Source organism: Seriola aureovittata, chromosome 2 (genome assembly GCF_021018895.1).
Source record: "Seriola aureovittata isolate HTS-2021-v1 ecotype China chromosome 2, ASM2101889v1, whole genome shotgun sequence".
In the NCBI taxonomy this organism is placed as follows: domain Eukaryota; kingdom Metazoa; phylum Chordata; class Actinopteri; order Carangiformes; family Carangidae; genus Seriola; species Seriola aureovittata.
The window spans coordinates 3,812,075-4,088,757 of NC_079365.1; the positions used below are offsets into that span (position 1 = coordinate 3,812,075).

The 276,683-nt window shown below is 40.9% G+C and overlaps 1 protein-coding gene across 4 annotated transcripts; it reads right to left on the minus strand.

The window, feature by feature from the left end:
- Positions 1 to 42,700: 42,700 nt before the first annotated feature.
- epha8 (eph receptor A8) lies at positions 42,701 to 169,548 on the minus strand. Of its 4 annotated transcripts, none has more exons than XM_056399530.1 (20): positions 169,187 to 169,548; positions 139,056 to 139,120; positions 116,272 to 116,325; positions 115,002 to 115,145; positions 113,481 to 113,630; positions 109,014 to 109,329; positions 75,198 to 75,353; positions 74,552 to 74,980; positions 69,852 to 69,976; positions 66,307 to 66,469; positions 62,863 to 62,959; positions 57,499 to 57,566; positions 57,056 to 57,181; positions 56,302 to 56,487; positions 53,851 to 53,912; positions 52,760 to 52,969; positions 48,937 to 49,086; positions 48,660 to 48,850; positions 47,552 to 47,710; positions 42,701 to 45,870 (listed from the first exon to the last, which is right to left on the minus strand). In XM_056399530.1, exons 1-20 carry the CDS (start codon positions 169,272 to 169,274, stop codon positions 45,756 to 45,758), a joined length of 3,054 nt encoding a protein of 1,017 aa, XP_056255505.1. In that variant the 5' UTR covers positions 169,275 to 169,548; the 3' UTR covers positions 42,701 to 45,755. The 4 variants fall into 4 exon arrangements, with proteins under 4 accessions (XP_056255505.1, XP_056255498.1, XP_056255489.1 ...); XM_056399523.1 differs by having other exon boundaries at positions 52,742 to 52,969; XM_056399514.1 differs by having other exon boundaries at positions 62,827 to 62,959.
- Positions 169,549 to 276,683: the final 107,135 nt, after the last annotated feature.

A 276,683-nucleotide genomic window follows, 5' to 3' on the forward strand; every position in this document is an offset into this window, starting at 1 on the left:
TTATCTTCAAAATATTTACCAATAACTGAAAATGAATGACACACTCCATACGCTGTCTGAAACTCTGCACAGAATTAAAGGGTTTGAGTATTATGTTACATGGTTAACTGTAAATATGTAGATTGATTATCACCAAGGTGATAACTTATAACTTATATTGATTTGAGATGATAAATCACAGCGCAAGTTGCTTACTGCAAGTAAGTTGTTTACTTGCCTCTTAATGCTTAGAAAGAAAAGACTGTTAATTATTGCTAATTTTTTATAACAACAGTTTAGCAACATTTAGATTTACATTTAATATTTAACAGCTGGATTTAATATTTAGATCATTAACATTGAATTAGTTTTTTTTTTTTTTTTTCAAGAAAAGCAAATATGACTTTCAGAAATATTGCTGTAAAACTGGTTTAAAAAAAGTAACCAGAATTCACACTACTAAATTTGACGAGATGTTGCTTTACAGTCGGTATAATATCTCAACTGTCTGTAGCTAGCCATAGCCAGTTGCCTGTCAAAGATCCCAGGTTCATCCACAATGAGCATGTGCAAACGTCCAAGAAATGCTGCTTTCACCGTTGCCTGAGAACCAAAAACACCTGCCAGGCTGGAGAGGTCACCTGTAAACCTCAGTCTACTTCTAAAGGCTGATACAACAAGGTCTTGTAGTCTTTTAAATAAGGCAGCAGGTTGCCGTCATCACTTTCTCCCCGTTGGAAAAGTCCAACCTTTAACTTGGTCTGCTTTCCCTCTTATTTGCTCTTTCATACAGAGGTGAGTGAGGAGTAGTGCTGGCTGAGGCTCTCTGACCTCCACATCACCCCGGATTTAAGGCAGAATGAGGCTTTCTGATCTCTGCAGCTCTACCTGAACCTGCTTCTCCCACTCGGCCTCCGTGTCTCTCTGCCGCTCTCTCTCCCTCTCTGTTCTGTGCAGTGTGTGTACAGGCCGGCTGTTTGTGTACCTGTAAACTGACAGACTCTGCTTTGATCAGGTCGGAGCCCTGGGGGCAACACACCGCTGGTCCTCCTCTCTCTACACACACACACACACACACACACACACGCACACACGCTCAACATTCACACACTCATTCATGCGCACATCACAGAGGTAGAGCGAGATGATGCGAGATAGATACGGAGCGAAGAAAGAAGGAGACGGCAAAGACTTTGATGTGCTCAACATTTTCTGTGTTCATGTTTCAAACAGCAGCCATCAGAATGTAAGAGAAGAGGCTCAGAGAAGACTGGATGATGGCTGATTGACCCTTCAAACCTGGCCAATTTTAACAGAGGGGGGGAAAAAAAAAAATCACATGGGCGGACTCGTCTTTTCATTTCCTCTCCACTTCGAGAACTGGCCCCCGCTCGCCCCTCCGACTGACAGACATCCTCTGCCAGGCTCTTAGAGTGAGCACCCTGCTATGGTGATTAGCAGTTTTCTGTTACACCGCCAGTTTGCGCCTGTGCATGTGTGTGTGTTTGTGTGTGTGAGATGTGACCGAGAAAGAGTGCTGGTACTTGGAGAGATTTTAAAGTGCCGAAATTGGCTGCTCAGATGCCCCGGCTCTGACCCCTCTCCAGCGAGCCAACAAGCAGATGGCATTCAAGTGGTTAGACTGCGGGTGGATGGAGCGGAGGTTGAAGGCGTGGTTGGTACAATGAAGTGGCGGGTTACCTCACTTCTCCTTTCCAATCGTTTTAGGACAGGCGTAGAGGGGCACGTTAAGTGATTTTCATTTGGGCGATTAAACTGTCTATTCAGTGAGCCAGCTGAATTTCATCCCCCTGCTGTGCCACAGACACGATTATGGAGGTTAGGGATGTCATTTTTCTCTCCGTGGATCATCTCCTACAATGGTCTTGAATATTCACTTGGATATCATCCCCGTATCACACTCTATCCGTTGCATCAGCCCTGAGATGCAGATGTGTCATTTATTCCCCACCCCAGTGCCTCGGCTGATGTAAAAATGATTCCGTGTCCAGGTAAATGTTTCATGTTCAGGACACGTTCAGGTAACGTCAGGGAAATTAAGTCTCCCTGGACGTTTTCCCCCGGGTTGGTGAAACACTTGAAAGGTCCAATCAGGAATAATGATCCCCGGTGCCGTATTGAGCATACATGACGGTGATTTGGCGCTATATCTATCAGCTGTGGAGCAATGCCTCCTCCCAGGATGCAGGTTATTAACTGACAACACAGAGTGATGAGAAATGAAATGTAGCCCTAGCTTCCACACTGGATCTAGGTCAGGCTAGTTCTAGACGGGGTAGAACGTTCTGGAACAAGATGGGCTGGGGTGCTGGAGCGGGGGGGGGGGGGGATTTTTTACATTTCTCCTGCTCAGTAAACCACTCGCAGTCTGAAGCCAGATGGGACAGAGCCAGTGTATTCTGCAGAGAAAAAGCAGGTGTCTACTGTATGACTGTCTGCGCTGAAATACCACACTCCCACCTCTCTCGCTCACAATTACACCCTATTTTGGTGAGCTGCTTTGTTTGCTCACAATTAGAAATGAAGGGAGCAGGAAGTGTATTGTAACAGCCAAGCTTTCCCAGATGTAATACTGTGGCTGATAGCATGACATTGTCTCTGCTGACCTTCTGGACACTGGTCAAATCAGCTACTGTTCTACTGAAAGCTGTACTCTGACAGCTCTGCTTGCTACCTGCTAACAACAATGCTAACATGCTTGAAATGACAATGCTAACATGCTGATATTTAACGTCTTAGTTTAGTTATTTAGCATGCTGAAATCTGCTAATCGGCACAAAGGACAAAGTACAGTTGAGCTTGATGGGAATGTCAGTAGTTTGCAGGTATTTGGTCATAAAGCAAAGTATTGGACAAAATGAAGACTTGACTTTATGGTGCTGGAGGAAAAATTTGAATTGTTGGGATTCAAACTCTTGGGACAGTGGATGTATACATTTTAATCAAATACTTACTCAGCCATTTCTATAAAACCACAAATGTCAGTCAGAAGGCCATCAAAGACGGTAGGATTCATCCTCTGTCAACCATTAATGTGTGCACAAAATATCTCCCAATCAATCTTGTCGAGACATTGCATCGGATAAGTGAGAAAACTGACCTGCAGCTGGAAACCGTTCATCCTCTGGGGCCCATGAATATCTGAACCAACTTTCATAGAAATTCATCCGACAGTGTTTTTCACTACAAACCCAAAAGTTAAACCTTCCGATGGCTTCACAGGAAAAGCATCTGCATCTGAACATTCATGTTTGTAATATATGTAATATATGTAATATATATGTAAAGTAGTATAATAATATAATAATAACTCGGTCTGAGATATTAAACTTTTCTGGTATATTTCTATCTATCAGTAAAACTCATCAAAACACTGTAGTACACTCATCATGTTTAGAAACATTATGTATTACAAGCATCTTAAAATGATAAATAATTCAAAAATTTTTTGTATGATACTCATAATGTACAAGAAAAAAGATGGTAAACATCTGAAAATGACTGACATGACTTCTGGTCTGTACTTTATGAGCTCACTGTGATGAGAAGATGCTGGTGACGGACCTGCAGCTGAATCACTGTGACTGCTTCCCAACTTTCTGCATCATTTATCAGCGAGCTCAATATCATAATATCAGCTAAATAACCATGTTACATACAAATATTAAACCAGTGCGACAGACTGCTACCAAGCTGTGTTCACACTATGATTTTCTTTCTCTTCTCTTTTCATACTTTTTTATTATGACAAGTTCACCTGGAGTCGTCTTCATCAGTATCAGCGCATTTACTACATTTTTGTTTTGCTGCAGGAGTGGACTAAACCAACACCACCTTTCAGGGTTATAGATAAAAACAATTCTGTAACAGCTCTCCCCCATGTTGGGGCCCTGGCAACTCAGTTTCACTGTTCCCCCCACTACTATACCCCTGTCCATATATATATTTTCTGATGTCGGTGGTATAAGGACAGACAACAGAGGGTGCGGCCCAGTTACAGTAGGTTGTTGTGACACCTGGGTTGCATCCATCTGCCACATCCTGGCTCGGTTCATCACATGGATGAAGAGTGAGGGAGAAAGAGTAAGAGAGAGACTATATGCATCGTATCAAGAGAAACATCAACTATAAATATGTCAAGTTTTTTCTGTTTTTTGAAAATGGACTGAGTTTATTTCACAGTAACCAGAAGAGGCTGGTGCACAGAGGCAGAGGAGGATGCTCCTTCTCTCTTTTTTTGAGAGGCATTAAAATATACACTTCAGTTTTTTAATCATTCCAGATTTTCGTGGTTTTTGTGGTTTCCTTTTTAAACAGATGTTCTGAAAACTAAATGTTCAGGTTGCTGCATCACCCCTCGCTGCACTGACTGGCTTCTAGTGACACATCACACGCACACAAGGTTCATTCCCATCCAGTGGCCACACTGATTGTTTTTAGAAATCTTGTAAGCCACTGTTTTACTGCTTCATTTTTCGTTGAACATAAGAAAGTAGAGGTAAGTAGCCAATTAGTGTAAAATAATCATACCATGGGCTTGTTTTCCTCCTGACCGTTCAAATTTTTGTGTGACCCGTCCCCACAGATTATTATGTATGCATTCAGAATTATTTTGCTATACACACATTTGCTTCACACAATGACTTTTTTTTCCCCTGAGTGCTTTTTATTTCTTCATTTGGATTGATGGAGTTTGAGAAAGTAAAAAAGTTTGAATATGGCCTTAAATGCATGGGAGGCCATATATATATATATATATATATATATATATATATATTCAATAACATTTTCACCATTGAAGCATATTCAGTGTATGGGGCAATTGCAATTGGCTATTCACCAATTAAATAAAGACTGTAAATGATCAAACTTATGACCGAGTTTTTTCTCTCCTCTGCTTTTATTTTTATCTTGTGAAGAATTTTTCTCACAGTGTGAAACATTAACACTGTTTTTGTGTCTTTTGTCTTTGTCTTGACTGTGAGACACTTTTGTTAAAAGAATAACACAGTATGAATAAAGTCATCACTGTGTTATTATTAAAATCTACTGTCACAGTTCCCTAAAGATCACACAATGACATGTGCAAATTGATGCACTGCGTTCAGCGTGTGATCCTGTGGCAGCAGAGATGCAGTTTCCTGCATAATTAGGACAATACTGATGGATACGTTATACCTCTCAATCTCTGTAATCTGCTGTGATCTTGAGTTGCATATGCTCCATCACAGTTTTCAGAGATTGCAGAGCTGGGCGAATCCTGCGGCTGACTCTGTGTTGGCTGACAGCATCCCTTCAGGGGGTCCTGACTTCATTACAGACAGGGAGTCCATCTGCAAACAGCAGAAGTCTCCTCATATAGCACTCACACATGGCGTGTGTGCGCTAGGATGAGACCGGAGACCGAAGCGGACGCCCGTTAGAAAAGATATGTGGCTGCTCAAAGATTATCTCTATCTACAAGATGCATGTAAATGTTCCAATTTTCTCTTTCTCTGATTCAGAGTTCACAGCTGAAATGGAGTTCGCTGGCCTTTTGAGCTTTTGGAAAAATATGAAACAGCTGCGAGTCTGCGACTGCCCACTGCTCTCTTGTTGTGGACCCAAATACAGACTGCAATTAACCTAAGTGAAAAAAAAATCTCCTTTCTCTAAATCATGTAAATGAGTGAGACCGTGCAGTGGAGGCTTGGAGATTTTCCTCACCACACCTGGCTGTGAGTAGCCAGTCGAGGGACGTCACGTCCCTTTCGTGGGTCAGAGGTCAAGTTATTGAAGTGGAAATCAATGGCGGTATCCCCAGTGGCCTTAAGAGGACTAGAAAGGAAAGGAACATTTCAAACAAATAAATAGCAGCATTTTCAAGGTGCCCTCCCTACTTCACAGCTGTGGATTGATCTCGCCGGTTTAACCCAGAGGAGGAGGCAGAGAATGGGAGAAGCAAGGAGAGCCTCACTCTGACTTGCTCTCTTTTATGTAATTGCTACTTTTTCACCTTGCTGCTGACATGCTCCCTCTCTGCGTTGGTGCCAGCGAGGCTGGGACTGCAAGTCTGTCCAGACTCACAGGCGGCTAGTCAAGGGTAATCTGCTACACATGCAGCCTGAGCTAGTGTACACTTTCATTCAGTCACATCTCACAAGTCTTTGAAAAAATTATTTTTTAAGTTCAATTAGTGGCGACAACTTTCAGATGAAAACTGAAAGGGAGTTGGGAGTTATATTTTATCCACACAGGAGGCCTCAGAGGAAATATGTTTCAGTCTTGACCGGGAAAAATATGAAAAAGTAGCAATTGTAATTAGTTTGTGAGTTAAATTGCATTAAGAACATTGATGTAGTGGCGGTAAAAATGGATAAACTCAGTTCAAATAATTATTATCAGGAGGTAAAATTCAGCTGTTGCAAAAACACATCCCGAATGCCCCAACTTATGTTTCTTTTTATTCTTTAAATACTTTCATACTTTTTATTTTTTCATAATGAAGCTTTATGTCATCCCAAAAAGAAGGCTCAAGCCAGACCAAACTGAGTTTAGATGGATTTTCCTTGGCTACATCCCTGCTTAAGAAGTGATGTGTTTGGCAGAGATGTCACCTCCCACCCTCCCACCCCTTGTTTGAATCTGGGTGTCACTTCCCTTGGATTGTTCTTGTGAGCTGATCTGTGATGTGAGGTGTTATCTCCCTGGGATACATGCATAGATCAGCTTAATACCAGGCCGTCGACCTGGGAGACCTCTCTTTGGAGCGACATCTCCTCTGCTCGGCCTCAGATAGATAAATATCAGGGAGAACAAAGAACCCGCCTCTCATATCCGCTCTGACTCTGATGGACGCCCCGGTCTCTCCAAATTGGTTTTTTGTGGTAATCCGTGCCCTTGGCTGGACTGAGCCCAGGCAGAGGGGGGTTATGTGTGGATTGGTATGATTATGGCTATTGGTAGCCTAAACACTGGCTCCAGCCAAGGTGAATGACAAGCCCTCTATTCGTACCCTATTCGCATGAATGATAACCAGCCCCAGTGCCCACCATATTGGCAGAGCCATGACATAAAGGAGGAGGATGCAGAGGCCTACCATTAAGTTAAGACAGCTGTTTGTTTGGCTGTGGAAGAGTATGCACCCTTTTTGTATCCAGGATGTTTTATTTTGTGGATTTGTGGTTATTTTTTTCTTTTAATTTGTGGGCTACATATTCAAGTTTCACAAGCAGCTAAATCACATTCAATGTTAAAATCCCCAATGAAAGAAACTACTTTGAGGTAAATAGTTAATCTAATATGTGTTCAATAATTAAATAACAAATTTGCTCTCTTACCAAGATTTTGATGAGAAAACAGATCAATTTCTTTTCTGTGTGTTAAGGCCAGACCAGGACACGGTTAGCTTAGCTCAGCACTAAGACAGGAAATAGGGGAGACAGCTAACCTGACTCGGTCCTGGCCTTTTGATGCTAAATAGTTCTACATTTTGGTTACTAATAAGAAGAACTACGAAGACGCAATGTGTACATTAGATAGCTCTAGTCAGTAGCTTCCCTTTTTAACGGAGCCAGATTACCTGTTTTCTTCTACTTTTAATCTTTATGCTCATTAGCATGCTAGTTAGGCTAAACTTTCAGACTACAACTCCCTACTGAACCCACAGACATAAGATTAATGTTGCTCTTATAAATCTGTGAAAGAAAGAAAATTAGCACATCCCCAACATATTGAATTCTTTCTTTACAGCAATCAAAAACCATTACTTTTACCCAGTCAAAAAATAATATATGATTACAAAACAAAGAGTGTTTCTGATAATTTGCATTTCTCTTTGATTACACAGTGTGCTGCCACAGCTTGAATTTTCCTGCTTTCGTGACAGGTGGCTGACCTAAATTTATTATACTTTAGTCAGATGTGGTTTACAGGAGAAATTCACAACTTTTATTAGATTTAAGTCCATGGATTCAGAATAACCCTGGGGTTGATCCTGTCACTGATCTGTATTTAATTACAGCAAAGGAGACAGGGTCAGGCCAGAATATTGGAACAATATTGGACTGTTATTGAAACTCAGATACCATCCAGTCACATCAGAGGTGTCGTCTGATGTCATCAGATGGAAGTTCCTGCCTGACCACTGCTAGTCATAATCTTTTTTAGTTTTTGTAATTATGTTTCCACCAGGTGTCGGACCAGAGACAATAACTCAGTGTGGTGGGAGGAAGATTTTTATTCTGTCATTCATTTGCTAAATCATGCTCCTCAAAGCCTTTTTGACACAGACACCAAATACTTGTTAATAATTCTTTTGTTTCTGGCTAAAAAGTGTGTTTTGCTGTGGTGGCATGCTCGCACAGTTCACATGTGGATATCATAGATATCAGCTCCTGCTGCAGGAACTAACTCACGATCTCAGTCATAAACCGAACAAACCTCCGGAGACTCTGGGGTGTTTCCTACAGAAGCTCTAACCCATCTGATCAGAAGTCTATGTCTGAGTGCTTCATTTGTAGATGCTATTTTTGAATTATTCATTTATCTATTTATTTATGTTTTCTTCTTCTTTCTTTATTATAATGCAGCAGTTGTTGTTGGTTTGGCGTGGGATTTGTGTTGTTTTGCAGACTTTAACAATCTAAAAAAAAAAAACAGAAAAAGCTTTTTTTTTTGGTTCCCTGAAGAAGTTTTCCTCTTGTGCACAGGACAGGACGAGGACCCGTCTTCCTCCCCAGAGGATGAACTCCATCTTATTTTCAACACAACCGTAGCTACCCCTACACACAGCTCCTCACATCATGCTGGTGCGTTCAGATACACACAGGCAGGCTGTAGCTCGTAGCCATGTCTGCACACTTTGCTCCGATTGGGCACTATGTTGGTGCATGACACCTCATTTGGTTAATGTGTTTGGATTTTTTTTTTTTAGCAGCTTGCAAAAGTTACACCATGTTTGAACAAAGAAATAACTGACTGCAATGATCAGCTTTGCCTTCGTTTTGTCAGAAGTTGTTTCATGTATTTGAGTGGAAGAGAATACGACTCTGCGCTTCCGCTTCCAGAGCAGAACAGAGCAAAATAAGCCTGACTACTTGTCATTTCCCATGTGTAACAGAGGGTTTATCAGACTTTTTGCTGAAAACAGCTGCCTGCTGCTGATGAGAGTGGTGAACCAAGCAGAAACCAAAACAATAAACTAAAGAACCTAAAACATTTCCTGGAGCTGAGGGGATCTGCAGAATTAGAAATAATTCTCTGTGGCTGTGCCACTACGAGAAGTGACACCTTTAATCAAATAAAGATACTGAATGGAGCAGCTTGGATATGGGAGATTGACTTGACAAACACTAATTTTGGGCTAAACACTTGTAATTTTAACCCAACCTAATGCTCTTTTCTCTGGTGCCACCAGCATGACAAACCATCACAAAACCATCAATGTTCATTGGACATATGGCTGGGTGATATGACTACAAATCAATATCCTCACGGCTGAGTGGCATGATCCAAAGATTCGACATCACGCCTATTTTTCATGTGTGACTTGTCTCCCAGCAAAAATAAACCTGTTGATGTCATATTCACATCATACCAGCAACATAACACAAAACTGACACCTTCAGCTATAGTTGTCTATGTCTGGACGGAACTTGAATATGTCACGGCATGAAAAAATATAAGTACATTTTCTTTTAACCACTTTAGCAGCTGCATGTGGAGACGGTGGCATTTTAGTGACATTTTTTTGTCAAAGAAAAATCTGAAATTAATTTATAATGAAAAGAAATTTGACATTCAATTAACCTGCAAACTCTCTGTAGAGAGATAGAGCTGGCAGTAGCAGCGACGCAGCCGACATGCAGTCGGTGTGAACACACACAGTCATGCGAGCTGCCAAACACACGCTACGCTGGCAGTGACGTCAGGGCGTGAGACCCAATTAGGAGGTTGAGGCATATGTCATGTTTCCAACAGTCTCAGTTTATGCCTGTCCCCACCACGAACAGAAACAAAAGTCTCCATTTTATGGGCTTGAAAACTCCGCAGTAGTGTGGACGGCAGGAGTAAATGTGATATGTTTTAAATCTAAAAGCTGTAAGTGTGGATAGAGTCTGAGGTTCAGCGTTTGCACTCGTGTCATCCCTATCGCCAGCTTCAATTTGAGTTGGATGGGGGCGGTGGCACCTGACTCAACTCGAGATAGGGGACAGTTCATGAACACACTCATTGGGGAAAGTTTTAACTGGAATGAGGAAGTATAAGTTGGTGAGAGGTTGTAATAATTGGTTTTGATAGTTTTTCCATTTATTGCTCAGCCCTAACGGAACATTTTCAAAGCCATCAGCCTTCAGTCACTTCTTCAACAATAACATTTACATTGTATAACTGCACAATAGCAAAAGTACAAAAAAGAAAAGGAAAAAAAAAACATCTTCTTCTGAAGTGATGGAAAATTACCCACAGTCATGAACCTGTGTGTGTCAAATTTGAGTTTCAGAAACTATCACTACAGTTGAGTCAGGCTGAGCTGCAACTCTGCAGAGGTCTGTCGTTCATTCTCTCACCCTCCAGCCTTATCATCTGGTCACGGTCAAGCCCCCCCGCAGAACCTACACAATCCCACCTCAGCCCCCTCTTTACGCCCCTGCCCTGCCCGCAATAAGGTATGGGTCTCCTGGTGCAGTAATGTTATGCTACAACATGGCAGTTAGGTGGATGAACTCCCTGTCAACCCTGTGTGTGCGTCTGTCTCGCTGCGCTGCTTTCAGGGGTGTCTGCCTGCCTTCGCCTCATCTCCGTCCCTCGCTCTGAGGAGACTTTGAATTAGTCTAATTACCATCGCCTGTGTCACGGAAACATGAGGAGGAAGGTATCATCCCCAGGAGGCCTTCTGAGATTTAATGCTGTATGTGTGTGTATGTTTGTGTGTGTGTGTGTTTATGATAATGTGTGTGTACCAGTGTATCTTTTATGAATTGCCACAGCTGTGGTAGACAGCTGCTAGAGGGGCTGCATTCAGCAAAGGCGCCTCCCCTTTCGTTGCTGCTGAAAACATGCCCCCGTCTTCCCGTACACAAACAATTATGGGCACAGTCTATCGCACACAGTCAGGGCTTCTCATAATTACAGAGTTCAGCGCTTACATTTAAGAATATATGCAAATTCATTCTGATCACCCTGAAGAACAGTATGAGAGGATGATGGCAACCAGCGTTTGAGAGCATTCAAGCGTGTGTGTGTGTGTGTGTGTGTGTGTGTGTGTGTGAGGGTGCGTGTGTATTTTCTTGTTGATATTGGCTGATGTTATGAAGACCATTTCATCTTTAGCCCTGGGACGTAGTTCTGACAGGAAATAGGGAGAGAGTGCAGTAGTGAAAAATCCTCCTTCCCTTGTAGCAGTTGTGTGACATTAGCTGTGGGCAATGTTGGCCGCCGTGTGTCAACACCAGAGGAGTTGTTGCTGTCCCCGCTGTGATGTGCGAGCTGCAGACTCAGCAGATTGTTCTGTCATCTTGTGGCCCGAGAAAAGTTCATAATGTTCACTGTTCACAATGCACCAGCTGCTCACACCGGGCCCCATGTGAAGGAGAGCAGAGATCAATTCTCTCCCCGCGGTGGAGTTTGGAGAGTTCGCCGTGCGCCGGGGTTGAAGTGTCTCGGCTGGGACCTACATTAAAGCTGCATTTCTGTCCCCAGAGTTTAGGCGATAGCACCAGCTATGGGTAAGGGGCTAATGAAACTGGCTTTTCATCTTCATGCATGATTAAACTCAAGAAAGCTTGAGTTTAAGTCATTTTTGAAACGTACAAATGCATAATCCCATGTACTTTTTAAAGCTACAATATGCAAATTGACTTTAATTTAGTGTTTAGACCAGTATTTTCCCTTTTACCTGTAATTCACTTTTGAAGGTTATTTTGGGACAAATACTTGGCTGCCAACTGAAGACAGACAGAGAACACTGAGGTGAAACAGAGCTGGTGATAACTGTCTCTACAACAGACACTTTTCATATTGGACATAGTCATTTGATCCATTGTTTAAAACTGTTAGCTCAGCTTTAATGATATGACTACACATCACTAAACATGGGCAGGGAGCCTGTATACTGTATGATGAAATGTTGATGAAGCAGTTGTATTTAATTGTCGATGGCTGGTGCCCACCTTTGCCCACGTAGAAGGTTAGACAGAACCTGAAGCTCCTCCCTAAATGAGACATTTTATCCCCACCCAGACCAAAACTTGTGGTGCATTCAGGTGTCATCTTGTGAAGTAAAAAAACTTTCACTAGCTAGTTGCCTTTAAATAGTCAACACTGTCATGACATTGTACCTAGATGAGGGTCACTACACCGGATTGAGCGTGGAGGTTCATTCTCAACCCTGGGGACACGTACCTGGAGCAAACACTCAGATTGCAAGGTCTGTCTTCTCTGCTATTCCTGGACCTTTCAAATGGGCACTGTCAGGCAATGCATGATTTGCCCGGGCATTGTAGTGTGTGTCATTTGGTGTGGCTGTGGCTCAGGAAGGAAGGGTCGTCCACTAATCAGAAGATCGGCGGTTCGATTCCTTGGCAAGATACTGAACCGAATTGCCACTGATATATTACATGTGTGTATAGTAGATAAGCACTGTATGTTGAAAAAAATGCTGTATGAATATGTGTGTGTGTGTGTGTGTGTGAACGGCTAAATGTTGCTTCCATTGTATAGTGCTTTGAGTGGTCCATAAGACTAGAAATGTGCAATATGAGTGCAGAGCATTTACCATTAGATATCTGGTTTATTCATCTGGATTTTGGAAGATACAGACTATCTCCACATCACTTGTCAGAATACTTCAAAACATTGTTTTTAAAAAAAAAAAAAAGCTTAATGTACAAATCTATCCATTATCCTGTGAACACATCATTTCTAAACGTGTTGTTTTTCTTACAGGATTACCATGTTGCTAAAGATTTTCCTTCTTCATCATTCTCTACCGGTGTCTGGGTTCATATTTCACTTAACAGGATGTTTTTTTTTTTTTTTTTTTAATACAGGCTGCTGTTGTAGAGACGGTTGCCCTGTTATTTAAACATGCCCTGATGGGTTGGAGGTGGATTCCTCCCTGCTGCCTTTTCTCCACCCACAACCCATTTTGATGCCCTAATGATTTCCTCAGTTGCAACAGTGAATGCTAGAGGGGAGATGTGCACCCTGCCATGATACCAATTTCCAGGTGCTGCCAAGCTGTGGTGAATTACATAGCTGTGAAGCATATCTGTATGTTTTGGAAATAGACTTTAACTAGATTTTTTTACTCTAAGGAAATCGATTGCGGGCCACTGGATTGTATGAACCAAATGTGTTTTCCAGGTCCAGATATTTAATCCCTTCTTTTTCTTCTGTGGAATTTGAATTTCATGTCTGTCTGGTTTAAACACAGAGAATAGTGGCGCTCATACCATAAGGTCCCATTTTGGGGGAAGTGGTCTCAGACTTTTGGACCCCACTGTATGTTTTCAATATTCTGTCAAATGGTCAAGTACTTTAAAAGTGATCTGTCACTCCGTTACGCTTCCCTAATTTATTGGACTTGTCATTCTATATGCCACCTTCATTGAAGTATAGGGTTGTTTCCATCTCACATGCTTCTTTAACGAGCTTCCATAAAATCTCAACCATCTGGTGTATTTGTGCACCTGAGAGAGGAATCCGCTGTGCCCCGAGGCTGCTGACGCTCAAAGGATGCTTGTAAACCTGTACCTTCGCTTAGGCCACGATTTTTTCATTTCTAACTGTGGTTTTGAGTCGTATGCAGAACAGACAAATAATTCAGAAGTTACCTTTGATACCTACTTCTCTCCTTCCACTGTGTTTTTTAACCAATGCTGTTAGCTGCACTTTAACAATCAATTTCTTTACGCAACTGTAAACCTTGATCACAATCAACATTTTAACATTCCTCATACTGTTTTGCCAAAGGTCAATTATCAGTGCCTCTCAAAATGAGCCGAGTGGTTGTTAGAGAAATGACACTCATCAGCTTATTCTGATTTGTCGTTTTGCAGGTTCGGGTAGATTTGGACAACTAATGTCTACCACTCACTAGAAGACTGAAAACAGTCTGACCCCCTCTTACATCTAAAGACACTGTGTCATGAGTTACGAAGAGTCCGAAATCACACACTACTCCCTATATAGTCCACTATATAGTGAGTTCACCATTTTTTTAGTACTGCCCGAATGTATAGTGAGAATTATGATACCCTATATAGTGGACTCATAGTATCCCACAATGCATCATGAAAAGTAGTGTACAACCGATGGTCACTAGCCAAGCAATATAGACCATCATGCATTGTGCTCGCACAGAGAAAATCAACCAAGCAGTGTCCGAAAGTGGTTTTTCATTTTACAGATGAGCTCCCTGTATAGTCCTCTACAATGATCTCCTTGGATAAGGAGTAGGGAGGAGTGAATGAGACACAAGCTCCGATTCCTTTGAGATTATTTCCCATCATGCTCCTGGTCGACATTTGCAGGAAGAAAAATTGTTTATTTTCCAGACTTTTTGCTCTTTTTTGCAATTCTACATAATAATAATACTTGATACTTTCACAGTATTAATATAGAACCTAGACTTATTTTATAATCAAAAGAGACATGGAAGTCTACCTTTATACTATATGGGGCCTTTAAATAAAGTGCAAATGCACTCAAGTTTGCACTCAGGTATCGTACTTGAATAAATGTACTTTGTTACTTTCCACCACTCAGTTTTAACGACTTTGAGCATTATTAGAAAGCTTAGTTTCAAGTCTTTTAACACTGACTTCCTCAGCTGTGACTCAAATAAGCTCCCAGCCATGGATCATGATTTAGTAAGAAACAACAGGCCTGGCGGCACAGAGCAGCTGCCGCACTGTTTGCGTCTCAGTTCTCTAGTAGTGAAGGCAACAACCAGAACAAACAAACTGGTAGTGCTGATCAATTATCAGTAACTCAAGTAAACTATTACAAATGGCACAAACGCACACTTCTATGGTTCAAGGGTAAAAACCATATATCAGTTAGAGGATTGTTGCAATTAAATTAGTCCCATCATTCAGGTTCTATAACCTCAGAAAACACCTTCCATAGCAGTTCCATTTTGTCCCAGACTCAGTGATCAGGAGTTCCTCTGCCGGTGCGGGCATTAGATAGTTCTCATGCCTCCTTCACGTACCCCTTTTCATGGTGGGGAAATTGATTTCTGTGCACACAGCTACCTGTTCGCGTCTAAGTGCACCCTGCTAACGTCGCAATCTGTCAGGGGACCAGGTTTAACGGCGGCAATTCAGAACAATTCAGAGTTGAAGCTCCAGGTCTTATGCAAAGCGCATATAAGCGAGCCTTGCACACGTACCACCTGAGGTGCCTATATAGCTGACATTTTTGTGTTCCATCACACCGTCTGCTGGTGAAAGGTGGGAGGGGAATTGGGAAAACTAAGACAGGAGATGAGATGAGATCTTGAAGCTGCGTGTCCACGTTGACTATGTGCTTTTTTCTCTCTGGTCTCATACTGTCTATTGTTTGAGTGGCAATATACTCAATTTGGTCCACTTTACTTATGTTTCACACAGACGTACACACAGACGCCACTCCCACGCGCTGATGCTGGCACTCACACATACAGATGAGGCCGAGTCTCCTTTCCTGCCTGCTCTCAAAGCCCTTGGCACTGCTTGTTTACCCTTCACTGTGACAGCTGTGTGTGTGTTTGTGTGTGTGTCGATCTGAGGAAGGAGATATTGCGTGTCAAGTGCTCTCCAGGGCTAAACTATCATTTCTGAGTGTTATCACACCATCCTACTTCCCAGGGGCTGGCTGTCTTTCTCTCTGTCTCTCTATAAGACACACACACACACACTCTCTCTCTCACACACACACACAGGAGGAGCTCCAGACAGTGTTAGCCCAGTGAGGCATGCAGTCAGAGAGGAGAGAGGAGACTGGAGTAAGTTGACCAGTTGGTGAGCACGCGCACACACACACACACACACACACACACACACACACACACACACACACACACACACACACACACACACACGCACACTTTTCAGACTGGAAAATCAGTCATGCAATGGTCCCATTCAGACACGCAGCACTGCAAGACCTTTCTGACCTGCAACTACCACGCAGACTACAAGTTCAACTGTCAGACCACTGATGTCTATGGACCAATAATGTATAGTATTCAACACATACATATAAATGGGATGGAGTAGCATTCCACTACACTTCATACTCCAAGGCATCTCAGAGAACTCAGTGAGAGTTACTCCAGAGATAATCAGCAAGTATCTGCCCACAAATCTCTCAAACTTTTGAAGGCATTTACTGATAGTTCTGTTTCTCTGAGTCCACTCTTTGTCTCCACATTACAGTGGCCAATTACTGTGCAATACCTACGATACTGCAGTGATTGTTGCTATTGCTAACATCCTTTGTTGACAGTCTGAAGGACAACAAACGTCAGTGGTGTATAAGGTGCATCCAAGAGGACGTCATCCAAAGAAAAACATCAGTCGCATCAGTCATTCCAGCAAATCCCCAAAAACAACTTCTGTAACTAACCTGTGATGTCACAACAAAGCAGTCACTGCACTCAGCCATGCCCTGAGCCCCGCCCACCTGGACCCACCATCCAACCTTGCAGGATTTGGTTTCTCTGAGTGTGAGTGTTTTTTTAACAGATCACTCAGAAATCAGTGAGCCAATCAGAAGAGAGGCGCAGAGCAGAGCCTCTCTCTCAAGTGATGTCTTCTATGTTAGCTGTCAGACCCATGGCATCTTGACGTGTGCCATGCCATCAGGGTGCACCACTGTCCTATTTCCCAGCAGCAATATGTACCTACTCTTCAAAAAAGCAGCAATGTAATCTCTTTGTGGATCCATACATTCCAGATACTGCACCCTAAATTCTATGCACACATACGTTTCACTTATTTTTTGCTGATTCTCTTCTTAGGTAGTTTTTTTGCGGCTGCTTGGATGGGACAATTACACCTTTGTCATTCTTTTTGGTGCATGGAGTTTAGTGACCTCACGTAATACTCAGCACGGCTCATCCCATTTTCAATCTGAGCAAAATCCTAATCAACCGGAATAACTGAAAGCACCTGCGCGTGCAGGGCCTTTAACTCATTTATCTGTATGATGCATTTAGTGTGTGTTAAATGAAGCATGCCAAATAATCTGAGGTTCTGTGATGGCTCCTGAGTGTGTGTTCCTCTTGAGAGCGTAGACGGATTCCTCCCCCATGAAGCTGCCATCTGCTTCTTTTTCACCTGTCAGTTAGAGTTTCAGTAGAGTCATAGGCCGGGATTCAGGCCACTAAGATCCCTCACCAGCTTCCCACCAGCACATCAGTTGTGCTGGAGTGCTGGAAAAGTGCAAACCTAACTTTGTTATGCTGTGGTCGGGGAGTGCCAACAAAAACTTACTTACTAGCTTACTATCAAAAAGGGAGTGACTGTAGCAGTATCTATAATGTGTGTTAAGGGTTTACAGTGTAGCACTACAGCATACACATGTACAGAGGGGTCCAGAGGTCTGAGTCTGAGACCACTTTCAGGAAAGTGGTTTCAGACTTTTGCAACAGCAAGGAAGAATCCGTGCGGAGACGGCAAGAGCTTTAGCTTGGGCAGTTTGTGTTTTTCAGATGCTGATGGAAATGATTGAAGTCAAAGACAACATGAAACAGTGCATAGCAACTGGCAGCCTTCGGGCCAAAACTGGCCCACCAGCAATAATATCAGGCCCACCAGGTTATTTTGATAATCAGATTTTTTAAAAGTCCCACATTAGTGCACAGAGCCTGCTGAAAAAATAGATCTCTGTCATGGCAGCAGCAGTTACCGACAGATTCCAGAAAAATAAAAGCATGAGGAACATAGTTTTCATAATTTGATACATAATTTTTTTTCTTTATTTCAAGCTATTGTGAGCTTTTATTCTGAAAGGTTCTGACAGGAAGTTCCAAAGGTTCTGTTGCTTGCTTGATAGACCTCTGAGACAGCGGACATACGATTTGATATATGAGAAAAATAACACCAGTTCAATGATTCAGTCCGTTAAACGTATAATACGTGACTGTGGCCACAGCGCCACATGTGCAAAGTAACAAAGTAAATTCCAGTTACATTTTTAAATTAGCCTTTGATTGTATTCTGGTTTGCCATTTAATGGATTAGGAAAAAATTGGCTGACCCTTTACATAGAGGAAGCTGAAGCTCAGCAACCGTTGTTGCTCCTCACGACAAAGTGGTCTAGAATATAAATGTGAATGTAAACACGATCTGACGCTGAGTAAATCTGTTCCCGCAGCAGTTCCCATCGAACAACTTGACACAGAAGTATAAATATATTCTCAGGATGGTACAAAAGCTACTTTAACAGTATTAAACCAAGAGATTCAAAACTCTCCTCTGAGACAAAGAGAAAATAATTATTAAAAATCTGCACCATACCCATCAAGGCCAACATCAATCCAGTTCAACCCTTCAGTGCCTGCGCTTCTGATTGAAGACATAAAGAAAGTGACGGCCCCCGTGGAGCCTCCCAGCCTTACCATCTGTTAATATGTCACATCACTGGATGACAGCATGGACAGTGCCTGTGTTTCTCAAACAGTTAACAGCAAGCATGAAGCCCATGCCAACAGACGAAGGGGAGAAAAAGCGTTACTGATTAACATTATGTTATCAGCACAACAGTCCGCCCATTGTTCCGTGGTAAGAAGGCCTAATCCTGCTCTTAGCAGTCTGGAGGAGATGGAGGCTTTTGTGTTTTTCTATTCTGCCGGGTTCTTGGCTTGATGAGTTTGCCCTTCGCATGTCTGGAACTTTCCCTTTCTCTGACAGTGACTCATCTTTGGCATGCAGGATCGGAGTGATGCAAACACACATGTCTGGACCCAGACATCCGTATGAAGTCACCGTCTGAGCAGATAAAGTTGTAGTGAATGTGGAATCCCTTCAGAAAGATAGTGTAGCTCACTGCCGAAAACAGCCAGGCATTCTGCTCAGCGCCGGACTGCCACTGAGAAGCACAGATGCCACTGTTTGTCCAAGGACTGTGCATGTATATGTGTGTGTGTGTGTGTTTGTTTACAGTTGCTCAGGAGTGTGGCAGATGCCTGTGTTTGAGGTGTCCTTGAAATGTGTCCCTGACCGCCAATTAGCGCTGCCTTATTTGCCCACTGCAATGCCGCCCCAATTAGCATCAAACCAATACCTGTTACGACCTGCCACGAACCACTACGAGCCTGAGCCACACCTCTGCTCCGCCACTTAAGGCATCAAGACCTCAGGTCATCGCTGTTAAATGGCTGCCACGGGGCATTTAATTATACTGCTGCTAAAACTAATGGAATGGCCGCCACTCTTACTTGTAGAAATAAAGTGGCGTGGGTAAATGTTTTTGGTTTATTTGATCACAAGGTGAGGGGGGGACGATGGATTGTTCTCCATCCACACATATTCGTTTTTACATCCATCCCACAGTGTGTTACACCGCAGTGATCAGAGTGTGAGGAAACATTCATAAATGATGCATCTCTGCCATTTGAAAAGTGACATGTCCAAACAAGGGCGAGCTTTTCATTGCTTTCACACACTCATTACCAGTAAGAAACTTGTCAATCTATTGTTAGACTTGCTAGTAAAAGTGCAGATTAACAGAACATACTGGACAATTTAAGAGTCAGAGATCTGGTTGTTTCTCTCTCTTGAGCCTCATTTCCACTGGTCAAAAAACTTGCTAAGACAAACAATGTCAGATCAACATATTTATTTCTATATATGGAAATCTAAATCACCTGAACACAATGTACTGCACTGTACTGTTGTACTGTAAGCCTGTGGTGGTTTCATGTTTTTGTGTTGTCTTGTATTTTACACTTTTGCTCATGTTGCTAACAATCTGAGATCATTGCCGGTTTGATTTGTGTCGTAGCTAATGACCCCCCCCGACTCCCCTCTGCCCACAGTGAGAAGCTGCTATCCCCTATTAAATTCACTCTCCTGAGAGGTAGTTATTTTGCTATTCTACTTCAAGCCTCCGACTCCCTGAAAAAATAACTCACTGAAAAGTCTGAAATGTCAGACTCTACAGTGTACATCTCTATATTACATTTGCAGTCTGCAAAACATGTCACGATATCATGAAATATGGTTCTGTGGTATACGGTATAGGAGCTGATGGTAAAGTTAGTGACAGGAGCAAACAACTCAAAGAGAGTTCGCTCCATCATCACCATCATTGCTGTCACTGCAGTCAGCTTCTAACAGAAATCTCCTCCACTGCAAAACAAATGGACCTCATGATTAAAACCTGTAAAAAAAAAATACTGACTAAAACAGTGGCACTTTTAAAAATTAGTGTTTTTCCGACGCTGTCTGGTGGACCGACACAGGACGTCTCTAATTGGCTGCAAGCTGAGCTGCCACTTAATGTTTGGTAAAACTGTTATTTGTTAAAATATGTTTTTAAAAACAACAAAGATGTAGAGAGTGTATCGTAAAAATGTGGCTTAAGACTGGTCCATGTCGGCCCATGTGGACTCGTTCTGGGAGACAACCACGGCGCTGGGGGATGTGGCGCCTCTGACAGGAAGGCAAATCAATTGCATTTCAAAACGAGACTGTCCTCCTGTGAAAAACGAGCGGACAGGTCGTTTGTGCAGCAGCTTTTTATGACCCATAGTTACGTTTTGTTGCTAGGCGACATCTAGTGGTCGTAGTTATAATGACAGTTAAAATTCAAGGTCAGACTGTAATGTTATTGATGATCCCAAAAGTTCCCAACTGTTTTGGTGACAAAAAAAAAAAGAAAACATTTGGGACTATGTAAATTAATAACTTCCGTTATTCCCTTATAACAACTATAGTTGTTTTCAGACATTTTAATGTGAAAAGTTACAGATTACACCTTTAAATAACTATGTATCCTGACAGCACACTATATCGATTCCCTGATAACATTGCAATAATTTAATAAGCTTTTAAATCTTTTAAATCTTAATGTCTTTGCATCTAATTGCTTTTGTTAGGAGCAGATTTCTTTTCGTCTGTTTGGTTTGTTTTCTTTCTGCTTATGTAACATCAGCACCATTGAAAATAAGGGTCACCCCTCAATGTATCCCCAAGAAAATTAAATAAAAGTTGATGATGATGATGATGATGATGATGATGATGAAATTTATCTATATTGATTTTGTATTACAATGTGGACAGTGTGTGTAAATATGAATCAGATTGTCAGACATTGATGGATACACACCTGTACTTTGCAGTCTTGATACAAAGTGATCAACTTAACACACAGTCAGTAGAGCATGAACGGATGTGATCGATGTGATTGACTATTCTGACACATCAGTTCACTGTTATCTTGCCATGCTGCTCTTTTAGACTATTATTTCATTTATTTCGTAATTATGAAAAAAAGTTTTTCATCTCCTGGTTCTAGTTTTCTTTTAATTTCAGTTAATATTTCACTCACCTCATTAATTGCTGACATCTGGGGTCACGGTGATAACAGGGTGGGAGAGGAAAGTGATCAGACAGTTAGACGGGTGATAAACTTGAGCCGGATGATCTAAACCAATTATTGAACATAAAATCTGAAATGCTGTAGAAGGTTACACTGGACCCAGAAGTCAAAAACTGGACATGTCTGATCCTCTGATGACTAGAGGTTATTGTCCTGTTTGACTGTGTTTTGATGATGGTGCTAAGTAACCGGATTTGAGTGGTAAAATTGGTGAATAAGACACTTCCATAAACAATCGGAGTAATACAAAAATCAGCTTGTAAAAACACAGGATTTTCCTATAATGTAATGTAATGTGATTATGTAATAAACCAAAAATTCAAGGTCAGACTGTCATATTGATGAACCCAAAACTAACTATTTTGGTTTTGGTTGTTTTCACCAGTGACAAAAAATGAGTGAAATGAAAATCTAAAGTTTTCTATTTCTCCCTAAATAACAAGGTGATTTTTAAAAACTCATAATAATAAAAACAATCGTTGTTTTGATTTAATTACTATAAAGTCTTTTCATTTATCATATTGCACTGCTGGTGGTGCTGCTGGCATGTGTGTGTGTACATGTGTATCGTTCCTCCATTCACCCCCCCCCCCCCCCCCCACACACACACACACACTAGCATTTGAATGCATGCATTTTTAATTGATGAGCAGATGAAAGGCAGGGGACGTGGAGAAGAAAGTTGTAGTAAAAGAAGGGGTGAGTGGCAAGATGTGATCCTCCATGATTCAGGATGGGTGTGTGTGTTTGTGTATATGTGTGTATGTGTGTGTGTGTGTGTGTGTGTGTGTGTGTGTGTGTGTGTGTGTGTGTGTATACTTTAATCGCTCATTAACCCTGTGTCACCCCTGAGGCTGGCTTCCATGTCATGATGTCGTGTTTCAGGGGCAGACACACACACACACACACACACAGACACACACACACACACACACACACACACACAGACAGACACATCTGGGCCAGTGCTTGCGTGCAGCACTCTTTAACCCGACATCAACCCAGATTAGACTGGCTTCCATGTCGTGTCTGAGGGCAGAAACATCAGACACACACACACACAGACTCACGCACAATCACACAAAGTCAAATATACTGAAGCACAAAGTGACTTTTAAGCTGCAGAAAATACAGACAGTTGACAAAAAAAAAAAAAAAAAGAATAAACGAGTGGAGAAACATGATGCAGGTGCTTCCATACAAGTCACGAGGCTTACTGAATAATTTGATGAATATATAAATGATGTGAATCACATGTTCTGGACTTCACTATCACCAGATGTCAACCCAGCTGAACATCAAAGAGGGATCTTGGTGCTCCCCACCACCATCATTAAAACACAACTCCCTTAGATGAGATCTGCTGTACGTATCAGAAATAGCAGAAACATCTTCACCGTGAGTGTGACCAGTGGGTAAAGTTACTCTGGCAAGAGCTGTTCCATGTACTTTTTATATCAACCTTTGGTCAAAGGCACTTCATGTAGAATTTTTCTGCAATTGAAGCTAATTTTTCTTTCTTTGCAGAAAAATGAGACAATGTCAATGAAAACTGCTGCTTTCATGTTTCATTTATATGTGGATATAAGATTTTGATTCCATCTTTGTTTTGCTTCTATTTCTATCACTTCTTTTCTTCTACTGAAGTTAGCATGCTAACCAGCTAGCCCTGCTCCAGCTAGACTGTCTCATCACTTTCCAATACCGAGTCACTGTAGCGTGCAGTCTGCCCTGAAGAAGTCATTATAACCTCTTGTATTGCAAATGCAACAATGGCTGAAGCTCTTAGCAACCATTACCACCCTGGCAAGAAAACATGCGGCAGAGAAAACGTACACAAGTCGCTTTAACATCATGTAATTAATTTAAACATCTAACTGATATTATAAAACTGGATGTGACGCCTGGAGCAAAGTTGGAGACAATTCATGACATCCAGATATGGAGAATATATAAAAACACAGGAATAATCCAAAGTAAACACAGGGGCACTTCTTAAAGAAGCACATGAACCTTATTGAGACAGTGTTTTAAAAGCTTCTAAGGAATTTAAGTATCATGTGTTGATGTATATGTGGTGTTGATAAGTGTTCAGTTATAAAAGCTGTGTAGCCTGGTGTGTCATCAGCCTAATTGATGCAATCAGCTGGCACATGTGGTATTTATATGTAAATACCACCGGAATATCACATGCATCTGCCTCTTCAAGACAGTGGCTCAAGACATGTAGTATGACCGGACCTACATTAAAGAATTATTTCACATGTACAGTCACTTGCATGCACCAAAGAATAGAGGTTGTACAAATACTACAGTGGTATAAATTCTACCTGCATGATGGTTAAAGTGTTGGTCAGTGTTGCGCTCCCTTGGGTGTCAGTGAGGATGGAGAGTACAGGGGACTGAGGTGTGGCAGTGGTGTGTGTGTCAGGGTTTGAATCAGTTTTTTGAAGGGTGCCAAAACAGTGTGTTAAGTTGCTCTTTAAAGCAGTAGTAATGGATCTGTTTGCCACTTGAGGGCAGCGTGATAAGCTATAAACACATTACAAAGTTTTTCATTCGTAGTTATATTCCTGGCGACCTGATAAATGTAAGTCCAGTATTCACTCCACTTGTAGGTCTATTTAGGTTTCCACTAATGCCAAATAAAAATATCTTAATGCTCCGCTGTGTTCACCCCAGGCCTGGCTCCAGACGTGGACATGTGGGGGGGTCAATGCCCACCGGATGCTCCGACTGCCCCACCAAATCGCCCCGCTTCATCCCAAAATTACAAAAACAACTCAAAAGGATTTTATTTTGTCCTTGCAGATTTGACCAATAACATGCCACATTCAAATAATCTAAGTTTATTCATACCTGATTGGTTGGTCTTACTTTTAGTTAATCCATGAGATTTGATCTCTAGATTAGACAGATTTATTTGGCGACTTGCAAATTGCGTTTTTGGGGATTATTTATCATTTGCAATCGCCTTCTTGATGTAGCGGTTAGCTAGTTAGCTTGCGCGTGTGTTAGTGTTTGCTCACATCAGTTTTACACCTGATAGTAGCGTCACATTTCTCTCTCAGAAACAAAAGCACCCCCAGTTCTACATTGCCAGTTACAATGCAGCATCCGATTTAAATAGAAAAATACATTAGTGGACTAGAAAATATACCGGATGAAGGCAGATAGCTTATTTTTAATATACCGGTCTATGTAAGAAATCAAAGCAGTCTACAACAAGTAGAGTTGTCTAGTTGGTTTTGTTAAAGCTGGTTGATGAGAGCAGTGAAAGAAAACCAAAACATTAAAGTTGCGGGCTGGAAAACCAGAACAATGACAAAGATGCTAAAATCTCTGTAGAAGTAGGAAAGTGAAGAGAAGTCTTCATCTTACACATCATACTTTGACCCGTTGTTCACATAAAAATATTCATAAGTGCAGTTTGAACTGTTCCTGTGAATACCTGCTTGACTTTAGGCAACTGTGCAGGATTTCGTACAAGAGTACAAGACAAAGTGGATGTTAAAGTCATAGAATACAAGCACAGGCCGCTGACATATGAGCAGTGTTGGTTAAACTGTAGTGTTCAGCTGTGTTGTTCGAGGGAGGCAGGAATCCTGCTGATGTTGGTCATTTTTATTTTGGGAGCGATTAGTCTCCACATTTGCATATTGGTAGCGCCTGATCTCCCTGGCACTTGTTCATTCATCCATATGCAATACATCTGGAGAGGAATAATTTTCCTTCTCTGGCTTCAGGCTGTTAGAAAAAAATACAACACCTCAAGAATAGTGTTGTGCTTGTGTTTAATGTATGAATTATATGCATGAAGCCTTTTTATTTTTTACAGTTGATTTGAATTCCAAATTAACTCCAGGATATGAAAGGAACGGGTCAACAAGGTCTGTAATTTCAAAAAAGAAAGACTTTAAAGTGTTTCCTATTGATCTCCTGGGGTTCAGCGGAGAAGAAAAGGTTAAAAAACACACATGATCAAACAGATCATGTGATCAGCAGATGACTTGATAGCCTGATACAGTTCATTGACTGAGACATGAGACAAAGTGGAGAAGTGGGGCTTAAGTTGAAAAACATGTAAGACTATGGGTTCCTGGTGCTGGATATCCAAATACTCATATTTTTCTTCTTCCTTTTTTTAAATCTTGCAACAATAGCATTAATCCAACTCCTATAGAAGTCCACCACTGATCCTGTTCATGTCATGATTTGGATTTTGGATGTGATTGTGGCCTAGTCCTTTAAGATAACAAACACAAATAATACACTAATAATATGCCAAGTATAACATGGAGGATTTTTTGTCATTGATGATTGGTGAATATCATTTATCCAAAAAAAGAAAAAACCCGCACTTCCTGTCACAAAATCAAATGTAAATTTGCAGCTCAGTATTTTATGCTGTTTTTGTGAATCCATTTTTTGAATCTGAAGTATTTATTGACGGATTAATCCTTCATTTATAAATTCTTTTTACTATTCCCATTTTTAATGCCTATTGAAATATGAAATGAAGGACATGCTTTATTACGTTTCTTGTGACACCCCTGGTCCTCTATAAGGAGAACTATATAAACGCTCTTTTATTTTGAATAGTAGAATTTTAAACTTCTATGAGAATTTTTACTTTAATGATTTATAACATTTACTATTATTGTTGTATTTTTCTTTCATTGTCACAAGATGTTACGTAACTATTAATCCCAATAAAGAAGTCATATTTAAATTCGCTGTTTCCCTGCCCTGCACCAATTATTTACTTATGTGTGGTAGGAAACACAAAAGATCATCATCCGAAACTGTCAATTTAAAAACAAGTTAACAATGTGAACAAACCCTGAACAGAAATAAAATTGAACTTTCACCTCTCTAAATTGATTATCCTTGATTACAAACGTGAGTCAATCAATGTGAGTGTGACAGAAAATGTCAGATAGATCAGGAACCGACCGAAGCCACTGCTGGATAAGTCCTTCAACATGCTTTAATACTGCAGTTCATACTATAACAACTATTTACAGGGAGGAGGCCATTTTTTGTTATTTCCTGTAATTAATCAGAATGCGCTACAAGGTTATGGATGTACTGTATCTTCTCCATGTCTGTGCTCGGTGTGTGTGTGTGTGTGTGTGTGTGTGTGAGACGCTGCTCCACTCGGCACTTGCTCCCTCTCCTCGCTCTTTCTTCAGATTGCAGCAGGGGGGCCGTCACATGCTGTGAACACAAACCACTGGCAGGATCTGTGGTTAAACTGGGACATTCCACACTCTGCTACAGCAGACAAACACTGGAAAACACGCACACACGCGCACATGGTTCAGAGACACACTGATACATTCAAACAGTCACACACCTGCAAACCTGCACACATGACATGTAAAACGCTGACACAGGCACTTTCTGCCACTCTGCACCATGTCTTCTTCTGTGGATCTTTATTTTTTTTATATAAAGTTCGGCTCACTACATGTCTCCATAAAGTATGAAACATGATTACTTTAGTATTTGCTCCTTTAATTCTCTCCATACTTAACGTGTATAAATCTTCTGTTGTCTGACTCATTTCACATTTAATCTCCCATCTTTTCAAAATGTGTCTCGCTCAGATTTTTTTTTTTTTTTAAAGTGTGTGAAATTAAGAAAGCATAAAGCCCACACATAAATTAATACACTTTCAAATTAAATTTCAAGACTAGGAGTTTTAATTAATTTTTGCCCTCACCAGTCTACACTCAGTACCCCCTAATGACAAAGCAAAAACAGACTTTTAGAAGCTTTTCTAAACTTATTAAAAACGAAAAACTGAAATATCACATTGACATTAGTATTCAGACACTTTGTTATGACACTTGAAATTTGCCTCCCATCTCTCTTCATCAGCTTTGAGATGATTCTACATCTTGACTGGAATCCACCACATAAAGGCGGACTGGACGGTCACTGAGCTCCGGAGATCCTGGTTGCTCCAAACGTCTTGCATTTAAGAATGATGGAAGCCACTGTTCTCTTCCGAACTTTCAGTACAGCAGAACTTTTTTGTACCTTTCTGCAGATCTGTGCCTCGACACAATCCCGTCTCTGAGCTCTGCGGACAGCTCCTTCCACCTCTTAGCTTAGTTTCCGCTCTGATATACATTATCAGCTGTGGGGCCTTATATAGACAGGTGTGTCTTTCCAAATCATGTCCAATCAGCTGAACTGACCACAGGTGGACTCTAACCAAGGTGTAGAAACACCACAAAGATGATCAAGAGAAACAGGAGGAACATTTCAAGTGTCATAACAAATTGTCTTTATACTTATGACAATGTGATATTTCAATTTTTCCTTTTTAATGAATAAGCAAACATTTCTAAAATTCTGTTTTCACTTTGTCATCATGGGATTTGAGTGTAGACAGATTTTAGCATAAGGCTGCAACAAAACAAAATGTGGAAAATGTAATACTTTACAAATGCACTGTAGCTTTATTTAATCACCATAGCGTTTACATATTTCACTTTGAAAACCACTGAATTTGAAAACCACTTGAATTAAAAACAAACAAACAACAACAGGCCTACTTTCTTATCCCTGGTATCCTGTATGAAGTATTCTTCTTATATTATCAATGTCACCAATCCAATTCCAATTTGACCTTTTTTTACTTTACTAATCAATAAATGTCCAATGGAATTTGAGCACGTGGATTTCCAGTCTCTCCAGTCTGAAGAGAGGAAATAAACCATAACAGTTGTTTTTTTTTATTTCTTCAAAATGCACAACTTGAAGTAAAATATTTCACTGCTCTAAATTCAGTTGGATTCATGAAAAACAAAGCCTCAAAAAAATCTCAGTATTCAGTGGTGACTGAATATCACAGTTACTGTAAAGGTAAGGTTTGAGTCACCAACACAAGACCCAGAAAAACCTTCGTGACCTAACGTGACCTAGAAGTGCTTAATATTAATTTTCAAAAGAATCAGTCTGAAAGTGACCCAAGGACATTTGGATCGGATCAAAACAGACCTCAGGCTATTTAGACCAGATCCAAAATTTGTTCCAAGCAAACAAAGATAAAACACTAACACTGCCACCAAGATGATGCAATTAATGAGCATCCACAGCGGAGAAGAGCAGCAGTACGTGTTGTTTTCCCCTGGGACAGTTCACTCTCTTCTCTGCCTCAAAAACACTTATTTCTCCTGGGGTTGATTTGCTGCATCACGTGACGAGCCGTCGGTAAAGAATCCGCTCGGATCCGCTCAGGTATTAGACGTACTGAGATCAGGAGCTGTGGCATTCAGTCGGCCCAGGTGAGTGAGTTGAGTGAACCTACAATATGTAGATGGTGATTTATTTTACTGAACTTTTCAAATGATTTCATTTGTGATAAGAACAGTTTCATCATCAGGTTTTTTTGTGATGTTGTGAAAATGAGCCTTAATAACAATTAAACAGGTGAGTCATATAAAAACACCATTCAGACACAAGACAGAGGCATGGAAATACATTAAAAATAATGACAGTAAAATAGCATTTAATTACAAATTTGAATAAATACAAAAAAAATTCAAATACATCAAATCATGTAGGAGACTTGAAACACCATTTTCAAACAAGTGCCGAGTGATAAAAGACATTAAAAACAAGCAAATGCACAAAATTAAAAAGATGATTTAAATGAGCTGAACACTGAGTGAACCTGTCTATCTATCTATCTATCTATCTATCTATCTATCTATCTATCTATCTATCTATCTATCTATCTATCTATCTATCTATCTAGTGCTTAATACACAAGTAGTAGGATTTTAAAATCTATACTTTGACACACAGGAAGCCAGTGCAGTGATTTAAGGACTGCTGTGATGTGCTCCACTTGAATATATATATATATATATATATATATATATATATATATATATACTGTATTTATATATAGCTTTAGAGACAAAAACTGTTTTTGTACCAGGCTGTAAACATGTTTATTTCTGCTGTAAAGTTGGACATATTAACATGGGAGTCTATGGGGATTGACTGACTGTTGGAGCCAGACTCTAGTGGTCATTAGAGGAACTTCAGTTCTTAGCCTTTTTAATTTCTCATCCCCAGAGGCTGATGCTTTTGTCAAACTCTTTTTCAAAAGTCTTGAGGATAGAGAAAGCATGTGATTACTCTGTGACTCCTGCACACAAAACTCCACATCAGCTTGTTTTCCCTTACTCCTGTGCTAAACATGAAACATGCCATTCATTTCAGTTGTGACCTAGAAGTCTCGTCTTTGCATTCATTAGCCTTGCATATTCTTGGTGAGATCTTGCATTTTGCATTTGCATTCATCCCTCTCTTTCTCTGAACTCTTCCTCTATCCTCTCCTCACCCTTCCTGTTTCCCCCCCCCCCCAACTGGAAAGAGTTAGTTTAGTCAGGGCGACATGCCTTTGGCACTGCTTGAAAATCAGGTTTCCCATTAAGCCCTGGAAAGTTGAATCTGGGGGCAGGATGTGTGCGTGTGCGTGTGTGTGTGTGTGTGTGTGTGTATGCATGTGTGTGTGTGTGTGGCTGTAGACTTTGTATTTTGGAGGTTCTTGGCAGAGAGAACCAGTTTAAAGACAGTAGCCTTTGAGCTGCTGTTCAACACATCGCTGCTTGTCAATCATGAACTATGTATACTAAGTACACGAGAATTCACTTCATAACATCAGACCAAACGTGGCATCTTTACTGGTTTTTTTGTGTCTTTGTTTGAGCACTTTTGGCAAAAATGCCTGCAACAAAATGAAAAAGTGTATCATCAGGAACAAAAAATGGATCTCATGAATAATAGGACACACATTCCACACATCCTACATTCATCATACATTATCTCCAGCTGTAATAATGCTGAATCAAAATCATTTAAAGGGTACATTCAGGCAAAGTAGCTTTTTATCTTCACACAGAAGGTGCTGGTGTTCTGATTTAACATTTCACCCTCTGGCAGTTCAAACCGATAAACGCTGTTATCAGTTCCTCCACGTCCAGCCTTTTAAATCTCTGCAGAGTTAAAATGACTGCAAGCGCTGGCAGTCGCACACGACACATTGTGAAACGGCAGACAAGAGCAAGCTGTCTTCTCAATCCATCTCCCGGCTTTTCATTGCAATATTACGGCCCGGTTTATTGCATCGATTTCTGTTGCAGCTTAATCTTTCTGAAAGGTTGTGGCAACTCTTCATGTTTTTGAAGGTGTTCACTGCTCCATGTGTGCTTTCCACAATCCCCAAAGCAATCCCTGCTAACCTTTCCCCCGAAATGCAAAAGAAAGGTTACATCAGTGCAGCTCTCTGGGCGTTAATATGCTCCTCATCTCACTTCAGTGCCACGATTTGCCGGGCATTTTTAGCTGTTTATTTAGTGAAATAACTTTGAAAGTCACCTCTTGTGTTTTTTATTTTCCTTTTTATTTTCCTTCCGGCTCCGGGCATCTGAACTTCTCATCACACTAAGCGTGCTGTCAAGTTGGATTAGTCCATGAAGTTTAACTTGTGGGTATTTTTTATTACAGGAAAGGCACTCTAGGCTTACGTCTGACAAATAAACCTTGCTGAGTTGCAAGTTCAAAGTTTATCCATTTATTTTCTGCCGGCCGTTTCGCCCCCCCCCCCCGATTATTTCTCCTGAGTCCAAAGTTTTTCTGCTTCAGCTTAGCGCTACACGTGAGGCATCATCTGTAGCGAAGCAACAGGGAGAGAGGGCCAAGGAAAAGAGTGGGGTGACTGAGAGGTCGGTTCCTGGCTCTGCCTTGACAGGGGGGCGTCACTGTGAGGAGGAACGAGAGGCTGAGCAGGAAATCGAAGAAAAACAACACGAGCGACGAGTTGTTGACAAAATTAAGCAGATTTTTGTGAACTTGTAGAGCTCAAGGGCCTGTCGGAATTTGTCTTTCAGTTTTCTGAGTCTTATGTTCGGCCGACGCTCGACAGTTTATTCATTTTGTATGTTGTGTAAAATCACACTTCATGTTTTATTTACCCTTTCTGCACGGTCAATATTTCCAGGTTGTGTGCTCATGCCGTTGCATCAATCGGACATAAACACTGAGTCCGAGATCATTTTCATCCTCTGACCGTTCAGATAAATGTGGATAAAAAATAAGAAATGTGAATTCTACTTTAAACTGACAGCGAAAAGAAAAAAAACTAAAGCTGAATTTATTCTGTGTTGGGATTACGCCGTACCCATCGTGTTTTCATACACAGGCACTGAAGCTACACCATCTTGGACCTGGCCTTATAACCTATAACAGACAGAGCGTTTTTTTATTGTAACCAGCGCAGCTTTTCTAGCTTTTATGATACTGGTCACATGATTACACTAAGACAATCAATGCCACACCGGGAAGAGACAACATTGGAGAAATAAGTCTGGAAAGTGGGATATAAAAGGGAAAGAAGGAGAAATGTAAAGAGACTGTTTATTATAAAAAAGATTGAGATTGTTACAGAGTGAAATGGAGTTACCAACATTCTTCACCAGCTCTCTGCATGTACTTATTACAGCCCTCACTTTCCTTGAAATGAGAAAAGAACATGTAATTATTATTAGAGGGGTTACGTTTAATCCCTCCAGTCTGCCCTGCACCACCCTCCCCGCACAAACCTTCCAGACCTTTGCTTGATGAAATTTTGCCCAACTGAACCTCTTTGAATTTAATACCCTTGCCATAGACTGACGTGCGCCTCCTCAACACTATAGCTACATGCCGGGGCTATGGAGACAACACATCGGGACCGTAAGACCTGTAATTGGCTGCTTGTGTTTTCTCCTACAATTTATTGCAGAAAGTATGAAGTATGTCAACAACAGCTAGAGTCTACTCGATGTGACCGGCTCTCTAACACGGCGAAACCCCCCCCGTTACTGCAATTACAATGTGAACGAAAGACTGAAAGCAAAGATACTGTGGGAGATATAATTAAAGAATGATACATTCTGGTCACAGATTTAGTTAGTGATGGTGATGTCAACAGGTGAAATGTGATGCTTCTCTGTGTATGAAACCTACGTCGTAGCAGGTGTCTACAGCGGGACCCCCATTAAGGCGGGACTCGCATCAGGTGTAGTGGCGGATCGCAAAAGTCAGTAGCATTCATCCTCTAAACACCATTAACGTCTGTACTGTTTCATGGCAATCCAATAATAAAAGCAGCTCACTTTCCGGTTCAATTCACAAGGATGGGATTTGAATCACAGGAGGACCAGCAAGTTCACAAAAAACACAAAACAAAACAAAAGAAAAAAAACAGTAGGTAATTGTGTCTGTAATTTCTACTGGTGTGGGTGTGAAGAATTACCCACATGTGCTCTGTACAAGATTAAGTGTAATGTTAAAATCACCTGATCTCACCCAGGGAAATAAATCCAGTTCCAGTCCAAATGGGCTTTTAAATACCTGCAGTGTCTGCTCATCATGCATCGTTTAGACCGGTGGTTCCCAAACTGCCCACAAATAGGTTTTTAAATGTTTTAAAAAGAAAACTTTTGAGACATGAAAATATTGAGAAACTTGTTTTGTGATATTTATCACTCTGATAGGTTTTTATGCTGCTACCGGCCGAAACGCATCATATTCTTGTTTGCTCTCTCAGTCTGATGCGTTAAAAGTCTATATCCATGACTAAAACTGAGGTATCAAAATGGATAGCTGGTTGGCAACAGGACGAATGAAAGGAAAGAGAGTCAAGAGACAGATGGTGAATCGACAAAGTGATCACTTCCCCCGTCAAAAAACAAAGAAAATCTGAGCTTCCCCTGCTTTCAGTTCAGTCCTGAATGTTCGATCATTACCATTCAAATAAACTGAGAAAATATGAGAAGAAATTATTTGGCCTCCGTATTGTTACGGGGTCGGATGGGACGGGGCCGCCATCATGTTTGAGATTTTCAAGTGGGCCATGAGTTGGAAAAGGTTGTTAACCTCTGTTTTAGACCATGAGACGGCAGGGCGCAGCAGCGGGTATCGAGTGGAAGTAAAGGTCAGCTGTAATCAGTGTACTGTACCAGTGCAGACGCAGTACTTGAAAAAGTACTCAAAAAATAAAATACCAGGGTCTTGCTTGTTATTTTGCCTGCACTGCCGGACCCCACCAGTGTGTTTGTTTTGTCACCAAGACTCTCGCTTTTCTTCAGCTCCTCGCCATCAACCTGTCCCTGTTCCCAGCTCCCATCTTCCCCTCTGCTGCCCTTCTGTTTTCCTCTCCTCTTGCTTTCATCTCTCCTGAACTTTTCCTATCCTTTGTCTTTCTCGGTGAGTTGGCTTCTATCTCCTCACCTCCAACCATGTTTGTTTCTTTCCCCCTCTCTGATTCAGCTCTGGCCCTTTGGCTGTGTCGCAGGAAGACGAGTTTATCATCATCATTATCACCATGTTAATTCCAGAGCCTTATCTTCCTAAATAAAGTGTGTGGTTTTGTCTCTTTGTGCTGACATCCCCAGGCTGCAATTGAACGTAGCTTATTTCTATCTTGCTCCACTTAGCATTGAAATGAACCGGTTTTTTGGGGGGACTAGCACTAGCGTAGCTTGCATCAGCTCTGTGCAAGCTAATAGGGGTATCAGCAGTTGCCTGCATCGGAGAACATCAAAGCGAGCAATTCCCTCTGAACACAAAATCTGAGTGCACACAGCGGGCAAGCATGCAAAAACACACACTCAGGCATGCACGTACACACTCACACAGACTCGGGTGCATACAGCGGGCATGAAGGAAGGGGTAGCTTCTTGTTTTCACACAGTATTTCCATATATGTTAATAGCATTCTTGTTATTGTGCAGAAACAGCCGGTGGTGTGATGAAGTGATGAGCTGTCCTGGCTGCAGGGAAGAGGACAGGCAGGGTTAGAAAACAGTAGAGTCTGTGAATTTGTTTGTTTTTTTCAGGCATTGATTTTGCTCCAAACTGTATATACACACACACACACACACTGAAAATACACATACACGCAATTGATTCCCCGCCATTGTCCGTGTTAGTGCTGATATGTATGATGTGTTTGATGTGGAGCACGTTGAGGTGAATCATTGATGTTTCTGCTAACACCACGATTACCCTGCGAACGGCTTCATTTGATTCTTGCTTCTGAAAAAACCTGCATGAGAACTGGGTCATGTAATTTCAGACGTTCAAACAATCATACTCCAAAGCTAGATGAATGGGGTTTATTTGGAACAAGCACAAGCCTTTTTTTTTGAGCAGCTAACTGATGCACTATCATGTGTGACTGGAGCATATTCGCCCGCTTCTTTATCTGCACACCGCCGTGACAAACAAAACACATCAGGGCTATCAAAGTACTGTAATCATATTTGGCGAAGGAGCTTTTTTCTCCCCATTTGTTGTATAATTTGATTTGCACAGTGAGTGGCCACAGAGTGCTGCTCATTATCATCTGAATAATTCATAATGAATTATGTTTGTAATTTCTGCTTAGTTATCGGACCTCTTTGATGTCATGGAACAAATGTATTGAACAGATAGAGGTTAATATCTTTTAAACACATGTTTTTCTGCTAGTAGTGTCTCATTATTTCAACAGGCGGAATTTTAATGAGGGTTGTCCGAAGACGGCCCACACTAGCGCCGTGTATAAATGAGGCTGTGGAGGCTTTACATGTAAGGTCATATTGATGTATATGCGAGTGTTTTGTAGGTTGGAGTAGTGATTTAAAACAAACATCACCTGTGCATAAAGAGAGATTCAGACTGGCAAATAAGAACAACACCTCCCAACAGGAAAATAGCCCGGGTCAGTTGTTGAACCTTCAGTCTTGTCCCGGTTCAGGAGCTGTGGCCCAACTCCTCTTTGTTGCGTGGATACAGGAAGGGTCATGGGAGTTCCTGATCCAGCCGACCTGTGTTTCGTGGACTTGGGTAATTCTTATAACCAGTATCCTGGGGTGTTCTCAGGGAGTCCTGCACAAATCTCCCCTCTCTTTTTTCCTTTTTCCTTGCCTTGTGCTTGCTCATGAGGGAATGTTGGGTGTCTGTAAACAATATTGTAGAGTTCAGTCTAGATCTGCTCTATATGAAAAGTACCTTTCTGTTCGACTTGATAGAACTGCGGTACAGTTACAGTCTCTATGAGCCATTCGGTGTGTGTGTCTGAATCCTCCGCATTACCTGAGGCTTGTTCACTAAAGCCCAGTGGCTGCTGGACTTTGGCAGAGTCCTGGTTTAGTTGAGGATTGGTGATCATTTCGCAGACCGCAGTTCTGTAGTCTTTCTCAGGCTGTGATCTCCCAGCCCTGGGAATAATACTCATAATAGACAGTTCTGCTGCTAATGTTATAGCCAGATCAACAGACAATAATTGATTTACTAGGACTACAACACAAAGTTATTATCTGTATCTGTCAGCCTTACTATAATATCTGTAGTGTATCGGCACCACACACCTCATACGTACCTAAAGAGGAAAAGAGGATCCTGTTGTATTGTTCACAAATGACTGAGAATTGACAGATTGATTGTAGTGAGTAAAATACATTATATAAATATGTTATTCTAATTATGGAAAGCCTGCTGATCTACAGTTGTTTAAAGCCTGATTAATGACTATGAGCTTTAATTAGTAAATGAGAGAATAACAGCGGATACAGTGGTTGAAGTGACTCTCGTTTGCAGGGTGGATGAGTCGAGCAGCTGCTCCGGGTGAAGCATCTGATCAAGATGTCACCCACATGTCTCCATGGTGATCGGGAGGAGAAACGAAACAAGCCGAAGGGATCAGACTATAAATTCCAGCTGACCTGAGAACACCTCAGGATCCCCCAGGAAGAGCCGGAGGCCCTCACTGGGGAGACGTCAGGGCGACACTGATTAGTCTGCTGCCACTGTGACCTGAAGAAGTGAAGAAAAATTGATGGATGGGTTGATGAGTGTGTAGAATGTGGCTGAGAAGATGGATAAACACAAACAAATCAGTAAATACCTGCGTCCTACAAGACTGCATACCAGCTCTCTGATCTCTCCATCCTACATATTCCATGTGTTCGGGGAGTGACCCCCACGAGGGACAGCTGACATAGATACTCTCATGTGGGGGCCATGCACTAGCAGCACATGGTTATGCATGGCCTCTTTGGTTAACTGTGATTTGAACCGTTTCGGAGCAGCTTAGCTGGAGAGATAGTCTTTCCACTTAGGGAACCTCTCTCATGTCAAGACTGTCTCTCCACCCTTCAAATTCCATATGCACAGGGGCTCTACATGCTGAGAGGAAACCAAGCAGCGGGAGCAGGCAATGACAGATGAGTTCAAATGAGGCGTCACTTCCACCAGAGTGCTCACCCATGTTCTCTTGACAAAACCCATGATCTCGGTGCTTTGGCCGGCCCTGCTGGATGCTAAATTCAGCCGTAAATGGGCGGCAGGCCACTTAGCCAGGTTGCAGGCTAGCTTTGAAAGAAAGAAGACATCACCTCACGCCAAAGTCTGTCTTGTAAGAGCCGTGTTCCTGGAGGCATGGCATGTCAAGACCCCGTCCTGCCACTGGGGGCCCAGCACACGCTCAGCAAATGGGGTTCTGACAGGAGAACCTGATAAAAGTGGTTAGGGTCAACCGAGAGGCCACAGTACAAATCCTTGATGAAGGGGCACCTCGCCTGGGGCCTTCTTGCATGTCTTCTTGGAGGAGTGACTACAGCTTTGGACGTCAGACGGCACTCCTGCCAAAACACACAAGCCGCACTGCAGCCACGGTGGAATAGCGGGGGAAAACCGCTGCTTCCCTTCAACTAGGTCGGATTTCATGTGGGACAATGACGAAGCAAGAGGACCAGTAAAACTGATGCCACAAGCTGCCACGCTTCCACCAGAGTTAAGACTGAGCCAAAACAGTAACGCTTCACGCTGTAAAACCAAAACAATAAGCTGAGAGACACTATTAATCTTCGTAGAGAGAAACAGAAGAATCGGATAATAATTCTGTTTGGGTTCATCACTATCAGAGACTCCTTTCACATCACATAGTCATTTCATCCATAGTTAATATAGCAATTTGAACTAGTGCAGCTTTAATTATTGCATCAACATAGCTGCTGTTTTATGAATATCATGGCGCTGGAACTGCCCTTCACAAGTTCACCCAAGATCTTTTGAAGAGAGCACAACTTCACATCTTCTCCTTGTTACTGCTTCAAACCCAAACAACTCAGCAGGCTTTTTTTTCGCACTTTTTTTTTTTTCAACTGATTTAGAAATTTGGGCTAGTAGCTCTGGGACTGCCAAGAGTTTATACTCCGTGTTATGAATTCTGTTTCTTCTGTTTTATTGATTATCAATTTTTTTTTTTTTAAGGATTACAGGTGCTTTAAGAGAAAATTGCTTTAAGAAAAGCCATTTCATTTTTTCTTTAGCAACAGGAGTCAAACTCGTCGGACATGTTTGATGAAAATCTTGATGTCAATTAAATGACTTAATGATTCACTTTTAAAGAGTGTCTACCTGAAGCTTGCAGGCTGACGAGATGTTTATTCGGTGAGAGAAATACTGTCAGGCAGCGGAGTCTGATTAAAATCTTTATGTCAATATAATGACTTAATGCGATTCATTCTGAACAAACACATGAATAATTGGAGCGGGGCAGTGTTAAAGCTGTTACCGTGTGGCAAACATTTACACAATGATTATTATTCATTCATCTGCATACATACGGTATTTGGTAAACACTTAGGCCGACACTTAGAGCTCTCGGCTGAACACAGAGCTGGTGTTTGTGGTGAGGAGAGGCTGCTGTGGCTGTGAACAACAAGATTCAACAGATTCTCTTCTCTCAGTTTATTGAAATAAAACCGTGACCTGACCGCAGCTGCTCCCTCGACACAGAAACACAATCCAAAGGACTCAGCACTATGTCGAGTCTCAAGTTTACGCGTCTGTATTTCATTTTAATTCATATTCCTTTTGCCAGTCCGTGTTTCTCATGAATTATATATGGCCTATTTACACGGCAGCACCATTCACTTATGAATAAATGCATTATCTAATAGTGTTTGTGCAAAAAGGTGCATAGAAAACATACTGTTTGTTTTACTGTCTGCTGTGACAATCACTTTTCCTGTTACTTAACTCCTAATAAAAGGCAGTTTAATAATAGTGTTCATAATAACAATATAATAATAATCATTATATTATTATTATTATTATATTATTATTATTATTATTATTATTGGTAAATGTTCAAAATACTTTTTTCATTTTTTTCATTTTCATGTTTTCATACTTAATATTTCTGTAAATCTATATATATAGTAACAATAATGCACCTTTCAGCACTGTATATTCATTGCTTATAATTATTAATATGAAAAGTGGCACACTCATTCATGCATTCATCTGTATTTTGCACACCCTCTCCTATACTATTTATAATGTTTTATTTTCTATGTATATTATACTATTTTACTGAGTGTGTGTGTGTGTTTAAAATAGTGTATAGTATACATAAAACACTTTATATACTATTATACTTTCTGTGGGACAAGAAATAATTCTTCTATGTGTTGGGCAAAAAGCAAATAGACAAAATTAGTCTAATAAATACACTGTCCTGAAACCTAAAACAAAGGTAATTTTCTGATTTAATTAAAAGTTCATATATTGGACATACTGTTTTTTTCTTAGACAATGACAATATTAACTTTCAACTCAAACATAGCAAAGTTGCATCTTCTCCTCTTATGGTTCTAATAGGCTACATGTGACAAGATCAGTGTTCAGCTATGTTACAATGCTGTTTTACACTGGACGTTTTTATTGGACTTCATTATTGGTAAACCACAGAGGACAATCCACAAATCCATGATCTATATTTCACTAGATATGTTTTTTTGTGTGTATATTGTATAAAAAGTGCATTCATGGCACAAGAGGTTGTTTCCTGTCTTGTCAATAATTATGATTAGCAGTGAGAGTTCAGTGAGAGGTCAGGCTCTGTGATGGGAGCACACAGTTTTTCCTCACAGCACGAACGTGTCTGAATGTAGTGAAAAGCTTTGGAAATCTTTTTCTCATTTACTTGCAGGAACCTGATTAACGACTTTCTTGTACATGGCCACAAAATGTGCTTTCTCCTGGAGTAATCTCCTGTTAAGATCTTAAAATCAACTTCCTCTAATGATCTGAATACGGAAACCAGATTCCTCCTTTACATGTCATTGAAGAACAGCTGACAGTAATGTAAACACACTGACTGGTAATTTAACCCCGGTGCATTTATGGCGGCAGGGAAGCCTCTTCCTCTCTGGAACATTTCCAGAAGTCACTTACTTCTTTCAGGAGGTTTTTCAACCCGTCATTAGAATGTTCACAAAATTCAATTCCTCCATATTACTGCTCCTTTTTCTTTTGTAAAGGCAGTGTGGCCTCACACTGAACCCAGAGCTATGGGCTTATTCAACACTTTGCTGTGGCATACAGAGCATCATTCTCCTCTTATAGCTTATTAATCGCATTTGGTGTAGAACAGTGGCTGGTCAACCCAGTAAAATCCAGCTGGTGATTTGCTCATCTTTCTGCCCATTCTGTCAAACAAAATATCTTTTGTTTGGTTAGGGAAAGGTCCCCACACAACAGTGTAAAAATAACAAAGAAAAAAAAAAGGTAAAAACTACCTATCCATGTGCCAGGAAGTGTGATCTGACAAGACAATCCCCAGCGACTTCTCACTCAGCTCCTCGTGGATTGTTTACTTGATGAAATATACTGGTGGAATTACAACACTGCGAGCTCTACACATGCATTGTTCCAAGGTTGTGCACAAAGACTTCATTATGACTGTGCAGAGATTTACACAGATTTGAAGTCTTGTTAATGAATTTGTATTGTTGCTACTTTATGATAGAAGCAAACTTGACAATAAATGCTTGAGTGTTTAAATCCATCTGCATTGTCTGGTGCTCCCTCGTGATGCGGACCTGCTGCGTGGCGATAAGAAACCGCCAAAACCAGTCGTGGCGGTGATTGGCTTTGTGCTCCGTTCGCAGCCGACCGCGGGACACATCCAGGGGACGCGAGGACACGGACACAGCCGGGGCTTGGAGACTTCCTGATTGCAGATACAAAGTGCTATCACCGCCGTTTTCAGAGAAGTCAGGCAGGGGACAGTGTAGATGGTCGTTAGTGATGGGCGGGACTCTGTGTCGTCATGGGGACAAGGCTGCGGCTGATAATTGGGCATGGGACTCGGTGGCAACAAAGCAACACGGCCTTGGTAATGAGATTAATGATGTTGTGTTAGGTCTTGTTTCACCAAGGAGAGGATTATCTCCTAACAGCCTTCCTAAGGTGAAGGAAAGGACAATTACTCAGACACAGATTCATCAGGCGCATTCCCTATTCAGGCTGAGCTCAAAATGATGTTTCAGAGCTGGGTCAGGCCTCATTCCTACACACACACACACACACACACACACAAAAAAAAGCAATTTACTCAAAAACTCAGCAATGAGCATTGAGGAATTCAAAGTCAATTGTTTTTCAACCTGAGAGTTGCAGCGTGAGCATAATGGCGCTGCAAAGTTCAGATAGACTCCTGATCAAACACTCAGCGTGAATATAAATATGCTTCTTGTATGTGACCAGCCAGAGCGAGTAATGATGGTTTGCCTTATCAGAGATGAGTCCCAGATGAATTTTTCTTGAGGTCTCTGAACATGGGAAATATATTTGTTACAAATGATCTTTGGACCATGTGAGGCAGTTGCTTAAATGATGCACCACTCATCAAGTAAATCTCTCTTCAAGGACTGCATGTTTATATGTTTAATATTTGGATAGATCCTTAGAAAACCCCATGCAGGGAGGTTGAGTGCATCAGGAGGTGACCTAGTTTTATTTTTAATTTTTATTTTTTTATACTGCCATGAACATATCGAGAGACAGAGAAAGTGTCGTGACCAGTCTGTGTAAAATCAGCATTCACACCCAGGTCACATGACTCTGCGGTAGTTGTGGGTATTTATTGGGCTCCGGTAAACCCGTAAAATTTTTCCCTTTTCCATCTTTCACAGTAGAAACACTGTCGACACACCTGTCACCTGCCCAGCACAGTGCTGCTAAACTAGAGACACTGTGGCTTCACATCGCTCAGGGATGAAAGAGTGAACCGCAGCCCTGAAATAAGTTTTAAAAAAACACAATCACCGACCGAAGTGTCTCACACCCGAACCTCTGACACTGACAGGAGCGCCAACCTGCGGATGAGACGCGACGGATCCGTTTTACCAGTTTGCATGGTGGGTAGCAGCTCACTCTATCTCCCCTGCATCTGTGTGTGTGTGTGTGTGTGTGTGTGCGCATGCTCTGTAGCTGCATCTGACATTGTGTGTTTCCTTTCCGGCAAACTTGACTGGCAGTATAAAATGAGTCCATACCTTATTAGTGGGTTTACCAGTGCTCAAAAAAACAGCTTACACCTGCTAATGGTGGTGTAAAAAGAGTATCAAAGACATAGTGCCGGTATCAGTACTCTAAAATTTGCATTTATTGCATTGCAACAATTTTTTAGGCTAATTAGCAACAGCTGAAATGAATAAAAAGCTAAATCACAACTTACCAACAATATTACCTCACAGTTATTTTGACTGATGCATCAGCAGAGAGATCCCCACTTAGTCATCCAGAAGTCATGTTTCTGGCCACCTCACAAATATAAGTTCAATATTTCCAATACTTTTCTCTTTGCTTTGGTCTCCACCAATGCCTGAGAAAAAATATGTTCCTTGTAAGCTGCTAAATGTAGCTTAGTTGCTAAATGTTGGAAAATCCGTTTGTCTTTTGTAGAGGTCGAGTTTGTGGACCAGAAGAGGCAGAATGACTCTGTACAGCTGTGTAGAAACTTTTCTGTGTTTATCACTACGAGAAACACATTTCATATTACATGCATTCATGTGATCCATTATTAATATAAAAAATGTCCATTAGTGCAGATTTAAACCATCATAAAACAAAGATAATTTTGTTTGCATTCAGCAGATACAGCTCCCATGTGGTTTAGAGCGTGCATGCGTTAACAACTGACAGCCAGTGGAAGTGAAGCGGGATGTCGGCTCTCTGTTGTTTTATAAATAGGCGGAAAATCACTGTTGCAGTCACACACAGACAAACGTTCCTTTATTGTGTATTTATGGACAGTTTGCACATTTATGATTTATCATTAGCAACAAGGATGATTCATCAACTGTAATAAAACCTCTCAGAGTTGTATTATTTGGAAAACAAATGAACATGAATAAATAATGAAAAGTGAATAAATCCGGTTGCTGTAGTTTTTTTTTCTTCCTTCCAGTGACTGAACTTTCTGTATACATTATAAATCAATTCATCTAGCAAAAACATATCCTAACTTTATAAAATATGGGTTTTCAGTTCAAGTCCAGTGTCTTCAAAATCATCCTAAAGAAAAAAAAATCTTTTGAAATCAGTAGTGAAATGTCACTATAATACATATTCAAGAAATATCATGAGGTTCTTCTCTAATAAAAACTGACATCAACCATCTAGAGGAAAACCTACCGAGGTGCACGAGAAAAGACATTCTCTTGATGGCACAGAGGGGGGTTTAAATTAGGGCTGATTATGTACTTTTGAGAGCATTTAGATATAAACATTCTACTTACATGTTCGTCTTCACCTTTTTCATCAACACTGAGGCAAACAGTGTAATCACATTTAATCAGAAGTTACACTTTATTTTACAGTCTGCGTAGCTTATGTGTACTTTATTCCCAGCATTCACAATAGAAATGTGTTCAGATATGTACTCTGGGGTGCAGAATTATTGCACCGATTAGTATTAGTGCTGACATTGATCCCATGAACTATAGTTCCGAATAATAAACAAACTTCTATATGGTTTTGTTCATAAATGCCAAGAGAATAAGAAGGCTTCCAGGTGCAACACACCCCTCCCAGCAAAATGTTATGCAAATGTTGAAACACCAACTTGGGGATACTGGACAGTCCACCTTAATATATGTCTAATTTTGGTAGAAATCTAAAAAGATGTATAGTATATTAATATTGGATTAATATTTAAGGTATTTTAAGGATTAACATTTAAGGGATTATTTTAGGAAATATAAAAATGTTATTCAAATTTTTCCAGGTTTGGCAGTTATTGGCTGCTTTATGGTAAATTGTGACACTGTCAATTTTTTTAACAACTTTTTTTTGTTTAGTGATGGTCACCACAGAGACTACATTTAGCTAGCACTGTGTGCTTGGTGGGACACTGGCAGCCATATTGGAGGCCTTAACAATCACTGTAAACAGGTGGTGTTAAATGTTAAAACAGAATTTAGCAGATATTTAAATTTTGTGCTGCTTTTCATTATTATTTTTTTTCACAAAATGCATGTCTGATTTTGTTTTTTTTTTTTTTTTAGCAAACATTAGCTAACAAATCAATATCTGCTAATTTGCTAGTTAGCACACTCCTGTTGTAGTGTAAACAGTGTAGCAGAAGCTAAAGTTAGCATCTAGTTGTCATTTTACATTGACGGCAGCTTCTTAGCAGACACAGCTAAAAAAAATGTAAAGAATTGGCTATTACTATAAGCTAAAAATCAATATCTATTTTGCTAATTAGCACTCTCCTGGCCATTATATATTTCCAATATCTTGCAAATGCATTTCAAAAATGCCTTGAAAATGTATTTTTGCATCTGAAAGTAAACAAGAATAAGCATGTAGCCTGACATGCTCTGAACACATTATAAAGGTATATAGTAAAGAATATATTCAAAAAAGGGTTATTTTTTTTCTTATCAGTGTTAAATATATTTGATCTAGAAAAAGAATAGAAGTCAATTTGGTTGACAAAATAATCTTAGTTTCTTTATCTGGGGCCTTCATCCCCATCTCACCAGTAAAAGATGCTAGTAAGTGTGCCTATAGTAAAGGTTAATTTATTAAACTACTTTTTCCCCGGTCAATAATGAATGTCCACACTCATAGCATAAATAGGTTTGCAGTAGTTGAAATGCATTTAAAATATATTTGCTCTACATTTGAACCTGATTTAAAATGCATTTTAAACAGCAGTGCATTTGGAATAAACAAGAAACATACTGAAAATGTATCAGCTGCATTATTTATGGCAATACTTGAAATGGCCAAAAGTATTTTGTGTGCATAACTAATCGCATACTGTGTGTATTTTGAATATATCTTCCTTTCAGTTTACTGTTCAAGGGAAGGAAATTTGGAAAGAAATGCCAAGAGCGAACTACTTACATCGCTAGGTTGGGTTTTATAATGTATAGTTATTAATTATTCATGTAATATTTTCAAACTGCTAATTCTTCAACAGACCAACATTGTGGCTCCAGCTGTGGCTGTGAGGAGATTTGTGACACAACTGCAAAGCCTCTACAACACAGAGAGATTGTAGAATAAAGTGCACTGTAACTGAATCATACACATCTTTCTAGTACGTAGTTGTGCGCTGCGCAGCTTCAGACTGGGCAGAGGGCTCTAGGGCTCTCTTGGGGTCATTCATCAAGGTTGGACCGCGGAGAAATGTGCCTGTTGTTGGTATTAATAGCCTGGGGTGAAATAGGTCTTCTCCACTGTGGAGACGATCTGGCAACTCGGGTGAACCCTATCTCACTTTTCTCCACTTTTTTTTCCGACACCACCCTCGTTCTGGGCCTCGTCCTCCTCAAGCTGTTACAGCAGGAGAGACAGCGAGTGTCATCAGAACATTTTGAAAACACCCTCATCCCCATCCCAACCCTATACATCAATCCATGTACTCTTTGCTATTGCCCGGTTCCGTAAATCATATTACTCTGATAAATTCATGATTGATAAATTATCTTCTCTTTGTAGACAATAAAATTAAAATAATTTGTGGTAATTAAGGCAGTCTTTCCATTTATAAACAAGACATTTAAACTCAGAAAATGTAATCGGATAGGAAAAAAATGAAAGGTTGGACTTGTCCTTAAGAAGTCATGTTTACTTGCTCCATAGTTAAAACCTTTCACGTTTTGTTCTTCAATCTGTCAAGGAAAAAAAGTCTTGTAAAGTTTCCAAACATCTTCTTCTCCCTTTTATCTGATCATCTTGTTTCCCGTGGAGTCCCTCTAGACCTTATAGAAGCCTTGGTTTCTACATTTCAGCAGAGAGAAACCTCAGCGTTGGAGTTATACGTGCACTGACGGCACACTCTTGTTGAGCACCTGCGCCCTCATCAGCTGGACGCTGGTCATGATCTTCTTCTGGTGGCCCATCAGTGTCACCCCGAGCCTCTGGATGTCCCTGTACAGCGGACACATATGAACACATTGTGGCCTAAATACAGGTTACGTCTCAAATCCCCCCCAAAAAAAACCCACAGATATTTGACATATTCTCATTCGATCTTTTTGCATGAAAATGTTTATGCTGTTATGTTTAATTTCCTGTATCTCAACTGCAGAGGTCTTCATGTGAAACAGCCTGCTATAATACACAGGCTATTTCCATAATTTTCCATTTTTAAGTATAATTTACCACAATGAACCTGTTATCTGAACTTTTCATTTGCTGCTGATATTGTTTTGTGTTAATGCAAACTCAACACTTCTTCCATGTTTAACTGTTGTCGTGATAAATGTAGGATAATGTACATTTTCACAGCATTAATTCCATTTCATTTCTACTTTGCCGTCCTTTCAGTCGGTGTTCAGGCACCATCAGTGGCAACTTTCCCTTGAGTCGCTCACAGCGATGAACCGACAATTATCGGAATCTGCTAACAAGTTCACAGAGTAGTGAACAACATGTAATAAAACTAGTAGTTTAACTACATTTTAGAGTAGCTTGAGTGATTCAAGTAGTTCAATTACTTTTCTACCTTTTTTCCCCAGGCAGTCTCCACCACACGCTTTGTGAAGCGCATGTGCAAAAGCTTAGGGCGCTGCTCAGTGCGCACCCAGCGGCAACATCATCATGGATAAACCTCCCGAGTCTCAGCCTGAGGAAGAATCACCGCGGCCATACTGAAGCGGTTATTGTTTACAAAACCAAAACTGACATCCAGCACTTTCCCATGGATAGTGAGGTATTTTAGTTTATTGGTTTATGTTATGACCTGTGAACAAGTAGGCCTTTTTGCAATAAACTGGCTTGTGACTTTTGTGTATTATATTTTGTTAGAATTTTGTATCACATGTACATTGTCAATTTGATCCTGTTTTTCTTTTTTTCTTTCTATTTTTTTTTTTTATTCTAAGAAGCTTTAGTGAACCAAACTAGGTTTCTCTCTAGCGTAGCTTTGCTATAGATCAGCTTGCAAAGCTATGTTTTCAAAGTAGCTTCTCCAACACTGCAACCAAGATGTGATTTGTCAGTGTTGTGTTCATGACCCCCAAAAATCAACTATTGTAAGTTGAAACAGTTTACAGTGTAGATATAGACAGGAAATGAGAGGAAAAAGGAGTGCATATCATCCTGCAATTGTATTTGAACTGAAATGAACTGGGGATGTTGAATTGAGACGGTTTGTATCCAGCACAGATGTTCAAATTAAAAGCCTTTTGAGTGGCTCCAGGGGCATTATCCCAGCCGTCACTGATGGGCCTCCATATATACATCGCTGCAGGAACCTCACTAACAGCAGCTTGACACCGATCAAATCAGCAAAGACGGAGCCATTGGAGCTATTTAGTGAATGTGAACAGTGTTTCTGTTAAAGAGAGATTTGTGGTTATGACATTGTGACTCACCATGTCAGCAGGTCAAACTGATTTTATCTGTATTTGCTGAGATTTACCAGAAGCTAGAACTTACTCCAATCTGTCAGTCAGTCAGTTTAAGCTCTGTGTGCAATGGTTTCTCATCCTGCGGGGCCTTTGCAGTACATCAGCTGGTAGAGCCCCAGCAGCTCACTACTGCCAAAGGTAAATGTTCCCCCATCACCTCTGAACTGTTATCACTCTCCATCACAGTCAGTACTTACCCTTGGTTCATGCCTATGACGTGTCCCAGAGTGTGGTACCCCCCTGCTGCAAAGTGCTCCTTGTAGCGGCCCATCTTTATAGTGTCCAGCCACTCGTCTACTGAGCTACAGCTACTGAAGTCGGGGATAGCTCTCTCCATCAGCGGAGGACTGTTTAAACTGCGGCCAAGAGTGAGAGAGAGACAGATGGCCGTAGATAGATAGAGAGAGAGGAAGATGAATGGGAAGACAAAAAGATTAGTTGGAGAGAGTCCGAAAACAAGAAAAGAGTCAAAAAGTGAGCGAGAGCGAGAGCGACTGGGGGAAAGGCGGCTTTGAAATGCACTAGTAACCGAGGCAGAAAATCAATAGCAGTTAAAATGATAGAGAAGAGGTGGCGGCTGTGGGTGCAGAATGGCTGCTTTGGGTAGATTAATAAAGAGAGAAATCCTTAACACTTCTCCTTCTCCTCTGCCTCTTCCTTCACCTACCGTTTCCCTCACCTCACACACACATACACACACACACACACACACACACACACAGACACACACACATGCACAACGCAGAAGCACAATGCCATGCACCACTGACTCCATACGATCTGGGATCTGAACTGAGCAATTTACACAAGTCCAGCTTCAGCCCAGATGTCCTCTCAAACCCGCTTCCACATTCAGCGCGGATCAATGTCAATATCACAGTCGGGCTTTTACTTAACGCACAGCGCGTCTATCAGAGATGAGCTTATTGGAAAACGAACACGACCGCTCGCTTCATCTGCCAGAGAACTTTGAGGGAAACTTTACACCGCAACTTTATCCCACCGCGCTCATGTTTGATAACAGCGGGATGAGATTGGATTTAGTCTGCCTCCCACCCTAGGACAGTTACTTAGTAGCCTAACAGTCTGTCACCATATATTGTCCAAGAGATCATCTTCTCAGCCCCGTGCAGGCGGTGTCTTGCTTTGATTTGCAGCTTAATCCGCTAATCACATGAACCAATATTTGATTAAATTTTGGCGAACAGTCTGGCCAAATTAAATCAAAAAGACTCCTCTGCATGTGACACAGTGCACCCACGTAGCTTCGCTGCAAATATGGATCTATTCAGCGGCCCCGCCCACCTGCAGAGCGTGTCCATAGACTTCAGGTTCTCTGGGTTGCGGATTAGCTTGTCGAGAACGGTGACTATCTGGCAAAAGCGCGGCCTCTCGTTGCGATCCTTCTGCCAGCAGTCCAGCATGAGTGTGTGTAGAGCAGCGGGGCAGCCCATAGGAGCAGGCAGCCTGTAGCCCTCTTCCACAGATTTGATCACCTGCACATGGACAGCAAAATAAGGATGAGGCCGCAGTGTCTAGCATGACAATACACTGAATGTTAGTTACTGGGCCGTGTGCTCACATCTCTGTTGGTGAGGTTCCAGTATGGTCGCTCTCCGTACGACATCACCTCCCACATGACCACGCCGTAGCTCCACACGTCACTGGAGGAGGAGAACTTCCTGTAGGCAATGGCCTCCGGGGCTGTCCAGCGGATTGGAATTTTCCCACCCTGTCGGGAACATAACGAAGTTCGACAAAGATGTCAAAGAGTTTCTGCGACTGAATTAGAGGACATCTTAATTTACAGAATGATTACCTGACAAATTTCTACACTTTTCCTGTTATTGTCTACTAATGCCAAACCAGGAATGAACTGATCTTACTAACAAGTATTTCCTATATCTGATGATGTAGCCTCTGTGCCATAGAGCTTCATTTATATACAAAAACAGGTAAAAATCCAGGTGGAAAGTCAAAAAGACAAGTTCTCTTCAGACTCAACATTTAAAAGCTAAGTCAACCCTTGGAGGTTGTCAAAAACACATTACATTTCAAAAGAGAACTGTCAACAAATATTCTCAGATGCTGTTTGAACAGCTAAATGCAGGTAAACAAGTGTGACTCTGGTATTATCAGCAAAATGTGGTTCAAATAACAAAAGTAAAAAACAATTATGCATTTTATGACTTAAGCATGAAAGTTTCAGCATATAATCTGCATACCCCAAGGTTTTATTTCAGATGTGGACACAATTTGCATCTGACCTCTGGTGACCTTGAGAGGTCATTGACCTCAGCATAAAGATGCTTATTTGCTGCTATGGCCATGTAACATAATTTTGCTTAGGCCACCATATTTGCCAGGGGACTGCGGGCCCCTTCATTTCCAGGTGTTAAGGTAGCTATAGCTCGTTAAAAACACTGACAACGTCTGCTGTGTGTTCTATGGAATCACATGACTAGCTAGCACATTAGCGAACATTCTAATCAGAAGCTAGCATGCTAGTTGGGTCTGGGACACACTCATTACTCCAGGGGGCTCTGCCCTGTCCCAGGGGTCACATCTGGAAGGCCTCCACATCTGAAAATAAACTTCATGGTTTAGCAATACAGGCTGTGTGCATTTCTCTGTGGACTGAGCGCTTTGATACTTTCAGTATTAATATAGAACCTAGACCTGCTTTATCATCAAACAACACATGGACACCTTTGTACTCTATGGGACCTTTAATTGTACAAGTATCAAGTAAATAAAGCATTAAAATAGAGGCAAAAGTGAAAAGTAAACAGTTTCCTTTTGAAATGTAGAAGAAATATAAGTAGTCAAGTAAAGTACGACCTAAAATGTGTACTTAAGTACAACACTTGAGTAAATGTACCACTGAGTAATTGTTCATGAAAGCAGAAAGTTAAATTGTGCATGAAAGACTAAAGAGAGCTGGTGTGGACGTGTAGTCAGGACAAGAATAGACTTGCAAATGTTAGCAAGTACGTGAAGCTCTTACATTATTTTGATATAAAGCTGACACTTAATTAGGCTGACAAATGGATACATCACTTCTTAAACAAACAAAGTGCTCCCTCCGGGCTATTTTAAACATCTGAAGGTTACTCTCAAAACGCAGCCCATTACAGACACCTGATGTCCTGCTAAATATTAAAACCAGCAGCATGACCCAGTGGAATTCACTAACCTTACTTCATTATCCTATCCTAATACTTGCAGGTTCTTCAAAGTGACTTTGCTGTCACTTTGATTCCATACAATAAGCAGCTTCACTCACGTTACCCAGATTTCCTGACTGTAATTTGAACTGTATTAATCTTTGGACATTAATTGGAGATGTGCTGTAATGACACTGTATTGTGTATAATATCACAATCTGAGGTCCTTATCCCCTTCAGAGTGTTTCTGAGTGATGCTGCATGTAATCACCTTGCTTTGTGTAATCTGATCGCTGCGCTTTAACAGACTGTAACAGACAAATGTGTCAAATGCTGATTTCCATCTGTGTGCTGCGAGCTGATAGCATCAGGCTGTGGAAGGAGCTACCTCGGCCCTTTTTTAGTTAAGACTTAATATATTTGTTCCCATGGGGCTGCAGGTTTAATATCGGGCTGCTCTCAGCTGAAGCACTTACAAAGATGATTTTGCTCCCACTCTTATGAGACTTTGATTGTATTTTTTTCATATTGCTGTTGAACAGTTGTATTTGTCTCTTTACGTTTGCCTTTTTGCTTCTCTCTTGGCCAAATCTCAGTGGAACTGTGTACTTAAATAAAGGTTTTATAAGAATACAAAATACATTTGAACTTGTCTGTTTATTAAATCTGAAGACATGTATTTGTTCAAACAAAATGATCTGATAACTATGATCACATTAAATGCACAGTATATAATATATTTATATATTCTCTATATATTACCTATCTATATATTGTATTACATTATAGTTTCTATTATCTAATCACCCAGGGATCCAGTAGAAACACTATGTTTGCTCATCTTGTTTCTCTGATATCTAATGATCCAGATGTCTGAAGATGACTGAAATCCTTCATCCAGTTAAAATATATAGTGAAAAACGACTAATATGTAAAAAGTGTATTGTAAAAATGTGGATTAAAACTGGATAAAAAGTCAATTTTGACCCTCTTGATTGATTTCTGTAGGTGTGAAAATTGCTGGAAACATTTGGGATAATGTAAGTATGTAACTCAACAAAAATATATACCATGGTTCTAGTAGTTTTGGGACATTTTAATGTGGAAAAGTTACAGATTATAACTTTAGGACAAGAGCTCAGATTTTACATTTGATCTTCTTGGTATCTCTCTCACATGCAGTTTATTGAGAAGATCTTTCAAGATTTGTGGGTTTTGAAGTTCAATATTAAAATACTTGCTGCTCAAGGCCGCTACTATGCCCCAGAGTTTAAACAATAAATATCAGTTTACTTATCTAAGTGATACTCAGTGAAAACAGTTGCTTTATGTCTCCTATGGTTATGGAGTCGCCTCCTTTCTGGAGGCAAAGGGGTCATAACTCCAGCAACACTTGCAGTACAGAACATCTTTATCTTTAGACCAACGCTTTTTTGCCTTGTGGCCTTAATCAAGGTCATAACAAAATATAGTACAAGCAACATTTAAATAGGTTAAGTATGAGACAGAAAAACATATAAAACAGCCAACCATATGCATCCACAGACCTATGAGCCACTGCAGCCTCTACAAAGATGGGTTAGGCATATGGTCATGTGGCTTTAGGCCAATTATTGTCCCAGGCTGATAGAGAGGTAAGGGGAATGTCCAGTAGAGGACATGGGTGACACCTTATGTAGTCCATTATCTGGTAAAATGCAGGTTAGGGGTAGAGGCCTTAAAACACTAAACTTTATGAAGTGTGATACATACAAAGGTAACAAGATGCGACATAAAAACCTGTCATAATAAAAGTCACCGTAAAAATATATAAATGCATCCAAACCTCTGCAAAGCCACATAATTGAGTAACAATTGAGGAAGTCTTCATTCTTGCCCCCTGGAAATAGTAGTCAGGATGTTTCAGCCTCTGCGGCGTCTGTTTTTAATCTGTCTCTTGTGAGTCCTCCAACTTCATGAAATGACATTATTAAATCACTGGAGTATTTAAAATCTGTATAATGCTTCCTCACTGCATGGAACTCATTATGATCATGTAACTGTAACTTTAACATAAGATGATGTATATATACCTACATACTTTTTAGGTTTGTGCATATTTTGAATTACTGTTTTTCTCCAGTCTCATTACATGTGACTGGCGCTCCTTGATACTGACCATGTCTTGTTAACATCTGTGCATGTGTGTGAATGTGTGTGTGTTGCTGCATTAATGCTTGCCTCAATGTGAAAACTCACACTGGTGGTGTATGCAGCATCGGGGTCGTCCTCCAGCACTCGGGACAGGCCGAAGTCAGACACCTTGCACACCAGGTTGCTGTTGACCAGGATGTTGCGGGCAGCCAGGTCTCTGTGGATGTAGCCCAGGTCAGACAGGTAGGTCATACCGGCCGCAATGCCGCGCAGCAGCCCCACTAGCTGGATGATGGTGAACTGGCCGTCGTGTCTCTACAGGAAGGCAGAGAAGAAGAAGAGACAAAGACTGATCAGGAGGGAGGAGGCAGGGAGAGAAAGTTTGAACAGCAGATAAAAAAAATAAAAAAAATAAAAAAATGTGATGGTATTGCAGCAGAAAAGATGAAGAGTGATAATAGAAAAGATTTTAATCAAGATAGAGAACAGAGTAAAGATAAGAGAATAAAACATGACAGAGATTTGCTTTTAAGTTATAATCTGCAGTATTTTCATATAAGCAAACACTGGGGATGTCTGACATTGTCGATGTAATACAATGTTAAATCAACCTACAGCGTATCTTATTAAAGAAAACTTTAACCCACACTCTCTCTAACCCACCGGTGGCTGAGCACTGTTTCCTGGCAACAATCTTCTAATACACAGGAAGTGATGTGTGTAGTATTTCTACTTTGTTAAAACCCTAACCCCGACTCCAAGCATCTACTGACAGTCTTCTAGTCACCTGCTGAGGGAAAAATGATTGAGTAAGCATGATGTCGCTCTCCTGTGAACAGTGTGTAAGTTGAAGAATGACATCTCCCTTAATGTGTGGAGAAAAGCCTTTTGGAAATCCACTGGATTATTCAAACAGATGCTATAAGCTTAAATCAAAGCTTTGGTTAAAGTTGCTGAGAAGCTTACATCTTACACATGATACACATGTTTCCCCTGGACATGGATGATGATCAGTGATGTCCTAGCCCAAGGAAAAAAGACACACACTAATGTCCATACAGTTAGATGGACAACTGAATTTAGAGAAATACAGTGAAAAGTAAATTAGCACCAACGATTGACACAAAATGAAAAGCAAAACAAGAAACTCTAAACTAGAACTTAAATGGTTTTTAACTGAAAGCATCGATACCAACCCTGAGGAAAGAGTCCAGAGAGCCGTTCTCCATGTACTCTGTGATGATCATCACCGGTTTACCTGGAGAGACAAAAACCGAACCGGATTATTCCTGTGCTGCACTGAATATCTAAACTATATGAGCGGATTGTTAATGATTACTATACAGAACCAAATATAAAATTAATTCTGCCGAGAACGCAAAGGTCTTTGTGTGATCAGTTAAGAGCTGGTACTTTACCACTGGCAACTGAGGCAGGCAGATACAAAGGCACTCCTGAAGAGCAACGTTTGTGTGTTTTATGAGATCTCGGGGTTGTTGAGGATGAATTCCATTTTGTATTCCATTGCCCTCTGCACTCTGTTCCAAGGGAATATTCGTTTAACGAGATTCAATCGAAGAATCCTGATCTGATGTTGTGTCCGATGCTGTTATGCTATTCATTCATTCATTCATTCATACATGCATGTTCAACACTTATTTACGCAATATAAGAATGATTGTTTAAAATAATTATAATTATCCATACAAATGAGTCACAGGTACTGTGGATAATCCATAGACCTGAAACAGTTTCCATGAAGACATGTGGCAGGAGCACAATGTTGGAAAATTGTTCTATTAAATAGAGATGTTGCTGTTGATCTTTAAAATTGGAAACGTTGGTCTGTCAGTCAGCCCACAAAGAGACCGAGATGCCAACTAATACTGGATGGATTGAGACATTCTTGTTCCCCAGAGGATGAATTGAGTTGACTCTTCCCCTTGTGCCGCCATGAGTGTGACATTTGTGGTCTCAACAAATATTGGATGGATTGCCATTCAATTTGGGACAAACCATTGATTATGTTGAGAAATCACTCACTCATTCACTACTCACCATCTAAGGAGTTTAAGTAAAGGAATATATGAGCTCACTGAACACTACTCAGGTCATTCTTTCTGAGTCACGAGTGCTGTGCATGATGGTATATATTATATTGTACACTACTTTTCAGGATGCATTGTGGGATACTATGAGTCCACTCTATAGGGTTTAATAATTGTCACAATACATTCGGACAGCACTACAAAATGGCAAACTAACTAGTAGCCTATACTGTATAGAGTGACATCAGCAAAACCAAAAACATTCCCATCACCCTCAGCTGTACGTCATGTTTACTCCTAATTAGCATGCTCAACTAAGATATGCTAGCATTTAGCTCAAAGCACCACTGTGCCCAAGTACCCCCAGACACTTTGGTGTTTTCAAGGCGAGGCACACCTGCAGCACACGTGTAAACAAGGTAAGATCAGAGAGAATATATACAATTAAAAATGTTGTCTAGTTTTTTCGCGTTGTATTTCTTTATTTTTAATCTTTATTCTAGATGTTTGTCGACAATCTGGTAAAGAAATAGTCGTCTGCTACATCTTTATATTGTGGCATAAATGTGATCCTGATGTGATCAATTATGTGACCCACACAAATAAATTTGGAATTTTAAAATAATAAGTCTGGTTTTGGAACCACCAAGATAAAATGTAACCTCAGTGGACAGCATGTCGGTGATTGCAGCAACATGTCTACCTGTACTGTAATCAAGAAATGTGGAGGTGTTACATTGACCAGACTTGTTAAAAAGAGGGCGCACCAGTTGTCCCGTCTTAAGTGGAGACACCGGGGGAGGAGAAAGGAACGGATGGTCCTGAGGGAGGTATTAGTTGTTAAAGAAGCTTTATTTAATTAGAGATTTTTCACGAGACTGTGTAAACTATTTCCAGTGTACCAGTCTCCAACACGCCTGTTGATTTGCAGTAGAAACTATAAAATGTATCATAAAAATAAAACCCTGAGGTTTCTGTGGTTATTTTGCAGTCTGGTGCTTGTTGCACAACACTGAAGCAGCAAATCTGCCAACATGACTCCTGGTAGAGGCTGCAGATGGAACAGACAGCTGCTGCCTTCAGACGGCTGAAGAAGAACTCACTCATTAATCTGTATTCAGTCTTTTCACCTGCATGATCACACGTCAGCTGGTTGAATAAATTGAAAATAAAAGTGGAAAGACGGACAAAACATGAATAGAGGGTGTTGTGTGATTTTAGAGAGGTTCATATAGGTGTGATAAAGTGACCGACAGCTGGTCGGCAGTGGAAGGCGTAAAGCGCCCTCATTATTGGCACAGGATTGCAGTGTGTTACTGGAGTCCCATCACCACACCCTCAAAAGCTGGGAGGGCGATAGGCTGCTATTCATTGTGAATGGGACCCGGCCCAGAGGTGGTGTCATGAAATTATTTGCAATATAAAAATCCCAGTAGAGATTCATTTTACCCTTTACTGTTTGTAGACCAAAAATGTGTTTTTAATATTAATCATTATATTCGTGCTCTGTTCCAGATGCCTTATTATATCTCTTATGTTCTAGTCAATTATCCTAAAATTGACAGTATATACTGATCTATATTTTCAGTGGCAGCGTACTCTGTGTTACCACGCCCTCCAGGCGGATGACGTTGGGGTGGTCAAACTGGGCCATGATGGACGCTTCAGCCAGGAAGTCCCTCTTCTGCTTCTCCGTGTATCCAGCCTTCAGCGTCTTCAGAGCCACTGGGATGTCTCTTTTCCCCGGAAGCCTCATACGCCCGTAACACACCTCCCCAAATTCCCCTAAACACAAGAGCAGACCAATTCAACGCTTTACATTCAACAATAGAAAATATTCCACTGTACTGAACATGCCCTGTGCTTAGCTGCAAACCTACGGATGTAAATGAAAATGTGTGTTAAGGTAATTCGCTGCGTTAGATAAGGGAAACAAATCCACTCATAGGCGGTCTGTCCACATATATGTGCACAACCTGAGGGGAGCTAATCATCCATCAGCGTCTTCCTCGTTAATGCTTATCCTTATCCTCCTTAGTGTACTTCCTGTTATTTGTCTTCCTCGGGTCTGTACTTCACACTCCTCTTTGTGTCTGCAGGAGTCACATGCAGCAGTGTATTGTGGAGCTGACACAGTGTTAGTATTCCCTGCCTGTCTAAGGAGCTTTGATTGACAGCCCCACGCAACGCTCTGATTCCGCTCTGTCATCCTCCTCTCTGCTGCACACCACAGCCTTTACACCAGCCAGTGATTTTAAGTTAGCTCAGCCAATGATTCTCAGTGTGTGTGTGTGTGTCTGTGTGTGTGTGTGTGTGTGTGTGTGTGTTAGTGCACACAAGTTCATGGTTTTACCTGAACCAATGATTTTCTCTATTTTGATCCTGGAAGCTTCAATTTCTCGGGCAAACTCGTGGACCGCCTGGCAGGGGTCCTCGTATGTGTGAGGGTCGATATAGAACCTTGCGTCGGGGAATGACACTAAGATAAACAACATTACCATTTGGTCACATATCAGAGAATGAGAGCAACATCACATCTGAGCCCCTGTCACTGGTGTGTGGAGGGAGAGATGATGAAAGGGAAGAAATGACTCGGAGAACGGAGCAGACAGAGGGAGGGAGAGAATAAACAGCATATAGGGAATAAGGCCTGTGTGCTTCTGTAATCACTCGGAGCGAGATGAAAATTGTTTGCTCTGAGGATGAACTTTATTACACGGGGATGAGAATACGAACTCTTCAAGGAAGGCGATCTAATCTATCATTGGTAATAATTGAGGAATGGGTCAAACATACCGTGACCGTTCTGGTAATGCATCTTCTCCTCGTCGGAATCCTGGAAGGCTTTGCTGTAGCCACAGTGTCTATACAAATCACACACACACGCAGCCAGTCATCCAAACACACACATGCACACACATAAACATACAGCGGGATGAATACAGGACAAAAGTGAAACATTTGTACTATCGAACTCTAACTATAGCTCATAATTAATTAATCAATAATTGTTGGGAATTAATTATTCACTTCAACTGGGCTTTTCATCACTTATTTGTAAGGAACAATCAGTCAGCATGTTAATACAGTTTTTCTTTACCCTCGTCAAAGAACTTAAAGGGGCAGCACACTCTAAAAAGACGTGTTCTCTCATTTACTCCTCGTGGTATCAAACCACTCAGGGAACACGACTGTGTTTGTCCATCCTTCAGATTTTTCCAGCCACTCTAATACAATAGAGGTGAATGTAAAATGAATTTTCATACCACTAAGAGTGAGAGAGAAAACGTCCTTTTTTCGCATTTTTGGTTGACTCAACCCATTAAATTCATTTTGCCATTACCTTGTTGTTATTGATTATTACCTTTTTATAGTAGTTAATAAAAAGGTATCTATGGATATGCTTCCATGGCTTCAAGTAAAAATGATTAACAGCAATATTCAGACGTCACAATAAACACATTTCAAGAAGACATTTAGGACATTTAACACCTCGTTCACAGACAGACATTCAGAAGTGGCGGCCTGTCTGGGTCTGCAGCTTTTTGGACACATTTGAAATTAGGCAAGTGGTTCACATACTCAACTCCTGTGTGCAACCAAATTGCTCCCTGTGCTAACAGGGTTTGTTACAGGCAGGAAAATTAGTTTGAAACAGTGTTGTGATGGTCCGTTCACGCATACAGGGCTCTGCGCTCAGTGCAGTCAAATGCACCTCACCCAGTGAGCTGGAGGTGGTATTTTCCTGCAGTGCACTTGGAGATAGGGTGGGGGTCAGAATGAATATATTATCATGGTGGCTGTGTTAGAGGATCTAACAATCATCGCCAGTCACATTCACCACTTTTATCCCCTTTAAACACAGGACTCTCCCTGTCACTGGGAATCCTGTGAAGAGTTTCTCTCAGAGGAAACTCTTCCTTGTCTTGGATGTATAGAGTTTCAAAAAAATATGAACAAAGCAGTTCAGACTGCCAAGCGCAGATGATGTGTCTTTTAAGTTGGATCCACTTTTGAATTCACTTTAGACACCTTGATGATCTTACGATCATCATATTTTCTGTGTGTAATAGTGCGCCGTTTGATCTGTCATACAGTTATCCATAATATAACCACCGTGGTGCCATTTGTACAGTGAGGGTAGAATCAAAACTGCTGTCAAGCTTTTTCCTGTTGCATTTCCTTATTCCTGGAATGATTTCGTTGTTTAATTCAGTCTAGCTTTGCTTGTTTAACATGGAAAATGATTGCTGACAACTTGGTAAATAAATAGTTTCCTGCCTCATCTTTATATTGCAACATAAACATGATGCTGATGTCAGGGCACCTTGGTGGTTCATCTGGTAGAGCACACACCACGTGGGCTTAGTCCCACCTGCAGCGGCTATGGGTTCGAATCTGACCTGTGGCCGTTGTGGCTGCATGTCATCCCCTGAGGTCCCTGTCTCTTTTTCACAAAAAAACTAAACATGATGCTGATGTGATCCACCAAGAAATTATGATTTTTAAAACGCTTTTTGTTTTAGAGGCAGCACCATAAAATATATCCAAGCAGCTTCTATCACCTCATGTTCACGACCTGCAGTGACGTGTCTACCTGTATGGTATTTACCACTACGGAGCTCCGGGTGTTACATTGGCCAGACTTGTTGTGGTTGCTCACTGTTCTGAATAGATACCGATAGTAGGAGGAAGGAAAAGGGGGTTCTGAATGATTTAAGTTTAAAGATCATAGTTTGGGTTAGTAAAAGTACTTCCTTGAGGTCAGAAGACCTTTGTCGTCATGGTTACAACAATATCCATTCACCCAAGTTTGTCGCTCCATATACTGCGTCGCCTGACTTCCTCCTTTAATAGGCTGTTTGCTACGGTCTTAAATTGAAGCTGCGTATCTCCTGCAGGTAACTGTGGATTGACAGTGTGCGCCATCACTTCTGCAGATGGAACAGATTCCTTTTGCTTTCAGAAGTCTGTAAAGAGAATCACCAGAGTAAAGGAAGGGCCTAGAGCATAGAGTACCTACTAACTGTCGTGAATTATAGATAATTCCCTCATGAATCTTTTTTCTGTCTGTCTGGCATTAATATTATAATGCAACTTTTTTTGTCTGCATGATCACGTCAGTAAAATTCCAAAGACGAGCAAAATACGAATAAAGGGGATGGTGTGGTTATAAGGGGGTTTATATGGGTGGGATTTTACCAGTATACTATAGAATAAAAGTTCAGCAGTTGATTGCCATGCACAGAGCGAGGCACACCCTCAGCCACACCTCTCCTCCCTCTGGGGTGCACGGCGAGTCACCAAGGTACCAAAGTGGTGCAGTCAAGAAAAATAATCTCAGTGCACCGCAGGAAAATACCATGTTTCTGGTGTGCCACTGTATTTCGCACCATGCACTGGCAAGAAAATAGAGCCCACAGACTCAAAACCTGGGAGTGATAGACTGCTATTTGTAGTGAATGGGACCTGGCATTGCAGCCCAATCTGACGCAATGTGAGCAACAACCAGGTGAGAGCCAATCACTTTCACTTTAATGCCAGCGGAAACAGAAGCACAGAGTTGTTTACTACTCCCCCCCAGCACAGACGCAGGAACACAGAGCCGATCAGTCTTCCCAGCTCTGATGACTGTGTTGTATTTAAAGTGTTTCAATAAGACTGTGTAAACATATAAAAAAATTAATTAAAAAAAGACTATTCTGTAACTCAGGAAACACACTGTGCAACAAGACATCAACAACTTCCTCATGTGTGCTTCCTACGAGGCCAGGAACTTCCTACCACTTAAAACATGAAGCTTTCAGAGTAGCTTGTAGCTAGTGACGTGACAAGCTTCTCTTCTTTGGAAGTGACACTACACCTTTGTCGAAGGTCGCAAGTTCTACAAGTTACTGAAAAAGTTGCTTTTGTGGAGCGGAGCAAAAACCAGTCTGTGCCTCAGTTTCCTGCGGGAATGAAAACAGGCACTATTGGCTGTGACTGAGCTGCTGACGGCAACACTGACGCCGCATCCTGTCACTTCATCAGTGTTTGAGTTCGTATCTGTGAACGTGGTGTTTGACATCTCTTAGGATTCCACTTTGTGTGGTAGTAACCACTGCTAGAAAATTTAACCTCCTTAGTAATATAGTATAGTATTAAATAAATAAATAAATATTAAATAGCTATTATGAAAATAGTAGATTATTAGTAAAATGGTAGATTTGTTAGTCCATTTCAAATTGAAATATTTAAAAGGCACATGGTATTTCTGTCTGTACAGGGCTGGTGAGACATCCACACTTCTGCTAAAAGCTAATTTACCAATTATTTGGCATATTGCCCCAGTAAGTGATGAGATGGAGACATTAAAACCATCCATAAGTCTCTAGCATGCTAGCATAGAATACACTATCTTAAGTGATAGCAGGGCACTAGCATTAGCCAAAGTGCAGTGTTTTATTATCCTACCTTTAAAAATTAAAATATCATTTAGTCAGTAGAGCCACTAATTCATCTGCTGTGCAGTGAGGGTTTTTTTTTACCCTCATTATAGAGGTGCTGCAGGAATGAGGCCTAAAACTGCAAATTAGTTGCATTTTAGCACTTCTGGTTCCCTCATCCTGAAGTCAATGGGTTTTTGGTAATATACCTGAAATGAAGTCTGTGGTTAACACAAGCTCAAGACATTTTCACATTTCATTCTGCAGCATCAAATATGTCAAATATGCTTTTATGTCTCTTAAAAAAGGCCGGTTGCTAACAAGCGAGATTACAGAGGTTTTCAGGGAGGTTAAACATCATCACGCCAAGCATGAAAACCAACCTACTCACCAGTCCACCTTTACAGCCTGGTTGTGTTTATACCAGAGACACTTCTGCAAACTATCACTAACTTTGAAAGAGAAAAAGGCTTTTGTAGAAGAGGTAAGAGATAAATAGAACTACAAGTTGAAAGTTAGTGTTGGCGACACTGAAGTCATGTGACCATCGTATCAGTGGTTTATAGCCTAACATTAGCTTTTTACTTGATTGTATTTAGGCTTCAAGCATCATAAATTGGTGTTCATTGGTGAAGTTTATCCCCCTGAACAAAACGTGTCTGTATCATGAACTGTTTGTCACAGATCTTATTAATTCAAAAGACAATCTAAAAATCCCATTGGCTTTTTGTGGAGGGAACCAGGGTGATACTAACATCTAGGTTGGCCAGGAAAAATATGTCATCCCTGTGGCACTCTATTCAGGTTTACTTCCTGTGTTCCCAGTAAATCTGTCCCTGCTGGTTTCTGTCACAAGGACTTTTTGGTATTTTCTCATCAGTTTAATAGCAGGTTGGCGAGAGGCCCAACTCCCTCAGTTTGAAGAACATTTTAATTCTAAACTGCACCAAGAGTGAGGATGTCTTTTTTTCAATCCTCCATCTTATAGTGGCATTAAACTGGACTTTACACTCACAATGACATGATTTTGCCTGGATAAAAATCTTTAAATCCTCCAACTTATTTTCTTTCTCCTCAAACAGAATGGAAATGAAAAACTTAATATGCATTGAAATACGAATTAATTAAGTGCAATGAAATTAATTATTTGGTGCAGTACTACAAAGATGTAAGTTGAAGACATCAAAAGGGAGGAGAGGGAGGAGGGGGGGGGGGTGATGGGATAAGTGGGAACGTTTGGCTTGCAAGCTACTGGACATGAATCAACATAATTAAATCCACTATGAGGTGGAAATTATGACTTGGAATATTAGCTAAGTGAGACAGTGAGAAGACAGGGAGGGTTGAGGAGATGAGAAGAGCTGAAGCATTAGTTTTCAGAACTCCTCTCTACTCATGCAGATTATTTGTGCACCTCTGACATTTGGAACATTTAAACATGACAAGTGGGACTAAAGGTAGTTTAGCTTCTCAAACATGGGCTTAAAGAGACCCCCCTCCCCCTTCCCTGGACGTTTTAAGGGGTGCAGTCTGAGAGAGCTTCACACAGAGATGACACAACCTCACTCTCCTTTTACTTTCAGCAAATACTACACAAGGAAAAAGCAGGGAGAAATACAGTGCACACACAGTGTTTATCACAAGCAACAATACACAAAGAGAGGCACGGTAGAGTAGTGTAAGAAAGTGTTCCACACACAGCAGCGATGGGTAGTGTGGTAAAGTGTAGCCTTGCCGTTTCCTGCAGATGATGATGGCCAGAAAGGTCACGAGGCCGGACACCAGGGCCATGCAGATCCATATGATGGTCATGGTGTTGTAGCGCAGGGGAGCTGCAAACACACAAACACACATGCACGCGCACACACACACACGCGCGCACACACACACACACACACGAAGACAGTGTTTGAGCTGAGAGTTTCCAGTTTACACTGACACACTGGCAAACACCGGCGGCAGGTAGAGTGGTCTTGGTTAAACAAGATAAACAAGAACTTGGAGCTTCATTAAAGAGCTCGACTTTTCTAATTAAATCCTGTTTGTATTTTGAAAGTGTGTCTGAGGCATTATGGGTAAGAAATATTCAGCACAATGTTGTCATCTGGTTTGAAAGATTGAATGTTGTCCGGACTTAGAAGTGATTAAACCTCCACCTTTAAGTAGATTGTTATAAATACTTACATTAACACATAATCTAGACAAAGAAAATGTTAACTGTCTTAGATGTAATCTCATAGGCCCACCAAAACAGCCTATAATATAATAAGAATGTAATATAATAACTTTTTCCACGTAATAACTTTAATAACTTACTACATCTATTATGTGATCTTATTGTATGTTTTTGTGTCTGTTTAATTAACGACATGCGACGGACAAAAATGACTAAGTGCATTTGAAGTGTTTTATGGGATTTTTGGTGAGAAAAGGGACAAACAATCCCTCCAACGTGGGTTTGTAAACCTTAAACTGCCACAGTGTCAGAGGCCGAGCAGAGATCACTGCAGAGATCGGGGCTCAGCTCCTGGAAGCGGGACCTCCAGCTGGGTCAGGCATTGACCACTAACACACACAACCGGTGCTGCTGGTGTGTGGGAAGCGAGCGAGGGAAGCGAATGAGTGATGATGTCGAAGTTTTTGGAGTTTTAACTACTTGGGGAACGGGGCTCTGGATGAGACGGCACAGCGATGTCCCAGAGGCTAAAAGGGCTTCATTGATTATTATGTAATGCACTGAACATTTTTATCATATTATGTGCAGGCTATTACATTATCAGTTTTAAGTATTTATTTTTATGACTTTATATGCATTTATTACAGTATTTATATCCTTGTTTCTTGCATGTATAATTTAAAAAAAAGTGTCAAGTTTCCAAATGAACTTTTCTTAGTCCCTGAAACTCAGGAACAGTTACAGGCTTTAAATTTTGCAGCTTTCACCCAACTATTACAAACTGCATTGAAACACTGTGATGACAGAGAGTGAGCTACTAAGGGCGGCTGTGTCAGGAAGTAGAGCTGGTTGTCCATGAATCAGGAGGTCGGTGGTTTGAGCCCCGTGAGATGCTGAACTCCAAATTGCCCCTGATGGCTGTTCCATCAGTGGTCCGCTTACCATGCATTAGGGATGCACGGTATCATTAAGATTCACTTTTACTGATACTGCTTATTGATCCAGTATTTTAATGGTTATTAGTACTTTTTGTTACTTTTTAAGAAAAAAAAAAAATTGCTTATTTTCTCATATATACTTAATTAACATTCTTGAGTAGCAAACCTCAACAGCATTGTTTTGAACCCCCCCCCCCCCCCCCCCCCCCCCTCGTGCTCTGTGTGACCTGAAACTTAAACTGAATTTCTGAACGGCCGTTGAGGTGATACTCTGTCCATTTCACATTGAATTTAAAAACACACCCATAACAATCAGCTGGTTAATGGTTACTTTTCATCATTAACCGTATAATCTAATTCTCTGTGTGTGGGCTCCAAGCTGCCAGCACACAAAACACCACTGGCATAATGATGGATGAACTATGTGCTCGGCAGTTGAAAACTGTACATTTCTCCACCTGTGTGTGAGTTTATTGATACTACGGTCTTTAAAAATGTAACCCCGGTAACACCGGGTTTTGATACCCATCCCCATCGTGCAGCCCATATATGAGCTTGTCTTTTATTATGTGTGAAGAAATTATTAGCAACATTTTCTAACCATGTTTATGTGCCAGCTTTGCGCATTCAGAGTGTGTCTAATATAGAGACTCAAACTTCACCTTAAGTTGCCAGTAGCCAGTGATACAAGAACTATTTTCAGTATAAGAACAGTATTTATTCATTTGTTATTCTTGTAGAGTTAAGTCTCCATATGTTGAATTATTTGCTTGCAGGTAGACTCATTTTCAGTTTTCTATTTTCCACAAAATTAGTACCAAATTCCACATGTGCATTCATCTTCCTGTGGCAGAAATCTTTGCAGACAGACTGACACAGGTGAAAAATGATGTTGGCAGCACAGACACATCCGTCACTACTGCCTGGTTAGCAGAATAACTCATCCTCCCAGAGGAGACCGAGCAGGTAGCGCATATGCTCTGAGCAGAGCGAGTCCCCGGTTCGACTCCCAGCAGACCAGGCTCTTTGCTGCATGTCATTCCCCTGTTCTCTGTCCCACCTCCTCTCACTCTGCACTGTCCTATCAAATAAAGGCTTACATATCCCCGAAAATGCAAATACCATAAACACAACACAATGTTCTTATTGGACTGAATATTAATATGAAAACTTAATGGCTGAATGATTTCAGGTGATTCTCAGTTCACACCTAAATCAGGCTTTTGTTGTTCAGAGTCACTCAGAGCTGGACACACAGTGCCGTGTGCAGAAGGACATGAGACTTGACTGTGCTTGAAAAAGGCTACTGTCTGTTTTCCATAAACTTTAGGACGTATTGATTACTCAGCATGCGGTCCTCTTGTTCTCAGAGTTAGAAAATGAATCAGCATCAAGAGGAGGAGAGTCGGGGTCGAGTGAGCAGCAGAATGAAGGGAGACTATTAGTCAGTGGAACAGCAATGGGACTCCAACCAGGCGGGAGGTTGAGCTTTGCAGACCCTGAGTCTGCTCTGCACGTTATCTGCCAAAATCCCTATTAGAAAAGAAAGATATTCTCATAAAAGCTTCTTTTTTTTTTTTTTTGTAACGCCTAACTTTCTGTATTGTACTTGCCTCTGGTGGAAAGACTCATGAAGACTTCTTCCCCACCGCAGCACTGTGTACAGTTGTTTGAAGCTGGGATAGGCTGCAGTTCTGCTGACAGGGGTGACCCTCTAACAAAGCACAGATCAATGCAACAGAGGGATGGACTGAGGCAGTTATCGTGCTCGTTGACACCCCAGCCCCTTTAGCCCTGGACCATGCTGTGCAGTCTGGCCTGGCTTTTAGAAACTTTCTGTTCCGAGTCTTTTAACAGAACAAACTGTTTCCTTACTGGACTTTTTCCACTGTATTGAACAGCATACAGCTGCTGAGAGGTTCCTGTGGCTCTGGGCAGAGGCAATTCAGTGATACAGTATGTCCTGTTTGTTTCTTTGTCTATTACAGATCATCATATAACACACGCACGCGCGCACACACACACACACACACACACACACACACACACACACACACACACACACCTGCTTTCCCAGTCTGAATCTCCACATTCTGGCTGAAGCGTCCACAGCCTGCTGATGTTCTGGCTCGGACCTGGAAGATGTACTTGGTGCCCGGCTTCAGCCCTGACACTCTGGCGCTGGTATTTTTAGACTTCAGAGTGGAGTAACTCTGCTGTTCATTATCCTGTAAAAAAAAACAGCCACATGTAAAGATTAGCGTTGAGGAAATTGAAATGCTGGTCAGCTCATGAGCTCGCTGCATCTTCCCCCATTAAAACATAAGCACTGCTGCTCCATAGTAACACGTTAAAGACAGCAGTTTATAACATGGGATGAAGGCTGTAGATTTATACATTTTACAACTAGAAACATGTGTAAGCTTTGGTATTATAATGTTTCATTAGGTATCTAATTTCCTGGGATTAGTCAAAAAGAGTCTTTCCAGTCTGCTTATCTTATCGTGCTGGATTTGAAAGAAAACAAAGAGATATAAGTCGAATAGATCACAACAGACATGTTACCGTTACTAGCACCAACACATATTCTAAGAGGACTTTAGTGTGTCCAAAACACCTGTCTAGCCTCTGATATGAATGCAATTAATCAGTTAATAATCATAATCATAGATGATACACCTAAGAACAAAACTGATACAATAAGCAGCACATATGAAAACAAAACTATACACCCCATACAACCTTTAAATATATTACAATACTATATACAGGGCTAAACAGTATATACACAGGGGTATACAGTATAGGATACAGTGGTATAAAGTATACATACAGGGTTATACAGTATATGGCTGATAAAGATCATATCCATATGACCCACTCCTGGTCATTTTAATCTCAGATTGTACATTAGCTAAATCCAAACTTCTTTGGGGTTAAATTGGAGCACATATAAAACTGTAATTTTTGGCTGCATGTCATTAATTGCTTTTAATGTAGCTTTAAAGTTATTATTATAGTTTTAGAGATAATGTCAGTGACCATCATAATTGCTATGATAATCTCTCAAATATGCTACAACCAGCTAAAACCAAACCAAAAGAAACCCTAACCCTGAACTCAACTAAACTGAGCTGAGCTGAACTGAACTGAACTAAACTAAACTAAACTAAACTAAACTAAACTAAACTAAACTAAACTAAAAGGGAGCTGTTATTCTTTGAAAAGACTAAAGGTAATATTGTATTGACTCCATTGTTTTCTAAAAACTATTCATAGCTCATCAATGAGCCACTGTTGACATGGGTGATGTGATATTTCATGACGTCATTCACCATGAAAACAGACAGTGCAGTTTCTGTTGACTCAATCCCAGAAAATATGAAGTAACACCAGTGTTTTTAAAGAAGGCAGATGACTCTAAATGAAAGCTCTTTACCAACACTTTTAAAAATCTTTTCTTAACTCATATATGTTACGTAGATTTGTCGAAGCCAGTGCTGTGCATTGTTATCATAAATTAACACAACCTTATCTGCCAGTCTGGTGTAATTGGCAGCCAATCGGCTCACACATCTTTTGATCTGCTTTTATCAGCTAGAGAAATGACAGCAGCTCTGAAAAGTGTTTGTCTTATTTTCATGTTTCCTTTCAAATTATCGCTTCATTTACGATGCATCATCTGTTCAAATGCAAATTGTCAAGCTTGTTACACCTACTCACTAATCAAACTTTAAGTTGTTTTCTTTTTTCTTTTTTTTCTTAATGTTCATATTCATTAAAAAAGATGAAGCATTTATTGTTTTGAAGGAACGCATTCTTTTTTGGAAGTCTCAATTAACAATAAAGTTCATCATTCTCATCATCATCATCATCACTACTGTCCTCATCTTGCTTTCATCTGCCTGCTGCAGCGCCTTCTAATTTGGAGATACTTTCTAAGTTTGGAAGTAAAATAAGTTCAACAACAATAGGAGGTGCAAGGTGCATCCAAACAGCACAATAAGTGAATCATTCATGTGTCCTTGGAAAGGATAAGAGCCTAATTATGAAGAAGTGCAAGGTGAAGAAATAAGAGCCTTTTTTTGTCTTCATTATCATCCTCAGCTAGAGTGCTGCAGCAGCGGCCGCCACCCTCGCTGTGACTCATTGTTGTTTAGTACAGTACTACAGAAACCTTAAGAAAGCACATTGCTGACTTGTCCACTTGAAATCCCCCACAGGCGTCTCGCCCCCTGAGCGAGGCCAGATTAAGACACCAGCGCGAGAGGCGAGCTAATCCTTCAGCCCCTGCCCACACCATCCTGCTCGTACGGCTATGAGACTGCCTGCTCCCCGGCTGCTCCCTCTGCAATTAGCTGATTTCTATCAACACACACACACACACACACACACACACACACACACACACACACACACACACACACACCCTTGTCTTACTATATTTGTGTAGACCTGTCATTGAGATCATTCACTCTCGAGCCCCTTACCCTAACTTTAACCATCACAACTGAGTGACCTAAACCCAATTCTATGACTGAGTTAAACAGCCATTCATACTTGTGGGGTCCAGCAGTTTGGTCCCCATAAAACTGTCGGACCCCACAAGTATGGCTCCTGGTTTTACAACCCCACAAATGTAGTAAAACAAGGCAAAATACATACACACACACACATGCGTTGTTTGTAAAGCTCAAGCAGCCCTTCAAATTTATGGGGTCCAGCATTTTGGTCCCATTAAGTATAGTTTGGCTCCCAGTTTTCATGGACCCCATTTTGGTCCCAATAAAGCTGTCGGACCCCACAAGTATCGCTCCTGGTTTTAGGACCCCATGAATATAGTAAAACAAGTATGCACGCACGCACATACACACACATTGACGTACTGCATTCCCTAGCCCCTTACCCTAACTATCACAACTGCATGCCTAACACCAGGCTAAACCTAAACCTAAGCCATGGTTGTATAGCTATCTTTGTGGGGACCTGTCATTGACATATACATTCTCCAGCTCCTTACCCTAAAACCAAGTCTTAACCCTCAAACAGCAATGTGAAGGTGTGTCAGAAAATGAGAACACGCCAAAATGTCCTCACTCTGTTAGGAAAATACTTTTTTTGCTTCTCTCTGTAGCATTTACAAGTACACACACACACACACACTTCATCCAAACACACATGCACACACACACACTTACGGCAATTAGGTCGTCACAAGGCTTATGCGCCCGCCAGCCACTTGCTGTCACTGTCACTTTCACTAAGTTGCAATCTACACCGTCTCATCCTCTTTCTTGCTATCCCTCTCTCGACCCCCATTTCCTTTCAATTAGCTGAGCTGCCAGTAGGATCTTTTTCCTGGATTAAGTTATCCAGAGTCTATCCTCACCGCCACTCCTCTGCGTTCACAATATCCTGGCTCAGCTTAGTCGCAGCCCTTTGAAGACAATGAGCTTATGTTTTCCAGGTAAAAGTGATGACTGTGTCACTTTTTTTCCTGCCTAAATAGTTTCATGTTAAGTGAAAATAAACAGTATGTTGACACAACCCTAAAGCAGATGATGTTTGGGCTCTATAAGAGTGGTACAAGTGCAGCAGTTTGTTGAGTACCTTCTCGTAGTATTTGATGTCATACTCCAGAATTACTCCGTTGGGCTGGTCGGGCTCGTGCCATAGCAGCGTCACGCTGTTCTGACTGGTGTTCTCCTGGCGGATGGCTAACACTTCGGAGGGAGCTGCACAGGAAACAGGAGAGATTACTGCTTTGTCAGTTCAAAATGTCATTAGCTTGCAGTGAAGCCCTGTTTACCCAGGAAGTGCATTTCATGAATTACATTCAAACAAGTTGATGAAATGAGAATGAACCTATGAAGATGCTGGTACTTGGATTTGCAGGGACTGCAGGGTTATTGTACAGTCGGATGACTTCAACTTCAGTTAGAGTGTAAATAAAGATGGATGTAACCTCTGTGCCATCACCCATATGTTTCTGAAGAGCAGTTTTGAAGCTCAGAGTGAGCTGCTCTGCCGTCACCATCTTCGCCATCTAACTCTGGGCTAATCCAGTGGTGCACATGTGGCGCCAGGACTTTGGTGTCCAACAGTTTGTGACAAGTATACGCTCACCCACCTGTCACTCAAAGCTACATACCCTCAATTATACATAACTTAAAGCCTTATTAAAATTCAAACAGGTGAGTTATATAAACAGTTGCCATCAAGGAGGAAATTAGCTTTAGAGACCAAAACTGTTTTTTGTACCAGGCTGTAAACATGTTTATTTCTGCTGTAAAGTTGGACATTTTAATATGGGAGTCTATGGGGATTGACTCATTTTGGTGCCAGACTCAAGTAGTCATTTGAGGAACTACAGTTTTAGGCACTTCAGTTATGGCTACATTTTCAGCCCTTGTGGCTGCTGCTTGATTCTAAAACATCTTTGATACATTTAGATAATTCTGGCAGATGTGATTGTCATGTGATTTCAGAGCCTCAGAATAAAACATTGCCTACCAAAATGACCCCTCACAGATATGTTACAAACCTATCCATATAACTGTTTGTTGATCTGCCAAGACTATGGTTAAGGTGTGGTTAGCTTATAAAGCTGTTACCTAAAAGGTATTAACTTACTGTACACATCCAGCAGACACAGAGCAAAATGTGTTTCTATGTTTAGCTCTGGTTTGGTCTTCACCAACTCTAAAGGGGAAATATTTGACTCTTTAGCTGCTCAATGCTCCATTATGTTCACTAAGTAGTCACCAACTTTGTCTGTATGCCATTTGATGCTGGGCAGGGAGTGTGCAGTAGGTTTTTTAGAGCTTTTTTTACGTAAAAAAAACAGCTGAGTGCTGCTGGAAACCAGAGTGCTGAGAGTGAACAAAAGATTCAACTTTTTTGCCAGAAAATGTTCTGTAGAACCAAGAGGAACTGAAAAAGTCAAGCTATAAGTAATTTATTATATCTCTATTAACAGCACTCAGAGCCCATTGTCACAAAAAGATATGAATAACTACAACTTTAAAGTTATGGAAAGACAAAAACAGCTACAAACAGTGCTCTGGTCTGTCAGTGAATCAATTTATAACATTAACACCATGACACTCACTCACCACTGCATTCTGTATAAATAAGTTGGTTGGTTCTCACTGGAGCAGAAGCCTGATAAACTCCCGTACGTATTCATCAATAAAGCCCTTTTTGGACATTCACCACTCTATGTAACATATATACTCAACTGAACCATAGGACCCTATAAACTCGCTCTACTAACTCTTTAATGCTTCAAGTCCCGTGGGTTTACTCTGAACTTGGAAAATCTGCCTTTAGTTTTTTGTACACTAAACACAGAGAATAATCTGCAACACACTGTAAAGATCAACACACTCACCAACCCTGGACAATTCAAGACAATGATCTCCGACCACTTCATCTCTGTGTGCAAATGCTTTCACTGAGTATTGTTCTCTTTTGAATTTCAACTCTGTATTTGTGTCTATGTTGACATCATTGCAAATGAGGGAAACCTCAATGATCTGCAAGGGTCTAATAAATAAATGAAATGCAATTTAATTTCTGCCTCTATTATAGACACAACACTTGCAATGAAGCTTCCATGAAACTATTTTTAAGTTCATGAAAATAAATCTGAGGATGCAACCTGTCGCTGGAGAAGTTTTCCTTCATGGTTTGCTTAAGGAACACTATGTGACCGAATCATGGAATAAAATCTGAAGTGCTGAGCTCACAGATGGGGCGGATTTGCTGGTGCAGTTCACGTGCTGGAGGTGAACGATCACACAGAGCTCTTTTCTTTCTGTTCAATTTTATTTGCAAGTCTCAATGATCTTCTATATTTTCTACTCAGTGTGAGTCAGTCATTTGAGTCCATAACCACAAATCAACACAAGTTTCCTCTTCAAACAACAAAACCTGTGAATCAACCCAAACTATCAACAAAACCATTGATTTATTGGTTGAGTTCACACTATTCCAGTGTATTCAACCTGCTGAGATCTTTTCTAAGTGGGAACTGGCTGCAGAATAAAAGCTGCTCTAAAAAACATGCAAACTTTTTCCAAGCTTGTAAAGTTGAAAAAAGTTCAACTTGACTACAGGATACAATTAATTTTGCATCAACCAATCGATCGAGGGTTAGCACAACTGCAACAGAGATCAGAATGTAGATTACATTGGTAGCATATGGTCAGTATGGAGCACAGAGGTGTCAGAGATGGACATGAGTACTGTTTGCTGACAGTGACAGCTATTCCAACCAGTCCTTATGGAAACAAAGTGTGTGCGCCAAAACCTGGTTTTTCATTATAAGCACAAAATGTGGTTGAGAGAGCACATTTCTTTTAAAGATTGTTATTTTGGCACTTTTGCTAAATCCGACAGCAGAGAGAGAGAGAGAGAGAGAGAGAGAGACGGCAACGGGAGAGGAGGAAGGCGTGTGATCATAGGCCAAGGCTGGATACTCATTCAGAATGCTGCGGCTGCAAGTGTGACAGCGACATGGCCAATGGTTTCATTTAATGCTTTGCTTTTATGACGTTTCTCTACTTTGGAATAGTTCACAGTGAGTGATTCAAGGTCAGAGTTGAACCCAGGACATAACAGTTACTGCACACAATGCGTCACCTGAGCCATCCTGAGTAACACAGCATCCTTTTCTATTCATCCTTTGTCCTATCCTGTCTTCTTAAATCTTTAAGCATTTTTACACCACAGGAACCAGAGAGCCAAAACCCGGAGCTTCCCAGAACCTCTGAGCTTTTGTTGCCAGGTTTCTGATATGTAGCAACACCACCAGATACAGGCTACACTATGCTACTGGTAAAACTGTGTAGACAACATTGGAATAATTGGTCCTACTGCTGAATGCCTTTCAAGATTTAATTCTAATTACTTTTTGTTACATGCCATAGTGTTATGATGTTGTACGAATATGTGTATGGATATGTACATGTCTGTGGGGATTTGTACACACCATGCTTACGTGTTTGTGTGAGTGTGTGTGTGTGTGTGAGTGTGTGTGTGTGTGTGTGTGTGTGTGTGTGTGTGTGTGTGTGTGTGCGTGTGTGCGTTGTTCTGCCCTCCCCTATTATCCGTCAGGTGACTCGGCACGGCTGATCCCTGTTCTCCAATCAAGAGCTGGAGCTATAAAGGTGCAGTGAAGAGGCCTGGTGAGCGCCACAGAGTGCCGTTCAGCTGCTGATGAGCTGTGTGGCGTCTTACGATAGCTGCAGTGGTTTAAGTTTCCCACTGAGTGTTCCACTGCTGTTTTTTTGTTATAGTTTTCTCTAATTGTGAATAAAATTCCATATTTTTAACTGAATCTGTTTTCCTGTTTCTTTTCTGTTTTGCCCAGTCCTTATTTTATTCATTGTTACTTCCCTGTACCACTTGTCTCTCAAAGGAAATGTAACACTTTTAAACATTAGTATTCAAAAAAAGAAAGAGAAAAAGAAAGGTGCACACCTGCACTAGAATATTTAAAAACACACTTCCTTGCAGTACTTAACTAAACATATGTTTTATAAGTGCTGTGTTGCCTCTGAAAACAGATTCTTGATTTCCATACCCCACTTCATTTCCAGGAACAGGAAACAAAAGCAGAATCCGCAACAGTGGATCCACATTAACATACATACTGTCAAAGTGATAGTTTGGGTTATTTCTCATGGGGTTGTGTGAGGTACCTATCTGTACTAGTGTATTACCTGCACTAGGTTCGGATTAGCGTGCACCCAATTTGGAGAAGCAGCAGGAGCACCAGCGATTGAGCATTGTGCTGCTGTGGACTGGGTCATGCGCAAAAACATATTTTAGCAACTAAAAACACCCACAGAAAAAAGCTAATATCACTTTAAGTCTAGATTTTATTGTGAATATTTTCACAGCTTTATCCCACCGTCCAACAGCCATTTACTTTGGAACTACAGTTTGTGAACTAACCCTAACCCTACCGTATTCCCACGCACAATGAACTCTCTGTATTACTCTGCAGATCAGCTGTTTGAGTCAGAAAGAGCTAATTGTAGGTGCGCTTGTGCATAGGAATATGGTAGTTCCAAAGAAAAGGGCTGTTCGATGGTGAGATAAAGCTGTGAAATTATTCACAATGAAGCGAACACTTGCTTGATTCTCCAAACTGGGAGCACACTAATCTGAATCCACTACAGGTAATACACTCGGTATAGATTAGTAACCCATATAACCCAACGTCAAATCACCTGAACTATCACTTCAAGTTAGTGGAAAAGACTGACATGATGAGAAACTGTCACTGTTCTGAACCCTACCTGCCTGGTTTGTCGTGATGTTGACCAGGGCGTACAGTGACGGCTCGTTGCTCAGGTGTGTCACCGCATTCATGGCCAGGATGCGGAAGGAGTAGTTGGTGTGGGCCACCAGGTTGAGCACCGTCACCCAGGGCTCCGTCAGCCCGGCCTGGCGGGGGACAAATCGAACTGCCGCAGACCCCAACCGCTCCACCATCCCACCTCCCCCGGCCCCGATGCTCGCCACTCCACCTGCTTTCCCTCCATTGCCAGTTCCCCCTGGCGAGGATGCGCAGTCCTCGCAGGGCCCTCCTTCCCCCGAGCATTTCTGACACAACACGCTGTACTGCAGGTCGCTGCGACCTCCGGTATCCAGAGGGCGATCCCACTCTAAGTTCACAGATGTCCCATTGACAGAGGAAATGACATTTACTGGAGCAGATGGAGGGCCTGGAGAAAAGAAAGATGGAGGTTTGAGTTCATTCACAGGTTTGATCGCCGTCTAAAAAAAAAAGTAAATTGTGTTTTTCAGGCACAGATAAGTTCGGCACATCATTCCATGGTTGCTGTGGGTTGAGCGAGTTTATTCACATATGTCTTTTGACTGCTTTCAGATGTTCTCGCCTGTGGGATTAGGTGATCTTGTGTACCGCGTGTTTGTGCTTACGGGAGCATGGAGCTGCTGGCGGGTCATCCGCTGCTCGATAGTAGTTGGAGTCGCAGGGGCAGGAGAGGGCGGCTCTGGTCTCTGAGTGGCTGTGTTGAGGACATTTACCACACAGGCCATCGCCCGCCACCGGCTTATAGAAACCCACCTCACAGGCTGCAGAGAGAGAGAGAGAGAGAGAGAGAGAGAGAGAGAGAGGGAGAGAGAAAATAAATAGAGTAAATAGAGAGCTTGCAGGGAAAGGCTCTGCACTCCCATAATCACTCAGACCATGATAAAATTGAGAGAGAGTGCAGCAAGAAAGGCATGAATCACCCTCCTATAGCAAGTTGTGCATATCAACGCTGCTTCAACTTTTTCAAAACTGTGTCATCTCCTCCAAAGCATTAATTTTAGGACATAGCCCCCCTCCCTCTCCCCCCCCCCCTCTCTTCTAAATCTATGTATAATTACAGGCCTTGTAACCGTAGAGACTGCGGAGCAGGGGAGATGAAAGTCATACTTCTTTCTGCTTAGATTTGGGCTGAAAAGGCTCTGCACTGTTGATACTCCCAGTGAGACCATCAGAATCCAGACCGTGTTTCAACCTTATTCAGCTCCTCTGATACATATTCACTTTTAACTCTGCACTGATTAATAATGGAGGGGGCTCTGATAAATATATTCTCTTTCCAGGCGGTTAATAGGCTTCTGCTATGGTAAATGGGGCAGGGGTAAACCACGCATGCACTCGGAAAGCAGCGGCAGACACCAGCGTGCTTGTGTTTGCTCTTCCTCACCATGTAATTTATGTGTGCTCCCCCCCAAAATTGCTGTGTGTTAGTTTACAGATGCAATGTTTTCCTAACCTCTCTGTGTTAAGTTTATGGGAGACCATTTTAGGTGCTTAGACTTCAAAGGTGCTGAAAGAACCATGAAATTGGATAAAGCAACATGAGTGAAATTATAAAAGAGCAAATAGTTAAAATGTATTCTGGATTTAATGGCTCAGACATTTTTAGATGCATTTGGGAAGGAGTAAAATGTTCCCTTGCTTGTACCTGAAAAGTACACGCACTGCCACGTTCATCATGGCTGCACAGGAACATACACAGACACACACACACACACACGATGGATGTTCAACCATTTCATTATATTTGATGATATCCTCCATAACGATGTTTAATTTCACAGTTTTTTGCAGTTGTTTCATTTTCAGGTAATGTTCATTGGAACTGTAGCTGTAGTTTTAAAGGTCCCATATAGTATAAAGGTGGATGTCCATGTCTTCTTTGATCATAAAGCAGGTCTAGGTTCTATATTAATACTGTGAAAGTATCAAAGTGCTCAGTCCACAGAGAAATGCACACAGCCTGTATTCAGAAACTGAGCCTTAAAACCGTCAGGACTTCTGGAACTTTGTGATGTCACAACAAAGCCGTCCCTGCTCTCTGCCATGCCCCAAGCCCCGCCCACCTGGACCCACCATCCAACCTTACCGGATTTTGTTTCTGTGAATGTTTACCTGAAATCTGCTGTATTTTTTATTTGATCATTCAAAAAACAGTCAGCCAATCAGAAAAGAGGCTCAGAGTCTCTTCTGATTGGCTCACCGACCTGTTGTTACTTGAGCTGTAGAGAGATGCATGAGAGTGAAACACAACTTGACTTCAAAATTAAACATAAGAAAAGCGTAAAGTAAGTGTGCAAAGGTTCACATTATCATTATTCCTGAAAGATCCACCACTCTCCACTGAATGGAGTAACTGCTTCTTAAATGATCCCTCACCGGTTTCCCACCTGTAAACACTGGCATTTGTTTATTTCGATATGTCCAGAGGTACCAGGAGGCAGGAGTCAGTCACTGCTTGCTTTCTCTGGCAGTAAGAAGTCAAGCCACATTATGCATAAGAAAATTCTGATAGGCACATAAATTTTAAATGGAAATGACAATAGAGAAGAAAGAAAAACATTAGGGATGGATAAAAACACTGAATTCGTTGCCTTGAAAATTAAAATAAATTTTTAAAAAAATGAGAATTTATTTTCATGTTTCAGCGGGCCTCTTTTTGATTACATGGTCTGAGGAAAAACAAACAAAAATCAAACAAAAGTTTAGTTAAGAATAGTTCTAATGATAAATAAATTAAAAAAAATTTTAAAATTTAAAATAGAAGACATTATGCAGTAAAAGAAAGAGAACTGTGACAGTGAAATATTAACATAAATTCAGTAATACTTGCAAAATAAAAAAGGTGCTATTACTTTGAATGTTTTTTCTTATGCATGAAGACAGGTCAGTGTTTGACTCCACTTCACAGTTTTTCTTGGACAGGTACAACATAGAGGAGAAGTCTAGGCCACCTGAATATCTCTAAGCATCAACTCAATTATTTAAGACTTTGAAAAACATCTCAAACGTTTTAGCGGCTTGTTGTTTTACACTTCTCCTGAGCTCCTGTGGTCAAACATTCCCATCACTGCTTTCGTTTGGGATGCGACACAACTAGAAGCTACCACAAGCTACAAACAACACACCAATGGCCTGAGATACCATCAGTTTTCATCTGTTTATTATGGTAAAGCAGAACTGAAAGGCAAAGTCCACAGTGTTCAGCTACTCTGCAAAGAACACTATTCAATATATATTTACACAGCAACCCCACATTAGTTCAGCTCCTATTTTACTGTGTCCTCTTACACAGTTACAGTTTCCAGTTAGGTTCCTTTAGTGTGACCTTCAATAGTGAAGTAAAAGAACCATACAATAACACTAACAAACCAACCAATCAGCAACCAGCAACTCCCTTAATTCTGCAAAGCAAAATAACTGTTTTCGTCATTAGAATGGTGGTTTTGAGAGCTTATGATAGCTATTTCTGGTTAAAGAAATGATCTTACTCTTTCTGTGGATGTACTTTGATGCAAACAAATGCACCATTTGATTGCATCGCAGCAGCTGTTTAGCGGTGGCCATGTATACTGTTCTTGGTCAATAGCGGACCCTGCCAATCATTTACACCCAAAAACATGGGAGAGTATGGCCCATGTTCACAAGTCCAGAGGTGAAAGTAGCAGTTTATGTTGTTTCTATTATCCATGACAAAGATTACCACATTGGTATTATTGTAACCATGACAACAAAGATTTTTTTAGTGTTGAGGAAGTACTTATTTCATCCCAAGTAACAATCTTTTCCTAAACCTAAACCAAGCCATGACCATTACTATAGTAACCACGGTGAGGAAAATAGGTATGCTACTGTCGGTACAGTCTGCGTGTTTATTTTTGTAACCATGACAACCAAGGTCCAGTACGCCTGCAGTTGTAGGGGCGCTATTTCAGGAGACACTCATGGGTCGTACCAGAGGGTTGAAAACAAACGACCTGTATGGTTGTTGAGGTTGGAGGAGCGGTTGGAATGAACCGATGGACTTAAAGTTAGAGGTGTGCAGATATGAGTCCGAAATGTTGAAGTCATCATAGACCAACATGCGAATCATGACAGTGAAAAAGAACATGGTCACTTTTTAAATAATCAGAGATGCTATAACTAAGACCTCAACATATTCGTGCTTGAACATTATATCCGTCATTTATCATTCACCATATGATGCAGCACATCTCAGATGTCAGCACCGCTGCTGAAAATGACCTTTGACCTGTTTTCAGCCGTATTCACATAATAACATGTAGATGTGGACAGGGCAGGACTGGCAGAGAGAGAGAGCATGATGCTTTGCTTCTTGTTCTGTGTTATGAGTGTGAGTGAGGGAGAGGCGGGGAATAATATAGATTCAATATAATAACTGCCTCTGAGTTAATTTTAGTTATTGTATTTTTTGTGCAAACTTTTTAATGTAATTTATGGTGATGAGGAGACAAGCATTTGACTAATTTAGTGATATTTTGAAGTGACACTATGGAAAGCTTAGATATCCTTTCCAGTGGAGTGACACACAGTAACTTGGGAACGTGCTCAAAGCTTTGAAACCAGTAAAACATGATGGATTTAGCAGTTTGGGACGTGAGCCAGTAGGTGTAAGATGAGCAGGAGCTGGGGGGCAGCTTGCAGAAAAGGATTTACCAGCTCAGTTTCCTTCCAGTGTTTACCGAGGAATCGTGTGCTGAGACAAAAATTTCTGGATTTTATTTAGAGACAGGCTGACACGGCTTCAAACCTAAAGGGGATTGCAGTGTTAGCAGTGCACATTTCAGCTAAGACAATTTGAGCAACTTTACACTGAAGTCCGTGGCTTCTGGGGCTCTGCCAAGAAGTGTTGAAGTTAAATTTGCTATTTTTAACAATGGAAACAAGTAAAACATCCAAAAAGAAGAAGAAGAAGAAGAAGAAGAAGAAGTAATTATCTGAATCACATGTATTTTGTGAATATATTTTGTAAATAGATGTATCTGCAAGTGACGGCGGCTTTGGAGCCATTTTGCTACCAGAGGCTACATCTCTGTCGTTCTTCTCCCCAAGTACAAGATATAAAATTGTCCAGTTTTTTCCCCCCTTGGCTCTTCATAGTTACAGTCTTTAAAACTGGATCATGACAAGGATGTGCTTTAGCATTAGCATTGCTCATTGCTATTAGCATCGGTTGGTAGGTAGCTTTACAAAGCCCAGCAATATAAAAGAAGATCATCTGAAGATAAGGGTGTGTAGACTTTCAACACAGATCACACAACAGTCTGTTAATTTCCTCAGTTCCATCAGCACATATTATTATCTTAGGTTACTCCTTGAGATGACAACAAGTTTCTAATCTCTTCAAAGCCTGTTAATATATGTTGATATTATAAACAGTAGGGTCCAAAGGTCTGAGACCACTTAGGAAGATAGAGAAGTTTATAATTAATGAGAAATTAAAAGAAAAACATATATAAGCATATATACTTTTTATATATGTATGTTGTTTTAATAAACTATAAATTAAATATATATTGTCTATATATAACCATATAAAAATTCATCATATAGATATTTTAAAGATACAAATTTTACTATTGGTGTTTAATATATGTTATAAACATATATCTTCACGTACCTAGAGGGTGTATCTACATTATGTAATAATAATATATATTCCCTTATGGGTGTCATATTTGACCACATCATGCTTGATGTCATATACTATATTTCTGTATAGGTAGATTCTGTAACTGTCAATAAAGGAGAAGGGGTGAGACTTTTTTCAGTTGCTCAGTGAACATTTTGTGTCGAAAACCCATTTTAGAAAAATATAATATTAGATGGACATTATTTTTTCATATCTTATCATTGTCCATAGGGCATCTGAAGATGGCCCTTTTTATAATGCTACATTCTCTTCTTAATTTCATTCAGCTGTCTACAGCACGACACTCACATGCTTTAGTATCTTCTATTACCAACTTAGTGTGAAATTAGTGTAAATGTCTGTAATCTGTAAGTGACATTAAGTACTGGGATATTGAGCCTTTAATTGATTTACATTTCCAGGGGTTAAAGCTCTTGCATTTAAAACTGTGAGAATTAGCTTCAGCCCTTCAAATGTCCTACGCCCTACATAAACACACCAACACACAGACTTGTGAATATTTATATTTATATATATATATATATACCCACACAAATACAATACACCATGTGTATCACTATAGATAAACAGACTGGGGCGATAGTGCTCTTCTCTTTCACTGTCAGGGCCCCCACAGGAGCCAGAAACTATTTCTATTTACAATATTTATCCCAGACTGTTCTCTCTTCCTCCTTTTTTATCCCGTTAATCCCTCCATCCCTTGATGTTTTTTGTGAAGCCCCTGAGTTGAAAAGCAGGTCACGATAAACATCGGAACAGCTCGTTCATCAAGGAGAGAGGCAGCAAGCGCTTTGAAGTCTCTGACAGATTCACCAGGAGTTCTGCACACACTCACACTCACACTCACACACACACACACACACACACGCAAAGGTTATGGTAATGCTAAACATACACACAGGGTGTCTGCTGCAGCCACAGTAACCACATGCAACATGAATTCATCAACACACAGGTGAATATGCAAAGGGAAAGAGAAGGCGGTCTGTGTCAATGCCAGCTGTGATAACCTTTCACTTCTCCTCTGATGTGCTGCTCATTTGGTGCTCTGGAAAAATTAAGATGTAAATGGGTATAATAACATCTTCATCATCAGAGGAAGATTAAGAAAACTAACAAACTATGAGATGAATGTGGTCAATGAGAGGAATGACAGCTTTGGGATGTCGCTGGAAATATTGTATTGAAATTGGAAAAAAAAAGAAAAATAATAAAAATTCTCCCTTGTAGTATTCTACATCATTGTTCAAGAGACTAATACAGTCCGGTCATTTGATGAGAAATCAGCCTCTAACAGGCCCTGCTTGACATTTTCTGTTTTCTGAGACAAGAAATCTAACACACTGCTTTACAGCATGAAACAGGAAGTGAGGGCTGCTCTTACAGCGCGAACCCAGCTTCGGTTTGGGATGCCACATTTCTTTATTGTGAGCAGGGTGAACTATGAAAGGCAAAAGCTCGGAAACCAGTAGTTTCGATTCATACCACCTACTGTACACTGACAGCGGGTTTATGTGAGTAACGTGAGCAATGAGGTTGCATCAGTGTCAGTGACATTCTGCAGGTGTAACACACTCATAACTCCTGCTGCTGCTGCTGCTGCTGCGGGTTGAAAACTACATTTGAACTATTTTACTTTGTTCATGCTGAGGAGGAACCATTGCCTTCCCCATTCTCAGAAAAGAATATGATGAAAGGTACTATTGAGTTGCATTATGGGAACTATAGGGTCCACTGTTTTTGGACCCTGACCCATATGACGGACTAAAAGTTAAGATATTGCCGCCTCTGCTGCTTCGATTTTCACCATTCTTTGTTTTAATCCGTCTCTGGTGAGTCGCCCAGCTTTGTAGAAGAGCAATGCTAAATTGCTGATGTTTCCCTTTGAGGAAGGTGTCTGATGCAGGTTATACATTGAAACTCACAACTATTCAGGTATTGAGAAACTTCTTCAATAGTTTTAATGTGCGCCTTCTACAATGTGCAGCAGTATATATGGAATATACAATATCCAATTAAATTAAATGTTGCACAGAACTCAGCATCAGCAGATAACGTACTTTAAAGTTAGAATAATTGTTTGGGACAGAATTATCATCGCAGTGCACAGTGAAACTGTGGACAAAAGCCTCAGGTTCACTGTCTTACATTGTTTACATTGTTGTGAACAATTGGATTAATTAAAAATTCCGCAATGTAGGTTTTAACCTCAAATGAACAATTGATCAATCAATTAAAGCAGGTCCTGCATCACCTTATGCTGTGGCATTGTCTCGTAGGAAAATGCTCCATCAGCACAATGAACACTATTACATGAGTTTAATCAAGTTGCCTCAAACTAACCAGCACACAGAAGACCTGGGACCAGCTAATGTTACAGCAAATTAGTACTGGTTGGCTTCTGGTTATTGAGCATATAATGAAAGGGTGAATCCAGCCATGGATTCAGACATTCATAGTAACAGGAACGTGAAAAAAAAGTCAGAAATGACCCATGACCGATGATCCCAATTATTTACAATATTTACACCAATATATCATAATCATTTAACAGTGGACCAGAATATTTTTTTTAAAAAGTATAGGAGCGTCCGGATGAGTGAAGGAGCTATTTGTAAGTTTTACTATTGGTACATAGCATTAGCATTAACAGTTAGCATTAACAGCTGTTTACTCACCATTCTAGAAGAAATGTTCAGCATCAAACTTCATTCCTTTACTCTCCATAACAAAACATACATATGGCTCCTTTAAGACAAATCTGAATCCAGCTGGGGACCTTTGCTGCATCTCATAACCCTCTGTCTCTATTTATTGTCTGCTGTCTAATAAAGCTACAAATTCCAATAAATAATAACAATGGCAATAATAAGTTTAGACGTATCTAAAATTATATGTGTAAGGTTTTAAAAGTAATTGGACACTTAACTACAAAATCTTTCTCGGGCAGCTGCGTCTCCTTTGAATGTTAGTTCTTGCACAAAAGAGCTCACATGTGGCTCAGAGATGATTGCAGATAGTTGGTTTGTCAAAATCAATAGTTGAAAAGCAGGTCAACACAGGAAAACTAGGCAACGTCAAACGGCGACAGTCTTGCGGTCGACAGGAAAATCATTTGCATGGTGAAAAACCCCTTTGTGACCGCACAGTAAGTCAGGAATGCTTCAGATTTAATGCGCTGAAGAGCAAAGCCTGAAGAACAAAAAATAATGATGGTCTGGACTGTGTGTTTGGAGTACGAACAGAAAAAGTGTTGGAAATAAAAGGAGAGGTTCAGTTTGAAGAGACGCATATTTTTTTGTTTGGGTCCCACTCCTTTAGGTAAACAGCTTACAGGATGTGTACTTTGGTGAAGGTGTGTACCTAAAGGATGCATGTGTGTGCGTGTGTGTGTGTGTGTGTGTGTGTGTGTGTGTGTGTGGTTGCTTGTGTGTTGCCCGGCGTGTCAGTACCTGTCAATGGAGTGAACTCGCTACAAGAGAATTTGCATTACAATGAATCTTAATAGCCGTGTGCGGCATTGTGTGCTGACCTTGATTTATTCCCTGTATAAGTGGATAAATAAATACATTGGGAAAAAGGGGCGAGCTGGAGAAAACACATCATCGTCCCGCGCGTGAGGAGACTGAGGGAGGAGCGGAGGGGAGCGAGGTCTTAAGTGCAACCTGGGTAGGCTTGTGAAAGCTCCGTGCAGTGTACAGCGCCGGCTGTGGGCCCACTCTGCTTCAAGGATGCCTTTTAGTAAGTCTAGAAAACTACAGCAAAATCAAAACAATAAATGCATTTCATCATGAAAACAAAAATAAGGACAGAAAAAGCAATCTACTTCTCTTCTGAAGAGACAAATTAAAAAACATTCAGGTTTTTTGGTTTGTTTAAAGTCCCCTAAAATGGTAAAAAGCAGTAAAGTAGATTGAAAAATGCATAAGCATAATAACCACGCCAAAATGAAGGCTTGCTACCTGAAATGCATTTCCATCTTCTGATGGTTGTATGCTAACCAATTAACTGTGCGCTGCTGTTTTGGGTCCATTAGTGATTTCTTAATGGCTTTCCAGGAAAGGTTCTGATTTCTTGGTCCATTTTCTTCTGTTTACCTAAAGGCTGACTTGTAAAAACAAAATCTCAACAAGTCAGTTTTCCTCTCAGAGCGGCTCCGACATGTTTTAATGCTCCTAGCTTCTACTTCAATGTGCTGATCAGAAAGTGTGTTGCTTTCAGGTGTTGTGGCGATGTGGGTCCTAGAAGCCAGTTGTTTCCAGCTGTAGGGTCCAAGTCCAACAGTTTTGAGTCTTTTGTATTTAGAAATGTTTAATTGTGATAGCAATAGAAAACAACACAAATTAAATACAACATAAATTTGCCTGAATTATTATATCAATTGCTATAATTGCGATTTCAATAATAAAAGCAATTATATTAGAAATGGGTACGACTTAAAATAAGAGTCACAAAGGATTTATAAATGGTTTATAATTAGGTTATTAATTTGGTTGCTAACACTTAATAAATCATAAATAAACAAATCATAACATGTTTCTCATGCATGGCAGTGCAGGCTCACTATTTGGCAAGATCAAGTTAATGCTTGCTACTCACTAATTTTACTAATTTAATATTTAATATTATTTATAACTGGCAAAAGGAGCCTTATTGTAAAGTGTGAAACACATCAGCATTTATTTATTTTATGAGTTACCAGTTGATAGTTATAATGGTGAATAATAATAATAAAATGATAGTAGGATACTAGTAACTCATTAATAAATGGTGATGTGTTTCACACTTTAAAATAAACCTCCTTTTTACCTCCTTTTATTTGCGTATAAGATGCCTGGCTGTCACATGGCAATAGCACACTATGGAAATGAACCTGCACTTGTAAATGACCAAACCTGTTGCCAAGAAATGTCAGTATTGTATTCTGTACAGCGATTATGCAAAACCCCTCAGTGATTTGTGTTATTTTTAACATCCTATGGCAACATTTTATTGTTCAGCTCTCGCATTCTGCAGTATGTACACAAAGCAACTGCAGTAAGGTGAGGAGAAGACTGAGGTGATGGCAAATAAAGTACAGTGAAGCTTTGGTTAAGATGAAGCAACTAAAATATGGAAGCTGTAAAAACACTATAAGTAAAAACAAATCAAACAAAGAGATAATGTGAAAGACAATACTGTTACATTGTTATGGATGTCATGTAGATGTATACTGTGCTATGAGAGGAAAATGAGAGCAAAAGGGGAAAAGCTCCATTGCACCTCATCATGAGCGCTAATGACACTGCTTTGTATTTAGTATTGACAACAGTGAAATGTTATATACCTCTTAACTTTCTGTATCCAAATTTGATTTTAATGTGGCATGGAAATTTCATGACACAGTGAAAAACAATTTGTTAAATTATTAAAGAGGAAAGTTCCTCTTTTAAAATATGTTTTTCGCTTAATTATGACAGTATATGGGTCCATACAACAGAATGATGCGATTGTATTTCACTTTATTTCTTTGTTTGATTTGTTGTTGAATTGAATTATCCAACATGGACATAAATCCTATAGGATACTTGCCTAAAATGATTGTTTAGAACTATTTAGAGAGATTTTTACATCTTTGAGGAAGTGATAAATGACTGATGGTGAAACTGTCTCTCCAGTGGGATTTGAGAACAGCCAGCAAAACTGGACAGAGAAGGCATAAAGATAAAAATAATAGAAGAGACCATCGGCCAAGGTAGAGACGACGCCAAGTCAAGACATCCATCAGACCGAGCCAAGCACGAGAGAATAGATAGATGATGTTTCAGTCGTCTTTGTCTTTCATGGTGGGTTTTGCCAGTTGTATTATTTACCACTTCTTGTGTGCCACAGTATTCTGTCATTGAAAGACCAACTGGGTTTTAGACAAACAAATATAGAATCTTTTATTACCTGGAATACGAGTTACACCACTACTGTGTCGCATCAATCGGTAACAGAGCAGAAAAGCAGATATTTACTGATAACAAAGCTTTACAAATGTTAACTTTTACATTGATCTATAAACTTAATCCAGCAACAAAAAGGAGATGTAAAACTTCCACGTGCTCCTTGACAACATATCCAGTTGTGATGTCCTAGACCCCGCGCAGCGTCGACCTTGCAAAGGAAGTGAGCGCACGCCAAAATCTAGTGACAAAGTTAGCCGAAGGCTCCTCAGCTGGTTCCCCAGGGAGCGCATGAAGCCGCGAACGAGCTCCTGAAGCTGTCTGAGTGATGGATGAACGCGTCGGTGAGATCAGCTGTGGAAATGGGACACTCACCATCCACATTGTCCCATCTCTTTCATTGCTAGTCCAGATTTTAACAGCTGGATTGCGGCTCCGCTACAGCCTACTAAACGAAGGTCTCCTCTCAATCTAAGGTGAGCCCGATTTACTCGGCATTATGTCCAGGTGCATGGAGATAGATGACCTTGGGGACAGAATGGATGGGGCTGGTTAAAAATCCTTAAAGAAGGATAGATGAATGGGTTAGGCTTGTGTGTGTTGGGGTCAGAGGACAAGAAAAACAGGAAGTCACTGCAAGTATTATTGGAAAAAAATCAAATGAAGAGCTGCGGTCGAATTGATATTAACATCCATCCATCCATTTTAAACTATATTATGATTTCTGTGTTAAAATACAAACAAAGAAAAGCTCTCTTTACAGAAAAACAAAAAATATTCCTATTCTGTGTGGCCAGCAGTTTGATACTGTACAGCAGTGGTTCCCAACCTGCGGGTCGGGGCCCAATGGTCGGCTGCGAAGGTATTGCAATTGGACTGACAAATCATTTGCAGAACAGTACAATTTTGGTGAATTTATGTTTCTAGATGTTTTATAACATATTTTATATATTTACATATATTTTTTTCTTTGTTTTTTCTCGTACCTATCACTGGCTAAGCCAATAATGGGAGCTTTTATGTCACTGCTGGCTGGGCCACTTTGCCACCGGACCACATTGTGCGCTTCTTTGCCTCTTCAGTCTGATTGCACGCTAACAGATCACATCCTTGGCAAAAAGTAAAATATCAAAATGGATAGCGGGTAGCAACAGGAAGAGTCAAAAGGAAAGAGAGTCAAGAGACAGATGATGAATCAAGTGATCACCTGCAAACAAAAATGAAAAATTGAGCTTCTTTTACATGTTTCTCCAGCTTTCAGTTCAATGCTGAATGTTCGATTGTCGTCATTAAAATAAAAAGTGGTCTTAGAACACATTATTTGGCCTCTGTATTGTTACGGGGTCGGATGTGGGCTGCTAAAAAAACTGTAAGCCTCCACTGTAGAGTAAATTCAGATAGGCCTACTTTTATGCATCTGCTAGAGAAAAAATTATCAATGGAGGTGAAATGTGCGAGTACAGCTGCAGCAGTGATACGAGATTAGACAGAAAACAAACTAGAAAATTGGTGAAAAAAATAGATATAGATATAAGACTCTTTTCCTGGTTGTAAAACACCAGAAACGTGTCAGCAGAGAAAACATTTATTAGACTGTAAAAAGGGAACAAGTGAGACCAAACACTAATAAAGCCTAAAGCCTAGTGTTGAGCCACAGTTTGCCGCCTAACACCAAAGCCCCAACTGAGAAAAGATCACCTGGAGAAACATGGCACATTTTAAACTGTCCAAGTGAAAAAGCATTTGTTTATCTCACCGGGTGCCCGGGTTTCCTCTGGCAATATGATCAGAGCACTTTTTAAAAGTCATCCATCACATAATTAGCTAACTTTATTGTGAAACACTGTGTGAACAGGGAGAAAAACATTATAGAAGCTGCTGACATTGCAGCACGGTTCTACTACCAAATTCTTAATTAATTTTGTTATTAATAAAAACTGTCCTTTCTCTGAGTGGGCAGGTGTTTGATTGACAACTGAGCGGAAAGGTCAGCTGTCAATCAAGAGAGGAAGTAAATCAACTTCAGGTAACTGTAGCCGACGCCAAGGGCAGCCAGTGTTGTGTTAGCAGTGGTGTTGAAAAAATAATCACCACACCATGACATCATTATAAACTGGCCAGTGCAGGTAAGATTAGCTACCAGCTAATTTGCTATCTAGTCTGCAAACGAAGGTTAGCAGTACTTTGACCTCGGTGGACTTTCGTTTTCTTCAGCAGGAAAAAAATGCAACTTAAGTCGTGTTTTCATGCCAAGAAATAAGAAACAGTTAATGTGCGTTGCAGTTTTGTGTTGTGTGACCACTGTCTGGCTGGTCGTCACTGTTAGCCAATCACAGAACGGTGACAATTACTGCTTTTGTAGTTGAGTTGTATTCTACTGTCTGGTATTTGTTCAGTTACACATCACTTTGGACGCCACTAAATGTTCCTGGGGCAGCTCACGTGTGGCTCAGAGTTGATTGAGATTTGCCATTCCTGCCCTCAACGAGGGTGACGCAGAGTGAAGAGGTGACCATGCGAACGAAGAAGGTAATACAGAGGCTCAGAAAAGCAAAATTCGAATCGTAAAATAGTCGGTTTGTCAAAATCAACGGTGGGTTATGTTCTTAAAAAACAGGTGCTCACTAGAAAACTAGAAAATGCCATAGAGCTGCTCGACCAAGCAGCATCTTGTGGGTGACAGGAAAATCATTTGCATGGTGAAGAAAAACCCCCTTTATGACTGTACAGCAAGTCACGGATGCCCTCCAGGAAGTGGGTGGTAATGTTTCCTTGTCAGTGATCAAGAGAAGACTTCATGACAGAACCACAGAGGATTCAGCACAAGATACAAACCCCCTGGCAAACAACAGACAAAGAAAGACCAGACTGCAGTTCACTAAAACAAAAAGAAAACCAGTCCTGGAACAAAGTTCTGGTCTGATGAAACAAAATCAACCTCTATCAAAAAGATGGAAAGAGTAAAGCTTGGAGGAGAGAGGGAGCAGCTCATGACCCAAAGCCTCCAACTCATCTGTCAAACATGGTGCTGGTTCTGTTCTGGCTCATATCGCTGCCAAGTCGAACTGGCACATTATGAATGCATCAAGACTCACTGACACTGACATTTCATCATTCATCCAGACACTGATCCTAAACATACGGAGAGAGCAACCAAAGAGCTTTTCATGGTGAAGAAGTGGAAGATCCTCAGCTGGTCGAGTCAGTCAGCGGTTTCACAGAGACAGACTGTGACTATGACGTAGATAGAACAAACAGACAGACTTCAGATAGACGTCTAAATTCAAAGTTCTTGACTATCTTTAGCCGGACTGTGGTACAATGAATTGTGGGTAAAATTAAGACTTTTTTTCAAAATGAAAAAAAATGGCAGACTGAGGATCCGCATCCAATGGCTCATCTCCATTTACCTCAGCAGAAAAAGTTTGTCTCTTCAATTTCAACAGTTACAAGAATCGGATTTAAAAAGTCTTTCTCTTCTCTTTGCTCTCTCCATAACAATGGTAGCAAACCACGAATTATGAGCCATGGTTTCCTGTGTTTTGTTGTTGGATGATACTGGTCAGCGCAGGTGTCAGTGATTGTTACCACGGTGACATTAGTAGACCTGAGTTAGCCTGGGAGTCTAATGTTTTTATCTTATATTTAGTCCGTCTCTATTTTTGTGAAACAGTCTGACTTGCATCGGACCAACACTACAGACCAGTCTGAGATGTCTTTGTGAAACTGGCCCCCTGGTCTGAGCTCCACCTACTGAAAACCAGACTGAAGACAGAAAGAGTCCACAACAAGCAAGAGGTGAAGGAGGCTGCAGGATGTACCACTGTAGTTCAGAGCCCAGAAAAAAGTGTTTCAGTGATCAGTAACGCCTGCGTAGTTACTGTTTGCATGAAATTTCAGTTGGACATTTCAGAATATTTATCCTGTATATGTAGGTAGATGTGAGTCATGTGCTTTTGTTTATCTATATTTCTTCGACACAGATATCTGTAAGCGGAGATGCTACATTTCATGGCAGGATTGATTCCTCCAGCAGACAGCATTTCTGTCACCTGTCAGCACCGTATACATTCCTGCCTCTCTGTTGGCCTCCCTGCTGGGTTCAAATCAATTCCATCAATGAAGCCATCACAAAGGGAACATTATCGCAGTGTTTTCCTGTGAAAAAGGCCTGGTAATTACAAATCAAACGAGACAAATACATCCCGGTTAATGAGCGTTAAACGGATGTTAATTATCCGATTGAATGGCTGTCACCATTAAACTGCGCCTGATGGAAGGAGTGAGAGGCGGAGAAGAGGAGGGGAGGAGAGCGGGGGAGAGAGGGTTGGGAAGGGCTCAACAAAAAAAAAAGAAAAAAGATGGGCATTCTGAAAGGCATATTAGCAGCAGACTGAGAAGATCAGAGAGTGTGAAGCGTGTGTGTCGTAAATGCGAGCGAAAAAGGGAAAAGGCCTGGGGAGAAGCGGGGGGGTTGGGGGGGGGGGGGGGGGGGGGGGGACGGATAAACTTTTCACTTTTTCCGACATTAGCGATTGCTGCAGTGCATCAGAGGGGAAATTAATCAACTGTTTTTGATTATTTATATATTTGAAAGGGACAACGCGTGCCGAGGAGAGAGACGAACAGAGGCGGGAGTCACACTGTGCTAATATGGTCACAGCTAGTCCACCAGGAAGCTGCAGTCATAACACATCCGTCTGAGAGGGATCAAAAAAAAAAAAAAAAAGAGAAAAAGTTCACACACTTCACATTCAAAACAAGGAACAAGTTTCTCTCATTCTCCTCTGATTCATCAAGCAGCTCACATAGCAAAGAGGGAAGCTACGTTTGGATTAGGAAGTACAGACAGAACAACTTTGGAACAAGTGTTTTGAGATGAAACGTGTGTTCGAGCAGAGGTCTGGTCAAATAATAATTCAGAACAGGATATCGTAAAAATTCCTGTCATGAAGGGAGGACGCACATCAGGAAGACAACATAAACAGATGAAGGGAAAAACACTGAGAGCCGAGCGGCGCTTCCACAGAGAGAAGCAACACTTTGAATGCTTTGATGAACCTTTGAGACGCGTACCTGTGAGTTTCCCACTGCTCCCGGTCAAAAGGACAAATGAGTTTCATGGTGTTGCTTTGGCTCCATCACCATAAGGAAGCTAAATATATCACCGTCACTATATACAGTACTTAACATTGTTTTCTGCGTCACAGGTGCAATAAAAAGGCAGCTCTGTAATATACAGATATGATTTCATTTAATCCTTCTGGTTAAATCAGAAGTCCTCCAAGTCCTGAATATAATATCATCACTGCAATGTGAATTACACAGAGATAAACTGGTTAAAGAAAATGTATGTAAAATCATCATTTAATGATTGCAGGAGGAAATTGTAGTCTATATTTTTCCCTTATATGAATTTTTAAATGAGGATTTCAACATTTAATAAATAAAAGAAAGCATGACTGCACTGCTTAAAAGTGGTGGTTAACTATACACAAATTCCTATCCAATTCTCAAATGCAAAAAAGTTAATAATAGCACAGTAATAATAAAAATTTTAAATTTCAGAAAGCGTTTAACTTGATCTCCCAACAGGATTTTAAATCCATAGTATCAATTCTGGGCAACTGAGCCCCTGAGGCCCCAAACGTTCAGGGTCCGCTGGTCATTTGTGATAATTTGTTTAATGTCAGATTCGTTTGTATTGTATGTACCACTAAAGAGCTGTATAACCTGAAATTAGAAGTATTTGACCTCATCTTGAAGCCCTATCTTGACACTGTGTAAAAGCTTTTTTGTGTCAGATGATGTTTTGATTAGATGGTCAGTACATTCCTACATAAATTTCTATTCAGTCAAATGAACACAAACTAAGTAACACACAACAAAGGTGTGGCAGGATCGTATTCCTGGTTTGATATAATGAAATGTAAAACATAATAAAGCTCCACTGTTTCCAAAAACTATTAAAAACACATCAATGAGCCACACTGATACACTGAGTGACATGTTCATTCATTACCATGAACACACACACTGTAGTTTATTTTGACTCAGTCCCACACACACCGCCGTGCTGCTGAAAACACTCTCTAGAGCACCAAATGTATCCACAGTTGAAAATATACCCTAACAAATGCTCCATTTCCTGCTACTGGGGTAACAAACTACAGTGCTGTGAGGAAATGACTGAGCCTTTTTATAAAAATGAAACTTATAGTTGTGACCAGTTTGTGATGATTTACATCTTCATGTGCTGAGGGCCCCATACCCGCCAGGGGAGCCTGGATACTGAGAGCACGAACACAATGTTGATCATAAAGCAGGTCTAGGTTTTATATGAATTCTGTGAAAGTATCAAAGCGCTCAGTCCACAGAGAAATGCACACAGCCTGTATTCAGAAACTGAGCCTTAAAATGACCCATCAGGACTTCTGGAACTTTGCGCTCTCAGCCACGGCCCAAGCCCCGCCCCAACCAACACCCTAAGCTCCGCCCCAAGCCTCGCACCCACCACCCAACCTTGCAGGATTTGGTTTCTCTGAGTGTTTACCTGAAATCTGTTATATTTATATTTGATCACTCAGAAAACAGCCAATCAGAAGAGAGACTCAGAGCCTCCTCTCTTCTGATTGGCTCACTGACCTGCTGTTACTGGAGCTATAGAGAGAAGCCTGAGAGAGGAGATGTGAAACTACATTGAGACCACAAATATATCTTCTTATGGATCGACACTTCAAATAAAACCCAGGAAGAGAGGAAAATATGGGAACAACAGAGAACATACACTGTATGAGACTGTAAGAACAGAGGAGTGTCACTAGTGGTCCACCTCTCAATTTTTTGTTTCTGGGCCCCTAGCAGGTTATTCCAGTCCAGGATGCAGCAGAAAATTATGACAAATACCAATGTTGTGTTTTTTCAACTCTAATTTTGGCACATTTAAATGAGCATAAACAGCTAAAGTGTAATGTTTCCAATAAAAAGATTTTGACTTGGAATTTAGAACCCGTGTCACGTTCAAATGACATTTTACCAGAGTTTCTAAGGGCATTCTCAGGTTTTCAATAAGAAGTGACATAAACCAATATATTTAACATATTTCTATAGTCTCAGTTTTATTTATGCAAGCAATCAACTGACTTTGATTGACGTCTCTCTAACAACTGCTCCCCCTATTTGAAATGCCAACATCATTACAATTCACGACACACACACACACACACATACATTCAACCATCCACATCCATACAAACTCCACTCCCTTCGGTGGAGGCCTGGAAGAGGGAGAAGTAAATGACAGCGCCCTGTGTGCACATCAGTTTAACTCAACAAGAAGTCAGGGCAGAAAATCATTTGAAGAAGTCCCGCAGTCCCTTCAGACGGAGGCTGCCAGCTTCTCAGTGATCTGCTATCATGTTGCCTGTCTCTTTACTGTCAGCACTAATAGCTCTTAGACACTGGACTGGGACATGGGTGGCTACTGCAGACCAAGGGTGGCACACACTCAATCAATAATTTACCCAGCAGCTCTCGGCCTTTTGTGCGTGTGTTTTCTGTCCTGAATTAAGCATTCATATGGTCTGCACATAAGAGGATTTGTTTGTGAGAGTGCGCCTTTGTGGAGCTGCTAGCATGGGTATGCAAGCATGTGCATGAGAGTGTGTGTGTGTGTGTGTGTGTGTGTGTGTGAGTGTGTGTGTGTGTGTGTGTGTGTGTGTGTGTGTGTGTGTCAGCAAAGTTGCTTTGTGTACTGATGTGTAGCCCTCTGCACCTGCTGTGGAGATAGGGCTCCGGCCAATCACAACAAAGATTGGAGGGAAGTTTGAGTGACACAACAGTGCTGTGTCTGGCTGAGATATGATTCATTCTGTTATCGCTCTCTCTCTCTCTCACACATACACACAGACACACACACACACACACACACACACACACCACAGTCCTAATGGCTTAGCAGCATTAAAATGTTTAATAATACCATCTCTTCTCATTCTGTCTCCTCTTTCCTTTCCTCCTCTCATTTCCTCTCATCTTATCCTTCCTTTCATCATTTCCTCCTCTGCTCCCCACTTTCTTTTCTTCCTGCTCTCCTTTCCTCTGTTTCCTCTCCTCCTCTCATTTCCTCTCATCTTCTTTCCTTCCATAATTTCCTCCTCTCTTCCCCTCTATCTTCTCTTTTGTTTTTTCCTTATGACCCCCCTCTCCTGTACTCTTTCCTTTCATTTCCTCCTCTCCTCTTTAACTGTCCTCCTTTCCTCCTCTCTCCCCTCCTCCCATCTTCTCCCTTCAGTCCTTGCTTCCTTTCCTTCTCTCTTCATTCCCCCCTTCATCTGCTCTCCTTCCTCTCTTTCCCTTTCTCCTCTCCTGTCTACTGTCTTCCTCTCCTGACTGACCAATCAAAATCCTTGGTCATCCACCAACAACGACCAACCAGACACCCACACGCACACACACACACACACACACACACACACACACACACACAAAAACTAATTAGTCTTGGCAACAACAAATCCCTCAGCACTGATGCTCACACACTCTAACAAACAGATGTAAACTGCTTACACATTTTAAGTGACAAACACACATTTGGACACACAAACATTAGCGCATTAACACACATGCTCCCGCAGCAGCTCTGATCGCTCTGGTTTTGTGCTTTTGTAAGGTTTTTGCTCAGCCACATCAGTATAGTGGATGCTGCTCTGTGGCAGCGATGGAGTCATGTGTGTTTCTGTGTGTACACAGTTTGGACATGAATGGTAAGGAGACCGTCCAGGGTTATCATGATGTTGAATTCAGACATCTCAATTAGCTCTGCTATTCTTTGCACTGTATTTATCTGATGACTCCAGTTTATTACAATTTGGGTTTTATTTTCATACTTTCATTCTCATCAGTTATGATAATAATGTATTCAAACAGTCCAACAGGATGGACTTCCAACAGCGGGGGTTGGGGTGGGGCCAAGTGGCAACCCCCATGGCTGAAAAATGAAGCCAACATGGAAGTGACTGCAGTTCCCCTAATGACCACTAGAGTCTGGCTCCAACAGTGAGTCAATCCCCATAGACTCCCATGTTAAAATGTCCAACTTTACAGCAGAAATAAACATGTTTACAGCCTGGTACAAAAACAGTTTGGCCTCTATAGCTAATTTCCTCCTTCATTACAACTGTACGGGGGGTGAATTTTTATACAACTCACCTGTTTACATTTTATTGAGGCTTAACGTTATCCACAAAGCGGGCGTGGTGTCTTTGAATGACAAGTGGGTGAGTGTATGCTTGCTACAAACCAGCCTACACCAAAGTCTTGGCTCCACACACCACACCCCACCTGTTTGCCAATTTTTGGATTAGCTAGACTTTAGGGGTGGAGTCAGGCGCTGCCAAGATGGCGACAGCGCCTGTCGGCCGGTTTGCTCGCCTGACCCTCCTTTGTTATGTGATAGGGAAATTAAGCTGCCATCAGCACTGATGACATGTCCTCCTTCCTCAGTCGCCATTTTCACATGATTCAAAATAGGTTGATAGCCCCTCCCCTTCTGCTACGTAGCCAACATAGTGCCAGTTGAGGGTAAGACGTATCCAACCGGGTACTTATAGTGCAGTGCATAGTGCCGCCATACTTGTCAATATGTGTAAGTATGCAAATACGCAAATTGAGACACATCAATAGTGTTAATGCTAACTGATTTTTTTTCCCATGATGATTCCATAACCTCAACTACATGTTTATTATTGTTACTGCTGGTACACTTGTATTACTGTTACCATGACGACAAAGTTCTGGTATATCTACCACTGGTACACTACCGTGGATCGTATCCGAAGGTAAAGAAAAATGACCTACAGAATACAACAAAACTGGGTACACCCCTGATTAATATCCCTACAATGTTAAATGATTCAAAAATGTACAGTCTTACAATAAGAGTTGTATTAATAGAGCATCAGTGGCTAATGAACAGAAGCTGAAACACAGTTGCTGCAGTGGTTGAGAGGAAGAGTCATACTACCAATCACAGAAGGTGCCAGTGGTCGTCCTTGAAAATTACGCCAATTCACTATAAAAGTTTAGTGAAAAACCGACAGGTAAGTGCTTCTGACATGTCAGGTTAATTGGTGTGTTTCAAAGTCTTGTTTCAGTGACGGGTCAGACAGTGTGAAGGACATCGCATGAGGTCAACCTCTACGAACTGCGTACAAGAAGAAAATAGTTACTTACAAATCAACAAAATCTGCAAGATGAATCTTTGTCAAAGGACATGTAAAGAGGCCTGATGAAGGTTGGCTGCATGTTCTTTGGTCAGATGAAACCAAAATGAATTTGTTTGCCGTGGATGCGGCCAGGACAAACACAATGATTGCACAGTGCCAACTGTGAAAAATGGAGGTGGGGCTACATGAGTGAAAAAGATAAAGTGGAGATGACATTTATAGATGGTACTAAGAATGCAAGATGGCTCCCAGTCTCAAGAATGTTGGCAGGAGAGAAAGTTTTCAACATGACAATGATCTCAAACACTGTCAAACTCACACGAAAGTTTTTAAAGAAGATAAAAGTGAAAACTGATCTGGCCAATTATGACTAAAATCCAATAGAACACCTTTGGAGTATTTTAAAGCAGAAGGTAGAGGAACAAAGCCCCTCCCAGAAAAAGAATCATCTGTGATCAATGGAAAAATTCTTCACAGATCTGTGCAGGACTGGTATCTGGGGCTAAGTCCAGGAGGAATGAATCTGTCATCAGAAATAAAGGCGGACATAAAAAATGTAATAAAAATAAATAAAAGAATGGAATGTCAATAATTGGGTCTCATGACTTTTGTTGCAGTTGGTTCTTAAATATGAACTTTTCATTATGGTTAATTGGTCTGACTCAACAGATGTAGGCTGTGGGTATAAAACCTGCCATTGGGCGCCTATTCCAGGTGACATTCTCCGCCATGTACACTTCCCCTGCATGTTACCGTTTTCAAAATCCTCTTCACTACAGGAAACAACAACAACCTCCGAGCTGCAACCTACACACTGGAAATGATGAAGATCTGGATAATGTGCAGCCACACGGTCTTTGCTGCTTTTTTAGGCGTTTTCTTTGCGGGGAATCAGTCATTCTAATGACAAATGTAGTGCAAATGTTCCCCCAAAACATGTTCCCCATACACTAGTTTGCAGGGACACTGTTGCTTCATCCTGGAAATGCAAACAAGCCAGAGCATTTCTCTCCCACAGAATGATAATAGGTGCAGCCAGACCATTCTCCAGTGCTGACACAGCGATGTGGAGATAGGTCTGGCTATGCAAAGCTAACAATTAATTAGTCAAGCATTTCTGTTTTTTCAGATTAATTGACTTCATTCTTGGGATTTAGGTGATATTGACCAGGAGTGTACTGAGTTTTGTATGTGTATGGTCATTTACTTGTTGACAGGTAAGGATGAAGAAAAATGTTAAGGGTAAATACTATACATGTAGGCTCAAAATTGAAGCATTCTTCAGCTTTTTTGGTTAATTACCTTTCTTCTCCTTTCTTGTATCTCTCTGTGGTTTGGTCTTGGGTTATTTTTCACCCTCTCTCTTAATTTTCTAATTCAAATCAGTGCATCTAATCTGGGCTTAGTTAAAAACATGTTTGACTTCTTGTGTGACATCATTTAATCATGTCTCTGTATTACCAAATTAATGTAAGATGCTTATTTTGAGGATTTCCTAATTTCTCAGGTTTATTAATAGAATTGGAATAATTGAAGTAATGGTAACTACAACACAGAGACAGTACATATATATTCTGTTCCTTAATTTAGATAGGAGCTACATAATCCACTTTGCCTGTAAAGTTAGTGATGGTTAGGACTGGTGGTGTGATGTTATGAAAGGCAGTGAGGTGTTCAGTTGTCCTTGGTGTCAGTGGTGGCCAGTGTACTCTTTCATGTTGCAGTCTGTTGTGGCAGCAGCATGTCTGACATGAACACAAAGAGACTGGACAAACTGGTCAAAAAGGCTGGGTCTGTGCTTGGCAGGAGTCTGGACTTACTCAGGACTGTTGTGGAGAGATGCATGCAATTTAAGATGGAGGCCATCTTGGACAATACCAACCATCCTCTCCACAACAGCTACAGCTGCAGCAAACGTCTCATCTCACTGCGCTGCAGAACAGAGAGGTTCAGGAGATCCTTTCTTCCCACTGCCATCAGGCTTTAGAGCACCTCAGCCAAAGGAAGTGGACTAATCTAATTATTATTGTTTATTTTTTATTAACTGTTTTTATTTTTATTATTATTATTATTGTTATTATTATTATTATTATCAACAATGAGCTAATGAACACATGAATTTCCCCTAGGAGATAAATAAAGTATCTATCTATCTATCTATCTATCTATCAATCTACTGTGGAAATGGACATTGAAGTAGATCAAGTTATCCAAATGAAGTTGTCCTCATGTCGTTGCTCTACACACGACCCACATGTAGATTGATTGAGTAAGAAGCAAGTTTATAGTTATCACTAAGAGTAACAAGTAACTTATTATAAAATAAGATCCACTTCACAATACATTTACTTCAATAGAAAAAATGTTTTTACTTTCCTCAGAGTTCAAAAACAGTTGAGACAAATCTCTGGTGAAATAGTGTCAGAGGATTCAAACCGGAGTGTGTGTGTGTGTGTGAGTTTGTGTCACATATGTTTGTGTGAACGCGTGTGTGCGCTCACACACCGGGCAGCTTTCCCTCCCCGAGGCTGTGAGCGCGGGTGTGTTTCTGGAGACTCGGTGTCATTTGCCTCCAAACAGTAACAATGTTGTTGATCAGCAGTTGTTTGCAAACCGCCAGGAGGATGGAACTAATTTGATCACTCGCTATTCCCCCGTCTCTCCCTCTCTGGAGACCGTTTCAATTTGAGCTCTGTATACGTTCTCGATAGCGGCTCGCCACAAGTTGATTCTGACAGCAATTATGAATATTGTGTTCCACTCAAGTGGTTGTGAGCCGGGGAATAATGAAGTTCTCACCAAATCATCTGTTCCCCAAATCACTTAACTGCATCTTCATTAGGAACTAGGAAATCATAGTAGGACTCGACTAGCAGCTACATGGTGGTTGCTACATGACAACAAATTGGATTTATGGGCTTAATTTCACCTTAAAATCCCAAACCCATCCTAAATCACTGGATTATAAACACGGCTGCATGTACACGGTCTTTCATGATGGTTCCCTTTTTTTTTTTTTATATCAAAATCATTGATAGTTGACATTTTCTCCTAGCACTGACTTGCCTGATTTGCCCATTTTAGAGCTAACACACAAACAGCATGTTGCCACATCTCTCCAGTTATTACATTGAATATTCATTTTACATCACCTCTTACTCTTTAAATGACGGTTCAGTCGCTGCCGTCGTGCGTTTCAACTGTCACTTCAGATATCAGATTTCAGTGCTTACTCATTAGAGGACATTTCCACTGCTGTCGTGGCTCAGACATCCACCGACATTTCAGCTGCCGTCTCCAGCTGACCGTTCACCCTCGATTACCTCTTACGCTTCAACTGTAGTTCAACTACTGTCACTGTTTATATACTGACTGACAACTCAACTGCTCTCATTTAACAATGAGGAGATGTTAATGAATCTATGGCAAGTACTGCTACCTTCAAAATGTTCACAGGCATTCCATTGTCACTCTCACAGCACTCGTTTAAGGTAAGGGAACGTCTGGTTTTACTACAGAAAACATTAATGGGGATTTCATACACAACTCATTTATTTTCATGTAACCAAAGCCACCATCTTTTCCAAAACTTGACCACGGTGCTTTTGTCACCTAAACCACAGACAGAACTGTGGAGGTGAGACCAGGGGCTGGTTTCACAAAGACACACTTGGCTCTAGCTTAAATATAACAGAGAGTCAGACTTCAGATAGACTGAGTCTAAACTCATCTGTTGCACCAATCAGTTTAGCTCTTGGCTATCTTAAACCAGACTGTGGTACAATGAACTCTAAGTAACTAAATTAAGATTTTTTTCAACAACAAAAAAAAAAAAAAAATGTCCGACTGAGGAACTGCATCCAACCCCTCAGCTCCGTTTACCCCAGCAGGAAATGTTTGTCTTTTAGAATAATGAACAGCCAGTCATAGTTGGGAAAATAGTTTAGTAATATACTGTATGAACGTAATGTTCAGGGGACAGGGCTGCACATCTTTATACTTGCAATCAACGGATTAATTGTTTAGTGGATAAAATGTCCATACCCATCACAATTTCCCATAAGCCAGGTGAACCGCCTCTTCTGAATGCATGTGCAACGTTTCAATATCCAGTCATAGAAAACAGAGAAAAGCAGCAAGTACAAGTGAATCTTTTGCATTAACCCCTGAGGAATTACTAGCATGTAGTTGTAATAGTTATTGATTCATTTTCTGTTAACTGACAAACTGATTAATATTTCAGCAATTGATATGTTTTTGACATTTTAAGAATGAAGAACATTATTTGTGTAATAATTTAGAAACATAGATGATCCTAACAGAATCATTAAAGGACCAAAACATTTTTAAACAATTTAAGGAAAAAATCCTCCATCATTGCAAGGGCAGACAAAATGAACTGTATCAAGTATTTAATATTAAGTATTTTTTATTTAATTTTATGATGATAAATATCATCATCATATATATATATATATATGATGATGATATATATCATCATATAGTGTGTAAGGAAGCTGTTACACCCCCTTTCCAGAAGTGAATGTCAGCTATTCTCACCTGTCTGGACCTCAGGGACCTCGGGCCAATGAGAATACTTCACCCTGTCAGAAAATCACCACGCACAGCTCTGTCTCGGGAGTTTCAATGACCTCTGTGTGTGTGTGTGTGTGTGTGTGTGTGTGTGTGTGTGTGTGTCTACCTCTGTGTATGTGCATCATATGTTCAAACCTGAAAATACCAAATGTGAGGAGGAGTGACAGCAGTGAGGAGGGAGGTGCGGACAGGTTGGAGAAGACCCCTAGCTCCTCTGGGTTGTGTGTGTGTGTGTGTGTATGTGTGTGTGTGTGTGTGTGTTTGTGTGTAATGAAATAAATGAATATATAAGAGAGGAATATTAAATCCTCCTTGTCGCTTGCTGCTGTCTTCCTCTAATATTTCTCGATGGAGCCAAATTGACAGATAACAATCATATTATGAGGCAGTCACACCTTCCCTCCACTGAAGCCTCACTTTTCTCTGTTTATTCATTTCTGTCTTTGTGTTTTTATTCTTTCATTTCACCTCTGCTTCTTTTTCTTTCTCTTTCCCTCTCTGTTCCTCCACTCTTGAAGTCTCGCTCGTCCTCTCTGACTGACAGGGAGGAGAGTTTGCCGACTGGCTCCGAACTCTCCTGCAATCCCTCAGTGACTGAGGAGCCAACAGCTGTTGTCTGCTTAAGGAGAGGTGACGAGTTAAAAGTCCTACCTGGATCACACACATGCGCAGAGAGAGAGAGAGAGAGAGAGAGAGAGAGAGAGAGAGAGAGAGAGAGAGAGAGAGGGAGATGTCTTTCCATCACTTCACAGGCCATTACATTGATTTACATTAATTTCCTGGAGATTTACCCTAACCCCGCCCCTTAACCTAACCTGACCCAACCTCGTTACAGCTTTTGTTTAACAGACGTAGAGAGTTTTTCCTGATGTAATACTTGACAGTAAAACTGCACTATGCATCAATTTGAACATTTCATATGATTTTCTTATGATTTACTGTATATCCATTATCAGAAAAATATTCCTACTAATGTTGTGATCATTTCTGTATTGTTCAGTCCAAATGCTGCCTCAGGAAATATAGGAGTATAATCAGGGAAATGTATCAAAAGTAAAAGTGCCCATGTGACAGATTGTTATTACTCATGCATTAATGTGTGGGCAGCAGTTCACTGTTGTGACTGGTTGAGGTGCAGCTAATTTTAAAGTATTTCTACATTTGACCTCATTTTTTTATGATTCATTTTTTTCTTCAGTCACTGTATATGCTGTTTTTAGTGGCACTATTGGTTTTCGAGCTGTAATGTTTTACTGACTGTTTAGATTATTATTATATAGTAATTTTTACTGTTGTTTGTTTTAGTCATTATTTTCTTGTTCCCTCCATCTCTTTGATTTTTCTTTACATTATTGTTTTACATTATAATGTAATTTTTACTTGAGTGGAGCCCGGGAAGAGTAGCTGCTACCTTGGCAGTTGCTAATGGGGATCCAAATAAATAAATAAAAATAAATATACACAGGGTTGCAACTGATGATTATTTTCATTCTGGATTAATTTTTTTTGTTGTTTTTTTTTCGATTAATCAATTGATGACTTGGTTTGTAAATCATTAGAAAAATGCCCCTCAAGAATAATTACCAGGAGCCAACATTACATTTTCAAATTATTTATTTTGTGTGACCAGTGGTCAAACCTCAAAATGATTCAGTTTACTGTGGTTTAGGTCACAGAGAAGAAGCAAATCCTCAATTTGATGAGCTGGAAGCATGAAATATATATTTTGGTAGTTTAAACTATAGAACAATGCATAATTTTTTATATTCATGTGTTTTGTTTGTGAAATCTCAGTTTGTATCTTTTAACTATAGCCGATAAATGAAGTGAAGTAAAACCTTATTTCTTTAATATTTCTCTCTCAACTGTGGAGCACAAGTAAAAATAGCAAGTGCCTCATATTTGTATTAAAGTCCAATAGTTTAATAAATGTACTTAGTTTACATTCCACCGCTGGCCCAGCCTAATACAGACACATCCAAAGCTACCAGTCAGCTACTCCAGTCAAAACACTATGGAGCATTATCTTTTCTCTTGTACAGCCGGCTCTGACTGACAAAGCAATTTCCTAAATCTCATCATTTGCTCTGGTTATGATTTTATCTTTACAAAAGGAAATAAATCTGAAGTCCAAAATAATCTATGATGATAAACACATGGAGCTGCCAAATATATTGTAAGCAGTAGAACAACAGTAGGTTGGATTAAACCAGTTCACACTTTTATTTATATATATAAAAAAAGCAGCAATTAGTTTATTATCTCCTCATTGTTAATTCATGATCAATAGTTTAATTAGTTTTGCCCAATACCTCTTTGGTTTTCTAACTGTCTATAAAAATGTACAATTTTCTGAACAAATAAACTGTGGATATTGAGTATAAGGAAAACATTTGTACTTAAAAACCTTTATAGTACAGGTAAATACTGTAGGTACATCCAGGGTTAGTTTTAAAATTTAACATACAAAAGAAAAACTTTATTAATTATTTTTTCACCAATATAATTTGGTAAGTAATCTTTTTCTAATATGTCACTGATGACATTCTTATCAAATTTCTCCATGGTCTAATTTTAATGTCAGAATATGTCCCATACAGAAATGTAATATATGACAATGTCCCTATATCAAGAGTGATGTTGCCATATACGTATGTTAATTATAAGGGGATATATGTGGAATTATGAAGATATAAGTTTATAACCTATATAATAATACTAAAAATATTTATACTATGAATTTTTAGATGGTATAACATTTCTGGTAACAATATATATTTACTCATGTTTATTAAAACAAGATAGATATAAAAATCCTTTATTTTTATATATATTTTTCTTATAAATGTTTTATTCGTTTTAAATATGTTTATCTTTCCATTCTCAGATGTATACTGTATGATATCAACATATATTGACAGTCTTTGGGATGGAAATATATTTAGCCTAAAATATATGTTTACAATATAACTATATATACATACATAAAAATACATATTTGTATGGACTAACTTTTGATAGATTTTATATATAATTTTTACACATGTTTTTATCTAATATGTACATTTATTTCATATGTGAAAATTCATATTTTACATTTTCGTATGGGGTGTCATTGATTTCTTAAATACATTTGGTTTAAACAAACACTTTTAACCCCTCCCTGACCAGGAGGACTTTCAGTCAAACATTACGTCATATTTTTATTCTGGGTGATTCAGTCTCACATTGACAGAAACTGGTAACTGGTCTGGTAATCATATACATTTTGGTTATTTTAAAGTGTTTTTTTTTTTGTTGTATGAGCTTTTCTCACTGTTTTTTAAGTGGGCGTGGCTTCACTGTAAAACTGTGATGTCATGTGTTTCTGGATTTAGCATCATTGAAATAAAACTGTGATAATGGGGGTTGTTTTCTTGTGTTGCCAGAGCCACTGTCAATCAAATCGGATGAAACCACAGTCACAAAGTCCTGATGAGGCAGATTTAAACTGATATTTATTTCTGAATTTAAATTTGGACTCTTGCTCAGTTGGTCATGAATATTTTTTGCTGCAGAGAAAAAAGATTAAGATGTGAAACCAGGGTTTTAAATTCTAGTACAGAAAAAACATATAGAATATTTCTATTTGATGCACTGGTGCAGCGAAAAATGATGGAGTCTTGGGTTTGAATATTTAATTCAGTCCAAACATACTGTATAGCCTAAATGAAGAGGAGATACAGGATGTATATGTGATACTGTCGGATTGGGTGGACGATGATTTGAACCTTAAACCTACTTCAGGGTGAAATAAAATGATAAAACTATATGTTAAGGGAATTTTAATGTAGTTATTTCCAGTAAATGTGTGAATGTCTGTGCTATAATGTGGATGTTGTTGTTTCCTACACACTCAGTCATAAATCACATGAAAGTATCAGAGGCACAGTGCAGTTCACAGAAGAGGAGGACAGGCTGTGGTCCATTGACTGAGCAGAGGAGCGAGCTAACCCACATGTACGCACGACCTCTCTCTCTCTCTCTCTCTGTGTGTGTGTGTGTGTGTGTCAGGCTTGGATGAGCCGGCTGAGCTGAGTAGATGTGACCAGCCTAAGTGTGTGTGTCTCATATCAGTGTGTCCTCGATCGCTCTCACTGTATGGGGCACTTTAGTCCATTCTTCAGTGGCACTGGGAGGCACGCATACACACACTCTCACACACACACAGACACACGCACACATTTACAGTACACACCTGCACACATGTATGCACAGCTACACACACACACACTCTCTCACAGACTCTCAGTGTTTTGATGTAAACTCAATTGGACGAGGGGTCCAGTCAACCACTCCACCAGAGTCTTTCTCCCTCCATCCTCCTTTCTTTTTCCCTTCGTCTTTCATTGCTTCGCTCCCTGTGACACTTTTAACGGCATGTCACGCAACCCTGTGCTCACACACACACAGACACGCACGCACGCACACACACACACACCATGTCGTGATCTCAGCCAAAGCTCTGCACCTTTGTCAGGGGAGAACCACTTAAGCACGCTCATATACACACACATATTCACGCACATTCATGTCTGATTTTTTTTTTCCTCTACACACAAACACACACTCACACACACACACAGACACAGACACAAGTCCTCACCACTTAAGCCGTCTTCCTTTCACCATCTCGTGCCCACCCCTCCTCTCTGTGTCTTGTCTGGTCTCGTGTGTGCGTGACTGTGGCTGGCTTTGGCGAGGGTGAATTAGCACAACGACCCAGTTTGGTGCCAGAAGAGACAAGAAGTCAGCAGAGGATATATTGAAGAGCTCTCCTTTTTTTTTTTTTTTTCCTTTCACTGCAAATTCACTTTATGCTCTGGCTGCAATGATGTAATAGTAAGTAAAATAGAGGGTAAACACATCACCAGCTGAGAATTATCATACAGCAAATTCACTCTGTTTTTAGATGGATCCCATCTCTGTAACCTCAGATAACTTCCATTAACGTGTTACATTTAAATCTGCCTTAAAACGTGGAGAAAATCAGCTCCATAAACAAAATGTGACACGAGGTGATTTTTCCCTCCACCCTTTCCTCTGCTTTCTCTGTTTTGCATTTCTGTGCTGTCGCTAATTGCCTGCAGCTAATTATAGAAAGTCTGTAAGTGGCCCTCTGAACCGGACACACAGACACACACACTCGCAAACAGACACACACTCACAGACAGCTACACATACACTCCACTTCCTACACGTTTAAACACATTTTGACAAGGAGGCTCTCACTGTCCAAGCAAGAGGGAGTTCGCCGCCGGCCTCAGGTTGGAAACACCACAAAAAGAGATTTGTGAGTGTGTGTGTGTGTGTGTGTGTGTGTGTTAGTGTTGGGAGGAGGAGGAGGAGGAAGAGGAGGGGGGGGTGCGCAAGTGAACCGGTGTTGCGTGTCTCGTTCGGCTCGTTTAGCTGACAAACTGCTTTTAGCATTTAATTATCCATCGCTCTGTGATTAATAGGTTTTAATTACAGTAACCCATGGCAACCTGAAGAATGCACAGGTCTCTGAATGAGGTCACCCTATCAAAACCCTGTGAAAAAAAAATATCACAAAAGACAAAAACAAACAGAATGTGTTTAAAAAAAATAAATAAAAGAGGATCAAGAATCTTTGCATCTCAAACACCTCATTTTTTATTCATCATGGACGGCTGAATGAGACACAGCTGTTTTCTCAGTATTCACCTACCTGAGGAAAATATTAGACCTCAGAAAAGCTTTTGACCAGACCTTGAACTCCTTCACTTCATTTATATTTTTTTTACATGAGCCACAGCCGGAGCTTCAAACAGACTCCTTGATTCAGTAGAAAGGTTCGAACTTTCCTGAATTCAAGTTATTTCCAAGGCTTTTTTCATTCTGCAGACATTTCTGCTGATGCTCCGAGCTCAGAGGAAACTTTCACACAGTTACATAAATGAGCAACTCTAATGCTTATATGAAAATTTTTCTACTGAGAAAAGGGGATGGCAAAAAATGACTGCCTTTAAGTTCTGGTTAAGTTTGGCCTCTATTTTTGTGTCGGTGCAACGACCATCACAAGCAAGTCTTGGTCAGTTTGGTATTTTCCTGACCTTGAAATCTGCTTTGCCCATCTGCGTGGGATTTTTGGTGCCCAGTGCAGAGCGCATGGTGCAAACAGGTGGGACGTTCATTCAGATCAGGTGGTGCAAAGAAAGTAGTTGGAATTTTAATGGAAAATGTGTCTTTTGAGAAAAGACGTCTCAGAACCAGGTCTGTTTTCTACCACGACGTCAATCTGCTGCCACAAACTAAATATTTGGAGCACATGTGAAGAAATGAAGAAATAATACTTAACTATTTAACAACTAAATTCATTTTTTTCATTTCATTAAATTCCTGCAGCCATCTGAAGGCAGCACGACATACAGTATATTGATAAACCTGCAGCCTCCGTATTGAGAAGCGTTGTGTCAGAGCGCCATGCAAATAACACCAGGCTGCTCCAAAGTAACCACACACACCTCTACACACATCACACTGGTCTGTTATAACTTGGAATTTTGCTCGTGAGGCATTTTTTAGGGGCTCTTGTTTTATTGTTGGAATGCTTTATGAAGCAGATGCTGTTGTGTCACATTGTGTCGAGACACGATGTGACCATTTACAACACGATACAGTAGAATTAAGACTGAATAAAACATCAAACGGCTTCATCAAACTATTTTAACTGCTTCAAAGAAACTTGTATGATGCGATGTGTTCACTGCAGCATCCAGACATCAATATATCTCCTATAAGAACTGCTGTTGTCATACCAGTGATAGGGAAGTGGAAGCGGGAGATACCAACTAACTCAGACTGTTGAATCCTTTTGTGGGCTTAGGATTTTTTTCCCATATCACTTACAAAACTGCTTGTAGAAGGGATGTGTTTGTGGTCTGTATGGACAGGAGGAACAATGGCTGAGCAGCAGCCAATAACTCTTTCAGTGTACATACTGTAACAGCATGTCAGGATCGTTATACGACTGACTCTAGAATCAGAACTTTTGGCATCACATGTGTGGTGATCCTTGACTCTGGGCCCCCCCCCATGCAGACTATTGGCAGATACTACAATTTACAGCTGTCCTCTAAACGCCTCACATGCAGACTATCAGCGGACACTACAATTAACAGATATTCAATGAAGGCCTCACATGCTTTATGGGAGGTTTAAGGGGTTTATAGTTTCATTGCAAAATGTGTCAATATGAGGGGTCATCGGGGGCCCCTCCCCTTTGGGCGGCCCCAAGCATTTGTCTGATTGCAAAAAAAAAACTGTCCAAATACAGAGAGCGAACATCAAACATCTGTTTCATAATCCTCTTTATCAGGTTTTAGGGCAGAGCAACAGTTCAGCTGAAGTTCACCTCGCTCTGATGAAGTTCACTCCCCTCCGGCTCGCCGCGCAGACTTCACACTTTGTTGTAGTTTTACATCTCCTTTCTCAGGCTTCTCTCTGGAGCTCTAGTAACAGGTCGGTTAGCCAATCAGAAGAGAAGAGGCTCTGAGGCTCTCTTTTAATTGGCTGACTGTTCGGGTAAGCACGTTGGATGGTGGGTCCAGGTGGGCAGGGCTTGGGGCGTGGCTATTTTGTTGTGACATCACAAAGTTCCAGGTTTTAAGGCTCAGCTTCTGAATACAGGCTGTGTGCATTTCTCTGTGGACTGAGCGCTTTGATACTTTGACAGTATTAATATAGAACCTAGACCTGCTTTATAATCAAACTACACATGGACATTTCAATTTATACAATATAGGACTTGTAGGCTTTTGAATTCAAACTATAGTCACATACCTACAGTTTCACCCTCTTTGCCTGAACACCACGAACAAACGGTTGTTGTGAGTTCAAATTATACTTTTTTCACAACCTAAGGAAACCGACTGGCAAACGCACCAGAGTTCTTTTGAACAACACCAAACAGGTAAGTGAAAGCATCGTCAGTTGACTTACCCACACAGGAGTCTCTGTGCTCCTCGAATCCGGCGGAGCACACACACCTCCCGATGGGCACCAGCCACTCTCCCTCGGCGCTGCAGTACATCTTGGGCGTGTCCCTCTCCTCAGCGTGATCCACACACTGACCCCTGACCTCCACCAGAGAGGACGAGTCAGCGCCCGTCACCACGTCAGTGAACACAGCCAGGTTGCGGCTCACGCCCACGCAACGTTTGTAGTAGACCCGCACCGAGGTGAGGGCGATGCAGGCACCAATGTCCTGGAAGGCCAAGTAGAAGCCTCGCCTGCTCAGAGGGCCCACACCTCGCACCTGTGAAGAGAGAGGGGCAGTTAACACCTCATCTCACACATTTCAAGTCATCAAAGGGGGTGTTCATTTCATTTTTTGACAGTAACTGTGTGCGTTCATGCCTCTCCTTGTTTTGAGGGGGTACATTGGAACAGGATCCAGCTGGATGTAACAACAAGGTGAAGCTTGAAGCCAAAGAACAAGAATGAAAGAAAGCATTAAAGACCCTCCGCGTGTGCTGCCACAAAGCCAGCAGTGGTACAAACAAAGTCACACTGCAAATTTCAGTGGGTGGTAGTCTCAACAGGCCAGATCTTCTTTATGCAGTGTAAATGATGCAGTGTAATTTCAGAGCCTGTTTTGGCCTGAAATTGCAGTTGTGCCTGAGAAGAAAAACTTTGCCCTAAAGCAGTATTTTTCAGCCCACTCCTGTAACACTGTCGAACTCATGATGGGAATGATCAGAGATGTTGTCTCCTTTGTTCCACACATTGCTCCTCTTCGTGAACACTTGATGCCTACATTACCTACAATGCAACATGACATGCTGACAATACAGTCAAAGATTAGGGTGTGTTATGCTATTAGCGGTTAATGTAGCCTAGAGCTGCTAGCCTCAAGCAAAGATGAGAAGTCTGGTAAACTCACATCCTTCTCTCCTTCTCCACACCCCCCACTTTCAAACTTGTAGTTCTCAGCTCCAGTCAACACTGACTCAAATGACATCCTTCAAAGCAATTCATCAGACTTCACATAGCTCACCCTGGAGAGTTTATAGAAGTTTTTTCACACATGCAGTGGTAGCCTACTCCTCAACACCTGGAAACTTACTATGATATATTAAATCAGTAGTGTTCCCCTTTAAGTATTTCTGCTGTATGTGACATGAAATTGTCACAACTACATAAGCAACAATCTTTCAATTTTTACTGTGATGGGACTACATCAGCCGCAACATGTTGACATGCTGACCCATGAGTACTCAATACTCATTACCACATTACTACATTATTACACGAGAACTCAATACTCATGACAAAGTTTGTCCACAGACAGACACATAAACTCCTGCCAAACCACAAAACCACCTCTGTGGTAGTTCTCGCTACAATACGTGTCACCAAACTGGTGAAAACAATGCCAGGAGCGCTGTCACAGCTGGTAAACATGATCTGATCGGCTTCATCAGGACTGTGTAGGAGTGATTTCATCAGATTTGACCAAACATCAACCCTGCTGCCATCAGGTTTTGGTTCAAATGTTGCTAAGTTCTGATTGGTGGAAGGAAGTATGTCACATCCCCTTTTTTTTACAGCTGAATCCCGCCCACTTCAAACAAGTGAGAAACAGAAAAAGAGAAATACAGAAATCTCTCCTTTGAAATAACCAAACCTGATGTCTACTCATGTAGGGCACCATTAGTAAGATGATTGAGAAAACCATTTTTCTGGGACTTATATTGCTTCTTTTTCTTTTGAAATACAGAATAGATTTACTTTTTCTAGCCTCTAAGTATTTAAAAGTTACTAAACCTGGTGGAAAGGGTCACAACTCATGACACCAACAAACTGCCCAATTTTCATGGGCTATAAGACAAAAAAGGAAACTGCTGCCCTGAGGCAGAAGGGAACTGCACCTGACCATTTTTTGTTTTTTTAAATTTCACTTTAAGAAGTGAAGTTGTTGAACTTTACTGACTTTTTTATGTGCAGCACCTGTGGTGACTTTACAAGTGTACTTTCAGTACATAGTAAATGAACTTCTGTACACTTCTGTTCTGCACACAACATAAAGAAAGCAGGACATATGGATATATCAAACCTCCTTATGAGACAACTAGCTGGAGTTTGGAAAGTTCTGTCACTAATTCATGCTAGAAGCTCAAACAGTGGTTGCCACAGTGGTTTGCTAAACAAAACAGGTGGAACAGTGTGAACACAGCCTTAATTTAATCTCTGGACTGGTGTTTGGTGTTGTGCTTTGGCAGCAGTCATTAATCAACTGCTCCACTTCCAACAACCTGGGAACATGGATGTTATTATATTTCTGTATATTTGTGTTTTGTAAAATATCACATCACAGTAGATCTTGTTAACACCCAGGAACTGATCCAACACATTATTTCAAAAGTTTGTTGTGGAAGCATCTGAAATTATAGGGACACATTTACTTAGGCATCAAACAAACATCCAATAAGGTGACGTAGTAGAGTAGGACATAGTGTAGTTATCTCTAATTGACTTTTTAATAGCTACCTGTAAGTATAATAGTTTGATATGTCTTGATTCATGATTGTGAGGTAGATCTGCTCGGTCCATAAACACAGCATGTTTTGTGAGCGATAGCCATGGCATGAAAGCTATTTACTGTATTTTTCATGAATTCACAATAAACTAGCAGATGAACTTGAAGGAAAAGCTGGCAAAGACCTAAAACAGGACATACAACCAGCTGTAAATTACAAATGACAAAATATTGTTAGTTGTTTCTTTTATCTCGTCATTGTTTCAGGTAAGAACTAAGCCTGGTACTTTCATATAATTGCTTAACATCACACATAAAGGTAACACTAAACTGAGCTACATTAAGCTCTATGGGCTGAATAAACTACCTGCTGACTAAATGCCTGGTCACACCTGAAAGTGATACACAAAAATGAATGTGTGTCTATGCGAAACAGAAGCTTTGTGATGTAGAGACTATATTCTTAGGTTAGTTGGTGAGCTGGTGCAACTGCTGTAGCAGGCTAACTGTTAGCTCACTAGCCAGCTGGGCTAGTGCTAGTCAGTCACAATAGCACCTATAGTGTCTCTGTATTTTCGTCCTACAGTTCTGCTTACTCCCCCCAGGCATTTTGTTCAACATTGCTCACCATTTTGTTCAATAAAACAGTTACTAATGAGAGAAACTATAGCTCTCCAAGCTAACGAAGCAACTGTTAGCAAGCTTGTTAGTGCATTATTTTAGTTTGGTCACTAACGAAAAAATAAATTCTGATTCTTTTATTTATTTAGAGTAGCCAGTTAACCTACCCTGCATGTCTTTGGATTGTAGGCGGAAGCTTGAGTAGAAACGCTACACAGAAAGGCCCCAGAACTTTTTTTGCTGTGAGGCAACAACCACAGTGCTGTCCTATTGTAATGATCAGTTTTGTAATTGGTAGTGATAGCTGTATTGATTGAGTTTGTGTTCACACTGTTTTTTACTGTGTTTGTCTGATGACATTCTACAAGTGGTAGAAGAAGGAAGACACAGACCGACCGTGGTTGAGATTTTCCTTGATACTACATTAGGTTATCCACTGTTTCTCATCACGGAATGGATTTTCTATTTCTCCTGTAGGTACACTGATGTACAGAAAGCACAGTGTCTACACGCAGAAACACCATTACTACCGCCTAATTAGTAGCTACTGTTTACAAACTGAGATGATGGATTGAATAGATTTTTCACTGTCAAACTCACCGAGCTCCTGATATACTTATCAACACTGTGTGCTAATTAGATAGCTAATTATGAGCCGTGCGGATCTTTCTGAGCTGTTATACGGATGTTTTGTTGCTATTTCAGGTAAATGACAGGAATGAAACATATGTTGTGTAATCACAATCAACAGGATTCAGGATTGTTTTTTCCTGTTTTGGTGTAATTTTTCCCACTAGGAGCCAAGGGATTACACATAGATAGATAGATAGACAGATAGATAGATAGATAGATAGATAGATAGATAGATAGATAGATAGATAGATAGATAGATAGATAGATAGATAGATAGAAGAAAAGAGCAATGAAATATACAGGGTCTTTCATATCTTTGTCTTTGTAACAATGTAAGATATCAGTAAAAGTGTTCTTCCACTATCCAGCATCAAATTCGAAGCTGTTATCAATATCAAAGTATTTCCCATGGTACTGATCCGAGCCCTGCTGTTTGTTTTCTTTCACAGATCTGCAGAACCGAGCGCAAAACAGTTTCAGTGACGAGACTGGAGGAGGCTCTCCGGGTGCTGTGGATGTTTCCAACATGTCTTGAACTCCTATGGAGGTGTGCGTGCTAAGAATTGGAATAATCTCACCATCCAGAGTGAGAAAACGCTTCAAAGAGCCTGAACTAACTTTTCCTTGTACTATCAGTCAGTATTCTTGCTGTTGTTTGGTGCTATAGCACATACCTCAGTGTTGAGTTTAAGTCTCCGGACTCCCAGGTCCACCCCCGTGAAGCTCTCATCAGCAGCGATGGTGTCAATCTTAATGAACTGGTTCTCCCGTATGGCTGAGCCCACCGCTCTGTCAGACTCGTAGTAGTACAGGTTGAAGGTTTCCTGGAATAAACAAGGCTACTTTGAGTCCTGTGTATGTGTTTATTACAAAAAGCCTCATTCAGACTGGATTTATTTCTCTAAGGGAGATGAGGTGATTTTAAAACATTACCTGCACTGGTCAGTGATTTTAATCCCGCCCGGAGAGCATATTTGTGTAATTTTCCACCCCCGCCCGTAATAATCACAGCCAGGTTTACTTACTGTTTTTCCGTGAGCTGCTCCTCCTGTAATTTAAATCCCATCTGGAGCGACAGCCTTTAAAATGGATCTTTAGTTTTTATTGCCTGCAGTGATCCGCAGTGTGAAATTTGAGTTTTTGTGTGAAAATGAAGAACGTCAGAAACGTTTCGCCAATCTGGAAACATGCTAAAACCAACATACAGTAGAGGCCTGTTTGGAAACCATCAGGGGAGCAAGATCCTGTTGAAACATCAGCTACTGGTAGATACTGGTATTCTCTTTTAAGCCCCTATTTTTAGCCTATATTTGTTCACATCATGAAAAAATGGCACCATTGAACATATGCAAAACTGGCTATTGGCTGTTCCTGTCTGTGTACCCATGGATGTATACAGTAGATTCCCCCTTTGAGAGTCCATGTTTAATATAGACAACCTCTTGTAGGTCTGAAACAATGAGTGAATGAGGAGCAGAGTAAATATTTTATTTTCCCACCTTCTCCTGTAACCTTAATCACATCCGAATGGGATTTACAGTATATATATATATATATATATATACTGAAACCACTTCAGGAGGTGGATTGAGACACATTCTTTTCAGATGTTGAAAAGATGTAAATGCATCCACCTCTCCAAAAGGCTTAAACACAATCCTTCCCACCATACCTACACCAGTAAATAATCTGCACAAGTGGCCACTTACCCTTGTGATGGCAGGGCAGTTACCACTACAGTTCAGAGCTATACAACTTCCTGAATAAATTAAAATAAGCTCAAAACTTTAAAAGGTGTTTTGCACTTTTAAACATTTTTGGTCACACTGTTCCCACATTCCCAAAAAGGTCAGTCAGGTCTGTATTTAGTCATTAAAACATCCTTGAAGCTACTGCTGGTTCATTTTCTCAGTTTGTCACTTGTTAACCAAAACAGTAGCAGTTTATCAATCTCCCCAAATGTCACAAAAGTCCTGTTCAGCAAAAATTGAATTTTCTATGTTTAAAGGCCACAGTGAAGCACATAGAGTCGGAGTCTTTAAACTGTGCAAGAGTTTAAATAGACTTTATCTCAGATTGTGATTTTGAAATGCTAAATGGTTATGCTAACAGAATATGAGTTGCATTATGCTCATCTAAGAGCTTTTCTTTGTGTGTTTCTCCTACACATCTTCATCCTCAACCCCCAGTGTTACCTTGCAGGTGCCCAGTACTCCGGGCATGCTGTTGCAGTCTCTCAGGGTGAACTTGACCTCAATGTAGATCCTCCTGGCTCCTTCTCGGGGGATCCAGCCTGTCCTCAGCCAGTTGTTCTGGCTGGGACTCATCACATTACAGACCTGATGCAGAGAAAACATTGTCATCAATAAGAACAATGATTACTATCATTAAAGATGCTTTGTGCTTCAGCGTTTCCTTAGCATTTTCAGACTTTTGTAGTTCTGTTTCTAGATGTGGCTTATGCATCCCTTTAAGAAGTAGTCCATTCATTTGCATGGCTTCATGTTTACAAGACTGACGATTGTCAGTGACCTTCGCTGTCTTCCCTCTGATGAGAATTAGTTCCCTGCAACTAAAAACTACCACTTGGTGGCTGGTTTATAGGCAGATTCTTGCATTTATTAGCATTATTGTTGTTGTTGTTGTTGTTGTTGTTGCTGTTGTAGTGATTCAAACCATTTAAATTTAATCACAGTGAGAATAATCACTAAAAATTCATAGTGTGTTTTCTCCACCACTGTTATTGCAGAAAGCTTTGAAAAACATTTATACCTGCACATTGTACATATTTGTATTATATTCATACTTTTTATAATATTTCTTTCCCATTTTTATCATACATATTTATTTGTAAAAAACATTATTTATATTTAAGCTACCTGACTTGCAGTACTTACTTTGCTTTATCTTTCTTTCTTTTTTTCTTCTTTCTGTTTATTGTTTTGCACCATAACACCAAAGCAAATTCCTCATATGTCAAATAGTTGGCAATAAACCTGATTCTGATCTTCATGTTGGGAAATAGCATGGTAAATAGTGACAATGTTATATTTGATTATTTCTTAATGAATTGACTAAACATTATATAACATGTCAGAAAAAAGGGAAAATGCTAATAACAGTTTACCAGGGGTTTCAATTTACTTGGTTTGTCCAATAGTCATAGTTCTACTATTGTAGAAATAATGAAAAGAAACAAATGTGAGGATTTGAGGTGAATTTCTAGTTAAAAAAATGACTTAAATGATTAATTGTTACTGTAAAGTCAACAGTTGACTGACTAGTTGATTAATCAGCTCATAATTTCTGCTGCACTATAGCCAATCTAATAAAACAGCTAACGGATTAATTATATTGTCTATAATACAAAGTTTCCCTGGGACCAAAGTGATTGCACTGAAGTTCATATAATAATTGATTCTAATAAAACACTCAACCCCACTGCACACTGAGAACATTACCGACCTGGTAAGTGTGGATGGGACTGAAGTACTCATCCATCTCATTAATGGCATCCCACTGTGCGGAGAGAGAGAGAGAGAGAGAGAGCCAGAGAGAGAGAGAGAGAGAGAGAGAGAAAGAAACATTCTTGGGTTAGTTGCATACTCACACTTGGTCTCCATATTTTTCAGATTCGTATGCAGCAAATCACTCAGCTGCTGTCTTTATTTCCCACATGATTATCTGTGCCGGTGCGTCTCCCTAACCACATTGGAAGATTATTGGCTTTGACTTCAAATGAAACATGTGACGACTCCTGTCACAAGGTGACAGTCATGTTGGTGTGGCAGGTTTATGGTATGCTATATTTGATATATGTGACTCTCTCAGAAGACCAACACTATTGTTTTCCAAACCTCATTATCTATATGACTTCGGAGGACAGAAAGTAGAGTAGTTGCATGAGGCTTAAAATCCACTTTCTCATTTACTCTCTAATGTTTCTTCATTTAAAAAAAAAAAAAACATATTTTTAAAGTCTCAATAAACACAGTTAACCTGGGATTACTTCCTGCTTTAAATATGCTGATGTATTCCACTCCAGTGCTCTAGCGGTTAACACATGCAATCATGTGCTCTACATTTCAGCATGTCGGAATTCACTTAATGTGATTCCAATGGGACGCATTTCCCTTTAATGAGATGCCCCTCATGTATGTGATTAGGTTTACATTGTTTGCTGAATGCTGCTGGCGGCCAATAATAGAATTACGAGGGGGAACAGTGAATGAAATGTGTTGGTATTTCCAAATGTGTTAATGTGCGTTACACCTCTGTGCACCTACTGCATCCTGCACCGGGAGAAATCACAAGAAAACAGTCTGTTCTGCTCCCCCTCTGTGTGCATTATGAGGATATATAAGCTGCACCCCCAAAAAAACTCTATCTACACATGCACCACAACATTCCCAGATTTTATGTAGTAGGACACACAAGAAGATTAAACTCAAAATTCAGATTTATTTGAATGCATCAGTAGGTATGTACACAGTCACACTTGCAGAGTAGGACAAGATGATTGAAAATAATCTCTTTTTCTCAGCCCCACTTCACATAGCAGCCGGTCTATTTTTGCGCTAGTGTTCACAAGCGGTACAAATGTAAACAAGACATTTACATATGCATACATTAGCATTTCATTAGGGAAAGATACACTTGGAAGTGTATAGTTGGTTGTCACTTAACTGAGTAAATAGTCAGATCTGTCAATCAGTTTTTAGACATCTGTCCAAATCACTTTATAAACAAGCTGAAACGCAAATTGGACACAAGTCCAGTACATCGATGCTAAATTTGGGCTTGCTTTTGATCCAGTAGAGAGGGCGTCTGAGGATGTGCACTTTTATCTCCAGGTAATACCTGGTAATGCCTTGTCACCCCTCCCCCATCACCTGTGTGGCCATTCATAATAGCTATAAATATTTTGGATTTCAAGGTGGAACATGAACAAGTTTTTTATGCTGCAGGGATTTACAGTGTTTGCTTCCAGTGTTTGAAAGAGTGTTTGAGATGATTTCTGTTGAACTGAAGTTTTGCGAGCAACCTGGCTCAAAGGTAATGTCTGTCTGTCTGTCCGTCCACCTCTTTGATCTACACTGAAATGTCTCAACAACTACTGGATGGATCGCTGTGAGATTTTGTACAGACTCATCTCGTCTCGTCGTCTCCCGCTTATCCGGATCCGGGTCGCGGGGGCAGCAGCCTCAACAGAGAGGTCCAGACGGCCCTCTCCCCAGCCACTTCCACCAGTTCCTCCGGGAGAATCCCGAGACGTTCCAAGGCCAGCCGAGAGATATAATCCCTCCAGCGTGTCCTTGGTCGACCTCGAGGTCTCCTCCCGGTGGGACATGCCCGAAACGCCTCCCCAGGGAGGCGTCCAGGAGGCATCCTCACCAGATGCCCGAACCACCTTATCCTAAAGATCCTCTGACTTTTCCTATACAACCATCAAGTCCAAATTTCAGTTTGTGTAGTACTTTGGTTTATCCAAGCGGAAACCTCCAGGGCTGAAAAATGAAGCATCAACACTGAAGTATCAAAAACTGCAGTTCCTCTAAACTGGCTCCAACAGTGAGTAAGTCCCCACAGATTCCCATGTTAAAATGTTTCTTTCTTTACATCAGAAATAAACAGCATGGTACGAAAACAGTTTTTGTCTCTACGGCTAATTTCCTCATGACATTAAGACTTAAAGTTATGGCAAGTTTGAGTGGGTGATGTATGCTTGCCACAGACCAGAATATACCAAAGACTCGGCTCCATACACGCCCCTCCCCTTTGCCCATTTTTGGATTAGCCAGGAGTTAGGGGCGGAGTCAGACACTGCCAAGATGGCGACGGTGGAGCAGCTCACTATGAGCTTCAAAACTGCTCTTCAGAAACCTATGGGTGATGTCACAGAGGCTACGTCCATCTTTACATACAGTCTATGGGTTTATCAATGAATACTTGTAAAATGAATGACGTAGCCTGAGCTACACTTAGCAAATTTTATCATGCTAACATGCTAAACTAAGACCACATGGTAAACATTATACCTGCTAAACATCAGCATGATAGCACCATTATTGTGAGTATGTTAGCATGCTGATGTTTGCATTTAGCTCAAAGGAGTACTGTATCTACATACGGCCTCACAGTGCTGCTAGCATGGCTGTACACTTGTTTTCATGCTAGGAGTTTCCTTGCGCGTTCTGTGTTCATGTTTCCCAAATCTGTACAACAGAGCTGGTGAGTAAAATGTCTATTTGGCCAAAAATAAACAAAATAAGAACCAGGTTTAAAAAAAATAGTGTAATTTCCCTTTATCCACACATGGCAATTCAGCTAAGTAAAGCTGCTTGCTTTACTCTTCAAGAGATTATACAGCTTATACAGTATATGCTTCTATATAACAGTATAGAAACACTTAAACCCTCTATTTATGATTGTCATTGTTAACTGTAAATCCAGTTGCACAGTTATATGGTACGTTTTCGTGTCAGGAGGAAAACCATATCATCCTTTTTTGCTGCTGTATTAGAAATAAACCACCACAGCTCAGTCACAGAGGAAATAGATATTCTGTCAACTGGTTTATTCATGGTAACATGGAGACTCAATTGCAGGGTGTCAAAAGTTCAAGAAAACAGCTTAACCCAAACTGCAGGGGAATGGGAATTTGAGAGCAGCTTTTTTCCGTCTCTATTCCTGCTGAAACAGGAAATTTGCATGTGATGTAAAGCATAAAGGTCACAATAAACAAACAATAAACAATAGAGTATCAGTTCACAAAAGAAACACGAGATTTATTTAAAGTAGAGTGAGATCATTACTGTGATGCTTAATGTGGTTGAAATTTTGCAGTGGTCCATTGGTGCAAGAAACCAGACCCAAACCTGGCAACTTTCCTGACTCTGAGTAGGACACTGGCTAAAACCAAGGTTTAACTGAGGGAGGGGCAGCTTGTCGTCACAGGTCATGTTTTGATTGGATAATTTTATGTATATGCTGCAGGATGAGTCATCAAAAATATTTTAACACAGGAACAGAGAAGAGAGGGATTCTAACACAGTAGTGCTTTAAATTATTTTTGGCATATACTATATTTGGCATGTACCAAAAGACACCTGAACAATCAACACAGGGACTCAAGATTAGAACTTGGGAAATGTATTTTGAATTGGTCTTTACTGGTGACATCATCCTGCAATAAAGTCGTCAAAATTCTGTTTATTATCCCACCCTTCTCCCCTGCCTAAGAAATCATACTTTTCTCTTAGCTAACATTCTATAAATTTGCAGTTCAACCTCCTTGTGTTATATTCCACCTCACATAATGTCAACAGAAATTACATCATATAAATACTTTGACAGGTGAAAATCTGATTTACCTAAAGCCTGTATACAAAGTGGGGTGGTATTTGTAGAAATGGGCATTTAACTGTCTAATGACGTATTAGGGTGAGGGATGGGTATCAATAGGAGCTTATACTCTGATAAATTACTCTGAGGTGTTGTACTGCACTTACAGTAACAAGCGTAGTTAGTAGAACGTAGAGGTGATGAGCTGACGATCTTATATTGTGGACGATCTTACTTTGGGCGTATGATCTCCGTTTCAGATGAATCGTACAGATCACGTTATTAAAAGGTGCTATATTTACATATTTAATATTAAAAGTTCAGTCGCTGCCAACTAGCCTGAGCCACATCTATCCCTAGAGGAAAGTCACCCTTTAAGAAAGCAAAGATGCCATTTGACAGTGTTGTTAACATGTGAAAAGGGCCCCCCTAAAACAGCATTTCACCTAGGCCCCCTAAAAGCCTAAGACCGGCCCTGTGTGTTAATGTAAAGCATTCTGTCACTGCATAAAAAACAAAAATAATGGAAAAGAAGTATCTCAGTGGATGTAAACAGAACCAGTGACTCACTCTGTGCCAAACTGACTCCCCCTCTACCAAGAGAAAAGCAATTCTCCCGCTCTCCCTCCCTCAGATGAACTGTGGCGAGGATTACAGGTTAAGAAAATTGGTATTCACCTGAGGCAAAACTGATGCTCTCTCGAATCACGGCCACAATAAATTTCAGCCTTCGACAATATACAGCACAGATTATTTTGCAGGTATTACCAGCCTGGGCAGAGTCAATCTGTATGCATGTGAATGGAGACATGCATGTGTGTTTAACCCCGGTGTTACCCATGATCCTCCTGGGCTGGGGATCCTTGTGCAAGCGGTGGAGTAATTGAAAGGGAAAGTGTCGACCCCGCGAAGCTTTGGGGCCGCGCCCACGCTGAACTCGGCCTCGGTTAAGACGACTGGGCTTTTCCATGGAAGCCCTCCAACTCCTCTCGTCAGCCCCAGCTCCCCCTGCTCTCTCCCCCGACACACACACACACACACACACACACACACTACCCCAAGGCACCACCCGCCAAAAAACCATTGGGATAATTAAGATGTAGGAAGTCTCACCCATCTCACCCTTCCCTCCCTTCCTCATCCTCTCATCTTTATCAGCTAAATTGAAACCGTCCTTGAACTTGTGAGGACCCCAGCTAATTAGTGGGGTATATAACCTCTCTATCTCTCTCATTATTCTCGTCTTGCCATCTCTGCTCTCAACCTCTCCTTTTTTTTTTTTTTTGCTTTTCTTTTCTTGGGAAATCTTAGATTTTAGCTCCTTGTAATTTTCTCCAGGAGTAAAAAAAAAAAAAATCACATGAGCCGAAGGCAGATTTTCAGGAGGTTGGGAGCTGTACAGCCCACAGGGAGGGGATGAGATTGGACCAGATTGGTTGTTGTTTAGTAGTGAGAATAATGGAAATCCTTTCTGTTCATCCTCAGCAGACAGGCAGTGAGAAGAAGAAGAAGAGGAGAAGTCAGAAAGATTCAGCGGGGCATGTTTATCTACTGAGAACGCGATAAGAGAGTTTTCTATCACGACGACAACAGAAATGCAGCGCTTTACAGACCGGCAACTGACAATGCAGTGTGTGTGTGTGTGTGTGTGTGTGTGTGTGTGTGTGTGTGTGTGTCTGTGTGACAGACAGAGAGATGGAATGAGAGAGAGAGAGTGAGAAATTAATTGGCTGTAAATTGCACATCTGTTTCCTGCCTGTCAGCTCATCAGAGCTCTCATCAGAAGAAATCAAACGTGGCAGACAAAGAGAAAAGCTGTTAACAAACACAATAACATGTGCACACAATGCAAATATATACAAATGCTAATATACTGCAGGTACACACAAGTGTATGAAAATAACATGCCAATAACAGTGAGTCTAAAAATACATTTTTCATGGCATTTGTCAAGCAATGGATCTGTCAAACATCTACGATAAATAAGTCGTGTAAGGTAACACGCTGTATAAATCTGTTTCAGGTGTGGGTCATAATACTTCTGAAATGCCTCTGATAAGCTTCACATTAGTTCAACTGTGGCTGAAGTCAGTCAAAGATAAATGTGGCTCAGTTTGGCTGAATTCTTTTACTCTTTCCAGCTCAAAATACAATAAATCTCCATCTATTTACACTTTGGTTTCAAGGCCTTTCAATGACTGTGGTTTACTGGTAAATAAAATTGATATTATAGAAGAATATTTTTTCTTTCCTGTTAAAATATGAATTTCATTCATTTATTCAAAGATTTCGGTGGAAAATATAGAATATAAATACCAAACTGTTTCATTGAGATTTTTAAATTGACTCAACAGCATCTCTGCCTTCAACAGCTGTGTTTCAGAGTTAGACTGAGTGACACGGATAGAATCAAAAGGACATTTTTCAGTAACTATTTTGAATATTTTTCCAATATCAATTACTGTATGATACAATGTTAATTGAAGTGTGTTACACTCTTCTCCTATTATCCATTAAAGACCCATGTATGAACTCATTCTGTAAGTTTCTGATTACAATCATGGAATTATTAAAAGGTTTTTATTGGTGTTACATTTGAATTCAGCGTCTCTCAACAAAATGCACTGTGTGACCCATTAAGAGCACATTTTAACCAGCAGTCATTTTCAAGTCATTTCCAAGCTGCTTCTCCGCACTGCTAACATTCTCATTCTCATCTGCAACATTGTCTGACAAAATAACCAAACACATAGATTAAAGGCAACAGCTTGGCTGTATTTACTTCTAAAACGATCACTTCTAATGGGAGTTAGAAGCTCGTTCCTGTCAGCTGCTGTGTGGTAAGCATAGAGACGTGTGTCTGAAGAGGGAAAGCCTGATCTCCAGCTCGGGGCGATACTGATGACTCCCTTCAACGGAAAGTAGTTAAGGTTTGTCCAAAAAGCTGCTAGATTTGTTGCTAGGTACTTTTCTGAAAAAAAAAAAAAAAAGTTGCTAAAGGTGTCTGACAAGTCAGTTAATCTAGCGGAAACACTGCTTGCTTGCGCCAGATCATTTTAAAAGGTGCAATAACCAATGGTGTACCCTTATCAATCAGTCAGTCAGTCAGCAAGAGACCCATTTATAAGGCTGGCCCTGCTGGTGTGAGACGAATGAATATTGAGGATGTGCTATAGTGCTGGGTCACAAAAGCTGACCTGAGGTTTGCACGCTTAAAGGTTCTCCACACCCACACAGGTGTTTTCACTTCACTACCTGATTAAACCTCTGTTCGGGTTGGTGTGTGTTACGTCATCGAGCCACAGGTACCAATACCAGGCATAGAGGTGGAAGCTGTCCCGCCCCTAACAGGTGCAGCTAAGTTAACAGAGTGTGAGGAAGATGTCAGTCAAACTCAGACTCAGGCCCACACAGTCCCGAGAGGAAGTCTAATCAGTTAAATAAGTAGACACACTTGTGTAGGCGTATCATTGATGTTAAGGGCCTTTACTACTATGTTCTACTAGCATATTTCTGTTGTGCCTGTTTTTCCTCTTATTGTCTTTTATTTACTATGTTTTCATCACAAACCAGTGAGTCATTTTGTAGCACTGTTTTGAAAAGCTCCATGAAGTGGTACTACAGCAAACAGAGGGAAGAGAGTGGATAATCATCTCAGTGTACTGAATTTGAACCTGTGATGTTGTGACTCACCTGCGCCTCCGTCCACTGATCCTCGAGACTGCCCAGAGTGAACGTCGCTATCTTCATCACGTAAAACACAAACAAAGAGTGACGCTGTAAAATCCCGCCTGGTGATCGTTTCTCCTCTCATGTTCTGCTAATTGTGTTTCTGATCTGGATGTTCTGGGGTCACGCAGCCAAGCAGCTCGGGTCTCTTCTGACTCTTTGTCGCAATTAACACTTGTATAATCCACATTCCTCGACTTCTCTGATTCTCCACGCTCCCTTTCTCTCTTTAATCTCCTTTGTTTTATTCACCCCATTTAGGGGTTTCCACACAGACAAAGAAGTTGCAACCTGAGTCGCCTGAAGATCAGAGAAGCTGTTGTTAAGCAGAATAAAAGCGTAGTTGCCTCTAAAGCTGGCGTCTAAATATTGGGGTCTATTCTCATATGAGTCTGACGCCCTGTAGCATGAAATCAATATCAGTCTATTCATAACGTATGATATGAGGGAGAGTGAATGCCAAAAAAGATGAAAGAGAGAATGAAAGATTGATTAACAAATACAGAGAGAAAGCGGGTTGAAAAGAGAGATGATTATGTGCTGCTGGTATGAGGGACAATAGAAGGGGAGTTGCCTGTTTAAGGCTCCATTCATCATTGTTGTTTCAGAAGAGGCTGAAGGCAGCTGTGGCTACAAACACACAGATTCTTGCTGGGAGTCTGGTGCACTGATGGAAATTATTTTCTGCTCAACTTTGCATTTCTAATAAGATTTGCTCCGAGGCTTCAACAGCACAAAAAAAAAAAAAAAAAAAAAAAATGTTTTAATGAAAAATATATAAAAAAATGAGACAAAAATGACCCACAATTTATTCTGTGCTCTGAGGTTCCTTCTTATTATTAACGACTACGTGGATGTTCTTATTTGCACTCTATTTATGTCGTTCTACAGAAGCTTCTTAGTGCCATCAATAATTAACAAACGATAGATACATCACATGCTGAAAACACTGTATTTAACTAATCTGCAACCTCTCAAACTGCCTGAGCTCACTTACACATCCCGAACAATTCGGACTGCATTTGTGACAATTAGTGCAGGAATCTGACACCAGAAACCTGAGATTGTTTCCTGTATCCTCTGTGTGGTTTAGGTTTAGGCTTTGTTGAGGTTCAGAAAAGATTAAATACAGAAAAGTGTGTTGTGACACAAGTCATCAAACAATTGAGTCTTTCCCCACTTTAATCAGGTGCTTTTCTTGTTCTCAACATAAGAAATGTTAATTGTGTTTTAGGTGCCACAGGCAGATATTGTAGGGAAAAGGCATGTAATACATGACCTGGCATGAACCTCTCAGTTCATTTTCCACAGGTCGTTATCAACGGTCGCAGACCAACCAATCAGAGCATTGAATCGTGTGACACAGCGCAGAGCTACAGAAAGAGGAGAAAGTTTTATACTTCTCTAAAAATGTTTCTTCTCTATTTGCAACATGTGACTTTCAGACAGGGTTGAATGACAGGTGAAAAGACAGAAGGAACAATGGGGCACGAATGACCCACAATACCATGTTATCGATGACCTTTACTGTCCATTTGTCCTCTGATTGAAGTAAACAACAATGAAACCAAACTGATCTACACATTACCTTTCAGAGTACTGCCTTTCAGATGCCAAAACCTACTTTGACAATCAGACAATGATCAATGTGGAATTTTTCTGTGGACAATTTCATATGAGAGATTTTGGTGCTTTGTTGTTTTTGCTGTGCATTTCTGACTGGTTCGATATGGGCAGACTCTGTTGGAAAAATATGATGTCCATTATTTCTTGGCAACAGGATTTAGCAACATTTCAACTAAAATCTGGCAACATTTGTGTCGTTTGCTTATATTTCCTGGCCGCACCCCAATCGGTTTTTATGCCTCCACGCTGCCGACAGTCAGGGCCGGAGGCAATATGTTTTTGTGTTGTCCGTCCATCTCATTCTTGTGATCGCAATATTGCAGTAACGCCTTGAGGGAATTTCATCACATTTCGCACAAATGTTCACTTTGACTCAAATGATCTGATTAAATTTTGGTGTTCAAAGGTCAAAGGTCAAATGTCAAGGTCACGGTGCCCTCACAAAAAACGGTTTTGGCCATAACCCAAAAATTCATATTCATTATGTCACAATTTAAAACAAATGTCTAATAGGATAAGATGAAGTGATGACATCCAAAAGGTCAAAAGTCAACTTCACTGTGACAGCATAACATTCTGCAAAAAACTCAGGTAAAATGAGCTTAGGGCCGTATTCCCTGCAACTGGTTGGTGGAAGCATACAACTGTGAGGTGGTGATTCAACTTTAAACTATATGCATATTTATATATATATATATATATATAAATGCTGGTGTGTCTGAAGTAATGACAGTAAGTAAGAACTGTATATAAAAGCATGCTGACATTCCTGAATTATACTGTCTAATTGCCGGAACTGAGAAATAACAGAAGAAAAAGGAATCACCAGGATGTTGAAAAGTGCAGGATTTTACACTGAACATCACAGCAGTGACTGTGGAAGTATCAAGGTTACTTCCAAAGAAAAATGTACTAAAGAATTACTCACTTCACGTGTGAATGGAAGAGAATATTCATATTAACAGAAGGTTGAAATGTCTTTTTCCCCTCATACTCTTCTGTGTAGTCCAAACAGTAACCCACTACCCGCCAGACCTCATGATCATAATCCAGCTGCTTGTAATCCATTACTACCACGCCCCCTCTTGCATTAAAAGGGTGCAAAGAGCAGCAGACGACACACGTGTTTTAGCAGGAGAGGCGTCAAAAGAAAGACAAGACAAAGCCGAAGAATGGTGTCTTCTTTGAAAGATCTAATTTCAGATTAGTATGTTTGATGGAGGTTTCTTTAGAACTCATAGACAGAGAGAGAGAGAGTGACAGAGGGAGGGATAGAGAGAGGGTGATGAAGATAGAGAGAGAGAGAGAGAGAGTCAGTAGGGTGTGATGGCTGTGTGTGTGTGTGTGTGTGTGTGTCTGTGTGTGTATGCATGTGTGTGTATTTGCTAGTGGCATTTCCAGGCTTAATGCTGGGCTCTATGTGAAGTAACAGGTCTGCATATTAACTCAGTGGAAATATCAGGCTCTGCCCAACACCTTTCTGCCTCTCATACTATCAGCCACACGACCACAACAGACTTAATAACTTTGCTCCTGTGTGTGTGTGTGTGTGTGTGTGTCAGCGTGTGTGTGTGTGTGTGCCTGTCTGTGGGCTCTTTGACAGTGATAACCTTTCTGGAATAGGAGTGTTAATTGCACTGGTCTGGGATCAGTGGGGTAGATGGTGTAATTGCTATCTATTCTCAGATGCAATTTTTACAGGACAGTGTGTGTGTGTGTGTGTGTGTGTGTGGTGTGTGTGTGTCTGTGTGTGTATATGTGTGTGTGCAATGGTGTGCAAAAAGATGAAAAGATCCTAATGAAGAGGAGCATTCAGAAAAAGTAAAAGAAAAAGGGAGTTCATGTGTGTGCCAATTACCCACTGTGGCAGTGTTTACCACAGAGAGTCACATCAGTGTCTGCTCATGGCCTCTGGTCACCTCTCCAGGCCTCCTCCCCTTTTGGGAAATGTCCCACTCCATTTTGGTTTCAAAGAACTTTATTTCTTCATATTATCCACCTGCGTCACCAGGAGATGATGGTACTGATGGACAGAGTGTGGCCAAGAAACACGGATACATCGATCTAGATCCATTCACTGAGCAGCTTTAGCGCCAGTTTGCCAGAGTTTGGAGCAACCTCTTCAACATCAGTGGCCTGTTGCACCAGCTGAGCCTTCGAACATTTAAAAGTTTGATAGTAACCCTCTTTGTTTAGTTGTTTCCCCCTCTGTGCAGTTTATTAATAAAACCTTTCTCACAAAAGCGGTATAGACCTCTCAGCATAGTTTTTTCCATTTGGCACCTTAATCTTATAAAGTAGAGAAAACCCTGATCTACATGTTGAGTTGCATAACATGACTGAATGGGTGAACATGATTTACTGTCTTAGTCTGATCAGAGTTGTCCCTTACATGATGGTTAAGGGCAGTGCGGTCCAGGCGGCAACCTTTAGGGTCAGAAAATGAAGCCAACACTGAAGGGCCAAGAGCTGCAGTTCTTCAAATGACCACTAGAGACTGGCTCCAAAAGCGAGTCAGTCCCCATAGACTCCCATGTTAAATGTTTATAGTCTCTATAGCTAATTTCCTCCTTCATGACAACTGTACAGGGTTTATTTTTATTTCACTCACCTGTTAACATTTTATTAAGTCTTAAAGTTATGTATACTTGAGGGTGTGGCTGCTTTGAGTGACAGGTCAGCATGTACCAAACTCACCTCTTTGCCCATTTTTGGATTAGCCAGGAGTTAGGGGCGGAGTCAGGCATTGCCAAGATGGCGACAGTGGAGCAGCTCACTTAAAAAAAACACTCTTCAGAAACCTGTGGGTGAAGTCACGGACGCAACGTCCATCTTTATTTACAGTCTATGGTTCTGTCTGAAGAAACTGCTGCATATGTTCCATCTTTTTTTGTTTTTTATGACTGACATTGTTTGGTAACTTGTTCTGTTGCACCTGGAGCACTGTGCAGCCATTTGGTCAAGTGCTGCTGAGAAACATCCACAGAAACTTAAGACTGCACAGAGCAGAGCAGCCAGATGAGACCTTCAGTGTGTGAACGACGGTGTTACGACCACGAACAAACTGCGTGAACTCTAAAGACCCTCTTCTGTGTGGAATTTGTTCCCCACCAACATAAAAGAAGAGGGAAAAAGAAGAGTAGAGATCCAGATAAAGAGAAAAGTAAGAATACATGGGAACCTACGAACTGCAGCTGGTTCAACAGTGCACAGGTCTCTATAAGACTCACAGAAGCTACAAAGGCTCCTCACTTGAGGCCCATTTAAGATCATTTCATTCCAAACAGATCATCCCCGCTGTGCCGGTTCAAGCTGACAGCAGAATGGAGCTGTCTGTCAAAACCCCTGACGTGGCTGAGGTGGTCTGTCTGCCTCAAATCTCTCACTCAAACACCTGGGCAGTTTTCCGGCTGAGGTCTGAAGCAGCGATCAGGAAAGCTGGATCACGCCGACTTCTGTTTCCTTTGGGGCGGCTTTGGCACAAGATCTTTCGAAATCAAGATGGTCCATCTCTGTACTGATCCTATCATCTACCAACCTGCATGCACACACACACCCACACACACACACACACACACAACCACACACGCACACACCATTGTGGCACTTTCAGATGCTACATCAAAACCCTTGAGTGATCCAGCACCTGCAGCACATCTTTCCCTTCACCTGGCCTGTTTATTAAGTGAGATATTTCCAAAGAGCAGCTGCAGAGGTGTGTGAGCACCACCACCGGCAAGCAGCAGCTGTGCTGTGTCGGCCATGCCGCTGTCTCATGGGAGGTTGTACGGCCAATTACACTGCAGCGGACAGTCACTGAGAGGGCAGCGGAGGAAGTTCAAAGACCGGCCGAGGGTGTGTTGAGCAAGTGTGTAATCAGAGACCTGGGGGATGGTGCTGCTGATAGCAGCAGAAAGACACCCAGAGAAAAATGTCACCAAAAAGTTGTTGGGCTTCTCATTCAAAAGAGTAATTCACAACTTCACAGCCCTCATTTAAGTGAGAATAGAGTTCAGTGAAACACATAAAGTTTGATTTCTAAGTTGAAGAATTCATAATCTATTACTTAAAATGATCAAAATTAGGAATATGTTAAATAAGCTCTGATCAATTGACAGTTTGAAAAGAATTTTTAAAGTAAAATAAAGCATAAGGTATCTCAAAGACACTTTCTGTATGGATAGCACTACCTCTGTGTTTGCTTTGTAACCAATTGTTATATTACTTTTGTCTTTCACCTCCAAAACTTTAAATTGCATCCTCTCCTCCTTAGAAAATCCAAATCAAACCGTGTGTTTTCTGTGAAATGATAAGGAAAAACAATCAGTGCTGATGGTCAGTGTTCTTCTCAACCTCGCTGGCTAAAGTCAAACTCCCACTGTGAGAAAACATCTGGATGAGTTCACTCCTCCTGTAAACTGACACAACATAAGACAGAAATAATTACAGAGTGGGGGTCAACAACACGATGTGACAGAGATGTAAGAAAAAGGCTGCAACTCCTCCAACCTCAACAACCACACAGGTCATTTGTTCCAACCCTCTGATACGACCCAAAGCAGTGTCTCCTGAAATAGCGCCCCTACAGCGGCAGGTGTACTGGACCTTGAATGTCATGGTTACAATAATAAACACAGAGAGTGTACCGCAGTGGCTTACCAGACCTTTGTCACCATGGTTACAATTATAAACGGTCATGGCTTGGTTAGGTTTAGTCACAAAAACTATTTGGTTATGTTTAGGAAAAGATTATTTGGGTTAAAATAAGTACTTTCTTAACATTAGACAATCCCTGTTGTCACGGTTACAATAATAACAATGTGTACATAGATAAAAGAAACAACATTAACTGCTACTTTCACATGGTAATCAAACACCGCTCTCCTGTGTGATAATCCTGTGATTTGCCGAAAGAGCAAACCACAAACCAAGGGCCTTAAAACCAAAGGCTTTTGTGAGAAAAAGTTACATGTCGTCAAAGTTGCTGGGCAACAGGAGTGGCACTTTCTGGCACAATTACACAGCGGGCACCGCTGGTGACGGAAAGCGAGACTCCTCTGTAGACCAGACCGCCTCATTTCACGGTCTACAACGGCTACAAAGGCCACACCTTCGTAGACTGTGTCCTCCGAAAGATGTGACCTCTGATTTGGGACAGAGTTTGGGGACAGACGACATATGGGCTAATTTTTCTGACATAATAAGTAAGTAATTACGTAGGGTGCTGTTAGCAAATGTCTTTCAAAAGGAAACGTTAATGTGAAAAATAAAGTTCAAATCCTTTGTTATAACACAGTATCAGTGTCTCTTGGTCCAGATGACTGTTAGGTGATAATTCTAGTTACATGATTACAATATGCAGGACTATGATATGGATGCAGAGATATGTATAGTTGTATGATCAATGCAAAGTTTTTCCATACTTGTTTAAAAGTAAAGCTCGTTTTCAAACCCATCTAACATGAATCAGATATTAACAAGATCAGTCCAGTTTTCCATGACATGGGATTATTATTGTGTAACAGGTTGATTATTCCAAAATATTTCTATCAATAAAATAAATAAAGTTGTATTTTCTTTCATGCTCATAAATCAGCTTCCAGATCAACCAACCAAAAAGCTATCAAACAGCTGGTTCAGTGATCATTTGTGACTTGTTCGAATAGCGCTAATCACTTAATGATACGCATCATCAACTGAGCTAGTTAAGCATCAGTGCACTTGAAATTAGTTGCCATAGAAAGGGGTGCCGCAACACAAAGGGAGTTGAGCTGGCTGTTAACTAGTTAACGCCGTAGCTAACTCTGCTGCAGACATCGTCACTTTATTATTTGCTGTCTGTGGTGGACGTGCTGTTGTCAGGCCATGTGGTTTATGTGAATGTGCATTCCCAACTCATCTACAGTGGGTCGTGATGGGTAGTTAAGAAACAAACCAGAAATGGAACAGATGAATAAAGGGGCGACATGCTGAGGCCCCGGTCTATATGTCTGTTAATCTATTACTGTCACAACATGAGGTAAATATTATGTCAAGGTTATGACATGAACGGATGAATTTAAATTCCGATTTTAAAACAGTATTTGTACTTGGAAACAAAATAGAAATGAATATATTCACATCCAGCTCTTCTACACTGTAGCACCTGCATGGTCTTCCCTAACAACCAGCAGTGGAAGGTACTGTCAGATAGTGCAGATAGCAGTATGCAAAAAAAAAAAACATATGTGTGTGTGTGTGTGTGTGTGTGTGTGTGTGTGTGTGTTACTGTGACAGAGTCAGAGAAGTAACAAGGAGTTGGAGTTAGTAATGTCTGCAGTATGTGGGCTTTTGACACCTCAGCTCATCACTTGCTCATCCACATCATGGCTTCCACAGACCACGTTAATCATCGCACACACACACACACACACACACACACACACACACACACACACACACACTGTACTGTCAGCTGTATCGATTGTGAGGTGGCCGGTGGATGAACCTGTCATGGCCAACATAGATCGGACTGGAGGATAATGAAGTCTTCCTGCCCCATCTGACAAGCTCCGAGAGGAAGTGAGAGAGAGACAGAGTGTGTGTGTGTGTGTGTGTGTGTGTGAGAGAGAGAGAGAGAGACAGAGTAAGAGAGAAAAACAGAGAAAGATGCTCCTGGGACAGCCCGTGGGCTAACCACTGCCTGAATAAATTGGATGGAAAGAAGCCCCTCGAGTCGAAGACGTGATCTGTCATGATGTCATCTAAACGAGACTCACAAAGAGGGAGAGGTCAGGGTGCTAATAAAGACCTAACCCCCCCCACCCACTCCCCACAGACACACACACACACACACACACACACACACACACCATTGATTGAACGGTGAGTGAAGGCTGACAATCTTCTATCTATGCTATATTCCTGGAAACATCTTAATCTGGCCGCAACATTACAAGTGTACAAGGTTACACCTCAGTGCTCTGTTTCTTTCTCTCATTTAAGGCTTTTTCAGTTATTTCCTTTTACTCTATATTTCTCTTACTGTCAACAAATCCCATTAAAAAACCAAAACCACGGGAAACTCTTTGGGGACAACACGCGCGGACTGGACGAGTCAGGAATCGAACCACTGACCTTCAGATTTGTGGATGACATTGCTCTACCTCCTGAGCCACAGCAATAAAAAATGTTTTGCCAAGTGATATCAAACACAAACCTTTGACTTAAATGCAAAGGGAATTCATGTGGCAAGAATAAAAATAAACAGTTGCTGGAGCCGCATTGTGGAAATATCTGACCCCTGCTCCTCCGCCTGAAAATGACTCCACATTCAGGAAACTACACCCTGACAGTTTTAATCCATCTTCCTCCAGCGTGGACTTGACACTTATTCCTCTTGTATTCCCTGTGGGCTACCTCTCTATCTGTTCCTCTCTCTCTCTACCTCTCACCTTTGCCTCGCTCACTCGCTCACAGTGACGTGTGTGTCACCTCTTCGATGTAAAAATAGCATTATTGAAAACTGCGAGATAACGGCAGAGCTGAGTGTTAAGTATGTGTGATGTAACACTACATTTCACATGATAGTGCAGAATCCAAACTGCTCAGCCGCTTTGTGAATCGAACACAAAGTCACTCTCAGCAACAAACGATAACGGCAGAAATCTTTCCCTTTCGAGGCAGTTGTATTTTCTCGACCTAAGACCATCAAAGAGCGGCTTCTGCCCCGATGCAGAGGGCAGCTCAAAAACTGATGCTGCTAGCATGGCACATTCATAACACTGTAAACTGTCAGGGTGGCTTAAAATGACCTTATACAGTACGTTTGCTGTGTGTGTGAATGTGAAAGAGTGTGAGAGAATAAGAAGCTGTCAAAACATCCATTTATCAAAGAGCCCATGAGCTTTCAGCAATGTTTTTCTCTCCGGCTCTCTTTCTCGCACACTTAACAGACACTCAATACACTGTCTGAGGCACCTTGAATATCACTCTCATTATGAATAGTGTCTCTCTGAAAAAGAAAAGATTCAGACTTTTTTTTAAAAGGCTATATCAACATATATAACATTCACAAGCCATGAACGTTAAGCGTTATTGGTCACTACGATAATTCCACAGGGAGATCAGACAAAATGAAATCCATATTTTTATATTTACACTTGATCAAATCCCGAATGTTGGAGGTGTATATTATTGTTACAGACCCACTGAAATCCCGCTCCACGGGTTGTTTTAGTGTCTTTCAGTTCATTGTTTTGGTTTTAAAATCAATTAATTTTGCTAGTGTAAGACATGTTTTGGGATGTCTTAACTATTGCCTTACATATTGCTTAATTAAACTATCGAAGGGCTGTGGGTAAAGCAAGAGCACGGGGACAACTTCTCTGTGTAGGTCAATCCATCTTTTATTAAATCCCGGAGAACCCCCCCTAGGCAAACCGAACACTGACTACCAAAGTGACATCTCACCTCTTACATATCACTCCGCCACTCCTAATCATAAGTCACATTACCTGCCACTAAAGTGCGCCATATTATATAGTTCCAGATTAAACTTAAACAGCAGAATACAATATTTATAAATGTAGTTACAAATAATTAAATTATGTGGACTCAAAATAATGAACAATGCAAAATAAGGCAATCTGTTGAATATGTCCTCACAAGAATAAATCTCATCTTACACTAGCTTGTGCTCTAGGACCTAGACGGTGTCAGACCCCCCCCCAGCCTGTCTGGCCCATTAATTTGAAAGACAAAAACCATTGTGTTTATCACTGGTATGTGACTACCAGGAAGGATTCTGCAAAGTTTATTTCAAATCTTTAGATGTAAGAGTTTTTTAATACCACATAAATTTAGTTTAATTTAGTTGGCGTGCCCTGGTGGCTCACCAGTGCGTACCATTTGGGCTTGGTCCTCGCCGCAGCGGCCCTGGTTTGGGTTTGGTCTGTGGCCCTTTGCTTCATATCACCCCCCCCTCCAAGACATTTTTTTTACCCTGCGACCTTTAGCCACAGCTGAGAAAGGTAAACAAACAATTTTGTACTAAAATAGACCATTTGATCTGTTTCACTCAGATTGCTAAAACCTCATGTAAAGTCACTGGTTTTCGTCAACGTCATGGTCTTTTACTGTGAACTTACTCTCAACTTGAAGAATACAGCCAGTTTATCCTGGAGAAAAAGCACTGAAAATGTTGTCTTAGCGGTGCAAACGAGGGCATTCAAACCATCAGACATTGGTACTTTTCTGGTTTCCACCGAGTGTGGCTGAAAACACTGAAAGCAGAAGCAGACCTGCAGCAATAAAATGCTGCTGCTGCTGCTGCTGCTGCTGCTCTGATAGCTCTGCTGAAGATTCATTTTGAATGCATCATTATCAAGCTCAGAACATACCCAGTCTACAGTGGCACTTAGTTCTCCGAGTAAATCAAACCTCCCACTTGGAGGAGAGCAGCTCCTTCACTGTTATGATGTACTCCACCAAGCACCAAGCAAACCGAGCTCTTTCTATCAAACACAGTGTAACAAACAAAAAAATAACTCAGTAACACAAAACACAGTCTGTTTCTGTCAGTGGACACAATGTAAGGAATCTCAATTCAGTGTGTGAGCAGTGATGCGATGTTGAGCTGTACAGTAATGTGTACACTGAAGGTCCGGCTGCCTGCAGACACTGTTCAGAGGTATTTGGCAGTTTCTCTCAAGACCAGGTTTATAATCATTAAACTGTTTGGTGCTTTGCAACTTCTTTTCACAGTAAATCATTTGCCCTCAAAATATCACTTTGAGAATTACCATTATATCATAACACACACAACAGTGTGCATGACTTTCAAAATTATAATTTAAGAATTTGATATAACATGATTTAAGTTAATTCTTCTTAAGAGGTGGAATAGGATATACTATAGTGTGCCCAAGAGGACATTACATAACATGAAAAATGAGATGTCATTTTTATGTTAATGCTGTAAAAATCAAAGAAGTTGATTTTCTTGTCCTGTGATCTGACCTTTCAAACTCTGTGACCTTGACTGTGTTTGAATTTACATCGTAGAAGATATTTAGAGTTAATCCAATTAGTGGCTAAAAAAAAGCATCAACATCTCTGAGAGATTTGGCCAACTCTTTCACAACAGACGATTGAATCCACACACTTAACACCTAACAAGAAATATTATAGTATTAAAGGGAAACCCCAAGAAAGCTTTGGCATTTCCATATGAATTTTGGTTTTCAGAGATATTTTGCAACTATTTATAAGAAGTACTTTTAATTACAAGTACTTTTAATTTCAACTCATAGACCTTATATGTTTTACACTTGGTGTATGTGTATATATCATTTTTGTCTGTGGGTTCCTTTTGTAAGACCCTGTACATTGCAGTTCATGTTATGAGTGGTTTTATTTATTTGTCTCAACACAGATGTACATCCACTGAGAATATTATTAGAAACACCTGCTTACTCATGTAATTATCCAATCAGCCAATCATGTGGCAGAAGTGCTCCTGCAGGTAAAGTTTGGGAGCTTCAGCTGATGTTTACATCAAACATCGGAATGAGGAGAAAAATGTGATCTTAGTGACAATGACTCTGTCATGATTGCTGATGTGACGATTGGTTTGAACATTTCTGAAACTGGCATTTTCATACACAACAATCTCTAGAGTTTTTACTCAGAATGATGCAAAAAACAAAAAAAACATCCAGTGAGCAGCAGCTCATGTTGATGAGCGAGGTCAGAGGAGAATGGAAATACTCTTTGGAGCTGCTAGAAAGGCTACAGTCACTTAGATAACCACTCTTTACAACAGTGGTGAGCAGAAAAGCTTCAGAATAAACCAAACGTCCAAACCTGGGGAGGATGGACCACGACAGCAGAAGACCACGTCAGGTTCCACTTCCTGTCACCAAGAACAGAAACCTGAGGCTGCAGTTGACACAGACTCACCAACACTGGACAGTTGAAGACTGAAAAACGTAGCCTGCTCTGATGAATCTGGATTTCTGCTGAGGCAGCAGATGGTCGGGTCAAAATTTGGCTTCAGCAGCATGAATCAACCTGCCTTGTGTCAACAGTCCAAGCTGCCGGTGGTGGTGTGATGTAATGTTATGGGGGAATGTTTTCTTGGCACACTTTGCCCCCTTAACACCAATCAGTCATGGTTTGAATGTCGCAGCCCATTTGAGTACTGTAGCTGACCATGTCATCTATCTGCCATAATCTAATGGTGACTTCCAGCATGACAATGCACCATGTCTGAAAGAAAAAGTCTTCTCATATTGGTACTGCAGTGGCCTCCCCAGTCTCCAGACCTGAATCCAGTAGACTACCTCTGGGATGTGGTAGAACAGGAGATTGGCAGCATGAATTTGCAGCTGACAAATCTGCCGAAATGATGCGATGCAGTCATGTCAGCATTGATTAGTCAATGCTACATAGAATTGAGACTGTTTTGAGAGTCTAGGGAGGGCTTGGTGAATGTGCTGTAATTCAGTAACAAGTATAATGATGGGTAGGCATCATTAAACTGTTAGACTACTTGTATATTTCACTTGACAACAAAAATAAACAGTGATGGTATGCAGATCCTTTACTTTTTTCTGATTTTATTGTTGTTTGTTCTATCATTTGTTCCACAATTGGACTGTACATCAGGAGCACCGTGAGAAATCCCAGTGGGCCGGCACAACCCGAGATTAGACAAGACACTTACTACAGCACAGCAATAAAAGCCCTGTTAAGAAATAAAGGGTTTCTGTCCACTAAAATGCTAGATGGCTTTGAAATGCTTACAGGAAGCGTTGAGTTTGTATTAACAGTTAATGCAGTAACTTTAACTTGTTACCCTCTGTAGTTGAGGCAAATAAAAGTCCCCGTCTCTATTTGAGGAAATGTGGGAGTTGAAAACTCTTGTGGATCCTCTGTAAACATCCCCTGATGATGTTATAGAGACTCTTTGCATTAAATAATTTCGAAAGAGCAATGGCCAATGGGAAAGTTCCAACACTCAGCAGACCAATGGTGTAACTTTTACCACTCAACTCTACCACTCAGTCACTCAGTCTGTCAGTCACAGACATTTGCAGATATAGCATTAGTCCAGCCAAAAAAACTGGTGAAAAACTTCACATTTTATATTACAGTTTTAAACATGTTTAAGTATCAGTATTAATAACCTTTATAATTATGCCAGCTTTGTTGTCATAGTAATACAACATGCTCTCTGGCTTTGAATTTTCTGCACAGCAATAGAAATAGCAGCTTTAAATTTTAAAAGGAGCTCAAAGAAATGCTGATGCACCTCAGCCCTCAACAGAGTCCACACCTGAGGCAATTAAAAAAAAATCAGACCGCAGTGAAAGCTCCTGAAAGCTGAGAGCTCCAGACACAGTCCAGTAACTAAGTAGTTCACATGAACCGTCATCTGCACCCTAAAACGCAACAGTACATTCAATTCTCCCGTGTAGATGTACACCATGTGTACAAATCATCATACAGCTTGTCCCTGACATCCTTTCCATTCAGCACAAGATGCACACCTTATATAATCTAACCATAATGCCACGACGCTGAGCTCCAGCACTAAATCCACTCAATCAAACAGGAGCTAAGGCTTAAAAAACTTCTTTCATCAAGTCAAGAGTGAATATTTCTGGCATATTGAACCAATTAAATAAAAAACTACAGGCTGAGTTTATGTAATCTAGATGTTATAACACGGGCCTGTCAGGACGCAGCAGATTCACTTCTCACGCTGATTTTACACAGAAGGAGTCATTTCGCTCAAAACTCTAATCCAATTCTTCCACCTCTTTTCTCAGGACTTGAAAGACAATCCATCTGTTCCTCCTGGCCGCTGTTCAATCACGCCGCCTTCTGTTGTGTGGGCCGGAGGTGAGTTAAATGTTTCTACCACTCCACTGACAGCTGGGGGAGTCAGGGACACGGTGGCATCTCGCTGCTATAAAGATCACGGCTGGAGTCCTAATTCATCACCCCAGGCGTCATCATGTGGCATTACAATATGCTAATGTAGCGACGCCGTGCCCTCGCCGTCACCTCGTTCGCTCTCTTTCATCTCTCTCCCTCTTCCCTCCACCCTCCTCCGGGTTGTCCTCCCCCTGGATGGCTGTGAGTCCCCCCCCCTTCTGTGATGTGCACCTTGCTGCCAATATGTGGTGGGGGCTGAAAGTGATGTCGAAGCTGATGTTGGAATTAGCTGAGCATTGCGTGTAGTTGTCTGGCTGCAACTGACGAACATGTAATTAGCCCATGGTGACGGCGCTACAACCATCTCCATTTAATAAGCACTGGCTCCCCCTCAACTGGTGATTCACCGCCTCACACTCCTTCAGATGGGATAAAAATAGGAAAAACCTTTGTAACAGGTGTCGCTTTGTGGTGGAAATTTGTACAGTTGGGATTTCACAGAGATACAAAGAGGATTACCTGGTAAACATGCCGATGCTGACTAGATGTTTATGAAGCTGATATAATATGCATATTTACTGCATTGCTATCGTGTGAAAGTTTTGTGTTACATTATTACACCTTACCCCGTGCGACGGATACGTTAGCCAGCCCCAGTCTCCAGTGATCGTCGTGGTGTCCAGTAGATTCACTGCAGAGAAAGAACAAAACAACAAGAAAGATAAGTGATGAACTTTAAATGATTGTTTTTTTTCCCCCGTCCATCCTGCCCTTCATCACCATCCTCTGTGCACACCGGCACTCAACAGAGTCACGCTTATACACACATACAACTGTCTGACAGGTGTGACTGATGAGGAAGCACTTTCGTAACGGCAACTCTGAGCCGGGTGTCACAGTGTGTGATGTCACCTTGACCTGGCTCACCCTCGTAGCGCCTTGGAGCCGGGACCTCAGTGGTCCAGGCTCAGAATAGAACAGGAAACAAGTTAAATGTGCAGTGTGAAAAACAATCTCAGCAGCAACAAGCTGGAAGTCCATATATTATAATATAATATAAAACAAACTGTTGATTTCAATATGAAAGGTCAAAGTCAAGGTCACCAGTCTGACTGCAACTCAATCACTGCTGTGTTGAGCTTCTTTTTTCTCCTTCTTTTGAAGTTATAAATAACAAATCTACATATAAGCATTCATTACATTACAAGTTGGGTACAAAAGAACATAACAACATATAATAAATTAACAAAATATGCAAGAAATACAGAAAAAATTACTCACACCTTTATTCATTCTAAACAACCAAACCAAAATTTAGCTGTTGCTAGCTAACAAACTGACTGTAGTTTACTAGTGTGCATGTTCAGCTCAGCCTGATCTAGGAACTCGCCAGGAAACTCTATAAGTCCAGTTTTTTCTTCTCATCTCTGTATGAAGTCGTGGAATTTAATTTGTCATGCTACATGTCAGACACATTATTTTAAAATATATCACTACAATCTACAACTACGGTATTAAAGACCCCCTCCAAAAATCACGTTTCTAACCTTGTTAACATGTCCATATGGTGTTTTTTATATAATACAAGACATCATGAGCAAAATCAGCCATCAACACCATGACTGAGTATTTCCACCTTGAACTGCAGTGAACCGATGACAATCTCATAAAAACAAATTCAGACGGCCAAGGTTTCATACATCACAAACTTAAGGAACCAATCCTGTCAAATTGTGGGGGCAGGGGGCGGGGCTAAACCTTGTCAGGCCAGAGAGAGAGAGTTAGCATCAGCACAACCACTACCACTGTGTCAGCCACTGCCAGTTACAAGCTAACAAACAAGATAAACAAATAAATTAGGCTAACTGCGCTAACCCTTCTGATATGTTTGCCAGTCTCTGGTTCTGGTCTCAACAGACTTCTCATCTGAGTCTGGGTCTGACTGAGGCTCAAAACAAGAGTCTGAGTCTCTGATATTTCCTCTAACTCGATATTCTCTCACTTGTCTGGCGAATGTCTGTGCAGCCCATGTATATTCATCCCAAACAGTCAATATGGACGATCGACTGGTTAACTGTAGCTAGCAGACAAGTTACATACTGACCATACTTTGTGGCTGTTCGTGTTCAGCTCAGCCACAGATCTCAGAACAGAAACTCAATTTCTTTCTGTTATTTTCCCCCCAGTTTCTCTCCATTTTCTTATTGTCTCTATTTATGAACTCCTCCCATATAATTTGTGGGCTATTTGCCAGGTACATTTTTGTTAATATTCACTGCATTATAAAATATGAATTATATTATTATTATTATTATTTGGGCATTTTTGAATCATTTATTTTGTTCAAGTGTACAAATTAAGTAAAAAATGGCTGACGGTTAGCATTGTTAGCTTAGCTTATCATTCGCTTGATTATACTGGTATTATAATTGAAATAAAAGTTTTATGGTAAACACAGACAGTCGTGTAAATGTGTGCTAAAATGTGCCAATACAGATGGTGCTAGCTGGCAATATACAGACTGACCGTACTTTGCGAGCTGACTGTTAGACTTGCTGACTGCCAGTTTGCTTGTCTGATTGAACTCCAAACTCTCTAGTTCTTCCTGTTTTTTTTGCCATTTTCTCCTTTTCTTCCTTTCTCTGTGTTTTATGTATTAGAATCACAAATTCCCGCGGTAAGCACAAATTTTAGCTTAGTTATAACAATTCTAACTCACACAGATGTGTCCTCGCTGCCTGGAGCTTTGCATCTGTTTAAGCCCACTTACATCTTTCCATTAACTACTGTAAGTATGTAATGTTACCACATTTAAAGATCAGTTCACATCCTGTCTGAACTCACCTTTACCTTTGAGTGATATTACAAGAAGGATGAACAGATGTGGGGAAAAAAATGGATGAAGAGCCACTATTTCTGCCCACTGGCAGTGTCCATATCTTCCACTTTAACAGGTGTGTGTGTGTATGTGTGAGTGTGTTTCCCCTTCAACACCTAATATGATCTCTGCCCCCAGGGCTTCTTGTCAGGCAGCCAAGTGATGTTCCTCACATTAGAATGATTTTAACAAAACACTTCACACTTAGCTTCCCGTCTCTCATCCTTCATCCCTCTATCCGACACTTGCTCTCTTCCTTGTCTCTACTTGCATGTTAAACCTACAATCTGCAACGTTTTTGTCTTGAAGCAGGAAGTGAACTGCAAGGCCTGACCTCCTCTGTGGTAATTTAGAAAATGTGCACACTGAAAGTTCAAGAAATGATAGACATTACATGCTCTGAATATGCAGTTTTGTAGGCGCTTCATAGTCCACTGGCAAAAATGAAATTATTAGTTTTTTTTTATTTTTATTTTTATTTTTTTAATAGCTGATAAGTAGCTATAATGGCTAAAGACAAGAGAAAACAGCACCACTAAACTTGATCAAAACCAGAATAACCCAACCAACTGAACGGGTTGTGACAAGTTACATTTGCTGCTTTAAAACTGTGTTTTCACTTCTGCCTAACTTTTTGGAAAACTTTTATTGCACCTGTCGGTTGGGACAACAAACACCATTATTATTCTTTTAATGCTGGACTAATACCTTTTTGGCCACTAGGGAGTAGAAGAATTACAAAACATATTATTGCCTTAAAAATTGCTTTGACTAATGTGTTAGCAAGTAGTTACTGATACATCTGGTAAACATGAGGCAACAACACCCAAGTAGAGTTGAATGCAATACCCACAAGTCTTATAGCTTTGTTTTGGTTGCTAACTTAACCTGATGTTTCGCAAGTAACCAGTAGCCAACATTTGCTAATTAGCACTAACCACAAAGTACAACCGAATCCGATGGGAATGCCATTAGTTTTGGTCAAAAACAAAATACCTGCAAATAGAAATTCTGACCTGATGATGGTGCTAAAGACAAAAATCAGGGAACATTCAGGGAATGAAGCTCAGCACAAGTTCAATCGGGTGGATTCAATCTCTTTGCCTCTTTCGTTCACAATTCTCTCATGTCTCTCACCCCACTTCCTGCAATTGACATCTGACTTCAGATGTTTTCGGTAATCATATTTCACCACAATCTCAACCAGCCAATAGCGTTGTCACTGTCAAACTTTAAAATCTGTTCTCCCCTCTTCAGCTCTCAGCGATCATTTCAGTGTGTGTTGCTGCGACTCTCCTCCACACTGTCTCCCTCCAGTCTTCACATCCAGTGAGTCCACTCCTCATCACATCCAGATCTCCAGCATTCTCTTCTTCCCATCACCAGCACCAGTGTCGAGACCCCGGGATGTTTCCTATACTTCACACAGCCTCACCGCTTTTCCAAATATAATAACATCACAATGGGGTATAATCGCCAAAGACTCCGACAGAATGAAGTATCTCCTGATTGAACTACAGTTATGATATGAATGTCTATAATCAGCTGGTAATCCATCCAATTGCTATTTCAGCCTGAAGTGGTGGACCAGCCACTGCAGAACTGATAATTCTGTTAATATATAAAATACAAATGAATGTAGCTTTAAGAGCTAAAAGTTTGGAAACTTTAACAAACTCTCAGTGTAGCTCTTCCCAACTTGCGCAACAGTCTTTAAAAAGAATCTAATTAGCCACAATAACTGAAAATACCTGTGTGGGCTGACAGGGCTTTAACACAAATGATGTCCAAAATATCACTGATTTTGCAGATCACTTTATTAAAACTATTCCAGGAAGTCAGTCTCTTTGGTGGCTCAAAATAGCAGAAGTCAGCCATTCCTGAAACTAATGAACTTCAATAGCAAGATAACTCTTTTAATGTGACGGATAATTGCACACTGGATTCTTGTGTTGAACAACCGTAGATCTAAGCTGGGTTAGTCCAACACTTATTGTGTTTTCACACCTGTGCGGTTTAGTCTGGTTAAACCAAACCTTGGTCCGTTTTCCCCCTTGGCACGATTGGTTTGGGCAGGTGTGAAAACAGTAATCGCACTCCGGTGTGGATCAAAACAATTGCACCAAGACCCTTTCGAGGTGGTCTCGGTCCGGTCCTAAACAAACTCTGGAGCGGTTCGTTTTTTGGTGTGAAAGAGTTCTGAACCTGATCCGACCCCACCAGCAGGGGAACTCACAAGTTTGAGCCCAACGCTTCCTGTAACCTGCTTCCTGCGTTCCTGCTCCAGCCAGACAAGCTGACCGGTAAGAGCAGTGAACGTTCTCACATGGTTTGTGATGATGCATTCTGGTTCACTTTAATTTTTCTCTCTGTGAAAGCAAACCGAACCAAGGGGAAAATGCTACAGGTTTACAAACTCAAACCAACATTAGGTGTGAAAACGCCCTAAGAAGCGCTCCGTTGCTGCTGTTTTGGATAGTTTTATGTTTTACTCTTAAGTCTCAATATGTTGCTTCCTTTGAGTCAGGAAGTGTCATCACTGATAATTCATGGAGGTAAATGGGATGGGTGCAAAATGTCGTAATGGGGATAGAGCACTCTTGTCTGCTGCAGCTCCACTTCATGATTTAGGCTAATAAGACGGGAGTATTTTTCCATACAAAATCCTGCCAAGTGGAGCCTCATGATCTTCTAAATTCTCTGTGCATAGACTGTTGCTTCTCACACAAACACACACACACACACACACACACACACACACACACACACACACACTCACATGTTGCAATTAGCTGGTGTGTCACTTCTCCTAATTTGGGCACTGGGCCGCTGAGGAGAGCAGTGGGTCAGAACACACAGACAGATGGCAGTGCCACCATCCTCTCATCCCTCCATCCATCCCTCCCCCATCCACCAGCCTTCTCTCCGCCTCTCCCTCCCTCAGGCCACCGACATCCCGTCGTCTCGTATTGATGATGCGGTGGCCCCTCGCACTATAGCCAAGGTCACAAATGGATGCCGCCAATTACACTCCTCTGAGTGCTCTTCATCAGCCCACCAAAGTGACATAATGAAAGCGGTGTACTGGCGCAAGTGGATTTAATAATTCTTCAATATACTGGGGGAATTTCGCTCGGCTATACTGTTATTATTAAAAAAAAAAAAAAGAAAAAGACAAATATATGTCCCTCCCTGAATCCGACAACATGTGAGGTGGTGTGTTATCGCCACAGCGGACCATGTGATGATTCACCAGCCATTCCCTGTGGTCTTAATATAATTTCCACTCTAATGAGAAATTCCTGTCTTTGAAGGTTGTGGGAGTCATTTATCTAATTTGCTCTAGTTGTCTGAATTATGACTTGTATACAAAAGAAAAGGGTTTAGTGGAATGACTCGTTCCTTACTTTAATGTGACAGGAGCTGTGTGAATAAAACACAAGTGAGGACCAGTTCTCTTTCTCTCTGTGTCACACCTCCAAAAGTCTGGGACCACTTTCCCAGAATGGGAGGATAGACATGTTTAAAATGAATGAGAAATTCGCAAATATAAAAAAACCATTATAAGCATATAGAATGTTTATATCAATGTTTTACTAAACTTGCATATGTAAATTAAATATATATCATTACCATATATGATCACAACATGTTATACCATATAAAAATTCACCATATAGATGTTTTTTAATATTTGTATAAATACAAATTTTACTGTGGGTATTTCACATATGTTATTAACTTATATCTTTATATATGTATACATGTTACAATAATATATGGCTGTATAGGTGACGTATATGGCAACATCACTCTTGATTAAGGGACATACTGTATTTCTGTATGGGTTGTTGTGACAGGGAGCTAAAAGAATTCTACACAGTGAAGTCACATGACCGATGAAGAGGAGGCTTGATGTTCAGGACACCCTGATGAGAAGAAACTTTACAGTGAAGTAACAAAACTCTGCCGCAGTGAAGAGGTTAAAGTCTTCATTTGGAGGTGGAGGCGGGTGGAGTTAAGTGTTTCTCCTCGAGGACTCTGGGCTTGAAATTGAGTTTGCTCCTGTTTCACAGCATTCTGTTCATAACAGAAACACAAACCACCAATACCAGCCCTCCTCCCTGCGTCCCCCACCTGCACCTCCCTCACCCTCTCTACCCTGCACTCCTCCACATCGTGGAGAGCGCCAAATGAAAAAGCTGTCCGCCGACTTGAGAGCTTGTTTTCGCTCGCTCAGAGACACGCCACATATTTCCCAGGGCGGTGGTCAACTTTCCTCTGCCATTACTTTCCCCCCCTCCTTCCCTCCCCTATTCACCCCCCTTCGCCCCGCAACTCAATCTGGCCAGTAGGTTAGCGAGTGTGTGGACGCCTGCGGCCTAGCATTCATGTCTCGGGCATGTATCAAATCAGCCAGGCCCGCCAATGCTTTTGAAATGCAGTGACGCGCACACATACACACATACACACAAACACACTCTCTTTCTCCAGCAGCGGTCATGGCGGGCTGAAAGGGAGAGCGTGTGTGTCTGAAGTCAACACAGAAGAATTATGGTCTGTCTAGGAGGAAGTGGAGTTTGTCTGCAGCGCCTGCAGTGACTCCATACAGCCGACAACAACACACACGCGTGCGCACACACACGCACGCACGCACACGCACACACACACACACACACACACACACACACACACAGAAAGGGGGAAGAATATGGCAGAATAGAGCAGATGCTTTAAACCTCATTTCCACCTGAAAAGACACGGCCATACATTTCAAAGGAAAGAAGTGCACCCATTATTCTACACCAAGTGTCTCAACACACACTCACCAACACACACATATAGTATGTAGTATATACATTCACAGACAGCAGACAACATGTGATGACAATCATAAATGCGCATTGAACCGTTTTCTGAAAAAGCATGTTACTCTGTCAAAAAGACGCCCTAACACGCATTTACAGATAGACACACACACACACACACACACACACACACACACACACACACAATGATGGCATGGCTCTTGGGCTAGACAGGGACTATGACAGCGTTGTAATTATCTCATCAACACCTCCCTTCTCTAACAAGCTTCTTCTTCTCGTCTCCCTCCTCTCGCCGCCTGTAAAGCTCCTCATCAGCGCTGCGACCAGAGGAAATGATAAAAGCCTTCACAGAGATGAGAGGAGCTTTACCAGAAAACCAAACTCTCTTTCTCTCTGTCTCTCTCTCGCACACACACACACACACACACACACACACACAAACACACACATCTTCTATCCTTTCTAGTTTTGTTTTGCATTTGCTCCACAGTCCTAACACCAATTCCCCACTCTCCAATTACTAGAGCAAGTCCACATAAATTACTACCTCTCAAAAAAAAAAAAAAAGAAAAAGAAAATGTGCTCAGCCTTTGCTGGTTCAAGGCGGCAACACACCAATACAAAATGACTAGAAATAATTGTTTTCATCACCAGTGGTACCCCCCACATCCACCTCCTCCTCCACCTCCTCCTCCTCCTTTTCCTCTCAATGCAAATTTATTTTTCACTGTTTTATTTTTTTCAACAGTAACGCCGATGACGACTAGTGATAGGTTTAGGGAGGTGTGCTGAACTAAATTAGGCATGTGAAATGAAAGGTGGAATAGAATTAAGGATGTTCAATGACTCCTTTGATTCACAAATTGTTAATTTGGTGCCTGTGAGCAAATAGAAGAGAAAGGAGCGCGGAGGTAGTGGATCATGTTATTGCAGCACACAAGGACACTCAAGTACACAGGCACGGCGGGGGCTTAAAGCAAGTCTCTTCAAGCATTTTTTTAGATCGAGACCATCAAGTAAGAAAGGCACGGCTGTGCTGCATGACAATATTTGAAAAGTATGATTTTCATTTTGGAAAGTAAGGGCGTCACTTATACCAGAAGATGCCATGAATCTCAAAAATAAGAAAATGAATTTATTGTGACTGGAAGAACATGAACCAGAGAATTTACATTACAAGAAACTACACTATTTATTAATTTAACTGTTCGATAAAATGTTCTGTAAATTATATTGTGTCTCCCTAAATGATGGTATAAATTCTCTTCTGTATTAAAGGTGCCCTGTGGAGGTTTTGCGTACTAGCAGTGTAATGGAGCAATGGATGTTTTTTTTTTTTTCTTGTTTTGTTTTATTTATTTATTTTTTTTTATGACTGGGTCTCCATTTTGTTTGTCTGTGATTCACATCCTGTCAGTGGACCAGCACAGGTGATCCGTTGATTGACACACTGACAGCCGATAACTACAGCAATGCACCAAAATAAAAGCACTGAGCAAGACGACTGGTAGCAAGCAAACATCAACGTAAACAATGCGGGATCAACTATGAAATAAAAAAAAAAAAAGGCAAATGTTTTATGAGGAAAGAAATGCGAGTAATACGTTTGTTAGACATCAGGGACACACATAGTACACTGAACAAAAATAGAAATGCAACATTTTTGTTTTTACTCCCATTTTTCATGAGTAGAATTAAAGATCTAAGACTTTTTATAAACACTAAAGACTTCTTTCTCTCAAATGTTCTATCTGAGTCAGTGAGCATTTCTCCTTTGCTAAAATAATCCGTCCCCCTGACAGGTGTGGCATATCAAGATGCTGATTACACAATGATAACTGCCCAGGTGTGCCTTGGGCTGGTCACAATAAAAGCCCACTTTAAAATTTGCAGTTTTATTTTGAAGAACTGTGTGACTTGGGCAACAGATGTGCATTTTGTTTTTTTTTTTTGGGGGGGGGGGGGGACCGCTCCTCTTCAGTGTCTCTACAAAGTTGCTGGATATTGGAAGAACTGGAACATGCAGATCCTAAACAGTGTTCATTGGGTCACATGTCTGGTGATTCTGCAGGCCATGCAAGAACTGGGTTGTTTTAAGCTTCCGGGAAGTGTTTATATCATGCTGCAACATGAGGCGATGGCAGCACATGAATGGCACAAAAAATGGGCCTCAGGATCTTGTCATGGTATATTTGTGAAACAGTCTTAGATCTTTTATTTCAACTCATGAAAAATGGGAGTAAAGACAAAAGTGTTGTGTTTATATTTTTGTTCAGTATATTTTTGGTGAGAAACACTGAATAACTTTTAAAAGAAAACTCCACAAAGCACATGTAAGTTTAAAAATGATCAGAATCAGTCTTAAAATGTGTAACACGTGTCTAATTGTAGAATTATCCCCTTAATATCATCTACCTTCCACATTCCCCAGATCTCACAGAGTGATAATCTCAATGCCCATCATTAGCAGCTGAGGCCCTGAACATGTCGTTTGAAATATCCAAAGGAATTTAAAAGCAGCTCCTCTGCCCTCAGGTCCTCAGCACCGTGAGGGGGATCAGCACCCTCATCAATTTTTGCATCTCTGTATAAATTGTATTTTCATTGCGGTAACACCTAGTTAAGAGGCTGGTTAGTGTTTGAGAGGATGTAAACAGTGAGAACAGACTCTAAACTGATTTTTGCATATATTTAATTTAGACATTTGCTCAGCTCCCTTTCATGTGGCAAACAAGGGAACTAAACTGTGGTTTTGTGGACACAAATGGGCTGTAAATAAACCACACATGGCAGCAGAACTCAAAGCTGGAATCAAACACAACACATGATAGACAGTATTTGTGATGCTGCAACTGATGACCCACAGCCTGACATATGTCACTACACATTATGCCAGTACAAATACGCCATCTTGTCATCCTGTAGCAAGACAGGACAGATCCATTGGCGGAAAACTGTCCTCATGAGGGAGCATTTCTGCTCTGTGAGAGCACAGAACTCTCACTCCACCCTCCCTTTCAGCTCGCAACAAACTTGCTCCTCAAGTTGACTTTGGAGACTTTGTTGACTGTGGCTGATGTCTCTTCTCCCTTTGATTGATCCTTTTCAACACCAGGCGCCACATTGGCCGCCATATTGGACTGGGCAAGTAAAAAAATATGAGTAATATAAGTAATCAACCACCTTCCCCACATGACTGCCTTTCGAGGATGCTGTCACACTTATGTGCGAAGTGTAAGTTTTGAGACAAATTACAGCATATAACAATGTCTGAATTCAGTAACACTAGTAAGGCTTTATTTTAACAACGCCATTCAACATTTATGAACAGCTGAGGGGGTAATTTGTTTAAGTTTTCTCTACCACTGAACGCGCTTTCTTGTCAGGAGCACATGGTGATGACTGTCACTTGACAAGACAAAAGGTTCAAATACTCCCTCTGCAGGGCAGATTGGAGGCTACAGTGAATGAAAGTGATGAGACAGGCCAGGGATAGCTACTTAGCATGCTAACTTCAATAGAGGAAAAGACATGATAGAGACAAGAGTTAACATTGGAGTTGCTTTCCACATCTGGAGACAGCTGTTGGTGAGTAAAGCAATTAAGTTTGATGCTGAACTCACAACCTTTGTTCTAGACTGGTAAGTAAAGTAATGCTAACGTTAGCTATATAGCACTTGCAAATATAGTAAATAGCTGCTTTAATATGCAGTTAATAAATAATTTATAACACAATATAACTCGTTATAATTTCATAGTTAAAACCAATACAAGAATATTTTAAGGTGTTTATTAATGTTGTTGTCAACAACGATAACTCAGACTGTGAAGCGTCCATAAACCAGTTTATGAATAGATAAAGATTGATTGATAATTTGTAATAATATGAAATATATCAGAATCTTTCCCATGATGGAAATATGAAATATTTATTTATTATGTTTCTTAATTCTATTGAATATTCTTATTAATGTTGAGCAAACCCCGTCCACTGAAGAAGGTCATGAGATGCAGCTGAAAGTTCTGCAAGAAATTTAGTAAGTGGAGCTTGAGTTCAGATATTACTCTTTCGAAGATCAAGAATGAACCTTGAAGTTCAGCTGTCGAGACTCAATGGTTATAAATGCTTTATGACACATGTAATAGCTGATAAACACTTTACTGTTATAATATCTGCTCACAACTGCATTATAATAATTTATCATTATTATTATTATTATTATTATTATTATTATTATAGTGTTAACTGTTAAGGGATAACTTTGTTACATTAAAACTGCAGAACCCAGAGCACATTTTGGAAACAAACTTCTTCAGGAAAGTAAAACAGTTCATTAAGTGTCACTCCTCCCGTAAGTGTAAAGTTAACTTCAGTGCTGCTCCCCTCTGTCACAGATCACTACCTTCTCATCAGTGATGATCATTCAAAATCACATACAGTGTGTGTGTGTGTGTGTGAGAGCGATAGAGAGCTGCTCTGAGACATCTATTCACAAACAGCCCACTTCTACTTATCACTAATCTCAGTACGACAAAACACCATCAAGCCTCTGTATTCTGTTAGAGTTCCCTTGTTTACGGTGGGGAGAGATGATCAATAGGAAGCAGCGGTGCAGGTTACAGACATGCAGATTTTCTTGGAACCAGCTGTGTCAAGAGTTTATGTCTCCTGGCAGCCGAGAAAGATGTAAAGCAAAAAAAATGGCTGATCAACAACAACACGATCATCATAACAAAACATGGAGTCCATTGTACTAACTGGGTTAAACAAGAAGGCGAAGACAATGAAGTGCTTATATTAAGAGCTCAACCTGCCAGGCTTGTCACAGTCCTTGGCATTGTATCCAGGCAGCACTTTGGAAGAGTGTAGACAGGGAATTAATTAATAATGAATGAATTTATAGAGCTTGTAGAAATAGGTGGACATTCTTGTGAATTAAAAATAATCATGTTAGACTACTTTTTTTGTCACTGGGTACCACTGAAGATGTAGATCTTTAACGACGACACAAACCTCCATTCATCCATCCATTAGCTATAGCTACAGGTTATCTTTTGAGGGTCTCAGTGGGGTGGAGCTAATCCCATCTGATGTTAGCAAGAGGTGTTTCACAGTTCGGCGCATAGTTTGTAACAAAAATGACTAAAATGGGAATAAAAAATGCTTTTCTTACTTTTAGGTGCAGATTAATACACATTTACGTCTCTAGTGAGTATTTATGTTCTGTGGGATTGAGTCAGAATAAACTGTGGTGGGTGTTTTCATGGTCATGAAGGAACAACAGTGCAGCTCACTGATGTGTTTTTGTGCAGCTCAGTGGCACAGAGGAAGAAGATACATCAGGCTTTGGATAAAATCTGTAAACTTTCAGATCAGGGAGTCCTCGCTTGTTGCTTCATCATTGGTCTGTTTGTGGAATTTACTGGCAGTAAGAAAGATACAGAACATCCCCAGTCTCATCCTTTAAAGACCAAAATCAACTGTGTGACTCCAGCAGATTGTTATCGCGCACCATACTAGGAGTCTAGCTTACATTGTACTAAGTGACAGAAACACTGGAGAAACTATCAATACACTATGCTTGGTATCCATTAGTGAGTGGTCTGGTTTATACTGAATATAAACAAGAGAGTTTTTGTAACCAGTAACACCTGCTCCAATCAGAAAACATGGATACAATTACCAATGAGAACTACATATATAATAATATAATTGTTGTAAATTCATGTACATGAGTATATGTAAGTACTAAATCTCCAAAATGTTTTTAAATAACTAAGAAGCCAATCAGACTTCATTAGTCCATTATCTTTACCTGTTTGTGCCGTTCATGGTCATAAGGGCCTGGAAAGAGTCAGAGCAAACACTGGGCAAAGACCCAGGTACGACCCGGAGAGGTCACCAGTGTGTCACACATTCACACCTACAGCCAATTAAGAGTCTCAACTCTGCTCAGCTGACCTGCATGTCTTTGGGCTGTTAGAGGAAACCAGAAACAAGTTCTCTGAATTAAAACGACACAGTAAGTAGTTTGTCCATGCCCTCTGGAATGACATTTGTTAAGGTTAGAGGACCTTTAGTAAACTCACTGTAAAGGTTATGGAACGATCATTGTCATTCATTCATTCATTCATTCATTCATTCGCTGTAGCCTTATCTTTAATTCACCTATGGGCAGTTTAGAGTCGCCAGTCAACCTGCATGTCTTTGGACTGTGGGAGGTAGTACCCAGAGGGAACCCACTATTGTTGTCATGCTTTTTTAAAGAGAGGAGGCTGAGCCCCTCTTCTGATTGGCTGAGTGTTTTCTGAGTGATCCAATAGAAATATAGCAGATTTCAGATGAACACTCAGAGAAACCAAATCCTGCAAGGTTGGATGGTGGGTCCAGGTGGGCGAGGCTTGGCGCATGGCTTGGCGCATGGCTGACAGGTAACTGCTTGGTTGTGACATCACAAAGTTACAGAAGTCCTGATGGCTCCTTTTAAGGCTCAGTTTCTGAATACAGGCTGTGTGCATTTCTCTGTGGACTAAGCGCTTTGATACTTTCACTGTATTGATATAGAACCTAGACCTGCTTTATAATCAAAAAAGACATAAACATCTACCCCTATACTGTATGTGACCTTTAAAATAAAGAGTTGGTTTGAAAAAAGAAACCTCTGTTGCTTTATTACAACATCACCATATATATTTGCTGAATTGATTAATGCCATCGTTCTTCTTGAAGGGACACTTGAAACTCAAACTAATGCACGCTATGTAGTGTTAGCATGGACCCAGTGTTTTCCCAGATTTGACACATAGTAGACATGGGGACTACACATTTTCATGTTTATTCTCACATCACAATACTGTTGGCTGTATTAATGCTGTCTCAGTTACCTTTGTTGCTGTCCATGCTTTTCTACACATATTCATCCAGAATCAGTCGAGCTAAAACGGTGGGTTGGTCAGTGGTGATGCTCTTAGTGTATATATAGTAACGTCTTTTCATCTTTGATGTGACGCTCTTTCTTTCCTTTTTTCTTTTTCTTTCTCTTAGTATTTGTTGCAGCAGTGGCCTATTTTCCCCACAGGGATCATTAAAGCTTCATCTCATTACCTCTACACCTACACTCACCTTCTTCCCTCCTCCTCCTCCTCCTCCTCCTCTCATCTCTCTCCAAACTCTCCCTGAAGTTTCTCTCCCCAGAGGCCCTTCTTTTCTCCCTGCGTCTCCATTGTGGTGTAAGCATTTTGTCCTTGGTGCAGAGAAAGCAGCACGGACGGACAGAGGGAGAGGACTGCTGAGAGACTTATTATGACACTCTGATGCAGACGTTTCCCCCCTCCAAAAAACACTTTGTTTTCCGCTTTTCATCTTCTCCCTCTGAACTCTGCTCTGTTTGTATGGTGAGAGCCGGGAATGAGATTTTAGAGGTTTAAAGTGGTAAACAGAGCCAACAAGTGCAAACAACAGTAACCACCCACAAGCTCAGATACACAAAGACACATATACACATCTTAGCATATATGAGGGAAAAGCGTGCGTCTTTAGGTTTGGCTATTTTCCTGTTTTCATTAGAGTTTTGACATATGATAGTAGATACAAAAACCAAAATAAAAAAAAAAGAGCAGAACAAACCCACTGGCACATACTATTCCATTTTTGCAACCACCATGTTTTTGTTTTTTTTTCGTGTTCAAAGACAAACTGAAAATGGCCTCTTTGGAATAACAGCTTAATTTTCATTCCACTGACTTTCAGCTGAGAAAATGTTTTGATCAGTGGTGGAAAGAAACAAGGTGCTGTTTCTAAGTGCTATTCTGATCTGCGTGTACTTGATTATTTCCATTTCATGCTACATCATTCTTCTACTTCACTACATTTCTGATGGAAATTTCAAATAAGAAAACGAACAAGCTTATAGAAATACAAAATGCATTGTTAAAGGAACAGTTTGACATCTACTCATTCGCTCTCTGGTGGAGCGTTAGATGAGAAGGTTGATACATATCTCATATTATAAGTTCCCATATTGTAGAAAGAGAGGTTTCCATGTCTTTTTTGATTATAAAGCAGGTCTAGGTTCTATATTAATACTGTGAAAGTATCAAAGCGCTCAGTCCACAGAGAAATGCACACAGCCTGTATTCAGAAACTGAGCCTTAAAACGAGCAGTTATGACTTCTGTAACTTTGTGATGTCACAGTAAAGCAGTTACCTTTCAGCCATACCCCAAGCCTCACTCACCTGGACCCACCATCCAACCTTGCAGGATTTGGTTTCTCTGAGTGTTCATCTGAAATCTGCTATATTTTAATGGGATCACTCACAGGTGATCAGGTGGTCAGCCAATCAGAAGAGAGCCTCTTCTGACTCCTCCACCGACCTGTTGTTACTAGAGCTTCAGAGAGAAGCCTGAGAGAGGAGATGTAAAACTACACTGAGATAGTTTTTGGTTCTTAAAACCACAAATATACAGTATCTTCTTATGGATCAACACTTAAAAAAAAACACAGGAGAAGAGGAAACTATGGGACCTTTAAATATGAGGTTACCGTAGCTTAGCATACAAACAAGCTAGGGAAACAGCTAGCCCAGCTCTGTCCAAAAGTGACAAAATTCAACCTCCAGCACATCAAGATCTCATTAATTAACACATTTGCACATAACCCCCAGTAAAACAGTGAATTCTCATTTTTACACACAATCAGACAGCGGTGTCAACCTTCTCATGTAACAGTGTGTAGTTGTGGCCTCTTGACATGTTTCAGATGTGTATGTGTTGTTAGCAGTTACACTAAAAAGACATTTCCCCTCTAAACTGCTCATTTGGTTTTATTTAAGTCACTTTTTAAAGCCTAAAGAGGTACAATTATACAGTATTATACCAAAAAAGTCTAGTGTCATTAGTGTAGCACAGCTTTAATCATCTCTGGTCCCCCCAGATTTAGTCTGTGTCCTGGTGGAAGGGCCTGACCCCTTATGTTGGGAACCACTGGACTTAAGTATCTAATTGTATATAAAGTAGTTAGAGCTCATCACAGGGGAGATTTTTCTACTTTTGATACCTCAACTTCATTTTGCTGATAATTCTTTGTTTATGCAGGAGTTTGAATGCAGGGCCTTTACTTGTAATAAAGCATGTTTACCTTGCTTAAGTAAATGATCTGAGTACTTCTGCCAGCGCTGGTTTTGATAAGCAGTCGCACCAAAAATGGGAAAAATATTGAGGACATGACTGGACGCGTTTGAGTCACAGATGTTCATTATCAGGCAAATGTGGAAATTAGAACACACACGTTTTTACACACAATCAGCTGTAAACACATTCACAAATGAAAGACTTGAAAATATCTGAAAATTACCAAATAAAAAAATGCCCAAGCCAGTTGCAGTGTCCAGTTGCTTTGGGATAATTGTAGGAAAAAAAAGTTCAATGTGCCCAAAAAATCAAGTCTATGACATTTAACACCATGAAAATATAATAAACAGGGAAAAGGACTTTACAGGCTGCAACTGGGCACCATGCAGCACAGCAGGGCCCCTCAGGACACCAGCAAACAGAGCTGGCACTGAAGACTTGATTTGTGAGGTGAACTAAACAGTTTCTAGCATTATCCCAGAGTAATGGGACTCTGACACATACTTGATACTTTTTTGATGAAATCGTTACCTGTCTCATGCATTTTTGATTTGTTGATTTTGCCAGATCAATGTTACAGGAGACAACAAGCACAGCACAGAATTTTAATATGTTACTGATGTATCAATATCAAACTAACTTAACTTTTTGTCCTTCCATATAAATAAAGGTCCCGTATTCTATAAATGTGTTGTTTGATGATAAAGCAGGTCTAGGTTCTATATTAATACAGTGAAAGTATCAGAGCGCTCAGTCCACAGAGAAATGCACACAGCCTGTATTAAGAAACTGAGCCTTAAAACAAGCCGTCAGGACTTCTGTAACTTTGTGATGTCACAACAAAGCAGTCACTGCTTTCAGCCCCGCCCACCTGGACCCACCATCCATCCTTGCAGGATTTGGTTTCTCTGAGTGTTCATCTGAAATCTGCTATATTTTTACAACAGTCAGCCAATCAGAAGAGAGGCTCAGAACCTCCTCTCTTCTGATTGGCTCACTGACCTGTTGTTACTAGAGCTCCATAGAGAAGCCTGAGATGTAAAACTACATTGAGATGGTTTTTGGTTCTTAAAACCACGAATATATCTTCTTATGGATCAACACTTCAAATAAAACACAGGAAAAGTGTAAAATATGGAGCTTTAACAAATGATCTAAATGGGAAATATGAAATGTAGATATTAACTTAATTTCTGCAAATGAAAAGTATGAGTGGATGCGTATGTGCCATTTCTTGACTGATAAGCAGCAATGACATGAAATCTGTTTCAGTCAGGGATTCATGCGTATAAAGCTCATAACCAAAGCTGCAAATGACAGAACAAAATGCACGCACACATGATCTGCTGTTTCTGTAACCTACAAGTCTTTTTACACAGGAGGCACAACAGCACACATCATCATCACCGCCAGAGCATCCAAAATTGTTATGGAAATGAAGCAAGGAACTGTGCACTGCGAAACTTTTTCTATAATATCAGCACAAAATGCACTAGAGACAGCGCTTTTTCTATGAATAAAAAAAAAAAAAAAATAAAGAATAAATAAACACACCCCAGTTTACGCCTCTCCAAAATCACAAGATTGAGAAAGAGTGGGCAGTGGACTTTCTGCTCCTCTGCTGGAGTGGTGACGAGATGATTTGGTTTATACTGGCCAGCGCACCCCAGCACAATCCCTCATATCTTATTTTAGCAGGAGCTCCCAGGCTGGGGCATGAGGCCCTGCTTTGTATATCCCTGCAAGGCATCGTGTTTGCTGCATGATGGAGGGTGGAAGATGCTCAGGGCCAGCGAGGCTCATCCTTTTCCCAGGGGAAAGGAGTGAATAGCAGGCCATACTGCTGCCCAGGCCCGCCTGGCTTCCCCTGGGAAAGATTCGAGAAGGGTATAGACGTAGTGGAGGGGAGGCACGCGGAGCTATTTATAGAGCAGGTAGAGAGGAGAGGTGAGGAAAGAAAGGGAAGGGGAGAGGGAAGGGGGTGAGTGCGAAGAGGGGAGCTGAAATCAAGAAGAAGAGAGACAAAAGAGGCTAAAAGCAGATGACAGCGTGATACCTTCAGCCGATAGCCTCCACAGAGATGTGGGTTGACGTTGTCTGCGACACCTGCTGAACAGAACAGAGCACGCGACTTTTAACATGTTCCTCCGGTGCCAAAACTAACACAGTACGTCTCAACTTATTGATTTATGGTAGAGAGAGTTCACACAGAGGTTAGCAGTGCTGAGCTGGAGCAGAGAGAATAGTTGAGTTAGGATGACAGTGATATTTTATCAATACAGACTCGACTTGTAGCCCAGAGATTTTTGTGGTTTCTATACTAGCCCAGTTCTCCCTCTGCCTTCCTCTTTAATAAATAAAATTACTTTTATTCTTTATTTATTTTCGCAGTCTCTGCTCCACCCGCAGGCCCCCGCGCTGTCAGCTCGTTTCAGCCCCGCTGCAGCATGTATGTCTCTATTTCACACTGATGCCCTTTAATCATTTTCATCATTTCAGTGGGCTGACATTTTACATAAAGAGCTCTTATCATCCCTGGCTTACGGTTAATGATGAATGCTGATAATTACTGTCAGTCTGTGTGTCTAACGTGCCACGGCCGCATCAATATCTCCGCTCTGGAGTGTGCGTGCTTAAAAAGAGGAAAGTGTCTGCAACATCTAAAGCTGGAAAACATAAAGTGGGCCACATACTGTACTGTACTATACGGGCTAATGATGCCGTTTCATGAAAACCTCGAGTAACATATAAAATCTGTGTGGTAAACTAGTGAGGGCAGTTAAAGCAGGGGTTCCTAACCTCCCAGACAGTGCTACTCAGCAAGAAAAAACCTAAATACAACTAGATGACTTACATAGGTTATTATAGACTATTTGAACAGTAATTACCTTGACTTAGCAGAGTCTTTTCTGTCAAGCCCACAACAGGATACTGATTTTGAGCTGCTTGAGATCATATGAAATTGTAATAGTAAAAAGTAATCTGTCCATTATCAGCAGGGGTGAACAGTAACTGATTAAACTTCAGTGCTGTACTTCAGTGTATTTTTCGAGTATCTGTACTTCTGTATTTTTACTCCACTACATTTAAAAGAGAAATATTGTACTTTTGACTCCACTACAGTTCTATGAAGTACTCTTACTTTGAAGCAGCTTTTAGTTAGTGGAATTCATTTCCTTTCATTTTGAAAAATGTGCTAGACCATCGGTGTGTTCCTCACAGAAGAAAAAACAATCACAGGGAACTCCTCCACTGTTAGTCATGTTTCATCAGCTCAGTGTGAACCTGGCAGTGTCCGAACCATGGCAACCTTAGATAAAGATGTGGCAGAAGATGCTTAAAACAACAAATATCTTCTTATGGATCAACACTTCAAATAAAACACAGGAAAAGTATAAGACATGGGCTTTTAAAGCAAGCACTCCAAGTGAAAATCTGAGTATCTATACCTTGACTCAAGTAAGGAAGTTATATGCTTTGTCTACCTCTGATTATCACCAACTTAGCTGATCACATTTCATCTTTTTGGACCAGGATCACTTTAGCCAACGGAACATGTTAGCATGGAGCACAGAGCCAGTGTTCCCGCGGGGCATCACAGATGACGACTGTGATTAATGACTAAATTCTCTCATCACCAACAGTCTTGATCCACTCTTAGTAAGTGTTCACATGCATGTGCATATCTACATGTCCCTCTGTGTGTGTGTGTGTGTGTGTGCGCATGCACGGCGCAGCTTAGTCAAGACAAAGTCCTGATGCCGTACGCCTGAATGAGCGCCGTCACGCTGCCACCAGCTGTCCATGCAGTGACACCGCAAACACGACGTTATTAGCAACAACTACAACAGCCTAAAGATAGAAAACAGCAGCGAGAGGAAGCGAAGTGCACGACTCAGTATCAAAGCATAAATTCTTACACTTAATGTGATGACATGCTGCTGTATTAATGTGTTTGTTTTCCACACAGAGTGATGTGTCGGGAGTGTGGAAAGTTGCAGCGTTGAGCTAACTCCAACTTCTGTCATCACAGCCAAGAAGAGTCCCCAGCACTGTCTCAGCTCCGGAGCCTTTCAGGGATACACAGGCTTTGTTGTTAATCTAGTTCAAGTGCGAGTAAATGAATGAATTTAGCTTCATGCATTTAAAAGGGCCGGTTATGAACAGAAGACAGAAGATGACAGAGAACAGAGAGAGGAGAGTAAAGGAGCTGTTGGGCTCCCTGCTCTGGCTCTGTTTGTGGGTTAGCTGCTGCTGAATCGTCCCATTAAACATCACTGAAACAGATGTCTGTAAGATCTTCATCTTGTCTCCTTCTTTCTCTTTCTGGGCTTAACTATTGCAGTTTGGGTATTTATTTATTCCACATTAGTTTTCTTTTTTTTTCTTTTTTTAAATAATGGCAACTTTCCAATCAGCCATGATATATCTTTACATTTTTTACAGGACCTATACTTTATTGATGCCCAGGGGGAAATTAGGTTGAGTTACAGTTGCTCCTTCAGCAAAGAATAAAGAATATGAAGTAGATTAAGATAAAGATAAATACAAAATATTAAAATATTTCCTTTATATATATATACATATATGTGTGTGTGTGCGTGTGTGTATGTATTATACATATATATATATAAATAGAAATATATAAGGATATGAGTTTCAAATTGCACTTGCACTTAAGGATAAACTTACACACCCAGCAAGTGGTGTTTCACATTTTTACAAGTGGTAATAAATAAAATAAACTTGGCACAGTGGCTTGGCAGTCCGGGAGCTTTGTGCTGTAAATGCTAAATTAGTGTCTCCCTCGTCTGACAGCCAACCTTTTCTAACCTTTGTGAGGTATTTTGACTGTTAAACATTATATCACTAAAGGATCTAGAAATACTCCTCATGTCTCAGCCTGTGCTCTGAATGTGTCACGAGCTAATGATGAATTTGCTGTAAAATGGTGATAGTACACTGTAAAAGTCAGCGGGTCAGGACGGGCAAAGGTTCTTGTTAGGCTTCATTTACCACAAAAACAGTCCTGTCCTCCAAACAAGGAGAGGGTGTTTCTAACTTACTTTTATTTTTTTTGAGCACTAAATGCTGCGGTTACTTCAGCAGGAGGTAACTCACAGGCTAGGCGCTGATGCAAGACATTGAAATAGACTTTTACAAACCTTTTTCTAAAATACCCTTCATTTCATTTATTCACTTCCTCCTCTTCTCCTCCTCTTCTCCTCCTTCTCTCTTTCTCCCCTATTATCTGTGTGTGAAAGTTAAGACATTATAAACGCTTCTTTTCCCTTTAGACTAATGCTTGACATATACCAGGCATTAATATCATAGCCACACACATAACTTGGTTAGGTGGAGCGTGTGTGTGTGTGTGTGTGTGTGTGTGTGTGTGAGAGACAGCACATGTCTACATAACTGTGTGCCCGTGTGCATCTGTTTGCATTGTGTATGCACGTGTGTCTGGATTTTCATCAGATGAGAGATGAGCTATCTGCCCGGCGCCTCCTCCCTCGCCACATATTAATTACATCAGGCCTGTGATATATGGACAGATTACTGTGTGTAAAACGCATTATTTCCTTATGGAAACAGGCTGAGGGAGAGATCCATCAGCCCGCATCACGGCCGGTTTGGGGCTCACTACATCATACGTGAGCATCCGGCTTACCTGCCGCAATTAGAGCGCTAATCTAAACTCCTGCAAACTGTTTGAGCTCTAGAATCGTCCTCACTGGAAAAAAGTGACGGCGTCGTTTTTTTTCAAATACCTGAAACAGCTGATGTTTGGGTTCACCTGAGGAGGACCTCCTCTCTCAGAGCAGGAGGAGAACATTCTTCACCTTTCAGTGAGGTCAGTGTTGGGCCAACAAACCCACTGACTGAGCAGCAGTGGCCGAGAAAAGAATCTTCATGAAGGGCTGACACCAGTGTTTACTTTGTGCTGGTTTGCTAGTCTCTTCATGTCAGTTACTCTTTCATTCACTCACTCAAGCAGCAGTGATTTTAAATGTGCACCACAAGCTCTCAAGTATTACAGGTAAACCATTCGGAATCATGAATACTGGCAACCAATTAGTGACTCTGTTATTTAAGTAAAATTATGCAACGTTTGAAACAAGGAGACAAGTGTGGCCAATTACAGGCTGAGTACGTAGAGCGGGTCGTTCACTAATCAGAAGGTCGGTGGTTCGATCCCCGGCTCCTCCGGTCTTGGGCCGATGTATCAATGGTGTGCGAGTGTGTGATAGAAAACGCTTAACGTAAAGAAAAGACACTGTGTGAAGTTGGTGCTTTGAGTGGTCGACAAGACTAGAAAAGAGCTATAGAAGTGCAGTTCAATTATATTTATATGAATTTCCCAAAAATGATCTTTAGCCAGCAGGAAACAACCAACATATTTCATGGCACAGACTCTACTTTTAGTTTATTTAGTGTGACCATGACACAAGTCGAGCAGAGCCACAAACACAAAGTCAGTTCTTTAAAAAAAAAAAAAAAAAAAAAATTGTATAGTGTGTCTTTAAAGTTGTTTCTCAGCAGATATTTGCTTACAGCCAAAATAAGGGAATATTACCTCAATCGAGCTCCCAGTAGTGTTATGGTGATGAATTTTAGTACATAGAAAATACATAATGTACATGAAAAAAATATTTCACAAAAAATATGGGATATTTCACAAAAATAGAGAAATAGTTGCATACTAGAAACAAGGTATTGAGGGTTTCGTCTGTAGTAATGAAGGCAATCCCCGGACTCCGCTCCTGCTTAGAGATCAAAAGATCATCGTTTCCCATCATCAGTTTGTTTCATTTAACCATGACCGCTATTTTCCCGAGGTACTTTTATTTACCTGAACTTAACGACACCTCGGCAACAGAGGTGGAAGATCAGAAAACCATCGAATCGTTCTTTGAACAGTCAAATTAATTTTGAAGCAGACTGAGAAATAATGTCCTGCTGAAGGGGGCGTCAGCAGAAAAATATAGGTAGGTAATGACAAGCATCACCTGTTTAGTCATTTAGTTTGGAGGACTTGTTGATGAATTCACACGTGACGTCCTCAGCGTGTTGCTGTTGGAGCCGCGGTGACTCAGAGGAGAACGCTCTTCACAAAGTGAGCTGAGCACAAACTTTGAGTTTGACCTTATTACTTGGACGGCTCTTTGTTGCCGCAGCAATTGGAACAGGTTGGCAGGTTTGCCAGCGTTTATCAGAGCATATTAGACCTTCGCTGGGCTTCCATTAAACTTAATGAACATTTAAATCCTTTAATGGAATGAAGGGAATTGAGAGCGGCATATTATCAGCTTGACGCTCTCCGCTGGTGTTGATAAAGACACCCACCGATGGAAGTTGAAGAGACGCATTTGAGACAGCTGCCTCCCTCTCTTTCCCTCTCTCCGTCTCACTTTGTTCTCTCGCCGTGACCGCCTCACACTCGTCTCTCTCTCCTCTGCTCCCTCTTCTCTCGGCGCATCCCTCTATCACACAGCCTCTCTTTTGTTTCTAACACACGCTGTGTTCCTCTGTCTGTCTATAACAGAGGAGAGGAGGCTGTTGCTGCGGCGCCAGATCTCCGTCATTCATCAGTCCCCATGAAGGGAACATCATAGAGATCTCTCTCCAGGAGGGATGTGCTAACACAACCACAACACCATCCCATTACAGAGCTGTCAAGCGTCGCCTACAACATTCTCTCCCTGTCTCTCACTCTTTGCTTTATCCTCAGCTATTTCAGCGAAGGATCATCTACCCCACATTCTAGCAGAGCGGAGAAACATAAATTACCCAGCGATACAGCTGCAATCACAGAGCACACGGCAGAGCCGGCCCAGGGGCGGCTGAACTCTGGCCAGCCCAGCATCAGGTCCTGCTAATGGGTGGAAAGGGCTCAAGAGAGGCCCGTGCTTTGTGAGGCCTCGCTCGCTTCTGGCTGCAGCTCAGGAGGACTGGCAGACCCAGCCGTATTGATCTGGTAGCTCCTATATTCCTGTCGACAGCTGGCTAACAAGGCTGATGTCTCAATAAAGACCGGTGCCTTAGGGAGGAAAGGGGGAGCAGCCGGTCAGCCGATAGCAAACCTGTGTTAAGACAAACCGGTGGACAGAGGGAGAGGAAAGGTTCACGCCCTCTCTGGGTTTTTAATGCGTTCCCACAACGCTGCACACACACGCTTTCCCCCCTTCAGGACGACACAAGAAACTACTGCTGCTGCTGAGCAGGAAGCGAGAAAGGGTCATGAGGCAAGGAGCAAGACAATGTTAGCAATTACTGACATGGCTGGTGTGAAGTATTGCTTTTAAAGGGATACAGAGAAGTAGTTTTGCGATTCATACAGCTGCTATAGCCTTTCTTTCGTAGCTTCAAGGTGAAATCTTCAGTAATTAAAATGGAGCTTTGCGAGCACAGAAGCGTAACCCCCTGATAGACGTTTCCTAGATCCTGCCGCGTCTCCTAATGCTCCTCTATCCATTATTGACCGGGAAACTGACAGCTGTAAGCGACTGAGCAAAACAAACAAAAGAAGCGCGAGAAACTCACTGACAGACTGATTGATGAGGCCGCTGATCTATTTTTGATGCGTGAGACTTACAGGATAGGGTTTGGCCACAGTGTGCCGCGAGGAGGAAGAGGAGGAGGAGGAGGAGGAGGAAACGAGCAGCTCCGAGAGTCAGTGAAAGGTGTTAGGAGCTGAAATATGAGACACTGTGAAGGGAAAACATCTCTCCTTGTCAGCAAAGCTGCTAAAGTGTCCTTGAGCAACACACACTGCAGCAACTTCAGCGCTCGGTACAACAGCTTCAACGTGGGTTTTTTTTTCTCTTTCTGTTGCAGAAAGGTTTCCCCTCCGAGCTATTCATTATGACAAATTCTCATGTGATGTTACTAAACATGCAGCAGTTACTTTATTGACTGAGGAGAGATCAATACAAATAGAGTCTGAAACGATTGGAGCGTTGATTAATTTTTTTTCCACAGGAAAAAAAAAAAAAAATTGTTGTAGCCTTTTATTGCACAAAGAGGAAAAACTGCAGCTCTTACCAGTCTGGCTCCTTTCAACTTCACTTCCTGTTTTCCCTGTGATTTTGTAGCTTCAAAATGAAGTGTTCAAATCTTAAAATAAAGCAAAAAGAAAATCTTTACTGTTATTCATTTGCCTGCCTGCGTCTGGCTCTCTCCTGTTGGTCCTCCTGCAGCAGAGGTATGTGGTAATAGTCATCCACCTACAGTTTGCTCATTAGCAGCGAGTCCTGCTCTCTGCATGAGTCTTTTCATGTTCCTCGGCACTAACAACAACCTGAAGGAACGCGCTCTATCCTCGCTGGAAATGTGAAGCGGTGTGCAGGAGTTGAATCGGGGACAGAACCCGCAGACAGGAGTAGATGCTCAGGGAAACCACCACCTCCATACAGGCAAATGATTCAGTACAAACACACACACACACACACACACATACACACACGACAAAATATGGGAGCTGCTGGAAATACAGCGAGATCGGTCTTCATTTGTTACTCCCTGTGTGATTTTTCTGAAGGCTGATTCAAACACTGATGATCGCTGCTGCGTGCCAATAACTTTAATGTGGCCCTTTTTTTCATCGCACAAAATAACAGAGATTCAGTGATAACTCCCACAATTGTTTCGGCTCCTGTTTGAAGCACTTTTACTGCTGCGGTTCGGAGTTTAGAGCTTCCCTAGACTTCGCCGGAAAGAAAGTTTCTCTTCTAGTGCAAGTGTGTAATGTTTATTGATTCTTTGTTGTCGGCGCGGAAAAGCGTCTGAAGCAAAATCTAAAAACTAAGCGTCTCAGTTTTGTTCTTGTACTGCAGGAAAATACTACAGAGACCCAACATGTTCAAAACTTAAAACATTATGAAGTAAACAATCGTGTGAGTAAATAGAGACGATGAATTTGTCAAATAATACATTACAATATATCGTTTTATTGTAGGTTGTTTTTATTTCAGTGAAGCAGTTTTTAATTCAGAATGTGTTTGGTGTTGTTTCTGTGAGGCTGAATGAGCAGCCAATCACATGACTGGCTTTAAACCGTTCGTCTCGACTTGCAGACGAACACTTTGTGATGAAAGGAGGTGAAATAAAGGCAAAAAGTTAGAGTGAAAAAAATGGACTATGCAATAAAGAAATAAAAAAATGGAATAGGAAAAAAAAAGACCTAAAATAACATTTCACATTATAAACTATATTTCACAAGTATAAATTAGAAAAAAGAAAAGCTTCATTGTATATACATATATGATCGCCATTTATTAATATAATTAATTTTTTTAATGTCTTATTTATTCATAACAATTTGAACCTTTTGGGTCTCCGTACAGCCAATACTACTAATAATGATAAATTCACACATATCGGCCTGCATATATCTTACGTGATGATGCATTGTGGGATGCTGAAATGCGTTGGTGATTGTGCTACGCAGTCAAATCCTCCCATAATGAAGAATCGTATAATTGTTTGTAATTATTTTTAAGCATTTTTCACAGTAAAGAATGAAGCGAAAGTTTGGAGATATTTTCTATTTATTATATTATATATAGATAATAGCCTATTGTCACTGTCCAATGAAAACCATGTATCTCCAAATTCAGTGATTTTTAAAAGTGTTTGTTTACATGAATTGGAGGATTAGATTTTGCTTTATGGATTGAGAAGATTCTCATAATAATAAATAAACTACTTTAAACCCTATTGGTTAATGTGAAAGATGCATTGTTATAAAGCCAAAAACAGACTGGTTTTTCTGAACTCGTGGAAAGTTTAGGAGATACGTGGTTTTCACAGGTGCACAATGGCATGCAAGTTAAAGCGCTTTATTTTTTTACGTCATAAAAGAAAACATTTTGAAATGAAATAACCTCAATTTAACCCCTGATGCTGCAGCACTTCCAACCATTACTGTGACTTATTTCCATAAGGTGCTAAACCCCGTCCCTGCAAACGAAATATGTGGGTAAGCTGAGCTGAAGAGGCTTTACCTTCCTCCTCTACATCCCTGCTGGTCTGTTGCTGATTCCAGATCCTCCTGTCTTGTTTTTTTTTTTTTTTTTTTCTGTTAGTGGATAAAAAAGAAAAAAGCAGCATTCGGATTCTATAATAATTACCCTGTCTCTCAGGACTCACTGCAAGATTCAGTATCTCCCGTCTTCCAAAGGAGAAACATGCAAAACATGTTACGAGACATCAACATATTAAGCTTTCCCTCTATCTCTTTGTTCCTCCATCTCTGACCCCTCCACACGAACAACGCTCCAACACAGATACATGACAGGGGTTGAAGATTCACATACATATGATTCAAAACCTCACTGCTGTCAGTCAGCAGTGTAGATGTGTAGAATCACCCTTATAGAAACACTGTATGTATCTGCTCAAGATGAATATGACTGAACAGTGAGCAAAAACAAAATGGCTGTCCACGGCTGCTGCTCGTACATCCAACATACGTACAAAACCCAGTCACACTGTCTGTCCTGTGTGGTGTGTGAGTGGCAGAGTGTGTGTGTGTGTGTGTGTGTGTGTGTGTGTGTGTGTGTGTGTTGTCGAGTGGAGCTCCACGCGGCTGTGTGAACAGTTACCTGTTCTTCCAACAATTTAATTTCCAGCTCTTCGTTCATTCCGGAGGTTATCTCGTCCATGTACATGTTATATTTGTAATTGCCCCGGAGTCGGACTGCTGCCAAACCAAAGCACACACCAGAAATTTCATTTCCACTACTATCATTTTTGAACGCGATCAATTATCTTTTTGACATCAGCTATTTTCTTTGGGCTTTAATCACAATTTCGCCCCCTAGTCACTAAACTGCAAACCGTGGTTAGTCTTCAGCAGGTTCTTGACATATTGATTTGTTTTTATTTAGATGAATAAGTGTGTGGGATAAGAGCAAAATCTCATTTACATTCACAACTCTCTGACTGACTGCTTTTTTTTTTTTTAATGAAGCAAGAAGGTCTTTATGGGATAAACTGGTTTGAATACTAACCAACTGATACATTCACATTAATTGAGGTGTTGAAATTGAAGCCATTACAATTATGGGTTTTCAAGCTGCAGTTCTCATCTCGTTACAGAACAAATAAATATACTGAGAAAACCGTTTGACATTTCTACTCTCCGACACTGTCTTTAACATCAGTTTTTTTCCACATTAACTAGTTTGTTATTATTTTTAAATGAATTTGTTTCATTGTCACATATTTCCAACCCTGAAACAACCAGTTTCCATTATTTTATGAACCCTTTTACCACATCTAAAAACACTAAGTTGTTGTAGCGATCTAGTTTTAGTAGCTGTTTATAAGTTTATTTCTAAGTTGGAAGCGAACGACTCCTCCTGCAGTTACACTCTGAAAACCTGCAGACAAATGATTGACGATATAACAGACTTTCTCCAAAAAGGAACTCTTTGTTTTCAGACTCACTTTCACATCTGGATCCAGACAGTCAGGTGTTGCTCATTCAATGACGACTGTGGGATAAAGGAATTCAGCGAGCAGGAAGCAGGTGACGGGACAGAAATAAAGTGCCGTCTATCACCTTATTTTCTCTAATTACACTGAATCATTCATTAGCAAAGGAGAGGCTGAATGAATCTGAACAGCAAAGACACAAGAGAGGGGGGTGAAAAAAAGATGAGGGCACTTCACATGGAAGTCAATGAGGGAAATTACAGGAACAGCAGGGGCGGACAGGGGAATAAAATGTGACATGTAAATAATACAGGCCTTTAATGCTAGGTTATAAATGTGGCGGTCACTGAGGCAACACACACGAGGACAGACCGTCTGTCTGTCTGTCTGTCTGTCTGTCTGTCTGTCTGTCTGCACGGCGGTCCGCGCCTCCTGCTCTGTCTGACCCGAGGCAGCCTGACTTTACAGAGCTTAATACAGGATAAGTGGCTGCCCTAACCTCTCCACTGCTGAGGCGATCCCACCTGAACCAAAGCACTGATCTCGCTCTATTCTCCCGCTATCTCTTCTTTCCTTTTTCTTCTTCTTCTTCTTCTGCTTTTTTCCCCAGCAAGTGCTGAAGCTGAGACTCGCCGTCAGGGGCGAATAGGGCTCTTACAGTCGAATTGCTGCTGTCACTCAGCCTCCTGAGACCAGACCCATGTCAAGAACCCTGTCACACACACACACACAAGCAGACATACACACACATATAGAGAGGCGCTGGGGGACTCTGTGGTGTGTGTGTGTGGCATTAGTTGAACAAGTGACAACAACAGTTTTCCGTCTCGTGGTGGAAAGATGAAGGACAAGGAGGATGGAGGTAAACAAACCCAGGCTGGGCTTAGGGGAGCCGTGTGCAGTGTGTGTGTGCACATATATAGAAGCACACACACACACACACACACACACATGCGTGCGTCGTTTAAGAAGCTCTAACGGAAAACACACACAAGTGAAATCCATAAAGATGTTCACTTCAGATCACATATGAGGAAACAGCGTAGACACACACACACACACACACACACACACATACACACACTTTCACACACACTTTTCACGTCACTACCTAACCTCACAGCAGACACATGCGCTGTCACTGCAGCTGACACGCAACCCGGGCAAATATGAGCAATGTCAAGACAAGTTCACACACACACACACACATGCACACACACATCGACATCAGCCAGATTTCTTTGAGTTATTGTGCGGAGCAAACTTTGATGTCATGCTCTGGGTTATGACACACTCACACACACACTCACACACTGTCTGTGTCTTTGAGTGTGTTTACAGTTGTTGATATGTGTGTGTGTGTGTGTGTGTGTGAGAGATTTCCAGGAGCTCCACATGTATGAAGTCAATCCCTGCTGTCAGAGATGCATTATCTAATTTTCAAATGAGCACACACAAACACACACACACACTCTTACCTTCGTTGCTGTTAGTTCCCGCTGTGCCCAGAGCCTGTAGTGATATAGTCCATAGCAGCATCGCAGCCAGCCCCGGATCTGAAGCCATGGTGTTCTCCCTTACACCCCACCAGTCTCCCTCTGCCTCTCTCTCCCTCTTTCCTCTCTTACTCCCTCGCCCTCACTCTCCCACTCTGCCACCCGCTGCCTCTCTCTCCTCTCTTCCTTCTTCCTCTGTGTCCCAGGGTTGAAGCGAGAGCGAGAGCCGGCGCTGAGGAGAGAGTGTGTGTGTGTGTGTGTGTCTGTGTGTGTGTGTGTGTGTGTGTGTGTATGTGTGTGAGTGTAAGGGCTGCGAGCTCATTGGGTTGGAGTTAGAGCCTGCCTCTGTGGCTCGCTTCTGTCTGCCGGCTCCCTCGCACACATACACACATACATACATAGACTTTCGGCAGGCAGCCGGAGGGGGGGAGGGACGAGCATGTCTGTCAAAGTCTCACCAGCCAATCAGAGTGCAGGATCAGCCGGCTCTGCACACTTAAAGCTCCCTCCTTTGCCACACCCTCCTGTACTACCTGCCCGGCCAACTCTCACTTTCTGTTTATCTCTCTGGGTCAAGAGCAGCCCCCCACCCTTTCCCCTCCCTTGTTATTTGCCCTCGTTTGTCATTGGCTCGCTTCTCCCAAACACACACACACACACACACACACACACACACACTCACCTACCCAGTGGCTAATATCTGACTGATGGGATAAAGTGAAAACAGCAGCATGTCTGCGGGGCTCAAGTACAATGATCAGTTATCGATCCACCATATTGAATCATAAAGCCATTATCTACAGTATGTCCAAGTGCAGCAGAGTGTGCCCATACATGTGTGTGTGTGTGTGTGTGTGTGTGTCTGTCTGTCTGTGTGTTATTCAAGGACTATGATCATGTATTGATTGGTGTGATGGTGGGGAACTCTGCAAATGTGCCAGATCACAGTACCTGTCCTAATCAATTGCTTTTCCAGTCTGGTCACACTGCAACACAATACACACAATACACACAATATATACACACACACACACACACACACACAACTTCCTTCACACACCGCTGCAGTGACCTGAGCTGTGTTGAAGTAAAATCATTACTCACACTCACACACACACACACACACACACACACACACACACACACACACACCCAGTAGTTCACAAAGCTGATAGGAAATGAGATTTTTACTCATGTGTCACGTCTCCAGAACTCTGTTTAGCCACATTAGTATTCATGAGGTGAGATTCATGTTTACTGATGTTAAACTGATGTAAAACTAATAATATACAGTCGACAAAACAGTCGCTCCACAAACCCCAACAACAGATACTCTACTCCGTTTTCTCCGCCGCCGTTTCCACTGTCAACAATGAACTTTAAGTTCAACAGTAACAGACAATTACAGTGGTCTCCATGCCAACTAACATCAGACAATTATATGCGATTACTGGTACTGTTAGTAATGCTCTTTTTTATTACTACACTAATACCTCTGTAACTATTCCAAATGCTACTCATCATACTGTTAATAATGATATTTGTACTTAGTTGGTACTACTAGTACTACTACTAATATTATAATAATATTAATCATGTATTATGTGTTGATTTTCTTTAGGTTCTATTACCACCACTACTTCTATTGTGACAACTAATAAACTACTTTAGTATTACAATAATGATAATGCTCACCATTCATGATTTAGTTTCTGCTGTTAGTACAACAACTGCGATTAATAATAATCATCATAATCATTATAATAAATACAGTGTTACTAATTCTAATCATACTGCTACTAACAGTGTGTTTTGTACTTTGTACTAATAGTACAACTACCTCTAATACCACTACTACTACTACCAATAATAATAATATCAATAATAAAAATAATAATAATGCTCACTATTAACACTTCAGTTTGTGCAACAATAATCATCATAATCAAACTAATAATAAATACAGTGTTACTAATTCAAATAATACTTCTAACAGTAATTTAATGTACTTTGTACTGGTAGTAAACTACCTCTGCTAATACTACTACTATTAATACTAATAGAATAATAATAATAATAATAATAGATTATAAATTAAAATAAATAAATAAAAAATAATAATAACAGTATATTAACTTTTTTTTAAAGTTTAAAGTTTTTAACCCAGATAGTTAATCAATTTAAAGGCTGCATGAATAAACCTTGACATTATTGCGCCAGTATTTTCTGCTGTATGATTTCATCACACCCCGGGGACGGAGGGAACTTGTAACTGTGGTGTCATGTGCACAGGATGAGTGCCGCGCGGCCGTGATCGGAGGTCTGCCAGCTCTGCTGCCGTGCCGAGTTTCCATACTGAACTTTACGCCCTGCGAGCTCCAGGACATGACAACACAACACTGTCACTGCTCGGCTGCCATCACGACACGGCTGCTGCTGCTGCTGCTGCTGAAGCATCACCACTTCATTTGCCTTGTACACACACACACACACACACACACACACACACACACACAACAGGAAGAAAGGCGTTTCCAACTCATCATACAAAATATTGAGCGTGGACACACATGCATATGCAGCTGGCCTGCTAAGTGACGGAGATGGAGAGTTAGTCGAGATGAATGTCCAGGCCAAATTCAAGCAGCGCTCTGCCAGCCAACGCCCCCACCACCCTCACCCCCCCCCCCCCCCCCCCCCTCCCAGGCTAGGAGACACAGGGGTTTCTGTGTGAATTGATAATGCTTCCCCCACAGCATGTATAGGGGAGCCTTGTGCCTACGTGCAACGTCCCGATAAAGGAGGGAAGCAGGCGAGACACACATATAAACACAAACACAGAAACGCAGACGGATACGCATCACATCCGGGCAGACGTGGTTACTCTGTGTGTCTGTTTTGTCCCCAATCTGCAGTGTGTGTTCATGTGTGAGGCTCCGTCGCTTTGCCACTAGGCTGCACTGTCAGTCTGCCTGTCTAATAGGCTGCACGCCTGTGAGGACAACAACACTGTCATCTTCACCCTGACGCTCCGATCTTTTAAGACCAGAGGAGAGCACACTCTCTGAACCCTTAAACAACAACCGTCTTCACTAGAGAGAGAAAAAAAATCACTGATTTCTGTCAATGTCTGATGTTGATGCATGACCAGAGGGATTTGTAGGAGTCGCTGGCTGACAAAAAAAAAAAAGAAAGAGTTCAAACACAGAGAAATTAAATCTATATTTTTCTATGAAGAATATTAGAAAAACAAGCGTCTACGTAGGAATGATTTTCCATTAAAATGTATTGCCTGGAGCTACTCGCCTGACACAAAATGTTTGTTGTGTTTTTTTTTACAGCCAAACATGATCTCCTCCACTGTGTTGTATTGAAACAGAGAATAGATGTGTATCCCCAGAAAACTCACACCGGCTGCTGCCTCAGTCACCTTTCGCATCTTCGGTATAATTGATTTTCTATGCAGAGACACATCAGTGTAACATCTCAGTTTAGGCAGCAAAGTTAAATCCTCTCCTCTTATTTCTTGCTACCGGAGGTGTGGAAGAAGATTTCCACATTGAAAAGAAAAAAAAAGAAAAAAAAAATAAGAAAAGAAAAAGTCCAAGAGTGTGTCTTGAGGCTGAGGTATTATAAGAATAGTAGTGCGGCTCAGAATATGAATATGGACACAAAGAGAAGTAATACCAATATTGTAGGGTCATTTTGTCCTTTTACCATAATTGAAGCAGTGTGAGGGGAGAGAAATGTGTGATAGATGTGCTATTACATACGCAGACTAAACCTCCACACACACAGGCAAGCTCATTAAAATGGCTCCCTATAGCTCTCTGCTCCCACAGTCAGCCTCTCAAAGCCTTGTTGTTGTATACTCATACAGTATATGCATCCGCCATAATGAGAAAATTTACTAACGACTCTATCGCCGCGGCAACAAAGTAGGGAGTCCCCCTGTATGTGTGTGTGTCTGAGTGAGACCACCTTGTGATGATTATAAGTCCACCTGGGTGTACCTGGGGAGGTGGTGGTGGTGGTGGTGGTGGTGGTGGGGGGGGGGGTGTCTATGAGCAGCAGTTGGTATTAAAACCTTAAGGTGTGTGTCAGTACACGGCGCTGTACGTGTGTGTGTGTGTGTGTGTGTGTGTGTGAGAGAGAGAGCGAGCAGATGGTGGGGGTCAATGCGCGCCTACTGTTGTGGGGCTTGTTGGTGTGTGTTGGCTAAATATAGCGCGGTGGTGACAGAGCTGCTCAGAGCACAGTCACTGACTCTGTCACCGCTCTCACTTTAATTCTTTGATCAGCTCAGCTCCGTTCATTTCACCTCAATGTAGTCGAGTCACTTCAAAGCCTGTGAATTCATCTTAGGTAAATTCATTTCAACTGTAAACCAACAGGCCGTAGAATGACACTGAGAGCTGTAATTTCACCTGACAACCCCTCATCATCACCAATTAACATAATGATTGTTTTTTACCAGAAAAGTATTTTCACCTAATTTTCTTTAACTTACTTTATAATAGTTTGATATAATGTACAGAGGCAAGGCTTTTATTTTATATTAGCCACAGGTCTTTATTTCTAATTTACCCTGTGTTATAGATACAGTATATATATCATATTTTTCTGTTGTGCTCCTGTTTGTATGTGTTGATGATGCTGTTTGCTGTTAATACGATGTCTGAACTTCCTCCATGTTTACCTGTTGATCATGTTCATTTCCACAGTACTGGTACATAGTATTACAATAGCAGGTCATACTTACCACACTGAGTTTCTCTCTTTTAACAGAAATATTGTTTTAATTCACTTTACAATTCATGATTAATATATTCTACTTGGATCTTTGCTGTTTTTTCCTTTCATTTCAACTTCCTGCACTAAAGCAGATCCTGTCTATTTTCTGAATTTTCTTAATTATATGATTCAATTTCCTATGTTTTTAGTTCTTATTTTGTGATATTTTTCATTTGAGACACTGACACTGGAAACAAAATGTAGTCTATGTAAAAGTCGAACGTTTTGTTGATCCATCCATCCACCATCGACCTTTTCCCTCTACAGATTTTGTGGCTCTATAATAATGTCAAACTGTTTCCTCCTCCTTGGTTCCTGATGGAGAAGAGTTGAATTTGTCTGGTTAAAAGAAACCAAATAAACTGCTGCTTTCACATGGGAATCGTCCACCGTTCTCTTGTATCATATTCATCTATCCACCGCAACCTCTTCCTGACGTGGACTTTGTCTCTTTATACTACGTCACCTGACTTTTCCCTTTGCTCCCGTCATAATTACTACGTCCATTAGATGTCGTCTAGAAACAAAACATAATTATGGGTCATAATAACCTCCAGCGCAAACGACCTATGGACTTTCTTTCAGGAGGACAGTCTCTGAAATTCCTACAATCACTAGAGTGCTTTGTCACTAAAACGTAAGAATATAGTAGGCTGAAATGCTAAAACAGTCTTCTTACAATTCAGAAGCCAGCATTTTAATATGAAACTTCTGCAGGAAGTGTTGAGTTTGACTGACAAGGCTTAACTGCGATGGAAAAAAAGGCAAAACAAACAGTGAAAACAGTACTTGGATCAGCAGATTATGCTGTACAGATAAACACGATACTGAATTTATCAAGACGACAGGTTAACATGGAGCATTTGCATTTTGAGCCATAATTTTTTTTTTTACAGTTTTGGCGTCTACCCTCTTTCTCCAAAAAGATGGCGAAATCCAGTTAAGGTGAATTGACTCTCTTCCACTTCTTTGAAGGTTTTTCCCATTCCTTTTGAAATGACCACCGATTCAACTCAACACTTTGTGCACATACAGTATGTGTCACAATAAAAGCTTTCCTGTGACTCAAAGGGCATAATGGCTCCCTTTTCCTAACAGGCTTTTAATGTGAAACATCTAAAGGAAGTGTTGAGTTACACTGAAGGTAAATTTACAACAATCAAAAGAATAGCAAAGTAGACGTAATCGGGATTAATTAGTGAGCGAAAACAGTATTTCTGTTTAAAAAGAAAGGAGAAATTCTGAAATGAAATTAGTCCTGTGGAAAAGTACATTTTGCTGAAGTTACCACATTACCATGCCATTATAGTACAGAGTATCCCTTCCCCGTCCTAACTCATTTTCCATCTACACCACTCTCCAGCTTGATGTCCTGATACATTCAGCCTTGTTGAGATAATAACTCTCAACCCTCTGTCTCCTCTCTGCCAACAGCGACAGAGAAACACAGAGTATCTGAAACCATTTGGATCTCCGGCAAAGACCTGTTTGCATCTTCTCATCTGTTTTGTCTGTCGTCCCCCAACTCTCTGCTCCCCCCTCTAACACAGGGGTCAGTGAACTCTTATCAGGGTGCTGAAGCTTACACAGCTCCGGGTCAAAGGTGCTGCGGTTACCAGGTAGCCTCACAGAGTTGAGCTTTTTGAGTAAGGTCAAGTACAGACTGCCAAAAATGAGGGTCACATATTCAGAATTATCTTAATTAAAATGGCAGATGGTGAGTGATAATAAAGTATTTTTACAGACGCACTATTTGATGTTGCAGACTTTGCCAAAATTCAAGATAAGAATTCAACACCACCTTGCCATACGTTATTCACACGTTATGGTGTATCCGGCAAAATGTGCACACACACACACACTATGGATGGGTGTCATCGAGATTTTAAGGGTGCTGCTACTTTGATCGATACTGCTTATTGATCCGGTACTTTTACTGTTATTGCTGCTTTTTGTTATTTTGTAACCGACAAAAAAAACAAAAACAGAATTAACATTGCTTTATTTTCTCATATGTACTCAATTAACATTCATGACTAACAAACGAAGAAGAGATCACACTATTATAGATTTTGTAATGATTGAAATGTAAAACAAATGTAATACACAATGATTTACTACAGGACTTTTTCTTAGACAGTATTTTTACTGTGCAGTAGTTCACCATCAGCCCCCTCATCACTGACCACCCCACCCCCTGCTCTGAGTGATCTCAAACTGAAACTGAATTCCTTTCTAACAGTAACCCTGCACCAAACAAAACACACCTGGATCAACGACGGATGAACTACCAGCTAGTTGGTCGAACACTGTGCATTTCTCCACCTGTATGTGACGGACTTTCACCAGATGTTTCCAGAGATCTCTGGTGTTTCCGTCCTTACAGGAAAAAAGACTGAACCACACTTTTCTATGCCATTATCATTAAGATGCCTCCGCCCCTCACACACACAAAGAGAGACAGATAATCTTCTGCATTGGGAACAAAGCAAATGCATCATGGCCTAATGTCTTAATCAGAAACGGAGTTGATGAGATAAAATGTGCAAGAGAACTTTTATGTAACAATAATGAATAGGGAATCTATTTTCTTAAGAATTTAGTGTTTAATAATGGGTTTTGGTACCGATCCCTAACACACACATTAACTCTCAGACAATTTACTGTCGAACTGTATGTCTCCAACTATAATCCTACTGGTTCATATTTTCACTGTTAGTCAGGGACCGTACATCTGGACCATATGCAGCGACAGCACATGTCGCCACATCCGCCCACGCAGACACTAGTATAATATAAACAAAACCATGTATGCATCTGCTCTCCGCGTTCATTCTGGAGTTTAGTAAGGGCTTATTAAATGTTTTTCTTTCTTTTTTTTGTGAGTTTCTGTGTTTTCTCTCATTCCAAAATACCACTCCATCCCACGAGCCTGCTTTCAGATTCAACCAAAAGCATAATTCACACAAGATCAATTCCCACAGATTTTTAGCCACAAATAGCAAATAGACCAGTTATCCAACTCACAGCACAGAAATCTGCGGTAACAACACACCAGCTCTGTGCGTGTGTGTGTGTGTGTGTGTGTGTGTACACTCTGTATGTGTGTGTGTACAAGAAATTCAGCACATCTCAACCAAAATTTTCTCCAATTTTCCTTTTTGCTTCTGTCACACCAGTCACACAGCTTCAGATAACCAAAACTGAAAAATTGGAATATTAAATCTAGGAGATGTGTGATTGCCCTCGTGCTGCCTCCATGGGAAATCTGTTAGAGTTTGCCTCCATCTGATTCCTTCAGTAGAATCATGCATTACATGTATTACTTCTGGCTATAAATATTGCTTATGTTTCAATATACAACTGCAGTACATGCTATGAAGTGACCTCAGAGCTGAATGTTTCAAGCATGGAGCGACAACTCCTGCTCCTCCACTCCACTCACATACTCTAATGGGCACTGCCTACCCACTTGCATTTTTTTTATTGTGCAAGTGATTACAAAACAAGCGTAGACAACTACAGGGACACATGGCCAAAAGAAAATATACAAATAACCCAAAGACAAATAACAAACACAAAATGAGGAATAAAATCTGAATTCAGAATTGCGGGGTGTGGTAGACATAGGACAGAGGATAGGTGGTAATAAAGTGCATTCTCTCATCAATCTAAACTCAATATCCCATAATGACAAACTGAAAACAGACTTTTGGAAATCTTTACAAATTTATTAAAATTAAAGAAAAAAAAATCTAAATATCATCTTGACATCAGAACTTAGTTGAAGCATCTTTGGCAGCGATTACTGCCTTGAGTCTTCCTGGGTGTGACGCAACAAGCTGTGCAGATTTCTCTGGATGAAGGATTTCGTCAGGTTGGATAGGAGCTAGGGCTGCGCAATTAATCGAAATATTATCAAAATCACTATATGGCCAGGTGCAAGGTAAAATGTGTCGCAGCACACTATAAATGAAGTATTGTGGTTCCACAGAGATGCCCCAGCCCACAAATCTCTCTTCTCCATATGTAAGGGAATATGTTTGTTTGGTACAAGATCCAACATAAATCACATCATCACCACTCAAGGACATTCCCAGAGTTGTCCTCAAGCCACTCCTGCGATGTCTTATCTGTGTGCTCAAGGTAATTGTCCTGTTGGAAGGTGAACCTTCAGCTCAGTCTGAGGTCCTGAGCGCTCTAGACCAGGTTTTCATTAAGGATATCTCTTTAATTTGCTTCATTTACTTTTCCCTCAACCCTGACCAGTGTCCCTGCCATTGAAAAACACCTCCACAGCCTGAAGCTGCCACCGCCATGCCTCACTGTTAGGTTGGTTTGGGCAAGTGATGAGCAGTGCCTGGTTTCCTCCAGACGTGACACACGTGAATTGAGACCAAACAGTTCAAGCTTGGTCATCAGACCAGAAAATGTGGTTTCTTGGAGTCCTTTAGCTGCTTTTTTACAAACTCAAAGGAGCTGTGTCTGCCGCTCTTTCATAAAGCCCAGATTAATAGAGTGCTGCAGTGATGGTTGTCCTTCTAGAGGTTTGTCCCATCTCCTACACAGGATCTCTGAATCTCATTCAGAGTGACCTTTGGGTCCTTGGTCACCCTCTCTTGCCAAGGCCCCTCTCCCCTGATTGCTCAGTTTCTTCCATTTAAGAATGATGGCGGCCACTGTGCTCTTGGGAATCTTCAACACGGCTGAATTTTTCTTTTGATAGCTTTCCCCAGATCTGTGCGTCCGCACAATCCTGTCTCTGAGCTCTGCAGACAGATCCTTCAACCTCAGGGCTTGGTTTATGCTCTGCTGTGCGTTCTCAGCTGTGAGACCTTATATAGACACAGAGTAGCTGGAGAGTTCTGAGAAAGCTTTTATAACCATAAAGCATTCTTGCAGAGATGAGTGAGTGTTGTTGCCTCAGTCCATTCATGATGGCAACCACATGTTCTGTTATGTCACAGACAAAGGAGGGACATCTCAACTCAGTCCCCGGAATCCTTCACCTTTCACACCTGGTACCCAACAACCAGTTTGTGTTGGTCACTGTGTGACATGTGACATAAGCTGTCACCAGGCCAACAAAACCAGCTGTGCCCCCTTTCTTCTTTCTCTCTCTTTCCTCTCTTTTTGGCTCATCCACAATACTATGGCAGCAACATGGACCTCAGCACCAGGTTAGCACCGCTGCCACCTGGAACCCTTTCCCTGCAGGCCTGCTCACAGCAGGTACTGATCCAGAACACTTCCCAACAGCAGCAACGCGAGTGCCTGCTTAGGGTTAACCAAGAGTAATCAAGTTTAATTTAGCAGCAGCGGCTATGACCCAAAGTTTTCCGGCTGAATTTCACAAGCAACAGGAGTTACGAAGTAGAGTTAGTGTTAAGCAGGTCAGCATCACAGGAGCCAGACGGGGCTTCATTCCACCAGGAACCTGCACAAACTCATTGGACTTTACAAGCAGTACATTGGAAAGGTCTCCTCTTATGTTCCAAGAACACGTTAACATTGACTGGGCCTAATCTAACGTAGCATAGCATAGCACAGCACATCTAATATTTTCTTATCTTTTTGCATTCATCATGTAATTTACTGTCCACATGTGGTGGCGACCGCAGGCTATTGTCTCTGTAAGCTAGCTTAACTACCAACCATTTGTATTTACAGTTGCAGTCATTTTCGTGGGCGTGATCATGTTCTGTTGACAAAGTCTGGGGCTTGTCAAGTGGAGAGGGGAGCAGGATTTTTTTGTTTACATTTTGGAGCACAACCACTTCCCTCCCCTTGCTTCCGAACTACAGACCAGACAATGAGCCAAGAAAGGTTAACAACACTGAGGCAGGATACAGGATTCAGTATCATCACTGGAGTGTGACATTGTCAGTTAAAGGTAAATATTTTCCTATAGAAGTGCTTTTTAGATATTTTCTCTCTATACTGCACATTTGATATGTTCAGTCTGTCAGTTCAATGGAATAATCCAATACTTGGTTGTTCAGCTGTGCTTGCGTACCTGTAAAGGTCACCGCACGCCACTGCATATAACAAGAAGAAAGTGGAGATGTGAAATACACTGACATGATTACTATGTTGTTGATTGACAAGCAAAACAAGGAAGTAGTTTGAGGAGTACTTGGAGATTATAGTGTGTTCATTTGTATTTTTCTTGTGACAGGTTGCACATCAACGTACAGTTTATCAACAGAAATGACAGCTCTCCTTTGTCTTTCAAGGAACTGCTACTTTATAGGGGAAAATAATTTTGTGTCTCTCCAGAATATCCAAAGAATACTGGTCATTTATGACAAAATTAGTTCCTCTCTATTCCATTCCTTGTTTTCTAACCTGCTCTTTGTGCTTATAGTCAAATTTGACAATTTTTGATCTCATTTGTTTGTTTTTTATAGCGCCATGATAGTGGACACTGTGGAATGAGATTTGGTTGACTTTGTCTAATGGGATCTGAAATTGAGGCATCATGAAATCTTTTCTGAATTTTTTCAGGATCGGAGAAGAAGAGTGGTTCGAAGGCCAGTGGATAATCAAATTGTCTTGCATTGACCACAGTCGCATATTTCGTACGGTTTCTTTCAATTGATCGTTGTCTCTGGTAATGGTTGGTATTTTTAATTAGTTAGCTGCTAGCTCAGTTTTGATGGATATTTTCAAATGTTCTCTTCAGTTAAGTTATAGGTCTGGTATGGATCTGGATGAATTTGTGATTTTCATGGACATGATTTCAGGTTGCAGCCAGGGGGAGGAGTCTGTATGGTTTGGCAGCCTCAGAATTTCCTGTCTGTTATTTGCTGATGATGTGGTTCTGTTGGTTTCATCAGACCATGACTGCCTACACTGGGGCAGTTTGCAGCCGGGAGTAAAGGTAAATAGTTTCTTCCCCAAGTGAAGGGGTGTAAGTGTCTCAGGATCTGGTTCACAAGTGAGGGTATCAGTAGTAAAGTGGGCATTGTACTGGACAGTTGTTGTTAAGTTGGAGCTAGTCAATCTTTGTTCTGACCCTCACCAATGGTCCAGAGCTTTGATAGTAGTGACCAAAAGAAACGAGTTTCCTCTGCAGTGTGGCTTTGCTCAGCCTTAGAGATAGGGTAAGGAGCTGTGACATCCACTGACACACTGAGACTTAAGGGTCTTATCAGCATTTCACATGCAAAATAAAAGCTCTCAATAAACTAATCTAATCCATAAATTATGATACTATTCATTCATTATAATGGTCAATGTTGTAAAACTCTGGATTATGTTCAACATTTTTTATATTCAGTCCCAGGGTTTTCTAAATTATTGGTTTACATCTGCACATGGCAACTAAAACATTTGCACAGACTTTGAAAACTTCTGTCAGAATGGACTGTGATCATGTTTATCTCACATTAGAGGCTATGGAAATCAAAATCCCTGCAAATAAATGTTACTTTCCACCAGGGAACACAGGATCATAAGTAAGTCACTCTTAATGCACTCCCGGAGGACTTTAGAAAAAAGTCTATATGGATACAGTCAGCTGTCTGGGCCAACAAAGTGCCTTTCTTGTGTCTGTTCAGAGGGCCTTTCACCAGCTTTCATGGATGTTGATGCTAATCAGGATATTCATTCTAGGATTTAAATCGTTTCTTCAAAGTTGCTACCTTCGAGCAAATCTTTTTATGGGCAACTACTTTAGCCTGACCATGTCACCCCACTACATCTCTGGGAGCATTCATGTCCACAGGATCTAATGAGCCACCATTTCAGCTGAAACTTTCCTGCAGTCATCTGAAAACAGAATCCAACTGTAAGCTGTCAGAGCTGCTTGTATAGCCAACCTTGAAACACAGCTAAAGAACATTTACACAGAGTGGTGTAATCTGCTGTAAAATCACTTCCCTCAGACAAGACTCACAGCCTGATTAGTGAGTTATTCTCTGAGTAGAGAGCGTTGATTATTCAGTCTAATTTACCTGCATATGTTACTGATTGCTGCTTCAATGATCTTTTTTTCTGCCGTGCTTCCTTGTCTCCCACTAGACACAAGCTGCTGCTGCTGGCGCCACCAAATTACAGGTCCTGCAGTATAAATGATCACATGCCCGTGATACTTGTGAATACAGCCAACAATATCAAAACTTCATCCACTAAGAAGTTTTATTCTCAAAGGCAGAACTGTGCCCTTGGTGATAGTACTAAAGTGTCCTCTGGAAAGCAGACTCCTTGTTAACTAGTCGCGGGGTGATCTCTCATTTTTCGAGGTGGTGGCACTTATTTCTCTAGCATGTACTTGAGGAGTTTGAAGTTATTTTATCTTTTCTCAACTTTCTTTTCAATGTTTCTCAACTATTCAAAACCTTTGTAGCAATCCAGACACACATTTGTACTTATTCGAACAGCAGTAAATTGTGTATATGAACCTCTTTGTGTAATATGTTAGCATTTCAAGTAAAGTAACAGCTTTAAGGAATAATAACTACATACAGGGGCCTTTTGAAACATTATAATAAAGTGCTTCATTTAACAACTGAACAACTTTAACATTTCCGTTTCTCTTTCTTTCCATTACCTATCCCACTTTCCTTACTTATTTCTCCGATAACGTCGTCTCTCACCATGTATCTCATTGTGGCTCGTGTCACGATTGGCTGAGTAGCATCATGTGACCAGTGCATCAAGGCAAGAAAAGCTGCGCCGGTTAATATAAAAACACTATAAACGCACAACATGGCCATCAGCGCCGCCAACGTGTTCTCTCGCCCCGTTTTCACATGTTTGAACATATGTTGGTGGTCTCTCCCCTTGTGCTACGTAGCAGGGTCCTGTTGTTTCGTCTGTTCCTGATTAGGCTGTCCTGGCTGAAGTCTCATCAGTTTCTGAGGGTGCTCCTGAGTCGGTCGACATTAAATTTGCTTCTTACTCCAGCTTGTTGTCTCCTGTCCATGTTTTGTGTCTTCCTTTCCTCTTGATCCACAGCCAGACCTCCAGTTGGCCATACTCGCTGTCTCTAAGCCTGACTCTGCACTCTAGCGGTCTGACTGTCCTGCAGCCAGCACCGACCTGCACCCGAGTCTTCACTTAGGTCTCCAGAGTGGTCCCATCTATGCCCCTAGTTGCTCCACCTGTCTTGTTGTCTTCCTGTTCATCCTCCAGAGGGGCTCCATTTGCAATGCCGGTCTCCTGCTCGCCTTCCAGAAGGGCTGATCTATTTCTTTGCGTCCTGAGGGGATCCACGTACGCTGTCATCAACCTCCAGAGAGACCCAGTCTTCGCCATCGCTCTTGAGCTCGACAGACAGAGGGGTTTAGGCTTCGCCCCTGGCCTCCTCCACAACCTCCACAGTGGTCCTGTCTTCATCAGGGTGATAAATGACTAAAATATGGTACAGGAAACAGTCTTTAATAATGGCTTGTTTCAAAAGATTCCTTCAGTGTGTTTTATCGGGAGCCGAATTATCCACAGAGGTCTCTTCCTCTCCTAAACAAACAGACCAGGTGATTCTAACCGTTAAAATCACTGAATAAAGCAGTTTCACATTTAAAGTCAGTGTTTGAGCGACGCTGTACAAAGGACAGAGACGCCAGGGAAGAGTTGGAGCTGGGATTGATGCTAACCTTTGTTTTGATTGTTCCCCTGTAACTTATGAACCAGACGTTCAGGAGGTTTTTACCAGCAGCTGAATTATCCACAGAGGTGTTCTCCTCTCCATAACAAACACACCAGGAGATTAAAACCAGTAAACGAATAAAGCAGTTTCACTTCAAGAATCAGTGATTCACCGACGCTCTTCAGTGGACACAGGACAGGACGTCTCCAGTGGCTAGAGCTGAGCTGTCTAACATTTACTCAGCTTTTTTCTCTGAATAAATATAGAGTTGAAAACAACCAACCACAACACTGACACATGCACAAAGAGGATATGACGCCATTGACAGGCGACCAAATGAAACAAAGCATTACCATGATTAATATCACAGATTTCTCTAGGTTTGAATATTGCTGGATACATTATACATTACATTATAGATTCAAAATATATAATAAAGGTCCTGTCATTTTCAGATATTTTGATTTATTATGTTATTTTAATTTGTTTTTCATGCTTTACCTTCAATAGAAGTTGTCTGTGAACAAAAATCAGCTGAAGAGGTTCCTCAAAATAGAGAATAGAATAAAAGAATATGTTGTTGAATCGTTTACGGTAAATTTGCCAATCTGTGTTTTTTTTTTTTTCGAGGGGAGCCAAGAGCAGCAGGGACCGTGGGAGGGTCTTAACCAAGAACAATATCAATAACGAGGTCACACTGTGTATATGTACACTAGTGTAAGTGTGTGCATGTGTATCCATGTACTGTATGTATCCATGTGTGTGTGTCTGAGAAAAACAACAGAAAGTACGTGTGAGAGGGAGCTTTGCAGGGTCAGTGTTGTTGTGGTGTTAATACAGTTTAGTCCTAATTAGCAAGTTGCCTCTAAGCCTCAAGTGTCCTCTCACAACAAACACCATTTCCTCACCATTTCCATAACAACAAGAATTAGCCATTTGTTTTGTTTTTTTCTTTTGGGAGTGGGGGTGGGGGGGCTCCCTTTATGTTCTCAATGAACATGACATTTCAGCACAAGACTGACATCCCAAAAGACGAATAGCCAAAAGTGATGAGTTGTCTTGTATCTTCTCTCCAAGAAAGCTTGTCTTGACTTGTTTGGAGACCCAGAGAGATGACAGACTGACAGGGACTGCTCCACTGAGACCCTGTCAGACACTGTGTGTGTTTGTGTGTGTGTGTGTGTGTGTGTGTGTCCGTCTGTCTGTCTTTGTCCTCCTATACGTGTGCTAGTGAGGGTCAGAGAGAGCCTGTGTGACACATGGCTTGTTGTATCTTAAATCAGGAAAAAGAAAAAAATATGGAGACTGAAATGGGTTGATGACTATTGTGTCAAAACAATGTCTTGGTGTCTTGGTCAGTGTAATGAAGACAATGAATGCTGAGAGTATCGAATGAAAGTAAGAAAGTAATCCAAATTTACATGGTATTTATAGACCTTAATGTTTTCTTTACTTAAACATTTCCCTCGTCTAATAATTTATCAAAGCAATACTTTGTGGGAAATTAATTAATTTACTTTCTTTCTGAAGTAGAGACATAAAGATTGACGATAATGTACTGTGTGTGCATTAAGTACAGAGCTGTAATCTGGATGTGATTAGCTCAGGTTCACATAAAGTCTGATAGCAGGGAAAACATCTGCCTGGCTTTCTCCAAAGTTCACAAATACACCTACCAACACCTCTGAAGCCGCCTATTAAAGGTTTACCTCCATGGGTCTGTACTGGGATGATGGTGCCAAAGCTGGCAACCAAACTGTGTGAACATGACTTACAGCACGTAAGTCATGCTAAAAATAATTTTTACATTGACGGTTGTGCTCAGGTTAAGCAAAGAGGATGCAGGGCGTTAACTGGTGAGCTTTACAGTTTGATGTGAAACACTTAGATGTGAGAGTAATATCTATCCTTTCACCTAGCTCTTGGACAGAAAGCAAAGAGTATTTCTCACACTGTTGAACGGTTGTTTTAAGTATGCAGCTGGGGTCACATGTTTCGTGTACCCTAGCAAACAGAAGAAGACCAGAAGTAAAGTGTTCTATTTGTTCTCATCTTCAACAATTGTGAATCAATTCATTGATTCCAAAAATCAACTTTTGTACATGCAGTAGTTCATACAAATACAAACTAAATAATTAGCTTTACTAAGAATGTTATTAACATGTCATCACCCACAGACTAACTCCAGTGAAACTGGGCAGTCATGCACATCACTAGCAAACTGCCTCCACAGCCGCACTGCGTCGGCTAATTCATCTGTCTGTATTGAGGCTACGCACATTCATTCACTCCCCCGTCAGCACATACTTTGGTCAGGTAAGAAGAATCATTGGTGGGAGTTAAATTTAATTCATCTTCTTTTACTGTTGTTGCAAACTCACTGCAGCGCTTACCTTGTGCTCTCACTATTTGCTGTGGATGAGATTTCTGTAAAATACAGATTACACATTTTCCCCCACCACTATAACCTCACCTATTAATACACCGTAACATTTAACATTGAGCAGGCAGCAATGAAAAATGTGAAGATCTAAACTCCATGACCTTTAGCAGTCACACTCTGGGCTTCCTGGTTCTGTACATACAGTATATATACAAATTATGCACACACACACACACACACACACACACAAGCAGGCAGAGGCATTAATGATAATGTCTTTGTTGCTTGCACTGTCATTAAAGTTCACTACATAAAATAAGAACAACAGCTGCTCTACTGTTAAACCAACCAGATGTAAGTTGTAAATCTTTACTATTATATTCTATTAACCCACTTCATGAGCTACGTATACAGGTGCAGGAAACTGTCTACCACCTGTGTCAAAGATGTGTATCCACATCTTCATGGACAGACTTAACAGGGTTTAAAAGCTACAAATAATAACGACTCATGGCTCTCATCTGGTGGAAGTGGAAGAGAAAAGCCAGCTGAATAAAGTCAAGTTAATTTTTCATGTTCACAATGACATTTTTTTTCATCAACAGAAATGTTATTGTTCCACATTGTTTCAGGATTGAAATGTTATTTTAACAGTCATTTCCTTGTATAGACACTTTACTTGCAAAAACACTGTTCAGAAAAATGTTGTATTTACCTATTTCTTTTTCGTAATGTCCATTCAGATGCTACTCACCATAGTCTACAGACCTAAAGTGATGCTGTCCAAGTCAGTCATGTTATTGGCTGGACCTCAACAGGGGGGACAGCCCTATAATTAGGAATGTCCCTGACTGACCGGGGTCTACCAAGCCGCTCTGGTTTCCCAGCTGCTTGGGAACTGCAGGGAAGTGGAGGAGCACTTCCAATACACTGAGCCTCGCTTCTATTACAGCAAATAAGCTACTTTCATTAAATGTATCATTATTAAGAAAGGAGGCAGAGGAATAACTAAACATTAGACACACCAAGGAGAGAGAGCAGGAGAGAGAGACAGAGAGAGAGAGACAGAGAGAGAGAGAGAGAGAGAGAGAGAGAGAAGTCTTAAGTAACTGCTATATAGCTTGTAAACAACAGAAACACCAACAACCGGAGATGAGACAATACACTTACTGCAGCACAGCAATAAAAAGCCCTGTTAAGAAAATAAAGGGTTTATGTCCACTGAAATGCTAGAGGGCTTTTATTTTACAATGTTTACAGGACATGTTAAGTTTTTAACACGGCCAACAAGGACCACTGAAAACGAGGCTTCGTACTAAAATACCGTTATGAGCAACTCTACATATCAAACAGAGGGAGTTAGACATAAAGACTCTCTCTAATAAAAGTCTGTTACGTTCCTGACTTGAAGTAAATAAATAAATAAATATGATTGTGGGGAGACAAAATAAGAAAGATGTTCTGTCACCTCTAACTTTCTCTCTAAGTGGTCATTTTATAAGTAGATATAGCTGAGACTCTTTGTCTTTAATGTATGTGTTTGGTGATTTTGTCAGAAGACGTGTCAGTCATAAAATCAGGATTTGACTATAGGCAATCCAGACATGTACTAGGTTTTGACCTAGTTCTTTCTCATGCTGTTCTGCTCAGTATTTACATTCAAGTATCACTGAGGTGATTATATCATATTTAATGTTTAAGATAAAGCACAACTGTGCAACTGCATTTGTCTCACTCGTCAAATATTATGAGTAAATGCATCATGTCACAATGTTATAATGTAGTTAGTTGATCATCCAATGGGAGTCAAATGTACTATGTAAATCTAGCAGTAGAATGTAGCACTCGTAGCACTATGTAAAATAGTGTAAATGTAATAATGCTTGTGTGGACCTAACTCCAGTTTGTCCTGTGTATTAACATTATATCTGTGTCTCAGAGCATGCGGATAAATATTGCCCAGTGAGCTCTGATAAACCTACAAGGTTGTTTAACAATACCTGATCCTCAAAAACTCTACACATCTAGATGAAAGAATATTCACTCTGCAAAAAGATAAAAGATAAAAGATTTTCCAACCCATTTCCCTGTTGGGACTTTATTTTCTAATCCAAACAAAAATGAGTTTCCCTTTAAAGCTGAATCCTTTTTTCCGTGATGGCAGCACTAATGACTGACCCTCCACGCTGCCCCAGGAAATTATCACCTGCATTGGCTCACCCTAACAAGTAAATGTGACAAGGTGACACAGGACTAACAGAAACACTGATTCACCATCACCTGTTTCCTGGAGTCTGCAAAGTACTTGTAGTGCTTCCATTACCTCTGTTTCTGTCTGTTTTCTGACCTCGTTCCTCATAAATCACATTGTGACAAATGTGTTAGTTTAAAGACCTTTATAAATAAAATTGACCTACACTGTATACACAAAGATGTAGGGTCATACAGTGCAAGCAATTTAAATGAATACATCTGACAGCAGATTATGGTTATACTGCATGACAATGTTTGTATTTAAATGAAAATGCATTGAGTAATCTTGGCTACAGTAGAGATGCTGAGAGGAAGCTGGCAGTGTAATGCCCTTGTACTGAGAGAAATAACGAGATGTGTATAAGTCACAAGTACAATCATCACAAAGGCCAGTATGTGGTCTGTTAACCTGCACTGTAACTGTGTTGGTGAGAATCAGAGCAACAATCAGAGGCCTACAGCCTTCATTTAAAGTGTTCTGTTACAGAGCACAGGTTATAATGAGGCATTGCTGAACCTGACCTTGTAAGATGTGTGCACTTTATTTCTCTTTAAATTAACTGACACTGCACCACTTGGTGTAAGGGACACCAGATGTGCACCAGATGTTCAATGTTTTTTCTTACTTCCCACTTTTATTTGTTCCATTTTCTTTGTCCCTTTTTCTAGAAAAAACATAATCGGATAGTATCATGTTTGTTTTGTATAGAGGTATTTCACATTTTATAATCGATTATATAAAACTAAGGTAGTAATACTAGGTAGTAATATTAAGTAAACACATTTGCAAATTGGGGAGAAAAATTGGGGAGGAAATTTTTCATCTACTGTCCAGACTTGGAACCAACCTCTTACCTGCAATTACCTCTAAAGCAAAAGCAATTCTGGACCTGACCCAACCTGACACGCCACGACTTAAGACCTCACCAGTAGACTAATAAAATATGCTCTGCTGCTGCTGGGCATAGCCAGTTTACTAGCCGCTCAGTGTCTAGTCGCTAGCTGTCTGCTTGGCGTCACCACAGCTAATTTGAGTCACTGAACATGACCTCTCAGTCTTGTTTGTGGTGTTGGTGCCCTTTGGATTTTTCATTTCAAGTATTCACAAAATAATTTGGCTTGTAGTGCAGCTACTTGACTTACAGAAAGTGAGGAAGTCTGGTATGTGTGTCATCACTCACCATACCTGGCTTGTTAGCTTAGCTTGTTAGCCTTCAAGCAAGACACCCAGCTGTGCCAACGATACCAACGGGAGCGTGTGCTTGCCACAGTTATTAAACCAGCATTCACCAAAGCCTCAGGTCCACATGTGGCCATCCTCTTTGCCCATTTTTGGATTAACACACAGTTAGGGGTGGAGTCAGGCACTGCCAAGATGGCAACGGTGGAGCAGCTCACTCTGAGCTTCAAAACCTCTCTTCAGAAACTTATGGGTGATGTCACAGAGGCTACCTCCACCTTTATATACAGTCTATAGGCAATACAGGCAGAGACTGTAGAGGCACATGACAAGGAACTAATTAAATGTTTTAAAAAAAGAATAAATAAAAATCCACTTGTCTTTTTTCAAACCAACTTGATTGCACAGAATACACTCACACCTCTCCAAAACTATGTAATATTACACACAGCTGACACAGCGTGGATACCCTCATCAATTATTTAAATCATCTGACACAACACCAGGATGTAACTGTTAACTGACCTTGTCTGCTTTTCTGACAGTGAGTGGCAAGCTGTTCTGAAAGATTCAGTTCATACACTGAGATCATTTGATGAGCTGAAGCAGACAAAAAGTCTCTGAAAATATTATTCTGTTCTGAGATTTTAAGGACTGTTTCAAATAAGGAGACGGGGGGGCGGTGGGGTAGTGAATGTATTAACTGTACCGTTCTGCAGAATTACAGCCGGCGCCAGCATCATTATGCCAACTGATGTTACGTGAACCACTTAGGCATCATAAAAATTGACCATGTGTTAGTGTGTGTCTGTGTCTCAGTGTTTTGTGAGAGGAAGGCTGATACAAAAAGTATAAACCAGGGCAGACACTGCTGATCTATTGATCCTGTACATTGCATTAAGTCACTCTACACATTATAATCTGCCTTTTCTGCATGAGCAATTCAGGCCTAAAATCTGAATCCAGTGTCAGTGTCTGCCCAGTTTAACAGAGTGTGGCGTCTCCAGAACAACAGAAGTTTAACACATTTGCTTCCCAGAACAGCACGATGCAGCTATTTTAACTTGTCTGATTATGTCTGCATGACTCCTGACCTCATATATGTTACACATGTAATCCCAAATTAAATTCAAGTCACCTGTGGCACACATTCTTCTGTGGTACACCTGTGACCCACATTCAAGTCTTGTGGTCACTGAGGTTCTCATGCAACCTGGAGAGAATCCAGGAAGCCAATGCTCCCAGCCAGGACATCGTCTGGCACATATCGTGAAACACACTTTGGTCTTTTGTACAGATTAAAGGTTTCTATAAAACATCATGTTGCTGATTCAACATCTAAACCGGGAGTCTCAATCGTTTTTTATTCTGAGAGCTACTTTGACAAAATAAAAGGGGCAGCGAGCTCCTCATGTCTTTTATTCCTGGTTACATTTATTCACATGTCATATCAAAACACTCAAACTGATCTCCATACCAAATCAGACAAATAGGATCAGTTGACAAGTCATCAAATATCAACATCCAAAACTCCAAACCAAAATCAGAAGCTCGCATCAGACAAAAATCTGAGTCATAATTCAGTCACACCTGAACAGACAGACATGATAACATGCTGGAAACAAACCTCCATAAATCTGATAAGAATCAACAAGCTCCTCAATCAGTAATCCAGTGACAGTTGTCATTTTCCAAAATGTAAACAAACATGGGCTAAAAAAAAAAAAATGGTGCTCAAGTTGAAGCCACATCTTAACTCACTGTATCCATGGAAACACTAATATTTCTGCCAGACATAAGAGCATTTTGTAAACACGTAAATAGTCATATTTCTGTAGCAGCAGTTTGTATTCTGCAAAAAGGGGGGCCATAGATAAATTAGGAAGGTATTTTTGGTGCAAAACAACTGAGCACCTGTGACACTGGAATTTGTAGTTGTATAAAATAGTCACACATGTGCATCAGTAAGTTTGAGGTCACAGAGAAAACATGCTCTAGGACACACAGCACAACACAACACAACTTTTCTCTGTGGCCTCAGATTTACTGATGCACATGTGTGACTATTTTATAAATTGTTCTGCTTCAGCCAATATTTTATTTTATTCTGCAGTCACCACGTTAGAAAGTAAAGTTTATTTATACAGCACTTTTCACAGACATGAGTCACAAAGTGCTTTACAGAGCCAAAAACAGTTAAGACCAGTCAAAACGCAAATACACAGAAAACACACAACACAGGGAAAGAGTAGAGTACCCAGTAAAATACACACAGTTTATCTGAAAGCCTGTTTAAATAGATAAGTTTTGCTTTTTAAACGACTCCACATAATCAGCAAACTTTAGAGGTGCAAGTAGAGCATAAGGATAATAAATATGCAATATGCATAATAGAGCATAACTTGCCTCAAAAGCTCGATCAATTAATTTACACGGTTGCGTGGGACAGGACATACTCTGTGACATTTAAAAAGCATTTTTAAGTAGAAGTAGGGCTGGGCGATAAAACCATAGCAATAATTATTGCAAACTTATTTTCCTCGATAGATGTTCGATATGATTAATTTCCATTCTTATAGCAGGCCCACAAATGAATCACGAACGGCCAATCATGTCGCAGGAAGTAAGAAAATTACAGGCACAAGCGAGTATTGGTTCACCCTCGATGAGCGCCAGGCCAGCACCCAGTGCAAATCTTCTTTGTGTATTTATTTATTATTTTATTTTGCAGTCTGATCATGTTACATGTGTGTTGTATCACACTGCAGAACTTATTACTAGAAAGTTTCTATTCATTTTGTTGAGTAAAAAAGGACTGAAAAGGATTTTGATTTTAATCAGGCATATTTTATCATATTTTGAATGTTCCTCAGAGTTTTTAAATGTTCTGCTGTTTGGCTGTTCGTCATGTTCTGACTAGATACAACAGTTTAAAACCACAGTCGACTGTCCGGTTTCTTCAACCTTCACTCAGAAGCAAAAATCAGGCTTTAAAGTTGAAAGAAATAACGATGTGTCATTGATCATGATAAATATCTATGTCTATCTATAAATATATCGACTGATATGGACATTTTTATCGTGATAACAGTTTTGGCCACATCGCCCAGCCCTAAGTAGAAGCAAGTTTGATAAATAGTTAACATTTTTAAGTTTGTGAGAAGGAATAATAGTGATGGATTTTTGACCTTCATCTTTCACTTGTGCAAGTGTAAAATTTAAACTAAGCAGCTTCACAAACACAGACCCTTAACTCAGCTCAACACTTTTAACGTCACTCTTCATCATCAAATGAGGGAATAAAAATGGTGTTGATCAGTTAAATGACAAGGAGCAATGAAGCTGCTCTGGAGGCTCATGGTGGAATAGCACCTTTAATTTGTCACCCATCCGTTCTTGTGTAGGGTCAGCCCCGGCGACAACAGGTTACAGTCTTTGGAGTTTAGTATCTCAAGCAAACAGGTCATCACTTCACTGATCCTCAGCTGACTTCTCCCAGGAAAGATATTATGTCACTAATTAATAATCTGCAATAAATCAAACTCTGTTTAGATGGAAATATCTCACTGTAATTAAAGTGCCTTTCGTTTATTGTGTGTAATGTTACTGTGATGATACTTAACCTCGAGGACGAACGCCATGTCGAGTAGAGCTTTTATGAACATGCACTGAGACCATCTGATCGGACTGCAGGCGCCTCCGCCTGTCGTCTCCACGAGCATGTCCTCGCTCATTTACACTTCTGAAGGAAGCCTACCCGCCTGTCATAAGGAAAAATACCTCCAGTGTGTACAGGTGAGTGCAGGCATGCCTGTGTGATGATAATTAGAAGAAGCTGAATCCGTCTTGTGCACCCTTGAGGTTTATTTTACAAGCTGGAAACAGTGATGTCAATTCATTTCACAGCACTTTTACGAGCCTCCCAGCGCCCATTTTCATTTAAGGTGTAGAATCGATATGGGACAGCTGATAAACTGTGGCCCTGCTGTGTGTTTGACCCGCCACAGCAAGGGCAGTAAGGAAACACACACACACACACACACACACACACACATACAGGCCTGCTTAAATAAAGGCGGCCAGAAATAGCTCTTCAGGTATTGTGCAACTCGAAGCAGAGACAACAGGGTCGTCCTCTCTCAATCCTAGTCTGCGTCTGAGGATCTCTTTATCCATGACAGACTCTCCGAGGGGCGGTTTATAAAAAAATGAGCGAGGAATAGGGACAGGCGGAGGAGGAGGGGGAGGAGGAGGAGAGCGAGTGAAGGGAGGTAAACAAGGACTGTCACCAAACAGCCCAAGAGCTCTTTGTCACTTTGAGAAAGAGAGCAAACAGTTCTGGCACAGCGAGGACGGAGGTGTGTGTTTGTGTCAGCATCTCTGCATTAAGTGTGTGTGTGTGTGTGTGTGTGTGTGTGTCTGTTTGTGTGTGTGTCTGTGTATCTGCGAGTCTGAATGTATCTTTGTGCCTGTGATTGAAAAGGAAGGTAGGAATTGTGAGAAGACGTGGGAGGTTACTAGGAGTGTTGCATCATGGGAGGTAGGGTCAAATAAAGTTCAATGCTGAGCGGGTTGACCCAGAAGCATTGTCAGGATAAAACACGTGCGCGCGCACACACACACACACACACACACACACACACACACACACACACACACACACACAGGATAATGGCTGAGTCCAAAATTTTGTATCTTGGGGGCATAAAGCCCGTGGTGCCTTAAAGCACTGTTTACTTACACACAAGCGCACACACACACACACACACACGCTCACAAACAACAAACATACAGTTGATGAGCTTATCTCGCCTGAATGTAGTCTATTCATTTGTTTGCCAAGAGTGCAGATAAAGCAGAGGGACAAAGACACCAGACACTGTAAATCCATTTATGTGTGATGTGTGAGAGAAAGTGTGTGTGTGTGTGTGTGTGTGTGTGTGTGTGGTGTGTGTGTGCGTGTGCGTGTGTAACTGGTTAGTGTCCATCTGCACGGTCAAGTTATCAACTGATTCAGCTGAATCTCTCTCAGGCAGAACTCCTCACTGTTCAATGTCAATCCTTTAGTCAAATGACACACAGGAAGCTGGTGTACATTTGTATGCAGTGTCCTTCCTGCAGTGGGGATATGGAATCATTGAGCAGCTTCTCTTGATCAGCTCATTAACAGGGATGTGTGAGGCAAACTGAATCAGGACTCTTGTTTTTATATGCGTAATAAAAGCCGAGCATTTCTTATTTCACGACTGACTTCTTACTTCACTGTTTGTTAATTTACGTCTTAGATGAGACACGGTCACATTCCCTCGTGGATGGAGTCACTCGGCGTGTCTCTCTGCTTGTTTTCAGTTCAGCGAGATCACGTCTTTGCTTTCAAAACCAAGGGCACGACTGCTCTTCACCTCCGTTTAATAAGCTCACACCTGACACCAGTCACGCTGGGGATGCAGCACAACACCGTCGATGCAGACGATGAGTACCTCCCGAAGAAAAATGTATTGTTTTTAGATCTTTTTTTTTTCATCAGTGCTAGTGTGATCCAAGGTATTGAAGCATCAGTCTCGGGGTCGGCAGCCGGCGGCTCCCCGAGCTGCATGCAGCTCTTCATCCCCCTCTCTAGCTTTGTAAAAAAAAAAGTATTGAAATGAATAACAATTTTTTTTTATCCTTGCCCAATTGTAAAAATATGTCGCCTCAGCACTCAGCTACATTTCACTGAGCTGGTGGGTTCACACTTCTTGTGTTGTGTGTGGAGAATGGGGAGCGAGAGGCTTGCTTATCTTTATGTGGCAGTTTATTGTCTGAACAGGAACAGAATATGTGCTGGTCAGACAGACAGGTGGCTCTCACACAGCACACTGCAGAAGAACAGCAAGTTCTTTTAGCACAGAGGCTAACTAGCTAAATTAAAGAGTGCGATGAGCCGTTACACGAACATTCTCAGCTCTTAAAACGTACGGCGACTCGTGCGTCACTCTTCTCATGAACATTTCTACAAATCACAGCGCACATATGTGTTCAGATGATGTACATACAGACAACAAGCAGACCTCACCTCGGGCACATCTCTCATGAACTGGCAATGTCTCAACACTTGTTCATAAATATAAAATCATGGCAATTACAGCAGGTGGAATCACATGCTAAACAAACTCTTACATATACACGAATAAAAGAAAAATCAACAACTTCATCTAACAAAATGTACATTCGGTGGTGATCCTAGACTCTGGAGGGACCTAATGGAATACCTCAAAGGGAGGTTTAAGGGGTTTATAGTTGTCATTGCAAAATGTGCCAATATGAAGGGGCCGTCAGAGGCCCCCTTTGGACCCCAAACATCTGCCTGGTTTGCCTCTCCTGACGGTGCACCTCTGTGTATGTTATATTCTATATCACGACTCTGCGTCTCTTTGCCAAACTCAATAGCGGCGGCTTGAGAGGGTGTTTTCCTGAGCTAGCTATGGATTCAAAAATCCCAGAAAAAACAGAAAAGCAAAGAAAAGGAAAGGAAAACAGACATTTTAATAGTGTGCGGACAGATTTATTGGCTTTCACCACCGTCACTGCTGGTTTACCAGAACGTTTGATCAAATCTCCAAACTCCACCGCTGCTGCTTGTTTCATGGCGGCTCGGGAGATAGTCGGGCGAGGAAAGACATTCACAGACGGTGAATACATGAAAGAATGGTTTATTAAAATATCAGAGCAGCTATTCTCAGACTTCACAAACAAAACTGAGATAGTTAAGAAAAGTAAAGATATGCCCCTCTCTGCAAAGACTGTCAAAGCCAGGGCCATAAAAATGACAAACAAACATCCATTAGCCATCCACTTTATCCTTTGATGATCACAATGGGGCTGGCTGGAACCAATCCCAGCTGACACTGGGCAAGAGGTAGGGTAGATCCTGGACAGGCCGCCAGTCTATCACAGGGTAACATATAGAGACAAACAACTATTAACGCTCACATTCACACCTACAGGCAATTTAGAGTCACCGATCAACCTAAACCTGCATGTCTTTTTGATCCGTGGGAGGAAGCCAGAGCACCCGGAGGAAACCCACACTGGCAAGGGGAGAAGATGCAAACCTGCTGGCGGGTTGGAACCCACAACTTCTTTGCTGTTAGACCCAGAGAAACATCACCAGGCAGCAAATTGAGGATATAAACTGAGTTCCTGCATACTCCTGTTGCCCGCGATGAGACATGTGAGCATGTATGTGAACTGAGATGCTCTGATGTTAGATGTTACCAGACCTGCTGTTAGAAGCACATGAATGAAAGCTCCTTAAGACCTATTAGTGATGCTGAGAGGTTTGTTTAGACTAATAGGTTGTGATACGCCGCATTTAAAAGGCTCAAATAGTTTTTTCTTTTGTTTTTTTCTTTCTGGCCAAAAAATGGCTTTGGACAGTGAAAGTGGTCGATTGGTTTGATGACCTTTGATGGTGGTTTCAGGGACCCATGTTAGCTCCCATTACATCCATCGATGATTATTTTTTTTCACCTGCTCGTGTTAAATGTATACGTTGCCTCTGCTGGGTTGCAGGTTCACACAGAGTGAAGGACAACGGTTATTTCAGCCGTATTTCTGTGGGCCAGAATTAAAGTCCCTGCATGGAGAATTGTCTTTGCTCAAATGGGCTTTTCTTTCATTAAGCTTTAACAGACAAAGCAACAAACAGCCACTGTTACAGAGCATGTGGCTGCATCCACAATCACCCCTCAAAGTGCGTGTGGCTTTGAGAGATAGTTTGGCGTATCAGGTGAGAAATTTCAAATTGCATATTGTCTAACACTTCAAAGGTCAAGTTATGCGAAACCATGATAATGCACCACTCGTAAGTGGCCATGTTACATGGTCATTATCCACAGTTTTTCACCAATTGTTTTGGTGAGAGACTGTCTCAAATGGTAATGAGGCTAGAAACATCCACATGAAATTCAAATTATTATTACACACTGGTGTTGACTTCACAATCTCATAAGAAATGAAACACAGATTAGATGGAGCAATATTTTATTCAGAGTGACATAAAAGAGAGACTTTGTAAAGAGGATGACAATTTTCTTGCAGTTTGTCGTCTTTTTTTTTTTTTTTTTTTCTCTTAATCTCAACTTTAAGGCGTGAACTGACGCACAGACACATCCACACGAGCTGGGAATGTTTCAACAACAAAATAAAATAAAATGTGCGTCTCCTGGAGGTTTATGAATCTGCTTCAGAAACGTACAGCGACACAAGGAAAGAGCAGAGAGAGTGGAGGAAAATAACAAAGAGCTGGAGTTTTCTTGTTAGTTCTGACTTCGGTCTCAAACTAACAAGCGCTACCACACACACAGTTGGTGCATCTGATCAGAGGTGCACCGCCAGAAGAGGGAATACAAGCAAATGTTTGGGGCCTCCAAGAGCAAAGGGGCCCCCAATGACCCCTCATAATAGCGCATTATCCAATGACAACTATGAAGCCCCTTAAACCTCCCGTAACGACACCATACAGTGCACTGCTGCTGCCTAAAGACCCCCTATGTGGGGCCCCTGATGATGTGTGCTGTAGCTGGTGTCTACCAGTTGCCTGCATGTGAGGCATTTAGAGGACAAATGCAAATTGTAGCATCTGCCAGGTTAGTCTGAATGTGGGTGGGGGGGGGGGTCTAGGATCACCACTACCTTACAGCTAACATCTGTACAGTTGGTACACTGGCTTTCTGTCTGAACACACCTCCAAGCGAGTAGTTTACAGTGTTTGTATTTGAGCTGGCAGTTCAAACGAGTGTGGCTCTAAACCACTGGGCGGACTGTCAGTCAGGTGAGGACTCAGGGGGACTGGAGGTGCTTCAGGTTGCTCGAGCTGAAATGCTGCTGCACTGCTGTTAAAGCTCTATGAATTCCATATTACTCCATCTTCATCTCTAGGCTGAAATGCATCCAGTTTGGACAGTCAGGTGTAATGGTAGAAAGACACTGGACAAACCATCTGAGCTGTACATTGTGTAATGCGTGCACACAAACCTGAATGGAAGCACTGAAACTTTAAAGCTCCATATTTTACACTTTTCCTGTGTTCTATTTGAAGTGTTGATCCATAAGAAGATATATTTGTGGTTTTAAGAACCAAAATATTCTCAATGTAGTTTTACATCTCCTCTCTCAGGCTTCTCTCTGGAGCTGTAGTAACAACAGGTCAGTGAGCCAATCAGAAGAGAGGAGGCTCTGAACCTCTCTTCTGATTAGCTGACTGTTTTCTGAATGATCCAATAAAAATAAAGCAGATTTCAGTTAAACACTCACAGAAACCAAATCCTGCCAGGTTGGATGGTTGGTCCAGGTGGGCGGGGCTTGGGGCATGGCTGAAAGCGGAGACTACTTCGTTGTGAAATCACAAAGTTCCAGAAGTCCTAACGGCTGGTTTTAAGGCTCAGTTTCTGAATACAGGCTGTGTGTATTTCTCTGTGGACTGAGGCTTTGATACTTTCACAGTATTAAAATAAAACCTAGACCTGCTTTATAATAATAATAATAATAAAAAAACATGGACATCTACCATTATGCAATATGGGACCTTTAAGAAATATATGGAATATTGCAAAAACATGTTGAAACATGCTCAGATGAGGGGGGAAAGTTGTTGCAAAAAAATGGAAACAGATTTAGGGAATAAATCTGGATGTACATGAACCATGTGACTTTAAAACACCTTTACCTGTAGAGGCAAAGGGTTTCTGGGGTTCAATGCAATTAGTTTAACTTGTGAATGTGGCGTGTTTAAGCTGAAACAACTTAAATTAAGTTAAAAGTTGTGTTGTTCTCTCATGTCTGTCCTAACCTTGGTTCAGACTGTTACATTGTCTCAAAATATTGCATCTTTAATCTGGAACCCCTTTATTATTCTTCCGTAGTTGCCTCGATACTCATTTGTAAGAGACAGCCAGTGGAGCAGACAAAGAACTGTTGCAGCAAAATAGCAATTATCTTTGTGGGTTCAATCAGGGCCAACACCGGCTCCTACATGGTCCCACATGTACATGCAACCGCGGTGCGTAGCTGTATGTGTGTGTGTGTGTGTGTGTGTGTGTGTGTGTGTCGTAAAAAGGAACAGTAGAGTAATGTTCCCCAGCACACAGCTGCTAAATGACAACAAAAGGCCTGTCACTGTGATTAATGACAAGGGAAGTGTCCCTGCGTGCTTCCTGTGTGCAGTACTGTAGCAGCAGCTCTGAATGGAGCCGTCTGCACTCACGGCCAGGCGTGCATGAGCATCTCTGTTGGTCTCTTTCTGTCTCATTCTACAAGTTAATACCTCCACTTATCTCCGACCTTGTGCACTCGCACCAGCTTTACTTCTCTCCTGCAGGGCTGGCCCACCAAATCTGATGCTTTTGGCTCAGGAGAGGAAAGAGGTGGAGGAGTGAAAGGAGGAGGAAAACGGTGCCAGGATTGAAGAAAGGACAAAGGTGGAGTCAGAACACAGTGTCACAACACAAGATATTCACCAAGGTGCTTCAGCTCTGACTTTATGCCTCCCTCCATGTTGGTGAGGGTGGGCTGCTCTTTTGTTTTGCTTGCTTTTAAGGTGAAAGAGACGGGGGGGGAGTCAAGAGAGTGAGAGAGTCTATTGATTAACGTTTGTGATTCTCCCATCAGGAAGCAAGCACCAAACCCAGTTGGGGTAAATCACATCATCCACGGGTGCAAAATTGACGGCACAACTATGGAAAAAAATCCATACTTTATTCCAGCGATTGGGATGCACCGTGCAGCAGTGCACCGCATGGGGCTAAGAAGAACACAGAAGAACAGAAGAAAGAGTGATGTTGCAGCTGTGTGGACCCAGAGTACATCTTTGTTTAACATCATTTTACAGTTCCCATGTTCTCATTTATGCAACTTTTGCTTAAAGGATGATGACAGACAATGGTGAAATAATGAGGAGGAGATTAAATATGAAATGATTATTACTGAAATCTGCACATCAATCTGTAACATTTAGATCAAAGGCTCAATTATATGCTTAATTTTAAATAACTGTTTATTTCCATTGGAGACATTATTTCCCCATCAGCAATCTTTTAATTTAATCTTCAACTGTGAAGTAGCCTACAATATGAGCGCTATTAATTCATCATCGATCATCTCTCAGATGTTTGATAATGATGATTGAGATGTCACTGCGATGATAGCTCACAGGTACGTGGGATAAATTAACGGTATGGCTGCTATAAATAACCACAGCTGTGTGTAAAGGTCGTGTGTGATGACAGCTGCTCACTGCAGTTGGAGAACCTGTGACGCAATCAGCAGGAAGTCACATACCCTCCAACTCAAAACCATGTGATTCCTGTTCAGATCAGACGAAATAACATGTAAGTAAGACATGATGACAGACATTACTGGGAGAAGTAACTTTAATGTAATTATTGTATTGTAATTCATGCATTTCTCGTTAATGTGCTGCTGCCCCACAAAGGAAATAAAGGTAAAAACTACAATAAAATGAAATGATCTTTTACCCACTCTGACTGACAGAACCCTCAAACATATTTCCATGTGCACTGTATAAGGTAACTGGATAATGTGACCTGTTTACATGCTCCACAGTAAACCATCAGAAAGGGAAACTTTTAGTCAAGCTGCCATTTTGAAGATACACGTTTTTTTTTACTGAGAAACAGGATTTGTCAATTCCTGTTTTCGCACCATAAAACCCTCAGAATTCACTCAGCATGCTTTAACCAGAGGACAAAGCAACACAGCCCCGGACACAGCAACACTTGACTATGCTCTCCAACTAAAACTGTGCACGGCGACTGCGTCCGTCGGCAGGCATGCTAACGAAGCGGCGATGCTGCTCGACGTCCTCTGGCTCTGGAAAGAGTGTCCTCTCCCAGAATGCTGGAGACAAACACAGGGGAAGCGAACTGTCTCATACTCTCCCAGATGGACTCATTATCTGAATAATGAATCTCTCCCTCCCTCACACACACACACACACACACACACACACACACTCTCTTTTTCTCGTTCCCCCGTCTTACACACTCACGCTCACTCGTCTCTCGTGAGCACATCAAACAAAAGGCGAGTGAGAAGTACAGCGAGACAGACAAGAGGAAAGTTTTGCCTTGACACACATTTTTTCCTCCTGATGAAACATGGCTGGATTTTTTCCACCAGGTTGATTGCGGTTTTCTCCTCTTTGAACGCCACAATCTTGGTCAACTTCATAGATGCCAGCCGGGGTGACTGGTTAAAGACGACCTCAGATTTAAAGTCCAGTGAGGGTCAGGTTCTTCTTCTGTATGCAAATTAGATTTGAGATTTTTGAGATTTTTGTTGAATGCCTTGCTGCCACTCTGCAGTCGGTGCTTGGCTAGCGTAACATCGCTGGCCACTGAATTTTGACTTGGCAGAGACATCATGTTCTGAAGATTTAAAGAACACACACTCCTAAACATCCTGTGAGTGCACACACACACACACACACACACACACACACACACATTATGGGGCTGAGCCACACAGGGGGGCAGCGGCACATAATGGCTGCTGTTGTTGTGATTGTTGACAGCTTGGCTGCCGTCAAAAACGCAGTGTGTGCGTGAGTCATTGTGGTTTAATGTTTATGTGTTATTGTGCGGAGCAGAAAAGAGCGTGCTGATCAACACAACGGCGCCTCATGCCTCTATTGGTCCCTGCAAACACCAGGGACTCTGGGCACAATTAAAACAAGCCAGCTGCAATTATTAGCCGCCTCTCCTCCTCCTCGACGCCCCCCCCCCCCCCCCCCCCCCCTCCTCCCTCTCCTTTCTCTTTTAAAACAGAGAGATAAAGCCGGGCCTCCTATGACTACAATCTTGGGCCTCGCTGCTTTCCCAGATGGAAACACTGCACACAGAAGAAAAGGGAGGGAGGGACTGAAAATGTTAGGCATCAAATTTGGAGCAACCCAAAATAGCCTGTGTGTTCTATAGTATTAGGTGTGTGTGTGTACGAGTGTGTGGGCATGCATATGCAGAGGTGGAAGAAGAACTGAGTGAGTAAAATTAGAAATACCACTATATGAAAATATTCCATTACAGCAAAGCTTAACGGAAAAAAACTTTTCCTCGATAAGAAAAGGTGAAACTTCTACATACTGTTGATTGGGCACGACAGTTACATTCAAGAAACACAATTATTTCTGACCAATCATATGGCTGTCCTGAAGGACAAAGATGACTCACTTCCCAAAATAAGTAAAGAAGACATTGACGAGTTGGCTAAAGGCACCACTACGATTTTCGACATTAATTGCTGAAAACCTGTGCCAGTGAGGACAGGAAGCACAAACTGAACCTATTGTCTGAAGCACGTCTGTCCAATAAATCCGTTCTCAAACTTTTTCACATTAAGGACTAAAATGACACAAATTTGACCTATGACCCCCATCTGATAAGATTTTTGCTTTTAGGTGTTTTATTACAGAAAAGTGTTTGAAACCCATGAACCAAAATATCCACACATTCTGTCATTGTGTTACTTATGGATGGAATTATAGTGAAAGTAAATGATTCCCCTTTTTGCTGGGGACCCCCAGGAACCTCATTAAGGACCCCTGAGGGTCCCCAGACCCCACTTTGAGAACCACTGCAATAAAACATGTATAAGTCAAGCAGGCACAGTCACATATTTCCAAAAGCAACAGAGCAAAAGTTAGGAACAGCTTAAACAGAGAGTAACATAATTTGCAAGCGTTAGCATACCTTGACAACTTGCTGACTACCACCAGTAGTTACCTAGCATTACTGAGAGGAAGCATATTATCAGCCAACTAATTTAGCTTTGTGGGCTCACAAGTTTTGTTAGAAATAGCCCCATTCAGGGCTGGAACACCTACTGTCAGGTCCTAGAAGCTACTGTAACAGAATGTAATGAGCTAATGTTAGCAGCTCTATCCTGCTCTTTATTGGATTTGAGGAAAATTACTGCAGCAACTTCAGCCAAACTCATTACATGAGACTGGAGCATTACTCATTACTCCTCACCATTAATGACTTTATCTTAATGACCTACCCTATTGTTTCAAACAGGAACAATAAATTATAATCCCCGTGTTGCTTGTCCCATGTTACTTTCCTGTTCCTCTTCATCTTGAGAAACCTGCATTCGTCTACCTCTGTCTAAAATTGAAGTGCCATTGTTTCAAAAACTGACAAGTTGTCTTTGTAAACTGCTTGTGCACTGTGCGATGATGGAAAGCTTGACGGGTGTAACAACATTAACTAAGGTGGGCAGGGATTGGTGAATGGTCAATTACATCCACCCACACCATGTTTCTGTAGGTGTTTTTTATTTATTTCAATAGATTTCCTGTTTTCAGGCTCTGAAGCTACCTCCAAGGAATTTTAAACTGAAAGAGCCACTTAACACCAACTGAGAATCACTTTCACTGTCCACCACTGGTGTAATATGTCGTCTGGCTGCAGTGGGAGGTGTATTAGTGTACCCCTGGGTGTGTCAGTACAGTGGATGTACAGTGACTCCATGTGTTCAGTTATTCTTTACAAGGGTCACATTTTTTTTGCTACATTAACCACTCCTATACTCTGTTACAAGGAAAAGTAAAAGTACTCATTATGCATAATACCCTCTTTATGACTGTTACAGTACTTTTTTATTACATTATTTGATTATTATAGGCAATGCATTAATTGACAAGGAGCATTTTCCTGTTGAAGTTGGTCTATGTGGACCCCTGTAGACAAGTCAAGTCAATTTTATTTATATAGCACCAAATCATAACAGAAGTTATCTCAGGGCACTTTTCATATACAGAGCTGGTCTAGGCCATACTCTTCACAATATTATTTACAGAGATCCAACTACATTCCCCCATGAGCAAGCACTTGGCGACAGTGGAAAGGAAAAACTTCCTTTTAATGGGAAAAAACTTGAGCAGAATCGGCCTCTGGGTGGGCGGCCGTCTGCCTGGACTGGTTGGGGAGAGAGAGAGAGAAAGACAGCGAGAGCAGGAGGAAAGAGAACATAGCGCACTTCAAATTCCAGATAGAGATGTATGATAATACTACAACTATTATTATTATCATTATTATTATTATTGTGAATAATAATAATAATAATAATAATAATAATAATGTAACAATAATGATTGAAGCAGTAGGTGTTGAGCAGGATCATGGATCACAGATCCAGACTCTAGAGCTCCAGAGGCAGAAATACCTTCAGAAAGCGACGGGAGAGAGAAGATGCTGAGTTAGTAACATGCATTAATGGGATATGAATCTGTACAGATGGAGAGGGACAGGAAGCGAGAGGAGCTCAGTGCATCATGGGAAGTCCCCTGGCAGTCTAGGCCTATACCGGCATAGCTAGGGAATTGTTCAAGGCAAGCCTGAGACAGCTCTAATGATAAGCTTTATCAAAGAGGAAAATTTTAAGCTTACTCTTAAAAGTGGAGAGGATGTCTGACAGCTGAAGGCTCTGCCTGCCATTCTACCTTTGGAGAATCTAGGAGCCATAAATAAGGCTGCATTCTAGGTAGGGGTAATTTGAGTTTAATAGCAGAAAATTGTCATCCAGGTTTTTGTGTCCTGGATGCTAGAAGTTTAGCTAACTGATTGGTTTCATCTGGCTTCAGTGATAAATATATTTGGGTATTATCTGCAGAACAATGGAAGTTTGCAGATCCTTTTGTGGAGAAGGCTTCATCGTTAACGTGTATAAACTGAAATTGATTTGATAAATAGGACTTAAAGCAGCTTAGTGCAGTTCTTTTAATGCCAATTGAATGTCCCAGTCCCTGTAACAGGATGTGATGGTCAATGGTAGCAAGTGCAGCAATAAGATCTAACAAGTCCTTTCTCTGATGCAGTTAGGAGGTCATCTTTAACTTTCACCAGTGCTGTCTCTGTGCTATGATGCACTTAGATATCGGTAGTTGTCTAAAACACCTGGATCAAGAGTAAGCTTTTCAAAAACATGTTTAATTCTAGCTAATTTAAAGGACTATGGTCCATAGCCTGTTGATAATGACAGATTGATAATATCAAGCAAAAAAGTACTAACCAAGTGTGAAACTTCCTTAAGCAGCCTAGTTGGGATTGGGTCTAATAGACAGGGTGATGGTCAGTTAGCTGAAGTTAGTTGGTGAATGTCAATGTGAGAAAAACATCTAAATATATATCAGGTTTTACAGCTGTTTGTACAGTACAGTATTTATATAACACATAGACCTGTTTTATAATCTAAAAGACATAAAAATCTCAATATGGGACCTTTAAAACCACCTGCTATAAATATTTTATCCGTTCTAAGAACTAAACTGGATAGAAATTCTGAGAATTCAGATAAATATTCAGAGTACGGGCTGAATCGGCTGAAATGTTTTCCAGGTTGGGTGTGAAAGGCTAAAACAAGGCTTTTGAATGAGTTATGAATTGGGTCAAAAATGGCTGCAGCTCCACCTCCTTGGCCGCTGCATCGAGGAATATGAGTATTAATATGACTGGAGGGAGTGGATTCATTCAAGCTAACATATTCATCATGACACAGTCAGGTTTCAGTAAGACCAAATACATCAATTTGATGATCAGATACTAGATTGTGTACTAATACAGATTTAGATGACAGAAGTCTAATTTTTTAAGAGTAAATTCTCAGATTTTCTTGTACTGTTGCAGTAGTGGTATTCATTTTTATTTGGTTTTTATGTATAACTCCCCTTCTTTTTAATTTTGATTTAATAATTAAAGTGGTCGGGGGCAGACACAGTCTCTATAGGGCTTTGGGTGGGTAACTGCTCTAATAGAAGAGCAGAGAAGCGTGTAGGACTCTGCCTCCTGGTCTCAGCTCTGGGTTGTCAAGGTTTTGTACTAATAAACTTGGTCACATTTTTAAATATGAGAGCTGCTCCATCCAACATTGGCTGTATGCTGTCTCTTCTAATCAGACCAAGTCTTCCTCAGAAAGTCGATCAATTCTCTACTAAGTCCATGTGATTTGTTGGATACCACCTCGACAGCCAACGGTTGAATGATGTCATGCGGCTGTACATCCCTGGTCTTTGGCAGGGGCCCAGAGAGAACCATGGAATTCAACATTGTCTTTGTTGTTACTGTTGACATGAATAACAATTTTACAATATTTATGCTTATCCTTGAATAGGACTCTATGTCACCCACTCTGGCCCCAGTACATTTGACTGTGGCTGTCAGCGTTTCTAACTACATGTTTTTGAAGATAGAGCTGCCAGTAATGAGAGTTGGCTTCTGTCACTGAGTGAAGAGAACCTGTTTGAAACATGAGCTGGTTGATAGTGAACTATGGGATTCTTCTTAGAGCTGCGCTTCCTTTAGACAGTCATCCAGCCACCCTGGCTTCACGGCTGGGGGGGGGGGGGTACACTGGGTCAGTTCCCACAGGCTACTGGGTACTGGCTAAGTTGATCAGGTTTCCATGGTGTGGAGTCGTGTTTCCAATTCAGAGCCTCACCTCCATCACGGCAAATAAACTACATTTACTACACATACTGTTACCACTAAAGGAGGCAGAGGGATTGGCGAGAAAGTCATTTATAGAAGAAGAGAGCAATACGTGCTTTTGAGCAGAAGTAGTCTAAATTTAAATGTACAGCAGGTAATTTACCTGCTGTAGTGAAGAAAGTGGCAGCGAAATTGCAGAAACACCGGCGACCGGAAATTAGACAATACAATATTTGCACTTTGAGAAAAAAACTTATCTTATTACTTATTACACTTATCTGTTATGTATGGTTGGTCAAATGTTTAATTTAATTTGTGAAGTATTACTAGTTATTGGTTATTTGACTAAAGCTGTTAAATAAATGAAATGGAGTAAAAAGTACAATATTTGAAATTGGGTGAAGTAGGTAGAAGAAAATGGAAGTACTCCAGTAAAGTAGAAGTAGGTTACCTCAAAAATTAGTACAGTACTTCAGTAAATGTACTTGTGTGCTTTTCACCACAGCTCATGTTTGTGTGTGAGTGGGTGGGTGAGTGGGTGTTGGATTTCCAGAGGCTTTGCTCAGAGGGTGGGTGTTCCTCATCTAAGCTGGCGGCCCTCATCTCTGTCGATCTCACACTGTTTAGGAGAGGTTTATGTCGAACTCCAGCTTAGATATAACACCAACACCAACACACTTCACACACACACACACACACACACACACACCTACACCTAGAGTTCCCACCACGACTCTGCAAAGACAGCAGAAGAAGCAGACAGTGGAAGGAGGGCAGGGCACCGATGCATGGACAAGGCTAGGCGCAGATGTCATGATAGAAATGAAGTGAGATTCCAGACATAAAGCTTTGAAAGAAAAAGCAGCAAAAGGAACAGCGGGGTCGGAGTCAAACCCCCACGGAGGAGCCCCGACTCTCTGCTCTCCCCTATTGACTCCCCCCCCACCTCTCCATCCCTGCCTCTCGCCCTCCTCTTGCTCTGTTCTTTCCTTTCCTCTCCTCTATTTGACATGCAGAGTCTCTGTCCTAACCTCACCCAGCTTAACCCCGTCTTCTTCTCTAGCCTCCTCCTCGCGCACGGTCCTCCTCCTCCTCCATCCATTCCTCGACCTGTCCCTCACCCTCTCCCGTTTTTTTTTTTCCTCCCCTCCCATACTGTCACCCTGGAAAGCATTCAGGATGGCTTATGCTACGCTGCCTTGCCATCTTTGCTCACTAATGCAAGTATTCAGCGGATTAAAGGGAGAATGTGTTGACTGTGCCATAAACCATTTCCATGGCTCTTGATCACAAAGTGGAGCTGAGTGCTGACTACAGAGGAGGACAAAAAACAAAAAAACATGACAACCTCATTATGATTCAACCAGTATTGATGAAATACTTATACATTTAAATATACACACCCTAAGTTTACCCTGGTTCCCATCCTGGTTCAGGGACTGAGCCCAGTTCATTAGTTCAGCTTACATAAGTATGCTAACGAGGCACTGATTTTATTGGCCTCATTACACCGCAGGGAATTGGCCCGATAAAACAGGGGTTATGTAAGAGAGGAGAGAACCAGAGTTTAACATCTGCCCCTTCATGGCACTGAGCCCACCAGGCACCAATCACCAGCACCAAGCTGTCTTTACACTGATAGAGAGACAGAGAGCGCGACTTGGAGAGAGAGACAGATCCCTGGCCAAATTCAAATTTGGCAGGCGTGTATGTGGGAGGGTGTGTGTGTGTGTCTGCGTGTGTTTGTGCGATTTGTTTTTGTCTCTCCATTTTGTGCCTGCTTCTTTGCCAAAGCAGAAATTTCATGGCTGGGGACTATCAGAGGTGATTCTGAGTGCAAAGCTGATTTCTTTTTGTGTCTGATATAAGCGCCTTGGGACATATGAGTGTGTGTGTGTGTGTGTGTGTGTGTATGTGTGTTTCATGAGTTTTCGCACCCCGCAGATGTCTCCTAAAAAATTTCTGTCAGGCGTGTGTGTTCTCGTTCCAGCGTATCAATGAACATGAAAGAGTGCCCGCTGTGAAAGAGAGCTATCCATTTCTCTGCATGTGGGTCTAGGAGCTGTCTGCTCCGATCCCATGCCTCAACCACGCCAGTCGATTCAGCGGCTAGCTAAGAGCTGCTACTTTTGTGCTGCGACGGTGATTATCAGCAGATATTATCCCAGACCTTTTAAATAACTCGGGATAATGGAGAGATTGGTTTAAGTAATAGTAAATGAAGTTGACTCTGGTATTACAGCGAGCCGAGTTTCATCTGAAACTCACCCTGCAGCTGAGAAAGTAATTACGTGCTAAGATGAAGCCATGGCACGATTGTCTCTCCGTGTGATTTGCAGTAAAACTCTCCACACGTTTCCAGTCAAGCACAAAGCTAAGCTGCGCGGCCGTGTACGTGGACCTCTGTGGAGTTCACTCAACAACAATAACACTACAGGACTCCAGGAGAAATCTCTTGCTGAAGCACTGACGTGGACATGATTTAAATAAGGTTCCACATCTGTCCCACAATCTGAACGTCTGCTCCATTTTGTTGTTTTCGAATCAACTTAAAGCAGCTGTAATTGATTATACGGTAGACCATTAGCATAAGAGCTCCTCAGCAAGCTGAAAAACAAAACCTCTGACACTATGAAATTGTTCTACTTTGTAAATATACTTATCCAGCAGGCCTAGTGCAACATTAAATGGTAAATAGAATGCGCTTTTCTACTTTTGTTGACCACTGAAAGTGACTCACACATGCATACAGCGCTTTGTACTTGGCGACCACATTCACACACCGATGATAGATTAGAAGCAATTTGTGGTTCAATATCTTGCCCAAGGGCACTTCGACATGCTTTCGAGTGGAGGAGTGGAGGAACAGAGGATCAAAATGAACCACCGACTGTCTGATTATAGGACGAGCTGCTCTGTTCATTTAGAGACATAACGTCCATAAACAAGAGTTCAAAGAGAAGGAAACTTCACCAGTCCAGCACTTCTTCTGTAGGATCATGAAGAGTTTGTGACATTCATTAGCCTTGATAACTGTCGTGTTACAGGGGTCCATTTCATTTTGAAGACATCAATCCTTAGATGGAGTCTGGCTGTCAAATAAATACTTTTTAACCTTTCCCCCCTTGCTGTACAGTTGGTGGCATCTTTTTCTGCCGATCAATAGCAACACCCCAAGTAAGTATATTTCAGAATCTATATCCTCAGGAGTCTCCCCTACTATAAAGGATCTTGTCTCTGGATGTAGGTCTACGCCCAAAATTTTCTTGATCTCCACCTGAATGTCTCTCTAATATTGACACAATTTGGGACAATCCCAGAAAATATGGGTGTGATCTTCCACATTCTCTGCAACACTATTCTGACACAAGAAGAGTCTTAAATACTCTAATATTATTCCATTTAAAGTCCTTCCAGGTAGGACCACAAATAATTCAGCTGTCAGCTAGGCTAACTGTTTCCCCCTGCTTCCAGTGTTTATGCTAAGCTAATCACCTCCTGGCTCTAGCTCTGTAAATAAGGCACAGACATGAGAGTATTATTTATCTCTTCATCTAACTTTCAGGAATTGAGGAAAAGCACATTCCTCAATATGCTGAACTGCATTACTCTTTTCTCTTTTGTCTTTATTCTGGCCACATGGAGGCGGGGCTTGATGTTCCTGTGCCAGTGGTTACTCCTACTTCCCAGGTCTCCAAAACCCCTTTCTGTGGTACTTCCCACCTGTGCAGTGACACGTGCTATGAGTTGTGGTTGTCTTGACAACCCAGATTAGAAAACAGAGTCTGTATTTCCTGCACCTGGCCTGGGAATTAAGTTTTGTATATCTATTATAATAAACTCTATGGACTTGGTTGTTCTAAGGGGTTTCTTCTGTGGTAGATTTGGGTCACTGGTGGAGTGTTGTGCACCCCATAGGGCCTCTTAAGGGTGTGGCCTAACAAGTGTTATGAATATTTAATAAAATAATAATAACAACAATTTTAATAATAAGCTTTGTTTGTATAGCACCTTTCAAAACACCCTTAGTCCTCAGCCGAGATTGTGGAATAGCTAGTGGAGCTTTGACGGAGGACCTCAGGGTGCGACTGGGCACGTATAGTGTCAGTGAGTCTGAGATGTACTCCGGTACAAGTCCAGAGTGAGCCTGAAAAGTCATCAATAAAATCTTAAAATCAATTCTAAAATTTACCAGAGGCCAATGAAGAGACACTAAAATATGAGTAATGTGCTCTCTTCTTTTAGTTTTCGTTGGACATCTGGCTGCTGCATTTTGGACAAGCTGTAACTTATGTAGACTCTGTTGGCTCAGACATGTGTAAAGAGAGTTGCAGTGGTCCAGATGAGAGGAGATAAAAGCATGTATGTCAAATGATTATTAAACTGCAGCAAACACTGGTGTAATAGAGACTAACGTCAGTCTACACGTATGTGAGCAGAGCAGTACTTTCTGCTGTTTGTGTCTGTTCCACTTTTTCTGTTTGCTGCTCTCCACAGACTCCAGAGTCTCAAACCCCCTCCTGTTCTCTCCACAGTAAATGTGGTAAAAGCTGCCTGTCAAATGCATTATATGTTGTACTGAGAGTAAGAATGAATGTATAGATAATGGAAAGACTGGTACTGGTATTCATTCTGAGTGGTGCAAAGGAAAGTTGGGCCAGATTCACTGCAGCTATTCAAGACTGGATTAAAAAAAAAAAAAAAAGGTTTTATGGACATTTCCACAGAAAAAAACGGTGTTCCACAGAAATCAACACATACAGTTGGTGCATGATGTAACCAATAATCCAATAACATGCTAATTACGAATGCACGAACACTACACTACTTTAATTTGCACAGGTAAAGAGAGATGAAAATTCATTTCATACTGGAATTGGTCAGAGTTTGTAGGATGTAGTAGGATGGAGTGATGTCTTGAAGTGAGAGTGAAAGCTGCTCCATGCTCCACATACCACCACGCTCACATACCATGTCAACTATCAAAACAACTATAATACAGCAAAACTAATGGGAACATGTGATGTGAGTTTAGAAATGATATACTGTAACTGTGGCGAAGAAGGCTGTTAGTAAAAGTGATAGTAAGGTTTGGGCCTAGATGCAGACACGGGGCTTAGTTGGGGTACTGACAAGGTATTTATTGGCGAGGGTGGAGGCAGGCTGGCTGTTTGGGGAGGAGGTGAGATGGTGGCCGGCTGAAGACAGAGGTCTGAGGTTGTAGTCTGGCGGATGAGGAGGCAGCGTGGGCTGGAATACTGGTACAAGAGATAACTCCAGTAAATAAATAAATACTACGCGGCCTAGAGAACCGTTACCGCTGAAGCAGGCGGAACAATCTGGCGAGGAGTGAACAGTTGGAGGGGAATAGATTGCTGTCAGGTGTGTAGAAATGCCAGGAGCCAGGAGAAGGTAGACACACCCACGACACACACACATAGAGACAATCAGGGGAGGTGGAGACACAAGGGAGAACAGGGAAGACACAGGGAAACACAAGGGAGGGGAGAAGAAAAAGAAGAAGATAATTTCCTTCGGGACAATATTAAAAAAGATGAAGATGAAGTTGAAGTTGAAGAGATGGTGGACCTGATCACCTTATTTTAATCACTTGCTGTGTGGCTGAAAACACTGCTTAGTCCTGGAGAAGTAAAGTGGACGGTAAAAGAGCAGTAAAAAAAAAAGTGGTAAAAAATTGAAGAGTTGATCAGTTCATTATGTTTCTTTTGCCAGTAGATCAAGATTGTGCATGAATAAAACAGATTCTAAAGTGTCAATACCACCGATACTAATGCTATACTAAATAAAAAGTATTTGCTTCTGTTTCAGCTCAAATAAGAGTGGATAAGATTTTGAGCTCAAGTTTGTGAATTGCCAGAAATCTGCAGAAAAAAACACCTGATAATGATAAATTCTGAGTGGCCTTTCTCCTCCGTACCTGTCTGATCTCCTTACACCTAATATTCCATCCCATGCTCTGCGTTCTCAGAATACAGACATCTGCTCGTCCGTCTGTCCCCAGAGTTAAAAAGATGTCTGCTGGCTGCAGAGCCTTTTCCTATCAGGCCTCCTTCCTCTGGAACAACCTCCCCGCTGACATCAGACTGTCTGACTCCGCTGAGGACTTCAAATCCAAATTTAAAACTCATCTTCACTCCTTGACTTTCAGATAGGACCTTATTCTCTACAAATGATGTGCTGGCAACAAGTGGCAGCAAGTCCGCATAGCTAGTAGTTTTTTGCAATATATTTGTATATAGTAGTATATTTTTTGTCGATTGATGTTTTTTATTCTACGTCGTTTCGTCTGACGATGGAGAAATTAATGTACATAAAGGAAGAACTCCTGGCTTTAAAGTTTACCAGATATGGAGTTAAAGATCCCATACTGGCTGAGCTGAAGAAGCCGGTGGATGCAGAGCCAGGGCTAAAGCTAAAGGCTAGGAGAAGGAGATATAAGCCTTTTCTACCATTGATCCTCATGGGAAATGTCAACTCCCTGGCTAACAAGTGTGATGAACTGGAGGCACTTGTGAAGAACCAGCGAGCATATCATGAGTGTAGTCTCATGTGTTTCACGGAGACCTGGTTAAACGACAACACTCCCGACCGCTGTGTGGATTTACCCGACTTCACTGCAGTACGAGCGGACAGAGACGCCAGAGCAAGCAGAAAGAATAAAGGTGGAGGACTGGTTCTGCTTGTGAACAATAGATGGTGCAACCCCGGTCACATCACAGTGATGGAGAAGATCTGCTGTCGGGATATTGAACTGTTGGCAGTTGGTCTTAGACCGTACTATGTACCGAGGGAGTTCACACACATCGTCGCCATTGTTGTTTACATTCATCCACGAGCGGAGCCTGCAGTCGTGTGCGACGTCATTCACGAAACTGTTGCGAGAGTACAGACCCAGCACCCTGATGCATTCATTGCAATTTAACCATGTCACTCTCACGTCTCACCTGACTGTCCCACAAGGGAAACACTGGATCTGTTGTATGCAAATGTCAAGGAGGCCTACAATGCTTCAGCTCTACCACCACTTGGCAGATCAGATCATAATCTGGGTTTTCTTCAGCCTTCCTACAAGCCCTGTGTACTGAGGCAGGCTGCAACCACCTGCTCATTCAGGAACTGGACCCCGGAGGCCAGTGAGTCTCTAAAGGACTGTTTGTGCACAGATTGGAATGTCCTGTTGGAGTCACAGGATGATGATAAATGATAACAGCAAAGGACCCTGACCTTGATAGAATGGTTGAATGTAGCACGGACTACATTAACTTCTGTATGGACACTGTAATACCAGAAAGATCTGTACACTGCTTTCCAAACAACAAACCCTGGATCACCAGTAACATCAAGACCCTCCTAAACCAGAAAAAGGAGGCCTTCAGGGATGGAGACAGGGAGAAACTCAGGTGTGTGCAACATGAGCTGAAGAGGAGATTAAAGCAGGCGAAGGAGGACGACAAAAGGAAAGTAGAGAGGAAGCTGCAGCACAACAACACCAGAGAGGTGCGGAAGGGGATGAGAACCATCACTGGCTATAAAGAGAACAGCCAGGCAACATCAGGTGATGTGGACAAGGCCAATGAGTTCAGCCTGTTCTACAACAGGTTTGACACAGCCTCACCTGTTCTCTCTCCCACTGCTTCAGCTGCAGCTTCTCCTACAGCATCTCCTCCACAACCTGACGCTGCAGCTGCAACTCCCTCCACACTGGGGTCAAGTCTCCTGTCCTTTACAGCAGAGGTGGTGAGGGCGGAGCTCAAGAGGCTACGCCCTGGAAAGGCAACAGGCCCGGGTGGTGTGTGTCCGAGGCTGTTACAGGACTGTGCAGCCCAGCTGGCTGAGCCTCTCCAGAGGATCTTTAACTTAAGCCTTCAAACAGGGAGGGCCCTGGTCCAGTGGAAAACATCATGTCTACTTCTGGTAGACATGATAAAGCAGGACAACTAGCTGAGATAAATGACTACAGACCAGTGGCCCTCACATCACACATCATGAAGACCCTGTAGCAGCTGCTTCTCTAGGCCACAGGTTGAACGTGCACTAGACTCCGTACAGTTCACCTACAAAGAACATATTGCAGTGGATGATGCCGTCCTTTGCATGCTCCACAGGGCCCATTCTTACTTGGATGAGCCAGGTGGTTACATGAGGATGATGTTCTTTTTCAAGTGCATTTAACACCATCCAACCCCCATTCTTAAAGACAAGCTGGAAGGGATGGGGGTGGATCCCTGCTTCACATCCTGGATTGTGGATTACCTGACAAGACAACCACAGTATGTCAGGCTGGGTAACTGTGTCTCAGGGACAGGGCTGAGCAGCACAGTGGCTCCACAGGGGACTGTTCTGGCTCCCTTCCTGTTCACCCTGTATATGGCTCCATTCCTCAGGAGGCTCAGGTCCTTTGACGTCTGCAGTCAAATGCTGCACATGTTTTATCAGTCCGCGGTGGCCAGTGTACTCTTTTATGCTGCTGTCTGCTGGGGCAGCAGCATGTCTGACATGAACACAAAGAGACTGGACAAGCTGGTCAAAAAGGCTGGGTCTGTGCTTGGCAGGAGTCTGAACTCACTCAGGACTGTTGTGGAGAGACGCGTGCAATGTAAGATGGAGGCCATCTTGGACAATACCAACCATCCTCTCAACAACATTCAAGTGTGTCTCATGGTGGAATTGTTGGGTCTCTGTAAATAATATTATAGAGAATACAGTCTGTATGAAAAGTGCCCTGAGATAACTTCTACTGTGATTTGTCGCAATATAAAAAATAAAAACTGACTTGACCCACTTCAAATATAATGCCACCCGGAGGAAAAGTGATACGTCATCTCAGACATTGAGGTAAGTTCAAGATAAATAACATTATATTTTTAATGCCATATTAAGCCAACTACTAAATGCAATGGTGAAATGTCATATACTAGCATCTTACAATAATAACAGGACATTGCTACATAACTTAGAGATCGGGCTTTAGCCTCACTGAACAGTTAGCTTACATTTGTTGTAGCCAACTTTAAGTTTGTTTCTCTGTGTTAAACATGTATCCTTGTTAAAGCACATTGCCGTGCACATGTGATAGTCAAGTGTTAATGGATCCATGCAAATGTAGTGTCTTTGCAACATTTACTGGTTTTTAAAATGCTTAATGGATTATTTAGAAGAGTGGCTTTGGGCTTGAATAAAGTCTGAGCAGCAGCTTGTGCTATTTGCCAAGAGGCTTCCAAATGTTTTCTTTCCAAATGTATTAATGGTAGTTTATGACCTACTATACACACTTATTTGAATGTAAGATCACTGTCAGATAAAGCTGATTAGAGGTGGAGTTGGAGCCATTTTTGATTCAAGCCTATCAATCAACCCTAAACTGAGCTGAGTTCAATGGTATAACTCTCAAACCCATTAATTAAGGCAAGCATTGCGAAAACTTGAAAGGATATGATGTTCCACAAAACTGGAAGTATCTCGCAATAGTCTGGTAACATAGACTAAAAACATATAGGAAAGGCCCTCTGTAATGCCAGAGCATCTTATCATTATTGATAGATACAATAAAAATAGCCCCAGGTTTCTTTCAACACTTTGGTCAGGGTGAGTCATAGATCTATTGATCCATGTAGTAATGACTTCATGAGCTTCTTTAATGATAAAATTCTCATTAAAATCATCACCTCCTGTCAGCACCTGGCACCGACTTATCCACACAGGAATCCAGTTTTTCTCCCATTGACCACCAACGAACAATTCTTCATCTAAACCATCAACCTGTCCATTAAACCCCACCCCAGCTAGGCTACTTAAGGAAGTTTTACTCGTAGTTAGCGCTTCTTAATTGGTATAGTCAATCTGTCTGTTAACAGACTATGTGCCACAGTCCAGTAATTAGACATCCTCTAACAAAATGTAAATGTGATCTCTTAAACATTAGACCTCTGTCATCTAAATCTGTATTAGTAAACAATCTAATACCCGGTCATCATATTGATGTATTTGGTCTTACTGAAACCTGACTGTGTAATTATAAACATGTTAGCCTGAATGAATCCATTCCCTCCAGTCATATTAATACCCATATTCCTCAAGGCTCCGGCCAAGGAGGTGGAGTTGCAGCCATTTTTGACCCAAATCATATCTCATTCAAAAGCCTTGTTTTAGCCTTTCACACCCAACCTGATCAATCTGTCATTATTAACAGGCTATATACAATACTCCTTTAATGTAGCTGTAATTGAACATCCTCTTAAAAAGCTTACTGATCCAGGGGTTTTAGCCAATAGACTGGTATCTAACTTTAACTTTCTCTAAGATCCTGGAGAAAACAGTCACCAATCTGTTTCTACATAACATTAGTTGATTTCAGTCAGGATTTATAGTTTATCATAGGATAGAGACAGCACTGGTGAAAGTTACAGATGATCTTCTACTTGCATTGGACAAAGGACTTGTCTCAGTTCTTCTTGGTAGACCTTATTGCTGCATTTGATACCACTGACCATCACATCCTGTTACAGACACTGGAACATTTAATTGACATTAAAAAAAACACACAAAGCTGCTTTAAGTATTAGATCGATTTCAGTTTGTACATGTTAATCATGAATCCTCCATGCATGCGGAAGTTAGTCATGTGCCAGAGTCAGAGTTCCACAAGGCTCTGTGTTTGGACCACTACTATTCACTTTATATATGTTTCCTTCAGTCAATATTATTAGGAAGCATTCCATAAACTGTCATTGTTATGCAGATAATACACAGTTGTATGTGTCAATGAACCCTGATGAAATGATCAGTTTGCAAAACTTCAAGCATTCCTCAAGGACATAAAAACCTGGATGACTTCCTGCAATTTTCTGCTATAAACTCAGACAAGATATATAATTATATATACAATATATATACTTTCCCATTCTGCGCTCTCACACTTTTAGACCTCACTGTACTGTTGAGAGAGCAAACCACACGTTTCTGACATTGAACTGGTTAAGGGATGTAAGATGTAAGAGTTAATTACACTGCCTTATTAAGCTGCTTTTGTTCAGCTAAAAGTAGTTGCAGCTAAACACCACAGGTCTGGTATTTGCTGACAGGTACAGTATGGTGGAGCTCAGGGGAACTGCCTCATATTACAGAATAACAGTGACCTTTAAACATCCCATCAGGCACCCTGGGTGTTCTTGGTAAAAACATCTGTTACTGTAGCTCAAAGCCACACACCGCCACCAACACCAGAACTCACTGTCCCGCTCTGCTCAGTTCAGTTATGCTCTAAAAACCTCACACAACTTTTTGAGGGGACTGCAGGATTTTGCATAATACATAGCATGACAGAGGCCATACTCTTCTTTACTGTCTGCTGGACTTGGATGGCTTGTTTCTCTCGGAGATGGGGTTCAACAATCAGACTGTCTGCCATTTTCAAACACATTTTTTCTTTGCCCACGGCTGATAAGCTTGATATTTCTGCACTGGGTGTACATCTCAACAGAAGGCAGCTAGTTTGTTTACAGTGTAAAATCAGGATTACAGAGCATGAGACTTTCGGCCCACTGGCCTCGCTGTGACTCTGTCCGCATGCAATGCTGGACAAAAACAGGCTTTGTCCCAGAAACGTAGCTTGGAACAGTGCTGCCCCCGATTTGGCCACTGTGAGAAACATCAAAACAATTATACTGAGGCTTAAAGCGTCAGACACTGCAAGAAGTTTCTGCTGCAAATATACAAAAGTGCTGTGGTATGGAAAGTTGTGCTTCACAGACACATGGCATGTTTGAGTATTTGTCAAAAGGAACATCAAGTAGAACAATTTCCTATTTAAAGGATAATTCCAGTTTATTACAGTGTGGTAGTCGTCATTTGTATCTGTTGTAATTGTTCTGGATCATGTAAGAAAGACAGAAATAGTTGTTTTTAGTGTCTAATAGTTACTGTGCTGTTGCTGTGTTTCAATAAAGAACTATTAAAATACAGAACACACGTTTTACTTCCTGTTGCTCTCTGCTGTTTCAGGTTAAATCATCAAACCCATATGCACGTTATTACCATGGCAACCAAACAATCTGATTCATACTGTGTATTTGAGTGAATTTACTAATTTATTAATCTCCATTCAGCCATTTCTTCCATCCAGAGTGATCCAAACTCCCACATATCAGACCTTCATTTTACATAATCAATAGAGCTAGCTGCAGAAATCAGATTCAAGTTGGCCCAAACTATGTAATAAGATGTTTTATGATAAAAAATATTTTATAATAATAACAAAATGTATATATGTATATGCACCCTAGACCTTTGTTTCAGGCATTCAATAAAGATAAGATAGACAACTAAGATACACAAGCCAAATGTTACTTTCATTATGAGCATTAGTTTAAAAAACAAAACAAATATAGTATTAATATGATAATTAATAAAATAATTAATAGAATAATTTTAAATTTTTGTAATAATTAAATAAATAAACAAAAAGTTTAATGCCGCCATAGAAACAATCAGCATACAGTAGTTTGTTATATTTCTTTACATCAGAGGCTAGCAGTTCCTGTTTGCACTCTCATCACCGATGCCAAGAAACCAAACTGTATTACTTTTAATACTGAGGAAAATATCAAAATATCAACATGTTGAAATATCATGTTATTATCTGCCTCTTTCTTACATCAATTCGTAGCAGATTTACAGATGTTTATCCAACATCAGAGCTGTTCATGTGACTTGACTGAGTTATGGGTCTGAGAGGAAGACGTGCGACTTTGTTGTAACTGTTGTCAGACTGGTTCAATGGTTCACCCAACAGTTGTTCAGTTGGCAAATGCTGCTGATATCAAAGCCAGAAAGTTAGAGTATGTTTAGCTTCTGCATTGTGACTCATTTCCAAATGTAACAGAATACCATCATATCATTGTTTACAAGATAGATTGAAATCAAATCCTTACAAAGATATGGAGCTGTAGGCTTGTGGGTAGTTGACGTGATGTGGCCTTTTTGGGGTTCCAAGCATCAAACACATATAAGCAGAAATTAAATTTGTTTAATATTGGTCAGAACATTCTGTTTTGTGTGAACATACTGAACATTTGTGCAATTCATCACTAATTTTTTCACAATTTTCAACAAAACATTAAAAACTCATGTGGTCTGATTGTCCCAGGCAAGTTTCATCATAAAGTTTAAACTTGAATAAAAGTAAGAAAAATAAAAGCTACTCTCAGTGAAGGATGATAACACAGATTTGTGAGTCCAGCTCTGATCAAGAAGACTTTGTCCCAGTAATGGATATGATATGATGTGACACCATATTGGGATATTCAAATTGTGGTTTTATATCATGGGTGGGATTAGCTAATCACATTTGATTGGATACATTTACATCTTAATTTAAACCTTTTAACGTTTTACAGGAAGACAAAAGAGAAGGATTTTGATATTTTAAAAAAACTATTTTTTTGACACCTATTTAGCATGTAACAAGTGATACAACAATTAACACGGAGACACAGGATTAGAGTCTGGGAAATGTATTTTTCATTTCACAGTTTCTTTAGGCCGAGACGAACGTGCCTTCAGCAATCTGTTAAACTGCACTGACAGCCACAGCAAGCAGCAGTTTGGCAAATGTTTCAATGGCCGATTCAACGTGGAGGCCTATGTGTGTCAGTCAATGAGATGTGACAAAAAAACAAAAAAAAACAAATCTGTTTTGGCCAGACAGAGCTGTTGGGATGTTAAAAAGAAATCCACTTGAAGAAAAAAGTTGTGGATAATTATATTTCTCTTTTTATTCCACCTCCTAGGTTTCTCATGTTTGCCTTGTAGTGAATTTCTCCGTGTGCTTCAGCCTCCTTCTTCTTCCTTTCTTTTCATGCAAATTCTTGAGGGGTAACCCACCAACGCCGGCTGTCCCGCTGATCATTTCTGGCACTTAAACAATCATTATTCTTCTCCCTCTGTATAGCCTGAAAATTATACTTCTAACACTGACCAAGCTGTTTTTTTCCCCCTGCGTTCTCCAGGACTCACAATTATCGATCAAATAAAAAAAAAAAAAAAAAAAAAAAAAAAGGCCTAAATGCCAGCAGGGAATACACACTCCAGCAGACAGATTTATCAAAGGTTGGCTGTTAATGAAGTCACACCGGGCAGACGGAGTAAAAAAAAAAAACAAAAAAAAACTGTCAAAGTGACATGCAGGGATCTCAACTAAGAGACCAGAAATGATGTAAATTAATTGATGCCCTTGTGATTTGCTTTGATAATCGTTTTAATGTCGCTGCCATCCCGAAAATGCTTACGGAACATTTACACAAATTTTTATTGTTGTGAAAATTTCCGTGCAGACTGTGTTCGTGATTCAGTGGGTTTGATGAAAAGACCAAAAGACCTTGTCAGATCAGGACAGCCTCTGGCAGAGTTTCCTGTCTCGCGCTGGTAGACTGGTAAGAGTGTTTTCAGCCTCCCAGTCACGGAATTTGGACGACTTTTACTTTCTGCTGCGATCCTGTGATGGTGCACGTCCCCTGCATAACGCACCAGTCAGCATGTGTGCACACTTTGTGTGTGTTATTTCTGTGCTTGCATGTATGCATATACTGCATGTGTGAGCAGGTATACATGTCTATGTGTGTGTGTGTGTGTGTGTGTGTGTGTGTGTATGTGTGTGTGTGTGTGTGTGTGTGTGTGTGTGTGTGTGTGTATGTGTGTGTGTGTGTGTGTGTGTGTGTGTGTGTGTGTGTGTGTGTTTGTATGTGTGTATGGTGGTAGCGTGAGCAGCAGTGTATGTTTTCAGTGCTTCCGTGACTTGCCGGGAAGCCCCCTGCTGTGCTGCTGAGTGCCTCCCCTTCAGACGCATTAAAATAAGATGAGTGTGTGTCCGTGTGTGTGTGTGGGGTGTGTGTGTGTGAGCTAGATAGAGATAGTAAAAGAACAGAGAGTTAAAGGAGAGATTAAAGGATTGCAAACACACACATCGCAAGGCGGATCCGTGTGCGCAGTAACACTGCACACATGCAAACATGCCTGTATGTCTGTCTGTGTCTGTGTGTGTGTATGTGTGTGTGTGTGTGTGTGTGTGTGTGTGTGTGTGTTTGTGTGCAGGAATGTGTGCGTTGTAGTCCCTGCGGGCCATTAAACTAAGATGAGTGCCATGTTGGATAGCAGAGAGGGAGAGATAGCGGAGGAAGAGGGAGGAGGAGGAGGAGATGTGTACATGGTGGGTAATTGGCTCTTAAGTGCAGCACACGTCTTTACCCAGGAGCCTCTCCTCTCCGCTCCTCTCATGGCTGCTGTTTGTTGGGCTGCAAACTCCGTCCACTTATCTCCTCAGCCAGCAATCACTACAACCTTAAACACACACACTCTTTATCACTGACTTACATGTTTTCTTCCGCTCTGCTATTCTGTCTGCCTCTATTCTTACTCCTACTCTCTCTCTCTCTCTCACACACACACACACATTCACCAGAGCACCAGCAGAGTACATGAATACAAAGCACAGAAAATACTTTTATATAAAATCTTTAATTTTTACCATTGGAATTGTTCATCATCATTCCCTCCTTAGCTTAACCTTTAGCTGGGATTATGTTTATGGAAAGCATCCAATTCATTTGAATCTTTGTTTTCCTCTTTGATCATTAAAGGGTTATTGCACCAATTTTAGACATGAAGAATAGTTTTCCATTCAAGGAGAGCACGCACCAGTCAGCCTGTAAAAGTGGTTGTATGACGTTGTCTGTGTGTAGGAGTTTGTAAAGTCTAAGAAAATAACCCTGATGATGTCATCATCTTGGGTTTAGTGTCATCAAATTTATAACAGAAAGCCTGCAAACCGTTTATAAGATGCATTATGGGAATTGTAAGATTTAATGTTTTTGGATTCCATGCTCGAAACTAATCATCAGGAGCGGAGTGCACCATTTAGACCTAAGCCCTGTATGTGTTGCGCGAAAGTCAGACTAGTCTCCATGGCAATAACAACTGGAAAATGATTGATCACACAACCAAGAAGAAAAACAATGGCAGTGCATCTTGTTCACAGAATAAATAACGAAAGGGAATTAAGATGAGAAAGTGTCATCCATGACAAACCCCACTGGACGTCTCTTCAGAGAGTGAGCTGATGGAGAGGTTTCACTTTGGCAGACGAGCCCTGTTTGAGCTAATGGAGGAGCTCTCCCCTCAACTACAGCATTGGTCAAAAACATGCAGTTGGAGTGTGTTAGAGTGTGTTGCTTAGCAACAATCATGTATTCACCAAACAGCAACCTTTGAGGCTGAAAAATGAAGCCAACACAGAAGTGCCAAAAACTGCAGTTCGTCTAATGACCACTAGTCCGGCTCCAAAATGAATCAATCCCCATAGACTCCCATGTTAAAATGTCCAACTTTACAGCAGAAATAAACATGTTTACAGCCTGGTATAAAAACTCTTTTGGTCTCTGAAGCTAATTTCCTCCTTCATGAAATCTGTTTATATAACTCACCTGTAAGTTCTGTATAATTGAGAGTGTGGAGTCTTTGAGTGACAGGTGGGTGAGTGTATGTTTTCCACAAACCAGCATGCACTTGTGCATTTATGGATAAGCTGGAAGTTAGGGGCAGACTCAGGCGCTGCCAAGATGGCGACGGTGGAACAGTTCACTCTGAGCTTCAAAACTTCTCTTCAGACACCTGTTTGTGACGTCACGGAGGCTAAGTCCATCTTTATTTAGAGTCAGGGGCGCTGCCAGGGATTTTGGGCCCCATGAAAATATATCACATTGGGCCCCAGCACCACAAGCCATGCCAACCCTGTGCAGTTGCTGTAACCACACCTCCAGAATCCAGTCGACCCACTCAAAGCTTTAAATAACTGGACCTCTGCAGACCTCTCTTGTAGTCCGATATGATATTTACTGACAGACAGTGAGCTGTGAAAATATAACACTGTGCACACATGATGCATGAAGCATTCTGCATACAGTGGAATTCACTATTTGATGCAAGACTGATCTGATACCCTCTATAAAAATGCAAAAGACCAACTTTTACAGTTTAAATATAATTTTAATGATAAAAGTCTTAAATGGGAAAAAAAATTCTTACATACTTACATACTATAGGCTTTTTTTGTTTTAAATAATAATTATTATGTAGAAATAATGAAATAGTTTGGATTCTTGCCATTTAATTATTTTTCATTTTTTCAGAATAATTAAAAAAAAGCCACTGACGCCTTGCAATTCAGCTGTCAACTGACATGTCATTCAACACAGTGCTGCCTGCTCACCTTCTTCAGCCGGGAGTAGGGATGGCTGAATTAGGGGATGGGGAGACAGGGCTGCTGAGCCTGAAGCTGCTGAAGATGCATCTGTTGGACCTGGCACCAGCGGCCGCAGGGACAGTTGATTTAGCATGAATAGGTTGCAAAAAGTTTAACTGCATTGATTAAATGTCGGCTAAAAGAGGAGTGAAATGGGGCTCTTCAGAGGCTCACCTGGTAGAACACATACCATTACAGCACATACCATTACAGCAGTGGTTTGGGTTTGAATCCAACCCACGGCCCTTTCTGCATATCACCCCCTCTCTCTCTTTATCCCCCAGCCTTCCTGTCTCTCCCTCACTTGTACTCTAATAAAACAATATTTAAAAAGCAAACATCTCAAATTTTCTGTGAGGAAATGAGGTAACTAATGTTATGGGAGCAACAGTAGCCTGTAAACCCACTTTTGTTTTTGAAGAATTGGGTGGTTTGGGGGCAGGACCGAACCATTTCATGTAATAGAGGGGGGTGTTGGGCAATAGACTCTCTGGATGTTGTTGTTTTTTGTTTTTTTTTACTAAAAACAAGTAAATAAAAAGAAAGCTTTTTGTTAGTAAATTGTAATTAAAATACTATATTAATGAATGTAGGCTAATAATTTAATATTGGAAAAAATGACCTAATGATCTCATTTTTATCAGGACCCCTGTCCATCACAGGCCACTCACCATAACTTTTAACCCCCATACAGCGCCCGTGTTTACAGTCTATAGTGTTCACTTGTGTTAACACACAGCTGGTGCACTCTGCTCCAGGATACCTCAGAATGTGCTACATCATATTCTTTTTTAAATTTGTCTTTTGTGATTCCCCTAATTTTGTTTATTTATTGACATATTGATTATGTTGTGGCGAGAAGTGGTGGATCAAAAAGAGGAATCAGATGACCAAGACACAGGTGTCGGAGTGGGATGTCTCTCTTTATTCAATGCGGCCTACTTGCAGTCACAGACCTTAGACCAAAAGAACCCCCTCACAGAATCAGACATGATCTTTTGTATCTCAGTTAGCTGTGTGTGTGTATGTGCATCCTGTTTTTCCAAAATTTTGGCTTCGTAATACTATTCTTGCCTAACTGTTGACCAACTCTTGTATGCTGTTGTTCCTGGCGAATGTCCAGGTCATGGTGTTCTTTTCTGGCAGAACACCATGACACTCTCCCAGATCGCTGTTCTCCTCTTACTTGGTGATATGCTTTGCCTGGTTACCCAATCATCCTGTTTTCCAGATGTTTCCTCCAAACCTAAGTATTTTGACCTGCTCAGTTGACCGCTCAACCTTATCTTTGTTATTGTTCCCACACTGGCTCTTGAGCTCTTCTCACACAACTTTGGCCTTATAATTCTCCTACAATTGATTGATTGATTTGATAGGACAGAGGTAGACACAGCCAAGCTGATTATCAGAGCAACACTGTTTTCAAATCAAGTTTATCAAATCAAATGATAAATTATCTATTATTCAAGACACATGCATTTCATCACTTCAATTATCAATTTGTAAGCATTTTTTATCACTTTTATTTTTTATTATTTGTTGTTACTCCGACCCTTAAAGCCACATTCCTGAAATAATAAATAGCACATTGTGTGTTGTGAATGATGAATGATGAATGATGAATGATGAATGTAAGACAGAGAAAATGATGAAACTGTTTTCGTTTTCAACACATGACGACTGTTTTAATCAAATCGGCTTTAAACTGATCAAATAACTTGATCATTTATCTCTCCATTCTTCATCTCACAGCCATTTTCACCACTACATTATTTAATTTAGATGCATTTTCATCACCTCCGTTTTTTTTTTATCCATTCACTTTTCTTACCCCCACCCATCTTTGCTTATTGTTAAGTCTTGGTTTGATTTTATGACAAGATATCAGCAACACACACTGCTTGTTTTTCATTTGAGTTTCCCTTAACGCATCGGCAAGGCAGAGCTCTCAAAAACTGATGGATTAACTGTCTCAATCTGGAGTAACATTTCTTAAAGCTGATCTTTGAAGTGCAATGATATGGACGTAAACTTTTACTGAATAACTGCAAGGAAAACAATGTAAAGACATTTGTAAAGAGGCAGGAATGTGAAGGTCATATGATTTGCAATGTAATACGGTCTGATATGATTTTACTTGTGATCTTATCACAGGCAATTAAGTTTCAGAAAGGCTTTTCCAGTGCATCAACCCAATCACTCATTCTGCAATATTTTTGCAATGGCAAAATAATATTATTTTTTCAACAACTGTGCAAAAGTATTCATAATATCTTTTCATTGTTATACTGTATATAAGTCTAAGTAAACTATATATATGTTGTCCATATAAAACCACCTCTGCATATTGCAGCAAATAGCTATTTATAGAACTGTATTTATTACAGCTTTCTTTGCACTCCGCACTACCACAACCCTGCATGTGTAGTACATGTTAACAGTCTGACCTGCAGTACATATATGTTGCTCAGCTCTTAAAATCTACAGTATATACTCAGGTTTGCTTGTGTAGCTTTATATTTTTATTTAGCTGTACGTCTTGATTTTATCCTCATGTTTACCAACCATATACACCTTGGCCCTGTTCAGACTTGGCGTTAACATCCATGTGTGGACAGCTCTCAGTTCAGGTGTGAACGCACCCGAGACGCATTGAGGACGCATTTAAGATCCGATCACTCAGACCACATGCAGAGGTGGTCTGGACTCTGGACCACGTGTGTCCACATTCTTTGCGCAGTGTGAACGTGAATGAGTCCTGGGCCACAATGAAGGAGCAGCTACTCTACTGACGTCCTCTGAGTCTGATTAGTCCCAACAGTTTATAATGAACTGAGAATATTTGACTATCTCAAAAGTAAAGACCTATTTCATTATAAGACCTGTGCACAGTGCACGCTCTCTCTCACACAAACACATTGACAACAGACCCGTCTGTCATAGTCAAATTGGCAAAAAACAACAATACATACCTGTTTATTTGCATATAGAGCGAGGAATTGAGATCAGTGTGGTGGACGCATTTTAAAGCCGGGTGTAAACTGACGTACGTAGAGCTGTCCACTTGTGATCGGATGCATTTTCATGGCAGGTCTGAACAAGGCTAGAGAGAAACCGATCTAGTTAAGTTTAGTGGGCTGTCCCAAAACACAACGGTGGTCTGTGAGAGTTGACAATAAAACGATTTTTTGTGGTTGCAGCAGTGCTTTTCTCACCCAGCTAACCTTCAGGTTTTAGAGAACAGAGGATAATGTGAAGCTCTTATGTGCAGAATGTTAATGTGTTCACGCATGTTTAAAATTGTTCTTCTAGAATATGTTTAAAAACTGCTGTGTGTGTTGGTTTCAGCTTCCAGATCAGGTCAGATCTTATTCTGACCTTTTTGATTCCACCACTAAAAGATGCCAAAGTCAAACAGCATCAGATCCTCCAAACGGGGGCTGTATGTTCCATTCTGCTAATGTGTTAAATATTATTTTGGTCTTTTACAGAAACCTTTGCAACATTTTCCTTACACTGCCTTTTCATACTGGCTTTAGAAGAAATAATGTGTCCCATTCAGTTGTTTTTCAAAATCAGTGACTGCTCAGGTTTTTCAGGGCTTTGAGGTTTACTAACCTTTCTATCGCGGGGATTGAGCAAGCTGCTTAAATCTAAACTTCCATTCAACGCCACTCCACCAATGTAGGTCACCTGACAACCTAAACTGACAAGATGACTTATCTGCCCACAAGCGGCTGATTACAGGAGGCGTAGGTGGCAACCTGGCAAACTGGCCACATTCCGTCTGGCTCTCACCTACACCTGGCCGTCCTGGAGCATTATGGATTTGAATCTGGTCCATGACCTTTCTCTGGTCCCCCCCCCCGTCTCCCATCATTCCATGTCTGCTAATGAAGCAGACATGGAATAAAACTGCTGCTAGGAGAAGCGTTGAAAGATAATTTACTGCACCTCCGCTCTCTTCCAAAACAGAAATAAACCTTTAGCGTGCTCCCTATTTCCTAAGATTCATACCAGGTATCATCAGGTGCAGACACACACATAAAAAAAGCAGCAAACATCAGTTTCCAAATCTGTGGCTCACCTGAGTACAGTATGTTACAGAGTTTGCTTGAAATCATGAACTTTAGTTATTTTTCTTCAGCAGAGACAATGTGGTGGCAAAGACTTTTTGTCCCCTAGGTGCCCCTTAAATAACATCTGGCGAGCAAAAACCAGGGGACCCAACAAGCTGCAACGTTCTCGTCCTCATATGAAATTAAAACCCAAATTATCAGTTTATTCCCTTCAAGCATCACGCGTCCTTGTGTCAGATCATCCCTCAAAGCGAGCAGCGATGGATGCGGCAGGATAACACCGGCACGTGTAAATGCGTGACTTCCGTGTCTCCGGGTTGTCAAACCTTCACATTACAATATCATGACACATCAGAGCCATGAATGATTGAAGAGAAAAGCGAGCAGCACATTCGAGGCTAATTCAACCCATCTAAAAGTCCCATCATCCCTCTGTCCCTGTTTCCCCCGTTGGTAATAAAAGCACCAGACTCCCGACTTAAAGTATTCACGGAGGAGAGATAAGCCCCTCTGCTCTGGGGAGAAGGAAAAAAAAAGAAAAAAACAACCCTGCAATGATAAACAGCTGCTGGAGAAAAAAATAATATTCTTCAACAGAGTGAAAGAAAAGGCTTATGTTTATGATTTCTCAAAACAACTTTATTTCTGACCTCTCCATAATCCCCAGAAAGTCTTTCAATTAGAGAATGGCTGAGATTCCCCCTATTACTGAGCGCCCTGCTCCCAGACAGACTGGGGAGAGGGGAGATAATTGGCCAATAAAAATGTAAATAGGGTGGTGGAGCAAACCAGCATGTGATGTGGAAGGGGGTGGGGGGGGGTAGTGTTGGTGGGGGATGGGGGGGGGTGTTTGGGATAATCCACTGTGACAGGTTGTGTTGGTTTTGTTGGTTGCTAATTGGATGCTCGCGGAGTTCTCTTCTGCACAAATACCATAATACCACACAGGCGTGATTACTGAAGGCCGGCCGGCCACAGAGGAGTTTGTTGGGACCCCCACCCCTCACCTCCTGGACGATGGCTTTGAGTAACAGGTGAAACTGTTGAATGACATGATTTGATTTGTTAAGGTAAAAAAAAAAAAAAAAAAAGTTAGATCTGTAATTTGCTGTGACAAAAATCTGATATAGTCAGGTGAAGTTTGGCTCCAGTAACCTGGGTGTGAATTTGTGCAGTGTGTGCAATTACATATTTATGGTAGAACTTATTTTGTAATTGATAAATGTCACACTGGTTGTCTACACGTCAGCTTTATAAATATTTTTGATCAGTTTTAATTAAGCTGTGTTAATAAATTCTATTTTATTTCCTAGTTTTCACATTTTAAGCCTAATTTGGACCAATGGAAGTCGGTTAATCACTCTCCCTTTAGCGCTGTTGTTGGTCTTTAACTTTAATGCTCCAATGGGTTCACCTCCTTGTTGTCTTTCTGCTGTTTGGTGCTGAGCAATTTGTCCACACTTCACTTAGTTTTAAAACACATCACTTTTGCTATGTTTACATCCACACTGCTCCGTTCACACTACATTTTCTGAGCCACTAAAATGGCAACTTTAGTTTGAAAAGTCTGGACGGGGCAGAAATGGAGACTTTTGGACACGACGGCACAGACACCCACCTCGCCTCCTGATTGGATCTTATCAGTCACGACTACCACTGGTGAATGCAACATAACAATTCACAAACGTTGCTGACCCTGCTGTCTTTGCTAGCAGCTGTTTAGTTCAGTTCTGCATTTTAATGCTACAACTGTCTCTGCTGTTCCTCGTTTGCAGTATTTTCTGCAACCGACCAACTGCAGAGTCGACAATCTGCTTCCTGTTTCTGCTTCCAGTGTGCATGAATGGTCATGTGATTTGTGTTTGTGTGAACAGAGATTGTCTTCGTTTTAAAACACTCTTTTAAAATGAAATGAAAATGAAATTAAAATGAAAATAAAATTTTGACATCAGTCAAATGCTCTTTTAATATCAAAGAGAAAGATGGAACCAAACAGAGTCAAACCAAGACAAACAAAAAAAAAACAGAAACAGAAGAAAATAGGTAAATAAACAAACAAACAAACAAAAAAACAGCAGACAAACAATCAATTCCAAATCCATTGTATATTTTCAAAAATGCTCTGCGTATTATTTCCTCATTTCATGAAAAGTAGATAGAGCAAAATGGGCAAATACAAAATGGAAAAACCTTTCAGAAAGACTGGAGCAAATTAGTTTTTCTCTCCCATGTGAAGTGACATCGCTCGGTCACCAGGCTGAGGATTTTGTTGTGTGTGTGTGTGTGTGTGTGTGTGTGTGTGTGTGTGTGTGTGTGTGTGTGTGTGTGTGTGTGTGTGTGTGCGCGCAGCCATATTCAAATGTGCAAATGTGTGTGTTTGAGGCCTTTGTCAGATGGGAAGAGCTCTTCATTAAGGAGCTGTGTTGAGGGAGAGTCCTTCCTTTCCAGTTGTTTGTCCTGATGACAATTCACTCACAAACTCACTCACAAGTGGCGGAACACACCGTTGAACTGACTTTAATCACCGATCTCATCGTATTTACTCTAGCCTTCATATCTCACAGATCTCCCAGCATGCCACTTTGATATTTTCATCACTCAGGAGAAACAGAGGAGTCGGCGTACTTTGAAATCATAAAGAAAGGGAGAGCACTCGACAGTTCCTTTTGAAAAACAAAGAAACATGGTAAGGGATGGAGAGGCAAACAAATAGCTGGTAAAACAAATAGCACTCCTTCACATATTCCCAAACAAAGGCGTCGTAATCCTTCACAAAATTCGGAGGAAATCCTCTCTGAATCGGAGGATCTGTTTCTAAAACCAGGACCTGCGTGTCTCCCGTGCTGCGTTCACATTTCTCTAGAGGCATGTACGTTTTAACCAAGTGATGTTAACATTGCAATGACAGGAGTAGAAATAGAAATTTAGGAAACAAACAGCTTAACAGGAGGTACGTGAGTAAGTGGACCTTGAGTTGAAACCGTTTTGAGGTCAAGCTCAAACAATATTTGATTTTCACGTGACTGTGAGGAAGAAAACCGGCCGAAAACCTCGTCTCATCACAGTTGTAGTTCTGTCAGGGCTTCTCCCTCAACCCATAATCCTCCAGTGTTGCAAACTGTGCACTATAACGAGGGTTACCATAGTTACTCCCCCTACGTCTCGTTTCACCCCCAGCGCACACATCCCCAAAATTCCCTTTGTGGGTCAATCTTGTGTGGGATTCCCACACAAGAGCGAAGAGAAACACTTCCACACGTGTCGCCACATGGTGCGTCTCCCAGGATCCATGCGCCACTCAAACAAAACCAAACCACTGACAGGACCAAATGTGCACCAGAGTCCAATCACCTGATCAGCGCGCCGCATGTCAAACTAAACAGGTAGTACTAAGCTCTGCGTTTACCAAACAAACAGACATATCAGAAATTAACTTTATTAACTATAGACGAGGACCAACTTTGTCACAGCCTGGCTCTCACAGCTCTTACAGGAGGGAGACGCACCATTTTAAGAAGCAAAAATAAGTAGTTTATTAAACAGAACGCAACTTCAAGAGGGCGTAACTTTAATTTGTCCAAATCACAGAAACAACGGTAGCTGGACCGACCTGACCCAAATGAACCGCAAAAACACGGCGGTGAAGGCCAGTGAGGAGTGAACAATTTACAGGAGCTGACAGCAACTACAGTCGTAGCTCTGAGAGTGTCATCACAACCTTTGCGAGTAAAAAAAAAAAGCGATTTACGTCCTCCATCGCAAGCTAGTAGTGAATTGTTAGGAACCAGCTAAAAGGAAAAACTTTCTGTGTGTAGACTGCAGCTTCATTTGACACGACACTTTAGTAAACTTACAAACTCCAGCCTGAGACAGCAGCCATGCCACGCAGCAGCCAAGTCATATCGTCATCGCAATACTCAACAGTGTCACGGCACATCGCAGGTTTTTCCTGGTGTCGCGCAGGGCTGCTGCTTAGCTTATGTCAGAGCCTCAGATTGAGACGCCATGGTCGGTAAATGTGTCTTTTTAAAACTGATTCAGTTGTATTACTCTGCAGCTAGTTAGCACGGCTGCCGTGCATAAACCCCTTTCACAGTGGACCAGGAGGAACAGCGTGACGATGTAATATGGAGTGGGCGTAGACTATAAGTATTTGCCGTGTGCAGACAGATCGTTTTGTGAAGTCTTCATCAACGTAGCATGTAGCAACAAGCATGCTGGAGGTCTCCATGAGGATCTAATCCTTAACAAAAAAATGTTTGTTTTGTTTTTTTGACTGAACAAATAATTCACTTTTGACAGACAGGTCTGCAGACTGAACTGTGGACAGTGCAGCCGTTCACTGAGCCTACAGAGACGATATGATGCCAGAGTGTGGACAGTGTTAATCTCTCCATCTTCTCCTCCCTTTACGTTTTTTAGATCTCTCATTCAGCAGGTTCACCAGACCCCTGAGAAAAGTCTAACCTCGGCATGAACCCGCATCTCACCTCAAATATGACAGCTTACACTCCCCTCTCATCTCCCTGTTCTGCTCTCGCTCTGACACACACACACACTCATCTCAGTTTCCCTCTCATCTCAACACACACATGCACGAGAAAGTTTCCAACTTCTCTCTTCCTGTCTCTCTCTGTTTCTCTCTCTCTCTCTCTCTCTCACACACACACACACACACACACACAGGGGAGCTCAACTTTGAGAGGAGACAGTGAGAGGGAGGAGGAGATAGTAGAGGGAAGAAAGAGCTGGAGAAATGAAAGATCTTTCACTGTGACCTTTGATGGTGACAAGAGTGAGAGAGGCGCCATACAACCGCTGTCTTTACCTCTGTCGCAGCCTCTCTTCCTCTCCCTTTCCTGTTGAAAAATTTGGATGAAGAGCGACTCATGTTTGCTTGAAGATGTGAGAGGAGTTGTGTTTTGAAGTCGTGCCAACTGAAATAATTCTGTATTTGTTGCACCGTGTTGTGTAGCTTCAGCAGACACACAAAGTATTTGATTTGGACTGGATCTAGATATTTTGGCTGTTCTGGTTTTGTACAAGATCTACATCAAATAAACAAGATAAAATACAAAAAAAGAACACATACTCTGAATATACTTTGTTTTTCTTTCTTTGTATTCCATCAACCAGATGTTGACATTTGGACAATTGATAACTCTGTCCTGCTGGTGGCGCTAAAGGCAAGATTAGGGGATTACCAGAGTTATTAGAACGCATCCCGTTGGTGTCAGTGTGGCAGGCAAACAGGATGGAGGACCCAATGCAAACCATAAAACCAGGAAATGCAGATGCAAGATTTATTAATGTGTCAAAAACACAATAGTCTTACTTAGAAACAGAAACAAAAGTCAGGTGTGGCAGGGAATCCAAGGTCCATGAACAAAACCAAAAACTCAGGAACTTGCTGTTCCTCGTTCATAGTATTTTCTGCAACTAATCAACTGCAGAGTAGACAATCTGCTTCCTGTTTAAATCAACACGCACGTGCCCAGTGTACGTGAATGATGGTGTGTGTGTGGGTTTTCCGGTGTGATTTTATGGATGGAGATCGTTTCTGATACGGAGATAAAACAGTTGTCTGGACGGACATCGTTTGTGGACGTAGCCAAAGACAACAGGGAGCACAGAGACTAAGTACACACAAAGGGAGCAAGTAAAAAGACACAGATGTAACACACTAGGGAGGGGCAGACAATCACATAGGTGGGAAACTGGACCAAGACAGACAGGAAGTGCAACAAACATGGCACATACAAGGTAAGTAATTTCAAAGTAAAATTGGACATGAACAAAGTGTCCAAACACAGTTATACCATGACACTGGGGACCATGAAAGACTGTACAAAGCTTTTTGGCAACACACTAAACAGTTGAGATATGTCAATCAAAACCAAACCAACTGTTGGACTGACACTGCCATCTGTACATCCGTATTCAGTCATTATAACGTGGCAAATACCTTATTACCTGAAGAGAGCCGTTGCATTTGTGTAAGTATTACACCCCTAGTAAAATACCTGCTGGTCTAACATCATTAACAAAATACTTGAAGGACTGTAACATCTGCACTTTTGAAATATTATAAATAAACCTTACATGAATTTTAGAAACAGCTTACTGTCAGATTGATATGCAGCAGTTTGGACTCAATCCTCTCACTTTTTATTTTTGAGAGGGCTGCTCTGTCTTAAATGTCTTGTGTGCGTGGGTGTGTATCCATCCCTGCAGATGGAGAGCTCAAAATAGTTCTAACACATAGCAGTTAATGAGCGGCTTCCCTGGTCTGATGTGTTGTGCTGTGTCATGCTATTTTAAGAATAAAGCGTTTCTAATACACGTACACACACACACACACACACACAGACATTGATGTTCAGTAATTGATGTTGCACCTTGTCACCAATTAGTGTTTCTCTCGGTTATTTCTAATTCCGGCTCCTGTGTTTCCTCCTGTTCCTGTTTCCTCCTCTAATTCTCAGTGATGTTTCGTCTTCCTCTCGTGGCTTCCACAAAGTCAAAGTGAGACGTTCGTGCAGAGACGTTTCAGGTAAGAGCGTTGTTGTTTTACGACGGCGGTGAAGTATGACATGTGGCGGGGACATTCACCAGAAAAACCACCATTTGTTCGTTTGTTCAAACTTAGAACAACTGTTATTAAAGCTCTTCTCTTGTAGTATTTCACCGTCACTGTGATGTGATATTATTATTCGTGATCTAACTCTTGATTAATCACCTCTTGGTAAGGAGGCTTTGGTAAAAGGTTGGATCAGAAAAGTCTTTGACTTTGTCACACTATGGTTCACGTCTCGGACCAACATTCAACTCTGATTTCTTTAAACCTTGGCATTGTTGTATTTTTAAAGGTGCTATATGTAAGTTTTTGCTATGCTACATAGCTAACGTTAGCATTAACAGCTGTTAACTTACCAGTCTAGAATAAATGTTGTGAGTCCAGCATCAAGCTTCATCCTTTTACTCACCAACAGCTGTCTCCAGAGGTGGCAAACAACTGACCCATTCTGTTTGGGTTTTTTTTTTCGATTTGTTGGAAATGCAATATAGAAGATATGAAGTACACAAAGTATCAATGTCAACAGTACAACAGTTTCATTTCATTTTTCATTTTTATTTTTGTATCTACCTGCTCACTCTCTTTCATGGTCATGGGGGCTGGATCCTTTCTAAGCATGCATTTGACAGGCAGCCAGTCGTATCACAGGGCTGATAGACAATCCAACACATTTGTTTATTTTCATAATGGCTACAAATCTGAAAATCTCCTGGGCTTTAAACTGTAGATGTTTGAGTTAATCTCCTCTGTGAGTCATTCCGCAACAAAGACAACGAAGAATCTAAGTTCTCGTATAAATAATCTGCAGCAAACAGAGTGATGTAGAAAATCAAGTTTGTTATCGATTAAACTTTTGAAGCTCTTTACTCACTTTTGAAAGTCTGAAAGTTGGATAATCCGGATGATGGTTTGCAAAATAAAGCTCAAACAATACTCACACATCATGAACATTGGGCTCCACGTTCCTTCACTTAGGTTTATTTGAACTCAATTGTGACACACTGACCTGTTGTCAGAAACACCCTGGATTAATGTGTATTAATCCAGTTAAGAACATAGTCTTGGATTTTGGTATTTTCAAGTTTGTTTTGTTAGTATTTTCCTTTAACCACATTCAGGTCACCTCAGTGTTTCATTTTGTGGTTTATATGTGTATTTCTGTTGTTAGTTGAAAACAGTGTTGTTGCATTTGCTGCTATCATACATGTTCCTGAGCAGTGAAGCAACATCTCTTCCCATGCACTATATTTTCATCCTGTTTTGAAATTCTGCACATGCTTCTTTTCAGCCCTCCACACTCCCACTGATCTACACCTTCACATCTCCATCTCCACCTGCACTTCCCAACGCACCTGCAACACACCTGCCTCTGCCTCCAAACGTAGGCTCTCTGGGGTGCACAGAGTGAGAGCCAGGGCCTGGACCATAATGCCCCTGTTGTTGCCGGTCTTCTGGCTCCAGAGCCTGGGAATAGATTACATGCCTCCATTCCCACTCTGTGACACCATGCTTACCTGCCTGCAAGACAATCTCCTAAGAATGTCCAGGCTCGTCTAAGGAGCTGTTGTCGTTTGCTGCTTTGTCTCATGCCATTCCCAGACTGCTGCGAGGCCCGAGGCCAGACCTGTGGGAGTATTGGTTTGTTACACAGAAAAGCAGAAATACATTTTTCTTTGTTTATGAAGGAATTCTCCTCCTCGGCTTACCCCTCTCCCTCCTCCTTTTTTCTTTTAAAATGGTAAAGCAATGTGTGAGAGTGATCCGGCAGGAATGGAGAGCTGAAAGAGAGGAGGGGAACCAAATATGATGGACGTTAAAATCTACTGAGAGCGCCGAGAGGTGGAAGAGAAGAAGAAGGGAGGAGAGCGAGGAGGAGAGGAGATGTGAGAAAAGGTGAACAGAGGAGGGGAGGGGGGTCTAGGATGAGAGGGAGGGATGAAAAGATGGAGAGGGTAGATTTTGTCTCCACATCAGGGTGCTGTCAGGTTTATAAATAACAGTAATCAATGGCTCAGCTGGCTCTGTCCTCTGCACTAATTGCTTTAAGATCTTAAAAACCAGCTCCACCAGGACAGCATGGTTATAGAGCTGCCCCTGTGCTTTCGTCTCATCCACTGCTTTCATATGCGGAACAACATGTTGTTGGACACAGTGGTAATGTTGGTTTTATTTGCTGCACATTGGTGATGTGGTGTTGTGCGTAGGTCAGAGGTCAGGATGTAGCAACACAACAGACCCGTGGGAAACTAAAATGTGTTTTTTTTTTTTTTTTTAATTATATCCAATCTGAAAGGAAAGATCGTTACATCTGGTCCAAAAAGACCTGAATGTAATCAGACCTGATCTGTTCCTGACTGGTTGCAGCATAATGTTTTCCCAAGGAGTGAATGTCTAATCACAGATTAGCAACCATACAATGAAGATGTTTGCATGGGGGTCTAATAAGAGTGATACTCAGTATCTGAAGAAGCAGAGGTGGGGACTTAAGTCACATAACTTGACCTAAGTCAGACTCATGTCACAAATTTGAGGACTTGAGACTTGCTTAACCAACACTGATAAAAGGCTAGACTTTGACTTGGTTTCATGACTTGACTTTACTAAATATTTGCATTTTTCTATATATTGAGAAGTGACATTTTGTTTTTGAAACATGATTTGGTGATTTCTAATGCAATTCCCCTCAAACCTGGCAACCTACGAGGCAGACCAGCAGAGACCGACACACAAGGCAGCTGTTATGGGGAGAGGCTAAGTCCAAAAATACATAAATGTAGAGTGCAGGAGGAAAGAGAACAGAGCACAGTGCAGGTTCCACATAGTGATGTATAGTAATAGTAATAACTGGAATGTCAAGGTCAAAACTATCTCACACAGTAAAGAAAGTGATAAATCGGTTCAGAACTTTTTGGGTAATCCTGTTGAAAAATGAACAGACACAGGTGAAACATAATCTCCTCAGTGCAGGTAACAATAATAATAATTGTAGCAGTGGGTGACTGCAAGATGTTATAGCAGTAAGATTTATAGGTGTAAGCAGCTGCAACAGTTTTTGTTAATGTTGAAAGTAAAACTAAACTTTTCATGACCTCTGTCTTTTAACTTATTTAAATGTGGAAACTGAAAAAGATCATCAGAATTTCACAGCTCAAAACTGGATTAAACAGCGTGTTTATCTGCTGTTATGTTAGCATGGCCCGCTATCTTACAATTGTAAACATACAGTAGTAAACCAAGGGGAAGTTAGCATATCATTAGCTGGCTTAACTACACTGTTACATGCAGTTACAGGTTTGGAAAAGTCTTGCTCAGCACTGACAAACATTCATTGTGTCAGCATTTATGATGACATCAGCAGCTCTCCATTAGTGACTGTCCTGTGGTGTATTGGACTTTTCATCAAACTCAGGAAAAACTAAAATATATTGTTTGAAAAACAAAAATAAAGTATAAATGTAACCTGCTGTTTGTCCAACTTATTATATATTTCAATTGTAAATATCTAAATGTTGTTTGAAAGGAAGTAACCAATGATTTTTAATACAAGAACAATGATGCTCCTCTACAGATCATCATCTTGTTAGGATGCTAACTTTGTTTTGCATCATTACACGGCACAGAGTTAGCACAAAGCCATAAAATGCATATTTAATTATGTATGGAATGAATGTGAGGTGGGAAGCTAGCTACAGCTGAATAGCAGCAGCAACAACTGTTATCATTGTAAACTGACAGGCATAGCAACAGTAACTAAGGTAGGGCATGGTTTAGTGAATGGTCAGTTAATGAGTAGCCACAAAAGAACGATGCATGCCATTTTCCTCACCTCTGGCATTGGGGGCAAGACTAATGTAAATTCAAATCATATGGAGGCAGGCCTGCACATCTTTTTTGCAGTACAATTTGAATATAATGGTGGATTTTTTTCCCCTTCAGCTGTGTGTGGTTCAGTCTCTTCACACTATTGTTAATAATAAATCAGCAGCGTCAGTGATACACCTCCCATCAGGACTCTGGAGCCCTTGTTTCTCACACTTTTTAAGCCGTTCTGGATAAGACGGTGGGCTAAATGCCTAAGATGTAAATCTAGGAAGGGCTTGCTCATTAGGTGATATCTAGATGTCCGCACAACTCCATGACACAAAGATTTTGGTCCAACGCTTTCCCCAAAAACCTTCCAAGAAAGCCTAGTGTGAACTCAGCAGTTTTAATTCATCTTCACACATACCTCCCAGCAGCATTTGGGCCAGGGACTTGTCCTATATTCCAGCTCTGCCTGGCAGGTATCCACTGTCTTTGGGCTAACAAGCACAACTCTGCCCATGAACAGAACGGAAGAGCCAAGTTTGCTGCAACCCATAAATTCTGGTGGATTTAGTTTTGAGCCTGATCTCTTTTTCTAAAACTCGTCTGTTTCTACTTCATTTAATACTCTTGAAACCTGCTAAAACACAAGTGTGTTAGTGCTTTGAATGAAAGGATGTGGTGCGTTCCCTTGACAAAAGGCCAATGGGGTCTTACATTGTGTTTTGGATTACTGCTGAAAATAAGATCTGCAATACATAAAAGTTTATGACATTTTGTTCAGCACCACTTTTTTGTTTTTTGAAGCCTAAATACAATTGTTAGAAGTAAAAAGCTTGTTAGATTACAAATGAACTACACCACAGTCACCACCACTAGACTTCAACTTGTAGTTTGATTTAGCTCTTACCTCTTCTACAAAAACCTTTCCTCTTAAAGTTTGTTGTAGTTTACAAAAGTGTCTATGGTATAAACACAACGATGCTGTGAAGGTGGACCGGTGAGTAGGTTGGTTTTCTTGTTCGGTGTGATGACCTTTAAAGCTGCAATGCCAAATCTGGCCAGAATTTTAGTTTAAAATGTTCGAAAAACAAACTAACACCATCAGTAGTATGTGAAGGAGCCACAGTGATGATGATGATTTAGAGCCTGGGGAAAACAGCAACATGATTAACTGGACAGGAGCGAAGAGGTGAAATGCTGCCGACTACCTCTGTTGTCTCATTTAGCCATTTAGACATAAAAGAATAAATAAATCAGGACTGAGTTTTGAGCTGGTTTTAACCGCAGACTTTATTTCAGCCATCTAAACAAGAACCCATTCAAAAAACCCATAGACTTCTGGACAAGGGAACCAGAAGTGCTAAAATGCAACTAATTTTCAGGTGTCAGGTTCATTCCTGCGGCACTATTGACTCAATAAAAAAGTGTTACTACTAGTACAAGCAGGAATAACATTAGCATTAGTATCAGTAGGATAACTTATGATAGTACTATCCCTAATAACATGACACTAGCATTGTTTGTGGCAGCAGCAGCCTCAGAGTAGTGGATGCTGCAGCTGTTTTTTCCATATGGAAAGATTCAAATTTTAAATTAATTTCTTAGAAATGATGATTTGATGTCAGTGCTAACTACTGTAGTAGACCCACCCACATACACATACCCACACGCTCTATCCGCCATTGTTATTGAGAGGATAGCAACCATACATGTAAATCTGAGTTCTGACATATGTAGTTTACTTTGTATAATTAGAAACACTACAGTTACACATCAGTTATCCGTGAATGCACCAGAATCTGAAGTTGAGAGCTTTACAAAACTTAACGTCTAAATTCCAGCCAACAGACTTTCAAGCTCAGTGATTGGATGTCTCTTACTGCAATGCTCAGAGCTGACCTTTCTCCTGTACACACTCTTGTATTTTAGACTTTTCATAAATTTTATACAATGCTGTTGCCCATTGTTTGTTTCAGGCAGGAGAGTTTATCCAAGCCTGAATACCTCCAGCTACTATTTGCTTCACAAAGTCTATGTAAAAATAGACTGGGAACCGTGGCTGCATGTTATAACCTCTCTCCCTACACTACTCTAATAGCAGCACTCATAATAGTGGTAGTAGTTTGTCAAGCTTGGGGACGTTTCACAATTTCAATATTTTCTTTCTTGCAAAATTCAGAAACTTAAAGACTTTAAGTATAATAATAAAAGATCTGCACCAAGGTTATCATCAGTATTTTAGTTATCACATACACTTATAATGATAGTACCAGATGATCTCGAATTCTTCTACTGCTTCTGTTTGGGTTGGCAAGCTAACATTAGCTACGTGGCAGAATGAATAAAGTATCCTCTGTTGAGTCAATAGTTATGGTTTAACCTCTCTAACCAAACACATCTCATTAACAAACACAAACCAGGGTGCAGTGTAGATTCCTCTCATTCTGGTGACCATAGTCTGACTTAGATGTAGGCTGTGGGTATAAAACCTACCATTGGGCACCTATTCCAGGCGCTATTCTCCTCCCATTCCATTTCCTCTGTTTGTTACCATTTTCAAAACAACCTCAGAGCTGCAACCTACTCGCTGAAAATGGTAAGTTTTGATGAAGATTTGGATCGTGCAATCACACCATTGACACACGTGTTTGCTGTTTTAATGACAGTGCTGACCTCTCCATGTATAAATGTTCCATCAAAACAAGTTTCTCTCCAACACTACTTTGCATGGGCACTGTCGCTGCATCCTGGGCTTGTCACTGTCCAAGACGATTGTGATTGGTTTGAAGAAATGTAAATAAGCCAATAGCAGAATGATAATCGTGCAGCCAGGCCGACCCTCACACCAGGACCGTTAACTGCACGTTCATGCATGCACACATGTATACACTTATTCATGCACCATAGGCATTTTCATTAGTATAGGAGACAATTATTTCAGTTCTGAGCACACCTACAGAGCACACCTTTCAACCCTTCAATCTTCATTGCCTGGTACTTTACAAAGGAAGGAGGAAACCTCCTGGAGCTCTTCAGAAAAGACTAATTGTTTCTTCAGTATGAATGCTGACCACTAGCCTACTGACAGGTTCTGTCAGAAAGAGAGAAAGTGTCATACTCAAGTGACAATGTCCATGGCTGAAAAATGAAGCCAACACAAAAGTGCCAAAAACTGGCTCCAAAGTGAATCAATCCCCATAGAGTCTCATGTTAAAATGTCCAACTTTACAGCAGGATTAAACATGTTTACAGCCTGGTACAAAAAACAGTTTTGGTCTCAATAGCTAATTTCCTCCTTCATGACACCTGTACAGGGTTAAATGTTTAACTCACCTGTTTACATTTTATCAAGACTAAAAGTTCTGCATAATTGAGGGCGTGGCCACTTGGATTGACAGGTGAGTGAGTGTATGCGTCCAACAAACCAGCATGCACTGAAGTCCCTGCTCCACACACGCCACACCTCTTTGCCATGTTTGGACAAACTGGGAGTTAGGGGCAGAGTCAGGCACTGCCAAGGTGACGACAGCGGAGCAGCTCACTCTAAGCTTCGAAACCACCCTTCAGAAACATATGGGTGACGTCACGGAGGCTACGACCATCTTTATTTACAGTCTACGGTCAGAGTCTATGATGCTTGCCTATGACTCATAGGCTAGCAACAGCCTTGACAACAAAACACTGATTGGCTGACACACATACAGACAAGGTTAGGTAATTATGAGTGGGGCACAACATAGTGAACATCTATGTAAGCGCTGAAAAAAAGGATATTATTATAATTATTACTTTAATTGTGGTGAAATTAATTATTAATTGCTGAAAACCGGGACACTTTAATGTTTTACAAATATTTGTCAGGACTCAGGAGACCCAGGTTGAAAAAGGGACAATCCCGGATAAGCTGGGATGTCTGGTCACCATATCTCTCATACATGTGACTCTAAGATTCACAGTGAGAGCCAGCTAACCACCTGAAGCCATGACAGTCCTGTAAAATACAACAGAGTGACTATCCATGTAACAGTTTGTGCTGCTTTTGACTCAAACAGCTCATGTAGCTATCCCCTGAAAATAAACTTTTATATGCAAAAACAAAAATTGGAATAAATCAATTAATTTGATAATATCCCTCAGAATTAATTGGTTGCAGTATAAGTCACCCTAGTATTAGCAGCGCCTAGCAACAGTATACAAAGTGGAACTAGCAGCACAAGGCATCCCCATCCCATTTCACAAAAACAAATTGCAGTCAGTGACACAAAGACTGTGAGTATGGTGTTTGTTTTGATTAGTGAGACCTGTCACATACATAAAGAGGTGATTTCATGCAGGAAATCACAGTTTGCATGGTGCAAATTTGGTGAAATGGGTCCCAGGAAGGAAAATTCTGGAGATGAATCAAATACCAAAAGACAACACAGTTGTTTATCATGCAATGGGTAAGAATTTTACAGCTCTGAAAAGTTATGACAGGAGCAATCATTTTGTCCACAACAGCAACAGTCATTAAATTCAGTATTTTCTTTCTTTCTTTATGCTTTTTTCTTCTTTTTGACAAGATGAACGAGCTGTCAGTATCAGAAGTTTCTGTGACCACGACCCAAGTTTTGCTCTAAAAGAAAGGAGCTTCTTGTCTGAAATCCTCTCTAAACAACACAACAGAGTGTTGATATCCCTCTGAACTCAATGCAGTGCATGAGTGGCAATTGATTTTTCAGTTATGTGAAGGTGAGCACTTACTTCCACAGTAGGCGCCCAACAGTGCCATGGCTGTTTTGCTACTGATCTGTCCTGCTGTCATGGATCAAATCAAAATAAAACAGAACTAAGCCTATGGGACATCCTATGGGGCTTAGTGGGCTAAGCAACATCTCATGTCTCCGCTGTCTTCTGTTCCTTTTCTTTATTTTATTTTCCTCACTCGTATTGTTCTTCCTCTTATTTCCCCACCCTCTTGACCTTTCCTAACCCTCCTTCCCTCTGCTCTCTCAGCCCATTTCTCTCTTCTCCCATCTCTGGTGTCTCAAAGGCAAAGTCCAGAGAAACCAGTTTCTTTTTCCAGAGCCCCTGGCAAAACTTTGTCACTCCAAGTGCTAAACTATGAAAGTCATTTGAATATAATTTAAAAGAAATTAGCATACTTGCGCTGAAATCATTTTGAATTGCAACCTTTGTTCCTGCTACTTCCTCTATCTGTCTTTATGGTGTCAAACTGAGGACAGATGGAATAAAAACCGATTTTCTCTAATGTATGAGACCATCCAAGAACTGTACACGGCCTGGATCCATGTTGTGGTGGCAGGTTTCCATACACACACACACACACACACACACACACACACTACTCATAGCCTCCTGCGTTGTAAGTAGTTTGACCAAATCACATACTGTAATGCTGGTAAGAAATGATGCTTTGGATTTGCTGCAATGAGAACTCAGTCATGCATGAGTGTTCTCAGTGCCTGTTTAACAACTGAAGTGCTGTCTATCTCCAACAAGGCTTGCCAGTTTGGCTCATTCAGGGGTGTGTTTCGCGTGGACGTATGTGTGTGTGTGTGTGTGTGTGTGTGTGTGTGTGTGTGTTCATGCTGGCATAGCACTAAAATGAAGTGAAACCAACTGTGAAGAGATGACTGGGTATGCCAGGTAAGTGTGTTTGAGTTTGTGTGTGTGGCTAGCCGATGGTTTGACAAGATGCATGTTAACCTAAAAGTGTTGCTGAGCAACTTTTCTTCTATGCGGCAAATCCTTGTTTCTCATTGCTGATATGATACAAAGAGGCCTACATGGATTTTTATCATAAGACACCAGTCAAACTGATTAAGCATGTCAAAATTTAAAGGTCCCATATTTGACAGTTCTGTGTTTTATTTGAAGTGTTGATCCATAAGAAGATATATATGTGGTTTTAAGAACCAAAAACCATCTCAATGTAGTTTTACATCTCCTCTCTCAGGCTTCTCTCTGGAGCTCTAGTAACAACAGGTCAGTGAGCCAATCAGAAGAGAGGAGGCTCTGAGCATCTCTTGTGATTGGCTGACTTTTCTGAGTGATCAAATAAAAATAAAGCAGATTTCAGGTAAACACTCAGAGAAACCAAATCCTGCAAGGTTGGTTGGTGGGTCAAGGTGGGTGGGGCTTGGGGTATGGCTAAGAGTGGTGGCTGCTTTGTTGTGACATCTCAAAGTTCCAGAAGTCCTGACGGCTGGTATTAAGACTCAGTTTCTGAATACAGGCTGTGTGCATTTCTCTGTGGACTGAGCGCTCTGATACTTTCAGTATTAATATAGAACCTAGACCTGCTTTATAATCAAACTACACATGGACATCTGCCTTTATACTATATGTGACCTTTAAATTTCATCTGACATCCACTGCTAATGTGACAGAGGTTCGGCACTGACCATAGCCACATAAAAAACTTTCTAAAAAATGTTTAGTATTGTTGAAAATTTGTCAACAATTAATTAATTTCTTCTGCAAGAGCAAAAACATTGAAAAAACACAGGTGTGATCCTTAAAGGAACAGCCAAGGACAAGGATTCAATTAGTCTGAGAAAATATTACATATAGACAACATCACTAGACAAGCCAGTCACACAATGCCGTATAAATAAAAACACAGGTATGCGGATGCTTTAAATGCCACTGATTGACACCTCTTCACATGAGGTGAGTGTGATAGCTATTTTGAGAGATGGATTGAAGGGCTCTGTGTTTAAATGGTATGCAATTGTTTAAGGGTAGTGGCACCAGCATGAACATGGTGTGGTGTGGTTTGTTGGACAATCAGCTATCTAAACAAATTTTCACATATTTATTATACTGCATTATGTCAATTAGATTTCAGTTGAGGGCATGAATTGGAGAAGGCACATCAAAGCTGCAGGCTTCCTTTGCAATGCAAACATTGTGTATGTTTGGTGTGTACAACTGAGCAAAGGCTTTCATAAACACGACAACTGAGAGTTCACATAAGAAGACATAATCCACACACTACAGAACATGATGTTGACCTCCTGGAAGCAAGAAGAGCTTCTTTGTTTCTTGGGTTTGACTGAACGGGAAAAAAAGTTTTTTAAAAAAAAAAGAAAAATGATGTGAGCAACCACTTAACAAGGACCAAGGATGGGAAAAAGAGGACACACATATATGGAGAATACAAATTTTTGGTTGCAAACGTCTGCACATGAATCGGCCTCAACCTGGAGAAGGCCTGGTTTACGGCAGAGTGAGTGGCGTAAAAGATGGTGTCGTATACATGGAACATATAGATGGAAACATACTCAGGTACTTTCCTCCACAGCAGAACGTAGTTGTGAGTTGACCAGTGATTTTAGAGTAAGTCAGACAGGACAGCACATAGGCCAACAGCTGTTTAGATCACAGATCTCACCAGTGTCTAATTTGTGTAAACGAATAATCTGAGCTGGTTATTTAGGGAATTTTGAAGTTAAAATTTGAATTGAAAATGCCTACAGGTGATGTTACAGTTAAACACTGATCCATAAATCAAAATTAGGTGTCAAAACAAAATGGTTTTACTGTTGATTCTGTTTCCAAGCTGACCAGAGCAATATTCTGGGACAGACACTGATAGAAAAGTAAGATACTGACTATTGAGAAACTGAAATCTCTGATGTTGTCATTCAAAATCCACTGCAGTAGTTACCAAAACCAAATAATCCCACAGAATAAAAACTAAAAAACTGTGCTGAAAAAAGAATTGCTGTTGGACTTAGTGAGAGGGATTTATTAAAGCCTGCTGTTTATGATCATCCACTGAACCCTTGTGTTAATTAGAGCTCAGTGGGATCATGTACCAGAAAATGAATCCTCAATGAGGAATTACTATTGAATGATCTAGGTCCCAAGCCAAGTTCTGTCATATGGGCCTCCTTAGCAGAGTGAATGGGGATTCAGAGGAATTCATATCGATACTGAACTGTGCGGCCAAATAGCCGATGAACCACGAGCCAAGACAGATTTTGTTGGGATAAAAACAATTATGTGTGAGAAGATTAGAGGAGACAATTAGCGGTGAAATGGTGCTTTTAGTCAGTGACATTAGCAATAACAAAGAAGTCCTGCGCCTGTTTATTTAGCATAATAAAGGCTGTGTAGAGTGAGCCAAATAATGTGGGCCGGCCAGACAAAAGCAGCCCATCAAAACTCATTATAACAAGGAAAGAGGCACATTAGGACTTTATAATGCCTGGTTATGATGTTGAAAGAGAAAAGAGTGGAGCTCTGAAAGTAAAGTATGCTTTTATTGTTGTAAATTCAAATGTTTACTTCCAATGATATGGTGCAAATGTAAAAGGCCCATTTCGTATTCTACAGAGAGACGCACGGCACCTGATTCCAGACATTATTATTTATGGCTTTCATCTCCACTATAAATGGCATGATCTGCATGGCACTCGCTCAAAACGCTGCCCGAAAAAAAGTAATGCCACCACCTGTAGATAGATACACGAGGTCAGGAGGCTAATGTCAGCTGGAGTTGTACGGTTTGACACAGTAAATCTTGTCAAAGGGGATAAACACTATCTCTCCGCACACTGACAAGCCCTCTTTGTCTCGGAGAATGTGAAAGCCTCATGAAAACTTTATTATTTATCTTCTCCTCCGCCGCTTGTGCCTAAAATGGAGAGAAGGAAAAGATTGAGCAACACAGGAAAGGAAGAGGGTTAGGGCCAAACCACTGCAATAAAAGTGATGTATGAGACGTCACCCGGTGATTGGCTCAATACATCACCCTCAAAACACGAGCACGTCCGCACGCGCGTACACACTCGCTCTGCAGTGCGCCGAAGTTCGTGGTAGAGGCCTGTCTGCCTTTAGGCTAATAGATGCGAGATAAAATAAGAACTTTGCAAATATAGGATGGTGCAGTCCTTTATTGGACTGTATTATCCTCACACACTCACCTGCTCTCATATACACACACACACACACACACACACACACATCAGCATGGAGATGTTGTTCTGTTCTAAAGCTGGAAGCACGGGAGCATTAAGGTTGAGAATAAGCAGGTGGTGACTAAGTGGGATAACGGAGATGGCAACTGCTCTGATTGATGTGTCTATTGGTGCTCGCTGATGCTTGATGCTTCCGACGACACTTATGAACCTCTCAAAGAAAGGAGGCTTGAAACCAGGATGGTGTGCAGCCTCATCACTGTGGAATAACGGATGAATTCTTCCTTTGTTCCTGCTCTCTGTTCACAATGAAATCAGATCTGTCATTCAAAAAAGATGCAGTGGATTTGATCCTAGAAGTAAAAATATAACCATATAAATGTAGAAATATTTATGTTTTTAGCATATTTTATTCTTTAATTTCTCATATTTGCCTGAAGAAAACTTGTCTTTAGTTGGCAACATCGTTTTTCTTGTTCAGTGATCATGTGCAACATTTCAGTTAGAAGTGATCAGATTCTAAGAGCACTAGGGGAAATAAAGCTCTAATCTCAGTGCTGCCTTTCAGCTCTCTCAGAATTAGCACAGGTAACACAATTACAACAGTGAAATTTGGTAATGAATTCAATTCTTTTGACTGGAGTTGAAGTGATCAGAGGATTAGTTTACATCAGAGAAGTATATTTTATTTGAGATGCAGATTTGTGCTGATGACCAGTAGCGGTGGTGGAAGAACCTAGATCTCCTCAATGTGAGATATACCCCATTGCATGGAAGTTTCTCCATTCAAAATCTGAAGTAAGAGTTTATCAGCAAAATGTACTTAAAGTATCACCAGTACAGACGACTTACCTAAGTCTCAAGTTTTAACTTTCAAGTCTCTAGCATGTGCCGAGTTACTGTGGTGAGAATCAGTCAAGTCGAGTCGTTGCTGAGATCAAACAAGTCATCCAGCAAGTCAAGTAAGACTACATTCTGATGATCAGCCCCAGTTTCCATATTTACGCCTGTTTACACCTTATAAATCTGACTGATATTTAACATTTTGTGGCGACGTAGAGTCCAGGTCTATGACTGCAACGACTCACTGCTACAATTATAATAGTCTTATCTGCCAGGGAGCTTATGTTTTCACCTGTGTCTGTCTATCTGCCAGCAAAAAGTACTGACTGATTTGCACCAAACCTGGTGGAGGGGTGGGGCATGGGCAAGGGAAGAACCCAATGCATTTTGGTGGTGGATCTGGTTAATGGGGCGGACCCAGGAAATTTTTTTTTATCACTTTCCAAAGTCCCCCACCTCTGCAATGCAGCAGAATGGCAGCTGTCAGTGTTGATATGATTATATAAGATATTATTGGATTATTACTAATGTATAAACATGTAAGCAGCATTGTAATGGGTGCAGTTTGTCAAAGTGGAGCTGAAGTTAAAGAGGTAGTTCGAGTTACTTGACAAAGGGTTGTGGGAGGTACGTATCTAGTCAGTGTAGGGCGTAGATTCAGGTCGGCGCCCTACCAGTTTGGAGACGCAGGTAGGAGTACTACTGCTGTAGACAGGAACAGCAGAAAAATTTTGTTTTAGCCATTAAACCCTTAAAAAAATGCCCACTGATGTACAGTATGTGGTGAATATTTTCACCGCTTTATCTTGCTGTAAAAAAGGCCTATGGTGCATGTCACAAATGTGCTTATGTGTAGGAAAATGAAGGTTGAGAAATTGTAATGCCAAAGGAAAAGCCTGTTTGAAATCTTCACTTTTGAGGCCCATCTAAGCAAAAAGTTATAATAAATCATCAACAACAAAAAATAAAAAGATATGTATTGGTTCAGAAAGACAAACATTCCTAAATCACAATAAACAATAAACTGTCTCTACAGAACTGATTTGAAGGGGAAGTGACGGAACAGGTAATGAGAAAGCTTCCAGATAGCTAACATTAGCTAACACAGTTTCACACTGTACTTTACTGTTGAAATAAAAATGCATAGAAAAGCTCTCAGGTAAAAATGAATAATGAAATGGTTTAACTACATATTCTTAAAGACGTTTTGTTTTTAGTTGTCATGGTAGCCAACTACTACATTAGCTAGCAATTTAGCTCGAGCTGGCTCGCTCTGATTCTACGAGCCCTGGTTTACAGTACACATTTCATGGGAAACGTAATGTAAGTGATAATAAGAAATGAGTGTAGTCCACTAAGGTGAGCTAGATCCAGGGTGTTGGTATTATGCATGCTTGCCAACTGGTTAGCTTTATTGACACTTGATGGAACTGAGCTATAGTTAACAAAATATTTTTCTTCTTTGTTTTTCCTTCAAGTCAAAATGTCTGCTGTGAAAAAGTCTGACTGTCCTCCTTTAAAACAACGAGGCCATAGGTCGTCTGTGCAGCAGGTTATTATGACCTATGTTTTGTTGTTAGGCGACATCTAGTGGCAGTAAAGGGGGTGTGAAGTGACTTAGTATAATGAAAACACAAGAATATGACACAGGAGAGCGGTGTTCAATTCCCATGTGAAAGTAGCAGTTTATGTTGTTTCTATTATCCATGACCGTCAAAAGTTAGACGCATTGTTATTATTGTAACCATGACAACAAAGATTTTCTAGTGTTGAGGAAGTACTTATTTCATCCCAAATCACAATCTTTTCCTAAACCTAATCAAGCCATCACTGTTGTTATAATAACCTATGGTGACGAAGATCGGTACGCCGCTCTCAGTACAGTCGGTGTTTATGATTGTAATTCATGACAACCAAGGTCCGGTACACCTGCCGCCATAGGGGCGCTGTTTCAGGAGACACTCCAATGGGTCGTATCAGAAGGTTGAAAAAACCACCTGTATGGTTGTTCAGGTTGAAGGAGTTGTTAAAAAGGTCTGATACAAAGGATCGCAGAGGAATTTCACCATGCTACTTCCTCGTGTGACGTAACTCGTAATTAGAAAACAACTATAGCATTAATCATAGGTATGCAACTTAATGCATAGTGCAAGTGGGAATAAAAAACTGCTTAATATCCCTTGCTGCTGCTGTCCATAGAAAATACAGCAGGGATTAATTACTCTAAAGATCAACAGTTAAATCCAGTAAGACATAGATAATCTCCAGCGTGCTGAGAGGTACTGCCACTGCAGAGGAGGTGGTGAGTGTGGGAGGGGATTGGCTACGGTAGGGGGGTGGGGAGGGAGGGTGGATGAAGTGGTGACTCAGGGAAGACACTTGAAGTTACCCATCCTGTTGGCCTCGCCCTTGACGCTGACAGTGCTGTTGCCCTTGCACTTGAAGAATGTCAGATCCTTGTGTGTCTTATGTGTGTGTGTGGGAGCAGCATCGCCGGGATGGAGACACTTGGATGGCAGTCACCATGACAGGGTCAGCAAGGAGGGAGAGCACTGACACTGACATCAGTCGACCTCTGATGACCGCTCCGTACACACACACACACACACACACACACACACACACACACACACATAGACTCACGCACACACACACACACACACACACACACACACATGCGTGCTTCTTGTTCAAACACATTCAGACAAAGTTACACAGGACGACAGTTAGCTGAACAGTGAAAGAAAATCAGTTTGGATTCGTCATACGTGTTTAAAATCGTTACCTAGGAAAACGTTTTTGATTTCAAATAGTGAATTATTCTCTTTATTCCTCACTGAGTTTGTTGGAGCTGTAAAAAGAAACGGTGTTTAAAGTGATAAATCATGAGCAGTATAAGACTAGAAGCTCATTCACATCTAGAATAATGTTTCTGTAACAACACAAAGGTTTAAGGCTCCGAGTGTTCCCACTTTGACAATAATTATAAAGTCATCTGAAAAGGCAACATTTGGTCCCAGAGCAATTTTGTTTGATGCATTCATAGTAAAACATTTTCAGTCAAGCAAATTAAACCTGAAGAGAAAGGAAGTGGCAGGATTTGGAGGCAGCAGGATGAGTTTTTAAGCTTTGTGTGCCAAAGACGTTACAGATATTACTGTAGCAGTGTGAAAGCTGCAGCCACAATACACTGTACCATCATTGTAAGACGCTGATAAGCGGGTGGGTTTGGGTTAAGGGTTCTACTTACTTTACATAATTTAATTCCAGATATTTAAATTCTCTCTGAGGCTATTTGTTTGAGCCTTCTGCTTGGTTGCACCGGAGACTCCTGGAGGCTAAGGAGGCTAAAGGGGTCGCCACGGGTCAGTGGGCTGCACCCAGTCGGCATACCTGAAAGGGTGAAGGCGTTTAAAGACTTATCTGCTGCACCGGACAGCTGTGTCACACGCTCACAGCGAACATGACCAAAAAAAAAAAAAAAAAACAGGTGAAAGAGGTTTGATTTTGTGAATTTGTATTGTCAGGTGAATATTACTTTATCATTTCACAAGTCATCAAGTTTCTCTGTGTGACTCATAGGAGGCAGGTAGCTAGCATGGGATCTTTCTACAGTCACATTGCCTGAAGTGAAGGTAGAAATTGGAGGCTGTAAAAATAGCTTCTCAGCGAGAGTAAAGGTTTCATTCTTAACTTTCAGGGGGCATTCTTGGGATCACACACAGGGCAGCAAATCGCGCTAACACACTGTTGGCTTAAAGCTTGTGTCGGTTTTCACTTGTTTCGTCATCGTCAGTGACATCAATGTCAATCTAATTTGATTCACCGGTGCAAGACAATAAAACATAAACAGCTATATTGTCCTATAAAATGAAGGATGCATGCCTCATGTCTCATTTGAAATTCTGTATCTACAAGGTGTAGATACAAAAAAATTGATATCATATAACTATATAATTTGGATTTGTATCTGTAGCATACATCCTGAAGCTGCATGACAGGTAAAAGTGATATGTTTTGAAAGCAGTGAAGAGCCAAGACCAAAAACTTATGACAATATTAAACATGTCGGAACATTGACACGAAAAAAAAGACTGACTTAATAAGTTTGGAACGACCGATCTGTGACAGTGAAATTACTTGAAAAGTTATTTGGTGTAAGGCTGGGATTAATTTAATTTAATCTTAATTTATTAAAAGCCTTACATTGAAAACTTAACTTAAAGAACGACAGTATTACCAGTTAAAATAAATCTACTCAGTATGCAGAATGCCCTGTTCTGTTATCATTGGGTAGGGTCCAAAGTGTTCTCAGACTTTTGGACCCCACTGTATATAAAATATTACATTATTGGATTGTTATTACAGATGCATTCACATATAGGCAATTTCTTCATTTCCGCAACTGGTTGAGGTGGAGCTGATTTTATATTGTAGTTTATGTAGTTTTATCTGTAGAATTTCAAAAACTGTTATAGGTTGATCATAAGGTGTGTGTGGAAAATATTATTCTATACAGTAAGTGTGTCTGTCAGAGGAGTGCAGAGGAGTAAAAAAACAGTAAATATTTTTCTTCTAAAATGTAGAAGAGAATAAGTGTGAAGTATTTTGAGTGTGAGGTTAAACCTCCAGCAAGTTATCCTCACAACATTGTCACACTAGTGTTATTGAGTTATTTGGTCAAATAGATCATTATATTTGACTTTGTCAATATCACTATAGCCTTAACACTTCACATTTATTAACACGTGTCCTTGCAGTCGCACTCTGACTGACTGAGCTCGTGAAGAGCTGCTGAGTACACTTGGTGTAACATTAAGTCCAGGAATAAGAATGTAAAAGGTGATAGATAGCAGCAGGTAAGAAGTTACACCCAGCAGCCCTCACTGTGGAGCAGGGACAGGCACTGTTATTGGTTATATAGTGTGAACTTATTGTCATGGTTATCACTCTAGATGTTAATGGACTTTATATGGAGAGGGAGATGAATAGAGAGAGACTGCTAAGACAGTAATGTCCTCCTCTTAATTTTTAACCTTGACCTACCTATCGTGCTCCTGAGGTAACCACGGCCACCGTAATGCACACACACACACACACACACACACACACACACACACACACACACACACACACACACACACACACACACACACACTGAAAAGATGGATTCTGCAGAGGAGGTCATTTATAATTAGTTACACAGCGTGACAGTCATCCTGCTCCACCACACACAATCAAAGACAACTCACAGCATACAGCATCCACTGCATGCACAATAGCAATCAGTTTTCAAGGTAATCAAGTCATCACATTTTTAATAATGCATCTCCCACTGGGGGACAGTGTACAACCATGTAGGCTGAATATGAGATAATAAGCAAAAAAAACTGATAAAAAGCGACCCATTACACTCACAATTTGCTTCTACATTGCACTTTTAACATCATTTTTTTTCCTGCCCTGCAGCAGCAGCAGTGTGTGTGCTTTCAGTAGAGTGAGGCTGTCAGAGAGTGTGACAGCTCTATACCACGACGCCAGCAGGGAGACAGGTTGTTGCAGAAAGCCTGGAGAGAGCTGTGGGCTAATGCTCAGCAGCTGCAGTCAACAATGGAGCTATGGACCTCTTTCTTCCTCCAAACCAAGCCTTGGTTTGCTGCTCTGCAGATGAGTCTGAGCTCTGACTCTCAGCTATTTCTCCTACCTGCTTCCCCTAATCTGCTCCCCTGCCTACATCTTAATGCTGGTTGGTTGGATCGTCTCTCTCCTCGTCTTTCTTTTCGTGCATGCAATGAATCTTATTTCTTGCATGTGCCTTGTGTCTCTCTATGTGAACAGGGCCTAAAATGCAGCATCTTTTGCTTGGTCTTTTTCGGACCTGACACGGTTCAGGTCTATAGGTTCATGAGGGATCTGGTGTGAAATTCAGCTACATTATCTGTTTTGAGGTCAAGAACATCTGATGTGCCAGAATTGGCAACTGCAGATGAAAACCTCAGACACTGTCAAGAAATGATTTCTAAAATATAACTAATCTAGGGCATGACCAGGACAAGTGTGTCAGGTCTCCCAGGGAATGAGAACATTGCATCAAAGAACTCACAGGTCTCTGGGTAAATTTGGGTCAATAAAGTTTGTTCCCCAAACTCTCCATTGTGGGAGGAGTTCCTCACATGTGTTCTGGGATCCCTCTCAGCAGTCCCGTAGGGATGTGTGTGGAATAAATGAATAAAGAAATAGAATAATTTGATTTAAAAATGATTAGATTTCTCTGACATTGTTAGATACCTGTACAATCCAACAGCCAGTGCTGGGAAATGTGTACAGATCCTTTTTTTGAATAAAAGTAATAATACAACAGTGTAAAAGTTCTCCATTCAAAATTTACTCACATCACAGTACAGTGTAATCAGCAAAATGTTCATACCTATAAATCGTTTATATTCATGGATTATTGTTAAAGACACATTGATTGAGGCAGAACAAATTTTAACTACTTTGTATAACATTGCAAAAAGTTCAGTCTTTCAGTTCAATACAGGTAAATCTGCTAAAAAAGGTGACTGACTCACACAACTGCAGTTACAGAGCACACACACACACACACACACATAGACAGACACCGACACAGGGGAGAAAGAGTGAGCTGTTAGCTGCCATGCAGACTGGTAAAATGGATTTGTCACGTTTCATCCCTGGGTTGTTGCTTCTGTCAGTGTCTGAGACTCTTCGATTGTTGGTTGTGTGTTTTTAAAACTTATTTCAGGGCTGCAGCTCACTCTTTTATCCCCAAGTGTATTGTAGCCCCATTGTTTCTGGTTTAACAGCACCGTGCTGAGCAGGTGACAGGTCCATTACAGTGTCTGTGTTTTGAAAGACAGAAAATGTGCGGAAATTAGCAGTTCACCCAGGCGTTTACATCAACACATCTAAGCCAGAGCCGATTAAAACTGCAGAGTCATTTGCCCACGTGATTGAATGCTGATTGTACCCTTTTCCATTGCTGACAAAAGCCAGATGTTAGCGAATCTTAGTGGGGTTTTTTGACTAGTGGAAAAGGGGCTTTAAAAAGAAATTTCTGTCTTGAATCCTTAAAAACTTTATTTCCTGATTAAATCCTGTCCAATAAAAACTGTATATTCAAACAAGAATGAACAAGGTGCTCCCTGCAGAGGAAGGTGTTTCACATATTTTGAGAAAATTAGAAAAAAACTTTTTTTTTTTTTTGCAGTGAAGAAATTTACAAGTATTTCAGTCTCCATATGCTTTGTATGAAAAATTCTTGACTAAACTCTTGAATAAATGGAGTGAAAAGTACAAGATTTCCCTCAGAAATCCAGTGGCGTAAGGAACATAAATTCTGGAGGCAGCAAAACAAACTATTGTCATTTTAATAAAGATCTCAGGTAATAACTGACTAATGGTCCGATTTTATGCTGCATGGGTTGGCAAACAGCAGTGCACAGAGAAAGGAGTTTCCTCACTGAGAGGCTGGAGGTGTGCAGCTCTTTATCTAACAGCTCACTGTGGCTGCTCTGTCTTTTTCCATTACTCTCTGCAATATTTAAAAAAATAACCAATGTCTTGTTATGTAGACACATTTTCAGAATCAGAATCCGGTTTATTGCCAAGTAGGTTTTCACATACAAGGAATTTATTGTGGTGTTTTAGTGCATAACAATAAACATCTATAGAAGAAAAAATATAAAGAAAGATAAAGCAAAAGCAAGTACTGCAAGTCAGGTGCTTTAAATATAAATAGAAGTTTTTAAATGAATTATTTACAATAGCAATGTGAAAAAATACCATGATGAACGAAATAGCAGGGAGTGCTAAACTTACTGACCAACACATTGCATTTCCTGTGACTACTTCATAATAAAAGTCAACTCATGTTTGTCCAGTTAAAGTTGCATCAGCAGCAACTTAATACAGCATTTTTTCAGGGAATGTCGCCACAGACACCCAGTTCATTGCAAATACCCAGTGCAAATATATACATATTGTATTACTTTCATCAGTGGGTCATAGACTCAATCACTATTGTGTAATTCAGCATTAGCTAGTGATTTAACAGACATTCATTTACTTAAAAATCTTCATGGTTGTCTTTAAAGTAGAAGTAAAAGTTCTGAGTTACCTTCCACCAAGAGCATGAAACATCTTTCCTGAATTAAGTCAACTGGAGATTCAAAGCTCTAATGTGTAGAAAACTGTATCTCACTGTAAAACATTAGTGATTTGGGTTTTAGATTGTTTTTTCTATATCCAAACTCTATTTTAGCAGAGCTATTTGATAATGCTATAGGCATATATATATATATTTTATCATGACACATGCACACCTAAATTGGTGTTAACCAAATATATAATCAACCATTCACAGTTTAGTAACAGGTGATGAACTGATTCAAATGAGTGAGATTCTGTAATTGAACAGCATGTGGTCGGATCATCCAACGCTGTCATCTTGTGGTAAAAAGAAAAAACTGCACTAGATGTGCATAAGGGAAGATAAAAAAAAGTGATTATCACAGGCCTCCTCCGTGTGTGTGTGTGTGTGTGTGTGTGTGTGTGTGTGTGTGTGTGTGTGTGTGTGTAGGTGAGTGTGTGTGAGTGTGAGAGAGAGAGAGAAACAGAGAGAGAGAGCAGATCTGTAGTGATAATACCTTCTGGAAAAGTGCCAGCCATGTTGATTTAACCTTTCTCACGAGATCTAACAGGGTGATTTTTCATATTGTGATGTTGATATTCTGCCTCATATTTGATCATTGTGAACATGCGTGTGTAATTCTTTTGTCGTTCACCTCTGTGGATGTTCAGCTGCGTTGCAGCAGCAGCTCGAATCTCATCACTCCGTGTAGCAGCATATTTCAGTGGGGGTTTTGTATGTGTGTCACAGAGCCACCCTGTCCTCTCTTTCACCCCGAAAAAACAGAAATACTCCCTCTTCATCCTGCTCTTCCTCTCCCTCTCTACCGCCCCCCATCTCCCATCTCCCTCCTCCTCCAACTGGCTTTGATCCGCCCCTGCAGCCACACTGGAAAGATGACAGCGCGAGGAAAGAGAGAGTGGAGAGGGAGGCAGCGAGGGGAGAAAGAGATGACAGCTACTCAACAAGTGTGGAGCATCAGGGAAGAGAGAGAGAGAGAGAGAGAGAAAAAGAGAGAGAGAAAAGAGAAGAGTGCTATTCTGATGATGAGCTTCACGCCATGGGAGGAGGAGGAGACATATGCAGCATCAAGAGGCACCCAAGCTGGGTTAAGCACGCACACGCTCGCTGCTCTCTTTTTAGACACACAAGCACAAACACGCACACACACGCACACACACACACACACACACACACACACACACACACACACACACACAGACATGCACAGAGTTAACTGCCTCTGTTTACCCTCAATCTGGATTGCCGGCAGTCTCCATCGCCATCTGCCCTGGTTGACACAGATGCTGGCTTGTAATACATCCAATAATAATCATTCATAGAAAAGTAGATGCTCAAACGTTGGCAGCAGCTGTAGCCTTACACACACTAATAGACCATGGAAACATATGCACCAAGTGGCAACTTCCGGGGCTGAAACATTAAGCCAACAGGAAAGTGCCAAAAACTGCAGTTCCTTGAACAGCCACTGGAGGCTGGCTCTGAAAGCGAGTCTATAGACTGCTGCAGGCATGACGTATATTTGTACACCAACATGGAAGTTAGCATTGCCCTGATTCCACTGGCAAAAATTGGATTTTTACATTGGCTTTTAGATTACTGCAGCAAATAAGCTCTGTGACAAACAAAAGTTTATGATACTTACATGTTTTGTACATCAGGACAATCTTCACTAATGAATACTACTTTTATGATTTTTGAAGCCTAAATTCAATCAGCACAAGTAAAAAGCTAATGTTATATAATGCTATGAACCAACTACGCCACAGTCATCTGACTTCAACATCACCACCACTAGATGTGTCTTCCTGTGCCATCAACTGAATGCGAGTCTGTGCTCCTGTTTTTTGAGTGGAAATTCTCGTATTATTTTTATTTATATATTAGCACCAGTGGCGATTGCTCTAAGACTGCAAGGGAAGTTCAGCTTCCCCTAAAATGTTAACAAAATAAGTGGTCAAATATGTGCTGTTGTGTGAACATTTCATTGACTAAATATGCTCTAGAACACGTTCATTTTTTGTTCAGAATCAGCTGCTTATCACAGGTAACCGACACGACTTCTTCTCATTCATCCCCGCAGCGCCACAGAGCTTTACACAGTGCAGACGCCGAGCGTCTACTGGCTTCAATGGGGAAGCAGAGAGTGGGTTGTTCCACTGCAGCGAAACTAGACGGTCATAAATGCTGGGCTTTGTCCCGCCCATCGGACGCTCAGTGTCTCTGGGGTTCTATGGGGCAGTGGGCTGGCCCGGACGCTCGGCTTCTGCATGATGATTGGAGGATCTGTCTGAGGCTGAGTCCCTTTTTGATTGACAGCGAAATGAGCGAATCAGCGATCTTGAAGTATAAGCATCCACCGGAGCAGTTTTCAAGTTTTTCATTCCGTCGTTTGGAGTTGATCTGGAGACGTTACTGATCCTCAGCGACTTTGTCTTTGATAAAAACGACTAGCGTTGTGTTTGGCGACTCTCTTCTGTCACTCTGCGAATTTACATTTAAATAAACGGACACATTTTATGATGTAGGCCGAAAATGAGCTTCCCCTCCTTATAAGACCAGCAGCCGCCACTGATTAGCACTAATTAGTAGGTATCAGTGTCTGCGCTCACTATACCTGGCTTGTTAGCTTAGTTTGTTAACTAGTATCCATCTTTATATACAGTCTATGCTATGCACTCAATAGCATAAAGGTTGGCAATATTGAGTATTTACATGCTATCAAGTCTGTGATATACCTTCCTCCTCTGTGCCACAGAGCTCCAGAGAGCTGACAACCATTTTCATATCAACACATTGGTAGGCCACATTGTTGCACTGCACGGTTCCTTCATTACTATAAACACAGCCACTGTAGTTTGTTTTGAATCAATCCCACATACACCGACCTGCTGCTATAATTACTTACTCGAGCACCAAATGTGGATTAATCCACAAATGAAAATAGTCCCAAACAAATGCACTATTTCCTCCTGTGTGAGTAACAGTGCTCAGCTGTTGCAGGAAATTACATAGCATTTTTAAAAGATTAAACTTGTGACTCATTCTGAAAGATACTGTAAATGTCTTCAGTAGGAGCCAGTGCGCTTGGGGCTGAGTGCCACAGAGAGGGTAGGAAAGTATTAACGTTGTGAGAGACAAATTAACGGGCCCATCAGACTAAAAAGTGGCACAGTGAAATTCATCTGTGCGTGCTCATGAAATAGTCAGTGCTCGAGGGTTGATAATGTTGAAGCTACTTGCAGGTTTAATTGGTGAACTGCTGCAACTGACAAGCTAACAGCTTAAACACACTTCTCTCAGAATTTTACATCATTTCGGTCAATAAAGACTTACTGAAGAGGGAAAAATGCACTTGCTGACAGTTGGCAAGCTAGTTAGCTTGGTCGCTAATGGCAAAATAAGTTCACAGTTTGTCCCATTCTATCCCATAAAGGCAGAGAGCGGTAACTACAGAAGTGTTGAAGTTGAGAAAAAAGGGTTTAAAGTTGCAGACCAACAGTAAAACAAATAGAAAGGTCGTAGGCTAATGCTTTCATTTTATGTCTTATGACAACAGCTGAAAAATGCAGATACTGCATAAAGAAAATTGACTTTATTTGATTATTATTTACAGTCAATAGCTAATAATCACTTTCGTTCACAGATAACAACTAGGGGAGAAACTTAGCTTTAGTTTTAGCCAAGGCTAGTCATATTTCACGAGCTAGGGGGGTGCTATTTCAGGAGACACTCCTTTGGGTCGTATCAGAGGGTTGTATAAAACAACCTAGTTGTTCAGGTTGGAGGACTTTTTGGTCTTTCTACATAAATAGTGCAGTTCTAAGTGTATTACAGCACACAGATTACTGAGCCAGAGAGCAGTAACTGTACAGCCAGCAGATACTGGCTTTTTGCTTTTAAGGTTCATTTTGCTGTTTTGACAGAAATTACACATTTCTGTGGCAATCTATTTTTCTAATAGGAAGACAGGTCTCAGGGAGTCAAATGTGTCATAATGTAATTTTGACCAAATTAACTTATATTTCGCCTTTGTGGGACAGTATTGACCCTATCTCATTATTGTCTGCAAACCATCGTGGAGCAGTTTAAACTCATATACAGAGGAGGTCAAATAAAACTCATTGGTGACACACAGTTAATGAGCTACAATAGCTCCATTCATTCTGGACTCTCCATTCCCTCAAAGGTCAGCACTGTCAAAATGGTTTTCTATTGGTCAACAGTGTGTGTCAGTGTTCATCACAGACTAACTTTACACAAAAGATTTGCCTGTTTTCTTTACCACCACAAGCAAATCCAATGATTTTGAGCTGTGTTATGTGACTGAGCCGTAACATATTGTTCGTTTTGGTCTTTTCCTGGGACTTCCCGACTATACCTTACTTGCCAGTGTCCCCTGTCCACAGCCCCAAGTGGTCCACCCCCACCGCCCACCCCCCCAAAAATTCAAATGATGCTGCACTAGATTGGATATTGGTCCTGGTAGGGTGATATGGACACATGCACTTTATATTCCCAATAAGATATATGGATCCTAACTTAAGGAGCCCTTTCTCTCATTTAGCTAGAATTACATCTTCCTTAGAGTCTTACAGAACATATTTTAAGAAAGACTGTTTTATACATTTTTATTGTCTTTTTGTGTCATGACCTATGGGGAAGGGATTATGTGTCATTTCTTTTGGGGCCATTTTCCTCTTTGTGCATAATACTTATTTGTTTCTTTAACTTAAATAAATAACTTAAATATGAAACTCATACATGAAGACTTATATTCTGAAATGAAATATCTACCATGTGACTGTACATTCACAAAGTAAAGCAAAACTCATTATGCAAAGTGGTGCCCATAGGGAATCTTTATGCATTTAATCTCATTATTGTACATTAGAGCACAGAAAAGTAAACACAAAATTTTTATGGGGTAATTATTTTGAAGGACAACTGCATAGTTAATCCTGTAGTGACAGAGACGGGACAGAGTTTGTGGCTGACAATATGAGGAAAGCCTATGGAAATTCAGAATCATCATATCCATGCCGATGAATGTCTCGAAGGGGAGTTAGATATCTGGTAACAGCACCGGCGCTGCCCCAATCCAAAACGCTAAAGTCCATGTGACTTGAATAAAACAGTGTTGCTGCATAATTTCAAATCACATGTGTCCTCAATAATAACCAGAGATCCAGCTAACGTTAATAAGAAACAACTCAGAGGTTCCCCCTTAGAGAACTCAGATCATCCTGCTTTCCTTTACATCTTATTAACATGCATCTCATAGAAGGGCCCATCTGCATGTAATTTACATTTAGTTAATCATCCCTGTTACACACATTTAAATTGGATTTCTCTTTACCTTATAAAATACTAATTGATATTTATACCTTTCATCAATGACCTACCTTTTTGTTCCTCTTTCACCAATGTTCTGACACACTATTGTGGCCTAAGGTCTATTTTTAAACTTAACTTTCTAAAAGAGGATTGCACTGATTTAATAATGTACTTCCATACAGTTGGGAGACATGTGAGAGCCAAATGAAAAAAAAGATCAAAGTAAAAAAGACCCTGACTTTAAGTTCCTAATATAGATGAAGCTCCAAAAATACTGGATCTTACACCTCCCATAATGCAACTTGATAGCATCTTTCATTGGACCCTCTAATAAGCACTTATTAAAGCACATCTTTCAAACATGCACACTGTTTGTCTTCATTCATTCTGTTTTTTTGTCATCATCAGACTTGACAAAGCTCCAAAACGTTGATACCCAAGTAGTTTTGGTGCATTCAATACAACCACAATGTCCCCAGTTAAGTACTGTATATATGTAGCACCAATGATAACTAGTAAACCAATGCTTTATTGATATTTCTATTGGTACCTGATATCTAACACACAGGACAAGTTAGTGCAAGTGGAAGGAGAATCTTTTTCAGCAATCAGCACAGACTTATTGGACCAAACATTTCATAAATGGAAACATTTTACTTGGTGTCCTTTATTTCCCAACAGTGCAAATCAAGTTGATATCACAGTTTCCTATAGCATCACAGCACAAACTGTGACATACATCTTTTATCTGTACCAGGCTTAAACGCACACTATGTAACTCCTGCCACTAGCAGTCTCTCAATCAAAACGACAACAAAACACAGCACTGGGTGACATCGTGAAATAGTGTGGGATCATGGGAGAACATTTGCTCAGCTTTTCTGTCTGATAACTTAAGATCCAGACGTCCAATGACTAAAATCCTTCATCTGCTTAAAATATATAGTTGAAAACATTATCTTAAAAAATGTGATTTAAAACTAGATCAAATTCAATTTTGAGCTTAAGTCAGGCAACCACAACGCTGACCCATGCGCACAGAGGATATAATGTCATGACAGGTGACCAGATGAAGCAGAGCATTACGATGATTACAATCACATATTTCCCTGGGTTTGAAAAGTAATTGGAAACATTTGGGATAATGCAAATACACAACTCAACAACATCTCATATATTTTTAGGCATTTTAATGCGGAAAAATGACATGCTATGACTTTAAAGCAGCATTAATCAAGTTTTTTGTTGTCGTTGTTGTACAGTGTGTTTAACAGAGCCTTTTCATTGAAAGCAGGTGCCTGGTGGCTAAAATACAGAGCTGAGGGGAAACTGCAGAGTCAGGTGATACTTCTCCATAAGTTCATCACCACAAACTCCCACTTTCACATTACACAGTTGACCCATTGTTAATATAAAAACCTGGATTAGTGCAGCTTTAAACAGGAAAGCAGATGAGCACACACACAGTGGGAAGCTGTCTTTTCTAAATTTATAAATGTCCCACATTTATTAAATCCATCCCTTTAGATCCTGACTGATCCTGTTCATAAAGAACTCCACAGTAACCAGAGGCAGCGGCTGCGTAGAGTATGTGTGTGCTCACACACACACACACACACACACACACACACACACACACACACACACACACACACTGTAGTACACAATTGACTGTTTGACCACATCCGCGCATCCTGCAGACAACTTCAACCTCACTAAAGTTTAAATCCAGTGTTGAGATTGTGTTTAATTCCTCTGTTGATATGAGTTAAGTTCATTTGAAGAGTTTTAAAGGATTTATAGAGTTTCTGCAGATCATGTCTGGCCTTGAGTTTGAAACAACTCCCGAGCCCCTCCTCCTCCTCCTCCTCCTCCTCTTCCTCCTCCTCCTCCTCCTCCTCTTTTTTCTTCACTCCCTGCCAACTGGCATAAAAGGTGCCAGATTAACACACTGGCACACATACATTGAAAATGTTGGTGTATACAACATATCTGCTTTTTGCGTGTGTGTGTGTGTGTGTGTGTGTGTGTGTGTGTGTGTGTGTGTGTGTGTGTATGTGTATGAGAGAGAGAGAGGATAATTGCCTGGATTTATGGATGACAGGAACAGTTTACTGTGTCATTTGGATTTTCAGGGACAAGGGTTCACTTACCGGTGAACGTGGCAGACAAAGAGCCCGGAGATACACACACACACACACACACACACACGCACACACACACACAGACAGAAGAATAATACTTGGATGCGTAGGAGTTTCGCGGCTTACTGTTTGCATGTCGCAGTGATATCTTGTGCATTGGATGTGTGGGATGGAGGAGCGCTACATGGAAGGAGACAGATGCGGGAGCTCACCGTGACACACACGCATACACACACACACACACACACACTCACACACTGTATGCATGATTCCCAAAAATCTGACAAACACTGCAATAACGCTGATGTGCTCAGCTCTACTGACTGTCCCGCAGATGAACTCCTGCTACTGAGATTCACACAAAACTGAGGGGAGTCTGATCAAATACTCCAATTCCCTACTGTTACCCCCCCGAGCCTAAACACACACACACACACGCACACACACATGCACAGACACAAAAACGGAGTATGGGATGACGGTTGAATACTAATGTTGGACCTATTTACATTTCAAGCCGTACGACTGTCAGCATCTCTGTTCAGGGAGAGAGTGGGGAATTGTCAAGAACACACGGTTCTCGCCTCGCTGCTAGTTTCATTCCAACCTTTAAACCTTCAACATAACGTCGGGATACTCTCGCATCAAGAGCTGATAATGAAACTTCAGTCAAACCGTTTCATCTCCCATTTTGTTTACAAATCCCGTGTTTACACCGGCTCCTGTCTTCTGAGAAACCAGCGCGAGTTTTTAGATGCACTTCTCCTCTCCCGCCTTTTCATTCTTGTTTGTTTTCGCTTCAGACTGACCCACTAAAAGCAGTTGCCGCGTGAATGCCGCAGCTTTTCAAAGTGTAGACCTATTCAGATGTTTCTCGTTAGACAACCTTCCACGTTGTAAAGGGAAGGCTTTTGCCGGTGCTGCGCTGAGACGCTTCACTGAAATCAAATCAGAAAGTAAATGTGGGAGAACAGACACGTTACTTGACAGGCATCAATCCAAACTCGCATGTGAATAAGAAAACAGAGGCACAGCAGCATCATGACCAAGTGTTGGTTTGCTTCTTCTTTCTTATATGTGATCAAATTTGTATTGCTTTGTGTTTACTCTTGGAGTAAAGGCAATTTTCTGACATATATATTTATAACATGAAGTCTGTGATTTGGAAAGTGGGAGGCATGGAGCTATCTAATACTATATAGGTCAGACTATGCCTCGTCTCCCAACAGTCCTGCTCCTAAATGATGCTTATTTGCTAAATTTGTCATGGTCACAGTGACGGCTAGATAATATTAATTCAGAACAAAGGGGAAGTCAGAAAACAACTGGTGGAAAAAGAAAAGTTTCGGTAAATCCCCCTTTTTAAAATGTGTAAATTTGTGTTTGTATGTTTGTATATAGACACTGTACCTATATGTACACTACTGGTTAAAACACATCCATTTTTACAGCTGTAAATTTAGATAATCCAATGTGTCAGTGTTTCTGAAATGTCAAATAAATATTATTGATTAAAAAAAATGAATGGTGGAATCTTAAATCCTAAATTTAATCTAAATGCTTGACTCATTCCATCATGTGAAGCCAGTTTCTTCTTCTTTTCTTCCAATGTGTTGATTCAGTATCTCGCTGTAGGATCAACCGCTGACCAACCGGTCTGTCTTCCTTTGCCACTTGTCTTTCCTCTCCATTCTGAAAGCAATACGCAGTAATGCTTCCTGTAGTACAGCATTACATCCTACAGTCCTGATAGTGCATCAGAGGGTGTTGGAACACAGGTCGTTCAAACACAGAGGGGTTTTTAAGACATCAAGAAAAGTTAAGGCACCTAGTGGATCGACTTTCAAGGCTTCATTTCTTTCCCCTGCTGCAGGAAAGCTATAAGTTAACTTATTTCTTCATCCTTGAAAAAGCCCCGTTTTCTCTGAAATGTTCATGATTTTTCAGTTTTTGGTGAGCAGAGCATTTTTTTTTTTTTCTTGGGCACTATCATTAACTTTGTACAGTGGCGATTCTAGAGCTCTGATGTGGCTCTGTTCAGTCGACCAATCATCAGCCAGACAAACATGTGAATGAGCTGTGAATGGGGCGTACCTTTAGGGAGGTTTCCTACTGAGAGTTCATCGCAAATCTTCCATTGGTTGTTTACGGTAGAGAGAGTCGCATTTTGAGACACGGCTGTGGAGTAAAGTTTGTCAGCCTTCACGGGCCCTCTAACAGCCTGGGGCCCCCAGCAGTTGCCCGTCTTGCCTGTTCACAAGCTGCAGCTCTGCATGTTAACAGTCTGACCTGCAGTACGTACGTATTGTCTCTTAAAAGCTACAGTATACAATCAGGTTTGCTTCAGTTTGTTTAGCTTTATATCTGTCTTCAGCTGCATGTCTGCATTTTATTCTGTAAATCTGTGTTCTGAGAGTGACGCAGAGCCAGAATCAAACTGTTTGTACGTTCCAACACACTTGACCAAAAGAGTTGATTCTGAGTCTGCCCATGTTTATCAGGCATATAAACCTTCTTACCTGAAATGCTCCTCGCCTGACATTAACATCCAACTCCATCCCTGCTCACCAGCTGCGCCTCTGCCCTTGTACCATTTAAGATTATTCACCGGACTTGAACTGCTTAAATTTCAATAAAAACTGGAAAGATGGGGGTGACTAAAACTTTTGACTGGTAGTATATATGCATGTGTATGTACTTGAGTATGTATACAGTATACTGCAGGCATATATAGATTCAGCCTAGACTTTGAAACTAGAGTGAAAGGTGTCAGTTTCATGTGATGTTGGTGATATGTTGTCAGTATGACTTAGGTCTTTTCCCTGTGTCGCAGTGTCGCAGACGCAGTGTATCGGCTCTAACCCTTTAACATGGGCGCCAAGATGTAAACCAAGACGAAAAGAGCTGTTATTGGTCTCCCGTCATGTGAAACATAAGATATTGTAAATTAAATACAAGTTACTAAAGCACCTTAATAAATGTAGTAGGGTGAAAAGCATAATCTTTCCTCCTGGAAATGTAGAAGTAGTAGAAGAGTAGAAGTACAACTCAGCATAACATGGAAACACTGAGGCAAAGTACAAGCACCTCAAAATTATAGTTAAGTACAGCCCCTGACTATTGACATTTCAGACATTCACACATGAAATACCAGAGTTCCCATCTGTCAAACACTGATGTAACTAATAACATGGTGGCTGCAACTAATAATAATTGTGACTATCACTAAATCTGTTAATGTTTGATTTATTGATCAGTTTTTTTACTCTGTAAAATGTCAAAAAATAGAAAAAAAAAGTTCAGTTTTTCTCATCAACAGCCCAAAAACCTGAACAAGATATTTAATTTACTTTCATGTGTCAAACAAAAGCAACAATCCTCACAAAAAACAATTTTAAACCAATGAAAGTTCTTTTGAAAAATGATCAAAATGAGTAATAGTTGCAGATTCATTTTCTTTTGATCAACTAACTGACTAACTTGACTAATTGTTTCAGTTCTGAATTATATTACTATGTTCTGCACTGCTTTCAAATGACCGCCGGAGGGATGCCATCGTTAATGTTAACGTAGTTCCGCCACTTTTCCTGCTATGTCAAAAAAGTTTTTTGAATCTGTTTAATTTGGGAATGATAAAGAAGCAAGAGCACTGTGATGCCAGCTCGCTTATTTCGATTCAGGACAGCAGGATCTATTCAGAAAGCAAAAAAAAGACGAGCAAAGTACAAGATGGACAAACTTCTGATGGGGAAGAAAACAAAGTCAAGTGAAGCTGATCAGGCGAACGCGTCAGTCAGCTCTTTGTCAGCAGAGCTGGAGGGTGTTTTGTGTTTTGTAAAAACTCTGGCACTTAAAGGGCAAAGTATAACTCGCGTTTTTCATTCTTACAATAGTAACTGAGGAGACACATGAATAAATCATTTCAGTTTTGCAGTATTGTTACCAGGTGCTAAAAATGCTATCAGTGTATCCTTCTGAACAGGTTGGTGACAAAAGGCACTGCTGTGGATTAACTCTGAACACGTAAGCCTCTTCCGACCAAAGAAATAGTCCCTATGAAACTGGATCATCCAGTGAATGTGTTTATTTGTAATTTAGGTCCATTATATCATGATCGGTGAGTATTGATCTGACTAATGTGTAGTTAGTAAACTATCTCAACTAACATTTTACACCATTGCAAGGCTGTCAATCTGTTTGTGTGCTTGTGTGTCTAGCACTATTTTCTACGCATGCACATGCTTTACATAAATCACAGAGTTGAGAATTAAGTTAAGCAGCACAGCCTCCTCTCCATCTATCTCTCTCACACCCCCTGTATTTTTTTTGCTCCAGTTATCTACAGCACTGCCTGCAGCTACTCATCTAAGAACAGAGCAGAGAAAATGAGGGAATCAACTCCAAAGTGGAGGAGGATGATGTGTAAGAACAATCATTGTGCCAGGAGGCACAATAAGCCTTTGAATAGGAGGTTCATTTATGGAAGTTCTTAACCCTGTTGCTTTTTCTGTTTCTCTCTCAGAGCATCAGCAGGTTGTTTGCAGATTGTCAAACAATGAGTTCACCAACTGAGGGTGTCACAGCCGGGTCAAGAGACATTTTAATCAGACGTTCACACACACACATAGACAGAGGTAGTGAGTCAAACATTTGGCCAGCGGGCATCCACCACTAGTGGCTGACTAGGATTAGCAATGCTCTGCTCTCTGGCAAGCTGTAATCCAGTTACAGTGGGGGCTAAATGCAGTCCTGCATTGCCCTCTTTAGGAGGAGCAGTGAAGTGAAGAGGATGTGTTCACAGAAATACCTGGCTCCTAATCTCATCAGTACTCTGTTACATCTGACACAGTAGTTCAACACTGTCCACTGGGTGGCTGTGTAGATTGACAGTACTCGGCTGTTCACTCAGCATCAGATGCAACACCAGGGCAGGGCCAGGTTAAACTACAAGTTGGCCCCAAGCAAGACTGTTTAGTACAGAGCAGCAGTGGGCGAATGTATTGGTACTCAAGTATTTTGAGGTACTTGTACTCCATTTCAATATTTCCATTTGATGCTACTTTTGACTTCTTTTTACTTTCAACCTTCATCTGACAGACACACGGTGGTGCGGTGGTGCGGTGTTTATCACTGTCACCTCAAAGTGAGAAGGTTTGAACCCGGGGCCTTTCTGTGTGGAGTTTCTTTGTTCCCCTTGTGCTTCTGTGTGTGGGTTTCCTCCAGTTACTCCGGCTTCCTCCCACCATCCAAAGACATGCGGGTTAATTGGCGACTGTAAATTGTCCATAGGTGTGAATGTGAGTGGTTGTCTGTCTCTATATGTCAGCCCTGTGATAGACTGGCGACCCGTCCAGGGTGTTCCCCGCCCTCGCCCCAATGTCAGCTGGGATTGGCTCCAGCCGCCCTGCGACCCTATAAGGATAAGCAGTATAGCTAATGGATGGATGACAGATGTAATTGCTGTTACTTTTCAGATTTACACTAAGAAATGTAAAAAAAAGGATTATATAATAAACACCAGATTAAAGATTCAATCAGTGGTTCCAATTTTTTTTTTTGGCATAGGCTTCCCTATATGCTGAGAAAAACTCGACTCTCTCTCTCTCTCTGTCTTTGTGAACACAACCACAGTAGGATGACAAATACATTTCATAGCTATGTTGAAACTAAACAAAACTCTCGTCGTAAACAAAGCATTAATTATTTACATTTAATAATCAGAGTATTCACAATAATCACTCAAAATCAGAAGAGGGATACACATATAAACAGCTGTTTATGACTTGCACTTTCTGTCTCTCTCTCTTTCTCTCGCTTGACTGTTCCTTCACTTCTCTGTCAGGGCAAAGAGGATAATTGCACAAAATCCTGGCAATGTACAACCACAATTTAGAAAATATACTCCCATACAAGGCGGACTGCAGACCACAGAGAGATGATATTGATGGTATTTTACTCCAACATTAGGAGTAAAGACAGATCAACATATAACTAGCTGCATCAGCGCTTTTGCACCACATCAGTGATGATCAAACTGAATTGCCTGAATTGTTGTTTCACTTTTTCTAAACTGCTAAAATGTGGGTTTTGATACAGAGGTCTGGAACCAGGCTTGTAAAATGTAACATATACTATATACAAATAAATATAAACAGCAGCAGCAGTGACGGTGATGATTCAAACTGATGTTGATGATTAGAGCTGGTTGTATTCTCTAGCTGATACGTAAATGAGCATCAGTGCTTCCTATCTTATCTGCTTTAGCATAGGAAACATTGGACCTTCCTTTACGAAAGGAAAGGAGACCATGTATAAACCTGTCAAACATTCCCATGCCATGAAACTCTATATACTTATGCCTGAATATAATTTATTCTGATCACTTGTCCAGTTCCTTATTTTCATTTAATTATTATTTTAATGGCTCTGTGGGGACTTACCTGTAACTCATACAAAAAAAAAATGACCAGAGCATCACGTTTTAACTCTGAACTTCTTTACTGAAAAAATGTGCATCATTACATTGACCTCATCTCACTCATGCTTTTAACTTTTATCAAAACCATTACTGCCACCTTGTGACATGTATTGATCACTGAACTACATTGTAATTTCTCACCAAACAACAAGGAAAGTACTTTTCATCTACAATATGTAAATGTAGAGTAATAAATTAATTGTTTTAACTATATTTAATATTGTGAATGAAAAAAAGATACAACAGGCTCAACTTTCTCTTGTGTATTCCTTTCATGTTATCTTATTTTAACATTTTAATCCTGCTTGTTTTTGTCGTTGGAAAAGGAGGATTTATCGTCCATGTGTTATAAATAAAGTTAGTTTAAAATAAAAAGCCTAGTGTAAAAGCAGTCAGAACGTCTTTTCCTAAGTCCTTATGAATTCTCCTTCACATCTTCCCTTGACCTCATGGCGTTTTCCGTCAAGGAAAAGTGGATAGGACAGGAGAATATTTTGACTTTTCGACTGCGGCTTTTGTCTGACAACCATGTGGGTGTGTCCAGACTGTGCTTGACTGACATCCTTCTGGCCGTCTTATTAGTTTTGTTACACGTGTTGGGGTGGAAACTGTCACGCCGATATCACTGTTATTTGTTTGTGACTTTCGGTGACCTCACTACAATAAGTGAAAGCACCTGTGTAGATGTGCAGTGCTACTAAAGGAATATCCCACAGCACTGAGACACAACGGCCCCCAGGTTCATTTTTTCAAAATGTTCTCCTTTGTATTTCTGTCCTTTTGTGGATATGTTTTCATACATCATATTTGTTAGACATCATGAAAACAAATGATGTTGCATTCTCATGTGTGTTTTATAGTTTCATTAATGTTTAATCACGAGTCAAGCACGCTCACGTTCACAAACCAACGCACACGTCGGCTAACAGGACCGACAGGGTCACGGGTGATGATGGAGATGGAAACAGGGAAGTCAGACATGTTTCAGTGAAAATGTGAGTATTTGAAACATGCTGAGCATCAGGATGAATAATAGATGAACAGATTATGCTGAAGGAGGACTTGTTGTTTATATGGATGTTTTTCCACCATGATGTGGTGTTCCATTGACTTGGGGTTGAATGTTTATACAGACTATAAAGAAAAATCCTAGCTGTATGAGTGGAGATTAAACAAAATTGAATGATTTAACATGGAAATGAGGACTCACTGAATGGTTTGATGAGTAAGGAAAAGATGTGTATCATAGAACTTTACAGTCAGCGATCAGTCAGCGCTGAAATGAGCCGAACGGATGATCAAATTCAACTAAAATGCTCCAGTATTTCAGAAAAAATCAACTTTAGCCACAGGTTTCTAATATTACTATCCTTGGGAAGGCAGTGCAATGATATAGGCTTCCAGACCAACAATATTGCAGCGTTTCTTCCACATTTTTAAACAACTAACAATCCCTGTGGATAGAGTGTTTGATACTGAAGCAGGTGTAGGTGCTGAATAAATACTCATTTTTTCAGCACCTACACCTGCTTCATAATCAAATAGACATGGAAAACTCACTTTCTACAATGTGGGACCTTTAATGCTGATGCATCTGTAATGCCTGGCTCCTTTAGGAGCATAGCCAAGAAGGGAGGTCAACACAGTAACCATTTAAAGAAACCAGATTAATTAAGGATAACTCAATTTAACCTAAGCAAACTAGAAAATGTGAAGTCAGAAGTGTAGTGTAGGTGTTGGTGCTAGGAAAATGAAAGCCGATTGAAACTACATGTACAAGAACTGAGGCCTCAACCAAACACTATATACAACCAAACAAAATCAAGCTGGGTGCCTGAAAGCCACCAGCCTCGCAAGAAGGCTGAGAGAGAGAGAGAGAGAGAGACAGAGAGAGAGAGAGAGAGAGAGAGAGAGAGAGAGGGGACATCTTGGAACCTCCCACCTCAAATAGGTGAAGTCAGTCAGGTAAATCAGGAAGAACCTGAAAAAAAAGCATTTTGTTGTGGTTGCTCCAGGTGGAGCTAGTTTTAACTACTTTATACAGTTGGGTAAGTCAAAATATAAATCTGATGGGTTTCCTCTTTTCAGTACAGTTCTCTAATCTTGACTTTAGTTGTGAAATACAGTGTAGTTTTACCTCCTCTGAAATTTAACCATCTAAAATTTAGATTAGAAATCAATTCACAACTCACAGACACCTGAAATGTGACAAAGAGCCCTGGGTAGACATTGTTTTCTTTTTAAGGGATCAGAAGGGAAAATGCTTGGGAACCACTGGTTTAATCTTTAATTTTCTAAGCTTATCATATGACTTTTCAACTATGGCTGTCACATAAATGTAGCGGGGTGAAAAGTACATTTGCCTCTGATCTGCGGAGGAAGAGTAGAAGTACATATACCTCAAAACTGTACTGAAGTACAGTAGTGGAGTAAATGTACTAGTTATTTGCCACCACTTCTACCACCATCATCATAACACCAAAAAAATGAAGGCATATGTTTTGGATGAATGTTGTTTATTGTTCCAGTGGAGTTCAGAGACTTTGAGAATCTGAGACAGTTTTCTTTCATCTGTCAGGAGTCTTTACATACCCCCTCTCAAAAAGTCAATTCTAATCTGCGTTAGATGAAAAACATTTGCCGAGCCTCCATTATGAAACTCCAAGCTCTATTACAGGCTCCTCGAGCACCTGTGTTACATCAGGTTGTATTTGCAGATATTCTTCTTGCTGCATTGCAGTTTGACACGTAAGCCAAAAGGGGGCAGTGCTACACAGATGAGGAAATGGTGAAGGGAGCTGCCAATTGATCTTTTCTGTCTGCAGCTCAACATTTTGCCAGTGGAAATCATATTTCTCACACCTCGACAGCTGGACGTGAGATGTGGATTTGAGTGAATCAAACAATGAATTCCACGTATCTGCACAGTCTATAATCTACAGAGTTTTTAGCTGCAGGTCAGAACTGTTCCGTACCTGCCAGACACTGGATGGTGCACAAACTCTTCCATATCGATCAGCCCCAGAGGTGTTATATGAACACGTCTCAGAGGTTCAAGGACTTTTTCTATAGTTGCAGGCTGAAGGACGCAGAGCTGGGAGTGAAGACTGATCCAGAGTCACAAAGAGAAAGGCGAGAGTCACTTCCCTGGTTGCCATGGCAACACACCTGCTCCTCACTACAGCATCATCCCTGGGATGATGCTGAAGTCTGTCTGATGTGGAAGAAGCAAGAGAGAGACAGAGAGAGAGAGAGAGATAGACCAGCAGACACAGAGAGAGCGAGACAGAGACGAGGCATGCATCTTAACAGTTTCTCATCACGTTACACACGACTGCCAAAATACTGAGCAACATCTCGTATTCTGATCAGGGTACAGCAACTTTATATCATTTCCAACACTGACACACACACAACATTATGGGCATAACTCACATTCCAAACAAGCCCTCAGCTCAGCCTACAATGGGACAGAACCTACTCAAACTCACCACATGTGTGGGTGGACCTGAAATTCAATGAGCATAAAAAACAAAGGTTGCTTCCACCCAGAGCCTCGAACACTCAGCTGGAATTTTCAACAAAAGACTGTTGCAATACAACTTCATAGTGTCATAGCTATTTTAATTATATATCTCTACACAAGCCAAACAATTACACTGCCGTAAAGTAATTGACATTTTACCTTCCGCCGTGCTGCGAGACACATTTATTTCCACACATTCAATTTGAAATGCTGAGAAAATGTACCAGATGTGTACACTGCTAATCTCTGTGTGTACTAAGTGATGGGTTTGATGATGAAAGCAACTATAATGAGCCACATGAAATCAATTTCAGTAGTGGTTCATTTAAATAATCATTTATTCTCAAAAGATAGTGTTTTCACAGTTCCCAGTGCCTCACACATAGTGAAAACCTTGATTTGATTTGACTTCATTGTCCACCTCAGTGGAATTTTGTCTTTGGCTTCTCCCATAGTTCAGTAAAAAAAATACATACACTCTGCATAACACAACACACCATTAAAAACATACAACATGTGCAACATACAACGGTCCAGATGAGCAGGTAGCAGCGGAAAGGGGATAAAAGACTTGTATTTATTCTGGTGGCCCTGAACCGGCTTTGAGTGTAGTGGGTGTGAGGTATCTGCAACTGTGTTTAGCCTTCCTGTGTGCAGCACTGTCAAATATACTGCAAAGTTGTTTTTGTTTGTAACTTGTCAATCACCCTCCCTGCAATGTTAAGAATTTTGGAGAGCATGTTTTTGCTCTTTATTCTTCATTGCCCAGTGTGAAGACTTTTTTATTTCATTTCATTTATTTGTACTTTTCAATGAACAAGGGTTAAATAATTTACAAAGAAATGAACAGCGGAAGTATGAAGAATCACTGTCCACAACATATTTTGAACCAGTGTTTGGTTTTGACCATGTCAGGAGAAAAAGGTAATGTCCATCAGATTCAACCTGAAAAGCAGTTTTCAACAAAAAAAGGACAGCAGTGACAGCTGAACAACAAATCAGCTATCAGCTGCTCTACATATGAGATGTATTAATTGATTTTCAAATTTTGGGAAGCAAAATTTTACCATGTCACCTTACCAAGCAAGTAAAGGATGCCACAGCGAAATAGGTACAAACCATTTTCTGGCAGAAGAAAGGCCATGTTGGCACCATGTTGGTACCATGTTAACGGTACAGTGGCCATTTTAGAACATCTCAGACTCAGCCTTAGCTGTCAAAACTAACTCAAAACAGTTCTTCAGGTACAATATATCTTTAAGCAATCAAATACTGATCGTCTGCAGTCTTGAGTCTTAAGTTGGACATATCACAGCCTTTAAAAAATACAAGATTCTTAATTGTGATTATGACTACAGTACGTTGACGTAGTGTAAACTGTGAAGACAATAACATCAGTAATGGCATAGCAAACTTGGCTTACTTTTTGGGAAAGTAAATGAGTTTTGAGGAAATTCAGGCTGGAACTGGTTCCATAATGAATGAGATAGGACAGTGGTTCTGTGGTTCTGACCGGAGACGGAGCAGGACTGTGCTCTATAGTTCCTAATTGCACGTCAATGCGTGCACCCACTCTTGCTAGCATGTTATAACACTTACCATAACATTTTATCATCAACATGTGCATTAATACATGTACTCTCCATATGAAAAAGTATTACATTATTTCAACAAACTTTGTCTTCAGAAGTTTGTCAGTTCCCTTTCTCAATGAAAAGCTGTTGCTTTGGAGAAGTCACAGCATATGGAAGTCCTCCACCACCAGAAGAGGAACATTAGTGTATTTAATATTTGGATTTTTTTCCCCTGTTATCTGTCATCACAGTTCATTGACGGACTGTACAGCATGTTAGCTATTGCATGTTAAGAAGAAAATGGATGGAATTTGATCTGTATAGCACAAAAAAACAGATCCACGTGCATCAGGTGATTTGTGCACATATGTAATTAAAGGCAATCTAGGAATGAGCATTGCAAATTAGCTTAGGCTCTAAATGCTGTGGTATGTGCGGTTGGTTCATGCTATATACTTGTTCCTAGACATATAAACAGTAAAAATGAAATAAATAAATAAATAAGTTAAAACATTGTGTATGAATAAGGTATGCAGTCTTGTTGGAAATGGTGATTAAACTTTCTTTGTTCGGATATATAAGTGTGATGGATAGCTGCCAGCCAATCAGAACCGCAGAGGAAATGGCTTAAGATGATTAACTTTGTAGTTATTGATCCTAAATCCCATGTATTTGGGCCTTGGAGGCTCGCTACAGCAATACTTTCAATCACAGGATGATGAACGCTCCCTTTCTGCAGTCACAGCTAATTTCAGGTGGTCACCATTTTAAAAACCAGGGTCTATTGCTAAACAGAGTCTCTGATTTTTGTTCATTAAAAATGTTCAAATTTAGCCCATACTTTAGATTCAAAGTAGTGCAAATGAAGTAATGCACATTATATATATATACAGCAGTATCATATATTAATCATAAAGTTATCATACAAACTGCTGTTCACCCTTTCATACCAAAGTGTAAAATTAACAGAAATAAGCCCAGGTCAGGAACAGGGTCATGCAGCCAGGTC

What these genes read in the sequence shown, in the direction of transcription:
- epha8 (XM_056399504.1), bottom strand. Translation starts at nt 169,274, where the DNA reads ATGGCTTCAGATCCGGGGCTGGCTGCGATGCTGCTATGGACTATATCA. An exon ending in GCACAGAGACTCCTGTGTGG is followed by an intron (nt 75,354 to 109,013) that starts GTAAGTCAACTG and finishes CTCTCTCTGCAG; the next exon opens with CCTGTGAGGTGGGTTTCTAT. An exon ending in ACATCAAATACTACGAGAAG is followed by an intron (nt 66,470 to 69,851) that starts GTACTCAACAAA and finishes TTTTTTTTACAG; the next exon opens with GATAATGAACAGCAGAGTTA.